The sequence below is a fragment of the Stenella coeruleoalba genome (genome assembly GCF_951394435.1).
Source record: "Stenella coeruleoalba genome assembly, chromosome: 4".
Classification (NCBI taxonomy): Eukaryota; Metazoa; Chordata; class Mammalia; order Artiodactyla; family Delphinidae; genus Stenella; species Stenella coeruleoalba.
Window position 1 is genome coordinate 56,669,163 of NC_137149.1, and position 288,358 is coordinate 56,957,520.

The following is a 288,358-nucleotide window of genomic DNA, read 5'->3' on the forward strand; positions in this document are numbered from 1 at the left end:
GACTCTACTGTTTAAAATATTACTGTATTTTTAATCTTTTGTTTCCCTAATACAAGGAAAATTTTTTTTAAGACTCAGAAAAATTTGGTAAATTATACCTTTGTAAGCAGAATTGAAACATTTATCTTTTCTCCCTAACTGATCCCTCAAGTATTCACTAACTCTCAAACTAAAACAGCCCTCTCCTTTTCTTTTTTTTTAAACATCTTTATTGGAGTATAATTGCTTTACAATGGTGTGTTAGTTTTTGATTTATAACAAAGTGAATCAGTTATACATATACATATGTCCCCATATCTCTTCCCTCTTGTGTCTCCCTCACTCCCACCCTCCCTATCCCAGCCCTCTAGGTGGTCACAAAGCACCGAGCTGATCTCCCTGTGCTATGTGGCTGCTTCCCACTAGCTATCTATTTTACTTTTGGTAGTGTATATATGTCCATGTCACTCTCTCACTTTGTCCCAGCTTACCCTTCCCCTTCCCTGTATCCTCAAGTCCATTCTTTAGTAGGTGTGTGTCTTTATTCCCGTCTTGCCCCTAGGTTCTTCATGACTTCTGTTTTTTTTTTTTTAAGATTCCATATATATGTGTTAGCATGCGGTATTTGTTTTTCTCTTTCTGACTTATTTCACTCTGTATGACAGACTCTAGGTCCATCCACCTCACTAAAAATAATTCAATTTCATTTCTTTTTATGGCCGAGTAATATTCCATTGTATATATGTGCCACATCTTCTTTGTCCATTCATCTGTTGATGGACACTTAGGTTGCTTCCATATCCTGGCTATTGTAAATAGAGCTGCAATGAACAATGCGGTACATGACACTTTTTGAATTATGGTTTTCTCAGGGTATATGCCCAGGAGTGGGATTGCTGGGTCGTATGGTAGTTCTATTTTTAGTTTTTTTAAGGAACCTCCATACTGTTCTCCATAGGGGCTGAATCAATTTACATTCCCACCAACAGTGCAAGAGGGTTCCCTTTTCTCCACACCCTCTCCAGCATTTATTGTTTGTAGATTTTTTGATGATGGCCATTCTGACTGGTGTGAGACAATATCTCATTGTAGTTTTGATTTGCATTTCTCTAATAACTAATGATGTTGAGCAATGTTTCATGTGTTTGCTGGCAATCTGTACTTCTTTGGAGAAATGTCTATTTAGGTCTTCTGTCCATTTTTGGATTGGGTTGTTTGTTTTTTTTGATATTGAGCTTCATGAGCTGTTTGTATATGTTGGAGATAAGTACTTTGTCAGTTGCTTCATTTGCAAATATTTTCTCCACTTCTGAGGGTTGCCTTTTGGTCTTGTTTATAGTTTCCTTTGCTGTGCAAAAGCTTTTAAGTATCATTAGGTCCCATTTGTTTATTTTTGTTTTTATTTCCATTTCTCTAGGAGGTGGGTCAAAAAGGATCTTGCTGTGATTTATGTCATAAAGTGTTCTGCCTATGTTTTCCTCTAAGAGTTTGATAATGTCTGGCCTTACATTTACATCTTTAATCCATTTAGAGTTTATTTTTGTGTATAGTTTTAGGGAGTGTTCTAATTTCATTCTTTTATTCATTAGCTGTCCAGTTTTCCCAGCACCACTTATTGAAGAGGGTGTCTTTTCTCCATTGTATATTCTTGCCACCTTTATCAAAGATAAGATGACCATATGTGCATGTGTTTATCTCTGGGATTTCTATCCTGTTCCTTTTATCTATATTTCTGTTTTTGTGCCAGTACCATACTGTCTTGATGACTGTAGCTTTGTAGTATAGTCTGAAGTCAGGGAGTCTGATTCCTCCAGCTCCGTTTTTCTCTCTCAAGATCACCTTGGTTATTCGGGGGCTTTTGTGTTTCCATACAAATTCTGAATTTTTTTGTTCTAGTTCTGTAAGAAAGGCCAGTGGTAGTTTGATAGGGATTGCATTGCATCTGTAGATTGTTTTGGGTAGTAGAGTCATTTTCACAATGTTGATTCTTCCAATCCAAGAACATGGTATATCTCTCCATCTGTTTGTATCATCTTTAATATCTTTCATCAGTGTCATAATTTTCTGCATATAGGTCTTTTGTCTCCTTAGGTAGGTTTATTCCTAGGTATTTTATTCTTTTTGTTGCAATGGTATTTGGGAGTCGTTTCTTAATATCACTTTCAGATTTTTCATCATTAGTGTATAGGAATGCAAGAGATTTCTGTGCATTAATTTTGTATCCTGTTACTTTACCAAATTCATTGATTAGCTCTAGTAGTTTTCTGGTAGCATCTTTAGGATTCTCTATGTATAGCATCATGTCATCTGCAAACAATGACAGCTTTACTTCTTTTCCAGTTTGGATTCCTTTTATTTCTTTTTCTTCTCTGATTGTGTGGCTAAAACTTCTAAAGCTATGTTGAATAATAGTGGTGAGAGTGGGCAACCTTGTCTTGTTCTTGATCTTAGTGAAAATGGTTTCAAGATTTTCACCATTGAGGATGATGTTGGCTGTGGGTTTGTCATATATGGCCTTTATTATGTTGAGGAAAGTTCCCTCTATGCCTACATTCTGGAAGGTTTTTATCATAAATGGGTGTTACATTTTGTCCAAAGCTTTCTCTGCATCTATTGAGATGATCATATGGTTTTTCTCCTTCAATTTGTTAATGTGATGTATCACATTGATTGATTTCTGTATATTGAAGAATCCTTGCATTCCTGCGATAAACCCAAATTGATCATGGTGTGTGATCCTTTTAATGTGCTGTTGGATTCTGTTTGCTAGTATTTTTTTGAGGAGTTTTGGATCTAAGTTCATCAGTGATATTGGCCTGTAGTTTTCTTTCTTTGTGACATCATTGTCTGGTTTTGGTACCAGGGTGATGCTGGCCTCGTAAAATGAGTTTGGGAGTGTTCCTCCCTCTGCTATATTTTGGAATGGTTTGAGAAGGATAGGTGTTAGCTCTTCTCTAAATGTTTGATAGAATTCGCCTGTGAAGCTATCTGGTCCTGGGCTTTTGATTGTTGGAAGATTTTTAATTACAGTTTCAATTTCAGTGTTTGTTATTGGTCTGTTCATATTTTCTATTTCTTTCTGGTTCAGTGTCGGAAAGCTGTGCATTTCTAAGAATTTGTCCATTTCTTCCAGGTTGTCCATTTTATTGTCATATAGTTGCTTGTAGTAATCTCTCATGATCCTTTGTATTTCTGCAGTGTCAGTTGTTCCTTCTTTTTCATTTTTAAGTCTATTGAGATGAGTCTTCTCCCATTTTTCTTGATGAATCTGGCTAATGGTTTATGAATTTTGTTTATCTTCTCAAACAAGCAGCTTTTAGTTTTACTGACCTTTGCTATCATTTCCTTAACTTCTTTTTCTTTTATTTCTGATCTGATCTTTATGATTTCTTTCCTTCTGCTAAACTTGGGGTGTTTTTGTTCTTCTTTCTTTAATTGCTTTAGGTGTAAGGTTAGGTTGTTTATTTGAGATGTTTATTGTTTCTTAAGGTAGGATTGTATTGCTATAAACTTCCCTCTTAAAACTGCTTTTGCTGCATCCCATAGGTTTTGAGTCGTCATGTTTTATTGTCATTTGTTTCTAGGAATTTTTTGATTTCCTCTTTTATTTCTTCAGTGATCTCTTAGTTATTAAGTAGTGTATTGTTTAGCCTCCATGTGTTTGTATTTTTTACAGATTTTTTCCTTTAATTGATATATAGTGTCATAGCATTGTGTTTGGAAAAGATACTTGACACGATTTCAATTTTCTTAAATTTACCGAGGCTTGATTTGTGACCCAAGATATGATCTATCCTGGAGAATGTTCCATGATCACTTGAGAAGAATGTGTATTCTGTTGGTTTTTCCTTATTTATTTTCATTTTGGATGATCTGTCCATTTGTGTAAGTGGGTGTTAAAGTCCCCTATTTTGATTATGTTACTGCCCATTTCCCATTTTATGGCTGTTAGTATTTGCCTTATATATTGAGGTGCTCCTATGTTGGGTGCATAAATATTTACAATTGTTATATTTTCTTGGATTGATCCCTTGATCATTATGTAGTGTCCTTCTTTGTCCCTTGTAATAGTCTTTGTTTTAAAGTCTATTTTGTCTGATAGGAGTTTTGCTACTACAGCTTTCTTTTGATTTCCATTTGTGTGGAATATTTTTTTCCATCCCCTCACTTTCAGTCTGTCTGTGTCCCTAGGTCTGAAGTGGGTCTCTTGTAGACAGCATATGTATGGGTTTTATTTGTGTATCCATTCAGCCAGTCTATGTCTTTTGGTGGAAGCATTTAATCCATTTACATTTAAGGTAATTATCCATATGTATGTTCCTATTACCATTTTCTTAATTGTTTTGTGTTTGTTATTGTAGGTCTTTTCCTGCCCTTGGTTTCCTGCCTAGAGAAGTTCCTTTAGCATTTGTGGTAAAGTTGGTTTGGTGGTGCTGAATTCTCTTAACTTTTGCTTGTCTGTAAAGCTTTTAATTTCTCCACAAATCTGAATGAGATCTTTGCTGGGTAGATTAATCTTGGTTGTAGGTTTTTCTCCTTCATCATTTTAAATATGTCCTGTCACTCCCTTCTGGCTTGCAGAATTTCTGCTGAAAGATCAGCTGTTAACCTAATGGGGATTCCTTTATGTGTTATTTGTCATTTTTCTCTTGCTGCTTTTAATATTTGTTCTTTGTATTTAATTTTTGATAGTTTGATTAATATGTATCTTGGTGTGTTTCTCCTTGGATTTATCCTATATGGGACTCTCTGTACTTCCTGGACTTGATTAACTATTTCCTTTCCCATATTAGGGAAGTTTTCAACTATAATCTCTTCAAATATTTTCTCAGTCCCTTTCTTTTTCTCTTCTTCTTCTGGGAACCCTATAATTCAAATGTTGTTACATTTAATGTTGTCCCAGAGGTATCTGAGACCCTCCTAATTTTTTTTTCATTCTTTTTTCTTTATTCTTCTCTGCAGTAGTTATTTCCACTATTTTATCTTCCAGGTCACTTATCCATTCTTCTGCTTCAGTTTTTCTGCTATTGATTCCTTCTAGAGAATTTTAAATTTCATTTATTGTGTTGTTCATCACTGTTTGTTTGCTCTTTAGTTCTTCTAGGTCCTTGTTAAACATTTCTTGTATTTTCTCCATTCTATTTCCAAGATTTTGGATCATCTTTACTATCATTATTCTGAATTCTTTTTCATGTAGACTGCTTATTTCCTCTTCATTTGTTAGGTCTGGTGGGATTTTGCCTTGCTTCTTCATCTTGTGTGTGTCTATGTCTTCTCATTTTGCTTAACTTACTGTGTTTGGGGTCTCCTTTCACAAGCTGCAGGTTCGTAGTTCCCATTGTTTCTGTTGTGTGTGTCCCCAGTGGCTAAGTTTGGTTCAGTGGGTTGTATAGGCTTCCTGGTGGAGGGGACTTGTGCCTGTGCTCTGGTGGATGAGAAACAGCCCTTTTCTTGATGTCCTACAAACTGAAGCTAGATGATTTGATATTAACTTCAAAGAAATTGCCATAACATCTCATATTTAGACAATATTCACGCCTATTGCTGCATAAGCCACTCAGAAAGTTTACTTGAACATCTGATGACATCATCAGACACATTTTGAACTGCAAAAGTTGCTTTGACTTCAACATCTAGAAAACTCCTTGACTGACTGCCCTGTGTGCCCAAAAACTAGTTTATAATTTGGTCCAATCATTATGCTTTGTTTTTCTTTTGTTTTCATAGACATGTCTTTTATTAAATACCCATCACTTGCACCCTAGGCCTAGCTTCGGGAGCCCACCTGTATCAGCATCTCCTAAAATGAGATACAATTATTTAATTACACTGACGTGTCCTCAGAACTAAAAAAGTATAAATTGATGAAAAGATAGCAACAAATTCATTATTTGATTCAAGAAATAATTATTGTGGTGGCACTGTTGTAGACTCTGGGAATATAAAAAATCATAATCACAACATACTCTCTGCTCTCAAGAAACTTACTTCTTCAGAGGAGATAGATAACAAAACAAGTAAACAAATGAACAAACAAGTTAATATCAGTTTTGAGTATATAATCATTTATATGATAGAGACTGACAGGAAATGTGATTTAGATAGAGTAGTAAAGAAAATGCTCCCTGGGCATGTGACATTTGAGCTGAGGTTGGGAGTTTGAAAAGAAACAGGTCATCCAATGAAAAAGGGGCAAAGATGATTTCAGGCAGAGAGAATAATATGTTTCAGGCCCTGAGAGGTGAGAAAAGTCTTTGTATGGCCAAGAAACAGAATGGAAGTCAGAGTGGCTGGAATATACCGAGTAGAGTGCAGTACAGAATGCATTATGTTAGAAAGGTACACAAGAATCAGATCATGTAATGTCTTGGCATATGCAGAGGAGCTGAAGAAAGGTCATTGTAATTAGTGAAGGTGATGAGTGAAGAGAATGACCAATTATGATGATAATGGTAGGCAAGATGAGCTCATAAAGGCACTTGAAGTTCTCATACAGACTTGGATACCTTTTTAACACATATGAGAGGCCACTGCAGGATTTTAAGTATTGGTGTAGAGAGAGATATCACTGATTTAAGATCTATTTAAGGTTTGGAAAGAACAATTTCTAAAATGAAACAAAAACAAGAACTTTTAGATTTCATAGAGAAAAATGTTAGAGAAAAATATTAAACCTTTATAAGAAGATAAAAACAAGAAAGAGATAGTTTACTATTTTTTTGAGAATTTACACTTTCAATGAAATAAGTAGATGATGAAGTTTAACTAAATCCTCACTTGGCCTTTACTTAAGGTAAGGTCACTTTTGATGAATTACTTACCATTGTATTCATATTTCATTTTTATGGTTTTTAACATTATTTTATATTTGCATGTATTTTATAATTGGTTGTATTCCTTTATGTAATCATTTTAAATTCAATTTTGCTCATACTACATAATTTCATTGCTCTTTTTGTTGTTAACTTTGTATAATTATTGTTGCCTTTGTTCATTGTTTAGGTGAATTTTTTCCCATGTAGCATCTAAAAGAAAATAATAATTTTTAAATGTTGTAAATAAAAACTGTAAACTATAAAGTAGTCTGCACAAATCCTCTGACAAAGGAACAAAGGGATCATACTGTATATAGAAGAAAGATTTAGGTCAAAATTTTAAAGAGAAAAACCCTAGCATATACTTAAAGAACATATGGTATATTAGAACATTAAGTAATTATAATATTTTATAAGACTTTGTATTCCACAGTAAACTTACTGTATCATTCAGTCTTGTTATTGGTAGTAGTCATCATCACTTTAAATTAATTTATGACCTACTTTGTTTAGATCAGTATGCTGGGCACTGGAAAGAAAAGTGATATTTCTTCTGAAATCAAGCTTAGAAGACAACTTTCCTCTGGTGCTGTAAACTACATTTACTTTGCAGGATTTTACTGTCAAGATTTTCAACCCAAAATACAAAAAGACCAATCTAAATTAAATCTGGATTGAGGACACATATAAACAAATGTTAGAGGAGGCTCAGAATAGAGATAAATTTTGAGAATATATTAAAAATTTTTTAATTTGTTTATACCACTTGTGGGGAGGTTGAGAAATTCTTGTTTTACCTTGTGTTTACATAGCACTTTACAGTTTCAAAGGCTTTATACTCATAATATTTCATATGGGTCTCAGAATAATTCTTGTGATAAACAAGGCAGCCACTTTCCCAACTGTGTGAAGAGTAGGAGCCAAGTAGATGAGGGACTTGCATATACCTTGTATGTGGTAGGTGTGAACTCAGACCTTCACATTCTATTCTCCTTTTCAAAGATCTTTCTGCTATGCTGTGCAGTTTTGTTATTATTTTCTGTCTAGAAAAATAAAGGGAAAAGTAAGTTGAATTATTTGGACTATTAGAAGAAATGAATTGTGAGCCTCATATTTAAGTATAAAATAAAATAAAACTTGCCAATGTTGTTTGGTGTTATATTAGATATTGAAAAATGACACAGAATTTGTTTTATGAAAGTATTTAGAAAACATAATATTATAGGTGCTATCATTTCTTAAGTGCTAACTATGAATCAGATAGTTTCTCCATGGATATTATTTTTGGGTGGGGCAAAATGTTCGTTTGGTGATTTCCATTAGATGGCTCTAGTAGCACTTAGGTTTTAACGTCATTTGAAACAATTTTGTTAGATTGTACGTGACAGCTGTCATATCAGTGTGCATTTAACAAAAGACACCAAAATTGCTGAATTTTTGTGTAGCGCAGAAGCCATTCTGGTTGATTTAAGAACTTTATTTAAGGATATGAGTAATTCTCTAACTCTCTGGGAAAGCCAGGGAATCTGGCTTAGAGGTTGGGCAGCCAGGACCTGTGCCTGCCCTGGGGCACACTTCAGAGACCCTACAGTAGTTGACACAGGCAGAGACCTTGCAGATCACATGGGAGGCCACAAATGGAGCGCTGCCATCCACCTCTCTGTTGTGCTCTGCCAACATTCACCAGAAAATGAATTATTCATAGTGCTTTCTCTTCTCTGAGTAAAAAAACCTCACAAAGGTGCATCTGATTCATTAAGTCTACGTCACATAATAGAATCACATCACTCAGTCATATGAGTGAGTTGAAAGGAAAACTTTCAACTTTTCAACTTTCAACTTGCTGGGAAAGCAAGTTCTCAAGTTCTGGCTTTTTTTTTTTTTTTTCTTGTGAAAATAGTACTGATAAAGTGGTAAATTCCCCAAACAAAGGACTTCTGATTAAGAATGGTTGCCAAAATCATGACACATCTACTATACCACTGTGGTAGACTTAAAAAATGGTCATAAATTCATTCTTTACATAGACTCAGGCCTTTACAATGTGAGTATTGCAGCTCCTCCTATCACAAGGTAGAGCCTCTTTCCCCAAACCTTGAATCTGGGCAGGACAAGAGACCTGCCTGTACAATGCAATGAGGTAGAAATGGCACTGCACCTGTTCCAAGCCTGGATCTCATGAGAACTTTTACACTTCTGCTCTCTAAGAACCCTGCTGCCCCAAGGGAACAATGGCAAGATAATATCCTGAAGAATGGAGACCCCATGAAGCAGACAATGCCATCAGAGCCTTGACCCAGACACCTGAGAGAGTCATGCAGGAGACCCCAGGCAACAGGCAGTTGACCACAGATGCATGCATGAGCTCCACTGAATATACAGCCTGTGTTATATTAGAGGACACACCCAGCCAGCCTGTAAACCATGAGCCCATTTATACTTGACCTTGTAAGCTACTAGAACTTGGGGTGGTTTGTATGCAGCAAAAGCTGTCAGACAGACTTACAGAAAAGTTATTCCATAAGGCATTCCTGTGCAGAATGGGCTTCACATACTAAAATTCTTTTAGAAGGTAGGTGTGGGTAAGGTGAAATTTTCAGATCATATGATCAATTTTCATGTCTCTTTAAGCACACCCATGGCACTCTGCATGTAGCTGGTTTTGGTTCCATTGTGCACTTGATTATCTTAAGGGGCAGCCAAAAAGGGGTTGCCTTCATATGGTTTTAAATTACTCCAATGCCAATAGAGATTTTATCACAGCCCTTTAATGTAAGTTGATATATTTATTTCCTCCTTCTTGTTTAACTGCATATACTGTGTATTGCAGTGTCCTTTTCTTATCTGAATAGCCCCTCAATAGCTGTTTATTGGAGTATTTGCAACTTGGTCACCTCCCTCTAACAGCAGGGTAATACAGCGTAATGAAATATTTGTAAAGCCCAGTGAACTGCACAGAAGAAACGTGCTTTTAAATTCTAAATGATATTTCTTACTAACACCATTAATAATATATTTTCCCCACATTTGTGTAGCTTGTGGTTTCACTCAACCAACCATGCACCTTATAGTCACACCACATGAAATGTTAGGTGTGTGAATGACTCACAGAGACAAATCATCAAAGGAAAACACGTTGTAGAAGTTGTCCTCAACCAGTTTGGGAATTAACTGAGAAAACTGAAAATTGCTAAAATCTTTTCCAGTAATGTTTCTTGTCTTTATGATGATCATGATGCTTTAAAATCTCTTTTTGCCTGGCATTATTTAGATATTAGTATTTAACTGCATTGCATTATTAATGGCATCCAATATCCTTAATGTATCTCTAAGCTCTCCTCCGTTAGTTTCTGTCATATCTGAGATCATGCTGAGACCAATAGATCATACACTGTTGAAGCTGAAATGAACTTTTAAGTTAATACACATTAAATGCTTCATATGATACCTTGAAAGGAGTAATTAGGCAATAAACATTAGTTGTTAGTATTATTATCACTATCATTACTATTATTAAACCCTCTCATTTTAAAGATGAGAAAACTGAAGCATCTACATAAATATTTCCTGTAATATATTCCATAACTTCAGCAAATATCCTCTTATTATTTAAAAAAATACTTTCAATTGCCTCCTATAGTCACATGTAGGAAATATAGATGAGAAAGTTAGAGTTACTATGTTCCATCTACTGACAATTAACTGGGATCCATGCTTGTACACTTGTAAAGATGTGTTTTAGACTCCAACTTGACATCTAGGCTGGCTGGCCTTTGTTATAATCCATGTCCTGATAAGGAAGGGTATTATATACTAGAAGAGGGAGGAAGGGGCACAACCGATCTGCTCTGTACAGTGAAGGAGTGAGGTTTTTACAGCCCCCTGTGGAAAATCTGGGAAGAAGAAAGGGAAGTAAAGAGGAAGGAAAGGGAAGATGAAGAAAAGGATGAGAGAGAAAGGAGGAGGGAAGAGAGGAGGAAGGGAGAAACTAAGATAGCTGAGTGCTTCTTGAATAGGTTACTAGAGAAATACAGGAGGCCCAGTTAAATCAGAATTTCAGATCATCTATAAATTTTTTTTGTATAAGGGTCCCAAATAGAGCATAGATATATATACCATTCATGTTTAGCTGATATCCAAATTTAGCTGAGTATTCTGTATTTATATTTCTAAATCTTGCCACCCTACCTTGGAGGAACAGTCATAAAGGAGAAAATGTATACAAATTAGATATAGATATTATGGCATGTGAAAGGTTAATCCCTCCTCTATTTCCTCTACAGTTGCTATATATCTCCTTTTACATGACTGCTTTTATTTCTCCTTCACTGGATCATTCTCATCTCTACTTGGAAATCTCAAAGATACCTCAAGCAGAATGTTATCTAAAACCAAACTCATGGCATTACTATTCTGGTCTCTGCTAAGTGTCATTCCCAGAGAAATCTGTGAACCTCCTGTTTAAAATAGCTTCCTTGCCTCCCGCATCACTCTTTATTTCATTTTGTTGTTTTATTTACTCTATAAAACATATAACTTAAACTACCTTATTTATTCATTTGCATATTTCTTTGTGATCTGGCTTCTCTTACTAAAATGGGAGCTGTGTGAAAGCAGGGAACTTGTAGGTTTTGTTTACATTAGTATTTTAGTACCTAGAACAACAATGCCTCACAAATCAATATTGAGTAAAGGTTGAATAAATTGATGAATAAATAAACTACTAACTAAACCTAGTTCTCTTATGCTATTTTCTGTCTCAGAGAATGGCATTACCAAGTACCTAATTTTGCAGGTGCCGTAAATTTGATAGTCTTTGAAATATTTTAGGCTGCCAATGTCCACATCCAATTAATTTCTAAATATTATCTCTTTTACATATTTGAAAAATCAGTGTAATTCTTGACATTTCCACAATGATTACACTGTCTCAGATGTTATTAACTTTCCTAAATGGTGGATACATAACCTCTGAAAGCTCCTTCCAAAGAATTTTCCATAGCGTAGTCAGAGTAATCCTACAGAAAAGGAAACTGAGACACATCATTCTTCCTCACCCCATCCCCAAAAGAGAATTCAAAGCAAATCTGAAAAACAAATAAAGCAAACCTTAATTTTAAATAAACAAATAATAGATGAATAAGACCCATATAACTCATTCATGATTCATAAACTGACATTTAAGAAATAACCAACCTCTGGCTTCCCTGGTGGTGCAGTGGTTGGGAGTCTTCCTGCCAGTGCAGGAGACACGGGTTCGTGCTCCGGTCCGGGAGAATCCCACATGCCGCAGGGCGGCTGGGCCCATGAGCCTGTGAGTCCGGAGCCTGTGCTCCGCAACGGGAGAGGCCACAACAGTGAGAGGCCCGCGTACCGCAAAAAAAAAAAAAAAGAAAGAAATAACCAACCTCAACTAGCACCATATTGCTTCTCCATGTTTTATTGGGTTGGCCAGAAGGTTCATTCAGGTTTTTCCATAACATCTTAAAGAAAACCCTGAAAGAACTTTTTTTTTTTTTTTTTTTTTTTTGTGGTACGCGGGCCTCTCACTGTTGTGGCGTCTCCCGTTGTGGAGCACAGGCTCCGGACGCGCAGGCTCAGCGGCCATGGCTCACGGGCCCAGCCTCTCCTCGGCGCGGCATGTGGGATTTTCCCGGACCAGGGCACGAACCCGTGTCCCCTGTATCGGCAGGCGGACTCTCAACCACTGCGCCACCAGGGAAGGACCCCAAAGAACTTTTTGACCAATCTAATTATTCTCTCTCTCTCCTCCCGCCCTCTCTCTCTTCACTACCCCCCCACCATTGTTGTAGGATATTGGACCTTTTTTTTTTTTTTAATTTTTTTTTTTACATCTTTATTGGAGTATAATTGCTTTACAATGGTGTGTTAGTTTCTGCTTTATAACAAAGTGTATCAGTTATACATATACATATGTTCCCATATCTCTTCCCTCTTGCGTCTCCCTCCCTCCCACCCTCCCTATCCCAACCCTCTAGGTGGTCACAAAGCACCGAGCTGATCTCCCTGTGCTATGCGGTAGCTTCCCACTAGCTATCTATTTTACGTTTGGTAGTGTATATATGTTCATGCCACTCTCTCACTTTGTCCCAGATTCCCCTTCCCCTTCCCCATATCCTCAAGTCCATTCTCTAGTAGGTCTGTTTCTTTATTCCTATCTTACCCCTAGGTTCTTCATGACATTTTTTTTTCTTAAATTCCATATATATGTGTTAGCATACGGTATTTGTCTTTCTCTTTCTGACTTACTTCACTCTGTATGACAGACTCTAAGTCCATCCACCTCATTACAAATAGCTCAATTTCATTTCTTTTTATGGCTGAGTAATATTCCATTGTATACATGTGCCACATCTTCTTTATCCATTCATCCGATGATGGACACTTAGAGGATGTTGGATCTTAAATGAACACAATTAAATTTTTCATAACTTGTGTTCCTTTCATATATTATCATTTTTGGCTTGTGAATGGCCCTCTCTTTTTGTCTTTTTTAATCTTTAATATAGTAAACTCTTTCTAATCCATCATTCAACTCAAGATCTAGAATACTAACATATTTTACATCTACCTATCTGCTCTTTCCTTGTTCCACCATTCTTTCAACTCCCTTAGCCTGAGGCAACTACTATCGTGAAACTTAGTGTGTGTGTGTGTTTGTGTATGTGTGTAGATTTTTGCCTGCTGGCCAGATCTCACCTGAGGCCTGTTTCTGTTCAACCAGTGAGCTAATCATATTTTTCACATTTTTAAAGAGTTGTAAAAAGACAATGAAAAATATGCTATATAGAAACAATTTTTCCGCTGAGTAATATATTACTAAAGCCCATTCATATTCCTGCATATAACTATACATCTTTTATTTTTACTGCTATATAACATTCCATTAAGAATATACTACACAATTATCTATTGTTCCTCACTGTCTATAAATATTAGTTCTCCAATCAAACTATACATTTTGTTTACATATACATCACCACATACATCAGCTCTTAAAATTAACTCAGACTCTTTCCTTAGATCCCAGCTAAGCCTTCTTTTCTTAGGGAATCATTCTTTTCCTGACCATGTTAATTATCTACATTGAAAATATGTGTACTTCTACATTGAAGTAATGTTTTATTTATGGGTTTTATTTCTTTATTTTTCTATCTGTCTTTCTCCTCCATTATATTATAATCTTCATTAGGGGGAAAGCCTGTGGCTTTTTTTTTTTTTCTGATTATTTATCCCTAGCACTTAGCAAAGTGCTTGGTACTTAGTACATATTTGTTAACTGAATGGATGCAGTGAATATTTCTCACTAATACTTTTGTTTGTGTGAGTAAATTTTCCTGACAACTCAAAGCATTGCTGAACTATATCTAGGTAGAAATGGTTACAAAAACAGATGGAACGGATGAAGGAGCATGAAGATATGAAAACAACTGACATCTGGGTTATTTTGAAAATTAACAAAACATTGGTAAGGACTATATAGAGGCTAATAGGGACATAGAACAGTAATTAGTTCACATTAGGTTTGCAAATTCTCACACATTTGATCTGAGTCAAATGTTGAGAATTGAAAAAGTTTTGTAGAATTTAGCTCCCTCATTTTTTTTTTTAATTTGAAAAATGAGAGGGCTGGATTAAATAATGTCTAAAGTTTTTTCCAGAGCTTCCATTTTAGGTATTTGTGTTTTGCACACATACTAATTAATTTATAATAATCTTGTTTTCCATCTTAATAAGTACTTTCTCATGGGCAACATAGTTCTATCAATGAACTTATACTTGGTATTACCGTTGTTTTAACTCTGTTTTGCCAGAAGAGAGATACTAACATAAGACTGTATCATCCTGTAGTGTTTCCTGAAGGACTTTGTCATCATCACTGCTTCTTCAGATGAATATTAAAGCTTTTTGTCTCAAAAATAATCTGCTCTATCTCTCTATTATGACTGTATTCATTCTTATTTTTAAAAAAACTTTCTTTTAAAATTAATGGTATCCATGGCCCAATCTGGCTGCAGAGAGAGTGAGATTACTCTCTTTATCTACTTCCAGAGAAAGAGACATTCTGTGTTTAAGACCAAGCAAACATAAAGCAATTTTACAGGTACCCTTATTTCAAAAGGTGTTTGAGAATATAAATGATCAGTATTTTTAAAATTTTTATTGGGACATAGTTGCTTTACAATGTTGTCTTAGTTTCTGCTGCACAGTGAAGTGAATCAGCTATATGTGTAGACAAGTAAATAATCAGTATTTAAAAATTAAATCTCTCCAAAAATTTATATTTTAAAACTCTTCCTTATAAGGTTTATTACTATGTCTGTTTTACAATGTACTAAGATCTTGTATCAGTTATACTGTCATAAAGTCAAAGAGGAATGCATTCCTTCATCTGCCATGAACATTCTATTCAGAGTTTACTTGTAATCACCTGGTTTTACCACTAGATGGTGGTAAAACTAGTAAGGCATTCGATGTGCATGGGGTAGGAAACCATAGAATGAGCACAAAGAGGCGAAATTTAGGAGTTTATTGATCATGACGTAATAAATAAGTTAGTAAAATATGAGAAAGAGTAAATTCATGAGCTCAGAATGATGAGGTGTTTTCTTATTCTTATTTCTGTCTCTTAATTCTCAACTGAACTAAAAACTTTGTAAGTATTCTCATTTTCAAACTTAATTGGCAATTGAGCTTTCAAAAAATATTCCCTGGTGGCGCAGTGGCTGAGGGTCCGCTTGCCGGTGCAGGGGACGCGGGTTCGTGCCCTGGTCTGGGAGGATCCCATGTGCCGCGGAGTGGCTGGGCCCATGGGCCATGGCCGCTGGGCCTGCGCGTCCGGAGTCTGTGCTCCGCAGCAGGAGAGGCCACAGCAGTGAGAGGCCTGCGTATCGCAAAAAAAAAAAAAAAAAATATATATATATATATATATACTAAAATGTTATTTAATTTTTCTCTTCTCTTTGATTTATATAGTTGTATCATTTCTGAAAAAGTTTCTAGAAGGTGGGCTTTGTGGGTTATGTTCTTTAACTGCTTACTATGTGTATATTAATATATGTATAATATGTCTATCTATCTATCTATATCTTATATCCCCAACTTAAAGATTTCAGGAATTATTTACCCTCTCTTAAATCCCCCCCCCCCAGCAACTATTACTGACATGTTAACAGCTAGCTATATTAACATTGTCCAAAGAAACAGAACCAATAGGATATATACAGATATATACAAAGAGATTCATTATGAGGGATTGGCTCACAAGATTATGGAGGCTGAGAAATCTGATGCCCAGCTGTCTGCAAGCTGGTTGCCTAGGAAGCCAGTGGTATAGTTCCAGTCCAAACTCAAAGGCCCAAGAATCAGGAGTACTGATGTTCAAGGGCAAGAGAAGATGGATGTCCCAACTCAAAAAGTAAAAAAGCAAATTCCCTCCTTTTTGCTCTGTCAAGCTCTCAACAAATTGTACATTGCTCACTAACATTGGTAAGGGCAATTTCCTTTACTCAGTCTACCTATTCAAATGTTAATATTTTCCAGAAATGCCCTTACAGAAGCACCCATAAATTATATTTTACTAGGTACCTGGGCATCCCTTAGCCCAGTCTTATCGACACACAAAATTAACCATCACACCAGTGTTCCATAAATGCTTGTTGAAAGACATGCTTCTCTGATTCCTGTTCAAATCTTTAGCCAGTAATGTAATCTATTTTTAAAGGTCATCTGACCCTAGGGCCTTTGGACTATTGTCCCTAGGAAATGTACGGGCAATGACCTCTAAGAAAATTAGCAAGGCCAAATCTTGGAAGTGATGACTTCATTATCTCCCTAACTTAGATTCTTGAGGCAGGACATGCTATAGTCTATTCAGTCTTCTGCTAGAGTATGTCCACTGCTCCTCCCTCTTACTGTTGTACCACTTCTAGACCTCACTGTTGGTTGTTCAGTTTTGCAGCTTTGTTACTTTTCAATAGAGGGCTTTGCCTTTCTGTGGTGGGTGTTCTTAGCTGAGTATAATTACAGACTTTCCCACACATTCTTTCATCATGTCTTCCAATATATCTCTAACATAAGTTGTTAAAGAAAGTAGGAGGTGAGTGGGTGAGTTCTTAATGAATATCATCTGTAGCCCCATACATTCCAGAATAATATGCAAAGAAAAGGACAGATCTTTTGAACAGCCAAATATTTAACAAAATAGCAACCTGTACTATAATAAACCACTCTTCACCCAGGAAGCATGAGAAAAATGTCTTGCTAGTACATTTTCTTCTTTTGGGCAACACTTCCTCTTTTACTGTTCCATAACACAGCAGTTAAAACAATGAAATACACCATACATTTTCTTCATGAGACTCTAAATTCCTAAAGGCAGAAAGTTTAAAATTTGTATTCCTATCTTCTAGATCAGAAGTACAAACTACAGTCCCATGGGCCTAATTTGGCTCACTACCTGTTTTTGTCAATAAAGTTTTAGTGGCACAAGCCACATCCATTCATTTATTTTTGCCTGTTATTACTTCTTGCACTGCAATGGCAGAAGTGAGTAGTTGTGACAGAGACCATGTAGCCTGTAAAGCTTAATATATTTACTTTTCTGCCCTTTACAGAAAATGTTTGCCAACACAGATTCGTTTCTTTAAAAAAAAAGTTTGTTAAGCAAGTGAATTAATGGAGATTATCACCATATTGATGCAAATCTTGACTATAAATGAAAATTCTTTTGTTAAAATTGCATTTTTCCTTAAAATATGACTCAAGAGATATTAGTAATTTATCTACAGAGAATACAAGATGAAATGCTTTACTTGATTTATCAGCTTAACAAAATGACTGGCTATAGGAACTTTTGTTTATTTGTGGGTTGTTTTGGAAACTGAAATTCTGAGTGTTTTAATTACCTTAACAAATTGTGATTCATTTTTGTGTCATATGGACTAAATGTTACTTAAAGGTGTTAGTAAGGTTATTAGTTCCATGAAGAAATAATAATAATTTCTTGGCATACAAATCACAAAAGCAAGTGAGATAAAATGTTTTAATATATTTTATTTATTTATTTATTTTTACAGCAGCTTTAGTTTCACAGCAAAATTGAGCAGAAAATTCAGAGATTGGGCTTCCCTGGTGGCGCAGTGGTTGAGAGTCCGCCTGCCGATGCAGGGGACGCGTGTTTGTGCCCCGGTCCGGGAAGATCCCACATGCCGCGGAGTGGCTGGGCCTGTGAGCCATGGCCGCTGAGCCTGCGCGTCCGGAGACTGTGCTCCGCAACGGGAGAGGCCACAACAGTGAGAGGCCCGCGTACGGCAAAAAAAAAAAAAAGAAAGAAAGAAAGAAAGAAAATACAGAGATTCCCTATGTACCTCCTACCCTCAGGTAGCACCACCTCCTCCACTCTCAACATCTCCCCCATACCCCAGTGGTACATTTGTTACAACTGATGAACCTACACTGACATATCATCCAAAGTCCATGGGTAATGTTCAGGATTCACTCTTGGTGTTGTATATTCTGTAGGTTTTGACAAATGTATAATGACATGTGTCTACCATTATAGTATCACACAAAGTAGTTTCACTGCCCTAAAGAGAACTCTGTGCTCTATTTATCCCTCCTTCCCCCCAACTCCTGGCAACCACTAATTTTTTTACTGTCTCCGTAGCTTTGTCTTTTATAGAATGTCAGATAGTTGAAATCATACAGTATGTAGCCTTTACAGATTGGCTTCTTCCACTTAGTAATATGCATATTTTACTCCATATCTTTTTAGAGCTTGGTAACTCATTTCTTTTCAGCCCTTTGAAAAATATTTTATTGTCTGGATGTACCATGGTATATTTATCCATTCACTTAACTGAAGAATATCTTGGTTGCTTCCAAGTTTTGGCAATAACGAATAAAGCTGCTATAAACATGCATGTGCAGGTTTTGTGGACATAAGTTTTCAATTCATTTGGATAAATATCAAGAAGTGCAATTGTTGGATTGTATGGTAAGACTATGCTTAGTGTTGTAAGAAACTGCCAAATGGTCTTCCAAAATGGCTGTTGCACTTTGCGTTTCCACCAGCAATGAATGATAGTCCAGTATTTGTTGTTGTCGGTGTTTTAGATTTTCACCATTCTAATAGGTGTGGTTTTGTTTTTAATGATAAGATTTTGCAACCCTTTTAAAAATTTAAAAATAGGCTCTGAATATTTGGGGGTGTGGTAGAATATACATTTCTCAAAATTGATCACTGAAATGTATTGCTGTAGGATATCTTATAAAATGGATGTTCTGGGCAACTGCTGTTAGCCTTTTAGTGTTTCTGTGCCTAGCATCATGCCTGGCTCATAGTAGCTATCTGTAGATATTTGCTGAATAAATGAATACCTGAGGTTGGAACTCAGAGAGAGATCTGAGTCGGCTGAAGTCTGGATGAATCCAGATATAGTGGGATAATCTTGGGCCTGTTTACTAAAGAGGAAGCAAGGAAGTCCCAAGGCTTCAACTGAAGCTGTTATATAAATGTTCTATTTTAATAAAATGGGTTAATTAAATGGTTAATTTTAGCATTCAAGTAGAAATAGACATATGAGACCAATTAATTACTTTTTTTGAGAACCCATACATTTGGCCAATACTTCGTAATAATGCAGTTTTGTTTGGCAGCCAGCAGTTGCTGATGGCAGTTTTCTTTGTCAGAACTGTTATCAAACTGTGCTATTAAATGAGATTTATTTGGTGAGATCTGGGTGGATCTGTAACAAATAAGCAAACAGTCCAAGCTGTTGTCTAAAATACAGGAATTTGGAGAGACTTTTCTTTATCCTCTTGGCATAAGCCACATTTTATCATATTTTGAATATGATCTGATTAGACCCTCTTAAATGCATCTCATACAATTATATATTTAAGTTAGCATTTTATTTTGAAAAGAATGTTTATATAACTTTGTATTTGGCTTCATATATTCATTTAATACAGGATTTTAGTTGGCTTAAACTCTTTTCCCCAGTTCTTTTCCTAAACAGCAAATTTATGTTATTCCATTTTAAAAAAGGGGAGGCTAAATTCTGGAGCAGGCTTCAATGTTATTTTAACACTAAAAGTGTAAAATGGAGTGGTGTTATAATTCAAAAAGAGTCATGTATCACACTGTTCATTGCAGCACTATTTACAATAGCCAGGACGTGGAAGCAACCTAAGTGTCCATTGACAGGTGAATGGATAAGGAAGATGTGGCACATATATACAATGGAATATTACTCAGACATAAAAAGAAACAAAATTGAGTTATTTGTAGTGAGGTGGATGGACCTAGAGTCTGTCATACAGAGTGAAGTAAGTCTGAAAGAGAAAATCAAATACCGTATGCTAACACATATATATGGAATCTAAAAAGAAAAGAAAAATGGTTCTGATGAACCTAGGGGCATGAGAGGAATAAAGACACAGATGTAGAGAATGGACTTGAGGACACGGGGAGGAGGAAGGGTAAGCTGGGACGAAGTGAGAGAGTGACATAGACATATATACACTACCAAATGTAAAATAGATAGCTAGTGGGAAGCAACTGCATAGCAGAGGGAGACCAGCTCGGTGCTTTGTGACCACCTAGAGGGGTGGGATAGGGAGGGTAGGAGGGAGATGCTAGAGGGAGGGGATATGGGGATATATGTATATGTACAGCTGATTCACTTTGTTATACAGCAGAAACTAACACAACAATGTAAAGCAATTATACTCCAATAAAGATGTTAAAAATAAATAAATAAATAAAATAGAGTGGTGTTTCAGAATTTATATGTTGATCTACCTTTTTAGCTAAATTCGTGTGGAAATTCAATCTTATGGTTTTTAATTTGCATATGGTTTTTTACCCTTTATGACAATAAACATATTATGATTATTTTCCCTATCAATGTTCAAAAATTCTGAAATGATTTAGCTTTTATTTTCTTCGTCAAGTTGTTTGGAGGGTTGTGGAAGTTCTTACAGTTGTTGTCCCTTGGTATCTGTGGGGAATTGGTTCCAGGATCCCTATGGATATCAAAATCCTTGGCTGCTCAAGTCTGTTATATAAAATGGTGTAGTATTTGCATATAACCTATAGATATCCTCTGTAAGCTTTAAATCATCTCTAGATTACTTATAATACTTAATGCAATGTAAATGCTATGTAAATAGTTGTAAATACAATGTAAATGCTATGTAAACAGTTGCTGGTGTGTGGCAAATTCAAGTTTTGTTTTTTGGAAATTTCTGGATTTTTTTTTTTTTCCCTGATCCTTAATCAAAGGTTGAATCCTCGGATATAGAATCCTTGGATGTGGAATCCTCAGATATGGAGGGCCAACTATATTTCTATTTTGAAAAACTTTACAAATACATCCAGCAAGATAAAGAGAAGTAAATTAAAAAAAAAAATTTACAACTGCTACTGGAATATAAATTTCCATGCATTTACTTTTAATTTTTATAATTCTTTTCATATTAATACATAATATAATACATAATTTCACATTTTCAAAATGTACATTTTGATCAGGGAAAAAATTCTGATTATGTACCAAGAGGCTATAAAATGTGTTAGAATTCTTAAACATACAGTATGCAAAGAACATAAGTTAAAATTTAAAAAAATAATCCTACAAATAAAATTTAGCAGAAGTGATTTGTAAATCACTTTTTTAGAACACAATCAATTTTCTCAAGGGGACAATGCTATGAGTAATTGTTTTGGATTGAACTAGTCCCACAGGCTTATACAATCCATAATAAACAATACACTGTCAGGAGGGTCCTACCTGGGGATAAAGCTCAAGAGGAAGAGGTAAGCCTGCTGGTGGGGGGCTTGGTGTGCCATGATAAAATGTGAGAAATGGACTGTGGAAAATGGGAATCACTAAAGGTTGTCTGGAGAACTGAACTGGTTTGACTTGGCTTTAAAAATGAGTCTGTATGGAGAGCCTTGTACATAGGTAAGTCTAAAGTTAAGGATGACAAATTAGGAATCTACTACAAAGTTCCAGAAATTTCACAGAGTCTAAACGCTATCATAAATCAAGGTATAGATAATGCTGAAGGAGTTTCCAAATGTTTAGTGAGAAAAAAGGCAACTGGAGAGAAAGAATAGTCTCAAAGGAAGAAGGTAGTAGGAAAATGTGAGAAGAGTGAATAATCAAAGAAGCTGGGGCTTCCCTGGTGGCGCAGTGGTTGAGAGTCTGCCTGCCGATGCAGGGGACACAGGTTCGTGCCCTGGTCCGGGAAGATCCCACATGCCGCGGAGCGGCTGGGCCCGTGAGCCCGTGAGCCATGGCCGCTGAGCCTGCGCATCCGGAGCCTGTGCTCCGCAGCGGGAAAGGCCACAACAGTGAGAGGCCCGACTGGAGAATGGATATGGGAAGAAAACTGAGGCAGTACTCCTCTGTACGGACCACTAAAGAAGGCTGTAAGAAAGAGACATTGAATCAGGAAGCTCTCCCTTTAAAGGCCCACACCAGATTGATTCTTACACAAATGGAAAGTTATCTGTAAATTTTGATATACAGTTGCTACCTCTGTGATTGTAAACCAGATATTTGGGTTTCAAGGGGTGGCTGTACAAATATTCTCCCACCAAGGATATTTTAAGGTGATTCCAACATTTGTTGATTTAATATCTAGCACCTCACAGGAGTATATTTATAGAAAAAATATCTAGGTCTCTGTAGAAGTTCTTTTAGATCTTGCTATATGAAATTGCTAAATGATTTAATTGTATGGTTTTCATTTATGAAAATCTTATCTATGAAATTAATGAATTTAGCAAGATGACTTTAGAGTCTCTCAGAAATATGACTCCTTGCCTAATTTAGAACTTACTGCTGTAACATGGCACTGTCAATAAGATACCACATGGTGGGTTTTGAATTGTCTCACATTTAGTTGAATTTATATATTTATATATATTATATCTATATATTTGATGATATGCTGAGCTGAAGAGAATCACTTATGTTCTAATCATTTTTTCTTATTAAAAAGAATGAAACAAAGGAAGATTTAAGATACTTTCTATTGATATTCTCATTTTTGGATCTTGTCCATTTAACTCTTACTTATCCAGGCTCATGTGTTGGAGAAATTTGGGAAAATAATCAAAGATGACATACAATGACTCATATACTGACTTTCTTATCTGACTTAGCCATGAATCCATTTGAAACTATGTGTGTAATGTATCTTCTGATACATGAACTGAACAATAAAAGAGACACAGGCTCTTGATAACAGGCTCATAGATTAATTGACTGTGTACTTTCATTGGCAACTGTTCACACATTAGTTTAGCTAAAGTTAGTTTTACATTCTCAAATGTTAGGCTAGCTGGGACTCTAAACCTACTGGATCTACAGCATATCTAAGTATAGTTTATGTGGAGCGTTATGTGGTTTTGGTGTCTAGTAACAGTTTAAAACCAAACAGTAATGATTACAATGGCAACATGGATAATATATCTCTTGTGTGATACCATGAAATCTTTTTTATACTATTCAGATTTTCTTCTGGGCTTTCCTAAATTAGTCTCATATTAAGCATTTCCTCCTCATTTTGTTTAACCCCAGAGCTCTCCATTTTCTGGATAAGATCAATTCTTGCCTTGTTTCCAAGTTTCCTTAGCAGGGAAGATGCCTTCAGAAGGCAGGTGGTAGCTCCAGATTTCCACAAACTCTCAGAGCTAGAAGGGCAACTCTGAGATCCCCTTGGTCTATGTGAGTCCAAACTTCTATTATTCCCCAAGCCTCTGATACAGATACACAAGTCAGGAAGTGGGGAGTGACAAAGTTCTGTGTAGTGTGGTTTAGAAGGATCATTAACAGGAGGGAAGCAGGGAATCATGGGATTTTCATATTTCTGCCAAGACTTAGAGACCTATTCCCTCAGACTCACAGTCTCTCACTATAATCTGACTTTAAATCCACCAGGACTGATCCAATCATGCCATTTATCCCAGTGTGTTTTAGTACCCTCTATAAACCCAAGATCTGAGGTTATCTCTCATGACCTGGACATTTATGCCTCAGTAATTTTCTTAATCTCACAATACTCCTTGATTTTGAAAGCTTCCCATGTGTCCCCTGGTTTTTGTCTGTCACCTACAAAATCCCCTATAGCTTCAAACTCTTTAAATATTTATTTTATTATGTTCAGACACTACCCTGAATGAGTAGATGAAAGAATGACTAAGCAGCACAGGAATTGAAACAATTTGTTCTGCAAGGCTTTCTTCTTCCTTCATTTTTTTCCTGTAAATTCTTTGTTTAAATAAAATGAGACTCTTATTGTGTACCCCTATATATATGCAAAAGTTTAAAGTGTTGGTTGAAGTGGTGCAGATAATCTTGTTTGAACACCTTGGGTTCATTTAACATGTTTTGAAAACCAATAGTTTAAACAAATTGGCCTTATAAGAAAAAGCTTAAGGAAGTTTCTAGCCTCCAAATGTTAATCTTTAGGGAATGAGTTAGCAATGATATTCAACTCTTTGAAGCAGTATTTTTTTGAGAGTGCTAAATTATGTTTCCTTGTTTTCACTATGGAGATGGGGACCGGGTTTAAATTAGAGCATAATAAATTTAAGCTCGTTATTGAGAAATCCTGAAACTGCATAGATAGCAAATGGACCCTGCTGAATATTAAAAATACAACTAGATCAATTACAATATATGAAACTAAAACAAAACCACTCTAAATGACTGATCAGATTTAAACTGTTAAATCCTACCCTTGCAGTACTGGGAGCCCAGAGTGTTTAGAACATTGATTTGTAAGCATGTTGAGGAATTTGTAAAACTTCTTTTTTGGGGAAAAAGAAAACAAAAGCCTTCCTGAAACATTCTCCAAGCAAGCAATAATTTAAAAATTTGAAATAATGTCTACCTGAGAGTAGAAAGTCAAGATGTGTAATTGGTCTGTCCAATGGGATCAAGAGAATCGTTAAGCAAAGCATTCCCTGAAGCAGTGTGGATTGCACAGTTCACAATATGATGGATGGAACACAGCAAGAGTCCACTTTTGTTCTGCAAAAGAGTCTGCCAAGGTGCTCAATACAAACAAGAAGGCTATTTTATCAGTGACATTATCTTACAAAAATCGTCAGTGTGCTCTCACATGAGCTGAAAGCTCTTGTAAGCCTTCCTGGGGAATGCAAAGTTTAGCCAATTGAGAGGCTGACATTCACTCCAGCAGCATGAAGTAGACGGTGGATGAATGAGTCAGACCAGTGCCTTCAGCAAATTTAAGCTATAATTAGTATTTTGGAATCTCTATCCATGTTTGACTCTGACAAAGAGAGGTGTCAATATTTTCTCTTTAAAAAAGAAAAATCTCTCTCTCTCTCTCTCTCTCTCTCTTCTTTTTCCAGCTGTAGTAGTAAAATGTGTGTGCAAAAATCCTGTCACTCATGAAATCTCTGGATCTGTCAGAGGACTTCAGGTGTTTTCAGGCTGTTAATAAATAGGCATCCATATCTGTGTCTTGCACCTGAAGTCAGATGTCACAGTTAATGTGCACTGAGGATTACAGTATGTTCCAACAGAGCATACAAGACACTCCAATAGCAGCACCCCTGGTCCCTTCAGGACCAATAAGTATCAAGGACCTGAGGTGGTATCCTATGTGATTCTAACTCAATTGACTGACAAGAATAGAAATTGGGACATAGTGCTGAGCAATGTCACCCAAATATTTTAATTTTTTAATCAATTTTCTATCATTTAAGCATCTGTAAGATACATGTATATGTGCACACACATCTATTTACATATATATGTATATATATATATGTAATTTTTCAGGCTTAATGCTATTCTAATGTCAGAATCCAAAATAAGTAAGATTTTGTTTCTATCTTTGAGCTAAGAATCTGCTATGTATAAAAATAATTTGACAAGTTTATCTTTATGATCAGTAACAACTGTTATGGAAGGAGGAAATAAACCCTTACACAGTACACTATTTTACCTAAAGATGAAATGTCCATCCCTGTGATGGTTAATATTATGTGTCAACTTTGTTGGGCCATGATGCCCCGATAGATGGTTAAACATTATTCTGGTTGGTTCTGTGAAAGTGTTTTTGAATGAGATAAACAATTAAATAGTTGGACTTTGAGTAAAGCAGGCTACCTTCCATAATGTGGGTGAGTCTTATTGAAGGCCTTAATAGAATGCAGACTGACCTCCCCTAAGCAGGAAGGAATTCTGCCAGCAGACTGCTTTTGGACTCAAAGGGCAACTCTTACCTGGGTCTCCAGCCTATGAGCCTACCCTGCAGATTTTGGACCTGCTTTCACAATCATTATATATTTTATATATTATATACTATATATTTTATATACACACACACACACACCCTATTGATTCTGTTTCTCTGGAGAACATCAATTAGAATATATAATTTTTGAGTATTTGAAAATATGGTTTTGTTTGTGAATTTTTATGCAATGCAACCAGTGTTCATACCACTATAGACTTAAGCTAACAATAAAATTGCATTTATAGAAAATGGCTCTAGAGTTTGGATTGAATGAGTGGAAGAGAAACTTGAAATTGAAATAATTATAAGATAGACATTTATAAGGAACACAGATAAAGAGCAAGTGACCTAAATATTCAGTGGTTCAGTGGAAAGAGGAAAAAAAAAAGAGGAAGAGAAATGCAGAAGAAAGAGAGGATTTGAACTTAGTTACTGAAGACCAAGTTTAGAAGAAGACACACTTCCATTTGTACCAGGGACAGGATCCTAAGATTCAAGAAAGGCACATGTTGTTCCTGGTACCTTGAACTAAATGCAGAAACAATTTTTAATAAGAGAATAATATGATTCTCACATAGCTCACCAGGGAATACTCGAAAGGGAAAACACTGGGAAATCCGATGGTGATGAAATTTCATATTTGTAATGTGGAATTTATGTAAACTTTCTGTGTTGATAAATGAGCACTTGCACATAGACTGACATTTGAATAAATTACAAAATACACATTTTCTTCCCTCTTTACTGATATGGACATGTATTTCAGCACTAAAAAAAATAAATTCTCCTTAAACAAAAACTTGCAAAAGAAGCACTAAAATTTGCAGAAATCAGCAAGGGCCAGATGTTGCACTTGTCCTTAACATTGACTCTTTTGAAAATAGCAATAATTATTCAAATCTGTAAATAATTGTTACTTTGTACTTTTAAAAACTTCAGCTTTATTGATGTATAATTAACATAAAAAATTATAAGACATTTAAAGTGTATGTCATGGTGATTTGAGATACTTTTTTTAACATCTTTATTGAAGTATAATTGCTTTAAAATGGTGTGTTAGTTTCTGCTTTATAACAAAGTGAATCAGTTATACATATACATATGTCCCCATATCTCCTCCCTCTTGCAACTCCCTCCCTTACACCCTCCCTATCCCACCCCTCTAGGTGGTCACAAAGCACCGAGCTGGTCTCCCTGTGCTATGCGGCTGCTTCCCACTGGCTATCTATTTTACATTTGGTAGTGTATATATGCCCATGCCACTCTCTCACTTTGTCCCAGCTTACCCTTCCTCCTCCCCATATCCTCAAGTCCATTCTCCAATAGGTCTGTGTCTTTATTCCCATCTTGTCTCTAGGTTCTTCATGACCATTTTTTCCCCTTAGATTCTATATATATGTGTTAGCATACGGTATTTGTTTTTCTCTTTCTGACTTACTTCACTCTGTACGACAGACTCTAGGTCCATCCACCTCACTACAAATAACTCAATTTCGTTTCTTTTTATGGCTGAGTACTATTAAACTCGTAGAGGAAAATACAGGCAGAATGCTCCATGACATAAATCACAGCAAGATCCTTTTTGACACACCTCCTAGAGATATGGAAATAAAAACAAAAATAAACAAATGGGACCTAATGAAACTTAAAAGCTTTTGCACAGCAAAAGAAACCATAAACAAGACCAAAAGACAACCCTCAGAATGGGAGAAAATATTTGCGAATGAAGCAACTGACAAAGGATCAATCTCCAAAATTTATAAGCAGCTCATGCACCTCAATATCAGAAAAAAAACAACCCAAACAACCTAATCCAAAAATGGGCAGAAGACCTAAATAGACATTTCTCCAAAGAAGAAGTACAGATTGCCAGCAAACACATGAAAGAATGCTCAACATCATTAATCATTAGAGAAATGCAAATCAAAACTACAATGAGATATCTCATACCAGTCAGAATGGCCATCATCAAAAAATCTACAAACAATAAATGCTGGAGAGGGTGTGGAGATAAGGGAACCCTCTTGCACTGTTGGTGGGAATGTAAATTGATACAGCCACTATGGAAGACAGTATGGAGGTTCCTTAAAAAACTCAAAATAGAACTACCATACGACCCAGCGATCCCACTACTGGGCATATACCCTGAGAAAACCATAATTCAAAAAGAGTCATGTACCACAATGTTCATTGCAGCTCTATTTACAATAGCCAGGACATGGAAGCAACCTAAGTGTCCATCAACAGATGAATGGATAAAGAAGATGTGGCACATATATACAATGGACTATTACTGAGCCATAAAAAAAGATACTATTGATATATACATTATAAAAGGATTATACTCCCCCACTCCATCTAGTTAATTAACACATCCATCACTTCACATATTTATCTTTTATTTTTATTTTTTGGTAAGAACATTTAAATTCTAATCTCTTACCAAATTTCAATAATACAATACAGTGTTATTAATTATAGTTATCATGTTATATATTAGATCCTCATACCTTATTCATTTTATAACTGAAAGTTTGTGCCCTTTTACCAACCTACTCCCCAGCCTCTAGCAAACATATTTCCACTCTCTGTTTCTATGAGTTTGACATTTTTGTTTTTTAGATTCTATATGTAAGTGATACCATGCAGTATTTATCTTTCTCTAGATGGCTTATTTCACTTAGCATAATGCCCTCAAAATCTATCCATGTTGTCATAAAAGGCAGGATTTCCTTCCTTCTCATGGCTGAACAATATTCATATATATAAATCTATATAACTTTATAGATGTATATATGACCTATATATATCTTCTTTATCCATTCATCAGTTGATAGACATTATTTTCACTTGAAAAGCGTAAGTAAACAAAACATTCACTAGCTACTATGTTTCCATAATGTAATCAGTTTTAAATTTGGAATGTGATTAGTTTATATAATTTATCTTATTTTGATTAATGTCCCAAAGTGTATCCATAACCTATGATAATATTTATAGACTTAGCATTATGGATAACGGTTGCTGATAGATGTACATTTATTAAACTTTTCTTAAAAATATGAAAAGCATCTCTATTTTTGTTCTGATATTTTAAAGAAGAATAAAACTAAAAATAAAGTGGGAAAACAAGGAAAAGAAAAGAAAAAAATCCACCAAATAACTAAGAAATATAAGAGATGAATAAACAAGTAAATGGAAGGAATATGAGAAAAATTTTGTGCTGGCTGATGCTTTCCTAAAAGGCAATATATACATAAATCCAAAAAGAGTACAAATATACAGTTCAAAAGCTATCAAGATGAAATATTACATAGATATTTGTATTATTTCCAAATATAATCCCTTTGACTTCTCTATCTTGTGTCTTACCAAGTTATCTATTCTTCATACATTTAAACAATGAAACCATAAAAATTTGTCTATGGCTTGTAAAAATTAGAACATTGGCCTGAAGAAAATTTGGGCAAAGATTCTCAAATATATTTGTTATAACTCTCCATTAAAGAAAAATATCACCTAGTATAGGGCCTTATAAATGGTTATTCAAAATATAACTGTTCAATTGAATTACATTGGATAGTATTGAAGAAAACCACTTCTACTTTGCTACTTTTTTGTTGGGTTGAGGAAAAATTGACATCTTTTCAATATCCACTCTTCCAATCCAAGAAAAGTCTTTCCTTCTTTTATGTGGGTCTTAAATCTCTCAGTAAAATTTTATTGTAACTTCCTACAGTTTTATATACCTTTGTTACATGTATTTCTAAATATTAGTTTTATGTTATTATAAATATTATATTTTTATTTATTTTTTAACAATTGCTGGTTGGTGTATAAAACACATTTTAATATTTCATACTGATGTTGTACCTAACAAAATTTACTAAACTCAATTTTATTTCTAAAACATCAGTAGTTCCATTTGAATTTTCTACATAAATATTCTACCTGCTAATAATGAGATTATTATTTCTACCTTTCCTAACCTTATAACATTTATTTCTTTTTCTTGTCTGACTGTGGTGGCTAGAATCTCTTGTAGAAATTTTGATAGAACTCTCAGAAAGATAATTTTCAACATCTTACCATTAAGTGAGATGTTGGCAATAGTATTTTTTCTTTTGTTTGTACCCACCCTTTATCAGAATGAGGATATTACCCTTTTGCTTACAGTGTTATTAAATTAATCAGACATTATTATTATCATTAACAAATATATAATTTTTATCAAAATAATTGGCTTTTTGTAAAACTACATGGAAACCAGCTAGGTCCAGTGTTTAATGTAACCGATCCTGGTCATTTGCAAGGTGAAGATCCTCATTTTCTGATTGTAGGCAGGTGTTTCACAACCATTAAACCTGTTTTGAAGCTACATCCCACAGCCGTAACACAAGGCTTTGACTTATCACACCAAAGGAAGGTTTGGTGCTTCCATCAACCATGCACACTCTGTTGAGAGGGTAGGTCTGGTCTTTCCTCTTCCATGACATAATTCTGTAATATCCTGCTCATATCAGGTGAGCTATTCAAGGCACTATTACTCCTTTCACCATGAATTTACTCTCAGTAGTGCTGCTCCAGTGGGCTTGGGTGTGTGATACTTTCCCTACTTGCTCTTGTTTAAAAGACATATTTTTAAAGATTGTTGAGTTCAATATGCTAATAATTTCTTCAGCATATCTATATTCATGGGTGAGATCTGCATAATTTATCTTTCTAATTTTTGTCTTTTTTTAGAATCAGAATATATTAGCCTAACAAACAAACAAAAACATGCAAAAATTACTAGATGCATAGAAGATAAGTTAATTCATTACACATTATAGATGTCCTGTGGATTGCACTTAGTGTTCTTGTGGTCTCTGGTTTAGAAGAGGTGCCTCAAATTTTAATTTACTTGATATTAGTATTTGTAAACCAGATTTTGTTGTTTGGTTGGTTTTAGTTTGATATATTTTTTTCTTATACATTTAGTCTTTGCCTTTATATTTAAATGTCTCTGGTGACATATTTCCTCTTTGATTTTTCTTAACACTTTTATTGGAGTATAATTGCTTTACAATGGTATATTAGTTTCACAAAGTGAATCAGCTATACATACACATATATCCCCTTCTCTTGCATCTCCCTCCCACCCTCCATAACCCACTGCTCTAGGTGGACACAAATCACTGAGCAGATCTCCCTGTGCTATGCAGCTGCTTCCCACTGGCTATCTATTTTACATTTGGTACTGTATATATGTCCATGTCACTCTCTCACTTTGTCCGAGCTTCCCCTTCCCCTTCCCCATGTCCTCAAGTCCATTCTCTACATCTACGTCTTTATTCCTGTCCTGCCCCAGGTTCTTCAGAATTTTTTTTTTTTTTTTTTAGATTCCATATATATGTGTTAGCATACGGTATTTGTTTTTCTCTTTCTGACTTACTTCACTCTGTATGACAGACTCTAGGGCCATCCACCTCACTACAAATAACTCAATTTCATTTCTTTTTATGGCTGAGTAATATTCCATTGTATATAGGTGCTACATCTTTATCTATTCATCTGTCGATGGACATTAAGGTTGCTTCCATGTCCTGGCTATTGTAAATAGGGCTACAATGAAAATTTTGGTACATGACTTTTTTTGAATTACGGTTTTCTCAGGGTATATGCCCAGTAGTGGGATTGCTGGGTCATATGGTAGTTCCATATCTAGATTTTAAGGAACCTCCATAATATTCTCCATAGTAGCTGTATCAATTTACATTCTACCAACAGTACAAGAGTGTTCCCTTTTCTCCACACCCTCTCCAGCATTTATTGTTTGTAAATATTTTGATGATGGCTATTCAGACCAGTGTGAGGTGATACCTTATTGTAGTTTTGATTTGCATTTCTCTAATGATTAGTGACTTTGAGCATCCTTTTATGTGTTTGTTGACAATCTGTATATCTTTTTTGGAGAAATGTCTATTTAGGTCTTCTGCCCATTTCTGGATTGTGTTGTTTGTTTTTTTTGATATTGAGCTGCATGAGCTGCTTGTAAATTTTGGAGACTAATCCTTTGTCAGTTGCTTCATTTGCAAATATTTTCTCCCATTCTGAGGGTTGTCTTTTGGTCTTGTTTATGGTTTCCTTTGCTGTGCAAAAGATTTTAAGTTTCATTAGGTCCTATTTGTTTATTTTTGTTTTTATTTCCATATCTCTAGGAGGTGGGTCAAAAAGGATCTTGCTCTGATTTATGTCATAGAGTGTTCTGCCTATGTTTTCCTCTAAGAGTTTTATAATGACCTATGTTACACATAGGTCTTTAACTCATTTTGAGTTTATTTTTGTGTATGGTGTTAGGAAGTGTTCTAATTTCATTCTTTTAATGTAGCGGTCCAGGTTTCCCAAGCTGTCCAGTTTTCACAGCACCACTTACTGAAGAGGCTGCCTTTTCTCCATTGTATATTCTTGCCTCCTTTATCAAAGATAATGTGACCATATATATGTGGGTTTATCTCTGGGCTTTCTATCCTGTTCCATTGATCTATATTTCTGTTTTTGCACCAGTACCATACTGTCTTGATTACTGAAGCTTGGTAGTACAGTCTGAAGTCAGGGAGCCCGATTCCCCCAGTTCCATTTTTCTTTCTCAAGATTGCTTTGGCTATTTGGGCTCTTTGGTGTTTCCATACAAATTGTGAAATTTTTTGTTCTAGTTCTGTGAAAAATGCCATTGGAAATTTCATAGAGATTGCATTGAATCTGTAGATTGCCTTTGGTAGTATACTCATTTCCACAATGTGGTATATCTCTCCATCTGTTTGTAACATCTTTAATTTCTTTCATCAGTGTCTTATAGTTATCTGCATCCAGATACAGGTCTTTTGTCTCCTTAGGTAGGTTTATTCCTAGGTATTTTATTCTTTTTGTTGTAGTGGTAAATACGAGTGTTTCCTTAATTTCTCTTTCAGATTTTTCATTGTTAGTGTATAGGTTGCAAGAGATTTCTGTGTATTAATTTTGTATCCTGCTACTTTACCAAGTTCATTGATTAGCCTTTGTAGTTTTCTGGTAGCATCTTTAGGATTCTCTATGTACAGTATCATATCATCTGCAAACAGTGACAATTTTATGTCTTCTTTTCCAATTTGGATTCTTTTTATTTCTTTTTCTTCTCTAATTGCTGTGGCTAAAACTTTCAAAACTGTGTTGAATAATAGGGGTGAGAATGGGCAACCTTGTCTTACTCCTGATATTAGTGGAAATGGTTTCAGTATTTCACCATTGAGAATGATGTGGGCTATGGGTTTGTCATATATGGCCTTTATTATGTTGATGTAAGTTCCCTCTATGCCTACTTTCTGCAGGGTTTTTTTTTATCATAAATGGGTGTTGAATTTGGTTGAAAGCTTTTTTCTGTATATATTGAGATGATCATAAGTTTTTTTTTCCTTCAATTTGTTAATATGATTTATCACATCAATTGATTTGCATATATTGAAGTATTCTTGCATTGCTGGGAGAAACCCCACTTGATCAGGGTGTATGATCCTTTTAATGTGCTGTTGGATTCTGTTTGCTAGTTTTTTGTTGAGGAATTTTACTTCTATGTTCATCAATGATATTGGCCTGTAGTTTTCTTTTTTTGTGACATCATTGTTTGGTTTTGGTATCAGGGTGATGGTGGCCTCGTCAAATGAGTTTTGGAGTGTTCTTCCCTTTGCTATATTTTGGAAGAGTTTCAGAATGATAGGTGTTAGCTCTTCTCTAAATATTTGATAGAATTCATCTGTGAAGTCATGTGGTCTTGGACTTTTGTTTGTTGGAAGATTTTTAGTCACGGTTTCATTTCCAGTGCTTGTGATTGGTCTGTTTATATTTTCTGTTTCTTCCTGATTCAGTCTTGGAAGGTTGTGCTTTTCTAAGAATTTGTCTATTTCTTCCAGGTTGTCCATCTTATTGGCAGATAGTTGCTTGTAGTGATCTCTCATGATCCTTTGTATCTCTGCAATGTCAGGTTTTACTTTTCCTTTTTCATTTCTTATCCTATTGATTTGTCTTCTCCCTTTTTTTCTTGATGAGCCTGTCTAATGTTTTATCAATTTTGTTTATCTTCTCAAAGGACCAGCATTTAGTTTTATTGATCTTTGCTCTATTTTTTCATTTCTTTTTCATTTATTTCTGATCTGATCTTTATCATTTCTTTCCTTCTGATAACTTTGGGGTTATTTTTTTCCTTTTTTTTTCTTCTTCTTCCTCTAATTGCTTTAGGTGTAAAGTTAGGTTGTTTATTTGAGATGTTTCTTGTTTCTTAAGGTAGGATTGTATTGCTATAAACTTACTTCTTAGAACTGCTTTTGCTGCATCCCATAGGTTTTGGGTAGTTGTATTTTCATTGTCATTTATTTCTAAGTATTTTTGGATTTCCTCTTTGATTTATTCAGTGAGCTCTTGGTTATTTAGTAGTGTATTGTTTAGCCTCCACGTGTTTTGTTTTTTACATTTTTTTCCCTGAAATTGATATCTAGTCTCATAGCCTTGTGGTCGGAAAAGGTACTTGATATGATTTCAACTTTCATAAATTTACCAAGGCTTGATTGGTGACCCAAGATATGATCTATCCTGGAGGATATTCCCTGAACACTTTGAGAAGAAAGTGTAATCTGCTGTTTTTATATGGAAGGTCTTATAAATATCAATTAAGTCCATCTTGTTTAATGTATCATTTAAAGCTTGTTTCCTTATTTATTTTCATTTTGGATGATCTGTCCATTGATGAAAATGGGGTGTTAAAGTCCTCTACTATGATTGTGTCACTGTCCATTTCCCCTTTTATGGCTGTTAGCATTTGCCTTATGTATTGAGGTGCTCCTATGTTTGGTGCATAAATATTTACAATTGTTATATCTTCTTCTTGGATTGATCCCTTGATCATTATGTAGGGTCCTTCCTTGTCTCTTGTAATAGTCTTTATTTAAAATTCTATTTTGTGTGATATGAAAATTGCTACTCTAGCTTTTTTTGATTTCCATTTGAATGGAATATATTTTTCCATCCCTTCACTTTCAGTCTGTCTGTGTCCCTAGGTCTGAAGTGGGTCTCTTGTAGACAGCATATATATGGGTCTTGTTTTTATATCCATTCAGCCAGTCTATGTTGTTTGGTTGGAGCATTTAGTCCATTTACATTTAAGGTAATTTTTGATATGTATGTAGTTATTACCATTTTCTTAATTATTTTGGGTGTTTTATTGTAGGTTTTCCATCTCTTGTGTTTCCTGCCTAGAGAAGTTCCTTTAGCATTTGTTATAAAGCTGGTTTTGTGGTGCCAAATCTCTTAGCTTTTGCTTGTCTGTAAATGTTTTAATTTCTCCGTCAAATCTGTATGAGATCCTTGCTGGGTAAAGTAATCTTGGTTGTAGGCTTTTTCCTTCTCATCACTTTAAATATGTCCTGCCACTCCCTTCTGGCTTTCAGAGTTTCTGCTGAGAAATCAGCTGTTAATCTTATGGGGACTCCCTTGTATGTTATTTGTTTGTTTGTTTTTGCTTGTTGTTTTTAAATTTTTTTCTTTGTATTTAATTTTGATAGTTTCATTAATGTGTGTCTTGGTGTGTTTCTCCTTGGATTCATCCTGTATGGAAGTCTCTACACTTCCTGTACTTGATTGACTATTTATTTTCCTTTATTTGGGAAGTTTTCAACTATAATCTCTTCAAATATTTTCTCAGTCCCTTTCTTTTTCTCTTCTTCTTCTGGGACCCCTATAATTTGAATATTGGTGCACTTAATATTGTCCTAGAGGTCTCTGATACTGTCCTCAATTCTTTTCATTCTTTTTTCTTTATTCTGCTTTGTGGTAGTCATTTCCACTATTTTATTCCCAGGTCACCTATCTGTTCTTCTGCCTCAGTTATTCTGCTATTGATTCCTTCTAGAGAATTTTTAACATCATTTATTTTGCTGTTCATCATTGTTTGTTTACTCTTTAGTTCTTCTAGGTCCTTGTTAAACGTTTCTTGTATTTTCTCCATTCTATTTCCAAGATTTTGGATATCTTTACTCTCATTACTCTGAATTCTTTTTCAGGTAGATTTCCTCTTTCCTCTTCATTTGTTTTGTCTGGTGGGTTTTACCCTGCTCCTTCATCTGCTGTGTGTTTCTCTGTCTTCTCATTTTGCTTAACTTACTGTGTTTGGGGTCTCCTTTTCACAGTCTGCAGGATCGTAGTTCCCACTGTTTTTGGTGTCTGCCTCCAGTGGCTAAGGTTGGTTCAGTGGGTTGTGTAGGTTTCCTGGTGGAGGGGACTGGTGCCTGTGTTCTGGTGGATGAGGCTGGATCTTGCCTTACTGGTGGGCAGGACAGCATCTGCTACTGTTCTTTGGTGTGACCGTGAAATTATGATTTCAGACCACCTCTCTGCTAATGGGTGGGGTTGTGTTACTGTCTTGCTAGATGTTTGGCATGGGGTGTCCAGCACTGGAGCTTGATGATCGTTGAGTGGAGCTGGGTCTCAGTATTGAGATGGAGATCTCTGGGAGACCTCTTGCTGATTGATGTTATGTGGGGATGGGAGGTCTATGGTGGACTAATGTCCTGACCTCGGCTCTCTCACCTCAGAAGCTCAGACCTGACACCTGGCTGGAGCACCAAGTCCCTGTGAGCCACATGGTTCAGAAGAAAAGGGAGAGAAAAAAAGAGAAAAATTAAAAAAATAAAATAAAAGTTATTAAAAACATTAAAAACATATTAAAAGAAAAAGAAATGTAATTTTTAAAAAAAAAGAAAGAAGAGAGCAACCAAAGCAATAAACAAATCCAATGATAACAAGCACTAGAAAGTATACTGAAAAAAATAAAAAACAAAATAAAGGACAGATAGAACCCTAGGACAATTGGTAAAAGCAAACCTATACAGACAAAATCACTCAAAGAAGCATATACATACACACTCACAAATAGAGATAAGGAGGAAATATGTATATATATATTTTTTTTTTAAAGGAAGAGAGCAACCAAGTCAATAAACAAATTTACCAATGATAATAATGTCTAAATACTAAACTAAGACAAACATAAAATCAGAAACAAATTAGATGCAGAAAGCAAACCCTAAGTCTACCGTTGCTCCCAAAGTCCACTGCCTCAATTTTGGGTTGATTTGTTGTCTATTCAGGTAGTCCATAGATGCAGCATACATCAAGTTGATTGCGGAGGTTTAATCCACTGCTCCTGAGGCTGCTGGGAGAGATTTCCCTTTCTCTTCTTTGTTCGCAGAGCTCCTGGGTTCAGCTTTGGATTTGGCCCAGACTCTGCATGTAGGTCACCCTCTGGCATCTGTTCTTCACCCAGACAGGAGTGGGTTAAAGAGGCAGCTGATTGGAGGGATCACTCAGGCCCGGGGGGAGGGAGGGGTACGGAATGCGGGGTGAGCGTGCTGCAGCAGATGTCAGCATGACGTTGCAACAGCCTGACGTGTGCCATGTGTTCTCCTGGGGAAGTTGTCCCTGGATCATTGGACCCTTGCAGTGGCAGGCTGCACAGGCTCCCAGGAGGAGAGGTGTGGACAGTGACCTGTGCTTGCACAGAGGCTTAGTGGTGGCTGCAGCATCAGCTTTAGTGTTTCATGTCCATCTCTGGTGTCCATGATGGCTTGCGCCCATCTCTGGAGCTCATTTAACCACTACTCTGCCTTCTGTGGGCAAATGGGGAAGGAATCCCCTCTCCTTGTACACCTTGAAACAATGGTCTCTTGCATCTTAGGCAGTTCCAGACATTTTCCCAGACTCCTTCCTGTCTATCTTTGGCACACTATCCCCCTTCAGGCTGTGTTCACACAGTCAACCCCAGTCCTCTCCGTGGGATCTGACCTCCAAAGCCCAAGCCTCAGCTCCCAGTCCCCACCCAACCTCGTGGGTGAGCAGACAAGACTCTCAGTCTGGTGAGTGCTGGTCAACATCTATCCTCTGTGCAGGAATCTCTCTGCTTTGCCCTCTGTGCTGCTGTTGCTGTGCTCTCCTCTGTGGCTCTGAAGCTTTCCCCTGGCCCACTCCCTGTCCTCGTGAGTGAAGGGGCTTCCTAGTGTGTGTGAACTTTTCCTCCTTCACAGCTCTCTCACAGAGGTGCAGGTCCTGTCCCTATTCTTTTGTCTCTGTTTTTTCTTTTTTCTTTTGCCCTACCCAGGTATGTGAGGAGTTTCTTGCCTTTTAGGAAGTCTAAGGTCTTCTTCTAGCATTCAGTATGTGTTCTGTAGGAGTTGTTCCACATGTAGATGTATTTGTGGGGAGGAATGTGATCTCCACATCTTAATCCTTTACCATCTTGAAGGTCCCCTCTTGATTTGTTTTAAAATGTATTTATTTAACATTCATTTTTGAATTACAGAATTATACAGAATTGTACAGAATTATATGCTGGCAATTAGTTTTATCAGAAGGTGAAACCTCTTAGTTTTCATCATTTCTATTGAAAGATCCTGTTTTTACCTTAATTTTTGTTCATTTGAAAATAATGTCTTTTTCACCTGGCTGTTTTAAATATTCTTTCTTTTGGGTTTTTCAAAAAATCAGTCTTATATTATATGTCTAGTTGTGCTTTTCTGTTGTTTTCTTATGTATTTGTTTTATTTGGGTTGATAGTTTCCTCAATAAGAATCTTAATATCTAGGTTAATTTTGGAATATTCACTATCTCTTTAAATATTGCTTTTGCCTGATTCTTCCTCTCCTCTCATTCTAAATTTTCAATTGTAAGTATACTAGAACTTCTCACTCTATTCTTTAGTTTTCTTATTCTCTCTTTTGTTTCTCTGTGAAGTTTTTTTTTCATTCCATGCTACATTGTAGACATTTTCTTCTGACCTATGTTTCAATTCGATGGTTCTCTCTTCAGATGTGTATAATCTGTTTTGAAACCCAATCATTAATTTCCTAGTTCTACAATTTCCACTTTTTCAATATTCCACTTTTCTGTTGAAAATTTCAAACATCCGTTTTATTTCCTTAAAAATATTAAGCATCGTTTGTTAAAAATCCATTTCTGATAACTCCAATTTCTGACACTGTTATGGATTTGTTCTAGTTGTCATTTGTGTCCCTGGGTTTTCAATAACAGAGTCTTGTATTATTGCGTGTCTGGTTCTTTTTTTGTATTGGAGATTGGAAATTATGTTTGAAGAAAAATGTAAGGATAATGTGATGGTTTGGATAATGTTATATTCTTCAGGGAGAATTTACAATTTGGTCTTCTAGATGGGATAGATGTCCCCAGAAAACTCAGTTCATTTTCAACCACTGAAATGAGTTGAAGATGGGCTTCTTTCCCTAAGAGTGTTGGGCTGTTGCTTGCTTGTTCACCCTTATTGCTGTGGTAATCCCTTTATAATCCTCTTCCAAACTGTGTGTAGGGGGGTTAGTCAGCCCTCCCCTCTCCTTGGCAGATATTAGGCTTAAAGTTTTATTCTCCTAACCCTGTAGAAATAGCAACAACTCTGCTTACCATCTCTCCTTCTACTTCTAGATTAGCAGAGGGAGGAAAATTAAGTTACTTCAAATGTGAAGCTCAAAATTTTGGTATTTCTTCTCAATTCTTGGTCCCACAATTCTTCACTAAGTTTTTTATCTTATACCTTAAAACTCTTTCAGTCTCTCCTTGCCCCCTGCCACCCACACCTCTTGTTTTCCTGGTTTTATACTTGTTGTCAATTTTAGGATTAGTTTGCATTTCCTTTTCTGAAGTTACTGAAACTGATAATTCTATATTTACATGAAAATAATGTTCACCTTTAGGACATGGATTTATATAACATCCTGGTATTTTTCAGGTTTATATTAATTAAAAAATTGCTTAAATTTAACAATTAAATAAAACTCCTAGGTAACTAAGTAGATTCACAAGAAATAATAATAATAGCTAATAGCTCTTGTTCAGTTATGCCAAACCCTCTTATAAGATCTTAAGAAATAAATTCTTGAATATTCTTACCAAACTTGTTAGTTATATTCTGTTATTATTCTCATTTTACTGATGAAAACTGTAGCCCAGAGAAGTAGTACTAGCATTTGAACCCAGTATTTTGGTCCCCAAGTTGTCATATACTGGGATATACTCACAATTTCTGAAAATTATTGATATAAACATGGATGCACAGTTGCATGTTACACACACACCGCACATAAACCGCTGTAGTTAAACTCTTGTAGACAGGCAGACTATCTAGCAATTGCACAAATCTCTTTTGATCAGACCAAAGTCAGTTCCTCTAATTTCTTCATTGATGGAAAGAGCTGAACTAATAATAGTCACTAACTCCTAACTCTCTCCCCTTAAGTGACACCTTATTGAAGTTCATTTACATACAACACTTCTGTCATGATACTCTCTTGGCACCTGAGTTACATGACTCTCCCTTAAAATTATCAGAATATGAGTTTCTTTGTGAAAAAAATGTTATTTTTCTTTTTTTTGCCCATAACACATCAGAAGCAAGCTTACATTTTTCAAAAGGAATTTTACTAAATAAATAGGAAGAACAAAAAGGGATGAATAATGTACAAGATGCATTAAAAACTACACTGGCTTAGGAAAAAAAAAAAAAAGTTCTCTGATCCTGTAACATTTAAGTAGCTTACCAGGCAAAAAGCTCCTGTTCTTTTCCCAGGAATGTTATGCTCCAGCCTCAAATGACTGGAGCCACTTTGCAGGCAATTTACTTGGCTACAGGCTCTTTTGCCTCCGTGGTTTTCTTCATAGGGTGAACACCACCTTTTCTGCAGGGAGCTGGTCAATTGCCCAACATGTTCTCTCCATAATAACTGCAAAAATAAAATATTCCAAACCTGCTGCTGACCTAGGATGCTCCCACTCAGTTCTACTTTCTTTGTGATTGGCAGGCCTACAGCCTTCATGAAGGGAGTCACACATAGACAGCAGTAAGAGGCTTAGTCTCCCACGGTTTTCCAAGTGGGTAGTGGGGAATGGGCAATAATGAGGTAGTTGACTCTGAATCTATATCTCAGCTTCCCAGCTACTGGGGAGCAAACACCAATTCATTAAAAATCACTAGTTCCTGAGGAGCTGATATAACCTAATTAATTTCATGAAAGACTAATGTATAAGCCTTAATGGTAATTGTATAATTTTCACTGAGAAAAATAACTATGTGATCAAAATGACCATACTGCTATGCTGTTCTCATCAGCAATACATTCAAAAATCATCACCAAAAGAGTGACACCTCTTCACCATGTCCTCGGATTTTCAGGATATACACAGTTTGAAGCTTCTGACCTCCATGTATGTACGAAATCAATATATGCTTAACCATTCCGAGACATTCATTATACCATTCTATAGAACTAACAATTATAATGCATGATCACATTTACACTATTTCTATTTCCTTTCTAATAAAAAACATTATGAAGTCTCTAATTGATTTTTAGGAAACCATATATACCTGTTTGTTTTTTTTTAATTATCAGTATCATAGAAAGGATAGCCACTGATTTAACTATTGCAAATATATTCCAGACTGCTGGCTGGTATAGAAGAATTAGAGACATTTGTCAATTATCCAACTAATTATCTCAATGTATGATCGCCAAACCAAATAACCTCAGTCCCCCAGTGAACATTCTGAACTGAATAGTCTAGATAACTATGCATGCATATTCAATACAAATTTTGAGGATATAAACATTTCTGTATTTGTTTCATTAATTCATTAACGAATATACCTCCAATGTGTTCATCCTGGGCTTCCAGAATAATGATCACAATAAAAAATCATAAGAGCTGGCATTTGTTGACTGCTTAATATGAGCCAGGCAGTGTGATAAGTGCTTTCTATGCACCCTCTTTTAATTTTACAAGACTATGAGGTAGGCGCTAGCATACCTGGCATAAAATGGAGCCTGCCTTCCCAAATAGCTCTTTAATTTTACCTCTGTAAACAGCTTCAAACATATATTACTCACATAAAATTCCCTGTGTGTAATATGTAGATGTGTTCTTTTATACACAGTGTTTTTCCTTTTTCTCAAAAGCAAATAAGTTTTCTTTTAGTCATCTTTCTGGCATTTTTTCTGATTCTCATATCCTTTCATTTACTCTGATTGCTATCTTGAGTACAATGCCTGTTCCTGATGTTGAGTGATGCTGAAAATCATGAATATATACATGCTATTTAGAATGTTATATAAAATTTTATTCCTTTATATTTCACAGAAATTGCCATTTCTGTTAGCATTAAGAAATAAAACACCAAGTTATGTATAATAATGTCTAGTTGTAATGGATTCTTCATACCTGGATAGATAAAGGTTTGGGGCACATAGAATGTTTGGCAGGCAGTGGTTACTTGTTTAATTGGTATCAACTTTTGGCTAGGAATGAACCATTGAGGAATACAATTTCCCTACAAGTTAAAAGACACCTAGGCACAGAGAATCCCAATTTATTAAAATTGATGAGTAATAGATAGCTGTTAAATGCTCAAACACGTTGTTAACAGGACACTTTTAAAAATGATGTGCTGGAAGTTGCATGCCTGCTTCAGCCTGCTGAAAAGTGGTTATCTTTAAGGTGTTCCTTAGTTTAATGGTAAGTCATAAAATATTGGAAAATACACAGAGTTTAAAGACAACCCTGAATTCAAGTCCCAGTTTTAATGATTATTGGCTTTGGGGAAACGTATTTAATTGTTCTAATTACAAAATTAAGATAATAATGCATCTAACCTCTGCTTGACATCCTTAATCTGTTTCAGAGAAAGTGTTTGCTGCTAGTATATTCGTGGGGAACACTTTTTCTTTTTTTCCTGGGTACTGCATTGCTTGAACTCTCTCTCTCAAAGTTCATCCTAAGTAAATTGTTTTTACAGAAGCAAGTAATAAAATTAATTGTATAACAGAAACAAAATGTATTAGATTTTCACCTTGGTTGAGGAAGCAGAAGGAAGAGTAGGGCTGGAGGAAGTCCATCAGTAGTATTATTAAGGGTATCACATTCCAAAGACCATGAAATTTTGTTTCCATTTAGTGTTACTATTATTCAGGTGAACAGGTAGATACCTTGGTACAAATACTGATACTATGAATTCTTAGTTAAATCTGTAAGTAGGAGAAAAAATCAAGGGATGACAGACCTAAGAACTGGGAAACTTGGGGACTTCTCTGATGGTCCAGAGGTTAAGACTCCATGCTTCCACTGCAGCACTGCATTGGTCATGGGTTCTATTCCTGGGTTTAAAAAAAAAATGTGAAACTTAAATTTGTCAAAACTATCCAAAAAATGTACTCCAAAGAGAATTGTTATGGAATTCTAAGTCAAATGAGTAAAATAACTACAAATGCACAGACTCACTTTCTATTCAGTGAAAGCTAAATCAATGAAATCCAATTATATATCAGCTAGATTATTTTTAATGCCCCCAGCAGTCATTTGATTATTAGGGACTGTTGATTTTACTACTACATCATATCTCAATATTTACATCTTATTCTCATGTTAAACTGACTACACAGTATCTTTAATATTTCTGGCTTGAGGTGAGAAGGAAGGGATTAAGATATTTTCATTCTCTGGAAGTATATTCAAGGAGCACTGAGGAGTCAATGTTTTGTTGCAGAATGAAAGAGTGGAAGTTTGAAGATAGGAAAAAACTATGTGATATTAAGGGTGCAGTTCAACACGGGGGTAAGAAGTATGGCAAGTAAGGGGTCATGCAAATGTGGGAAGTGGTTTTTGACCACTTATAAATACAGGGTCTCATAGATAAATATGTAGAAGACAATGCTGAGATTTCCTATTAGTGATTTACATCTTTATATTGTGACCATTTAAACATCTTGGCAGAAATGCCCTTGTACAATATATCTCCATAATTTTGTGGGTTTTGGAACTTATTTCTTTCACATCAAGAAGATTCCCAGGGGTCCACCAAGAAAGTATTTCATTCTCCATGGGAATATTGCTGGCAATGCCACGGAATTCAAATCTTGTTTAATTGACAAGGGAAAGAGGCCATTTAATAGGTACAAAAACAAACCTTACAGGTAAAACATGGAACCAAGTGAAATAACTAAAATTTTAAATAGGATGATATTTCCCAGTATCATAATATTCTTCTTTTTTTTTTTAACATCTGGATCTAAATTTACCTCACTCAGGTTAAAACCATGCAAAGGTTGAATGCAAAGATTTATTTTTACAGTAAATCAAAGTCTGATATATAACTGAAAAAATAAATGTATATCTGCTTTAGCCTCAGATTCTGGAACAAATTCAATTGGTTTCTAGCTGGAAACAATAAATTTTGGATTATAAAACCAAAAAGTTTATGAGATACTAGGTCTCTATACCCCCAATTTTGAGGGTATGGAAAGATGAAAAAGGGAAAAATAATAACCATATTATTGCTTTTTCCTATTTACCCATTATAAAAGTATTTGTTGAGGACCTAAAATACACCAGATTCTGTGTTAGGTGAGCAGTAGTGATTAAAACAATGAACAAGACAGTTACTGTCATGGTATTATAAATTTTTGTCTGATTAAAGTATCAAGATATAATGAGAATAAATTATAAGGTATTAAAAAAGTGGGGAAGCAAGCACACATAATTTCTTCTAATAATGATAAAGAGGCAATTAAAATTTTTGGTAAAACAGAAGTAAAAGAATTTGTATAGTCTGAATATGAAGCAAACTGTAAAATTGATTTCAAAATATTAGGGAATTGAGACAGCATTTGTCACATAGTAGGTGCTCAATAACTATTTGAGGAATGAAAGAATTAATTCATACAATAAAAATGTACTTGAGTAGCACAGGAATTGTAAAATTAGAACAATAAGAAACAATATGTACCCAAACATATAGTAATTGGTTCTGCAGTAACAATATTTACTTAGTAAAAGCAATGTAGATATTATTCAATAAAAAAAAACTTTTGAATAAATCTTCACAAACAGTATGGAAGAGAAATTTCAGTTACTGAACAGAATGCACAGGTGATCTGTTTTGTAAATATTATACTTTTTAGACAGAAACTCAATTTCTGTCCTAACTACTTGCTATGTGTATGTAAATGCATACTTGACAGATACTTAGAATTGGAAGTAGATAGAACAAAGAACTGTAAGAAATGAAGCAACATTGTAATATTCAGCTTACAAAGTTCTTAATGATTACTGCTCAACATTTATAGACATAGGAAATAGACCAAATAATAGATTATTAAAACTTATAAAATTAATTTTAGAACTAACCTAAAGTTTTTGTTAAAAATTCACTCTATATTTGATGAATATTTTATCAAGGAGATGTATTGATTTTAAAATATATATTTAAATAAATGTAATAAAATAAAGATACGTTATAGAAACTTCAGAAAATATAGAATGTACAGAAAAAGATTTAAAAATCACTTTGCAATCCAATAAATCAAAGATTACTGTTGTAATTTTGACTTTCTTTTCTAGTAGTTAAATATATGAATATATTTTGGTTTCCCAAACTTGTAATGACACTTGGATAGTATTTTTCTCAGCATAAAAATTACATCAAATATTACCTCAAAATATTTCCCTCCTCTGCTGATGTTTTGAATTTTAATGACAATTTAATATTACTTTATAGTATGGATAAATATATTTTAACTATTACTCTTTTGAACACTGAGACTTTGGAGCAATGATTACTTTATCATTCATTTCACAGAAGTCAGCTTACTGGTGTCCATGGTTATTTTGTTTAGTTAAAATTACACAAATAATTTTAACTAAAATTAAAATTTTAGTATATGTAATTAAGAGATACTTACATATACAGTAATTTATGGCAGAGAAAGCCCTCCCAATATAATGGAAATAGCATGGCTTGAATTCTTGCCAAAATTTTCTCTAACCTCCTGGAAGACTCAGCTTCTTTAAATATATGTCATTCAACACACGCAGACACACACAAACACAAATACACACACATTTAAGAAACCACCTAGTAATGAAGTCTTCCACAATGACTTTGGCCCAAATGAATTAGTTTAAATAGTTATTGAATAGCTACACTATTCTTTTAAGATACTAGATTATTACATGTGATATTTCAGTATCAGGGGAAAGTTATACATTGCATGGACAGACAGTACACTTCCCACATGAGGGGGTTATATTCCCACACCCAGCCATCGTGTCCTTTTTGAAAACTGTGACACATAAATTCCACTCATGTTGGATTATATTATTACAATTTATCATCAGATATTCTTTTGTTTGGGTACTTAAGTCATAGCCCTCACAGACAATGTTATGGTTTATATAACTTACTTTTCTCATGGATTCCTCCAACAATGTCTATGTTAGTCTGGGATACAAAGGAAATAATTCAAAAGCACTGGTGGCTTCAACATTACATGTTTTGCAATGAATAGGGAACAGTAGTTTCACAGCAGAGGCAGGAATGCCTACCTCTTTTACCCATTCCATTACTTTCTAAAGTATTCAAGTGGTTTAAGTGTTTGGTTTAAAAACATGTGAAAATGGAGTAAAACTCTGCGATATTAGAGAAGTATCCGGTTTTACAGTTAATCAAAAGGTCAGGGAGCCTTTTGTATTATACAAGTCTCATCAGGGTAGTTCATTAACACAATTAGACAAAATGCATTTTCAGTTTCAGCCCTCTATTCATTTTAAGGCATTTTCTGCCTTGCTGAATCAAATTTAACATGGGAGATTTTTCTGGCTACATAATCAACATGTAAATTAAAATGCACAGGGATCTCCAAAGAATAAAAAACTAATTATGTAATCGTTTTTTTCCTCTGTGTATTGGGTTGAGAATGTTTAATTAAAAAGAGAAAAAAATGAAAGTGAATATAACTTTAACATTTGTTTATTTCTCTTGTATGAAAATGTGACTATAATTAATGTTAAAATGACAACATGGAATATTGAACTTTCTGCCCAATTTTAATAATAGGGATTTTGACTAATCAAAGGTTGTAATTTTAACTGGAAAACTTAATTGCTGCTGACACAATGTGTTTTCACAAATATGGAAGATAGTTTTAAATGATATTTTCTTTTCCTATAAAAGTGGCCATGCGTTTATTAAGCGGTTTGCCTTTGTGAAAACTGAACATATTGCTGAGGAACAAAGAGACAGACTGAGAATTCATTTGACATTTTATTTAAAAAGTTCAGGAACAGTTCATTTGAACTTTAATTTGCCATCCATTGAAGTTTATACAAAGTGTGGTTATTGATTCTCTATCTATGCAATTTCCATCTGCACAGATTATTGTAGATAAATTAATTTTCTAGCCTGACTTTTTTTTACTTTATATTTTTTGTATATTCTCAAAAATGTTAAAATGTTGAGTTCACACAAATGTTAGTAATCTCTGTTCCCTTTTTAGTTTGCATAATCTTGCAGAATGAGAAGGTCTTAGGTCATTTATTTCCCTCTTGAGTGTGACTGCTGTGATGTAAATCAGTGAAAATTCACTTAATATTGTGTTCAGTTATTCACTTAATGATGAAATAAGTTATCCTTTACTCTTAGAGATAACGTTCTTAACTTCAGAAGTGCCAACCGGTAAGAATGACCCACCTAACATATTTTATCCAACTTTTTAAAAACAAGTCTTACTGGTGATTCAGAAATATTTTCTGAAGATCCCTAGGGTTTTGTACTATATCAATGCACTTTGCACTACATCTCAGAAGAAAAAGATATGTATAATATATTTACATGTGGAAAGTTTACTTTTCTACATGCCATATGTATTTTGACAACGGAACATTCTAAGTGCTCTTCAATACTAGCAAATTAGGGCCCCACGTAAGATTCATTCAATGACCACTTAAAAATTTTGTGTGATTGTTGTTCTGGACAAAAATGTATAAACATAAATAAGAAGTGATCTTGCCCTTGAATAACTTACAATTAAGAGAGAGAGCTAAAATCAGGCTACCACAAGGGGTTGCCTTTTGGGATGGTGGAGACTGAAAAAGCCTCAGATCTTTTTGAAGTTCAGTAATATTGGTTACCAGGGAAAAATATTAACATAATGAGATGAAAATTTTAGGCCACGATGTTCCTAAAAGGTAAAATGACCCAACTACATAGTTAAAATGCATATATGTGTTCGTATTCCCCTATATATATACATATATATATGTATATGTATATATATAATTATACTTTGTGTTTAATTCATATAAGAAAAAATTCTAGCTGTAGATGTTCTTAAAAGATAACATAGAACAATTATGTAACTATATATATATATATAAAACCAATAACAGCCATATGATCTATATATGATTTTCATTTCCACTATACGGATAATAAAGCAGAAGTACACACAGTTAAGTTACTTGCACAGGTCATATACCTACTAAATGGGAGAACTGGGACTTGAACCCCAGTAGTCTGGAAATAAGTGGAAGAGTTTTATGCGACAGACTAGGGAAATAAAACCCTGTCTTGCAGTAGAAGGACACCATTAACTACTTCCAAGCAAAGGTGTGATAAGCACCAATGGGTAGTTCAGAACTTAAGGGCAACTGTGCTATAGAAAGATAGATTTTTTTCAGTCCTGTAAATATATAATATACACACAAGACCTCATTTAAATATAGTTTAATTGTTTTTACTTAGGGAGTAGTCTTTGGAGTAGGAAATCAATTTTTATTAAAAAGCATCCAAAAAGAAAAAGACTAAACAGGAAACAGCTTTGAAATGACATTTGGTTTTGGCAGACTAAAGCAAGCCACTGTGAATGTTTCTGAAAGAATGTAAGCAGACAAGCAAATGCCCTAGAAAGTATTGTGAAATTTCAGGTTAATGTTGAAGTATTGTGGCTTTTTGTTGTTGTTCATCATTTGTACTTATAAATATTCATGAACTTCTTCAACTGCACACAGAACTAGCAGGCGCCATGGAAGAATACTTTGTACTGGTTGGTGATTGACCAAGTTGAAAAGTGCTAGACTAGAGAGACCAGGTATTTCTCAATGGGCTGTTTGCACAGTCCATGTTGTCAGATATATCTATATAATACATCGACTAGAAGGAACCTTCCTTTTGTTCTTTTCATTTTTAACAATTAGTTTTGGAGAAGGGAGGGTGCTGTCAGATGGTAAACTGGACCTTTAAAATTTCAGATCCACCGTCTAAGGAGTAAATTACTGAAACTTTCCAATTGTACAGGAATCATATAAAAGCCATGACTTTATATTATTTACCCAAGTAAAAACAACATTCTTTAGAAGAAAACAGGCAGTTTTACTAATAAAAAATGTAAATTTCAGCTTCATGTGTTATTCATGAATGCTCTGATAGCACAATTGTTATTTTCAAGTGTTTAGCTACTGTGAAAAGGATCTTCAGCAATGATGTTGGAGGTTGACTGCTGAATGTCAGAAATAATGATCTAGCTGCACTGTAATCTTTGCTAAATGAGGTCTATTATGTGTCATATTTAGAAGAATATTTGTGTTGTTGAATGATTTTAAACTAATTATCTAGTGCAGCTTATATTTCATAAAATATAATAATAACCATGCAAAAGTTTACTGTTAATATTAAGTCCAATTTTATACATCATATTTGAGAAGTAATAGTATTGACATATTTATCAGAATCCAAATATATTGTTATTGGAATATGAGCACAACATATAAATGTTTTCTTTGCTTTCAGAAGAACTCAATTCCAAATCACTAGTAATAGCATCTATTTTATACTGTTACAATGACTATATTATTTTCATATGAAAAACTTAAGTGTAAACACTGTGAAGTAGCAAGGGTTTCTTTAGAGTTTCTTGGCTACTCCATTACCTCTCTCTGCCAGGCCAACTGTCTATTACTTTGTAATCAATTCGCAGACGTGGGTTCAGCAAATAAGATATCAGCTTGAGCTAAACCTTCATAAAAACATTATATTTGCTTAACATTGTTTAACATGATGGGTATATGTATTAAAATAAAGATTATTTTATTTGTAGTAAAAATCCATTATATTGTCCTCATATTTTTTGAGATTTCAAAATATTTAATATTTACTGCTTTCTTGATTGTTTGGCTTTTAAAAATGGTAAGACAATGAAGGAAGGAATTTAAGTGTTAAAACATGCTTATCTTGAAAAAGGGAACATATTTGGGTGTGCTAATTTTCTTTTTCTATTACCTTCCTACAAAGCTAGGAAAGTAATAGAAAAAGAATGTGGTAAAATTAATGTGGTATTGGGCTTCCCTGGTGGTGCAGTGGTTGAGAGTCTGCCTGCCAATGCAGGGGACACGGGTTCGTGCCCCGGTCTGGGAAGATCCCACGTGCCGCGGAGCTGCTGAGCCCATGAGCCATGGCCGCTGAGCCTGCGCGTCCAGAGCCTGTGCTCCGCAACGGGAGAGGCCACAGCAGTGAGAGGCCCGCGTACCGCAAAAAAAAAAAAATTAATGTGGTATTAATCGAAGGTAATAGAAAAAGAATGTGGTAAAAAATATAGTGGTATTAATAAAGGAAAAAAGAGTGTCAGTTGAGGGCAAAAAATGATGTTATAGTTGTACTATGAGAACTGGTGAGGTATGATATGAGAAAGATGTAAATGCTTTGGCTTGGATTTATCCAAATTGAAATTGTAAACTAATGATGATAAAAAGAAGGTTGCTCAGTTCAAGGAGCATTTCCTTCATTCCAGGAAGTGCCTTTGATGCAATGGAAGTGTCACCCTGTCATCTTCTCTCGCTAGAGTCTCTGCTGCCTCTTTGGAAAATGTCTTTCAACTTCTGAGAATCTGAAAGTTATACTATAAGTAATCACAAATCAAACCATGGCAGTGTTACCCCATTCTTTCTTTCCACTTAAGGAACCATGACAATACTTGAAGAAACTTCAATATTGACAGTGTCAAACAAGAGAAAGGCAATGTCCACGACAAGGACTCCATCTCTAGATACATGCAAATACTCCCAGTGATACTTGATTGGCAGGGATGGACAGTGAGAAACACCACATGTACGCAGAACTGGGGACAGGGACACTTACTTGGCATTACACATTATCCAGTGAACTACTGTGGCAGTTCTACTTGTGTTTAGAGACTCACAAATTTTCTTTTTCATGATACCATCAGTTTTAGTCTTCTAAACTATGAACAGAGATAAATGGATACTGGTAAGTGAGAGAGAGAAAAAGAGAGAGAGGGAGAAGACAGAAATATAAAAAAAGAGACAAAAGGAGAAAAACATACATACAGACAGACATAGGTGCTGATTGAAAGGGTCTGTGTTTGTGTGTGTGGTGGGTGGTTAAAGGGAAGTTGGAATCCATAAAAAGGAAGGAAATGTGTCATTTACTTCAGTGATACCTTAACACAGTTACTGGATTAACCAAAGTTTTCCCTTTCCAATAGATCATTTTGATATGGGAGAGGGTATCATAAGAAGCTTATTAATAAAAGCAAAGAGAACAAGAAGATGGTACATATTTAAGGTTCAGGCAATACTGAAATTATACCCATTGCCAGATGTATACACATTCAACAAATTAATGCAACAGTGCAGTTCTGGGACCAAGTTATCCACTTTGCATTATTCCATGGATTATGACTATATACACTGTATTTTTTCATTTTGGAAAAAAGCACAAATATCATCACCCAAGTAAACCACATATTGCCCCAACAAACACAAACACACACACAAGTATTGAGTTTTCCTATTTACCTGCTACAATCAAGACTACTCAATAATGCCCCTTAGTACTTCTCTGACAACTTTCGATTTCTAATCTGCATTTAATATGAAAAAAATAGTCTATTTAAAATTCAAATTAGGTTTATCTATATATTCTATAAAGACAAAAAATATATTTGTTGATCCATGAATAAACACCCAACATAAGCATCATAAATAAAATCTAGATATTCATGTAATCTAGTTAGTTACAACTGTCACTCAATAATAGAAAAGAGACATGGTGAAATCCATAATTCTAGGAATCTTTTTCTAACACAGGGTCTATTAGGGACATGCAAATACAGTATTCTTACCAATTATTCTTTAAAAATTTATGGTAATAAACAATCATCATTTAACCCTAAGACATCAGCTTTCTATCCACAAAATAACAAACTCATTGCCCCAAACAGTGAAGTAATGTATTTACCTGTATTTACATATAGGCCTTGAGACAACAGACAGTTGATTTGACTGAATTCTTCATTTTCAATCACATGGTTTGTGTCCTGGAAAAAAAAAAGAAATCCTAAAATTACTCTTTAGATTATGTAATAACATAACCAAAATGAGTTTTTAGATGCTTAATTTGTTATTTGTTATATAAGACAACTAATTTATATCTGAAGATGATAATTATAAAAATAGTTTTTACTAAGCTTTTAATGCTGAGTGAAACCTAACTCTTAGGAAAATATCAGAACAAAATTTTCAAATGTCTTCCAGCTTTGTATATTTTGGAAATAGCAGAGCTTCTACACAATAGTCTGTGATAAGCTACATGAGAAAAGAATCTAAAAAAAATGAATATATGTATATGTATAACTGAATCACTTTGCTGTACACCTGAAATTAACAAAACGTTGTAAATCAACTATACTCCAATAAAATTAAAATGTTAAAAAAAGAAATAGCAGAGCTTGACTGATTAAAGCTGAAATGTAGAGAAGTGAAATTTTATCCTATTTTGCTCTTGTATTCACTCCTTTAGATTATTTCCCATAGATGTAATATATTGTAACTTACATATTTAAAGTAAAACTTGCCACATTCACAACTATTCTTGTGATGATTAAATTATAATAAATAATAAACTTATTCTGGCAATATTTTAAGGGTACTGTTAATAATGGAATATGTTAAAATCAAGGGATAAGACATACTTTTCTCTAGTGAATGGATCAGAACTAAGAATAAGACTCATTTTTTTTCTCAATAAAAAAGTGCATGGGCTCAGAGGATCACGTATAAAATTTACAGTTAAAAAAACATTGCCTATCTGGAAAATGCATGTGACTAATAAAAGAAGGAGAAATTTAATATAACAACTATCCAAGTTTATGTAGAGAAGAATACATGTAAGTTTGTCAGAAATTTCTGTTAAAAGGTCAAAGTTCTGAAGTGCTTTTCATCTAGCTCTAGAAAGCATATGATGACTGCATCAAAGAGTGAATAAACTGGTCCACATTTATGGAAAATAAAGTTAGCTATATTCAATAGCACATTATTAAAACAGGAGCATGTTCACACATGCATACCTGTACCCACACTCACACCATAGCATTAAATTTAAGAGTTGGTCGTTTGCTAATTCAATTCAGGCAATTCAAACACATGTTGGGCATCCACTATATACCAGAAATTCTTCTATGTCCCAGAAATACATAGGACTAAATAATTCTCCCTTCCCTGAAGTGACTCCCATTGGAGTCAGAAAGAAAGGCTCATAAAACCAACTACTATATAATTTAATGATGTTTTGAGTAGAATTAAGTACAAACTGCTGTGGGAACACAGGAGCATGAGCAATTAATTCTGCCCGGTCCTTGTCTTCACTCTTAAGTGTTTCAGTTTAGTTTACATTTTGCAGATCACAATATCACCATAATGTCAAAAAGTTTCACTTTCTTACTCAATAACTCTTGAAATAATTTGCCTGTGAATTCATTGACATCCCTACTCCTTGGTTCCTCTACTGTTCTCTTAACAACTCTGTTCCATCTTCACAATGTTCTCTAAAAAGATCACTACCTCAATAACTCCTTTCTCGTTATTGATTCTTTGCATTATTTTCACAGGAATTACATGGGAAAAATCTTACTCTGGCTTTGTCAAACTGTTTAATTTGTTGGCTGGAGACAATGAGTACTACCAAAGAAACAGACTAGTGCAGCAATAAATCCCAGATCAGTAAGTGTAGTCCTCTGTATAAACCTCACTATTTTATCCATTCCAATAACTTCAATTGTTGTACACATGTTTATAATTCTCAAAGCTGTGTTTCCAAAAGAGATTGAGAAATTTATCAACTGATTGATGAATTTTGTCTTTTGATTACCTACTGGACATCTCTACTTTGATCTTCCATGGCCCCTTCATAGTAACATATTTAAAACAGGTATCATCCTTTATCTAACTGACTTATCAAATGTCAGCAGTCAGGTCAGTAAAGCCAGTAGTGCCAGCACAATTACTGACTACTTAGATTTTTATTTACAGTAAAGCTTCTATAAGACAGCAAATTTGAATATGCTAACTCTAAAGGCTCAAGTTCCAAGCCTAAAATTCCCATATTGGAAAAAAATTCCATATAAAACAAGGGTAGTTTTGATTTACAATTCAGGGAATATTTACCTTTAAAATTTTTAAGATCCACTTGTTTGAGTCCCTAGAAAGTTCAAATTCAAATAGCATTAAAGAAACATTCTTTAGGTTAGGGCTACTCCACCAATCAAATGGTTACCCATCAATTAGCAGATGAAACAGGAAAAATTTCAGTTGACTAGACTGAGATATCTTGGTCTTTGTGTGGTAGTGATTTGAAAATGACAGCTAGTAGTTAATTTTTTGATTTGACATTATTTAAAATAAAATTCTGAATTCATCCAAACCATGTGTAGGAGTCTGAGTTGTGTGAATGTACAGTAATTAACAAGAATCACAAACATCTGTTCCAACTGGTGAACTGATACAAGTTTGAAAAGCAACTGGAAACAAAATGTTGATAGATTGTGGTCATTATCCTCATGCTGATTAATCTTATTCATCAGTCTGTAGAATATTAGGTCACTCAAAAACATAATCTATTAATAGTGACATAAAAAACATAATTGTATACATTTTCAAAAACTTCTGTGTTTTCTTAATTTCTCTGAAACTGCATTGGGAATTAGCGTGCTTAATTTACTGCACTGGTTGAGTGAAGTCACTTCATATAATATGAAGTCACTTCATAAATATAATACAAGGTAATAGAAATTCTGTGGATGTAACAAAAACGAGAATCCTTATTTCAGGAAAATTGCATTGCTATCACCACAGGAAAAAATTCATGTCAATATTTATGTCTTATTGAGTTGTCTGGACTTAATAATAATGTGCAAAGATGATAGAAGAGACATTCTTTTAACTTTGCCTTTGAAAAATATTTTCTGTCATTATTTACAGAAAAGACCTATTGTTTAACATTATACTTGTAGTGCAGTTTTTGTCTTGGCCCTATCCAAATTAAATAGCAGCTTAGCCCCGGTAGTAGAATTTATGCATAGTTTATTATGTGTATTACCATGTGAGAAAAGATGTGCTTTAGAAAAATCTAATAATGTGTTTAGGTTGAGGGTTCTTTAAGGCAAAAACCACAATTTTTCAAAATTTAATATGTGGCCAGGATAAATGCAGTTTGAACCATCATTGGTAAAGTATCAAGTGCTTTATGTAAGCAATGAGAAAACTTTCTAATTTAGCCAAAACCAAAGCCACAAGTGAGTTATAAAGGTCTTAGCTCTCAAATGAAATCAATTACAACATACCTACAAACACATGTTACGCATTTAGTTTATCCCAGAGAAACAACAAAAAAGGTTTTATTTTCCTTCATAATGTCTAGTGGGAAATTGTTTATTTGTTCTGGCTTCATTGCTTATAGGCTGTTTGTAATCTTTCAATTAATCTGAAAATTGCTGTGCAAAGCTCTTTCTACACTACTCCCTGTATCCTTTGCATAAATATTAAATTTGAAAACATCATAAAATTCTATATGTTACTATTTTGCCCATCCTTGAGTTTACTTTCAAGTTTAAAGGATCTATTATTCAGTGGTTTTTAGGAAGTAGGTGAAATATTTCAATCTTTTTTTTCCAGTAAACAATCCACACAGCTTCTATAATACTTGACTCAAAATGCAAATATCAAACCAAACCAACCAACCAACAAACAAAAAATAAAACATAAAATAACCTCTGAAAAATAATAGTCCCAAATAAAATATTAACTTATATTAAAAACTCTACAGGATATCATGAAGGTAAACTGTTTAAAGACAGGCATTTTCAAATGTTTTATTCACTGCTGTATCTTGAGGGCCTAGAACAGTTCCAGGTACATCTTAGATAACAACAATTTTTTTTAAAAGACCGAATAAGTGTCTAAATCATGTGAATAAACTACTTTTTAATTTAAATGAGATTGTGAATTATTTCTACTTTCTGTAAAATGCATTTGATAGTAATAATTAGCTGCCTGAAATCACTCCTCCAAAAGGGTAAAAATCTGAGCAGAAAAAAAACAAATAACATCTATAGTATGTACAATAGTTTGAAATTCTGTTGGTTACTAAAATAGGGAAGGAGATCAGAATTAGTATGTTCTCCTGGGGATTATAGTGTCCTCAAGGACTCAACAGAGTTTAAAGAAAATTCTTCAGACTATCACATGAATAAAAAATACTGGAATTTTTTAAGTGCTTGATTAACCCAGGTATTTAATATAGGAAAGAAAATCCAAGTAATAAATAGTTATAAATGTGACTACAGGGAAGCAATCATCAAAAGGTGGTGAGAAACTCTGAACTGTATTTGTGTAGATCATAAAGTCTTAGAATTGGAATTAAACAGGAAGTTAGAGGTCATTTACTCTAATCTCTGAAGAAATAATTCTTTCTTCAGTTACAATATACACAATTACAGTACATTTTCATTTATCTGGGTTCTGAGTTACTAGAAAGCCCACCTCACTAATTTATTTTCCCACTTGACTTTCATGAGAAAGAAAGAAATTATAATAATAGGAAAAATAATTAATACACCTAAAGATGACTCTGGGGGTACTTCAAGACCATGAAGTGTCTTTTCTGTCATCAGGAAAAGATACAATTATCTTCAGTATCATTTTAGTGCTAACTCTTTGACTTTATACCCAGGTGTGGAAACTCTACCTTATATGGATGTTCTGCACTGTAGGATTTGCCATGGAATATGTGAGTGTTAAATAAATAGAGCAAGAACCAAGACTCAAATGATGCTGCAGAAAGAGAAGAGAGGCACCACAGAGAAGAGGGTAAGCAGAAAGACTATAAATTGTGACGAATCTAGAGAGAAACACCAAGAGAAAGAAAAATTAAAAATTGAAAAAGCAGGTATGGTAAGAGATAGATGGGACTGGAAAATTCCTGATTCTGGGGGTAAAATATAATGTTACTCTTATCTCAGATTCTCTTCCCATTTTCTGAAAGAATGTTATTCAACTACTAAGACACTTTCTTCCTAATGTTTCCTTACAACACACCCCAGTCACCAAGGTAACCTTAAAAGGGTCTCTGTTACTCACAGCCTTACCCTCCTTATAAAAGTATGCCAGCTAGGACAGAATTCTCAGATAACATCTCTTGGTCTGATAATTACAACATCCGTAACATGTGAAATGATAGCTTTTGATTCAATTACTTGTCATAGGAGTGCCTCTATGACCCCAAAATTCTTTTAAAAATGCTCATAATGTTTCTGTTCTCTTCAAAGTACTAAAAGGTTTGAACATTTTAATGAATGAGGTAATGAATCTTACTCATTTCTCCTTTTCCCATCCTTTTTCTTCTTTTCACCTGTGCCTGCCTCATCCATCTCCCAACCCTTCCTGCTTATCCTCATGTTCTTCACGTTCATCTTTTTTCTCCTTGGCCTTCTCTTTGCCAAATCTCTGCCTTCCTTCCCTTCTTCTTCTTTCTGAATTTATAAGTTGTTTAAATACAGTGCTAAAGTATATACTTGAATAAGCTGTGCCAACATGTTAAATACTAGTTATAGAGGCTCCCCGTGTGTCACAATAATTATTCAGTACATGCAGTTAAGACATTCTTAAACAGTAATCATTATTACTTGCTAAGAACAGGTAAAGCTATTAAGAGGGTCTCAAACTCATCTGAGCAATAACAGAGTTTGTAGTACAATTTATGAGGTTTCAAATCCCAAATCCTCACTTTGAGAAAAGAGCCTTTTGGGTGGTATTTTCTACCCTCGAAGGACCAACTATTGCTACTTCTCTATTTCACTATTATTTGAATCACTGCTATAAAATGTTTTTTTCAAATGAATTAGAGTAGCATAGACAATATGCTCCCTAAGTTTTCTTGACTTAAATGATGCTGATGAGCCAAAGCACTTCCTATAAATCATTTCTAAACATTATATAGTTAAAAACCATGTGGACTTTGATTGCAGCTCAAACTCTGATTCAACAGCCAATGTTGCCATTTACTACCTTGTGGCCTTGACTTCATCTCCTTGACTATAATTCCTTCATTTGTAAAATTGGAACAATAAAACTGACTTTGCAGGGCTATAGGTAGGAGAAATTGAGATATTCTTTAAACGTCTCTCAAATAATTGAACATATATTTGTATATATGTTATTTATACATATTATAGATGGAAGGAGTAGTTGGTATGTGGATGGAAAGCTTTTAGTCTGAAGAGAAAGTCTGAACAGTGGTGTCACAGTAAAATGCTGCAGGGGTGATCTATAAACTGACATTTGGATGGAGAAAAGGCCATAGACTTGACCTTGGAACAACACAGGTTTGAACTGCATAGGTCCAATTATACACAGATTTTTTTCAATACATGTAGTGACCACATTTTTGTTTTATAGATCTTTAAGTGTGGGGGAAAGTTTGTGTTCAATCAGAAATCAAAACATGTGGAATCAAAAGAACTGGGGTATATGCATGTATGTATAACAGAATCACTTTGCTGTACACCTGAAACTAACACAATATAGTAAATCAACTATACTTCAATAAAAATAAATTTTAAAAAAAGGAAAACAAGTTGGAGATTAAAAAAAAGAACTACAGTTTAAGTCTTGATTTTATCCAAACTATTTTCCTGCCCTTGGGTGGGTCATCTATCAGTTCCTTTGTTTTTGAGGCAGAGATGGCAGTACATGGATTTTCAACAACATGGGGTCAACGTCCCTATGCCCAAGATGTTTAAGGGTCAATTGTGTAGAGGGGAGAAGTGGACATTAAAGCTGGAAGATGTGAATGAAGAAATTCTACAGCCATGAGAGTACTTTAAATTTTTAAAAGGATAAACCTCTGAAAGCACAGACCACCTGACAAAGTTTGACAGCTTAATCTTTATGAGACATTTGAAGAGGTCACCAGAGCTGTCTGAACCCGAAGAACTGTGACTCGTCTGTCCCTGAAACAATCCTGCTGAGTTTCAAGCAGCCCGGGAAGGTTCTGCTTAAACGACTGCATGAAATCATTCTTAACATATGGGGCTCTAATATAATGCTGCATGTTGTCAGATACACCGGTTATAACTGTCTCCTGGAGCAAAGGTAAGAGCATTAACTACACCACATATCATGGCTTCTTTCTATTTTTGTCACGGTCAAGATCTACCCAGAAGCTACTGAACAAAATGGTTGACTTGAGTACCTTCATCCTTGAGAAGGTGAAGCAGATGATGAAAATCATTTCTCAAGGTGTGGCAGAGAAAGGGAGAGGTAAATTTTGAGCTTTCAATTACACAAGACAGTCTCATGCTCTTCTGAGAAAGCTTCAATACAATGTCGTATGAAACTGATGCACCTTTACTAGTCAAAAAGGAAAATGATACTTTTTAAAAAGAAAAGCAATCTCAAAAGTTTGGCAGGGGACTTCCCTGGTGGTCCGGTGGTTAAGACTCTGCACTTCCACTGCAGGGGGTGCAGGTTGATCCCTGGTCGGGGAACTAAAATCCCACGTGTCCCGCAAGGGTGCAGCAAAAAAATAAATAAATAAAAGTTTGGCAGAATTAGGTCTTTGGCCTTCAGGAAAACACGGGAGCCAGGACAGAAGTGCTCCATGTTCCTCTGTTCTTTCCTTCCCTCTGTTCTGCATTATTACTTACTAAATCAATTGCAGCTGCTTACCTCGGTCCAGTGCATTTAAGCCCTTTCCTGGGGCCTCTATAGCACCCTTTGAGAATTTCACCTATAACTCCTTACCAATTCCCTAAGCTGTCTTGACTTCTCTACCAGAAAATTGTTATTATATTTATAACAGCATCCTGAGAATATTTCACCAAGCTGCTTACAAGACTCTGTTTTATACAACCAATGAATTATGCTTTCAATGTCTTTTTCTCTCTGCATGATGTCTTAGATTAATGCATTATGTTTGTAAATGCAAATATGTTTCTTCTTTAAAAGTCATTAAGAGGATTTTAATAAACATTGAAATGATCAATGTGTTAATTGGTTCCAGATAATGTTTATCAAATATTTAGGAAGAAAAAATAAAGTACTGTATGACAAATAATCCAATTTAAGCAAGTCATTTTATTGGAATAAATTTGCTTAAATTGGGATAGAATTTCAACACTGAGAGCTTTTTAAAATACAAATGGGAAAAAGAGGTAAGAATTAGCTTAAGTAAAAGTCAATGGAACACTAGTTTTGCAAATGCAATTGAACAAAGTCAGAAAATTTGAAGTTTGTGTTACAAGGGTAAATTGAAATTATGCTCTTTGGTTGTGCATGATAGGCCCCATGGATTTTACCTTTAGTAGTATTATTTGTTAATATAATGCTCTACATTGCAGAACTGATGACCTAAAAAATAATTTCTCCTGATTCTGAATTTGAGGGCCTGTCTGGTCATAGGGAAAATAGTCATAAAACACAGGTCAAATTTAATACTTATCAAAAAAAATCATGTTTTTTTCTAAATGTGAATTTAGCAGAGGAATAACATAAAGGGGAATTCTACACTTTAAGACTTGATTTATGGGATTTCAAGAAAATAAATGTTTTGGGTGATGCAGTGAGAGAAAAATGAGAAAAATCCAATAAGTCAGATGTAGATATGACAGAAATCCTATATTTTATTATATACAGTTTTACTGAATTTTCTGTTGTATTTCCCTACAGTGTAAGAAATAGTTTGTCAGACATATGGTGGATTATAGCACAGGTGATGTGTTCAATTGTATGATTCAAGAGTACTGGAAGAAGAGCAGTCAATTTGGAATCCATAGTATGTAACTTTGATTTTGTGTCCTAGATATTTGCATTGATTTAGAATTTTCTTTGTTGTTGTTAGTGCCCAAAGCCTACTGATTTCCCAAACACTGTGAATGAGGATTAAATGTTATTTCTCAGTGTTTGCAACCCTAAAAGTGAAGGTAAAACTCTATTTGTTAAAGTCAGCTTTCCCCCAGAATCCATAAAAGAAAATAGCAACATTATGCATTATTGTTACTGAAAGTTTTGAAAAGAAGTTGCTAATTTTAAATATTGGAAAACTTTTAATATTAGCCATATTTTGTAAATATAACCACATTCAAATTTATAAGCCTTTGGAATGTTTTTAATAGTTATATAACTTACTTTCAATATTTATTAATTATGCATATAAGCATGAATGGATTAATATATGTTATATCTATAAAACTTAGGACAATCAATAATGGAGGTACTTGTGAACTTTAATATCTTCACCTAAATTTTATTTAAAATGGAAAGAAAACAACAAGAACACATTTCATCTACTACCAAACACTGATACAATGTCTGTATGTTAAGAAATATATATATATATATATATATATATTCATAAAACGTTAAAACAAATATATTGTCTGGTATATTTTACTTCCTTCAAATCATGTAGAGGATTTTTTAGCAAACAGTCAGGGACAGTAAATTGTTCTAACATACTTGTGTGATCCTCAAACATAAAATACTTCTGCAAAATTTGAAGGTTCAAGAAGCTTCAGCAGCTGCCAACATACTCCTCCAATCTTCAGCCAATTTCCCAACTATAGTGTTGGAATTATACTTTGAGAGTTCAGTGATAAAGAAGGACAAATCATTTTTTATTAAATATCTTTTGTCAAGGAAAATAATTTTCTAAATTTTAGAAATTTAGATGGTTGCTTATCAGAGACATCAATGCCCTCAGGGAACAAAGTCCTTAAGAGAATTTTTTCTGTGTTTTTAATTCTCCACTTCCACACAACAGGATTCAAGATGCAATTTTTTTGATTTTTGCATCATTCTTTTGGTTACTTCAAAATAATGAGCTTGATTTACATAATTTTTGGAAACAATTGAAATATTTGTGAATAGTAAGTGCATTTACCTTGGAAATGGTTAAAACATTTACACAAAGACATCCTTTTTGTTTCCCATTCTTAAGAATTTTATTTTGCCTCTGACTTTTCACCAGGCCATCCTACATACTTCCCTTTCCAATGTATAGTTTTAGGCTCTGTTAACAGACAATCTGAAATATAGTAGAACAATTTCTACTTTAATTTGTGGAACTGCATCAATCTGGAGTTTCAGAACAAATCCTTTTATGTTTTCTTTTTAAATACACTTTATTTTTTAGAGCAGTTTTAGATTCACATAAAAATTGAGCAGACAGTACAGAGTTCCCAAGAGTCCCTTCTCCCACACATAAACATAGTCTTCCCAACTATCAACTTCCTGCATTAGAATGATACATTTGTTACAATATGTGATTTTACTTTGACATCATTATCACCCAAAGTTATAGTTTATATTAGGTTTCACTCACTTACATTAAGGTTAATTATTGATTGAATTCCTTCAATAGATATAGGTCTATTCAGATTGTCTATTTCTTCTTGTATGAATTTTAGCAGATTATGTCTTTCAAGGAATTAATCCATTTCATCTAGGTTATCAAATTTGTGAGCATAAAGTTGTTCATAGTGTTCTTTGATTAGCCTTTTGATGTCCATGGTATCTGTAGTGACGTCCCCTCTTTCCTTTCTGATATCAACTTGTGTCATCTTCCCCCCCCCCACCCCCACTTTCCCCTCTCTTTTGTTCCTTAGTTAGCCTGGCTAGAAACATATTTATTTTAAAGATCATTTCTAAAAACCACCTTTTGGTTTCATTGTTTTTTTTTTTCTTAATTAATTTCCTAATTTTAATTTCATTAATGTCTGCTCAAATTTTTATTATTTCTTTTCTTCTGCTTACTTTGGATTTAATTTGCTCTTCTTTTACAATTTACTAAGGTGGAAGCTTAGATTACTGATTTTAGATCTCTCTTCTTTTCTCATATATGCATTCAATGCTGTATATTTCCCTACAAGCACTGTTTTCATTTGATTGCACAAATTTTGACAAGTTGTCTTTCATTTTCACTCAGCTCAAAATATTTTTAAATTTCCTTTGAGATTTCTTATTTGATCCATGTGTTAATCAGAATTGTCCTGTATAATTTCTAAGTACTGGAGATTTTTACTAGATCTTCTTTTTTAATATATTTTAGAATTATTTTCTTCCAGAAATCCATGAATAAAATTATGATTAAGCATATTTTGTTTCCATATATATTTGATTTTATTGTACAAAATACATGACTTGATTTTTTTTGATAAAGATAGAGGTAGCATATGATTATATATTATGTAGGCTTGGTTAACAGATGGTTTATGAGTTATATATCCATTTAAGAAGGAAATTGCACTGCACATTAAAATGTTTATGGACCTCATAGGAAAATTTAATATTTAGTACTACAAATTCTTAATCCCCCCACCTTGGTAATTGTGGAACTACCCTATAGGGTAGATATTATTCACTTCATAATGCTACTCAGAGAAGTAATATTTTCAGTGTTGAACAATTTTAAGTAAAAAAGCCAAGATTTAAACCCTCATTTTAAAATTTGTATTTTGCTCCCTGTTTATGAAAACATATAAACAAGTAAATATACACACTTATGAACAAATACTTTCGATGCTCTATAAGTTAAAATCAGTGGTTAAACAGTGAGAAAAAATTTAAATATTTATGTTTCTGTTGTTAATCTTTGAACAATGCTGTGACAAAGACAGTGACCTATGTTTTGCACTGATTTTCTTATCTGCTCTAGATTAGTCCTGTCCAATAGAAATAAAATGTGGGCCATGTATATAATTTTAAATTTTATAATTATTTTTATGAGTAAAAAGCAAATAAAATTAATTTTAATAAAATATATAACCTGATATATCCAAAACATTATTTCAATATAAATCAATATAAAATATTGACATTTTATATTCTTTTTTTGGTACTGTCTTTGAAATCCAGTGTATTTTTTACTTAAAAATATCCCAATTTAGATGTCAAATTTTCATCAGAAATGCTTTACCTCTATTTAGATTCCATGAAATTTTCAGCTGAATATATAAAATTGGACATCCAAATTCTTCCAAATATGTATTTATCCAATAAAGAATAGATTAAAATAATTTTCCATTGATATTTGCATTTATTTGATAAAGTTGATTTATCCTTTTAAGAATAATTGATTTTAAGCTAAAACCACGATTTAAAAATTACACTTAAGTAGTTAAATAAATGTACTCCTGGGTCACTGTGTTTTATTAACATTGAATTCAAAGCAATACTGTTTAAATTAAAAAGCAACTCAGTATATCAACAGAATATTCTTCTAATTTTTCTTATAGTTTTGCAGATAATTTATATAATGCTGTTGGTTAAAATGGAAATTGTTTGCCATTGATTCATGTCAGAATATTATGTAAAATCATTATTAGTGTATTGAAAAGTTGAGATTTCATCATAAATTGTCATACTTGTCTCTCTAGGTAACACAAGGATCTTCCTCTACACGAAGCATATTTGTATTCATTTGATACTGATGAGAAAATGCAAATCACAGTGCCTTTTAAAATTGTCTTTCATTGTTGAATATTTAGCAAGCTTTCTTTTTGTTTCAAGAAAATCGTGAGTTGGAGTTAACAATACGGTGAATCCTTGTAAAACTTTTCCACTAATCAAGGAGTGAGTCTTGACAAAATACACACCATCATTATCTTTTATTTCTTTCTACAGTTCCATAAACTGGTGATGGTTCAAAATACTTGCACATATATATATGGAACAATTTTAACCACTAAGCTCATGATTTTCACAGGCTCTGCTTCTGTTCAGTGAGTACAGGTATTTTCCATATGCATTAAACAGTGGAGGGAAGCACTAAAGAAAACTTCAGTCTCTTAGATATTTGGGGTTTCTTATGTCATGACAGAAATGTTTTTTTCATATATCACTGAATTTTTTCTTTGGCAGACATAAAAGTATTGAAAATATCTATTCCATGAATTTTTTAAATAGGCCTTATTGATATTTCTTCACAAACTTGGAAGTCCTTTGAGACAAAACATGGCTCATCTAAAGCTAAAGAAAAGTAATTACTATTTATCAAGTTTTGAGTCAATTGACCTTTGATATTATTAAAAAAAAAGATCTTGTGTTCTATTGGTAATTGCTTGGCAGCTTAACTGAATTTTTTTTTAAAAAATAGGATATCTTCTTCGACCTTTTCATAATTTTCTTTAAAAATCACCAATATTGAAATGATAATTTCTTTTACCATCACTCTATAAACAATGTTGTTTTTACCTAAAACTCATCAATTTTATAGCTAGCCAAACATATAAGCTCAGATCCTGTTAAATTTTTTTATATTTAATTTTGAATTCAGGTTATAAATTTTATCATTTTCTTTTTGACTATTGAGAGGAAATTTCTCAAGAAATTTATCTTTTTTGCTGAAAAGGTCTGCTGCTATTGTATACTGTATTATTTTTAATATTATTTTACCCAACAAACCAAAAGGTTTTCATTTTATTCTGTCATAACCAATTGCAGTTGACACTAATTATGAAATTTGCAGTCTTTTTGATTTTTATTACTGATACGGTAGTTGTGGTATAAGTTCAGGTGTTCTGCATCAATACTATGCCTTTTTTAAAAATTTTAAAACGTGATTATACTTTTTTCAATTTGGAAAATAATTTAATTAAAAGAATCAATCTTTCTGTTTAATTATTAATTATAATTTATATACATATCGATGAAATATGCTGTTTCATAGCATATTTGAAACTTATTACAATGTTAACATCTGTGCATAAAAAAACAATTGAACTGAATTAATGTGTTGACACTGTCAACTTAAAAAATGCACAACCTAAAAAGTTGAGAATTATGTTTTCTTTGGCGGACAGAACTGAGGATCTAAGCCCAGGACATTGCATCTCAGACAACTCTGAAAGACTGCTCTGAAGAAGCAAGGAGGGGAAACAGAATATATAGAAGTTTTGCAACAAAGACCGGGTAGTCAGAACATCAAAAGATTATTGTTAATTAAAGAACCAGATATCTCAAGTTAAGGTATTTAGCACTTTTCTATGTATGGGAAGATGCAAGAATCTGGGCTCACTGAAATAATTCCTTTGATAAGCACCTAGGCTATCTGGGGCCAGTGTCCTGTGTCTTCCTTTTTTTTCTTTCTTCCTTAGTTGTTTGGAAACTGCAAACATTTGGGGATTAAAATGACATCTATTGAAGTGGAGCATCTTGCATAAAACATCTCACCTAGAGTGATCAAATAGTATTATGATGTGCATCCAGAGGAAGCTCTTAACATACTTCAACAGACTTTTCTGGCCCTTGTCACTGAACTGTGAATCCTGCATAAGGACATCATAGAAGACTATAAGGTCAAAAGTGAAATATATTACTCTCCAGATGAAACACTGTAATGTGTGTGCTGATTATAATTAGCATCCTAAATAAGGGTATTTTGGAATGCCACAAAAAATATGTTCTTTTATGCTCTTTTAAAATCTTTCATCAGATTTGTGGGGTGGGAGTGCTAAAAGCAGTTAATGCTTTGGCCTTCTTTTCTATAGACATAATGTAGATGATTCTATGTTTGTTAAAATATCTCAAAGTAAAGCAGTCTTTTAATTGCATGTTAGTGTAGACATTTTTTTGCTATATTCAGTTTAAGCCATGTCAAATAATTCTCTATGGAAAATAACAAATAAAAATCACATTATAACTACTAATTCTTTACCAACTTTTTTTTCTTCATCTGTTATATTAATATGATAGGAGGAAAGGTACTCAGTTATTTCTGTTAAAAATCATAAAAGAGAAATGAGCAGGGAGGCAGAGGAAAGAACAAAAACCTAGAATCACATGTACCTGCTAGAATATGTAATTGAATATACAGTATAGTTTGCATTTCCATATGATAGTCCAATCAGGTAAGTTTCTCATTTACAGGTATTTCATTCCTCTTTAAGAGAAGTGAGCTATCCTAAAACCTGGTGATTGAATTTTTTGTTCTTTTGGGCACATCATCTTACCATCAGAGTTCATCAATTCCATCTCATCCACTGCACCCATTCTGTGTAGTGTGTGGACATCTTTATTTCAAGAATACCCATCAAGGGTTGGCAAACGACAGACTTATGGCCAAATCTGGTGCTTGGCCTTTGTATGTCTTACCTCTAGCTATGAAAATTTTTAAATATTTAGGGTTGTTTAGAAAAATAAAAAAGGAACAAAATAGTATGGGGCAAAGACCATAAGTGGCCTGCAAAACCTAAATTATTTACAATCTGGCCCTCTACAGACAAAAGTGCCAATCCCTGATTTATGGGGGAAAAAATCCTAAACTGACAGCGTTATTCTTGGATACAATGTCTCATGCCTAGCCCCCTTTCCGTAGACACTTTTTGATCATGACTTTCTAAAAAATTTTTAATAAAAAAATCTAGTATACTTTTTTCTGTTTATTTTCTGAAACTCACCAACTTGTTGTGTGTACTTACACAGTGTGGTCACTTTGTTATTACTCAGTTTTTCAGAAAGCTCATGCTCTTTACTCCATCGAAACTGATTTCAGCCAGTAGTCTAGTAGATTTTATATTTATTATATCTACTAAAATAATACACACTTGCTCACACAGCATTGCTGTTTATATACAACCCCTCAGAATATAATTGCAGATAGATCTGTAAAAATAATTTCTATTTGGTCACTTTGCTTTTAGGATTTAATGTGTTATTTTCATATGTGAATTATTACCTTAGATCGCACCAGTAACCTAGGAAGTGACATCTTGTTTTTAACGTAATAATCAAAATGTGGACAATCTCTGATTCTTTAAAGAAGCCAAATTGGTTCTTGAAGTGTTAACTTACTGTCTGAATGTACAGAATCCATTATTTTCTTATCGCTGACCTGCATTACCATCTGATCTTTAAGAAAGTCGCATTATATGAAATGACAGATTTGACCTCAAAACCTCTCTTCTGTCGTGCATGTCACAGTGTTCTTAAACTAGAAGGACATTTCATGTTTAATATAACTCGTTCTAACATATAAGACTAAGAATTTGCAATAATTAAGTTCATTTTCTCTACATCAAATATTAAAGTTCTATACATAAAAAGCAGTTTTAATAATAATATAAAATACAAGCTTATTATTTCTTTCTCATAGTAGAGAGTGTTGCCAATCAACATTCTTTCTCAAACACTTGTAGTATCTTTCAATACTGTTTCCACTATATTTAAAGATCCTAAAGACTCTGATTTGCCATATGATTATTTTCTTTCAATTTAGTCAGGTTATTAGAGGATTAAACCACCTGAGGACTCAGCACTAATCAACCTAAATGATCATGCCTAGAATGGGGTTATTTAGAAATACGGAGATCACTTCTATAATCCTTCAAGTCCAAGCCAAAAACACCATTAAAGTTTAAATTTCAGATTCCACAGTTCTGTAGGGGTCCTAATGACACATTTCCCCTAAAATTATCATTCTTTCCTATTAAAAAGTGAGAGCTACTAAAATTCCTGAGAGCAAGTTAGGACTTCAGCAACCCAAGATTTCCTAGAAAACTTTAGCTTTCGAGAGGTAATTCTAAGAGAACTTGTCAACAATGTCAATCTGTCTTCTTCTCTACTCAAACTGACTTTTCCCTAGTACCAGAGAGAAATATAAACATTCCATTTCAATACTCATTCCTTTAAGTTTGCAAAATGAACTTTCTGAAGATCTCTCATTCTTCATTCATTAATTCTAACATTATTGCTTAATAGATGTTTTTTATATGTTGAAATCCTCCTCCATACAATGACATTATATGAGATAATTATTATTTTTTCTTGAACCAGAGCACTTATTCTTATTTTTTTAACATCTTTATTGGAGTATAATTGCTTTACAATGGTGTGTTAGTTTCTCTGTATAACAAAGTGAATCAGCTATATGTATACATATATCCCAATATCTCCTCCCTCTTGTGTCTTCCTCCCACCCTCCCTATCCCACCCCTCTAGGTGGTCACAAAGCACCGAGCTGATCTCCCTGTGCTATATGGCTGCTTCCCACTAGCTATCTATTTTACATTTAGTAGTGTGTATATGTCCATGTCACTCTCTCACTTTGTTCCAGCTTACACTTCCCCTTCCCCATGTCCTCAAGTCCATTCTCTACCTCTGCATCTTTATTCCTCTCCTGCCCCTAGGTTCTTCAGAACCATTTTTTTTAAATTTTAGATTCCATATATATGTGCTAGAATTCAGTATTTATTTTTCTCTTTCTTATTTACTTCACTCTGTATGACAGACTCTAGGGCCATCCACCTCATTACAAAAAACTCAATTTCATTTCTTTTTATGGCTGAGTAATATTCCATTGAATATATGTGCCACATTTTTTTAACCATTCATTCATCTGTCGATGGACACTTAGGTTGCTTCCATGTCCTGGCTATTGTAAATAGAGCTGCAGTGAACATTGTGGTAAATGACTCTTTTTGAATTATGGTTTTCTCAGGGTATATACCCAGTAGTGGGATTGCTGGGTCGTATGGTAGTTCTATTTTTAGTTTTCTAAGGAATCTCCATAGTGTTCTCCATAGTGGCTGCATCAATTTACTTTCCCACCGACAGTGCAGGAGGGTTCCCTTTTCTCCACACCCTCTCCATCATTTATACTTTGTAGATTTTTGGATGATGGCCATTCTGACCAGTGTGAGGTGATACCTAATTGTAGTTTTGATTTGCATTTCTCTAATGATTAGTGATGTTCAGCATCCTTTCATGTGCTTCTTGGCCATCTGTATGTCTTCTTTGGAGAAATGTCTATTTAGGTCTTCTGCCCATTTTTGGATTGGGTATTTTTTTTTTTTGATATTGAGCTGCATGAACTGCTTGTATATTTTGGAGATTGATCATTTGTCAGTTGCTCTGTTTGCAAATATTTTCTCCCATTCTGAGGGTTTTCTTTTCAACTTCTTTATGGTTTCCTTTGCTGTGAAAAGCTTTTATGTTTCATTAGGTCCCATTTGTTTACTTTTGTTTTTAATTTCCATTGCTCCAGGAGGTGGGCCAGAAAGTATCCTATTATGATTTATGTCATAGAGTGTTCTGCCTATGTTTTCCTCTAAGAGTTTTATAGTGTCTGGCCTAATGTTTAGGTCTTTAATCCATTTTGTGTTTATTTTTGTGTATGGTGTCAGGGAGTGGTCTAATTTCATTCTTGTATGAGTAACTGTCCAGTTTTCTCAGCACCACTTATTGAAGAGGCTATCTTTTCACCATTGTATATTTTTGCCTCATTTATCAAAGATAAGGTAACCATATGTGCATGGGTTTATCTCTGGGCTTTCTATCCCTTTCTGCTGATCTATATTTCTGTTTTTGTGCCAGTACCATACTGTCTTGATGACTGTAGCTTTGTAGTATAGTCTGAAGTCAGGGAGCCTGATTCCTCCAGCTCCATTTTTCTGTCTCAAGATTGCTTTGGTTATTCAGAGTCTTTTATGTTTCCATAAAAGTGAACAATTCCATTGTGCAATTTTTTGTTCTAGTTCTGTGAAAAATTCCATTGGTAGTTTGATAGGGATTGCATTGAATCTGGAGATTGCTTTGTGCAGTATAGTCATTTTCATAATATTTTCAGTCCAAGAACATGGTATATCTCTCCACCTGTTTGCATCATCTTTAATTTCTTTCATCAGTGTCTTATAGTTTTCTTCATACAGGTCTTTTTCTCCTTAGGTAAATTTTTTCCTATTTTTATTCTTTTTGTTTCAGTGGTAAATGGGAGTGTTTCCTTAATTTCTCTTTCAGATTTCTCATCGTTAGTGTATAGGAATGCAAGAGATTTCTATGCATTAATTTTGTATCCTACTACTTCAGCAGATTCATTGATTAATCCAAGTAGTTTTCCGGTAGCACCTTTAAGATTCTCTAAGTATAGTATCATGTCATCTGAAAACAGTGACAGTTTGCCTTCTTCTTTTCTGATTTGTATTCTTTTTATTGCTTTTTCTTCTCTGATTGCTATGGCTAAAACTTCCAAAACTATGTTGACTAATAGAGGTGAGAGTGGGCAACATTGTCTTTTTCCTGATCTTAGTGGAAATGGTTTCAGTTTTTCACCATTGAAGACAATGTTCTCTGTGGGTTTGTCATATATGGCCTTTATTATGCTGAGGTAAGTTTGCTCTATGCCTACTTTCTGTAGGGCTTTTATCATAAATGGTGTTGAAATTTGTCAAAAGCTTTTTCTGCATCTACTGAGATTATCATATGGTTTTTATCCTTCAGTTTGTTAATATGGTTTATTGCATTGATTGATTTGTGTGTACTGAAGAATCCTTGCATTCCCAGGATAAACCCCACTTGATCATGGTGTATGATCCTTTTAAGGTGCTGTTGGATTCTGTTTGCTAGTATTTTGGTGAGGCATTTTGCATCTAAGTTCATCAGTGATATTGGCCTGTCATTTTCTTTTTTTGTGACATCTTTGTCTGGTTTTGCTATCAGGGTGTTGGTGGCCTCATAGAATGAGTTTGGGAGTGTTCTTTTCTCTGTCATATTTTGGAAGAGTTTGAGAAGAATAGGTGTTAGCTCTTCTCTAAATGTTCCATAGAATTCACCTGTGAAGCCATCTGGTCCTGGGCTTTTGTTTGTTGGAACATTTTTAGTCACAGTTTCAATTTCAGTGCTTGTGATTGGTCTGTTCATATCTTCTATTTCTTCCTGGTTCAGTCTCAGAATGTTGTGCTTTTCTAATAATTTGTCCATTTTTTTCAGGTTGTCCTTTTTATTGGCATATAGTTGCTTGTAGTAAACTCTCATGATCGTTTGTATTTCTGTAATGTCAGTTGTTACTTCAGTTTTCCTTTCTAATTCTATTGATTTGAGTCTTCTCTCTTTTCTTCTTGATATGTCTGTCTAATGGTTTATCAATATTGTCTATCTTCTCAAAGAACCAGCTTTTAGTTTTATTGACCTTTGCTATCATTTCCTGCATTTTTTTTTCATTTATTTCTGATCTGATCTCTATGATTTCTTTCCTTCTGCTAACTTTTTTGTTGTTGTTCTTCTTCTTTCTCTAAGTGCTTTCAGGGTACATTTAGGTGTTTATTTGAGATGTTTCTTGTTTCTTGAGGTAGGATTGTATTGCTATAAACTTCCATCTTAGAACTGCTTTTGCTGCATCCCGTAGACTTTGGATCATTGTGTTTTCATTGTCATTTGTTTCTAGGTATTTTTTGATTTCCTGTTTGATTTCTGCAGTGACCTCTTAGTTATTTAGTAGCGTACTGTTTAGCCTCCATGTTTCTGTGTGTTTTACACAATTTTTCCTGTAATTTATATCTAGTCTCATAGCATTGTGGTGGGAAAAGATACCTGATACAAATTCAATTATCTTAAATTTATCAAGGCTTGATTTTTGCCCCAAGATATGATGTATCCTGGAGAATGTTCCATGAGCACTTGAAAAGAAAGTGTATTTTGTTGTTTTTGGATGGAATGTCCTATAAATATTAATTAAGTCCATCTTGTTTAATGTATCATTTAAAGCTTGTGTCTCCTTATTTATATTCATTTTGGATGATCTGTCTATTGGTGAAAGTGGGGTTTTAAAGTCCCCTACTATGATATTGTAACTGTTGATTTCCCCTTTTATGGCTGTTAGCATTATATATATTTTATATATATATATATTGAAGTGCCCCTTATATATTGAAGCTCCCCTAGGATGGGTCCATAAATATTTACAATTGCTATATCTTCTTCTTGGATAGATCCCTTGGTCATTATGTAGTGTCCTTCTTTGTCTCTTGTTATAGTCTTTATTTTAAAGTCTATTGTGTCTGATATGAGAATTGCTACTCCAGCTTTCTTTTGATTTCCAGTTGCATGGAATATCTTTTTCCATCCCCTCACTTTCAGTCTGTATGTTTTCCTAGGTCAGAAGTGGCTATCTTGTAGACAGCATATATACAGGTCTTGTTTTTTTATCCATTTAGCCACTCTATGTCTTGTGGTTGGAGCATTTAATCCACTTACATTTAAGGTAATTATCGATATGTATGTTCTTATTACCATTTTCTTAATTGTTTTGGGTTTGTTATTGTAGGTCTTTTCCTTTTCTTGTGTTCCCTGCCTAGAGAAGTTCCTTTAGCATTTGTTGTAAAGCTGGTTTTGTGGTGATGAATTCTCTTAGCTTTTGTTTATCTGTAAAGGTTTTAATTTCTCTGTGGAATCTGAATGAGACCCTTGTTGGGTAGAGTAACATTGGTTTTAAATTCTTCCCTTTCATCACTTTAAATATGTCCTGACACACCCTTCTGACTCGCAGAGTTCTGCTGAGAAATCAGCTGTTAACCTTATGGGGATTCCCTTGTATTTTATTTGTTGCTTTTTCCTTGCTGCTTTTTATATTTTTTCTTTGTATTTAATTTTTGATAGTTTAATATATGTTTTGATGTGTTTCTCCTTGGATTTATCCTGTATGGGACTCTCTGTGCTTCCTGGACTTGACTATTTCCTTTCCCATTAGGGAAGTTTTCAACTATAACCTCTTCAAATATTTTCTCAGACCTCTTCTTTTTCTCTTCTTCTTCTGGGACCTCTATAATCTGAATGTTGGTGCATTTAATGTTGTCCCAGAGGTCTCTGAGACTGTCCTCAATTCTTTTCAGTGTCTTTTGTTTATTCTGCTCTGCAGTAGTTATTTCCACTATTTTATCTTCCAGGTCAGTTATCCGTTCTTCTGCCTCGGTTATTCTGCTATTGATTCCTTCTAGAGAATTTTAGATTTCATTTATTGTGTTGTTCATCATTGTTTGTTTGCTCTTTAGTTCTTCTAGGTCCTTGTTAAACGTTTCTTGTATTTCCTCCATTCTATTTCCAAAATTTTGGATCATCTTTATTATCATTACTCTAAATTCTTTTTCAGGTAGACTGCCTATTTCCTCTTCATTTGTTTGTTCTGGTGGGGTTTTACTTTGCTCCTTCATCTCCTGTGTATTTTTCTCTCTTCTCATTTTGCATAACATGTTGCATTTTGGGTCTCCTTTTCACAGGCTGCAGGTTCATAGTTCCCCTTGTTTTTGGTGCCTTCCCTCATGAGTTGGTTTGGTTCAGTGAGTTGTGTAGGCTTCTTTGTGGAGGCTACTGGACCTGTGTTCTGTTGGATGAGGCTGGATCTTGTATTTCTGGTGAGAAGGACAGTGTCTTGTGGTGTGTTTTGTGGTGTCTGTGAACTTATTATGATTTTAGGCAGCCTCTCTGCTAATGGGTGGGTTGTGTTCCTGTCTTGATAGGTTTTTTTGGCATAGAGTGTCCAGCACTTTAGCTTGCTGGTTGTTGAGTGGATCTGGGTTTAGCATTAAGAATGAGGTCTCTGGGAGAGCTTTTGCCATTTGATATTACATGGGGCCAGGAGATGTCTGGTGGACCTAAGTCCTGAACTCAGTCTCTCACCTCAGAGTCTCAGGCCTGACACCCAGCTGGAACACCAAGGCCCTTTCAGCCCCACAGCTCAGAAGAAAAGGGAGAAAAAATAAATAAATAAAATAAAATAAAATAGAATAAAATAAAATAATGTAAAGTAAAATAAAATAAGTTATTAAAATAAAAGGTTAAAAATATTATTAAAAATAAAATAATATAAAAGTAATAATAAAAAAAGAAAGAATGAAGAGAGCAATCAAACCAATAAACAAATCCACCAATGATAACAAGCACTAAAAACTATACTTAAAAACAAAAACGGACAGACAGAACCCTAGGACAAATGGTAAAAGCAAACCTATACAGACAAAATCACACAAAGAAGCATATACATACACACTTACAAAAAGAGAAAAAGGAAAAAAAATACCTATATTAAAAAAAAGGAAAAGAGCAACCAAATCAATAAACAAATCTGCTAATGATAATAAGCTCTATATACTAAACTAAAATAAACATAAAACCAGAAGCAAATTAGATGCAGAAAGCAAACCCCAAGTCTACAGTTGCTCCCAAAGTCCACCACCTCAATTTTGGGAGGATTCATTGTCTATTCAGGTATTCCTCAGATGCAGGGTACATCAAGTTGATTGTGGAGATTTAATCCACTGCTCCTGAGGCTGCTGGGAGAGATTTCCCTTTCTCTTCTTTGTTTGCACAGCTTCTGGGGTTCAGCTTTGGATTTGGCCCCACCTGTGTTTGTAAGTTGCCTGAGGGCATCTGTTTCCTGCCCAGACAGGATGGAGTTAAAGTATCAGCTGATTAGGGCACTCTGGCTCACTCAGATCGAGGGGGGCAGGGAGGGGTATACAATGTGGGGTGATCCTGCGGTGGCAGAGGCTGGCATGAGGTTGCAACAGCCTGAGGCACACTGTGTGTTCTCCTGGGGAAACTGTCCCTTGATCACGGGACACTGGCAGTGGCGGTCTGCACAGGCTCTCGGGAGGGGAGGTGGGGACAGTGACCTGTGCTTGCACACAGGCTTCTTGGTGCCTGCAGCAGCAGCCTTAGCATCTTATGCCCATCTCTTGTGTCCGTGCTGATTACCATGGCTCACACCTGTCTCTATAGCTCGTTTAGGTGGTGTCTGAATCTCCTTTCCTCGCGCACTCCGAAACAATGGTCTCTTGACTCTTAGGCACTTCCAGGCTTTTTCCCAGACTCCCTCCCAGCTAGCTGTGGAGCACTAGCCCCCTTCAGGCTGTGTTCTTGCAGCCAACCCCAGTCCTCTCCCTGGGATCCTACCTCTGAAGCCAGAGCCTTAGCTCCCAGCCCCCACCCGCCCCAGTGGGTGAGCATACAAGCCTCTCAGGCTGGTGAGTGCTGGTTGGCACCGATACTCTGTGCAGGAATCTTTCCACTTTGCCCTCTGCACCCCTGTTGCTGTGCCCTTATCCGTGGCTCTGAAGTTTCCCCCTGCCCACTCCCTATCCCCGCCAGTGAAGGGGCTTCCTTGTGTGTGGAAACTTTTCCTCTTTCACAGCTCCCTCCCAGAAGTAGATGTCCTGTCCCTATTCTTTTGTCTCTGTTTTTTTCTTTTTCCCTACCCAGGTACATGGGGAGTTTCTTGCCTTTTGGGAGGTCTGAGGTCTTCTGCCAGCATTCAGTAGGTGTTCTTTAGGAGTTATTCCACATGTAGATGTATTTTTGATGTATTTGTGTGGAGGAAGGTGATCTCCATGTCTTACTCCTCTGCCATCTTGATGGTCCCCCTGAGATAATTATTGATATTTTATTTTAGAAAGTAGAAAATGAAGGCTTGAATGATAGCCTAAAATTATACAACTACTACTCTACAGAACTGACATTTTATTCCAAATGCTTCCAACTTAAGCAGCCATGAAATTGTTCACTACTTTACATTAAAATTCATTCATGGGCATGTTACTTGCAAAAGAGACCATATATTTCATATTCTTGTGTCAGTTTGGAGCTTTTAAGAAGCAAACACAGTATGAATTAAAGATGGAAAAGACTGGGTGAAATGCCTGTGAAGAATAAGGGGGAAGAAGCAAGGTGAGCTTATTGGTTTGATTCAAGTCTGGCACCTCTGAAGAAGAAAAGAAGAAAAACTGGGTATTAAGAGTCTTGGACTATAGTATAATTCTAAGAAAGGTTCATGGAGGTGGAGATGAGTGTGCACTTGAGCCAAAGTTGCCTCACCTTGCCAGAATGAATGCACTGTCTGAGAGGAGCTTGAAGGAACCAAGTCTCAGCTTGAAAGTGGTGGGGATGACAGTTACACTGATTGCAGCAAGAGACCTAAGTGATGCGTTCTGGCGGCTGCCAAAATCCTCAAAGAATGATGGGTCATATTTTTCAAATAGAAATTCAGGACAAAGTGATATTTATGAACATGCATATGAATTATGTTCTATTCATTTCCTTAATTGGTGCATGTAGATGTATGGGTGGCAGAGTAGGAGGCCAAGATTAGAGTTCAAGAGGGAAATGCTGATGCAGGTATCTCAAAAGAGAGGCTACAAGAGCAAATATCTCTTGCTCAGCTCTGTAAGTACTAGTTCTGGTCAAATTCAAGGATGGGGGAGTAATTGAAAGGGAGATCTTAGTTCAGGAAGTTACAGTAGAGTTCATTTTTTTTTTTTTAAACCACAAGAGGCCTGAGTCAGAAACAAGTTGCAAGACTCCAAGATTGAAATGAGATGATTTTCAGACCCAAGAGTAGTGGGTCCATTGGGCAACAGCCCTGGTGAGCTTGGGACGGTTGGGTATAAAGAACACCAGTTTTTGCAGGCCAATTTCATGTAAAGGGACAAGGACATAATGAAACGAGAAAATGAAAGATGCTATTTAAATTCAGATTTGTTCTGGAAAAATCTGGTACGAATGGTGTATGTAACATCTTCAATGCATTTGTGGTTACTTCCAGCATGTTTAATAATACCTAAATATGAGCTCATTATGTAAATATCTATCTATCTATATATTTTTTCAAATACTAGCTCCTCTCCTGAACTCTGCCCACACTGTCTTAGCTTTGTGTCTTCCTAAAGTCACTCATCTTTGCAAGACTTTTTATCCCTCAATCTAAACCTTTACCAAGTATTTGTTGACAGGAATTTACTAGTAATTAAGGTTAGAGATGATGAACAGTGCTTCTTATTGATCTTCCTCTCAGGGAACTGCATTATATTAGGCTAGTTTTGGAATCTCAGAACACTTTTCTAAGATCTAAAGGGAAGACTCTCAAATGAGCAAATGATCTGTAATTAGCATCCAGGGTGAATAACATTAGATTGAGTTGTGACTCTAGAAACTGCTGCTTACTTGTGCTATTATCTTGCTTTAAGTATTTTAGGGGAAAAAAGTTAACTTGTAAATGTGATTTTGAACCACATATGGTTAAACAAAAGTAAGCACAGTAAAATTCAATATTAAAACTTAAACAATTTCGATAAGGAAATGCTGCTGTTACAGATACATGCTTTATCTGATTTTTGACCTAGTTTCTTAGTTTGAAAGTCACTCCCTCTACTTATTTGTCTCCGCAGCGTTTTTGATGTGCACTGTTTTAGAGCTGCATACTCTCATTTGCATTCCTGCATGTCCAGAGTACAGTTTAGCTAATCTTTTACTGTCACAGTATTTTCTTCTCTTAAACAGTTGTCTAAATGTCAGGCATCATAGAAGTGTTTTCAAAAAATTAAATTCTCAAGTTCTAAATCCTAGGGCAAAACTATTAAAAGCCTTTAGGATGTGATTTAAATCTTAATTATCTTCTAGTTTTCTTTCCATTTCTAACTGCTGGCTACTGTTTAAAGGAGTTAGGAGGCATTTTAAACCTTTTTTCTCTTTTTATAGCCTTCCCTCTCCCCAGCCCGAACTCTTCCTCAAGTTAGCAGACCGGGGCTTTTCCCCTAAAACCTCCCCTTCTAAATTGCAATTTGGAAAAGAAGGGAAAAAAATCAGGCTTAAAAATATTTATTTCTTAAAAGTGACCTTTATATAGCAATAAGGGTATGTGCCATTTCTTTCACACTATAAATCAAATTTAAATGTGAGCAAGGAGACCAAATGACATTGAAAATTAGAGTTTTTGCAGCACTTGAGTAACTTACAAAATTTCCCTGCTGCTGAATGTAAAGTCAGGTATGTTTCTCTGGCTGATTGATCTAGATCCCACTTCTGCATCAGTCAGATTCCTGTATAAATGATCAACTCTCTAAGATGTATTACATGTATAGACATAATCAGAAGATTATAGATTTTAGTCGTAAATTTGCATTGTTGTCAGCACTTCATTTAACCAGTCCTCATGATCCATTTTGTAATTATATCCTCTTTCCTCTATTAGCTCTTTATTTTCTCCAGTTACATAAAGTTTAAAATACATAAGTCTTTATCAGTCAGTTCATGATTTTGATTACTTGTGCTATCTAGATTTTTCCTCTCTCATGTAACAGTAAGTATAAGCTAAACTTCAATATCCTAGTACAATATCAAGTCATACAGTCCAAAAGATGAATCATGTTGTTATAAAGGAATATCCCCTTCAAAATTTTAGTATGGCCTTATATAGGACAGACAGGACACAGCTGCATTAACCAGCTAGTTGCGAATAAATATCTCACCCTGTATTCCACTTACTGTGCATTCTTCAGTCACACACTCATCTGCCAAAACTTAGGACTCTGAATTATGTTAACAATTTTGGTTGAGGTCAGTGCACACAGTGTAGACACCTACACAATAGCCTGTATTTTTCTTCCCCTATTGAAAGTCTCCTTCAGCAGGATAGATACATTTAGAAAGCCAAAAAGGAGAAGTAAGTCTGTGGCAGACTTAGTTATTTTCCTTAGTTATTTTCATTTGAGCTCACATACTGTCTGACCTATTTTATGTACGTTGCAGAAACATTTTGAGAAATCCTTTAAATCTTGAAAGTGCAGTTATAAAAAACATAATGTACACACATACACATAAAATGGAAAAATGACTGAAGTGCCAAGTATCATATATTTTTTGGCTAATTTCTGAAATAGAGGCACACACACATAAACAACTATTGGCAATCCTAAAAATATCAAGGACTCCTTAGCTATAAAAAATAATATATTGTGTATGGAATGCACTGAGTCGATTCATTGCTTTTCAGGGGAACGTTCCTATTTTGATCCCTGAATAAATCAGCTAATGATTTATTCCTAAAAACTAAAACTGATTTGTCCTTTCCTTACCTTAAGTATAAATGTAATTAGTGTAGACATCATCAGCCTCAATATTCCTCAGGTGTGGGAACTCCCGTGGGTTGATGCTATGTGAGTAAATGTATTTGAAATAAACTTAATTATTTAAAAAAGTGTTCTCTTTTTTTAAGTAAGTACTCAAACATTTGCTGCTTTTCAGGAGAAATCTCCAGATTATCTTTTTATATTCATAGGAGGCTTTTTTATTTTTCTTTTTGCGGGATGCGGGCCTCTCACTGCTGTGGCCTCTCCCGTTGCGGAGCACAGGCTCCGGACGTGCAGGCTCAGTGGCCATGGCTCACGGGCCCAGCCGCTCTGCGGCATGTGGGATCTTCCCGGACCGGGGCACGAACCCGTGTCCGCTGCATGAGCAGGCGGACTCTCAACCGCTGCGCCACCAGGGAAGCCCCATAAGAGGCATTTTAATTAAATTTATAGTCCTACATGTTGTTTGAACCAAGTCAGGGAAAAAAAATAACAAAACAAAACTATTATTGTACTTTTTCTCCCACAAATAATGTGGAGTGAATGACGCACAACAGAGTAATAAAATTTTACATTTAAAAAGTAATCATTTTGCCATTTTAGCTCCAACATGTAACGAGCTTGGAAGTTGTTGTTCCTTTCCTTATAACAGCAACAAAAATGCTGGACAGATAATCAATGATTTTTCTTGCACCCATTAGAGAACTGAGGTTGCAGAGCAAACTGTCACCTTGAAATCTGGAGAGACAGACCCATCTGTTGAGAGACAAACCGAATCTGCTAACCTGGATCAGGAGTCACTGGAGACCTAACCCGATAAAATATTCTTAAATGGTAATTTTGTCTAATTGCTAGAGGCTGAGTGTGGACTGGCTTGAGAATGAGAGACCGCTGGGAGCTGCCGTCTTACTTGTATGTGTTTTGCTTCCAGGAATCATATTAGATTCTTACAATGAATATCTGATAAAGATTCCCTCCTGACTCTATCAGAGAAAAGGGTAAGTAGTGATCATTGTGAAATATACCCCAAACCTTCTCAATAACACACAGATACTCTCCAAGGAAAAGGACTTTGCTTAGGCCTTATTCCAGCTGCGCAAGGGAATTCCTCTCCCTTCAATCCCTCCAGGCTTCCTGTCTGTCTGACAGTGCGGGGCTGGGGGGACCAAAAGACAAACAAACCCCAAAACAAAACAAAAAACAACAATAAAACATAGTCAACAGGGGTCAGAGTTTCAAGGAAATAAAGAAACAGATTGGGAATATTTAGGAATTCTACACCCAGGGAAGAGAATAGGTAACGGGAGGAAAAAGCTATCCTACTGAAAAAAAACCCTTGTAGAGGTCATAGCCCAAGGACACTGCCCCATTAAAAGACTGAGATGTTATCAGATGATAAAATGCAGCTCCTCCCCCATACCTTACTGCCACACCAACAGGACTTCAGGTAATAACAGTGGGTTATATCTGAAAAAGCAGCAAAATATAGACTTCCTCTGAGGGAGAGTACTTAAGGAAACCCAAAGTCAGCAGGGTAAACAAAAACAGGAAGATTAAAGGAATTTGAATCTTCTGGCACCTACAGCTACAGCAAACATCAAACACGCCCCAACTCCTAGCCAGATTAATTTAGGCCTCACAATAAAGGCCTAAATACCTCAGTTCCTATTACCTAATATATGTCCAGCTTTCAGCAAAATAATTACAAGGCATGGCAAAGGCAATAAGAAACAAAGTCTGAAAAGAAAAAGGAATCATCATAACCAAACCCAGATAACAGCACATGTAAGAATTATCACACAGTGAATTTAAAATAACAATGATGAATATGTTAAGGGAACTACTGGAAAAAGTAAACATCCATGCAAGAATAGATGAGTATTATAAGCAGAGATATAGAAAATGCTAGAAATCAAAAACACTGTAAGGGGCTTCCCTGGTGGTACAGTGGTTGAGAGTATGCCTGCCGATGCAGGGGACACGGGTTCGTGCCCCGGTCCGGGAAGATCCCACATGCCGCGGAGCGGCTGGGCCCATGAGCCTGTGCTCCTCAACGGGAGAGGCCACAGCAGTGAGAGGCCCACGTACCGCAAAAAACAATCAAACAAACAAACAAAAACAAAAAAACACTGTAGGAAAAATGAAGAATACCTTTGATGGACTCATAAGTAGGCATGGCATGGCTGAGGAAAGAATCAGTAAGCTTGACAATAGGTTAATTGAAATGGAAGGTAAAAAAGAATAAAAAACAGAATAAGAAAGAACTGTGAGAACATTTCAAGACAATAAAAATGCACAAAACTGGAATAGCAAAAGCAGAAGAGTGAACAAATTTAAGTAATAATGGCAGATAATATTCCAAAGTGAATGATAGACACCTAACCAGAGATTCAGGAGGCTAAAAGAGTGACAAGTAGGATAAATACCAAGACACAAACATATATAGGCATATCTTATTCAAATGCAGAAAACTAAAAACAAAGAAAATCTTGAAAAGAGCCAAAGAATAAAAGGCCTTATTTATAGAAGAACAAGGGTAAGAATGATAGCTGATTTCTTGTCAGATGCTGTGCAAGCAAGAGAATATAGTGAAGTATTTAAATTTTGGGAAAAAACACCAGACATGAATTCTATAGCCAGTAAAATTTAATTTCATAAGTAGAGAGATAAAACTTCTCCAAAAACCAAAAACAAAATAAAGGTTTAGGGAATTAATTGTCAGCACACCTGCCTCCAAGAATGTTAAAAGAAGGTCTTCAAGTAGAATGATCAAAAAATGACCAGAAACTTGGATAAACTTAAAGAAAGGGCAAGCATCAAAGAAGGCGTAAATTAAGCTAAAATAAAGACTTTTATTTTTCTCACTCTTAATTGACATAAAAAACTTTTAAAAGCAATAGTACTAATAATAGCAATGTATTACTTGATTATAAAATATGAAGTGAAAGACATCAATGTCACAGGAAAAGAGGGAGGATCGGAAATACTCTGTTGTAAAGTACTTGCCCTACATGTGAAGTGGCAGAATGCTACTTGAAGGTGAATGCAGGTGCATTAAAAATGTATAGTGCAAATTCTAGGGAAAGTACTAAATTTTTTAAAGTATGAGAGGGGATAAAATGAGAGATTCTAAAATCAACCATACCAAAGTAGCTATGAGCAAATCTCACATCTGGCTCTTGGTTTTTAATAATATTCTTCAACTGTGGAAACTGGGACTCCCTGAAGAAATGACTGATTCTAGAACTGGGACAGGGGATATACAAGATGAGCCTGGAGTATCCTACAGCACAAGAAAGTACGAAAGTGCTCAAACACACACACACATACAATCATGGGAATTATAGGTGGGGGAGAGGGGTGGGAGGTTGTCAGATGGATACTGGAGCAGACTGAAAGAGCCTCCAATAGTCAAAACTGGAAAACTTTGCATCACAAAATAAAGTAATATTGGATTATGACCCAAAGTATAAAATAAATGTCCATGACATAAATATGTGATTGAGTAATAAATAAATCAGAAAGAATAGACAAATCTCTTTTGCAGCCAAATTCCAAATAATTGATGCAAGTATTCCACCCTCATGAAGGTGGAACATAGCTCCCTACTCCTTAAGTGTAAAATGCTTCTAGTAACTTCCTTTCACAGAATACAGTAAGTAAAGGGTCGGGGGCAGGGAGAGTAACTTTATAGTGCAGGTCCCTGTGCAACAATATTGCAATCAGATGATCAATGATTAAATCAGCTGTGATGGGTCAGGTTGACAGCATGGTGATATGATGTGATAAAAATGGCAATTTCTTTACCCCTTTGGGAAGGAAGTAGTTTTCTTTCCCAAAGCCAATATCCCCAGTCTAATCATAAGAAAAACATTCAGAGAAATCCCAAATTCAGGATATCTTATAAAATAGCTGACCAGTGTTTCTCAAAACTGTCAATGTCATCAAAAACAAGGAAAGTTTGAGAAACTGTCATAACCAAGGGGAGACTGATAGACATAACTGAAAGTCACATGGTGTCCTGGATGAGACCCTGGGGCAGAAAAAGGACATTGGATGAAAACTAAGAAAATCTGATAGAGTCTTTAGTTAATATTAATGTACCAATATTTTTTATTAACTATCACAAATAAACCATACTCATATAAGAGGTTACTAACAGGGGAAACTGGTTGTGATGTTTATGGGAACTTTCAATGTTCTTTGCAAATTTTCTATAAATCTTAAACTATTTAAAAAAGTTTATTAAAAGTATAATATGTGGAAATGGCTTGGCATTTAATATACGATAAAAAGTAAGCATTTAAAATGACTTATTTAAAATGTGTTATTAGTTTCACAAATTATATATAACATTCGACAAACCAGTGACTCACCAACAAACCTCTGTCTCATTTTACTGTAAAATTAGATCAAATAAAACAACCTAATGCATATAATTAATATGCTAATCTTAATAGTCCGAAGAGCATGCCCAAGAAGAAATGGTATTTTGTTATTAGTATATGCAGAAAGCTTTAAAAATTTTTAGAATGTCAAAATATATATTTATTATTTTTAAGGAATTACTTATGTAAAGTTAAAATGCAATTTAAAATGTATTGGGTCAATCTCCCAAAACAGGGCTAATATACAGGAAACAGAGAAAATATTTTAAATAACCATTGTGAAATATTTTTCTGTCTTAAAATATTTGGGGCATCCTGAAACTGCCTAAATTCCAATAACAGGGAGATTACTAGCTTCTTTTTAAGGTCTTTAAAGTCTGACTGATGGCACAAATATTATAAATGGACTCTTTGGAGAAAGATATATGTACATTCAAAATAATGAGATAAGGTTAAATAAACAAACTATGCTGTTACATTTCTTGGGCTCTACACAGATCTGGAGAGAAGTAGGAAGACATTAATTTGAAGTCTCCCATCATGTATGTAACTACTGTCCTGTCTTATATGCAGCCAACTTGGTCAAAATGGTAAAATCCTCTCATTTAAATTGACTTTAAAATATATTTAAGTGGGTTGTTTTGCCCTTTAGATTAATTTTCAATGTTTCTTTCATTGCTAGCCGATTTGAAAAAGTCCACTAAAATGGCCAAATTAAGGTTAATTCCCAACAGCTAAAAATAATTTTTTGAGTCAGTGAATCTCTGTTGCATCCTTAGAATTTCTCATTTTGAAAATGCCAAATTGACAGATCACTTCAGTTGCTGGGGGTAAGGGTGAACAATCATATACAATTTAAAAAGATGTATTTATGACTAGGACCACATATGTGAGATTCTGTTTCTGTTTGTTTTGTTTTGTTTTAATCTGAATTATTCTTGACAAAGGAGTTGGTTGTGTTTAACACATAATCAGATCTTTAATTCTTTGCTTATTATATGTCTACTATTAATTTCTTTCACCTTTATTTCTTTTTAACTAAAAAAAAAAAATTAATTAATAAAATAAGATCTGGTGTTTAAACCCAATGACTCAGGGACACCTGAGAAATTATTCCCTCAGAAAAGCCACAAAGACCCTTGAGGTCACAGATATAAAAATGATTTATTTAGCTTTTTTAAATGGTCATTTTGCTCATGCACTAATCTAAACATGTTGGTGTAATTTCCTTGAGAAAATCATATAATCTTTATACAGGGAATTTAAAGAAAGTCAGAAACTGGTTGTCCTCATGGTATATTACACTTATGTATATGCTTTTTAGGCTCATATAGGTGTGTGTATGTTTGTTTTAGTTGCTGTCACTGAAAAATCAGAATGTTTCACATAAAAATATGAATTTCTAGCTTCTTTGGAAAGACAAACACACTGGCCAACAGCACTCTTTCTCTAAAACAATGTGTTTGAGCTTCCTGGTACTAGTCCCATTTTGTAAGGCTGTTTGGGCCATTTGTAAACCAGCTCCTAGAAAAGATTCTGTGAAATTTATGACAGTATTGATTTTCTTTACATATTTAAGGGAAAAGAGTCCAAAGCTTTCATGTCCATAGCTTTAGAGAAAAATGACACCACTCTAAATCTATTGCTGTTAAAAATCAAGCATATTTGCATAGACACTTTTATTTTATCTTTCTTCCATTCTTTCATTCTCATAGCTCGATTCCAAAAAATGCTTTCAGCAAATAGATAAGTATTTATAAAGCTTCACTCACAACATTGTTAATCTGACCTTAATTTTTCTCCTGACACACAGAAAAAATAACTGAATCTAATATTTACTGAGCTTTCTTACACTGACTTTGTTTCTCTTCTGTTTGACCTATAGCTATATATCATTGCTCTTATACCATAGCAACACATGGTTTTAAGACCCTATTCTAGAGTTCCCTCACTCTGTAATGTGTGACTTATTTATTTATTTATGTATTTATTCATTTAGTGTGTGACTTTAAAAAAAAATGCTAACAGGAATTAGTGAAGCAGCAAAAGTAGACACAAATATAAACAATTCATTAGTTCACAGGCCTAAAATGTGTAGCTTTAAAACATTTAGTTATAAACAAAAATACAGTTATTAGTTACTGTCACACCTGTTAATCCACATTTAACTTTTTTCTTGTCTTTATTGTCTAGCTTTTCTCCTCATTTCACTTACACAATCTGAAGTCTGAGTATCGGTGTCAGCATTTCTATTTGCCTCGTAAAAAAGAAAGAGATGTTTTGCTATGTCAGTAGGCTTGTCCTATTTTAGCAAACTGTCAATGAGAATTTGTTGAAAAGAGTTCTTATTCTTCACTAAACTTTTGGATTCATCTTGAGTAAATCCATTGACTTATGATCCAATTGGCATTGGAATTATTATTTTTAATTTGGTCAGAAATCCAGTGTAGACATTTCCAAAGTAGACGTGCCCAAATTTAGTGTAAAACTGCTCCAAATTAACTATTAGAATATGCTATTTAGTGTCAATGATTTAACATTTATAAGACAAAATTAACTGGACTATGTAAAACAATATTTGAAGGAAATCATACTTAAAAGTCTATTTTAAAAAGCAGACAAAACTGGGCTGTAAGATTAGAACACAAATTCCTCCATAGTGCCTCTTTCACTAAATGGCCCCAGCAAGTTCTATACAGCCAATAGAATTTGAGAAGTTCTAATTCAAAAAGATTGAGTTAAATAATAGTGGGGTATTTTTTGAAAAAAAATTAATTAAAGTATAATAAATAGGTTATTAATTTCAGTGTTATTTATTTTTATGAGTACTTTAAGAAAAATTTAACACTAAGGGGACATTAACAGCACTTGGTAAAATGTCTCCATCACAATGAAATTAACAATAGCTCTTAGGCTCTTGGTCTATTTTTAAAATAGATTTCCAGTATTTACAAATTATTTCTTTAATGATTATCTTGTTTATTCCTCATAACAACTGGGTAACATGGATATATTTATCTACATGTTATAAAACTGGAAATGTATTTAAGTGATTCTACCATGTGTCTAATATGTCACTAGGAATGAGTTAGAAAAACAACCTAGTTTTTTATTTTTTATGTTCAATTTCCATTTAAAGAGTTATTTATGATCACCTGTCATTAGCCAAACAGTTTTCTGAATTCTGGGAGGTAGAAAAATCAATTAGGATATGACTCTGCCCTCAGTGAGCTCATAACTTCATAAGAGGGCTGATTTTTAACTGTAACACTGGTGGGATATGTGATATAATAAAATTATGTGCAAAGAAATAGTGTGCCAGGAAACCAGCTCTGGGGTAGGGGGAGGGGAAGAGCCCTGACTGGCCAATATTTTTGGTGTAAGTATTTCTATCATGGCTGTCTAAAAGTTCCTGGCAATTTAAAAGTCAGCTTGAAAATTCCTGAATATTTAATAATAAGGAGTTATGATTTCTTTATGTAGAAAATGGGAGTCTCTGGAGGGGTTCACAAAACTTATTTGAAGAACAACTAACAAAACAGCCCAAGCACAGATGGATTCTGCCAAATGGCCAGACCCTCTACAAACATGGCAATCTATGTATTTTTAACAGAATTTAAATACTCAGACCACAATCTCTCTCATCCTTTCTCTTATCTCTTCCTCTGTATTTATTGGACAAAGGAATATAAGGAATAAAATATATGGTGTGAGATTTAGAAGGAGAATGTAATCATAGTTCTAAAAAGCACATTAAACTGGAGAATTAAGCAATAAATGCAACAGATTGCCCCGAAGGCTAATAAATAAAACTCCAATGTGAGAAAATATTTTATTCTTGACAAGCTTTAAATTTTTATTAAAGAGATTATAAAGCAGGGTCTGGTATTCTGAATTTTCACCTCTGGGCAAATAAGCTTTGGATGTTTTGTAGACTGTAACAATATTACACCTGGTTTCATCTAAACAAGAGTCTATGAAGTTGATTTTTTTTTTCAATGGAATTAAACAGGTTCCACAGAAAAGGTATAATTAGGATCAAATAAAGGTCATTTGACTGTTAAGTGTTATTTCCCTTTCAATTCTAAGATTTCTCTAGATACTATTTTCCCGGTGACCTAATATCCCTCTCCTAGTCTTGCTGATTGGCTAGCCCAAAGATTTATAATCCAATTCCAAAGTTTACTTCCAATATGTTGGGAGAATTTTCATTTTCTGTCTTTTATTTATGCTTTTATCTTATCCATTTGGAACTAGTTTGGAGTTTAATTGCCATAATTGCAAGGATAGCAGTGTTGCTAAAATTACTTTAGGGTAAATATAATTGTGGAACTCCATACATATATATTTTCCATAGAAGCAATAGTAACAACTCACTTATTAAGTCATCCTTTAGTTCCTTTAAATTTCAATAAACACAAGTGCCTGTAAGCTTACTGAAACTTACAAAATGAATGACTGCTAAATCCTACAAGCCAATCTGATAACTTCTCTAAACAATGGATCTTAGAGTTTGTAGTCATAACCTTTTTTAGCAAATTATTGATGAAATGTTTTCAATGTTGCCAAAATCTGAAACAAATTTTAAAACATAATTATATGATGATAGATACAATTATCCATTCACCAATCTCTGCCTTTTTATTAGGGTGCTTACTCCATTTACATTACTGTAATAGGATGTGTCTGCCATTTTGCTATTTGTTTTCTATGTATCTTATGTCCTAATTTTCTTCTATTTCTTCATTACCAGTGATACTTTCTAGTGTACCATTTTAATAACCTTATGATTTCTACTTTTAAAGTTATTTTTAGTAGTAGTCCTGGAGATTAAAATTAACATATTAATTTAAGACAAATTAATTCAAATTAATTTTGATGGCATAACAAATTTTGCTTCAATATAGTTTCATTCCCTTATATCACCTTTGTGCTATTACTATTAAACAAATCACTTTTTTATATACCATGTGTCCATCAACAGTTTTATAATTATTGTTTTATGTAGGTATTTTTAACTTTGCCTTGCACACTAAACTTTAAGACTGAATGATATCGAAAGGATGAGAAATACTTTGTCTGGAATGGGGTTGCTGATCTAGATAAGAGAGAACGTGGCTATCCCAGGCCTGTATATATATTCTTTGGATTGAATTAAAAACAGAAAGAAAATTTTATTTAAAAACTTACAATAGGGGATTTTCATCACTCTTTTCATATTCGCTCACCTTATATTTTCCAATTAGCGGCTGTCTTCATGAGTCAAGTCCTACTAATATCTGTATCACTGCTCTTGAACTGCTTATGGTGCAGTCAACACAATGGGGTAAATTAGGAAACAATGGGATCAGTAAAAAATCTTGACTTATGCATTAGGAGAAAAATTCTGGTCTTTCCTCCATCCCCACTACAGCGTGCAGTGTGTACATCTTTCAATGCTTGTTGGCCTCAGTTTTCTCAGCTCTTGTGGTAAAGACCAAAGGTCGGACTAAAAGGCGGTTTGAGTTTGAGTTCTAAGTTTCTATAATTAAAAATATATTTCTTTCTTCTAGAAGCTCTTTGCTTAGCTTTTAGTAGAATAGAAAAAAATCTTTCCCAAATTGTCAAAACCATGTTCTTATGAGGAAACATAATTTCTTTTTCTCATATTATTTTTATTATATTTTATCTTGCAGTGTCCCATATTTATTATATTTATGTCTATATGCTGGCATCCTCTGTGGCTAAGAAGTGCACCAAATCTCAGGTATAGTGTGGTAAACTATTTTTAACCAAAGCATCTAGATATGTCTCCAGTAATCTGTGTATATATTTACTATGCTTTAATTATAATCAATTTAGAATTGATTGTGGCCCCTTTCTCACTCAAAAGTGGTTTTGGAATGTACTAGGTCAAGGAGATATTTTCCTAAATATTGTCATACTTTTGGCAAATGAGTATATCACTTAGACCTCTGCAAACCCCCAAATGTTTGTATATTCTGCTTTTAGACTCTCCTGATGATATTGAGGTTGAAATGTAACTATAAAATCTGATGTTATTTCTAGGAAGGTCACCTTTAAATAAGAATGTGCATGTGTGTGTCTTTTTCATGTGTTATGTATTTGCTTGTTTCTTTTTCATACTTTACTTACAAGTTTTATTTTAGCTTCATTTAGTTTTTCCTTTTTTGGTTCCTTATATTTTAAAGATTGAGCAAGTTTAATATAGAAGTGATATAAATTGTTGCGCTCCTTGAATTTTCATATGTGTTAAATGAGGAAAAGTGAGGAGACTAGGACTAGATACTCTATAAAATCATGCAACACTAACATGCTTTGCTAATTTTATAAGGGTTATGAATAATAGTAACAATCAGCTTAAAATAATACCAGGTACCATTCTAAGTGCTTTGCATATATGAGCCCAGAAAACAACCCTGTGATTTTAAAAAATTTCACAACAACCCAGTGAGGTAGGTAAAATTATTATACTCATTATACAAATGAGGAAGCAGAAGCACACTGAGGTTAAACATTTTGCCTAAGGTTACACAGAATACTCATACCCACTGTGAAAGCATATAAACTACAACAATGGAAGAGACTAGACAAGGAGACCAAAACAGAGGCCATTGCCCTTCCTTGGCTTGCATTGCTACGTTTCCTCCTTGCTCCTTTGGGTCTTCAGGAAAATTAACTCTCCATCCTATTTGACTATAAAATCAAACTGATATCCATGCTCTGGCTACAGTGTCAATCTCTTGTCTTCCTTGCTCTCTGAGCTGATGTTTTAAAGCCAATATGCTAAGTGAGAAAATCTGGCTGACTCTGTTTTCCCATCAATTTTAAACATTTTTAGTTTGCCAATTCTACATTCATTTGGGTTTTACTTGAGGCATATGTAAACTTAGAGTATTGTAATATATTCCACGGATTTTCATAGGACTGAGTTCATTTGAAAAAATAAAAATTCTCCCCTGTTTTTCTTCTACTAGTTCCATAGTGTCCCATTTCTTCCTGTAGATTTGTACTTACTGCCTATTTTAGGCAAACTCCTACATATGGCTTCTACTGGCTGAGAAAAGGAAAAGTGTAAAAATGCCTCAGGCAAATACTAGAATTAATCTGATAGGACAGGCAGGCCAATTATGAGGGCATGGTGATATATACACATATACTTTTTATTTTTTCCAGTGGGGAAAACCAAGGTAGCAAGTTGCAAGATGACTGGTCCTCAGGAAATCTTTGTCTATCAAAGTAAATAGTGGAAGAAAGAACCAGTGATGTCGTCATTATTTAGTTGTTACATAAAACTAAATCTGTAAACTGCTTTGTTAACATTTTGGGATAGTTTGCATATGGAACTTTTGAAGTAAGTTAGTTTCCTATCTTCATTTAAATATAGTAAATCAGACAAAACTAAACCATAATATCCCTTTTTCTTAGAAGACGTTGAACAAGTTCCAGTACACACACAATATACATATATCTGTATGTACTTTTTTGTTGTTGTTAGGATTGCTAGGATACTCCAAACCCTTTTACTCTTCCTGAACTTGCGCTGCAATTTGAGCCATGAGATGGAGGTTTGGTGACTGTATTGTGAATGTCGTAACTATCCAATATCATTTGTATATATTTAACCATTAATTAATTAGAAACAGGCACTAAGTATACACTTTATGTCAGGCATTGTATTGGAACTCTAAAAAGAAATCAGTTCAGGTCACATCTTCATGGATCTCACATGAGGAAAATAAAGCAAATCTTAGATAAAGTTACAAATTAATGTAAAATTTCAGCTGTGATTAAATGTTCTAAGGAAGGAAGAAATGTAATGCTATTAGAATCTACAGTATGTATTCTAGCCAGAAGGCATTTGTGCAATCTGAAGGAGGATAGAGGATAAGAGGGTGAGACAAGCAAGTTTGAACGATCAAGGTGCTTCCTTGAGAAGATGAAAAATAAATCTTTGAATAAGAGTGAAGGAAAGCTGTGTGGTTATCTCGGAGTAGAGTATTTCAGAAGGAAAAGGAAATGCTTCCTTTGAAGCATCCTGTATACTTGGCATGTTTGAGGAATAGCAGGAGGCCAGCATGAGTGACAGAGGATAGTATTGTGACAAAAATTCTCTCTTTGACCAAACTCTAGCGAGGCTCCTCTGAGCCATCTTCTCTATAGCCCTCCACCTCGGCCTATAAAGAATCGAACACATACTGACATAGATTCTAACAGCACAAAGCTGCATCCTTATGATGACCCTAGCCTCCCTGAGAAAACTCAAGGCTGGCAAAAGAATTTACTGTTTATTCTAGCCAACAACTGATGACAGATGGCAGAGTGGGAGCTTAACCTTGATATGTGCCTGTGAGTAAACTTAGATGGGTTTCCCATGCACCTCCTCTCTCACTTTTGGTAATTTTAACGTTTCTGACTCTACTCATGCTCTTTCATCGTCCCTTCCTACTCCCTCATCCTCCCTTTAAAATGCTCAGTCACCTCTGCACGGCTTGGAATGGAACTTAACTCTTTGTCTATTGTTAGTAGTTAACTGAATAAGTCTGTTTTCACCACTTGAACTAATGTCTGGCTCTGTTTATCTTTATAGTAGGAGGACACAAAGTCATAAATAGTAGATGGGAGCCTGGTCACATTGAGGCTAGTAGTCAATAATAAAAACTCTGGATTTTACTTAAAGTGGGAATCCATTAAAAGATTTGAGCCGAGAAGCTGAAAAATAAGACATGTTTGCAAAGAAACCATCTAACTGCTACGTGGAGAAATGCCTGCAGACAGACAAGGGGAAATTCAGGGAGACCAGTTAGGAAGCTGGTGGCAAAAAATGTGAAATGACAAATTTTGGATATATTTGAAGATAGCACTAATTGGATTTGCTAATGCACTGTTAGAGTTAGATTTTAATATGTAAGGATTACTTATATACAAAAGGAAAAGTAAAATATGATTTTACACTCTACTCAAATATCTGTGTCAGATTTATAAATGATGATGATGTCTTTCCAAAACAATTATTCCATGGAAGAAAAGGCATCATTAGCTAATTAACAAAATCAGATATATGGTATACATTTCCCACTTGATTTTTTCCAGATCATTCAAAAGTGGTTAGTGACAAAGACAGACAAATTCAGTGGACTAATTAGCAGATAATGAAAGGACAATATTATTGAGGCTCTCTTATATAAGATGTCCTATTCTGTTTCCAAAGAAATACTTGCTTTTTTCCCCCAGACATTAAGAAAAATAGGAAGATATATTTTGTGTTTTCAGAAAATATTTTTATATGAAAAACAAACTCAGTAAGTGGTAATAAGTGTATTACCCACTGGAAGTTAAGTTTCTAGTTTGGTAGTTACAGCTGTAGAAAGTAGAACAAATAACTAGAATGCCTGGGTCTTTTTTAAGAGACAATTTATGAAAAAAATCTGTGCTTTATTTATAGTGAGTGTCAAACTTCATCCTAATTTTATTAAATAGCACACAATTATGATCCTTTTCCAAGCACTCTGAATAATTATACATTTACTTTCATCCAGCCACCTATCCAATATTATCTAATGACCATGAAGATTTGCTTAATATATTTTTCATTTTTGCAGTGGAAAAGGCATATATCTGAAACTAAAGTAGGAAAATGGTTTGAAATAGCATGTCCTATTTATATTTGAATAATTGAAAATCTATTATTTTTATCATGAAAAATACAGGAAGGAAATGTCAAAAATATGTTTTAAATGCTTAATTGAAAGTCTATGAATTCATACTAACCAAGTTTCTTCAGGGAAGTTAAAGTGTGGGAGTATGATTTTTATGCTTATCCCAAAAGCAGAAACTTTAAAGGAATTTATTTACTTAGCAGATGGATCTGAGTTGGAATCCTACTTCTATCATTTATAAGTTGAGGTTCTCTGAACTTCAGTTTTCTCAAGTCTGAAATGGGGTTAATAATTGCATGAGATTCTTGTAAGAATTTAATGTGATAACACAATAGAGTGCTGGTCAACCTCCTTGATTTTTTCACCTGGGTCTCGGCTCCCTCGGAGTGATGGAGCAGGGCACTGGGAGATGGGACATGACAAATCTCTCTAGGATAGTAAGTTACCATTGAAATCCTTTCTGTTAATTAGTGTTGTTTTTCTTGACTAACACTGAATGGTATTCTCTGTATTTATATAACAGCCATTCATACTCTCCCAAATGGGTCCGTGTGAGAATTCCTGAGAGCGTTTCTCAAGGACCCTCTCTACTTGCCAATTCCCTAGATTTTTCTTGCTTCCCTACCTTAAGCAACCACCTGCAAGGGTACAATCCCAATCTCTTGCTGCTGGAGGAAACTTGTCAGCTTTTTCAGGTAAAGTAAAAGTTTAGTGAATGTGTGATGTTCCAACCAGATCCAATTATCAGCTTGCTGGTGTTCCAACCTCCAGCTCCTGAAAGGGTTAGCAATTAACAACCCACAGTTGTACCCTCTAATGGCAAAATTTCCTTGGACAAATTGGAACTGTCTCGTCATAGAGGCTATGAACCACCTTTTCCCTTGTTCCCCTCTGCCAAGTGGGGGAAAAGACCTCAGCCAATGACTAACATCAATGAGGTCTAAAATTTCAACCCCTTCTGTTGAGTTGAACCCACTCTTTTGGCCCATTTGTGTTTCAGAGTTTTGCCTGGATCAGACCAAAGTGAGTTTTCAACTGAGACCACGTTATTGCTTAGTTTTAAATCCAGTATGCTATCCTGTTTCTTTCAGTCTTCTGTGAGCACACCCCCAATACATCCACTTAACAAGAATCTTGTTCTGGGCTCTGCTTCCAATCTAAGACAATAAGCAGTGTGATTGGAGCCTGACTGGTTTTGCGATGTCCAGCCCATGGGAAGCCCATGCATTTGAATGTGGCTGCTTCCAGCAGAATATGTCTTCTGCAGTTTTCTAGAGTCCTACTGCTCTGTGCCATCTTACAGCCAGTCTAACTTATATATTAAGGAGCACATGTGAGACATTTCTGAGGACTCCTAGAAATAATGAAGTTTGAATAAGCTCAGAACAGGTATTATTCTATATTACTTATGATTTCATAGGAGAGAAAAGCCTTATTTCCAATCATGTGTTATTTGACCCAAATGTTATTTGAGAAAATTCTAGATGGAGCCTAACCTGGCTGTATTACTACAGCTCAGAAAGGGTTACATTATTCCTGGTTAGATAACATTTTTGGATTCCACAAGTATTTAACAATTTTTGTTGCATATTATGAAATACAAGTCTTAGAGTTCTGGCTGATATCCTCCTTGGCTTATATGCTGCTAGCAGGCATAGATAGTACTTTTCTATAGTTTCTTCATTCTGTTGATTATAACTCAGGTATCTTTCTCATGACGTCCTTTTTCTCAGCCTCTCAAATTAGAGATAGAAAGAGTCATGTATAGCCATGAGATAAGAACTATCACAGGAAGGATGATTTTAAGTATTTCTAAAACTACTCCCTTGTTTTACATAATAAGAACCCTCTCCTTTTGTCTCACATTTGCTGCCTTGATTTCCCTGTGGAAAGACACATATTTAGGTAATATTTTTAATGCTTTTATTTCTCAGTTAGAAAAATAAACCCTTCATTGCAGTTATTCACACTTCTAAATAGCTCGTTCACAATTTAGGAAAATTTAGGTTGAACTTGATAAAATACCCAAATGGAAATAATTCAAGGAAAAGGTGAGTTTTATGGGAATAAAACTAGGGCATTTCTTGAAATCAAAGAAGAGTTTAACAACTAAACATCTGGAAGTCAAGGATGGCAAATGTTTTTCTCTCTTTCATCTTTATTCTCTATGGAGGTTAGTTTATGCTTTTTCCACATGTCATAAAATAGAGTTGGTGACAGTTGCTGCACATTATATCTTACAATTCCAGTGGCAATACAAAGAATGTTGTGGCTCTTTTTGGAGTCTAACAATCCCTGGGAAAAGTTTTATTGGCCAGGTTGGCTCAGGCGCTTACTCCAGGACTAATCAACTGGGAACAATGGGTGAGATAATGTTATGCTTAATGGAAGTTCTCGTGATAATCCTGTGAAATCAGTAGGGGAGAGTGGGCATTACTATAGAAAAGTGCAATTCATTAGAAAAAAAATCAGGTATACCAATGCCAACCAGTACACACTCTGTGCTAGTGCTGGCCTCTTGGGTGCATGAGTTAGTATAATTAATCTAAACAAAAATTGGAGGCCACTATTTCCATTATATGAGTGTCCTAAAATGAAGAACCTTGAAAGTGGGAGCTATCAAATTGCCAAGCCACTGTGAAGCTATCTTTTTTTCTCCTAAATCAGATTTCTTTTACTTTACTTTCTCCTGGTCTATGGTTTAAATGAAAGACAGCTCTTTATGTTTATTAACCAAAGGGTGGCCCTCTTTAATATCTTCCTTCTGCATACTTTAGCCTTGTGTTTCCTGGAGAATCACATACCACAGCCCCACACTTTGTAAGTCCAGAAGTTTTATCAAATTTTCTACTTTCATGAAGTCATAAACCCGAGCAGGAAAATTAGAAAAATGTGTTTCTAATGGCTTTTATCTACTGACAGGCATTATTCATAACAGACATTTGTAATATCAAATGTTTGTTACAGAGAATATTTTAAAATGTAGATTTGCATAGTTATGGCTTCTCTACAGATATAGATAATTCTTAATTGGATTGGAGTATTAGGCTCTTATGAAGAGCTCATAGTTTAATGAAAGAGTAAGGTAAGTTACGTGTGCAGGGATTAAATAAGAAAAACACTGCAAAAGAAAGGTAAGAATGTAAAGTATTTTGGTGTAGCTAAAATTAGTTGTCCAATTTATGGTTTTATAGAAGTAGGCTACACTATAAAACCGACACACACTTTTTCTTCCAACTTTATATGTTCTCTTTAGGCTAATATGGACTTGATATTCAGCAATACCTTTTATCTGCCAAACATCCAATATTAATGTTTTCACTTGGGAATAAGCTAATGATTATACTTAAAACTTTGGTTGCAAGTTGCCTTAAAACTTTGAATACTAGTTAGAACATTTTTACTCAAAACACAAAGTTATGCTAAAATGTCTTTCATATTTGATATTCTACCAGAATAATTTGTCAATAGATCTACGAATTTAAGAGGTACTGTATGTTCAAAGTATCTGTGGCATTATTCATTAGTGATAGATTTTTATTTTATGAGTAAAAGAAGTGAATGGAAACACACATTCAGCTCTAACATGTTACTGATGTGAAAGAATACTGCCACATAACCTTTTGTCTTGAATGTGTATTTTTTTAAAAGTATCTTTTTCTTCAATTAAATGCTTATCACAATATATAAAATGGACAAGATTTTGTTTTTCTTGGCAAAATGAAAAATATAAACTGTACAAACATTAGATCGTCAAACAAGTTGTGTTATTTCGTACATAAAAGTGACCTTATATAAAAATCTCTTTGAAAACTATTGGACAAATAGATGTGAAAAAGAGTGCACTAGAGCAGGGTCTCCATAAGAGATCTCAGTCAAAACTCAGTTTACAATTTTATTGCTGGTATGAAGGTAAATGAGAATAAGGATGGCAGGTCAATAGTTTCTTGCTTGTTCTGACACTTTTATTATTAAATAACTTAGAAAAAATTTGAGTTATAAACCTGCTATGTTGAGAGAAATAATGGAGAAACATTTTTTCCTTAATGAAATAAAATGAAAGACAGCTATAAAAGATTATTATTCAACCAATTTGTTGTCAGAAGAATTTGGGTGATACTAATCTATGTAAAGCATATCCTATTATTAACTCTTAATTATGAGCTTGGAAAATAAAGTGACAGGAGCAAAATGTATGCACATTTAAAATAATTATGAATCAACAAAATTTGCATACCTTAAATCAACAAATAGTATGTCAGTAACGTCTCAATGCTGAGAAAAATAAAAATTCTTTCACTGATTACAAATGTATCTGTGTGTATGTGTATGTCTGCATGCATGTATATACAAACATATATGGAGGTAGTGTGTAAAATGGTTCAGAGAAAGAACTCCAGTCTGGGTATGAATTCAGGCTCTGGCATTTACTGGGTGACTTTGATGTTGGACAAGTTACTTAATTTTCTGTATATCAATTTCATTAGGTGTAAAATTGTGAAAAAAAAAGTAATATCTGCTTTGTAGATTGTTGAGGTTAAATTTAAAAGCCTAGCATAAACACTATATAAATTTTTAAAATACAGTATATATATGTATATATTATACATATTTTTACTTTTCTAATTCTGAAGTCCCATCATAGGTATTACAAGAAATACAACATGTGCGTTTTGACTCTGAGACTTGTGTTCTCTATTCTGGCCTCACGTCTCACTTAATGCAACAGAGCATCAGGAAAGAGAAAAAAAAAAGATCAATTGAAGTTCATGATTTTTCAGGTTCATTGGCACTTAAAAAGCTAAAGCATAGACAGGCAAGGCTCACAGCTTGGTATTTCAGCCATACACATCTCAAAGGGGTAGGGCTTTATTTAATTAGCAACTGACTTCCCAGAGCTGCAATGATACTCTGCTGAGCTTTTAAGTGAGGAATGTGAACTTGGAGCCTACAATCTTGAACAAAGCCAGATTCTGTATCTCCATTTGCTGTTTTAGCAATGTTCTCCATCAGGAATGTGGTATATAGGAAGAATATAAAAGTTTCCTAACTCTGGGCTCCTCTAGCATAAACCTTTTACCTTGTTACTAACCGGGTGAACTACTCCAATGTGCTCAATCTCTTATGTCTACATTTCCTCAAATTTGTCATAAAACATTGGAGTATTAATGTATTCTATAAAAATAAGTCTTTGTTTTGCTGTATCGTTAATTCTAGTAGCTTGCTAGAATCATGATTTTCTTCTTGCCCATTTTTTTTGTCCATATCTCTTTGTGATTTAATAGTTCAATTGTGTTTACCCTAGTTTGGAGGTTGCTCCCTCTGTGTTTTATCACACAGGTTCGCTACCATTTTGGGCCTGCTTGATGTTTGTGCAGAGACTGAGATGGATAAATATTGCAAATCCATGAAATAAACCAGAGATCCAACACTTTACTGGAGAGGAGCTCTTTTTTGTATTTGCTGAAAAACGGATTGACTGAAAGTAAAACATAGTAGTGAAGTCCTTTCGTAAGAAGGAAAGCTGCTTAACACTTGTTAAATATGCAGAAAATGCCAGGCACTGTGCTGGACATTTTTCATCCATTGTTCCATCTAATTCTGATAACAAGTCACTGTGGTAAGGTTGAGTAACCCAATCTGAAAGTTCCTAGTTGAGAACTTATGCTCTGCAGAATATGGGTAGCCTGCTCATGATTTCACCTCTAAATGGTTAAAGCTCAGTGTTTGGATGTTGTGTCTTTATTTTTTTTCTCTTTATTGCAGAATAGTGCTTCTGTGGCATGATGCTCTTGGTGAAATCTGCTCAGGGTGGTTTGGGCCAAGTACGGAGTTGTTTTTGAGAGTGAGCAAGGGGATTTCCCTGTCCTTGGGATCCCTGTGTCTGAGGGAGGTGGTGGACAGTTTGGAGGTGGTGGTGTTAAGTTTCAGAAGTATAGAAATAAACCATGAATTAGCTAACAATAGAAGTGTTCTTTAGAAATTGCTAGCTTACTTGTGAAATATGAATTTATAAAAGAATTTTAGCAGCTTTACTGAAGCATAATTTACATGCTATAAAATTTACCCACTGTATATGTAGAATTCAATGATTTTTAATAAATCTACAGAGTTTTGTGACAATCATCATAATGCGGTTTTTGAACATTATCATTCAAAAAGTTTCTTCATGCTCTCTTTCAGTCAATCCCCTCTGCCCTAAGAACAAGGCAACCCTTGATATGCTTTTAGTCTCCATAGATTTACCATTTCTACATATTTACCATAACAGTACAATATATAGCCTTTTGTGTCTGGAATTTTTAACTACTGTGATGTGTTGAGCATCATATCTGTTTCATCATATATCAGTAGTTTGCTTCTTTTCGTTAGTAGTATTCTATTGTATAGGTTTACCACATTTTGTTTATTCATTCACTGGTTGAACATTTTGATTCAGTTCTTGACTATTATGAACAATGCTGCTACGAACATTTGCAAAATGGCTTTTCTGTGGACATTATGTTTTCATCTCTCAGATAAATTCCTAGTTGGAAAATTTCCAAGTCACATATGAAGTTTAACTTTTTTTAAGACACCACTTTCCTAAGTAGCTATACTGTTGTGGTAGGCAAAAGAATAGCAAGCCCCCAAATATGGCCATGTTCTACTCTCTGGAACCTGTGACTATGATATATCACGTGGAAAAAGGGAATTAAGGTAGCAGGGGGAAAATAGCTGAGCTTATCCCAGTGGGCCCAATGTTAACACTAAGGGTCCTTAAAAATGTAAGAGAGGCAGAGGCAGGAGGCAGAGAGATGGCAGCATGAGAATTCAATACATTTTTGCTGGTTTGAGATGTAGGGGTGGGGGGAGCTATGCACAAGGATTGAAGAGAGGCCTCTAGGATATAAGGATGCCCACCCCAACCGACAGCCAGCAAAAAACAAAGACCTCGGTACTACAATGGCATGGGACTGAATTCTGCCAACATTTGAATGAGCAAGGAAATGTATTCTCCCTAAGAGCTCATGAAAGAAACAGCGCTGCCAAAACCTTGGTCTTAGCCCAGTGAAACCCATATCGAACTTCTGACCTATAGAACTGTAAGATAATAAATGTATGTTAAGTTGATATGTTTTTGGTAATTTATTACATTTGTAATAAACCGGTACAACCATTTTACATTCCCACCAGCAATGTATGAAGGTTCTTGTGTCTCAACATCCTTGCCAACACTTGTTGTCTTTTTAATTATAACTACTCTAGTGGGCTTGTAGTGGTATGTTACTGTGTTTCTAATTTGCGTTTTCCTAATGAATAATGACATTAAACATCTTTTTGTGTGCTTATTTGCCATTTGTATATCTTTGGTGATTTCCTTTGGTAAAACATCTATTTGAATTTGTTACCCATTTTTTAATTAGCTTGTCATCTTATTACAGAGTTTTAAGTGTTCTTTATATAATGCGGAAACAAGTCTAGCAAATAAATGAGTTAATTTATCTATATAATGTGAGGTATTCAATTGTCCCAGTACCACTTATTTTAAACAATTGCCTTGGAATCTTTGTCAAAAATAAATTGAAGATACAAAAACAGATTCATATCTGGATTCTTAGTTCTATTACATAGATTTATATAATCTGTATGACAACCCTTATACCAATACCGTGTTGTTCTTATTGCTGTAGCCTCATAGTATGTCTTTAAAATGATTAGTGTAGTTATATAACTTTTTGTTTTCCAAAATTGTTTTGGTTATGCTAGATCTTTTTATTTTTGTATGTATTTTAGGATTCACTTGTCAATTTATGAAAAAAAACAACAAACTAATTTTGACAGAGATAGTTTTGAATCTGTATATTAACTTAGGGAGAATTGCCATGTTGAATCTTCTTGTCCCATGATCATGCAATGTCTCTCAATTTGGCTAGATCTTTAGTTGTCTCAGCAATGTTTTGTAGTTTTTATTTTGCAAGTTTGTACTGCTTTTATTAAATTTATTTTCAGTATTTTATTCTCTTTCATCCTATTGTATATGGAATTAGATGCTTAATTTTATTTTTGGATTATTTATTTCTAGATTATAGATATAATTCAGTTTTTAAAAATATTGACATTTGTCTTAATTTCCTGGACTGTTGGGATAAACAACAACAAATTTGGTGGCTTAAAACAACAGAAATCAATTCACTCACAGTTCCAGATACCAGAATTCTGAAATCAAGGTGTTGTCAGGTGGATGCCCCAAATTCCTTGGTATTGCTTGGCTTATAGAAGTTATCACTACAATCATTGCCTCCATCTTCACCTTCTCCTCTGTATGTCTCTTCTCTTCTGTCCATCTAATCAGGTTTGTCCTCAAGTTCAGTAGATTTGTATGAATAAATACTTGTCTATTTGTTGTTTTGTCTTTTGTCTATTTTCAGAGCTCTGAATTTGTTGTTTTTGACAATTGTGTCTAGTTTCATAATTACTTTATGGAGAGGTGATTTGCCAAACTTTTCATTTCACTGTAGCAGAAAATGCCCAACTTGTAATATTTTATATTTGAGTCTCATGCAAAGGTAGGTAAGTAGGAGAAAAAAGAATAATTTTAAAAGTCAAAAACAAATGTCTCTTCATTTGTCTAAATGGTACTTTTCCTAAAAGACAGCCTGTAGTTGGAAAACCAGAAACTAATGTAACTAAATTTCAGTGTGATTATTAGCCATGTAATTTAGAAAAGTTTACTTAAATTCTGTAAGTTTCTTCATCAATATAGAGTCGAAGGATAAAGATATTTATACACTAAGTTTGTTGAAGTATTTATTAAATAGCATACAAATGCACAGTGGTAATCAAAATATATATGTGTATACATACACACATATATGTAAATATATAGATATATAAAACATATACATGTATAATCATTTCTTTTTTTGTTTTTGTTTTTTACATCTTTATTGGAGTATAATTGCTTTACAATGGTGTGTTAGTTTCTGCTTTATAACAAAGTGAATCAGTTATACATATACATATGTTCCCATATCTCTTCCCCCTTGTGTCTCCCTCCCTCCCACCCTCCCTATCCCACCCCTCCAGGCGGTCACAAAGCACCGAGCTGATCTCCCTGTGCTATGCGGCTGCTAAAACAAAAAATATCATAACAACAAAAATTCTCTACTATTCATTTCCTTCAAAAGAAAGACATATTAGCACCTCAGTGTCTTGATTTTATATTATTAAGTTACTCTGTGTTCCTTTAAAGGAAAGCTGCATGAAAGTGAATATAGTAGTCATTAGGGCTGGTTACAAATATGTCCTTTTCTCTTTCTGACACATGGTGAAACTGTACTTCCCCAACCACCTTGAGATGATTTGCTATCCCCATGACTTGTTTTGGGAAGGAAACAAGAAGGAAATGAAATGTGATATTTTGAGACTAAAATTTTCAAAGCTAGATATGATTTGCCACATCCCAACTCCTATGCCTTGGTGATCTCGAAATACAAGTCCAGCTGAAACAGACTCTTTTGCCAACCCACCATGGGCGTGAGTTATGAGTGAGAAATAGGCTTTTATTTTTCAAAAACATTGTGATTTTGTGCATGCTAGTTAATGCAGCATAGTTTAGCCTGATTTGACTAATAGAGTTTTTCAAAATATAAGATTTACTGGTTTATACCCTTTAATATAAGTAATGCCCAGTAATATGCTTTAAGAATTCACATACTTAGAGTAGGGTTTTAACTAAAATCTTAAAGTATGCAAAAGTTTTATAAATTTCTTTGGGGAGCTCAGTTAAAGAGCTTATGTTACATTGCAGATGAATTCTGCAGTTACAAAATAATGGTAAACATAAACTGGTAGCTGAAAATATCCAAGCTAAAAGTCATTAAACTAGAATAAGTACTTGATAATGAATATAGACTCAGATAAATTCATATATTTAATCAAACGTTTCTGAAGGTGCTTTCTCTAACTGCTAAATTCAGAAGCACAGAAATAAATGCAAGTAATTTGAGTGCTCTGCACTGGCATTTAAATACAAGAGAAGAAATGTTAATAGGATAAGTACCAGAAAGGATTAAGTGTCAAACACCAAAGAGGATTAGTTATTATCCTGCCTTTACAGGCACCCAAATTTCATGTGGCCAAGTAGATAGGAAATAGAAAGCCAATGCTACAAAATGGGACATTTTTCTTCTCTTTGCAATAAGCTTATACTAAAATCAGTTTCATTATGGCACATAACTAAACAAGTAACACAATACTTAAGCTTTCCTATGAATAATCTAAATTATAGTACTTTTCAATGTATTTTAGGAAAATTTAAAATTTTCCCATTTAAGATTACATTAAATAAACACATGAATTTGCAATTAAACAACATAGCTTCTACTTTTGAAACCAATCATTCATACCTATACACTGAGTTAAAGCTTTCTGAATTATTCAGAATAGTAACTGCAGAGATTTACTGTAATTTATTTCATTTACTGTATATATTTCATTGCAATAAGATATAAAATATATACATGTATGTATGCATATATATATCACATACATAAATATATATGTATGCATGTAAACAAACACATTCATCCATATACACACATACAATATTTACATATCTCTGAAGTTGAGACGTATCTTACACTAGTGGAAGACTTAAAGATTATTTGAGATAGTAATGAGAACCCTGGCTGTTGTATGAGAACCTTAAATTCTTCAGTAGATCAAAAATGTACCAGCATTAAAAATGTATAGAAATGTCATCAGTGATTTAGAAAGAAAAGTTGGAGACAATTATGGAAAAGTCTTAGGAAATGCTGTATCATCAACGCTCTTGACAACACAGTGACCAATGTTGTGTGTTGTGATTCAGTGACAATTCTGAATCAAAAATAAATTCAGAAAAATCACCTTTGGATACAAAGAAGATTTAGAAACATATGAACCAATTTAGTTTGCTCATATTTTCTATTGTGTATACATATAAGAATGATACACAATTGAAAGAACTATCTCAGTAATTCTAAAAAGAACTCTTTTGACAAGAATACAATTGAAAAAAAATATAAGTACATTGTTGTTTACATGTCAGCATTTTTTCTTTCTTAGTGTTCATAAAATAAGGTGCAGCTTATAGTTGATGACATCTGCGGTTCATGAAATATGGTAGTTTATTGACTGTGGTTTCTTACATTTTAACATGAAAGGCAAGTGCTGTTGGCATCTTTACTGGAAATGATATTCTAGTCGTTCAGGTCACTGAACGACTAGAATATAATATTCTATTCAACTCATATTCAGACCCCTTTCCAAGTAATTTCTAACTTTACATTATTTGTCTCCACATTACCTCATTTACTGAGGGTGAAAAAGTATAAAAGACAATATTTGAAACTCAAACTAGTTTCCAATTATAGTAAGATGGCTAGAATTATTTACTTAGTTGTTATATTTTACTTATCAAATTCCTATCAACAAATACCAAAGACTTACTGAATTTTATTCACTCATTCCATCACTGAATATTTATTTGCAGAGTTCCTAATATGTGCCAGAAATTGTTTTAAGTTAGGATTGCTATTTTACAATGATATTTTTGTGGAGTAGTATCAGTATGTTACTATTTGAAAAAAAAACATTTTGATAAAGAAAATTTCAAGAGGGAAAACTGTTTATTTAATAGTATTATGCATGAAACACTCCAAAGATATACCTTACTGAATTCTCTTCAGTGAGAGCAGAGACTTACGCCTGTGCTAGTCAATGATATATGCCCAGCATCTGGCCCAGTCCTGACAATTATAGTGTATGTTATTAAATAATTGCTGAATAAATGTTATCTTTACCCCTAATATCAGTAACACCGGTCAACTTGGAAAAGTTCCAATTCTTAGTCACAGTAAAAAATAAGGAAAAACAAAAGTGTATAAAAATGTTTTAAAATATACCAAGCTAGGAAATCACAGAGAGAGGAAGAGAGAGAGAGAGAGAGAGTGTGTGTGTGTGTGTGTGTGTGTGTGTGTGTGTGTGTGTGCAGTTCAGGTATCCAATGGTGTCTAGTCATGCTGCTACACTTGGTACAAAAAGAAATACAGCTTGTTGCTTTTTCCTTTTTTTCTAATATGAAAGTTAAACTGCCAAATAGAAATCATCAGGTGACATACTCAATAAATGTGCTGCATAAATGAAATTTAAGATGACTAATTCCAGAGTTACCAAAGGAAATATGGTGGTACTCTACATAGAATGACAAGTCCCAATTTACTGGGGTAATTTTCAGACTATGCCTGTTGTAGCAGCATAATTATTAAAAAGTGTCCCCGGGCTTCCCTGGTGGCACAGTGGTTGAGAGTCTGCCTGCCGATGCGGGGGGACACAGGTTCGTGCCCCGGTCCGGGAAAATCCCACATGACGCGGAGTGGCTGGGCCCGTGAGCCATGGCCGCAAAAAAAAAAAAAAGTGTCCCCTTTCACTATCCAGAATGTCTTCATTTGTCTAGGAAGTTTAATGATCATCTGTTATTACTCATAACAACGCTTTTATGACAACTAGATATTTCATTCTACTTTTGATCACTAGAAATCTGTTTAGAAGGAATACATGGCATAGTTAGTTATGATATAAAATCTCATAAACCTCTTTATATTTTTATCAGATGCTTTCTGGTATACAGAAAGTATACACATTGAGTAGATAAATAAACTTGTATTTCTTCAGATGAAACTTGATTATAAAACTTCTTAGAGATTTAGTGAGAGCATTAATTTTATAGTACAGCTTCAGTTTTAACTCTTTGTGAAGACAAATATCTATGAGTACAAATAAGTAATAATTTGTATACATCAACACATGTACAGGAAGGAAAATATTATGAATAAGGGGTGTACAAGAATCATTGTCATATATCCATGGGCAGGTAAACACATAGTATAAAATAAAGGGATGCTTCTAAGTGCTAACGGAAAGAAGTCCTGACTGCCTATGGAGTAGTTTACAAGGGAATCTCATTAATTTAGATTTTTTCAAAATTCAGACCATGTCAGATAATTTTACTTTTCCCTAAGAATATCAGAGTTATTATTAGAACTTTATCTTTTGAAACATATTTTACCCCCTCCCTAATGTGGCAAGATCTCCTACCAGAAAAAGATATTTTTAAAAATTACCTTGTTTCGAATTTTAAACACAAATGCATAAAATTTTCTTCGAGTTTCAGCTTCAACTTGTAAAGAACTTGGATGTTATCAATTCTCTTCTTAAAACAAGAAAACCCTGAATAAACTGAAAAGCAACACCTTTTCTTGCATCCATTAATGCACTAAGATTTCAGAATAAACCGCCATCCGGAAATGTACAGAAATGGCAAATCCAGAGAGTCATGGTCAAGATCTGCCATAATTGATAAGTTGGATTTTATTAAAATTTCTGCTTTTTGAAAGATGCTGTTAAGAGACTCAAAAGACAAGCTAAATAAAGACTGGGAGAAATTATTTGCAAAACACCTATGTGATAACAATATGTATCCAAAATATACAACAGAAATTCAACAGAACAGAATCAAACAATGCAATTACAAAATGGGCAAAAAATCTGAACAGACACCTCACTGAAGATTTACAGATGTTATATAATCATATGAAAAGAGCCTCAATATCATTTGTTATTAGATATTAAAATTAATTAAAATTAAAACAGCAACGAGAATTAACTTACACCTATTAGAATGGCAGAAACCCAAAAGATGGCCATATCAACTACTCATGAGTATGAGCAACAGATACTCTTAGTAATTGCTGGTAGGGATGTGAAATGATACAGCCACTTTGGAAGACAATTTTGCAATTTCTTACCAAACTAAACATAGTCTTACCAAAATATCTAGCAACTGTGATCCTAGTTTTTACTCATATTTTTGAAAACTTATGTCCACACAAAAGCCTGCACATAAATTTTGAAAACAGTGTTATTCATAATCACCAAAAACTGAAACAACCATGATGTCTGTCAATTGGTGAATGGATAAACAAACTGTGGTACATACATACAATGGTATATTATTCAGCAACAACAACAAAAACTTGAGCTATTAAACCATGACAAGACTTGATGAATCTTAAATGCAAATAACCAAGAGAAAACTAAGAGAAAGGAACCAGTCTGAAATGCTACATACTTTCTGACTCCATACATATAATATTCTGCAAAACGCAAACTATAGAGATGGTGTGCAGATCAGAGGTGATGGAAGTTTAGAGCAGAGGATGGAGTAGATTGAATAGACGAAGCACAGGCTGTTTCCAAGGTGTTGCAACTGTTCTGTGGGATACTAGAGCGGTGTATACAAGGTATTAAACATTTGTCAAAATCCACAGAACTTCACAGCACAAAAAGTAAATCTTAATGTATGCAAATGAAAACAAAGAAGAAGTCAAAGAATCTCAGTTTAGAAGGTAGATGTGACAAAAGAAACCACATGTATTAAAAAAGCAATGAAACCCCCTCACTGAAGGAGATGAGGCTGGTGGAAGGTGCTGATACAAGTAAATTTGGAAATGAGTGGAGTGTGTAAGACTAAAGGCTAGTAGAACTCTAATCACTGCACTTAGTTGATAAATTTGTTTCCCAAGAAGATAGTGGTTAACATTTCTGATACTGTTATAAGTGTATATTGAAAGTGAAAAAGTAAGTAAATGTTTGGTGACTAATGGGAGCCAGATTTCTCTCTATTGTAGGGGGAAGTTAAAGATAGGCAAGAAATGGGGCTTCCCTGGTTGTGCAGTGGTTGAGAGTCCGCCTGCCGATGCAGGGGACACGGGTTCGTGCCCCAGTCCAGGAAGATCCCACATGCCACGGAGTGGCTGGGCCCGTGAGCCATGGCCGCTGAGCCTGCACGTCCGGAGCCTGTGCTCCGCAATGGGAGAGGCCACAACAGTGAGAGGCCCGTGTACCACACACACACACACAAAGATAGGCAAGAAAGGGCTTCCCTGGTGGTCAGTGCTTAAGACTCTATGTTTCCACTGCAGGGGCCATGGGTTTGATCCCTGGTCAGGGAACTAAAATCCTGCATGCCACGTGGCAAAAAAAGAAAAAAAAAAAAATATATATATAGGCAAGAAATAGGAGGTTAGAATAAATACATGTGGTAATATTAGGATTAGAGTTGGAGACGGGAGTATGAACTCATGTTTAGATTAATATAGATACAGTTTTCATATATATATGTGAGAGGGCCTAGAATAAATTATACCCCATTAGCAATGAGTACAGCTAGCAACAAGATCTTGGTTTTTAATGCTATTATCTAACAAAAGAAACCAAGATTCCTTGAAGAATTAGCTGATTGCAGGAATGAGTCAAGAACTATACAACAGGAGATGGCAGCATCTTGTAGTGGCAGAAATAAAGCCACCCCCCCAAAAATTTCCACACCCACCACTGATACAATATGTCAAAGGGATGCATGAGCCATATGAAAGTCATTTCAACAGCTAAAGCGAACAATTTGAGCAAGAAAGCAAGTAAAGAAGTATCGGATTATAACCCAAAGGATAAAAATTCTTGAAACTATACTGACATAAACACATTATTGGATAAATAAGAATAGACATATCTCTTCTATAGAAGAATTCCAAAGAATTTCTGTACATATACTATTCTTAAAGAAGTGGAATATAATTCTCCACTCCCTAAATGTGGTCTGCACATAGTTGCTTTCTTCCAAAGAATACAGTATAGAAAGTGAGGAAAAAGAAGAAAAAAGAGTAATTTTACATTGAAAAAACCTGACAAATGCTAGCTCAAGCCAGGGGGATCAAGGTTAACAACAATAAGTCGTGTTAATTGTGTGTACCTTTTATATATGATGAGAATGACCTCTGTGATCGTCCTCTTAAAAAACACATTATCCCAGTATAATCTTAATTAAAATGATTACACATAAATCCCAACTGAAGGACATTCTAAAAAATACCTAACCAGTAATCCTCAAAAATGTCAAAGTAACCAAGAACAAGGAAAATCTGAGAAAATGTCACAGTCATGAGGACTGATTAAAGAGAAATAATGGCTAAATGTAGTGAAATATCTCTAATGATACTGTGGGACAGAAGAGAGACATTAGGGAAAAACTGAGGAAATCTGAACAAAGTATGAATTTTTTATCAATAAATATCGATTCATTGTGACAAATGTTAATCTCTTTTTTAAAAAATTCCCTTCTCTTTCCTTTCTTCCCCCCTTCCTCCTTTCACCTCCCTTTTCTCCCTCCCTCCCTTTTTTCCTTCCTTTTTCTTTCTCTTCTCCCTCTCTTCCCTTTCTCCCTTCCTTTCCACTCATTTAAATTCTTGGAGAAAGCTTGACGTAGCTGAGACTATTTCTTGTTTAACTACCTGGAAGGAAGTGAATTTAAAACTATCTGCACAGTATTATAGAATTGAAAACTGGTGGGAAAACATTTAGTTTGCAAGTAGGATAAAACTTCAGAAATTTCACAGGTCTTGATGCACATGTTAGCCCATCGTATTTTTCCAGAGAACACAACTTTTTCCTGTCTCCATCCAGCCAAACTCCCAGCTGAATGCAGCTGCATGAGTAACCTCAGCTATAGCCCAGGGAACAAAGAATTCTCCAGCTGAGTGCAGTTACCTACATGAGCCAGAGAAATAATAAATTGTTGTTTTCAGTTACTGAGTTTTAGAGTGGTTTATTATAGAGCAGTAGAAACCAAAACAGTAACAAAACTTAGAACTTTTAAGTCAATACAAATATTAATGGCAATATATAAATAAGAGACATGAGCAAAGTATTCATATAAGAGGATCTCTACCAGAGGATAAACATGGAAATATGCCTAAATTTATGACTAATTAGAGGTTAAAAATAAAGTTTACAATATTTAATACATTTCAGATTCTAAGTGTTTGTGAGTATGAAGCAACACAATAGAAAAATGTCCAGTGTTTGTAATAGAAAAATTTAAAACAATCTGAACTCCTTAAACAAGAAAATATATAAAAGAAAGTGACATTCAGAGAAGTGAAATCAAATCAACTAGAGCTACATGTATCAACCTCGTGAAACTGTAGAAACATAATGTAAGGTGAAAATAGCAAGTATTAAAAAAATATTTATACAGTATAGTACCATTTAACTATAATTTTTGAATAATGCAAAGAACTACATATGTTTAGTGAGCATGCGTATGGCATGATAATCCTTGGTGAAGAGGAAAAAGTATATTGAAGAAGTCCTCCAAGACCAGCTGCAACATTTGTAAATATCTTTTTCCTGAGAAATTATGAAGCAAATATGTGACAATGTTTAATTTCCTAGAGTTATTCTTATAAAAATACCAACAGAATATTCATGTTTTCAAGGTAAGCAATAAAGAATGTTATTTCTGAACCATACCATGTTTTCTTCCCTTCCAAAAAACTACTGATTTGCATGGACAAGTATTTTTTGGTATCTTCCTGGGAGTTTTGTCCTTAGCCTGAAATGCCCTTATAATTGGATAGAGTATGTGTAAAGTTTAACATCTCTCTGGACTGATTTGGGATGCCAGCTTACTTATAGAAAGTTCTGAATTCAAACGCCTCAATTTTCTTTACCTTCTCTTGAACATGAATTAATTGGAGTATCTTGTTGCATGTATATTTTCTCCCTAGCCTTTCTTCTTCATTAAAATGATTTCGAAATAATTGGAAGCTTTTTGTTTTATTTCCGTCTTTCCGATCCAGGCATTTGGTGGCAACAGTGACAGAATTAGCCTCAGAGAGATCTTCTGCTTCATATTCTGAGAACACATCACAACTCCACAATGTCCCTCATGAAATATTTATTCTCTCATTCTTTCTTTGACTTTCTCAAAGGTTCCCATGATCTCAGCATCAACCTATTAACTAAGACTGACTTAAATGAATAGAATAAAATCTCCTCAATAGCATACCACTATCACGTAAAGCTACAAACCATATTTCTCACAGTTCAATCAAAAATATTTTCATAACTGCCTAAGTCACTTTTACAACAATCTCAAATTCTGAAGAAAAAAATGTATACTGAATATTCATATCTTACAATTTGCTTCACCCAAGCTAAGCCTCATTTTTTCATCTATTGCTCCACTCTCAAAAATTGCTACCCATCTCTGTGGATATAATTTCTTTCTGTATTCAGCTAGTTCGTTTGTCTCCACACATCCTGTAATATTATTCCTAACAACTTGGGCAATTTCTGTCACTAGCCCTATATTCTCAAATCCTGCCAGACTATTCTATTAAGTAAACAGGAAAACAGCACTACTTCTTTTGTCATGAATAAGGAAAACTGGATATTTGCTGTGTCCTCGCTAAGCACTTTTGTGGTCCTGGTAATGTCACTAAGGCTTCTGGGGCTTCAGTTTCCTCATTTGTAAAATAAACAAATTAAATTCAGTGGTACTTAAAATTCTTTCCAGTTCCACATTTCTGCAACTTGGCTTCAAATATCACTTCAAAATAAAATTTATAAATTAGATTTATTGCCATTGTTTGCTTCTTTCAAAACAAGAAATTCACAGGAAAGGATAAGTACAGTTTATTTATCTGTATTTATTTATTTATCTGAGGTCTATTTTCTAAACAACCGTTCCTTGTAAAAATCTGTAGGGCTTTATCCTTTCTGAAGCAAGATTATTTTGGCATTTCTAGGTTTATTTCCTGAGGAGGAAAATGAAGCCCTTATTGAAAGTTATCTCTCCTAGGACATATCACTTCCCATTTGTCATTTTTTTTTTTCCTAGCAAAATGGATTCATTGATTTATGTTCCTGATTCAGACTCTTTTTTTTTTTTGCATATTTTTGAGTCTGATAATTATGACTCTTCTCATCAGTGGTTCTGAACATCAGGTTTGAGGTTTATACATTTGTGCATGCTTTTTGAATTCCAGTTTTACTTCTGCATTGTGCAAAGAAATAAGTTGGTTTGACAAGGCTCAATTGCTTTGTAAAACAAAGTAATTAACTAACAAGTAAGAGACACCGCCACACTAGAGAATTCTAGATAATTTACTTTTAAGTATGTTTTAAAGGAAGCTGTAAAACTCAAAAAGAAATTGTCACAGACTGGAGAAGAGTACAGAGACGTGATGATGAAATGCAATTTTGTGGTGTGCTGGATTGAATCCTGGAATACAAACCACCTTAATGACAAAACTACTGAGGCCTCGATGAAATCTAGATTCTAGTTAATGGTAATACACTAATGTTAGTTGCTTAGCTAGGACAAGTTTACCATAGTTATATAAGATGATAACGTTTGGGGAAATAGTGCAGGAATATGGGGACTACTTGTGCCATTTTTACAATTTTTGTGAATCGAAAAATATTGCATGATAAAAGTTTATTTTTAAATTATTGTACCCAGAATTGACCTTTTTCATGGCATTTTGGAATGGTTTTCTATGCTAGGAAATCTGTGCAATGACTAGACTCTCTTGGCTTTAAATACTCATCAAGTTTACTATCAGTAGTAAATTTTCCCCCAATATTATAATGTGATAAAAGGGAGACTATTTCCACAGACAAGCATCAACCACACAATTCATTTTATTCCAATCTGAATAAGGAAGAGTTCTAAGAAAAAACAAATTCATCCTCTACTTTAAATATATTCAACAATTGCTTTAGACAAAACTAGTCCCTTTAAATCCTAAAAAGCAAACCTATATTCTAATATAACTAATTTTTATTTACTTAAAAAAATCAAATATATTAGTACAGAAATAAAATTGAACTGTGAAAAACTGTTTCTAATATTTTCTTAAGTTTTGCAAAGTAGTGATGAAATAAATGGACAAACTTGTCAAAATTGATCAAACTACATTAGGTTTTTAATATTATCTAAGAGGTGGGCAAACCTGTCAAAGTCAACTAAACTAATCTATATTATTAAAAAAACAATCCAAGTAGAGAGTCTATCAAATTGAATACATGGTATTAATATTTTAATGATATAGAATGCTGTAGCTACACAATTTTTTTTTGCAGGCCTCTCACTGCTGTAGCCTCTCCCATTGCGGAGCACAGGCTCTGGACGCGCAGGCTCTGTGGCCATGGCTCACGGCCCCAGCTGCTCCACGGCATGTGGGATCTTCCCGGACCGGGGCACGAACCCGTGTCCCCTGCATCGGCCAGCGAACTCTCAACCACTGCACCACCAGGGAAGCCCACTACACAATTCTTAAAAAAATATGTTTTACTCAGGATTTTTGGGTGGCATTTTTGGTAGTTTTCTTTTAACCTAGTAGAAAAGCGCCAACCAGTGTAGTGACGAATATCTGTGCTGTTAAATGCTCAACCAAATTATGCTATCAATTCCTAACTTAATGGCGTAAAGAAAATAATCCAAATATCACTGAGAAATCAATTGTTATCTTTGCAATGTCAAATACTTACAGTTGGATAAAAGTACAGATGTTTTAAACATGTCTCAACTTATGGCATTTGCTAGATTCTACTTCTATAAGAAGTAGAATGCCACTTTGTGTGTGTGTATGTGTGTGAAATACCAAAATAATCATGTATCAAAAATATTCTCAGTAATAAATTTTTTCTAATAAAAATTGTACAAGTCTAACTTTGTAACCATTGAGGAGGCAATACCTTTGACTGGGTACCAAAGAGTGGAAAAAAAACAGTGGTAAGTTCATATATATATATATATATATATATATATATGGTACTACATATAAAATGTACTCTCTCCATCATCCTTCACTGCATCATAAGTCTACTGAAAAAAAAACCTCTAACAATAAGTATATCTTGAAATTTGAAATATTTTTATTGTGAATAGCATTCATAACACATAGAAGTTCACTGGGTCGTTCTTAGTGCAGTTCTTAAAGTTGTCAAATTTAAAGTGGAGATTTTCTTATACAAAATATGTGTTGGAAATTTGCGGATTTTAATAAGTACTATTACTAGATACTGCTTAGCTGCTAGTTACAAAAAAATTACTATCTATTCCTTTGAAGTGAAGATAAGGTTTTAAATAAGCCTCTTTTTGAAAGAAACAATTGTCATGGAGACAATATTTTTGAAAACAAGTAGTATTTGGAAATGTTTCTATAATTATATAATTTTCTTCCAGAAATGGTATCATCTGTAAAAACTTTTTTTGTCCATGTAAAACACTTAAAAAGAGATTTCTAACCTGTTTAAAAATCTTTCAAATTAAGAGTGTCATTGTGTTTTGAATGCACTTGATAAAAATATTAAAATGCAACAGAATCTAAACCTAGTTGACACTTGAACAATGCAGAAGTTGGGGCAGCAAGCTTCTGTGCAGTAGAAAATCTACATATAACTTCACAGCCTGCCTTCCATATCTATGATTCTGTACCCACAGATTCTACCAACCTCAGATCATGGAGTATCACAGTACATACAAAGTGAAAAAAATCTGTGTATAGGTGGACTGGTGCAGTTCAAATCCATGTTGTTCAAGGTAAAATGTAGTGTGAAAAAATAATGGATGGACTTAGGGAAGTTAGAAGGTACTAGCTGAATTTTAATTAAAATTTTCAAACAATTGAAATGTAGAATAAAGAAATTTGTGACAACAAAAGTAAAAATAGATATAAATTGAACTACCTCGAAATTAAAAAGCATGTCTCAAAGGGCACAGGAAACCGACAAAATGGGAGAACATATTTGCAAACCATATATCTGGTAAGTGGTTAATATCCAGAATTTATAAAGAACTCCTACAGCTCAACAACAACAAAAAACTGATTAAAATAATGAGCAAAAGGATTGAATAAACATTTTTCCAAAGGAGATATGCAAATGAGCAGCAAGCACATGAAAAGATGCTAACATCTCTAATCATTAAGGAAATAAAAAGCAAAGTGAGATGCCACCTTACAACAATTAGAATGACTATTTATCATTAAAAAAAATAAGTGTTAACAAGAATGGGGAGAATTAGGCATCTTTGAGCACTGTTGGTCGGAATGTAAAATTGTCTAGCTGCTATGGAAAGCAGTATGGCAGTTACTCAAAAAATTAAAAATAGAATTACCATATGATCCAGCAGTTCTGCTTTTGGATATATACCCAAAAGGATTGAAAGCAGGGTCTCAAAAAGATATTTGTATACCCATGGTCATAGTAGCAGTATTCACAATAGCCAAAAGATTGGAAGCAAACCAACTGTCTGTCAATGGATGGATGGGTAAACAAAGCATGGTATATACATGAAATGAAATATTATTCAGCCTTAAGAGGATGAGAACTGTGACACATGTTATAACATGGATACATCTTGAGGACATATGCTAAGTGAAATAAACTGGTTGCAAAAAGAAAAACACTTACATGAGGTACCTAGATCAGTCAAATCACAGAGATACAAAATAAAATGGTGGTTGCCAAGGGCTTGGGGAAGGGGAAATTGGAAGTTTCTTAATGGGTATATAGTTTCAGTTTTGCAAGATGAAAAAATTTCTGTAGATTTGTTGCACAGCAATATGAATGCACTTCACACATTTAAAACTGGTCACTGTGGTCAATTTTATATTATGTTCACACAACTAAAAAAATCTTTTATAATATTTAGAAGTTAAATATTTTAATATTAAAAATATGTTTATATAATCAAAAAGAATTGGTTTGTAATTCTTCCATCAGAAATACGTAATGTTGTGAGGTGTCTTTTTCAGCTATGATAACCAGTATCATCAAATATAGAAGAAAACGAAGTTTGTTTAGAATTCTGAATTGCTTTTTTGCATGTTTTTTTTTTTTTTTTTTTTTTGCGGTGCGCGGGCCTCTCACTATTGTGGCCTCTCCCGTTGCGGAGCACAGGCTCCGGACCCGCAGGCTCAGCGGCCATGGCTCATGGGCCCAGCCGCTCTGCGGTGCGGCATTTGGGATCTTCCTGGACTGGGGCACGAACCCATGTCCCCTGCATCGGCAGGCGGACTCTCAACCACTGCACCACCAGGGAAGCCTGCATGTTTTTTTTTAATTGAAGTATAGTTGATTTACAATATTCTATTAATTTCAGGTATACAACATAGTGATACAATATTTTTTTACAGTTCATACTCTATTTAAAGTTATTATAAAACATTGGCTATATTCCCTGTGCTGTAAAATATTTCCTCGTAATGATTGTATGTTCATTGAAAATTTTTAAAAATAATGAAGCAACCACATTCATCATTAATACATTATTAATGGTACCTTTTAGTGAAAATATTCAGTGTTATTGATAAATACAATAATTGTAAAATAATTTAACTATATCTCACCTTTTAAATTCATATTTTTATAGTACACATAATTAGCACATTTATATGTTAATATATATGAATATGTATAATACATAGATCACATTATAAATAAATATGCATCTATTGAAGTTCTACTCTTAAAATATTATGGAGGCAAATATCAAAATTCTATTATCTAGATTCCATTATCTAGAACACATAAAATAATCCCAAACTGGAGTTTACCACACAGGCACTCATATCTTGCATATAAAAATTCAAAAAGCAATTGTTTTGAGATACCTAGAATGGATGTGAGATTTGGCTGTACATTTAGAACTTCTTGGTGAGTGAGGTATTTTAGCTGACACTCAACTGTCGTAACATGAAGCTATGACTCATTTCTGTTAAATTTCTTTCACTTTTGCTCTTCAAGTATGTAAAAATTACACAGGTCAGGTTAATAGTTTCATATTAAAATTATAATTAATGATCTCAGTTGGCCCCAAATCTTACCCAATAATTAGCCTAATATTTTTAACCCTTCATTCTTCCATTCTCTGAGAAGATTCTTTTATACCTTCTCCTTACTTTTAAAACCCCTGATGTTTCCTCTCATTATGGTGCTCAGGAAATCTTTCTCTTTCCCTGAGAAAATACAACCAATCAAGAGAGAATTTATACAAGCCACCACCATCCCCAAATGTACCAGCGTAGCTGTACCTGGACTTAATTTTTCTACCCTTCCTTCTAATACTATGAATAAAAAAAAATACGTTCTTCTAGAAAGGCCTCCTTCTAGAAAGAGCTCCTCTCTTGCACTAGATCCCTAATATTGTCCCTAGAATACTATTCTAGCAATTCTCATTTCTCTTTGATGTGTGATTATTTTTCCCTTGTCTATTGGATTAATCCCATCAACAAACACACACATATCCTACAAACAAACAAAAATTCCCTCTCTGTATTCAAATTCCTCTCCATCTAACATCACTCTATAACATGAGTGTTTATACATGCTATCTCCTACCCTGCTCATTTATTGTTTTTTGAACCCAGTGCAATTAGACTTTCTCCCCTAGAACTCTAGTAAAATAGCTCTGGTCAAAATCATCAACAACCTCCCCATTGCTAAATGAGCAGTTTTCAGTTTTCATCTTCACACAGCCAAGAGTATTGGATCACTTCTTTCCTGAAACATTTTCTTCATTGGGCTTCAAGGAAAACATATTCTCCTAAGTTTTTCTCCTTATTACCTTTGCTAACTCTTCTGTTTTCTTTTTTTCCTGACCCCAATTTTCACTCAGTCCTTTGATGATTTCATCTAATCTTATTATGTTACATTCTATTTATACAATGATAATTCCCAAATTTGCATCCCCAGCACAGACATGCTACTAAAATTCAGATTTCTGAATTTCTGAATTCAGATTCAATTGCTTCCTCAACATCTGCACTTGCATACCTCATAGGCAGCTCAAACTTTCATTTCCAGAATCAAATACTAATTCTCTGAAGTCTTATTTTTCTTGATAAGTATCTTCATCATCTTTGGAGGCACTCTTGATTTCTCTTTTTTGTTTCTCTCACCACATCCAATCTGCTAGAAAAGCCTTTTGGTTCTACCATGAAAATATATGAGTCTGTCTACTTCTTGTTTTCAGTTGTAAGGATCAACACCTGTAATAATCAAGTTATATTCTAAGGTAGCTTTTATTTGTTGCCTGGTAGTTTGCAGTTGGCTCAGAACTGATTTACCACTATTGCCTTTTATCTGTCCTCTACAGTCAATTCATCACACAGAAGCCAGCAGTTTCTTTTAAAATGTTATACCATGCTAGTTACTTATTTGGAATCTCCTAGTATGTTGCTATATCATACAGATTAAAAAAACAAAGTCCCTATGCTTCCAGCCCTTACCTCCTCTCCCCACCCTCATGTATCTGACATCATCCCCCACAAATCCCTTACTTTCTTCTTGGCAGCCACAGTGGCATCTTTGCTGGGTTTTGTCTGGAATCTTCCCCCAGAGCTCCTTGGCTTATTTTCTCACCTCATTCAGATCTGTGCTCAAACGTCACTTTATAAATAGTGCCTTTCCTTACCACTGTTCCTAAACTAGTAACCTCATATGCATCTCTCCCTCTGTTTCCCTCCCCCCTCCACTCCATTTTTTTCTCCTTAGCACTTATTTCTACTTGACTCTTCTCTATTTTATCTTTTTTCCTGTCTTTCCCTCAAAAGTATGTTTTATCAGGGTAGATATTTTTATTTATCAGGGTAGATATTCAGGTTCACTGCTGTATTGTTTGTGCCCAGCACAGTTCTTTATGCACAGTAGTTATCCAATAAATATTTGTCAAATAAATTGAGAAAAAGTATTGAAACTGATAATATGTGTTCTACTTCTTAATGTACTGAAATACATTACTCTTTTTTTTCTTTAGTAGTGTCTTGTCAAATAAGAAATTGTACATTATCACTTGCCTTGTTTAGTATAAAGAAGTTGGATCAATAGGGAGTGGTGAGGGCTTCTTTAATTTATAAAATTCTCTATAACTAAAAATTTTAAATTGCCAGCTGGGCTGATCATTGGAGAAGAAAATTACCAGACAGCTAGGCACTATTTTTTTTTTGTTGTTATTAAGAATTATTTTCAAATGTAAAGATGAGCAACTTTTGTAATTGTAGTAACAATATTCATAAATGTGAAATTGCAATGCTCAAAAATATATGTGTATTTTAATTTCAGGCCACTTTTATTTCATACTATACATACTATAACATAAAAGCTGTTTCCAGTCAGATGATGTCAGAAGGCTATAGATGTTGAAAAAAGAACAGAAAATACAAAATCTCTTTTGCAGACCCTTTTGCTATTAGCTGAAGGTATTAGATAACCATAGCTATAGCTATGACTCAGGTACATGGCACATTAAAAAAATAAATCCTGGTTCTACCATACTTACTGCTATGGTAGGTACTGGCACTACCATAGCACTAACTAAATTTTCACAAACCGAGATATCTGACTTCCATGTAACAGAAGTATGAATAGCAGATGGTTGTGAGGGAGCAAATTTTGGATAATTTGTAAGAGGATCTTTTTCTATGACTTTCTAATTAAAGTTTTTGTCAGGATTGAATTGCAAAGTCATACCATGTTTTTATGCAACTTGCTTTATTAGCATAATACACAGATGACATTTGCAAAGATTATATATACAGGATAAGAATAAGTATTTCTAAAGCACACATAACTGAATAGTGAGACTTGGTAACCATGAAGTCACTGGAGTTCAAATTTCTTGAATGTTAGGGTCCTAATACTAAAAGAAATAATCCCTTCAACTTGGAATGCAGGCAATGCAGTGTCAAATCCTGGCTCTGCCACTACCTAAATGACTTACTTTGGCCAAGTTACTTAATCTTCTGAGTTTTGGTTTTGTCATTTAAAAATGGGGACAATAATATCTACTTAAGTGAATTGTTCAGGTATTTAAATAAAAGTGTGTCTAAAGTTCTTAGCATACTGACAAGCATATACAAAGTACACAATAAAATTTATCTATTTTCATCATAAATTAGGCAACAAATGTATAGTTGAGGAAACAGATGCCTCCTATCTAGATATATTCTCTTCACGTTTTAATTTTTTGTTTATTCACCAAAATTGTATTAAAAGCATACATGAATATGATTTAGGCACTTATTTAATAAAATTTTATTCTCTAAATTTTCCTACATCTCCATCAATCCCATGATCATTTTTTGTCCATAGCTTTGATTTCCTGGTGCTCTATCCCTTACCCAGAAATCCTACCCTTCTGAATGCCCAACTACCCAGATCCTAGCTGTGTTGGAAGGTATACGTTGAGTCTCAATTTGCCCAATTATCTTTCTCTGATGGTTGAGCTTCTCTTCATTCCCTGCTGTTAGGTATTTATTCTCAGTCCTAAAAAGGTCAGCACTTTGTTTTTTCTTTTAAAATCATAGTGGGGAATGTACAAGATTTATGGTTGTAATATATGGATTCAATCTTATCACTTATTCATGTAAGGCAATCAAGATGAGGGTGGATTCTTTTATACAAAACAGTCATAATACTAGCTCTCTAAATGCATTTATGAGTACCGATCAGTTAAAAATCACTGGTAAAAACAAATTGTATTGTTGCTATAACTGTATTAGTGTTGTTTCTTGTAAACTTGAGTGAAAACATTTTAAAAATACAGAAATAAGGATAATAATTTTTTTCTAATTTTCTTATGCAGTGAAAAGTATTATTGCTATTTTGTTGCATATTATCTTCTTATATATAATATGTATATGAATGCACATGTATACTTCTAAAATCAAAAATAATATATCTAATGAACTGCTTTTTAAATAGTTAATGTTTGACTACTTCTTCCCCGGACTCCTTGGTAATCTGTTAGTGGGAGATCTTTGTGGCTGTCCCCTCACCTCCTCCAGTGCCACAGAACCCTACAAGTCTCAGCCATGTGTGAGTGCATTTCCATTCATGTTGGCCAGGCCAGTGTCCCCATCAGCAATGCCTTCTGAGAGTTCTACTGACTGGAACACGACATCCAGCCCAATGGCCAGATGTCAGGTGACAAGACTATTGGGGGAAGGGATGACTCCTTCAACACCTTCTTCAGCGAGACAGGCACTGGCAGGCATGTGCCCACAACAGTGTTTGTAGACCTGGAACCCACGGTCATTGATGCATTTTGCACTAGCACCTACTGCCAGCTCTTCCACCCTGAGCAGTTCCTCACAGGCAAGGAAGATGCTGCCAATAACTATGCCCGCAGTCACTACCCCATTGGCAAGGAGATCATTGACTTTGTCTTGGACCGGATTTGGAAATAGTATACAGGTCTTCAGGGTTTCTTGGTTTTCCACAGCTTTGTTGGGGGAACTGGTTCTAGGTTTACCTCCCTGCTGATGGAACGTCTCTCTGTTGATTATGGCAAGAAGTCCAAGCTGGAGTTCTCCATTTGCCCAGCACCCCAGGTTTCCTCAGCTGTAATTGAGCCCTACAACTCCATCCTCACCACACACACCATGCTGGAGCACTCATTGTGCCTTCATGGTAGACAATGAGGCCATCTATTACTTCTGTTGTAGAAACCTCGATATTGAGCACCCAACCTACACTAATCTTAATCACCTCATGAGCCAAATAGTGTCCTCCATCACTGCTTCCCTGAGATTGGATGGAGCCCAAATATTGATCTGACAGAATTCCAGACAAGCTTGGTGCCCTTATCCCCACATCCACTTCCCTCTATCTACATATGCCCCTGTCATCTCTGCTGAGAAAGCCTACCATGAACAGCTTAACTGTAGCAGAGATCACCAATGCTTGCTTTGAAACAGCCAACCAGATGATGAAATACAACCCTCACCATGGTAAATGCATGGCTTACTGCCTGTTGTACCATGGTGATGTGGTTCCCAAAGATGTCAATGCTGCCATTGCTACCATCAAGACCAAGCATACCATCCAGTTTGTGGACTAGACAGGCTTCAAAGTTGGCAATAATTACCAGCCTCCCACTGTGGTACCTGGTGGAAACCTGGCCAAAGTACAGCTTGCTCTGTGCATGCTGAGCAGCGCCACAGCCATCGCTGAGGCCTGGGCTTGCCTGAACCACAAGTTTAACCTAATGTATGACAAGCGTGCCTTTGTTCAGTGTTACGTGGGTGAGGGTATGGAGTAAGGAAAGTGTTTTGAAGCCTGTGAGGACATGGCTGCCCTTGAGAAGGTTTACAAGGAGGTTGGAGAGGAGGTGGGAGAGGATGAAGGTGAAGAGTATTAACCTGTCTGCTACAGTTTTACACTCTTGTCTTAGGGTTGTCTTATTTGTGTTCTGTGGAGCTGCCCTTTGTGGCCCTATTTTGTCAATAAAAGTGATATTTCTATTTTCAATGTCAAAATATATAACTAGTTAATGTTCAATGCTAAGAGACCAGGTTGGAGACTAAGAACAAATTAATAGATATTCATTGCCTATCCACAAACAGTACAGAGATGCTACAGGCTCTGACATACCATCTCCATATATTCATGAGAGCTCATTATTAATGAATCTTAAAATAGTGTCAAGGCAAATGAAGTTTTCAGATCAACTTCATGAAATTAGTTAGGGTGGGCATATGCAAGCAGCATTTCACAAATTATACGTGAAAAATCATATAGCTTTATAGCATACATTTCTTTAGAAGACACAAATTTGACAATCATACAGTTGAAAATGAACCCATTGATTCAAGATTTAAAAAGACATATTCTTTGTTCTTTGTTATCTCTAAGCTAAATAAAACTGCGTGGTATTTGTATCCTCCCTATGGAGAGGAAAGGCTGCATCTAATTGGGGATAAACCAATGCAGAACCATTCAGATAATTAACTCTTAAAAACATAAATAGCTCATCTTCAGGAACATATGCCTGGAACCTAGTGGGCACTCAGAAGATTGTCACCACATGATAATAGAACTTTAAATTTCTCTGATTATACTCAATCAGGATTTCTTTAGAATTCAAGATATTAAAGTAGTTCGTTGTATTCTGGTGCAGGAATCTCCACTAGAGTCTTAATTCCTTATTAAAGGATATTTATTACAACATAAATTCAGGTTATTCTTATAGTAGAGGAAAGACAAGTTGGAATCTAGAGAAACTATAGGTAAGAGGCCAATGGATACTGGCTATAGGAATTTAAGGGAAGAGGCATTTTTCCATGAGATAGCCTTGGCAATATGTCAATTTCCTATTATTCTAAGGAGCAGGAAAATAAAAGATTTAGATCCTAAACACCCATACAAAGATAGAAAAACTGTATTTGTAATGGGCATTTTTTTTACTATATATTTTTGAAATCAGTGTCTAGCTCATTCTAGCACTCAATTTAGTTTTGGATTAAAAAAACACAATTTTGTAGATTCAACCTAGAAAAAGAAGTGCATGATGTCACTTGTTTTTGTGTCTGGTTTATTTTCACTCAGCCTAATGTCCTCTAGGTTCATTCATGTTGTTGCCAAAGGCAAAATCTCCTTGAAGATCTACAAGCAGAGAGTAAAACTGGGGAGGGGAGGTGGGGAAAATGGGGAGATGTTGGTCAAAGGGCATAAAGTTGCAGTGATGCAGGATGAAGAAGTCTAGAGATCTAATGTACAGTATGATGACTATAGTTTTTTTTTAACATCTTTATTGGAGTATAATTGCTTTACAGTGTTTTAATTTCTGCTATCAGAAATTTGCTGACAGAGTAGATTTCTTGTGCTCTCATCACATGCACAAAATGGTAACCTTGTGAGGATCTGATATGTTAATTAACTTGACTAGTAATCATTTCACTCTATGTATATCAAATCATAAATGTATCCAACCTTTATTAAAAATAAAAATACTTCGTATTTTTTGTTTAAAGTAAATTAGAGTATGAATAAATTAATGAGTAATCATTTCAACAGATGATCTTTAAATCTTAACAACGAAAAGAACAGCTCTCTAATTCTTGGATATTATTTTTAAATATATGAAATTATAAGGGAGGGAAAGAGAAATTAACCAATATTCCCAATATACATATAATTACTATGAAACTGTAGAGTAGGCACAATACCATTCTCATGATTGCTAATTTCTTCCACTACTAAACTTTTCCAGGACTAAAAACTGAATGATTATAGCCCTCACCAAGTTTCATTTTATTTTCTTAAGTAAAACAATTTCACTTTAAACATGTTCTCAAAGATGAGAAAACTACATTACATTGGAAAGTGCCCTGGGTGTGAAGTGGTGGCATGGCTTTTGTTTTTGTTTGTTTTTTAATCTTGGTTCTACCACCTGATAGTTATAAAATTCTGGAAAAATAACGTTATTGTCCTATACAGTAAAATGAAGGGAGAGGATAAGAGAGATAAATATTTTATTTATTCCTCATTCCAGCCATATGACTTGGTACTATGAGGGGCAGTACAGTTCAATAATTAATAGTCCAGGCTCTGTGGTCAGGCAGCCCTGTATCACCAGTAAATGCCAATCAACCACAGAGTCCTGAAGAGTCAAGACTGCCTGACAGAAAAGTGCATGCCTGTCCCAATCTAACCTTCTGTGGTCTAATAAAAGGATGACTGTAAGAACTAATCAAACAGCACTGGAGAAAGAAGAACAATATCCATCCTTTACAACCATTAATATTTCTGCTTATGAACAATACTGTGAAACTGTGATTGTTTTTCCCAACTGCCTGTGTAGAATTCAGAATTTGTTTCTACATTTGTTTGGTGCATGATACTGGAATGCTGCCTATGAAAAATGAATATTTTCAGTAAGAAGTATGTTTCTCTCACATCAGTTCAATTTAGCCTTATCAGAAAAAGTCAGAAAAGGGTACTATTCAATAATGAGAAATATATGTGGCTTAGAGTCACACAAATATAAGCTGCTTCTGGGTGATTTACAGGAATAGTAGACATTAAAAAAAAAAAAAAAAAAAAAGAAAGAAAATCACCTTCTTATGCTTCTGGGTGATTTACAGGAATAGTAGACATTAAAAAAAAAAAAAAAAAGAAAGAAAGAAAATCACCTTCTTATAACCATGATACTTTTCAAAGACCTCTCCTATTTTTGAATGCTTATATTTTTCTGTTTCCTTTATGGTAGGCAGTGCCAGATTTATTTTAAGTAACAGTGAATATGATTTTTAGGAGGTACATACATAAAATTGTATTGATGCTACACAGTCTGCTTCTTGATGAGAACTGTCATTTGTATACATGTTAAGTTTTCATAATGCAATACTAATACAGAAGTATGTAAAGTAATTTTGTACTTCAAATTCAATTATATATAAGACCAGTAGCCTGATGTCTATTCTGGTATACTGTACATGATATAAGGATGATTGTGGGTATGTATTAAGAGACTTGATTGGAAGAGTCCCAGCTCAATCATTATTCAAAGCAGAAAAATGACTAATCACTCATAACCTCTGTTTTTCCCATGTGGTAGAGGAAGAGCTTTGACTAATGCAAGAGACACTAATTAGTTTCAAGTAGAAAAATACATTGTCTGATACTCATCTATACTCTACAGTGTACATTCAACAGCACTATGTAGATGTAAGATTTATGATTTATCTTTCTAAAATTTTATTGCCTTTTATAATATGGTTATTAATTTTTTGCACTAGTATTAAACATCTTCTAATATTTACCTTACATTTATTAAGAAAATAGTGGGTCTAATACTTAAAAATAATAGCAACTATGATTTATAGAGTATTTACTAAGTACCAAGCCCTGTGCTAAATGTTTTATATATCAATGCCATTTAAACATCAAACAACCCTATGAGCTAGACATTTATTTTTACAGAAGAAACTGAGTTTCACAAAGGTTAAAATGACAGCTGCTCTATGTCAGAGACAGGATACAATGTCAGTTCTATTTGACACCTAACTCTGTTTGGTGCATCTTAGTAAAAATTCAGTGAAAGGCATTACAAGTGGTTAATAATTGAGTTTCTAGAGTGGGAAACAACTGGATTTGAGTCTTCTTGTGCTACCAGGTATGTTACCTTGGGCAAGTTCCTGTGTGTGTGTTTTCATTGACAAATGGGAGTAAAAGTAGAACCCACCTCATGGAGCCCTTACTAGGTTTAGATGAGATCATGTTTATTGTACCTGCCACACAATAATTACACAATGTTTCTTACAATTTAATCTTGAACTTCCTCATTTTTTTTTTTTTTTTTTTTTTTTTTTTTTGCAGTACGTGCGTCTCTCATTGTTGTGGCCTCTCCCGTTGCAGAGCACAGGCTCTGGACGCGCAGGCTCAGCGGCCATGGTTCACGGGCCCAGCCGCTCCAGGGCATGTGGGATCTTCCCGGACTGGGGCACAAACCCGTGTCCCCTGCATCGACAGGCAGACTCTCAACCACTGCACCACCAGGGAAGCCCAGAACTTCCTCATTTTTAAGGCACAGATGAAAATAGAACCTACCTCAGAAGGATGTTACAAGGATTAAATGAGATCAATTAAAAATGTAGAATCCTAAAGATGCTACCAGAAATCTACTAGAGCTAATCAATGAATTTGGTAAAGTAGCAGGATACAAAATTAATGCACAGAAATCTCTTGCATTCCTATACACTAATGATGCAAAAATCTGAAAGTGAAATTAAGAAAACACTCCCATTTACCATTGCAACAAAAATAATAAAATATCTAGGAATAAACCTACCTAAGGAGACAAAAGACCTGTATGCAGAAAATTAAAAGACACTGAAGAGGGCTTCCCTGGTGGCGCAGTTGACAGCCTCTTCAATAAGTGGTGCTGGGAAAACTGGACAGCTACATGTAAAAGAATGAAATTAAAACACTCCCTAACACCATACACAAAAATAAACTCAAAATGGCTTAAAGACATAAATGTAAGGCCAGACACTATTAAACTCTTAGAGGAAAACATAGGCAGAACACTCCATGACAGAAATCACAGCAAGATGCTTTTTGACCCACCTCCTAAAGAAATGGAAATAAAAACAAAAATAAACAAATGGGACCTAATAAAACTTAAAAGCTTTTGCACAGCAAAGGGAATCATAAACAAGACCAAAAGACAACCCTCAGAATGCGAGAAAATATTTGCAAATGAAGCAACTGACAAAGGATTAGTCTCCAAAATTTACAAGCAGCTCATGCAGCTCAATATCAAAAAAAACAAACAACCCAATCCAAAAATGGGCAGTAGACCTAAACAGACATTTCTCCAAAGAAGATATACAGATTGCCAACAAACACATGAAAGAATGCTCAACATCATTAATCATTAGAGAAATGCAAATCAAAACTACAATGAGATATCATCTCATACCAGTCAGAATTACCATCATCAAAAAATCTTTTACAGAAACAATAAATCATTTATAGACACAATAAATGCTGGAGAGGGTGTGGAGAAAAGGGAACCCTCTTGCACTGTTGGTGGGAATGTAAATTGATACAGCCACTATAGAGAACAGTATGGATGTTTTTTAAAAAACTAAAAATAGAACTACTATAAGACCCAGCAATCCCACTACTGGGCATATACCCTGAGAAAACCATAATTCAAAAAGAGTCATGTAACACAATTGCAGCTCTATTTACAATAGCCAGGACATGGAAGAAACCTACGTGTCCATCAACAGATGAATGGACAAAGAAGATGAGGCACATATATACAATGGAGTATTACTTAGCCATAAAAAGAAACAAAATTGAGTTATTTGTACTGAGGTGGATGCACCTAGAGTCTGTCATACAGAGTGAAGTAAGTCAGAAAAACAAATACCGCATGCTAACACATATATATGGAATCTAAGAAAAAAAAGAAAAATGTCATGAAGAACCTAGGGGCAAGATGGGAATAAAGATGCAGACCTACTAGAGAATGGACTTGAGGATATGGGGAGGGGGAAGGTTAAGCTGGGACAAAGTGAGAGAGTGGCATGGACATATATACACTACCAAATGTAAAATGGACAGCTAGTGGGAAGCAGCCTCATAGCACAGGGAGATCAGCTCGGTGCTTTGTGACCACCTAGAGGGGTGGGATAGGGAATGTGGGAGGGAGGGCGATGTAAGAGGGAAGAGATATGGGGATATATATATATATGTGTATATATATATATATATATATATATATACACACATATATATATATATGTATAACTGATTCACTTTGTTATAAAGCAGAAACTAACACACCATTGTAAAGCAAATATACTCCAATAAAGATGTTAAAAATAAATAAATAAAAGGTAAATAAAAATAAATGTACTGGGCACATAAGTGCTCAATAAATGGTAGTTATTTTCATCATTGTTCCAAAGACTGATTGATTTTATCTGTTTCATTTATTTAATTAGCCAAACTGCCTGCTAAATTTTGTAGGTAAATTTAGGCAAGAAGAAATCCTGACATTTTGGATTTGTTTTATTACTGCTTTTCCTGCTGCCAGTGGAAAACAGAGAAATCCATCCAAGTCTTCTGAAATATGATTTGTCCAGTCTAGTTCTGCTGAGAGACTACCATTAAATGCAAAATTTATATACATAAAATATTTATTTTAATTCCTGTTGGTTGCCGATATTTGTCACCTCTTAAACCGCACTAAGAAAGGCCCTGTGACTGATCAATTGCCTAGCATTCTGTTAGGGCTCATTTATATCTTAATAGTATAAAGAGAATATTTTTTGTGTTCTTTTTTAAGCCCAAAAGAGACCAACAACAAAAAGTCAACATTTGAGAACTGGGACTTTGCATTATATTTTTTTGTATGACGAAGTCTAAGTGAGCATCCTTAAAATAGGCATGTAGAACAACTCCTTAGTCAAATGTAAAGAAAATAGATCTGGAATAGATGATAGTGTGATACCAAGAGATAAAGACCAAAATGTATAAGATATATATAGGGAAATATGTATTCTCTTTTTGGAATTTTGTTTAGGTTAAAATTGATGTATTTTAATATAAAGTTGGAATTAAATTAGGAAAAGTCTGGAATTCTAAAGAGTGTAAATTTTTCTGTCAACAACTGAATAAAATAAAATATGCCTTCTTGGTTGTTAATTTGTAATGCTATGATCATGAAGTGTACAAGGATAAGATTGGCAGGGATTAGAGAATGGGGATAGGCAAAGGGTAGAAGTAATTATCAGGGAAATGCAAATCAAAATCACTATGAGCCATCACCTCATAACTGTCAGAATCGTGATTATCAAAAAGACAAAAAATAGGGCTTCCCTGGTGGCGCAGTTGTTGAGAGTCCGCCTGCCGATGCAGGGGACACGGGTTCGTGCCCCGGTCTGGGAGGATTCCACATGCCGCGGAGCGGCTAGGCCCGTGAGCCATGGCCGCTGAGCCTGCGCGTCTGGAGCCTGTGCTCCGCAATGGGAGAGGCCACAACAGTGAGAGGCCCGCGTAACGCAAAAAACAAACAAACAAAACAAAACAAACAAAAGACAAAAAATAGCATGTGTCGGTGACTATGTGAAGAAAAGGGAATCCTCTTGTGCTGTTGGTGGGAATGTAAATTGGTGCAGCCACTATGGAAAAGAGTATGAAGTTTCCTCAGGAAAATTTAAAAAATAGAACTACCATTGAATCCATCAATTTCCTTTCTGGATATTTATCTGAAGAAAATGAAAACTGCATGCCTAGAAAAAATATCTGCACCCCTATGGTCACTGCAGCATTATTTACAATAGCCAAGGTATGCAAACAACCTAAGTGTTCATTGATGGATGAATGGATAAAGAAAATGTCATATATATATATATACACACACACACATATATACATACATATAGAGTGTAATATTATTCAGTCATAAAAGAGAACGTGATCTTCCCATTTGCAACAACATGGATAGAACTTGTGGGCATTATGCTAAGTGAAATAAATCAGACAAAGGCAGATACTAAACAATCTCATTTACATGTGGAATCTTAAAAAAAACCCAAAAACGAACAAAACAGAAACAGACTTACAGATACAGAGAACAAACTGGTATAGGCCAGAGAGAAGAGGAGATTGGGAGATTGTGCAAAATAGGTGAAGTGGATTAAGAGGTACAACTTCCAGTTATAAAATAACTAAGTCATAGGAAAGAGTCAATACATTGTAATTACTCTGTATGGCAATAGATGGTCACTAGATATTGTGGAGACCATTTCAAAATGTATATAAATATAGAATCACTATGATGTAGACCTGAAACTAATATGACATTGTATGTCAATTATATGTTAATTAAAAATAAATAAATTACACTCCCACAAAAAAGTAATCTTATTAAAATTTAATAGGAATTCCAAAGACAGGTTAATTACATTTTCTTAAGTAATACGGTAAAAAAGGTTAAATTTTTCTTTAGTCTCCAAATCCCATCAACCGACTTTACGTTTCTTGACTGAAAGAAAAATGCACAACCTAAAAGCTGAGAATTGTGTTTTTATTTGGTGGACAAAACTGAGGACTGAAGCCCAGGATGCAACCTCTCAGATAACTCTGAGGGACTGCTCCAAAGAGGTAAGGGAGGAGCCAGGATATATAGGAATTTTTTGCAATAAAGACCAGATAGTCTGAACTTCAAAAGATTACTGTTAAAGAAAACCAGACATCTAAAGTTAACGATGTAGTACGTTATGTGTGGGAAGATGCAAGAGTCTGGGCTGATTGAAATCATTCTTTTGATATGCACTTTAGCTATCTAAGGTCAGTATCCTGTTCTTTTCCGTCCTGAGTTCCCTCAGGGTACACCACTGGGGGTGGCTGCAGTATCTTGAGGGTTGCAATACCCTTTGTTTCCTGATATGGCAGGCAACATTTTTCTTTCACACTTTTTTCATTTGAAAAATGAAAGGCAATCGTACTCTCCCCTTGGTTAAGGTGTGTGTGTGTGTGTATGCACATATAAACATATCCTTCTCTAATGTTTGCCATGGTTCTACCCTCAACACATTTATTCAATGATACATTTTGTTTTTCACTGAGTACCTGCAAATCCAGGCATTTGGCAGATATTAGTAAATATAACAGAAAAAGATACCATCCTGTACTCTAGCAGGGGAAGGCAAAAATAACTAATATCATAAAGCTAATAACCATAATAATATTGCCAGGTGATTAGTAATCTGCCATTTTCTAGAATTAGCCATGGTCTCAGTACTGGGGTTCTCCCCCTCTGATTTCTTATCTTTGAAAAAGGTATACACACCTATTTGAATGGCCAACACCTAGGAAAGGGCAATATCACATATCGCATCTGCAAGATGCAGATTTTTGCTATTTCAAGCCTCCTATATTTTAATGAATGTAAAATTGGAAATTTAAATAAAAGTGTGGTTATAAATCTGTAGTCAGCAAGTATGGGGGCATGTTTCTGGCATGTGAAAATGTATAAAGACATAAGAAAACATGCAGTTCAGGTCATGTGGAGGCCTGCATCTCTGAAGATTAGGTCCATGTAGATAATCAAGTACTCCCTGTGAACACGACATACTTTTATTTTAGTGGAATTTGTTTATTTATATATCTTGTTTCTACTTATTCCTGTGAGTGCCTCATGGACAGAAACCCTGTGATTCATCATCAAACAAGCTAACAGCCGCAATGACATCAGAGAGTGGCTCAGATATAAGAGATTAACTTTATGAGAATACACCCATAACTTTTACTTTTAATGCAGTTGAGTATTTTCTCTGTCTTTCCTGTATCAATTTCTACCATTCAGAAATAAAAACCAGTATTAAATCAATTTTTTTAAAAAATGTATCTATTCTTGTTATGGGTTTTTTTCCCCTCCTCTATTTCTCTCTGATATCTTCCTTCCATTCTTCACAAGTCTTCATTTTCCCTAGTGAACTGGCTCATAGAGAATCCCTCAGTCTCTCCCACTGGATCCTCTAGTATCAAGCTTGGCTTTGCAACATTGATAATTGAAGTTTTTTGTTTGTTTAATTTTTATTGGGGTATAGTTACTTTACAATGTTGTAATTTCCACTGTACAGTAAAATGAATCAGCTATATATATATACACATATCCCTTCTTTCTTGAATTTCCTTCCCATTTAGATCACCACAGAGCATTGAGTAGAGTTCCCTGTGCTATACAATAAGTTCTCATTAGTTATCTATTTTATACATAGTAGTGTATATATATCAATCCCAATCTCCCAAGCCATCCCACCCTCCTTTCCTGCTTTGGTGTCCATGTTTGGCCTCTACGGTTGTCTCTATTTCAGCTTTGCAAATAGGTTCATCTGTACCATTTTTGTAGATTCCACATATATGAGGTAATATATGATATTTCTTTTTCTCTTTCTGACTTACTTCACTCTGTATGACAGTCTCTAGGTCCATCCACGTCTCTGCAAATGGCACAATTTTGTTCCTTTTTATGGCTGAGTAGTATTCCATTGTACACATGAACACATCTTCTTTATCCATTCCTCTGTTGATGGACATTTTGGTTGCTTCCATGTCCTGGCTATTGTAAATAGTGCTACAATGAACACGGGGGTGTATGTAAATTTTGTAATTGTAGTTTTCTATGAATATATGCCCAGGAGTAGGATTGCTGGGTCATACAGTAGTTCCAATTTTAGTTTTTAAGGAACCTCCATACTGTTCTCCATAGTGGCTGTATCAATTTACATTCCCACCAACAGTGCAAGTGGGTTCCCTTTCCTCCACACCTTCTCCAGCATTTATTGTTTGTAGATGTTTTGATGATGGTCATTCTGACCAGTGTGGGGTGATACCTCATTGTAGGTTTTTTTGTCTGTTTGTCTGTTTTTATTAACATATTTCCATACAAATAACCCAAAGAAAGTTTAGTATTAGTTGTTTTGTTGGTATTTATTTTTAATTTTGGAATTTTATTTTATTTACTTTTTTATATAGCAGGTTCTTATTAGTCATCAATTTTATATACATCACTGTATACGTTAATCCCAATCACCCAATTCATCACACCACCATCCCCACCGCCCCACAGTTTTCCCCCCTTTGTGTCCATATGTTTGTTCTCTACATCTGTGTCTCAACTTCTGCCATGCAAACTGGTTCATCTGGACCATTTTTCTAGGTTCCACATACATATGTTAATATACGATATTTGTTTTTCTCTTTCTGACTTACTTCACTCTGTATGACAGTCTCTAGATCCATCCACACCTCAACAAATGACCCAATTTCATTCCTTTTTATGGCTGAGTAATATTCCATTGTATATATGTACCACAGCTTCTTTATCCATTCATCTGTTGATGGGCAGTTAGGTTGCTTCCATGACCTGGCTATTGTAAATAGTGCTGCAATGAACATTGGGGTACATGTGTCTTTTTTTTTTTTTTTTTTTTTGCGGTATACGGGCCTCTCACCGCTGCGGCCTCTCCCACCGCGGAGCACAGGCTCCGGACACGCAGGCCCAGCGGCCACGGCTCACAGGCCCAGCCGCTCCGCGGCACGTGGGATCCTCCTGGACCGGGGCACAAACCCGCGTCCCCTGCACCGGCAGGCGGACCCCCAACCACTGCGCCACCAGGGAAGTCCACATGTGTCTTTTTGAATTATGGTTTTCTCTGGGTATATGCCCAGTAGTGGGAGAGATGGGTCGTATGGTAGTTCTATTCTGAGTTTTTAAGGAACCTCCATACTGTTCTCCATAGTGGTTTTATCAATTTACATTCCCACCAACAGTGCAAGAGGGTTCCCTTTTCTCCACACCCTCTCTAGCATTTGTTGTTTGTAGATTTTCTAATGATGCCCATGCTAACTGGTGTGAGGTGATACCTCACTGTAGTTTTGATTTGCATTTCTCTAATAATTAGTGATGCTGAGCAGCTTTTAATGTGCTTCTTGGCAATCTGTAAGTCTTCTTTGGGGAAATGTCTATTTAGGTCTTCTGCCCATTTTTGGATTGGGTTGTTTGTTTTATTTGATATTGAGCTTCATGAGCTGTTTGTATATTTTTGAGATTAATCTCTTGTCAGCTGCTTCATTTGCAAATATTTTCTCCCATTCTGAGGGTTGTCTTTTTGTCTCATTGATGGTTTCCTTTGCTGTGCAAAAGCTTTTAAATTTCATTAGGTCTCATTTTTAAAATTTTTGCTTTCATTTTTATTACTGTAGGAAGTGGGTCAAAAAAGATCTTGCTGTGATTTATGTCAGTGTTCTGCCTAAGTTTTCCTCTAAGAGTTTTATAGTGTCCTATCTTACATTTAAGTCTTAAATCATTTTGTGTTTATATTTTGTATGGTGTTAGGGCGTGTTCTAATATCATTCTTTTACATGTAGCTGTCCAGTTTTCCCAGCATCACTTATTGAAGAGACTGTCTTTTCTCCATTGTATATTCTTGCTTCCTTTGTCATGGATTAGGTTACCATAGGTACTTGGGTTTATCTCTGGGCTTTCTATCCTGTTCCATTAATCTATATTTCTGTTCTTGTGCCTGTACCATACTGTCTTGATGACTGTAGCTTTGTAGTTTAGTCTGAAGTCAGGGAGCCTTTCTTTCTCAAGATTACATTGGCTATTTGGGGTCTTTTGTGTTTCCATACAAATTATAAAATTTTTTGCTCTAATTTTGTGAAAAATGGAATAGGTAATTTGATAGGGTTTGCACTGAATCTGTAGATTGCTTTGAGTAGTAAAGTCATTTTTATAATACTGATTCTTCCAATCCAAGAACATGGTATGTCTCTCCATCTGTTTGTGTTGTCTTTGATTTATTTCATCAGTATTTTATAGTTTTCTGAGTACAGGTCTTTCATCTCCTTAAGTAGGCTTATTCCTAGGTACTGCCTCGGTGGCAAGTTTGCTTCAGGATAAGAAAAGGAGGAATACTTTCTTTTCCCTTAGGAAGTGAGATGACCAAATCCTATGATCTAAAGCCTGTGGTAGCAAATAAAATCTTGGCATGCTTGGTCTTGCTGGTTCTCCTATGAATAATGTTAGTGAGGAAACGTGGCCAGACCCCACACCAAGCCCCCACTCTTGTTGCTAACCAACTATATTCCACTGAGTGTTAAAGATACAAACTGTCACTAACTCTATTTTACTGGGATTTGATGATTTCTTTAGGATAATAGAATTATAGTTTTCAATTTAAGGCCAAAATTTTCACCTTATAAAAATAATAAGTTTTAGGAAGTCCTTGATGCCATTTTTCTTTTCCTTCCTATTTTTAAAGCCATATCTATATGCTTCTTAATGCTGGACTTTTATAATTGAATTTCTCAACCGAGTCAGTGAAATAACAGTCAATTCAGAAGCTATCTAATCATGCACTTGGAATCATCTAGGTATGGAAAAATACTCTTTACAATGTTTCTGGGCATATGGACAGAACTGACTAGTAGGGTTTCTGATGTCAGTGGGGGCAATTGTCAAAGCCCCAACTTTAAAGCAATAAGCTGAGACTCTAGGAAAGACCTGAAGGTAGAGAGTATTGCCAGTCTTGGCTTTTGGTGGAAAGTCCAAGCTGATAACCAAAGCTACATGTACAAACTGTATGCCAAGATAGCTTCCTTCCACATTAGTTGGGCAGTCAATAACAGGTGTCACAATAGGGTGGCAAAATATCACAAAAGGCACTAGTAAGTCCACTTAAGGTAATTAATTTCAAATTATGAAAGGCTCTCACATAATAATAGTGTAATAATAGTGTGGCTTTGGGCAAGGAACAGTTTCTCTGATCCTTGAGTTTTCATATCTACAAAAAGGGAGAATAAAAATGCTAGCATCATTTATGCAAAGTGGACTTATAAGTGTTTGAATACAGAGGATATTTTGCTTAAGATCTGAAAGTCTAATGGTGAGAGCAGACAAAACTAACAGTAAATATTTAACAGTACAATAGTAATGCTTTGCTTTTCTATAGTGCTTCACTCTTTAAAAGAAAACAAATTTCCAAACATTTTCTCAGATCCTTATGCAGTATATAGGATGTAGTTTATTGTTTTAAAGTTGAGGATTTAAAAAATCTGAAGTTAAATAAGGCTTTTACAGATCTTTAATTTGTAAGAGAAATAAAGTAAGACTTAAAATAGCTTGAGTTAAAAGATATTTTATTGGTGTATGTAGTAACAGCCTGAGATTAGGGAGTCTTTCAGGAATGATTGGATTCAAGACTAAGAAGAAAAAGTTTTATCCAATTTCTCAGAAATATCAATACTTCTTATATTTTGTTTCATTGCCAGGCATGGAGCTGTATCCTGTACTGGCTCTAAACATACATCCTGTGGTCAGAGGAAGATGGCTGTTGCCTCTCCAAATAGAAAGTTATCATAAAGGTAAATTCAATTTTTTCAATAATGTCTGTAAAATTCCTGAGAGTAAGTCTGATTTGAAAGGCTTGCATTGCAGGCCCAATCCTCAACCAGTAGCTGGATATAGAGGAATGTGGTCTGCTGTCATTCAAGGGCTCAGTGCATGGAACAGAGTACAGGGAGGCAGAACCCTCTCAATTTGATTATGTGAGCTAACTATCCTCACTTTTTGGATAAGTGGATAACCAAATAAAAATTGGGACTGATGCTCAAGGCGGAAAAGATCCTGGGGATGCCAATTGAAACACCTGCCTCTGAAGATGAACAGTTTAAGGTATAGGAGGTAGGCAACAACAGAATGCAGGCACTCTGCATACATAGAAAAGAATAATTTTTCAAATTAGGGACTGGGAAAAATGTATATGTGCAAGTATGAAGTGACTACAAAATTGAAAGAAAAAAATAGTTGCAACGACTTGAGTAACTGAAGTTACTTGAATCATAGTAAATGAGCTCTGAAAAACTTCATGAAAGGCATTCCACTTAAAGCATTACACAGCCCTCCTTTGGACTGTCTATTTGATATGTGAAATTCTGTCTGAAGGTATGACCAAATGAATTCCATAGATCATATTTCAGAGACAGACATATCCAGGGAAACTATTTTTCTATTCAATGTATTTTTGGCTGCCTCATTTCACCAGACTACATGCATTAACAGGTTTAAACACTATTCAACAGTGATAGAGATTGGCACTCGTCTTTGAAATATGAGCGTAACTAGTGATATTTCCCACTGAAAGCTATCAGCTCTATAACTCTGAAGTTACAGCCCATAAACGTAGGACTGGCTCCTCAGTAATTACTCTTTTCTTTCAGATCAGAAGGAAAATAACCTCATATATTTATAGCCAACTATATTAGGTATTCAATGATTTTTTTTGATTCATGCATTGAGCTTTTCATACAGGATGTTGTTATTTGAAGGAATTTACTCATGGGAAAAGATCTAATTGGATTGAATATATAAGCAGCATAGCTTTCATAAATAGCTGACATGTGCTATCTGTTGGTATTTGCAGATGTAGATTAGAGAGGAAGGAGGGAGGGAGGGGAGAGAAAAGGACTGATAATACAGTTGGTTAGCTTAGTTTATTGATAATCTGTAGCCTTGCCAAAGTTGAGATCAGTATATAAGTTTGTATACTTTTTAACAATATGTGATGTGAATAAAAATAAAAGATGGAGCTAAATTGGTTACTTAAAGAAATACATCATATTGATAGCAGCCAATCCAAACTATTGCATAAAAATTGACTAAGCATAGAGCTTATAATACTAAAGTGATTGTGTTGAAGCAACTTTGTGGCCATATAACTCTGGAAACGTCTTGCTATATTGGAAATAGATAATGATGGTAAGTGATTTAGCATGGTCCTGACAACATACTAATATAACAGGAAAATTTGTTAAAATTGGCCTAAAGAACTTTATGGGGTTATTTTGCAAACATGACCATAAATCCTAGTGGTTCTATTAACCTCATTTGGAATTGTTTGTTTCTTAGAATGTGGAAACATGACAGCATTTAAGAATATAGGCCAAATCCTTTGAATGTGTATTCTGTCATCACTTCTTTGGCCCTAGGATAATTTAGAATATTTTTCATGCTTCCACATAGTCATTTGCATATAGACAGATTATTTTAATTTGACAGGATACAATGCCTAAATGTTTTAATCAATACAGACTACTAGCAATGTGACTATCCAGGACACAAGCTCTAGGCAAAAAGGAGCTTTGGACTGTAGAATTTCAGAGTGGGTTAAGAGGACCAAGTCTACCATATTTTCTTCTCTGCTTAATTCTAAGATGAGTCTGCTGCTATGAGTGAGATTAAAAACAAACCACTGAGTATTGGGAAAGCTGGACAGCCTCATATGAATCAATGAAGTTAGAACACACCCTCACACCATAGACAAAAAATAAACTCAAAGTGGCTTAAATGTAAGACATGACACCATAAAATTCTTAGAAGGGAACATAGGCAAAACATTCTCTGACATAAATCATACCAATGTTTTCTTAGGTCAGTTTACCAAGGCAATAAAAATGAAAGCAAAAATAAACATATGGGACCTAATCGAACTTACAAACTTTTGTACAGCAAAGGAAGCCATAAACAAAAACTACCTATGGACTGGGAGAAGATATCTGCAAATGATGCAACCAATCAACTGACTAAGGCTTAACTTTTAAAATATACAAACAGCTCATACATTTCAATAACAACAACAACAACAAAAAAACAATGAAAACTGGAGAAGACTTAAGTAGACATTTCTCTAAAGACGACATACAAATGGTCAAGAGGAGGCAGGTGAGAAGATACTCAATATTGCTAATTATGCAAATAAAAGTGCAAATGCAAATCAAAGTCACAGTGAGGTACCACCTCACACCAGTCAGAATGGCCATCATTAAAAAGTCTACAAATAAATGCTGGAGAGGTTGTGGAGAAAAAAGAACCCTCCTACACTGTTCGTGGGAATGTAAATTGATGTGGCCACTATAGAAAACAGTATAGAGGTTCTTCAGAAAACTAAAAATAGAGTTGCCATATGATTCTGCAATCTGATTCCTGGGCATATATCTGGAGAAAACTTTAATTCGAAAAGATACATGCACCCCAATGATCATTGCAGCACTATTTACAATAGCCAAGATGTGGAAACAATCTAAATGTCCATTGACAGGTGAATGGGTAAAGAAGATGTGGTACATATATACAATGAAATACTACTCAGCCATAAAAAATAAATAATGTCATTTGCAGCAACATGGATGGATTTAGAGATTATCATACTAAGTCAGAAAGAAAAAGACAAATACCATACTTCATATGGTATCACTTATATGTGGGATCTAAAATATGACACAAATGAACTTACCTGCAAAACAGAAACAGACTAACAGAGAACAGACTTGTGGTTGCCAAGGAGGAGTGGAGTAGGGGGAGGAATGAATTAGGAATTTAACAGATACAAACTATTATATATAGAATGGATAAACAATAAGTTCCTACTGTATAGCACAGGGAAATATATTCAACATCCTGTGATAAACCATAATGGAAAAGAATATGAAAGAACGTATATATGTATAACTGCATCACTTTACTGTACAGTAGAAATTAACACAGCCTTGTAAATCAGCTATACTTCAATAAAATAAATTAAAAAACAAACCACTGAGGGTTCAACTATATTGTATTTTTATTTATAGGAATAAAAGGAAATTTTTAAATAAGGAAAAGGTAAATTGTGTGAAAGTTTAAAATGATGAAAGTGAGGAAGGGAAATGGAAAGGGGAGGGAAGAATTAGGAAAACAGGACTGGGGAGATGGAAAAGTAGGAGATAAAAATATATCTTATATCCTTGTTTTTCTAAAAGGGAGTCAGACCCAGAGGTGGCTGAGATACCACAAATTTGTTCTATCAGGTGTTTCTCAAAGGGTCTACTTATTTGTTTCCTAATCTATTGATAGACCACTGTTTTCAAGCTCAACCCATTTATTAAATATACAATCAATTTCTTCAAGAGATAGAATAGTGAAAATCATTAACAATGTGACTCCTGGAGCCATAACAACTGAATTTGAGTTTTGGCTCTGCTACTTAATTGCTATTACCTTGGACAAGATTCGTAACCCCTCTATGCAACAGTTTCCTCGACTATAAAATGGAACTATTAATATGATCTCCCTATGGATTTGTTGTATTTAACTATATGTTATGTTATTCCATGTATCTAGATAAGTACAGGGCACAAATTGTTTGCTATTACTATCACCAACCTAGTGCACTATTACTAGAAGCACTTTTTTTTAAAAAACATTTTAATTAAAATTTTCAACAGTTTTATATTTATAGATAATTTGAGAAGATAGTACAGAGAATTTCTCCCATTCCACAGCCAGTTTCCCCTATTAACGTCTTACGAATGTATGGTAAATTATAATTAATAAACCAAAATTGATATGTTATTATAAAAGAAAGTCTAAACTTCATTCAGATTTTCTTAGCTTTGACCTAATGTCTTAGTACTCTTCCAGGATCCCACCCCAGATGCCACATTACATTTAGTTTTCATTTTCCTTGTGCTCCTCTTGGCTGAGAGTTTCTTGGACTTTGCTTGTTTTTGATAGCCTTCATAGTTTTGAAGACTAGTGGTAAGGTCTTTTGTAGTATATCCCTCAATTGGGATTTATCTGAAATGTTTCTCGTGATTAGATGGGATTATGGGTTTCAAGAGGAAGACCACAGAGATTAACTGCCATTTTCATCACATCACACCAAGGGTGCATGCTAGTAATATGACATCACTATTGATGTTGAATTTGAACACCTGGTTTGAAGTAGTATCTGTCACGTTTCTCTACTGCAAACTTACTCTCCCCCTACCCTGCCTATACTGTACAGCCCACCCTTAAGATGTAGGGATTTGCATTTCACAGCCTCAAGCCTGGAGTATTTACATAAATTTGGAATTTTTCTACATAGGAGATTTGTTCATTCTTACCCATTATTTATCTGATTAAACAAACATTTATTTTTATCATAATGGAATCATGGATGTTTAATAGTTTTGGTTATAATTCAGTACTTTGATGTTCAAAGTGCTTCACCTTTGGACAATACAGGTTTTTCCAGTTGGCTTCAGTGTTCCTTTGACAAACCACCATCATTGTGCATAAGAGGGTGTATGTGTGTATTTAGCACATCCTTACTTTATGGAACTGCAAGATGCTCCAAGTTCATCTTGTATATTTCCTATCCCAGACTTAGAATCAGCCATTCTTTAAGGAGCAATGGTTTCTTTTATTAGAGAATGGTATTAGGAATCAAGATCTGAGTTCCATGTGTGCTTACTTCTTCTAGGCTTTCTCAGCTGACAGAGCAGAAAAGCTATGTGTATACTAGTCCCTGCATGTACAAATAGATATTTTCTAAATGTAACCATCTCTATCTATATTAAATTACACATAAGTTTATACTGATGTACTCAGCTTTAATCTATTACCACAAGGATCATTCTATCTTCCTCCCTTTACTTGTTACCTCCCATTCCAAAAGTGAGAAACATGGCTCCCATCATCCATTTAATTAATTATTCAATTCATACATATATACACACACACACATATATATAATATTATATATGTATGATATCAGAAATACTCATGCATACTAGCATGGGAAACAATTTTATCAACTAGAACACAGAACACATGTACTTTTTCTTTCTTTCTTTCTTTCTTTTTTTTAACACTAAATCTTACACACTCTGCCCATTTCCCAAGATACTCAGGTCAGTAACCTCCTCCCTCCACCACCACTTCACTGAGGTTATTGCATGCACCTTAAATATAATTAGATAGTTTTATCATATTCTTCATTGCATCATGAATTCTCCAACATTGTAAATCTTCTCAACTTTTAAAAATTTTCATATACTGTTTCACTCTTTGTGCTGTATTTCCATGGATATTAACAAATTCATTATATCATATGTTCACAATTATAGTATCATAGAGAATAATTTCACTACCCCAAAATTCCCTTTTGGTTCAATTATTTATCCTTCTTCATCTTCCACCTAAACTCCTGGTAAACACTGAGATTTTTAATGTTGCTATAGTTTTGCCATTTCCAGAATATTATAAAATTGAAACATGCAGTGTGTGGCCTCTTCAGACTGATTTCTTTCACAAAAGTTCTTGGCACACTTCTTTCACATTTAAGATTCACCTAGTGTTTCATAGCTTGATAGGTATTTTATTTTAATCACTAAATAATTACTACTGTAAGGTTGTATCATAGTTTTTTCATTCACCTACTGAAGAACATCTTGGTTGCTTTCAGTTTTGAATGATTATACCTAAAACTGCTACAAACATGTAAGTTTTTATGTTAAGACTAAATTACTCTTCTTTCTCTAGTATCCTAAGGCAGAAGCTTAGGCTATTAATTTTAGATCTTTCTTCTTTTTTAGTACATGCCTTTAATGCTGTATATTAGATTTCCCTCTAAGTGTCACTTTGGGGGCTTTTTACAAATTTGGTGCATCCTACAAATGTCACACGTTTGAATTTCACTTTTATTTAGTTCAAAATACTTTTTAATTTCTTGTGAGACTTCTTTGTCACATGTGTTATTTGGAAATGTGTTGTTCAGTCTCCAAATATTAGAGATTTTCTAGCTATTTTTCAGTTATTGATTTGTAGTTTAATTCTACTATGGTCTGAGAACTTACATTATATAATTCCTAAACCTTTAAATTGTTAAGGTATGTTTTATTAACCAGAATGTAGTCTGTCTTTGCCAGTGTTCCATGGGAGCTTGAGAAGAATGTTTAATCTGTTTCAAAAGGAGTATTCAATAAAAGCCAATTAATTGGATTGAGCGATTGATATCACTCTTGAAGTCAAATACATCCTTACTGATTTTCTGCTGGCTTAATCTATCAATTAATTAAAGAGGCATATTTAACAACTTTAATAATGGTTTACTTCATGAACAAGACAAGGATGCCCCTCTTGTCACTTTTATTCAACATATTGTTGGAATTCCTAGCCAGAGAAATTAGGTCACTATTAGCAGAGGGTATGATGTTATGTATAAACAACCCTAAAGAATCCACCAAAAAACTGTTAGAATAAAAAATTAAGTTATGTTGTAAGATACAAAATCAATATACAAGAATCTGTCACATGTCTATACACTAACAACAAGCTATCAGAGATATTAAGACAATAATTCCATTTATAATTGCGTCAAAAAGAGTATCTAGGAATAAATTTCACCAAGGAGGTGAAAGACCTGTACACTGTTAACTATAAGAAATTGACATAAGAAACTGTAGACACCAATAAATGGAAAAATATTCTATACTCAAGTATTTGAAGAATTAATATTGTTAATATTTATATTACCCAGAGAAATCTACAGATTCAATGCAATCCCTATCAAAATTCCACTGGCATTTTTTTCACAGAAATAGAATTTATGTGGAACCACAAAAGATCTCATATAGCCAAAGCAATCTTGAGAAAAAATCAAAGTTGAAAGCATCATGCTTCCTGATAGTAAACTCTATTACAAAGCTATAGCAATTAAAACAATATGATATTGGCATAAAAACAGACACAGAGATCAATGGAACCGAGAGATGAGAAATAAACTCACGTACATATGGTCAAGTAATTTATGGCAAACAATCTAAGAATATATAATGGGGAAAGGATAGTCTCTTCAATAAATGAAGTTGGATAAACTGGACAGCCACAGGCAAAAGAATAAAACTGGACAACTAGCTTACACCACATACAAAAGTTAACTCAAGTGAATTAGACTTTAATGCAAGACCTGAAACCCTAAAACTCCTAGAAGAAAACATAAGCTCCTTGACAATGGTCTTGGTGATGATTTTTCGGATCTGATTCCAAAAGGAAAGGCAACAAAAGCAAAAATAAGTGAAACTATGACAAACTAAAAAGCTTCTGCACAGCAAAGATCATCAACAAAATGAAAAGACAACCTACTGAATGGGAGAAAATATTTGCAAGTTATTTACCTGGTAAGAGGTTAATATTCAAAATATATAAAGAACTTGCAACTCAACAGCAAATAAATAATCCAATTTAAAAATGGGCAGGGGAAGGGGGGGTGGGATGAAGTGGGAGATTAGGATTGACATATATAAACTACTAAGTATAAAATAGATAACTAATAAGAACCTACTATATAGCACAGAGAACTCTACTCAGTGCTCTGTGGTGACCTAGTGGGAAGGAAATCTAAAAAAGAGGGGATATATGTACATGTATAATTGATTCACCTTGCTGTACAGCAGAAACTAACACAACATTTTAAAGCAACTATACTCCAATAAAAATTAATAAAAAATAAAAATGGGCAGAAGGTTTAAATAGACATTTTTTCAAAGAAGTCATACAGATGGCCAACCGGTACATGAATGTATAGTGATGTATAGTCAATATCACTAATCATCTGGAAAATGCAAATCAAAACCACAATGAGGTATTACCTCACACCTATTAGAATGGCTATTTTCAAAAAAGAATAATAATTGTTGATGAGGATGTGAAGAAAAGGAAACACTCCTGCATAATGGTACGGCCATTATGGAAAACAATATGGAGTTTCCTCAAAAAGATAAATACAGAACTACCATTTGATTCAGCAATTCTACTTCTGGGCATTTATCTGAAGAAAATGAAAACACTAATTATAAAAGGTATCCACACCCCAATGTTAATTTCAGCATTATTTACAATAGCCAAGATATGGGAACAACTTGTGTCCATTGATGGATAAATGGATAAAGAAAATTTGGTATATATATACACAATGGAATATTATTCAGCTATAAAGAAGAATGAAATCTTGCCATTTGTGACAACATGGTTGGACACTGAGGATATTATGATAAGTCAGATAGAAAGACAAATACCCTATGATTTCACTTATATAGGGAATAGTAAAAAAAACAAAACAAAACACACAACTGAACTCAGAGAACAGATTAGTGGTTGCAAGGGACAAGGGGTGGGAGGTTAGCAAAATTGATGAAGGGGGTAAAAAGGTACAAATTTTCAGTTATAAAATAAATAAGTCATAGGGATGCAATGTACAGCACGGCAACAATAATTAATATTGCATTGCATATTGGAAATTTACTAATAGAGTACATCTTAAAAATCCTCAACACAAGAAGTGTGTAACTTTGTATGGTGATGAATGCTAACTAGACTTATTGTGGTAATCACTTCACAATATATACAAATATAAAATCATGTTGTACACTTAAAACTAATATATGTTTATACCTCAATAAAAAAGATACAAAATAAAATGATTAATATAGTTGGATTAATATCTACCATAACTATTTTCTATTCATTTTATATGTTCATTGTTTTTCTTCCTCCTCACTTGCCACCTCTAATTTAAATTAAGCATTCAAGATTATTGCATTTTATCTTCTTTCTTAACATACGTTATACTTACTTAAAAAAATGTTTAGTTGTTGTCCTAGAATTGGCAATATAAATGTTTAACTAATCTAAGTCTACTTTCAAATAAGTAACTATGCCACTTCATGTATAGTGTAGGTAACTTATAATAAATTTCCCGATTTCCTCCTTCTGTCACTTTTGATGCTGCTGTTATTCTTTTAACTTATCTACATGCTATAACCATCCAATACATTGTTATAGTAATTTGATCAGTTCTCAGATTAAGAATGAGAAAATTTCAAATTATATTTACTTCACATATTTCTTTTTTGATGATCTTTATTTCCTCATGTAGATCTGAGTTTCTGATCCAGATAATTTTCCATTTACTCCCTTAACATATTAATCATAGCTATTTACAATTCCCTGTCGGACTTCCAACATCTATACCATAGTTGGGTCTTGTTATGATGAATACTTTGTCTCCTTAGAATGTGTTTTTTCTTGCCTTCTGGCATGCCTTGTACCTTTCTGTTGAATCAAAACATGATGTATCAGGAAATAGATACTGCATTATATATGGCTTTAGTGTGAGGATTTTTGTTACTCTGGTTTGAAGTAGTGTTGTGTTTAATATTTGCTATAGTTGCATACATGCCAGAGAATAAAAATTCCCCTCCTATTCTTGTTTTTATCTCCAACATTGTCTTTAGGCTTCTCTAGTAATTCCTTCTCAGGGTGAGTCTGCATCTAGCAGCTTTATTAGCTATAATGCACTGCTATTACACTGGAATCCTGTTGATTATATGAAGATGAAGTAAAGTGTTGTATAATGTTATAATTAAATCTCAGTCTCTTAGTGGCCTGATTTCCTTGGCCATGATGTTCACACATATCTTAACTTTTTATCCCCAATTATGTAAGATAGGAAGGCTAGAGGGATGGAGTTGAGAAGTGATCTTCCCCCAGATGGGACAGCACTATTTTGTCTCCCCCCCCACCCCCCTTCAGATTAGACCTTTGTTATGTGTAAAGCTTTGGGTGTATTTCACCATGGTTAATTTTCCCTACACATGACTAGAGCCAGGAGGGTAACTTTCTGGATTCCTCACAGTAAGAGAATGGTGGGGCTCCTGCCGGTAAAACCCAGAGAAATAGGAGTTCCCCACTTACACACAGTATCCAGGAGTTTCTCACTCTCTGTCTAGCTCTACTTCACAGTCAGTCTTTGGCACTCAAAGTTACCTACTCCTGTCTGTTTATGTCTCCGGCTAATTCTGCTCCAGGTGAATAGACCTTGGCTGTGAATTTTAGAATCATTTGTCTCTCCATATATTCAGGCTGCCAAATTGCTGTGACCTTAGTTCTCTGATGAGTCTAAGAAAGGTTATTAATATTTAGTTTAAGAGTTTTTAGGAAAAAAAAACTAGAAGAACTGGCATGATTTCTTCCAAACTCTTTACCTAGGAACTAAAGCCACAAAAAGGACATTTTTAAAATGAAAAATAACAGATTAAAATAGAGTACATCATATTTAGTAAAAGAAAGAAATGTTTCAATTATATTTGTGTATAAGTAATATATCAAAATTAATTAAACTTTTTAAAAAATCTGAGAAATACTGATCTAGAGCACTGGTCAGGTTTGTTTTTCTGTGATGGTATGCATTTGTATGATTGATGTACCCATTTCTTGAATTAAATTAGTATTAAACCATAGGATAAAATATATTTTGGTTTCCGTATAATCCTAGTGTACTGGCTATAATGCCACGGCTTCTCAAAACCAGAATTCTGCAATGGTCCCTAGAGAAATACTCCTGCAGACATTAATTCACTTTTGACAATGTTACCAGAAAAATACATTAAAATTAAAGGACTATAGGAAAAAAAAAATGGACAAGGTAAAGAAAAAGCAAAAAGCACTATAGGAAAAAACCCCAGTACCTCGACTCATATTGAAGTTCTTCACCTTCTCAAATTAGTTTTTTATTGTTTCATCATTCTGTTCTCACTGGGGAATCATAACCTTATTCATGCTAGTTAATTTCTACATACTTCAAGGTTAATTTTTTCTACTTAAAAAAATTAATATGTATCATTTTAAAAATGTGTCTTATTTAAACACATGAGGAGTTGGATTGGAAGACTTTGTGTAGATCACTCCTCAGCATCAACCACTTTATCTTGAGTCATCCAGCACTGAGGCTCTATCCTGTTTGGGGTACTAGACTCTTTTAAAAGCCCTTCTCTCAAAATTCTTCCCTGGAGTGTACTCCAAGACTCTTCTTATTCCCAGAAACAGGAGTTCTTTCTCTGATATCCAGGTTAAAATCAACCTGGATATCAGGTTGATTCAACACCTGCTGACAAACTTTGCAAAGGCTTCAAATCCCAGGAAAATGAGCTCTGTGATTCTCATCTTTGCACTTGACCTACTATTGCTGCTTTTGCTACTGCTCCTTCTACTCTTGATACTAGTTTAATGATATGCATGAGCATATTTATCTTTCAAAACAATCTATTTAAGCCTTTTCAATGATGAAGTAATTGAGTCTCATAAAAGTAAAGTAACTTCGACACAGATAAAAAATAATTGCCCAAATAATAGAGTTAGTAAAAGGTAGAACTAAATATTAAAACAAAACTATCTAATTCCAAGATATGTTATGCTGACCACTGTCTTCATGGCTATAATTAGCTTTCAGAAGAAATTATTTGTTTTCTCCTTTTTGACTGGACATTTCAATAAAAATAAAATGGCAAAAACTCCAATTTGTAGAACAATTGGTCCCTTAGAGTAGTATATTCAAAACTGTTAATGCAAAAGTATATTCAAAAGTCTTGTTTACCTCAGAATTTGTAAAATAAAGAAAACAATGTAAATCAAGGAATATTAGAGAAGTCTTTTCTTAAGTGAACCCACACAAAATACTTTTAAATTATTTAAGATTTCTAAATATTTATGTCTTTACCACTATATAAAATTGGATAGGAATTTTATGGTAAAAAATATAAAATTAATCAAAAACATATAAGAATAATTACTAAACTGATAATCTGAAAACTTAGATCCTGAACAATCATGTAATGCTAGATGTTTTTGTCACTGTGGAAAGAAATGACCATAAATCTCTATTTTCTTTTCACAAAGTAAAGAGGGTTAATTAAATTATATGAGTAAGTTCCTTCCAGATCTAAAGTTGTACATCTGGTTTCATTAACACATTAACTCTTTCAGAGATAGTAAATCTTCAATTTTATTTTCATTATATATTTCTTGCATTTTCATATAAGAAAGAAAACTGGCCAAATTGCTGCTGGATATCAAACAACTCATTATTAACAATGTGAATATCTATGTGTTTTATTTTTCCAGTTTTACATATCTAAAAAATAAATGTCATTTATACTAAGAAAAATTATTCAATATTTTTTCTTACTGAATTACTATATTTTACATTTATATCTTTGTGTAGAAAGTCTTGATTCTTCTTTTAAATAAATAAATGTGCAATTGCCAACAACATTCTCAAAAACACAACTGTTTTCACAGATGATCATAAAAAGGCTAGAGGAAGCTGATAATGCAAAAAGGGACTACCTGATAGAACATTTTCATTGAATGTGCTCATATGAGACAATTCTTGATGAAAATGTAGTGGAAGAGATGACTACCATTGCATTCAAAAAGCAGAGCTCGTGTATCTGAAATTCAAACTTTCTCAAATATGTTCCTATTTTATTTTCTGGACTTTTGGAACTGTCATTTTAACTATCTGAGTGTATACACATGATTTTCTTGATCATTATACCAATAGTTAATTTTGTGTTGTAACAACTCAGTTCAATATGTGGTGGCTTAAAACCATAATCATTTATTCAGATCCATGGTAGGTGAACCTGCAGTTTGGGCTGAGTTTATTTGTATAAGTTTTTCACTGGTCTTGGCAAGATTCAAACAAAAATCTGTAGTCAGCTGTCAGCATGGCTGGCAGCCAGTTGGTCTAGAGGAGTCTCTCCTTGGATGTTTTATTTCTGCTCTATGTGATCTCTCAATATCCTGTAGGTCAGCCCAGATTAATGCAAATGGTGGTGAGATTCACCACAACAGCAAGAGTGGAAATGGCAAAGTCTCCTGAAGTCTAGACTTACACTTATTACATCAGTTCTCTTGAATTCCACATTTCAGAGGAAGTCACCAAGACAGCCCAGATCCAAGGGACATAGAAATAAACCATATCATTGATTAAAAGAATTACAAATAGTGCAGTCATTTTTTCCCCCACTGCTGATAAATTATACTGCTGATAAATTCACTTATCAGCAAACTCATATATGTTACAAGTTTTAGGTTAAACTCCAGACTCATCAAAAAAAAAAAAAAGGGAGAGGATTGAAATCAATAAAATTAGAAATGAAAAAGGAGAGACTACAAGTGACACCACAGAAATATAAAAGATGATGAGACTACTACAAGCAACTATATGCCAATAAAATGGACAACCTGAAAAAAATGGAAAAATTCTCAGCAAAGTATAACTTCCCAAGACTGAACCAGGAAGAATTAGAAAATATAAACAGACCAAGCACAGGTAATGAAATAGAAACTGTAATTAAAATCTTCCAACAAACAAAAGTCCAGGACCAGATGGCTTTACAGGTGAATTCTATCAAACATTTAGAGAATAGTTAACACCTATCTTTCTCAAACTCTTCCAAAAAACTGTGATGGGAGGAATACTCCCAAACTCATCTATGAGGCCACCATCACCCTGATACCAAAACCAGACAAAGATATCACAAAAAAAGAAAATCATAGACCAATATCACTGATGAACATAGATACAAAAATCCTCAACAAAAATACTATCAAACAGAATCCAACAACACATTAAAAGGCTCATACACCATGATCAAGTGGAATTTATCCCACGGATGCAAGGATTCTCAATATATGCAAAACAAACAAGGTGATACACCATATTAACAAATTAAAGGATAAAAAAACATATGATCATCTCAATAGATGCAGAAAAACCTTTTGATAAAATTCAACACCGATTTATGATAAAAACTCTCCAGAAAGTGGGCATAGAGGGAACCTACCTGAACATAATAAAGGCCATAATGACAAACCCACAGCAAATATCATTCTCAATGGTGAAAAACTGAAAACATTTCCTCTAAGATCAGGAACAAAACAAGGAGATCCACTCTTGCCACTCTTATTCAACATAGCTTTGGAAGTCCTAGTCATGGCATTCATAGAAGAAAAAGAAATAAAAGGAATACAAATTGGAAAAGAAGAAGTAAATTTGTCACTGTTTGCAGATAATCCTAAAGACGCCACCAGAAAAATACTAGAGCTAATCAATGAATTTGGTAAAGTTACAGATACAAAATTAATGCACAGAAATCTTTTGTATTCCTAAACACTAACAACAAAAATCAGAAAGAGAAATCAAGGAAACAATCTCACTTACCATCGCAACAAAAAGAATAAAATACTTAGGAATAAACCTACCTAAGGAGGTAAAAGACCTGTACTCAGAAACTATAAAACACTGATGAAAGAAATCAAAGATAACATAAACAGATGGAGAGATATACCACGCTCCTGGATTGGAAGAATCAATATTGTGAAAATAACTATACTACTCAAAGCATTCAATAGGTTCAACACAATCCCTATCAAATTACCAATGGCATTTTTCACAGAACTAGAACAAGAAATTTTACAATTTGTATGGAAATACAAAATACCCCCAAATAGCCAAAGCAATCTTGAGAAAGAAAAATGGAGCTGGAAGAATCAGACTCCCTGACTTCAGACTATACTACAAAGCTACAGTAATCAAGACAGTATGGTACTGGCACAAAAACAGAAACATAGATCAATGGAACAGGATAGAAAGCCCAGAGATAAATCCAAACACATATGGTTACCTTATCTTTGACAAAGGAGGCAAGAATATATGATGGAGAAAAGGCAGCCTCTTCAATAAGTGGTGCTGGGAAAATGGACAGCTACATGTAAAAGGTTGAAATTAGAACACACCATAACATCATACACAAAAATAAACTCTAAATGGATTAAAGACCTATATGTAAGGCCAGACACTATAAAACTCTTAAGAGGAAAACTTAGGCAGAACACTCTTTGACATAAATCACAGCAAGATCCTTTTTGACCCACCTCCTGGAGTAAGGGAAATATAAACAAAAATAAACAAATGGGACCTAATGAAATTTAAGAGCTTTTGCACAGCAAAGGAAACCATAAACAAGAACAAAAGACAACCCTCAGAATGTGAGAAAATATTTGCAAATGAAGCAACTGGTAAAGGATTTATCTCCAAAATATACAAGCAGAACATGTAGCTCAATATCAAAGAAAAAAACAACCCAGTACAAATATGGGCAGAATACCTAAATAGACATTTCTCCAAAGACATACAGATGGCCAATAAATGCATGAAAAGATGTTCAGCATCACTAATTGTTAGAGAAATGTAAATCAAAACCACAATGAGATATCACCTTACACTGGTCAGAATAGACATCATCAAAAATATCTACAAACCATAAATGCTGGAAAGGGTGTGGAGAAAGCTGAATCCTCCTGCACTGTTGGTGGGTTTGTAAACTGATACAGCCACTATGGAGATCAGTATGGAGTTTTCTTACAAAACTAAAAATAGAACTACCATATGACCCAGCAATCGCACTACTGGACATATACTCTGAGAAAACCATAATTCAAAAAGATACATGTACCACAATATTCATTGTAGCACTATTTACAATAGCCAGGACATGGAAGCAACCTAAATGTCTATATACAGATGACTGGATAATGAAGATGAGGCACATATATACAATGGAATATTACTCAGCCATAAAAAGAAACGAAATTGTTATTTGTAGTGAGGTGGATGGACCTAGAATCTGTCATACAGAGTGAAGTAAGTCAGAAAGAGAAAAAACAATACCATATGCTAACGCATATATATGGAATTTTTAAAAGCCGTACTGATGAACCGAGTGGCAGGGCAGGAATAAAGATGCAGACATAGAGAACAGACTTGAGGACAAAGGGGTAAGGGGAAGCTGGGATGAAGTGAGAAAGTAGCACTGACGTATATACACTACCAAACGTAAAATGGATGGCTAGTGGGAAGCTGCTCCATAGCACAGGGAGATCACCTCAGTACTTTGTGACGACCCAGAGGGATGGGATCGGGACAGTGAGAAGGAGGCTCAAGAGGGAGGGGATAAGGGTATATATGTATACATATAGCTGATTCACTTTGTTGTACAGCAGAAACTAATACAACATTGTAAAGCATATGTACTCCAATAAAGATGTGAAAAAAAATCAGTTGCATTTTCATACACTATAAACAAACTATCAGAAGGAAATTTAGGAAATAATGCCACATAAAATTTCATCAAGAAAGAATACTTAGAAATAAATTTAACTGAGGAGATTAAAGATCTGTACACAGAAAACTATGATAATGATGAAAGGAACTGAAAAGTATACAAATAAATGAAAGATATTCCATGTTCATGTAATATTAGAAGAATATTGTTGAAATGTTCATACTACCCAAAGCAATCTACAGATTCAATATAATCCCTATAAAAATTTCAATGCCATTTTTCACAGAAATAGACATAAGCATGGAACCACAAAGACCCCAAATAGGGAAATCTTGATAAAGAACAAATCCGAGACATCATACTTCCTGATATCAAACTATATTACAAAAATATTGTTATCAAAAGAGTATGGCATTGGCATAAAAACTGACATAGATCAATTGAACAGAATACAGAGCCCAGAAATAAACCTATGTGTATATGGTCACTTAATTTATAGTCAAGGGGTCAAGAATATACACTGGGGAAAGGACAGTCTCTTCAATAAATGTTGTTTGTAAAACTGTACAGCTACATGCAAAAAATGAAACTGAACCCCTATTTTTCACCATACACAAAAATCTACTCAAAATGGATTAAAGACTTACATTTAAGACCTGAAACCATAAAACTCCTAGCAGAAATACAGGCAGTAATCCCTGTGAACTCATTGATGATGATCAATTTTTAGATTTGACAGCAAAAGCAAAGGCAACAAAAGTAAAAATAAACAATTGGAACTACATCAAGTTGAAAAGCTCTGCACAGCAAAGAAACCATCAATAAAATGAAAAGGTCACCTACTGAAAGTAAAGAGATATTTTCAAATCATATCTGATAAGGGGTTAATATCCAATATAGTTAAATAACTCACACAACTCAATAGGAGAAAAACAAACCATCCAATTAAAAGATGGGCAGATGATCTGAATAGACATTTTTCCAAAGAAGACATATAAATGAACAACAGGTATATAAAAGGTGCTCAACATTACAAGGTGTAGGACCCTAGCTCTGTTTTTAGCTCATATTAGAGCTATAATTTTAGAAAATGACTTTAAGTGGGGCTGCTATTTAAACTCAATGCTGCTGTAAATTTTTTCTGGGAATCAAAATATCTTCTCTAATATAGTCATCAGAAAATTATAAACAGAAAAAAGATCTTCTCTAATATAGTCATCAGAAAATTATAAACAGAAAAATAATCAACATAGTGCTAAGAAAATAAACATAGAATATCCTTTTTACATAACTAGAAATTACTATGCTCAAAGAATGTTTGAAATATATGGCACAATTTGTAAGAAATTGAAAAGAGATGGTGTTTCGCTAAGGAGAATCAGAGACCATTTCTCCAACAATTGATTGCCGCTTAATACATCACAGTGTGAAGTGGGCTTTTGATGATTTGAATACAAGTCAGTCAGGGTAGTCTTTATAAATTAATATTTTCACCACTTAGCAGAAATTTAATTTTGAAAATCAATATTTATATTGACTTTTTAGATTAACCAAGTACCAAAGGAACAGAGACACTGTATATGACATTCTGTACAGAGTTGAAAAGTTAACTGAACTGGCACATAACATTTCCAATACCAGATAAATATAATACTGAATTATTCTGATGTTCATGAGCTTCTCTCCATAAAATGACTTATTTTTTTTTATTTGTCCAGGTGAAATAATAAACATCAAGATACAAGTAGCCAATATATGATTTTTCTTTTGAGACTAAAATTCTGTACTAAAAGTACAGAATTCTCAATTCATCAAGGAAGGTATTAAACTCTGATTGATTACAATGCAACTGTTATTGGGACTGAATATGTCAACAAGGAAAATACATTTTATCAAGTCACTGAGAAATTTAAATAGTCATGATTGTAATGGTTTTCTTTAGGGAGTTCTTACCTTGGGCTAAGTACTTTACATGATACTAGCTAACATACTACATAGTCACTACTTGTCAGATTCTGTGCTAATTACTTTTTCTTCATAAAAACAGTAGGCAAAATTCTAATACTGTCCCCAAGATTTCCTATCTTGCTTTACATAATCATTCACTTGAGTTTGGTTGGGATGTGTGAATATGATGGGATATCACTACCATGATTAAGTTACAGTATAAGGCAAAGATGAAGGAATTTTGCAGCTATAATTGAGGATCAAAATCTTTTGGAGTAGAAAGGGAAATTTTTCTGAGTTGGCCTACTTAATTAGGTGAAAACTCTTAAAAGATGGGCAGGGCCATTTCTGAAGAGAAATTATCTTGCTGACCTTGAAGAAGTAAGCTGCTATATTATGAAAGGGCCTGTGTGAGTATCCCCAAACTAAGAGCTAGAAAAAAAACAGATGCCAGTCCTATAACCATAAGAAGATGAATTCTGCCAACAACTACATGAGCTTTGAAGAGGACCACAAATTTCAGAAAGAAATAGGTTGGGTAACACCTACATTGTAGCCTTATGAGACCCTGAGTGGAGGGCCCAGGTAGCCATGCCCAAACTCCTGACCCCCAGACTCTGAGATAATGAGCGGATATTGTTTTAAGCCACTAAGTATGTGTTGATGCATTATCAATTGAAAATGAATATAACCATCTTACTTAATCTTTATAAAAGTGCCTTAGTTTGTTCAGGCTGCTATAACAGAATGCCATACACTGGGTGGCTTTTCAACAACAGAAATTTATTTCTCATAGTTCAAGGCTGGGAAGTCCAAGATCAAGATACTGGCAAATTCAGTGTCTGGTGAGGATCTGTTTCTGGTTTTTATATGGCTGTCTTCTCCCTGTTTCCTTACATGGTGAAACGGGCAAGGAAACTCTTTTGGGTCTCTTTTATAAGAACATTAGTTACCTCCTAAAGGTCCCACCTCCAAATATCATCACATTGAGAGAATAGGTTTCAACATATGAATTGAGGGACACATTCACTCTATAGTAGAAGGATTGTAAAAATCAAATGCAAAGGAAATATTAGCACTTATATGATATATATGGGGCTCAAAGAGGTTAAATAACTTGCTCCAAGAATATAGTTTATTACCGATGAAGCCAGAAAAATCAGAGTTCAAAGTCACCCTCTCTAACTCTAACATTACCCATGTTCTTAACAATTCACACAGTAAATTCTGCTCATTTCATCCTTTCAATAATCCTATGAAATTGGTATTAATATCCTCATTTTACAAAACAGGATACTGCTCCAGGGATATTAAATAACTTTTCCAAAGCCACATGAATACACTGTGGAAATGAAATTTAAACACAGGACTAACTGGCTACAAACTTTACCCTCAAGCAACATATTATACATGAGAGTTACTAGCCTATTTAAAGTGTAAGATGAAGGCAATCTAGGAACCATGCTTCTGTCCACTTAAGCTTCTATTTTCTACCTGTGATGAGTTACCCACTGTCCTTTGGGACCCAAAGATTTTTTGTCTCCCTGGAGTTTTAAAGTTGTTATTTCTACGGTTCCCATTCTTATTTTTTCTTATTAAACACTCACATTTCCTCAGTAAACATGAATGTCATGTGGTAACCTGATAAGCTACATATCGAGTTTAAATATCAAGTTGAACAATCTTACAGTAAAGCTGTTGCTTTTGAATAGTTACCCAAGGAATAAAGCACCATTAAAATAATGTGATTGACCGCATGGAGTAAGGTCTTTCATTTTATTTCATAGTAACTTAAGATGCATATAAAAAATAGAGTGCTACATTGATATATCAACAAGAAACTTCCCTTGATATAAGGATCAATACAAAACTTTGGAAAATAATCAAATATAGGTTTCCATTTGGACCTTCATAAGTCTTTTTTTTTAAAATTATATCACTAACTAATGGCTGTCTTAACATTGGCAGAAGACAAGAGATTGCTTTGAAAACCACAGTCACAGAGCAGTAGCTAGCAATACATGTCTTGTTTTTTCTAAGTCATTTTATTTTATAGTGTTCACTTCTTTGCTGTCATTACTATTAGTACTCAATAAAAAGATATATTAAGACCACAGAGGTTATGTTTCCATGAAACCTAAAAAATAGAAATGTGAGAAGGAAAAGAGTCAAGGAAGAAATACAAATAAGAATAAATGAGAAAAAATAAATATTATATTTAGTGTTAAATTCGGCATTAAAAGTTTTAGAGTGTGAATACCAAAATATCTTGCTAAAATCTCCCAAATTCAGAGTTATGGTATGGGACTTCCAGAAATCAAAATCGTGGTTAACTGTTACTACTTTAGAAATGAACTGTAGGCTTAGATGTATTATAAAGGGAATATGTTCAACACTTAGTACTTGACATGACATGTAAGTGGAAAGATGAAACAAGGGATAGAAATATTTTAAATACATGGTAGAGGAAATACTTCTCTTAAAACACACTCTAAGCCTTTTTAGATTAATGGGAAGTACGTTGGCCAAAAACTGTAGCTAAAACTTGTTACTAAAAAATCTCAACAGACAAAATTTTACATTTCTGGTGTCTAAATTTCATTAGGAAACCTGTTTTATTTTATTATTTCTAACTCACACTGACAATCTCACAATTACTGTCCTCTGCCAAAATGTTTAGGTGTGTCACCTCCTTTCTAAGGCACACACAACGCTATAAGCCTTCACAATTTGCCCTTAATACGGAAGAAATCTTTTGGAGAAATCACTCTGTTCAATATTTCATCTTTGTATGTAATTAAAGAAGACTTTTCCAAATAATGATTTACATTTAAAACAGCCTAGAAAAATGATATTTTCTCCTATACAAAGAACCTGGAAGAAGTATTACATTGTAGTAATTTTTAAAGTGTTTTAATTCCTTAAGTTTACTAAATCATTTTTCTTTCCAAAATACTATTGGGTCACCATGAGAGGTCATAATGAAACTATGAAGACTGCAATTGAAATTTACTTTTAGAGATTAGAAAAAAATATTGCTAAATCTGCGTCCTGGATTATACTAGACTTCTTAACATCTCAGGATTTTTCACATTCCACATTTATCCTTTAACTTTTAAAGATGGAGGTACTACACAAAAAAGATAACAAATTTAGAGAATTCTTATCCTTGCTATTCAGACAGCCAGGGGTAAGGTGACATAAAAGAATCTCAGAGAAGATTAAAAAGCTTGAGAGCTGCTGAACAAGATAAAATGTTGACATTTAAATATATATGCACTTCCACAAACATAGGGGCATGAACTCAATTCCTGCAGCCCTATGAATTTTTAACCAACCTTTAGGCTTTTATGACAGTGAGTCATTTTTAGAAAAATTACATTCTTCTATTTAAATTCTATTTTAATAGCTTGAAATTCATATTTAGCATAGTTGTTTCTAGTTTCTAAAGACAGAAGTTTCAATGGACATATGAGAGGAAAAGATTACTGGCTATACTCCCCAGAAAGTGAAATAAATGAAATATAATCTGACAGTTTAAATTTAATCAGTATGTCACCATTTTGCCTTAATAGAGCAAATCACCCTAGGTTGAGTACGTAATTTACTCTCAGCAGCTAGAGGTGGGTAATGAAAGCAAGAGTCACTCACTAGTTGGATACAGAAGGTGGTGCAATTAGGGCTGCTTCATAACAATTCAAATTAGATCTGAATTGTGGAAGGGATTGCTAATTTAGATAAGTATAACTTTGGAAGCCTTCATGGCTTCAGCATTTCAAGTATGCATGGCAGGTATTTCTTGATTCCCTGACATTTTTAAATCAATAGTTTTAAGGTGTCGGTAATGTTAGTTTGCAAAGCATAAGGGTTTGTAATAAAAAAAATACACACCATATGTGTGTACAAATAAGGTTTGTTTCTTTTTTCCTCCCATGGCTACACTTTCAAATACTGAAAAGGGCAAGGCGGAAGCAATCAGTTAGTAGAGAATGTCACAAGTAAAATTATCCATTTTGTCTAGATAACAAGGGAATAGAGTTAGACTAAAGAATTAGGCAAATAGTCTGAGATAATAATCTGAGATAATATAGATTCTATTATGGGATTTGGTGCAAAATGAAATGTTTGTAAGGAAGTTACTTTATTTTGCTAATCATTTGCCTTTTGTAGAGTCATTAGGAAATTTACTTTCTAGTACATTATGAGATAAAATTCGTTCATACCAACACTCAGTGGTAAATCTGGATTAAGAATACTTGTTACATGAATAAACGATATCAAAACAAGGTACCTCATTTCATATGGCTTTCTCTGGCAATGTTTTACAACTTGGAAGTGAATAAGGTTCCATTAAAATAATTAGTGAGTTGATGCTGCTAAAGTTTCTAATAAATACTACATTTTCCAGAGATTCCTAATTGTTGAGAGTCAGAGTAAGAAACCTACTTGTTTGGGAAGGTTAGTGAACATTTATTATAATTAACCAGGAGAGTTCAATTGTTCAATCTTTTATGCAAATTTTAATGTACAAACTGGAAAGTATATAATTTTCTATGTCAATTCCCAGTTACTGCTGTGTGGAATTATGGATTTTGCATAGCAAGGTAAAGAATTTTCCCTATCACTACAGCTCTTACCCAAAAGAATAAATGGTTATCAGAACCCAGGTACAATGACATAAAAATTAGGTAAACTGTTAGAATGTTGGTTTGCAAAAATAAGATTCTTGGTAAGATACCATTAGAGTACAGGATGTAGTATTGAAGGGAAATTGAGGAGAAAGAAAGCCAGTGCTAATCTAGAAGGTATTTCCAAACTAAAGATGGAGATGTCCTGTCTGATCTGAGAAGCAAAAGAACATATCAGATAATTTTCATGTTTAACCTCACATACACTTAAAGAGATATAATCTCTAAATCTTTCTTCATTTCAGTGGTGCCAATAGCTTTCTTTCCTTTTGTACCTACAATAATGTAGTAAGTTGAACATTGTTATTTTGTGTAATAGGTAATCATAACATATATTGGTTTTTTTTGCTTACTAGATGACTGATATGTAAAGCACTCAAAATTAAAATCATTTAGTTATTAAATATATTTGTGTTTAATGGAGTCAGTCACATTCAACTAATATGTATTAAAAATCTACTGTGCACATATCATGTTCTTGGGACACAATGGGCAGAAAAGACATAAGTCACTGCCTCCTTGAAGCTTACATTCAAACAATCAATAACCAATGAAGATATATATATATTGTATAAGGGGTTAAGTGATATTGAACAATAAAAGAAATAGGAGTATATCAGGAATATATGTGTATATATTATCCTTGGGGATTGGTGGGTGTAATTTTAAGCAGGGTGATCAAGGCAGGCTCCCATGGGGAAGCTCACATATGAACACTAATTTGAAGGAAAAGAAAAGAGTTAGTTATTCAGATATCTGGAGGGAATATTTCTTCTAGAAGAAAGAGCATCAGGAGTAAGCATCCTAAGGCAGGAGCATTCCTGGCACCCCAGGCCCAGTGGGAGTGGATCAGAATGAGTTTGGAGAGAAAGAAATAAGACTCAGGGGAGGAGGGGAACTGTACAGAGAGAATGTTTAGACCTTTGCAGAAATATATGAAGACTTGCCTGTCATCTTATAGGGCCCTATATAGACAAGATGTTCTAGTGGTCATTATATAAATCAGGGTTTCTGAACCTTGGCTCTAATTGACATTTTTGGGTTGGATAATTCTTTGTTGTGCAGGGCTGTCTTCCTCATTGTAGGATGGTCAAGCATCATAGCTAACCTGTACCAGCAGATGACAGTAGCACCCACAAATAAAATGATTCCAGATATTGCTAAATGTATCATAGGTCGTGAGGGTTGAAAACCATTGATATAAATAAAAGGTATTGAGGCACAAAAATGTTAAATAACTAATCCAGAGTCACACAGCTAATAAACAACCCTGCTTCCAGATGCCAGATATTTAATGATAAGACACATTTACTCCATTCCTTGGCTGTACCATTGATTCCTTTTCTGGTTCATTTGAATCAAAGACAGTTGACTAAAGTCACCATGCTGTAAACTCTTGAACAGTTTTTATTAGCCTCACATGAAGTAAAAATTAGCTTTAACTTGCCAGACGTGTTTACCTGTAATGAGGTCCTGGACTTTAGCCAGAACATCAACTCTGAATTTGTGTTCAGAGCACTAAGAGGAACATGGATCACAATGGGATATGCCGACAGTTGGTAGGAGGTAGGGAAGAGAAAAAGCTTTGGTACATGAAAATGCAATTTTCAGTGAAGCACTAGAGTGGTGGCCAGCAGGGAACCCATGGTATATGACTAACCAAGCTGGTACGCTGCAACAGCAAAAGGTATTTGCCCTTGGTTTGAGCAAAAAATTAAGGAAAGACACTATTATAAGTTGCCAAGAAATAGGTCCTGGAGTGAATATGGTCATAAGGAGAACAACAGAATTCTGTTTTATATATAACTATACTATATACCAATAACTAAATACTTGTAGGTATGTTAAGTATATGCACGTGGAGAGAGAAGGTTTGACCTATATTTTCCCATTCAGCACATTGACTAATAATGCTCAATAACTCTATGTGCTTCTACATTCTATTACTCATACAGTACACATTACATGCAACCATAATTTGTAATTATCCCATATCATATTGTCCTCTACCAATTTACCATTTTTAGGAGAGGGTCATCAGAGGTTCTGCTATATATATCACAGCAACATTTAGCATAACTTACATATTAAATGATGAAAGTAAACATTGGTTGAATACATTAACAATGACCAAATCTGTCTTGTTTCAATAAATAGGTGGGATCCTTCCAAAGCAAAATATATGTTGATTACTTCTTAACAATTAAGAGCAATGCAAATACTAAGTTTAATTAGTGAGCTTATGGAAGAAACAAAGCATTTAAGTCATTGAATGTCTCTCTCTTACACACATATGCACATACTCCTTTGAGAATCTTATGTCTTGATCAAAGAAGAAATGAACTTTTCTGTTCTTCAGGAAGGCCTATCTCGATATTTGAAGATGGAATGAGCTGTCTACAAAGGGAGATTTTTTTCTCATTTTTTTCCCATATAGTTGTAACACACATAATAGTGTATATTATTGTTAGTAATCACATTTATAATGTATAACTCAAGAGCATAATTTGTTAATGTTTCATTATTTTGATTGACAACCTAAAATGTATTAAATTACTTACCAGAGACTATATTACCTAGACAAAGAATGTATGATTATTTATCAAGTATATCCTAAGAATAGTGCAGTAGAGTTTTTTTCAAAGTCTAAAAGCTGATCCATTATTTTTAAAGATCTGAGAGATACTGTGCATATATAATTAATTCCACCATTCCCATAGATGGACTTTAAGGTCAAATTCTTACGTATTTTTTTTTTTTTTTTTTTTTTTTTTTTTGCGGTACGCGGGCCTCTCACTGTTGTGGCCTCTCCCGTTGCGGAGCACAGGCTCCGGATGCGCAGGCTCAGCGGCCATGGCTCCCGGGCCCAGCCACTCCGCGGCATGTGGGATCTTCCCGGACCGGGGCACGAACTCGTGTCCCCTGCATCGGCAGGCGAACTCTCAACCACTGCGCCACCAGGGAAGCCCTTACGTATGTTTTTAAGGCAACTTCATTAGGTGTGCTTAGAACAGGTAAGACAATTCCTTTCTGTGCATGTATTATTTTGCTTTTCAGAATAAATACTTATATTTGGAAGATAATCCAATAAAATTTTTTTAACTCATTAGTTAACTTGTTTTATTAGTATGACTACAAATGTTTTTTTTTTAATTTCCCATCATTTAAAAATGTGTAACTTCTATACCTTATACAAAATACCCTATTTTAGATATGTGTATTTAAGATATTACCTAAAAAACACAAGTAATTACATCTTTATAAGATAGGCTTATATATTTCATTGAGCTCATGGGCACTCAAACCAAGTCTGGATTTTCAAACTTCAGGTCAGTAAGCCTTTTGTTCAAATGAAACTGTAAATACCTTGTGTAAACTCCTTCGAGTAAAGTGATTAAACAATAAATTTCAGTGAATTCAGAAGTACAATTCCTCTTGCTTCCATTCTACCTAAGATGGCCTGACCATCTTCTATTTCACATTACAACAAATTGAAGCAGCTCGTCTCATGGACTGATGTTTGTTCTAATTTCATGCAATAAGGAACAGGGCACTTTACTGAAGTTATTATCTGTACTTCCTTGTCTGCTGAAATACCAAAGGTGTTGATTTGGGACTCTCCAGTTCTGATTCTGATACACCTATCTGAGTGACAAGAGAGGACAAAGGCTCAGAGAAAATATATTGAGGGAGAAAAGGGAATATAAGGTATTCGGACAAAAAAATAGAGAAAGGAGTAGAGAGAGAGAAAAAATAACTTAATACCCTGTGGACACTACATATCATCCTCATTTTCATTTTGTTAAATTGGCAGGTACAGTATATGCCTGTAGGAGCTATGCCATTTTTCTTTTTTCTTAGACACTCTGACAGCAGGAACAGTGACTCCTTGCTCAGAGTAAGTAGCTGATGTGACTGTGGAAGTTGTGAAGCTAAGATTGGGAAAGACACCTGTCATTGAATCTAAGAGACTGTTTTGATCCCCAAAGGTCGCTCTGTTTATTATAAATTTTGAAGACTCTTTTCTGTTCTTTCTGGCAAAAAGGGTGAAAATATCCATAACTGACCTTCCCTGCCTATATAAAAATCCTCAATCAGGCAGAGTTTTCAGAAGACTGAGCACAATTCATGGTGACAAAAGAAAAAAATTAGGGTGAGTACAGCAGTAAAAGACATCAAGGGGAACTAGCTCTTAAATGAGCTAAAAATGTTCGTATTTTTTCCATCCCCTTTAGTTTCTCTTCCTTTCATATCTACTATGGAATTCCTATATGCATGTCTTATAAGTGCAATTATGCAGAACAGTTTATTATTTTGACTGAAAATTATAGTCCTAACTGAAAAGTTTTGGAGTTTGCCTTTGTTTTTGATAACTACTTCAAAGATGATTCCTATGAATAAAGATAATTAGGTCTTCTTTGGGCATGACTTAGATTTCAAGTCAGGTCCATCTAAAAGGTTTTGATAAAGAGACAGAACTTATATCCAATTAATTGTTTCAGTTCTCCCACTTTCAAAATTAATGAAGCACTATGATGTGCTTTTACCTAAGCACAGTAAAAGGGGTATTATTAACTGAATTGTTTCCCCAAAATTCATATTTTGCAACACTAACCCCCCAGTGTGACCCTGTAAGACCTATATTTGGAGATAGGGTCTACAAGGAGTTAATTAAGATTAAACTAGATCATAGGGGTGGGGCCCTAATCCAGTAGGATTAGTGTCCTTATAAGAAGGGAGACCAGGGAATTCCCTGGCTGTCCAGTGGTTAGGACTCCAGGCTTCCACTGCGGGGGCATGTGGCCAAATGGCACAGGCAAAAAAAAAAAAAAAAAAAAAATGAAAGGAAAAGAAGGAGGCCAGAGCACAGCCCCTTTTTCCATGCAAACACAGAGGAGAGCTCAGGTGAGGACATAGTGAGAAAGCGACTATTGACAAACGAGAACTCTCAGCATGATCATGGACTTCCAGGCTCCAAAACTGTGAGAAAATAAATGTCTGTTGTTTAAGCTACTCAGTCTGTGCTGTTTTGTTATGGCAGCCCTAGCATACTAAAAGCAGTAATCTGTAACATCAGCTGTGAGTAGTAGGGACATTTGCTTACATTGCAAATGGGTTCATACAAAAGTTGGCATTCAGTGTAGGTTTGTGAGCTGTAGCAGGTCATTGGGTTTCTCAAGTTAATTTTCTCTACAATATTAAGTGATGGCATTGTTATTTGCAAGGTTTTTTGCTTGCAAATGTCTAGGGATCTATAATCACATAACTTGACTTACTTTTTCTGCCCTTTGAACAGGATTCTAATCAAAAGAATAGATTTGAAATGGAGATTCAATAGGATTTGCAAGCATCATTATAACATTTTCGAACTTTGTTTTAGACCAGTAATATAAAGAAGAGAACTATCAAAACTGGGAACTCACCAAGTATATATGTTTCCCAGGCCTTCTGTAAAAATTACCACAAACATGATGGCTTCAAAAAACAGCTATTTATTCTCACTCTGTTTTGGAGGTCAGAAGTTCAAAAATCAAGGTTTGGCATGACCATGTTCACTCTAAAGGATCTAAGGAAGAATCCTTTACTTCTTCCAACATCTGGTGGCTCTAGGCATTCCTTGGCTGGTGGCTGTATTACTTCAATGTCTGTCTCCTTCATGTGGCCTTCTCTTTGAGTCTCTACTCTGTGTGTCTCTTATAAGGGCATTTGTCATTTGATTTAGGGCCCACCTTGATAATCCACTATGATATCATCCAGAGATTTTTTTTTTAATTAATTAATTTATTTTTGGCTGCACTGGGTCTTCATTGCTGCATGCGGGCTTCCTCTAGTTGCAGCAAGTGGGGGTTACTTTTTGTTGCAATGCATGGGCTTCTCATTGTGGTGGCTTCTCTTGTTGTGGAGCATGGGCTTCAGTAGTTGTGGCACACAGGCTCAGTAGTTGTGGCTCGCGGGCTCTAGAGCACAGGCTCAGTAGTTGTAGCACACCAGCTTAGTTGCTCCACAGCATGTGGGATCTTCTAGGAACAGGGCTCAAACCTGTGTCCCCTGCATTGGCAGGCAGATTCTTAACAACTGTGCCACCAGGGAAGTCCCCAGAGATTCTTTATTACATATGCAAAGGCTCTCTTTCCAATTAAGGTCACATTCACAAATTCCAGAGGGGGAGCACCATTCAACCCACTATATCAGGGAAAAATTGTTAAAAAAATTTGAAAAAAAACCCTTCCTCATATAAAGAATCAGATCAGGAATGAAGTGAGTGAGTGGCATGGATTTATATATACTACCAGATGTAAAATAGATAGCTAGTGGGAAGCAGCCACATAGCACAGGGAGATCGGCTCAGTGCTTTGTGACCACCTAGAGGAGTGGGATAGGGATGATGGGAAGGAGACGAAAGAGGGAGGAGATATGGGGATATATATATATGTATAGCTGATTCACTTTGTTATAAAGCAGAAACTAACACACCACTGTAAAGCAATTATACTCCAATAAAGATGTTTAAAAAAAGAATTAGATTTTAAAAATAAACATTCAATTTTGATTCTCTATGGCAACATTTTAAGTCATATTCAATTTAATTTAAAAAATTTTTATTACTAGCTGGTAAAGTGGTAATCTTTGTTTTGATCTTCCAAAAAGATCAAATTTAAAAAGTGAAGTTTTAGGTAAGTGAAGTTCCAGTAAGAAGGGCTTTCTAAAATTTTTAAATAATGCCTATGCTATTAAAGACAACTGAAATCTCTAAAAGTCAAAACAGAGTATTTTGATATAATATTTTTCTTTAAGTCCAAGACTCTTTTCATAATTTGCATATAAAACATTTGACCTACAAATATACTTCTTGCATTAGCAATTTTGAGACTTAATTTTTGCCTTAAGTCCTAAATAAGAAAGGACAGAGAATTTGCAGTTTCCCGAATGAGATCAAAGGGGCTCATTAGCTAGCAAATTGAGATGTTATGAAACATTTGTTTGGGAGAGAAGATTCATATACACCCCAAAAACGGGACTAAGCAAAAAGATGTGTTATTAAAATTCAGCTTCCTTGAGGTATATACCAATATTGATTTTTATTCTTAAGTTTCTTTCACTTGAAAACACATCATGAATTCTCTTAAATATATAATTAATCTTCATAAACACATTTTAAAGACCATTTAGGAAAGATATGAAAATTAATATATTTGAAGTTAAAGAACAGATACTATAGATTCTTTGATTTAGGTAAAGATTAAAGTAATGGTTTTGTATTCTGATCTAACCATGATTAGGTGGGGAAAAAGGCACTTCTCTGTGTCCCCCTCGCCCCCCAACACACTCTACTCTTTGTTATCCATTTTATAGATCTTGGAACCCTACTATACACAAGTTCTTTGTGATCCATTTTCTTTTAAAATATTTAAAACATAGGTAGCCAATAACATATTACCTATGTTATCTATGGTTTTATCCTCTTGGAATCCATATTAGTCCTTAAATATATTTCAAAAAAATGTTTTCTTTTTTCTCATCACTTTCATAAGTGCAAGTCTTATAACAACTCATACTTTTCATTAGATATTTCTAATATGCCACATTTAAATCATATGCTTATATATAGAATATTTACATTTAAGATACATTTCATTGATGCAGTGGGCAAAGATAGTTTTAGAAAATGTAACTTCAGGGTAACATTTAGTTTAAACTATGAGTTCAACTCTGATATACACTTTAAAAACATAAAACTAGAATATTTTGTTGGCTATGGTATTTTCCTCCCTTTCCTGCCCCACATTAATAATTCTCCAATTAAAAAAGGAAACTGTCAATTTGTTGAGTGTTTCAGTCTGCTTGGCTGCCATAACAAAATACAAAGACTGGATGGCTTAAACAGAAATATATGTTCTCGTAGTTCTGGAGGCTCGAAAATCCAGGATGAAGGTACTAATGGATTTGGTTCGTGGAGAGAGCACTCTCCTTTGTTTGCAGAGGGTCATCTGCCTTCTCACTGTGTCCCAGATGGAGGAGTGGGAGCCCTGGTATCTCTTCTACTTATAAGGGCACCAGTCCCATGAGATCAGGGGCTCACCCCATGACCTTAATTAACTTTTGTCACCTTCTGATAGGACCTATTTCCAAATACACGCATACTGGGGATTAGGGTCCCGACATGAAGTTTGGCGAGGGTGGAGGTGGAAACACAGTCAACAACATCATATTGTACAGACGAAGTGAGGAAGAAGAATAATATTTTCAAAATCTTGTCCCTGTCTTCAAAGAATACATGAATCAGTGGGGGAATAGATAAGGGAAATAGAAATGATTGCAGATGATTAAACTCATTACATTATAGGACTTTAAAAAACTAAAAAAATAGGGCTTCCCTGGTGGCACAGTGGTTGAGAGCCCGCCTGCCGATGCAGGGGACATGGGTTCATGCCCCGGTCCTGGAAGACCGCGGAGCGGCTGGGCCCGTGCCACATGCCGCGGAGCGGCTGGGCCCGTGAGCCATGGCCACTGAGTCTGCGCGTCTGGAGCCTGTGCTCTGAAATGGGAGAGGCCACAACAGTGAGAGAGGCCTGCGTACTGCAAAAAAAAATAAATAAAAAAAACTAAAAAAATAAAAAATAAACTGTTTAAAACAAAATGTAATGCTTATGCAAGTCATGATTATGTCTGCACTTTCTTATAAGTCTTATAAATAAGGGTCAGTATTTTTAGTTTGGTAAGTTAAAATATAGCATTGTCAACAATGATAGAGAACCAAAAGCTAGAATAGAATAGAATCATTATTGGTTAATTTGAAGAGTTTATTTCAAGATAAGAAAAGCAGGATAAAATAGTGGGAAACATCATCATGCAATTCAAAAGACTGGGCAAGTTTCCTAAAGATGTTCATTCGTAGCCTCCTCATTCATAAAATGGGAATCAAAATATTTGCTTTACTTACCAGGTGTTGTGACAAACAAAAATGCTTCAAGTGGAAAATTGTTTTTTAAAAAGTCCACCTGTCTATGCAAATGTGGTTATATACTAAAGGCTATGCTCAATTAATTCTTACTGTTAGAGAGTACTATTAGAGAGTACCTTAAAATTTTACATCTGGATCTAGAATTTCTGAATATCTGTCAAAAGAAAAGGTTAACAGGAAAAGGTTAAAAAGTTAACAGGAAAAGGTTAAAAGGCTAACAGGAAATGCTGTGAGTACTTCCTAGTGCTGTGCAGCAGGATAATGAGATTAGAACCCAGGAAATAGGCCACACCCAAAGGTTCACACACAGAAATAATAGGTGATGTACTGGGGGCAGTAGATATTTCCTGGGAGATAGTATAAATAAGACAGGAAAAGAAAGAAAGGGGTATGTGGGAAGATTAAAAAGTCTAGGTGGAAACCCCGGACCTGTCTACATTTGAAGAGCACACAAAATACAGAAAAAGCAGTGAAAATCACAATCCTAGGAAAATATGAATAGTGAGCCATGAGACAAAGTAGATAAAAGCGTCAGAGAAGATAGCTCAACTATTAACAAGTGCATAGACTGGTTTAAGAAAAAGTTTTTGAAAAACTGAGTAAAGGGTAAAAAGAGTTTTTTCATTGATCTAACCAAATCAATTTAAGATGATTTAAATTAATATGAAAGAAGACTAGTCAGATTTGAAACTCTTACTATTTTAAACTATTGCTTCTAATTAGACTTTCAACTCCCAGAACATATTATATATATCCTCCAAATTTATTTTTATATGTATATCATTGTTTCATTAATTAAATCTCATCATGGATATAAAGAGAAAGGAAATAAGCTGATGAAGACCTGGACTAAAATGACAGTGAAAGTGACAGGAAGACAAAATTATAGGCATGTTTTTTTTTTTGTCGTTGTTGTTTTTCCTGTATGCGGGCATCTCACTGTTGTGGCCTCTCCCGTTGCGGGACGCGCAGGCTCAGCAGCCATGGCTCACGGGCCCAGCCACTCCGCGGCATGTGGGATCTTCCCGGACCGGGGCACGAACCCGTGTCCCCTGCATTGGCAGGCAGACTCTCAACCACTGCGCCACCAGGGAAGCCCATAGGCATGTTTTTTAGAGGAAGAAGTTGTAGCAACATTGATGACAGGTGATATAACATATGGGGAAGGAAGAACAAAAAATGGCCAGTAATCTCACCTGCGAAAGTTACAAAATAGTTACTGGTATAGTAAGAGATGGGATATTTCAGAAGGAGGGAAGAAATGGAAAGGCCATTTGATAAGCTAATTTTGGGCATGTTAAATTTGAGAATAAACAAAAATCAGTCTGCAGGTGACTTGTCTACATGTGAACCCAAAAGAAGCAGAGTTAAGGATTGAGGATAGATTTACTTGTTAAAGTAGAAAAGTTTTTATTATACATAACAGTGCTAGACTAGAATGACAGTTTAACCTATATGATAGCCTAATAAATTGATTGCCTAATTATGAGACAACCTACTTCACATAAGTTTCAACCTAAGCAAATTAAAATAGTTGCCATTTATTTAAGACTTGCTATTATCTCTATTTTACAAATGAGGAAATTGAGGTTCTGCCTCTTTATGTAATCTCCCAAGGTCAAAAGTCCTGTCATTGGCAAATTAACTTTGAAGCCAAGATCTGCTGGACCCTAAAGCCTGTGGTCCTTCCACTGGCTGAAAGAGTGAAAAGTATCGATATAATGGTACATAACATGAAGAGGAAGAAGTTGAAATTCTCAGACTTCTTCTTGGTGATAAGGGGGATGAAATTAGAAAAAAAGCTTTGTTATTATGTATAAATGAAAAATTCTGTTCTTTCACTGTAGAAAAGTCAATTCTTTTATTGTAAATTCACCTTGTAGGAATCCTGTCTGTGAATAATCCATCACAAAAGATAACTTTCTCAGATTACAAAATGTATATCATACGTTGGCCCCCAAACAATAAATAAACCTAAGAATACATTTAAGCTAATCTTCTTGTTAAAGGATTTGAGACAGCATAAAGAGAAGCTGCACTTATTAGGGTCACATATTTATTTTTAACAGAAATTCTCAGTTTATTCTCATGTTCATCTTCCTCCAAGTTATTTTAGTTTAAAAATATTAAAAAACACCATGATACTTTCTTCAGAAATAGATCGTCATACCTCTACCTATGAAATTGTGGACATAATCTCATCCATCTTGTAGGACATTCTTGACAACTATGTGCATTAAGCCTTATTTTTGGTATGCATAAAAGCATTCCTTGAGATAGGTCTAACAGCATTACATGATAATGTTTTCATATTGGTCAAAAGGGGATAATAACCTATAGCTGTAGAGTCTCTGTTTTCATTTGATATTGATTGTATTAAAAGTATCTTTGCTCTTGTATGAGTCTTAGTACTACAATGTGCTTGCTTATCTTCTTTTCCATACCTTAGTATCCTATATGGAACACTGAACTATCAGTAATTACTACTGGTTTTAGCCTCATTTCTATCATCCTGCCCCAAAACAAATAATCCTCCCCTAATAAAAAATGACATCAATAAGATAATACTTCCCTTTGTCTATTCATTTCCCGTGGCATATGTTAGTGGCGTAAGAAATTAAAATACCTGGATTACAATTATCTTGGATTTTTCCCTCACTTCAATCTCCCCTCACTTAGATTACCTTTAATTAATTTATTTAACCTTATAACCTAATCAATTACAGAAAAATACAGGAATCATGCTTTTAAATACTTTAAGATATTCATGTCTATTATTGGCATGCTTTTAACTGTAAGAGTTAGAAATTCATCTCAACTGGGCCTTAGGCAAAAAAGGGACTTTTTCTATATTACTGGAAAGTTCTTTAGAATAAGTCCTGCACAGTGGATTCAGGTACTCAATGAAAGCCAGAATCTTCCACCACCAGCTTTTCCCCTCTTCTTTCCTCACTTTCAGATAAACTCTTCTCATAAGGAAACAGATGTGAACACTGGAAGATTCAATCCACAGTTTAGCAACTGGTCAAGACTATTAGAACCTTGCTGTAGAAAAATTTCCCACAACCTTAGCCAAAGTCTTGGGAAAGATTCTCAATTACCTGGATTGGACAACAGGTTAACTGGCAAACCATCACTACCATCATCTGAAATAACCAAAAACAAGGATAATATGGCCAATTTTGTTTAACCATATTTACAAATAAAATATACTACTATTTAGCAAAGTTTAGTGTAAAGGGAAAAAAATGCACTTTTTCCCCCTGGCAAATTCACAGGCTTGATTTTGTAAAAAACTATAATAAAATTCAACGTTAACCTTAGTTTTGTCTCAGTCACATAATTAGTAATCAAATTCAGTGGCCAGTGAAAATGCTGACTCTCTTCAGATACCAGGACACAGATTCCCTCTGCTCCTTTTAGATCAGTGATTCTCAAACTTGGCTGTCCATTGAAATCATCTGAGGATGATTAAACTGCTTCCTAGGTTCCAGCTCCAGTGATTCTAATTTAATGGATGGAGTTTTGGCCAGGATATCAGGAGTTTCAGATCTCCTAGTGATTCTAAGGTACAAATTTGAGAACTTTGGTTGACGTTCTATTGTTTCCCTCTCAAATCCTTTCAAAAGTTTTAGGAACTAATAAATACTGACATATTATACCCCAGAAAACACAGTTCTCTTAGTTGATTAGGATAGCCTACCTAAAGATAAAGTCATTTTTCTGTCCTTCCATAGATTCCCTAGCTGCTTACCTGCATTGTAGCTTTTATCATGCCAGGTAGCAAGTCCTTGTTTGTTTTTTTTCCTTTCAGGAAACTGGTAGCATTTGGAAGTTCTGCCCTGTGGTTTTTATAACTTTGGTTTCTACTACGGTGTTATTTAAAAGGTACTTTAGAAATGTTTGATCCACAAATTGTTAAGACTAGCTGAGTTTTGTAGTTTTATAGCTGAGTGTACATCATAATAAATTATTACTTCTATAGGATATGTTAAAGGCAAACTCACTCTCTGACTGCCCAGTACAAAACGTTTCCTTCCAGATAATTCAAACTGTTACCAATAACATGCTGCAATACAAAGTAAGTGGGAAAATTAAAGTTCTTATATGAACATTATTGGCAGTTAGAGGGTGTTACGTGCACAGAATTTAAGAAGTCCAGTGAAGAAAGAAATAGTATACCACATGTAAGAATACTTGGAAGTTGCATAAAAATGCTTTTATATTTAGTAACAAAAAGTAAAGTAATAAGTATAAAAAAATAAAAGAAGAGAAGACTTCCTGATGGAGATGAATTGCAAAAGTTTAGATTACATATGTGTAGCCTGATTCAAAGCTATCTGTAAGCAGAGACCAGGTCTTATAAATTTTGCACACTTTCTTCACCAGGTCCACCCCTAGGGTGTGTCAGGCCACAGGCAACTATTTTTGTGGGGTTCCTATCTAAATAACCAATCTGATTAAAAAAAAAATCCAATGCACTCTTTGGGAGGCACCTGACTAAAGCATACTGAAGGTTTTATTTTTATCTTTGCCAACTTGGAATTGATTTAATATTTTGAACATGACATGAATATAGGTGACTTTCTTCTGAAAGATATTTGAAGTTCCATGGTACATAAACTAGTGGCTGCACTGAAGTACTGTTCTTACCAACATCTTAAACCAAGGGGGTGGGGATGGGAAATTACTGAATATTTTTTCTTCTTCTTATCTCCCTGCTTTTCTTTCTGAAACAAATTTTCAGAATAGAAGGTAAAGAAAGTATATATATAGTTGATAAATTTCTAGGTTCTTGAGAGTCATTTTAATCATGTTATTCCATCACTTGACAAACATTTATTGAATATATATTATGCTTAATTATGCTAGAAAATTGTCTTTTTAAAATCTGGTTCTCACAATAATCTTATAAACTATTATTATGCCCATTTTACTGATGAAAAAAAGCTGGAAACATAACAACAAAAAAACTTGCCTGACATTATACAACTAGTGTTCAGAAAGATTTAACTCAAGGATTTCTTACTCTGAAATCCATGTTCTTCCTATATTACCATAAATGTAACTCTTAGCATGTTTCTAATAATTGTTAAATTTAAGTCTTTTCATTCTTAATTCTGCAAGATTCTTTCCATATGTTAAGTAAAATTTGGATTTGTCATTTGTGTTGAGGGCAAACTAAAGCACGGTGGAGAACACAGTGCACATAGAGCCCTCTGACTTGGTTCAATCCTGCCCCGAGGCACTGGGGCAGCCTTTTTCCTGGCACATATATGTATGGCTGGTTTTGTATCACAGCATCACAGCAGTATGTCACACATAAGGACAAACAATGAGATCTGTGATGGAGTGACTCATTTAAAACTGACAACTATGAGATTTCTTCCTGTCCTTTACCATGTATTTAGTTAGAAAATCAACCTTTCATAACTGATATCTACATGAAGATTTAATAGAGTGATTCCTGATTATGAACTGATATCTTTAAACAAAAACATTTTAGTTATGACACAGTCAAATTTACTGTGAATGATTTTTTTAAAAAAAAAACACACAGTAAATTAATTTTTGTGGATTAAATTATCTAATTTTTCTAGATGAATAGTTTACAACCAGAGGATATTTTGCCTCTCAGGGGACATTGAGCAATGTTTACAAACATTTTTGATCATCACAACTGGGGATGGGGTGCTACTGCAACCTAGTAAACAAACAATTTAGTGGGTAGACTACAGTGGCCAGGGTACTGCAAAACATCCTTCAATACACAGGATAATTTCCTACAACAAAACATTTGACAATCTAAAATGTCAAAGGTTCCAAGTTGGGAAACTTTATTCTGGACATATTTGTGTGATCAAAACCAAAGTTATATTCCAAATGTTTTTCCATCTTCTCTTAGCTGCTGTACATGGTTTAATAGAAGGAAACTTTTTGGAGCTTACAACACTTGACAGACAACCATGAATTAAAATATTGAAGAAAGAACCTGCATCAGCATTTTTAAAGCATTGTCTTAAATGTGGAAATTAGAGAATTGTGCATGAAAAGAGGTAGCCAAATTCTATCTAGCAGTGTGCTAATGGGGAGTCCTAGAAGTTTGCTCTTAAAGGGGAAAGGATGGCCTTTCATTCTTCCATCAGCATTTCCTGGAAGCTGACATAATGAAGGAAGAATCTTTATGGACATATTTTGTTTGCTGGCTAGCCAGAACTGACTATCCTGACCAAAACAGATGTGACTGGTCAGAAATAACCACTGCCCCACAAAAAGCAGCAAAACGTAAACTTTTCTAACTTGTAACTTTTATAACCTGGATATCTAAATACTTCACATTTGCTCTTTTAATCGTCGATTCACTGAAGTGACAGAGACTTTAATGCTCCTTTTTAAGTCAAAAGAGATGTTTTCCACAGCGGGTGCTCTCCATTTATGTGAACTTAACGTGTTCCTGCCCTGACAGTTAAAAAAAAGGGAAAAGACAGACCCATAGAAAGCAAAAGTCATTTGCTGCTGCTTACCACCTGGGGGAAAAACCATCCTGTCCTTTCTATTACCCAAAGTAAAAATAGCATAAGTAAATTTACTTGAAACTTTGACCTTAGCATTTGACCAACTATCTCTGTCTCTTAAGAATACACTAAGATAATATTTCTGATACATCAGAAGACTAAAGTTGAGATAACTGATGCAGAAGTATTACATTCCTATCCATAAAATTCTCAGTTTCAAATCCCTTATTTGATATTCAAAACTAATTCTCTTTTAAAACATTTATCTTTAAGCCAATTTCAGTGGCCTGTGAAAATGATTTCGTGCTTTACCACCACTTCTTTTAATACTCTCAATAATTTATTCAAGTAATGCATTATCAAGGTAGATAACAATCTAAAATATAGAAACTCAAAAAGAGAAAAAAAATTGAAATGCCTGAAGATTCATACCATCAAAGATAAGCATAATACTTTTGTGAATATCCTTCTGGAATGTGATATGTAAAACATTTGAATCTCCTCCTCATCAATTTCACTTATATATATTGTCAACAGATAGTTAAATCAATTGATATGTCCTACGTCACTTTAATGGCATTTAATACTTTTTTCATAACTATAAATTATTGTATTAATCCTGTATTTTTGAATGTTTAAATTATTTCTATTATAAATAATGCTTTAATGAACACCTTTCATACATATTTGCATATATTTCCTGAGGACAATACCAACAAAATTGAATTGTTGGGTAGAAGTATGCATTTTTATGGGTATTAATGAATTACAAGAAAATTTACATCAAGTTATATTCCTTTCATTTGGGAATTTGAGTACCTGCTTATTAAAAGTTCACTACCACTTAGTAGTATCTAATTTGACTTATTTAAAGGCTGGTTTGAATTAATATTTGTTGATTAATAGTGATGCCAAGCTCTTCTTTGCATATATTTGTTTCTCATTTCTATTTATTAATCACTGTTGAATTACATACTCCTACGAATGGTTTGAATCTGTAAGATTTGTTTAGAAATATATAAAAACATTAATTTGTTCAACTTCTCTGATAATTTATTTATTTCACAAACACATATTAGCATTCACTATAAGCTACACAGTGTCCTAGTGACATTGAACAACAGATAGGGAAAACTAACAAGCTCCCACTCTCACTGAGCCTACAGCCTGTGGGGCAGAGGTGGTTATTAATTAATCACTGAAAATGAATGCAAATTATAAATATAAATATTTTGATTGAAATATTGCTATCCTTTAAAAACATAATTTAAGGCAATACTTAGACTTGATGAATCAGGAAAGACTTCCAGTAACTTTATGCTTACAACAAGCCGACAGGTGAATTGGCAGAGAGCATTTCCAAGGGACTGGTCAGCTCAAAACTAAGGTGTCCCCTCCCTGTATGTTTCTCAAACTAATTCAAGTTTGCTTTCTGACAGTCCAGGGAAAAATCACACATAGCATATACCAGGGCAAAGTTACCATCTAGAAAAACTCCAGACTTTACCAAAGGCCTTTGGTAAAGGCCTTTGCTTTTGTGTTGTTTTCTCCTAGAAACCACTATGACAAGCTAGTAATCTATACCAATATGTAAGCCACTTTGGCACCAATCTATAAATTGTTTTTTCTTTTTTTTTTTTAATCTTGCTGATGGCATTGACAACATTGATATCTTAGGAAGCACAGTACTTCAGTACAATGGAAAATAAGCCATGTATTAACCACAGGGAAGGCTGCATTTCACCATCTGGATGGCTAAATCACATATTTAAAACAAAAGCATTTCTGCTGCAGAAAGCTTTCTCAGTAGGGAAAAAGAGAGACCTGGGTAACTATGAATAAACTGAATAGAAATAGGGTATTATATTTGCCTGAAATTCTGATAGTTGAATGAATTAATAACATAATGGCATCCTCAATATTAACCTAACAGGTAAATTGTTTTCATAATTTTATACTCTGACAAAAATAAAATCAATGTTCTTATTTTTCTTTATAGTTGAAGTTCATTGAGCTCTTAGGTATTAATTTTGCAGGGATGGAAAACTTTTTCTCAATTCAAGGTAGTGTCTGATGATCTACTCCCTTTATTTTCTTTCTTCACAAGCTAATCTAAATGCACAGTAGGCTTACATATCATCTGTGGTGTGCTGGTAAATGTTTAACAACTGACTCTCTAGAGGGAAGTGGGGGAAAGCCCCGATCTGTCAAGTTTCCAAGTTCATGGTGTAAATGCCCTCACGATGGCCAGTCTTGAACGTCCAACCAGTCATCACTGAATGCAGAGTTGGAAAGAGGTAGCCACAATGGGCTCTAATGAGCTGGTTTGCACCACCTCCAGTATATCAGTCTTTATAGTTCCAATTGAGGAATGCTTACGGTTTGAGTACTTCTGTCCTCACTGGCCTCTCTATGGTCTAGATTTTACTACTTGATACAGACAACTGGTTTTTGTTTTCATCATGAAAGCCACCGGCTTGTGTTTTATCCACTGTATGAACAGGCAAAGCATGGTGACACTTCTGGAAATAACACAATTATCCCTTTGGATGACTTTGCCCCAAACTTGGCTCCTGATCTCTTTATAGCTCCTGCCATGGAATCCATAATCCCCACAACAATTTTATGGCAGCTGGGTTAGTATATAGTTCTCTCTGAGACTTGGATCTTAGGAATTTGGGGATGTTATCTCTGCCCAATGTAAGCTGAGGGAGATTTGGAATGCAGGGGGTCTATATCAGACTCTCATTGCCATTTCTACTCTACTGCAGCTACATTGGCCTAGGGCTTTCTGCATTTGTGTATCCTTTTCAAGTGTTCCAGATGACCAGCAGTCAAATGATCAGTAGCCCAGAAGTCCCTTATTCTTTCAGATTCCAAACCTAACTTTTGACTTCAAGAGATGCCATCCCCACTACCATGCCAGGGTTTGGGCCCTAATGGAGGTTGGAGGAAAGGAGATCAGCACCTATGCCAGAATCTAAACTATATTCTATTTTACTAATCCCCTTCAAACTTCTAATCCCAGCAGAGATTTGTCTTATTCTTGCTTTCAGGCAAACTGCTCTAATTTAATTGCACATTATTCCTGATCCTGTAGCTCACGGTTATAAACTCTAACTCTTAGGCTTCTCAGGTTTAGCTTATGATAAAGAAATCCTGATCATTAGAATTCCATTTAAAAACAAAATATTCTCACCCAATGGCCTAGCTCTTGAGAATCAAAAGCACATTGGATTTCACCTTCCTGTTTTATGATAATTTAAAATATATACATTTATAAATCAGAGCTGAGTGATACTTTTTTTTTTTTTCCATAGCTTGCCTTCTTTCCTTCTGAGGCAATGAGTACCACTACATCAATGAAATGTGAGACTTTAAAAAAACAGGTTAAAATTCCCTATATCATGCTAAAATACGTATTCCCAATGGTAGTTAAATACTGGGAATACAGTGGTGACCAAGGCAGACATGCCACCAGACTTTATAGAATTTACAGTCAAATTAGGATATGGACCCATTAAAAAAAATATAGTATGCTAAATGGGAATATAAGAGAAGTGCTGGGTCCTGTGGGAGCTCATATTTATCACCCCAACCTATCCTCATATAGTCAGCAAAAAATGTTATTGAAAACCAAAATGAAGGACTGACTAGTAAACTGGCTCAGGTTAGCGTACATTAGAGGTTGTCCAAGTTTTTTTCTTCCCATTTTATTGAGATATAATTGACATAGAGCACTGTATAAGTTTAAAGTGTACAGAATAATGACTTAACTTACATATGTCATGAAATGATTACCACAAGTTAAGTGAACATCCATCACTTCATATAGATACAAAATAAAATACAAAAAAATACAAAGTAAAAAAAGTATTTTTTCCCTCTGATGAGACTCAACTTTCATATAACATAAAACAGTATTAATTATATTGACCATGGTGTATATTACATCCTTTGTACTTATTTATCTTATAACTGGAGGTTTGTACCTTTGGCCACCTTCATCCAATTCCCCCTCTCCCCACTCCCCACCTCTGAGAGGGCAGCACAATTCTGACTTCACTTTGCACCATCAGTGTAAATGTCAAAATTAAAAATCGTAAAATTATCTTATTGTGAGGATATTTTTAATCTAGCCTTGCCTCTAGAAGTTGTACTGGGTGCTCCCTCTGTCTAGATCGGTCTTTCAAGATGTCCAAAGGGCTCACTCCTCAATGGCTAAAGCTAATTCAACCATTGTTCAAACATTGCCTTACCAATGGGGCTTCTCTAACCACGCTATTTAAGACTGCAGCTCTAAGAACCGATTTGACTTATCGTGCTCCGTATTTTATTCATAGCATTTACTACATTCTATTGTCACATTTAATATAGTGTTTATTTTCTATCTCCCATTATCAAAATAGCAACTCTGTGATGGCAGGGATTTTTATGTTTTGTTTATTGCTGTATCTCAAATACCTAAAGTGAGTCTTCAGTATGGTAGGTGTCAATAAAGCTTTGTTGATTAAGAGGACGAATGAGTCCAATTGTATATCTTCTTGCTTAATTTTATTTTTCATATCTATCTCAGAGAAAATAAATATTAATATCTCTTGATAATTAAGTGAGCAGAAAGTTTAAACTATATTATCTTTTTGCCTCCAAATTCCTTATTCTTGTTTTCTTTTGATTTTTCCTGTTAGAGATTTCTCAAATATCTAATGAGCTCTTTCTCTTCATCAATACTTAAGAGTGAGGTATTAAAAAGCTTGCTAGATGCTCTAAACACATGTTTTCATTGTAGGACTTCACTTTAGATTGATCAGGTGGAGATGGAATAGTTTGGGGTCTCCCAAGCAGCAGTTTTAAGTAGTTCTTGTCTGATGGATAGTTAGTATCCTCAGAGGAATTTTCTAGTCTTCACTTGGATAGCATACATTTTTCTCTGTCTGGTTAATATACATTTGATTACCAAATTGGGAAAGATTGCTAGTGATATTACTCTTAAATGTATTGACTTTAATTTGATGCAAAGCTCAGCAAACTACAGCCTGTGGGCCAAATCTAGCCTTTTATTATAAAACTTTATTAAAACACAGCAATACCTATTCGTTTACATATCATCTATGACTTCTTTCATGCTACAACTTCACAATTAACTCATTGCAACAAACGACATGAACTGTAAAGCCTAAAGTATTAACTATTTGGCTCCTTACAGAAAATATATGCCCCCCCTGATTCCGGTATGGATGCTCTCAGCCATTTTCCCTGTTGCCTTGTTACTTGGTGTGCAGTAAACTCTGGTTTAATTTCACACAGGGAACATGCATTTCCCTGATGGGTGTGTGGGAGGTAGATCTTGTCCTTACTGGATGGAAGAAGATGTGTGAGTTCACCTGCTCCAATAATCTTCCCTTTTTAGTCTCACCTCTCACTTTTGCCTTTCAGGCAACAAAATTCATCCCTCCCTCCGTCTTTTCAGGAAAAAGCAGCACAACTTCTTCTTTTATGCCATTGGTCCTGTAAGGCACTTTGGTATCATCTATCTTTTTTTTTTTTTTTTGATAAAAGACTTACTGTCCTTCTGTTCACTTTTGTCCTCTCAAGAATGTGTTAACATCTCTGGTTGCTTGATTGACCTTTTCTATTTTTTTGTTATGAACTTAAGTTTTTGTAAGATTCCTTTCTTTTGTTTGCTGGAAGGAATATGGATTAAAAGTTACATCCAAACCATCGTGCTTAATTTGAAGTCACCAGTACTATTTTTAATTTGCTATGCTTAAGATGTAATTGAATTTTTACTTGTAGCCTAATTAATGGTAAATTGAAGCGACTTTTATGAGATTTTAGTGTTCTACTTTTTTTTTTTTTTTTTTTTTTGCGGTACGCGGGCCTCTCACTGCTGTGGCCTCTCCCGTTGCCGAGCACACGCTCCGGACGCGCAGGCTCAGCGGCCATGGCCCACAGGCCCAGCCGCTCCGCAGCATGTGGGATCATCCCGGACCGCGGCACGAACCCGTGTCCCCTGCATCGGCAGGCGGACTCTCAACCACTGCGCCACCAGGGAAGCCCAGTGTTCTACTTTTTAAAAAAAATTCTGACCTGTGACGTATAAGTATTGTGTGTGGCAGTGTGTGTGTACTTAATTAGCTAAAGACTAAGAAGGGTATTTAAGTTTGCTTAATATTTTTATCAGGCTTTATTTTATGTGTCTCAATGCAATTTAGTGAATAAAAATTCATGACATTTTTAACTGGACTGCACTTCAACGATAAAAACTGGTTCCTTGGGTCCATTTAAGTCTTAAAATTTTTATTGTGCATAAAAGGAAAATATTTCCAAAGGGTTTTTACTATAAAAGCTCAAAATCATAGCTCTCGTTCCTGTCCTGTTCCCCAAGAGAACCTCTTTTAACTTATTTAGTAATTCTTTATGATATTTATGTCCATATAAATATCTTATACATTATATGTAATTATTTTAACATTTGTGTTATACACACATGTATGTATAATTATCCATTGGGGTAGCATAATGACCATCCCCTTCCCAAATAGGTCTATGTCTTAATATGTCTACATGCATGCCACAAGGTACATTGCAGATATGTGGAAAGGTAAAAACCTTAACATAAGATTATCCTGAGACCGTGAAACAACTATTTGTTTAGAAGGAAACAGAAGAATCTAATTATAACATTTATATTGAAAAAAACCCACTAACCTGAAGGAAAAAAATTAAACATTACAATTAAGAATTTGCATTTATCAAAAAAACTATTAATAGAGGAAAAAGGAAAGCCAGTGTTTGAGACAGGATAATTCTAATATATAATTAATAAAGGGCTCAGAATATTTAACAGAATTCTACAAATGATTAAGAAAAAAATGTATAAATGGCCAAAAGGCTCATTCGATCACTACACATACTTGAACATATGAGAAGTTATTAAATGTGTGCTTCATTACAAAAGAAATAAATGCTAAAAACCCAATGCAATACCACTGAACAACTACCAGAATGATAAAAATGAGAAAAACAGACATTAAAAGGCCCACACCAGCATTGGGAACTACTGGAACTGGTCTCAGTACTGGAAGTGTGTAAACGTGTAAAAAAAAAAAAAAAAAAAAAAAAAAAAAAAAAAAAAAACCACTTTGGAAAACCATGTGAAAGCAATAAAGCTAAAGAAATGCTTACCCTATGATTTAGGGATTCCAATCCTAGGAACCTACTTCAGAAATGGGAGCCCAGGTACTCACTCAAAGCTCTGTATTAGAATATTTATAACAACTTCATTTTTAAATGCTGAAAATTGAAGACTACTCAATGTTCATCAACATTGGGATACATAAATGAAGTCTGGTACAGTCATGCAGTGCAGATTCTATACAGCAATATGAATGAGTGAGTTACAACTACAAGCAACTTCTTGGATAAATCTCACAAAAAATAATATTAAGCAAAATAATCCAGATGAAATAGTTTTTACTGCATGCTTTCATTACTACAAGTTCAAGACAGGCAATATCAATCTATGGTATCAGAAGGCAGGAAAGTGATTACATTTCATTGGGGGCAAAGCCCAGAGGAGGAGAAGCAAGTGAGGGTTTCTGGGGTGTTAGTTTCTGTATCTTGAGCTGTGCTCTGGTTTTTCAGTTTCTGACAATTCACCAAGCTGGATTCTTACGAGGTGTGCACTTGCCTGCACTCATACATTTCAATAGAAAGCTTTCTATTAAAACTCCTCCCCCCAACACCTGCACCCGTTTACCAGTGAGTTATACCAAATATTTAATGCTATTAAAAAAATAAAACCCTGCCTATATTTACCCCTAAGAAAATTAAAGTCAGATCCTGCAATCAAGTGTTTATTAAGCACTTTATTATTTGCACTATTATTTACTGTGGCAGTGAATGCTAAATAGAACCTATATGTTTAACATATCCTGCCCCTTCCAAATTGCCACCTTTCCCATCATTAGAAGATGGGCAAGGAAATTACACCTGGAAGCAAATGAAAGAAACCCCTGAAACTATTTCTTACAACTTGAGAACACACACCCCAAATAAAGAAATATAAACTTGTGAATTTGATACCATTAAAGAGCTCAAATAAACAACGAGGATGTGAAACATGGTTCCTCTTGTGATATATTTTAAAACAAAATGTAGATTAAGTCATTATTAACTTTACTATTAGGTAAAATAAATTACTGTTAAATCATCTTTTTTTTTTTAATGCAAGTCTGGGGCATCACACCTATAATGTAGTAAAATTTTAATGATGTACAATTTCTCATCATTTAACATCTTGCTAGACATTTTTCACATAAACATAAGTGATGAAAACTTCCATGAGGCTTATGACTTTTCAGCTCTACCTCTCCGTAGCAGGAGAAAGTTTTGAGGCTACACAGTTGAGTAATGCCTGCTACATTAGTATCCTATTGCTTTTATACAAAATTACCACAAATTTAGTGAACTTAAACAATAGAAATTTATTATCTTACAGTTCTGGAGGTCAGAAGTCCAAGATGAGCATCACGGGGCTAAAATCAAGATATCAGCAGAGCTGCATTCCTTTCTGGGGTCTCTAGGGAAGAGTCCATTTTCTCGCATTTTTTAGCTTCTAGAGGCAGCTTCTCCGACTTCCTGTGCCCTCCTTTACTTATAAGGATGCTCGTGATTACATTGGGCCCACCTGGATAAACCAGGCAGCTCTCTCCATCTCAAGGTTAGCTAATGAGCCACCTTAATTCCATCTGTTAACACAATTCTTTGCCATGTAACAGAATGTATTCACAGGTTCCAGGGTTTAAGGTACAAGCATTGTAGGGGAGTCATTATTCTACCTTCCACACCTGTCAGTACAATCATTTAATGATGCTTTATCCCTTGTTATGTATATGTGTTAATAGTGTAAAAAAAACACAAAAAAGCTTATGCCTATGTTGTTGAAATTCAGACATAATCATGATAATTGCCATGGTCATTTGACAAAAATATTATAATTTGATGTTCTATTTCATTTTTATTGAGATATAATTGACATATAACATTATATTAATTTCAGGTGCACAACTACTAATTTGATATATGTGATGTTCTATTTCTGATGGAGTATATTTTAAAACAATGCAGAAAGAAATTGAAAGAAAGTCCATCTTAAGAAAAAATAAAACTGAGGACAAGTTCAAATTTTAAAGGAAACTTTAACATATAATCCATATTCATGCATTGTAATTATTCAGGTCATTAATTCTTATTTTTATTGCATCTATCTCTACTGAAGATAGGTGGAAAGTATACAGTCTTGTATATATTCTTTTCTGAATGGAACGTTTTAACTTTCAGATTGAATGGATGTATAAATATGATAGTCAATATGAAAATATAAAATCTATGATTTATTTCATTTCTAATGTAATGTAAAATTAACAGAAAAAGATACTTAAAAACAGAGCTGAACATATAATACATATAATATACACTTATAATACATATGAATACATACTATATGTATAAATATATATGTGATTATATATACATATTTGTATGTTCATATACATATAACCACATATATATGTAACATATTTTACTATTCTCAATTTTTCTTTTTCTGCTTGTGTATGTGTATACATGTGTACTTTTGACTATATATAGTACAGAATTATAATATATTATACAGTACATTCAATTCTCTTTCCAATGCATCTTTTCCTGCTTGTGCATATTTGCATGTGATTTTTAATACTGGCAAATATTCAAAATACATAAACTGAAATAGAAAATAAATGATTTGTTTCAAATTATTAAAACCCTCAAAACAAATATACAGAATCTTCCAAGGCATTCATGGAATGCTTTAAAATCCAGAGAAAATGGAATAAGGATTAATCTTGAACTGTTCTGTAGAGGATAAGGATTTACTATGTGACTAGTTAGGAGTGCTTCAATTCAAGCAAAACATTAAATGATAGTGTCGAATCCTTATCCTTGAGCTTATTTATCATCAAATTTCTTTTCTTTGTAGTAGCATTATGGATGCATTAATAAAAGGATAAAGTACGTTTAATACTATAGGAAGAAAAAGTTAATGATCCTAAAAGATGATCATAGGTGCTTGTCATTGAGTATTTAAAATAATTTTTCTCACCTGGAAAGTTACAAAACTACTTCTAAAATATTATTGGATTTCAAATGAAAGGTAAATCCTTTCATTTCCCAAGAGCATTAAAGTGGGCAAACCCTCAAACCAGATTTAACTTTTACTGTCCTGTCTGTATGATGATTGAGATCACTTACTTTTTCAGATATTTTAAGATCAATGCAGACGGAGGCATTTATTTCTTCTGAAGACATTTGCCTGCATTGACAGTAACCTGTAGCAAGATGTGGTTATGGCCGTCTGGTCCAAATTCCTTTTTTTTTCCCTTTGAGCCAGGTTAAACTGAGAAACAGAATTTGTATGCGTTCTCACTCAGTGATTTCTTTTAGTCAAAAGTATAGTGCTTTTTTTTGGCGGTACGCGGGCCTCTCACTGTTGTGGCCTCTCCCGTTGCGGCGCACAGGCTCCGGACGCGCAGGCTCAGCGGCCACGGCGCACGGGCCCAGCCGCTCCGTGGCATGTGGGATCTTCCCGGACCGGGGCACAAACCTGTGTCCCCTGCATCGGCAGGCGGACTCAACTACTGCGCCACCAGGGAAGCCCGAACGTATAGTGCTTTTATTGAAACAACTAAGCTTATATTTTTACCACTTTATTGAGGTATAATTGATATACAAAACACTACGTATATTTAATATATGCAATTTGATGATTTAGGACATATGCATACAACAAGTAAGATATTACTTTATACTTATTAATAAATGATAATATATAATTAAGACAAACATTTAGCAAATATAAACACAAAGGTATCTCTTTTTTTAACTCTTTTCAGCTTATATGAATATTATTTCTAACGCTGCCATTCTAATTTTTAAGAAAGAAACAATTAATCTTGAATGCTTACACTGTCATTTCATGTCTCTGAGCTTATGTACTAATCTATCTTTTCATAGGAAAACTACTTCTCAAGTTAAAACTGAAACAGTGAAATTGGTGTTTTATATTCCCATGGATTAGTCTTGGCCCTATTGGACCTAGAGCATATCAAGTACCATTGATCTCAGAACATCTATATTCCTAAAAGCCTTGCATTCCAAAGGATAACATGACATTTTTGAAAGAGTTAAATCTTGAAATAATCTATACTCTTATTTATTTTATGCATCTTTATTCATTTTATTGTCTTTGTTGTCATTTGTCTCTTTTCTCCTCACCTTGTCTCTTCCCTCCCTTCTTTTCTCCCTCCCTTCCTTCCTTCCTTCCTTCCTGTCTCTCTTTCTCCTTCAAGTTATCAAAGACTAAGAACATTTTAAATGTTTTTTTATAAATTTGAACCCAAAGCTAGTCAATCAGAATTTTGACTGTTATATAATAATTCATATTATATATATATGCACATATTCTCTCTTTACTTTCTGAGTTCATTGTTATTTAAAGTAGGATTTCTTTGCACTAGATTTTATTATTGCAAGTAAAATGTCCTTTGGCAATCAAAAATTGTCTATGAGCTTTTGTTTGACAGTTTGCTGAAGATCCCATCAAAACGTTTACTGGAGGGGACTAAACTTAGTTGCCCAAAAAGTACATCTCATGAATATCTAGTTTGATAAATTTTAGAAATACAGGGTAAATCTTACATTGTGATTAAAACGTCTTATATGGAAAACCTTATTTTTTAAATTTACTAATTCAATTAATTTACTAATTAATTAATTAGATTACCATTATTTCTAAAAAACTGCAGTTATGAGAATGTAAATATGTGTTCATCTAAGTTGAATTATATTATAGCAAGTATCTTTTTATTTAGTTATTTTATTCATTTTATTTTTGGCTGTGTTGGGTCTTTGTTGCTGCGTGTGGGCTTTCTCTATTTGCGGCAAGCAGGGGCTACTCTTCATTGTGGTGTGCAGGCTTCTCATTGCAGTGGTTTCTCTTGTTGTGGAGCACAGGCTCTAGGTGCACAGGTTTCAGTAGTTGTGGCACGTGGGCTCAGTAGTTGTGGCCCACGGGCTCCACAGTGCAGGCTCAGTAGTTGCGAAGCACAGGCTTAGTTGCTCTGCGGGCAAGTATCTTTTTTAAATGATCTTTTTGAACTTCAGAGAGTACTACAAGTCAATTGGAAACAGTTTACTCCACAAAGTTAAAAGTTAAAAAAAGACATACTGTTCTCTCTCTCTCTCTCTCTCTCTCTCTCTCTCATCCACTCTCTTGCCCTCTTTCCATGCCATCCACCTGTTCCAAGGGCCAGCGGTTCTGAAAGTTGAATTCTCTTTTAGCATAATATGTTTTATAATCACAAATAAACAAAACTCTGGCAAAAATTATAACATTTCATTTGACAAAACTCTCTCTCCTTTTATAAGTGTCTGGTAGGGAAAACGCATAATCAATTTACTTCTGAGTCCCACATGGACAGCTGAAGGAATTATGGTTCCCTAATGTGTTTCTGAAATATTTTGTCTAAGGTTATAGTGCCATTTTCTCTGAGATCTATTCTAGCTTTCCCAACTTTACGGGATTTTGGCTTCAATGTCTATGCTCTTACCTGAGATATGTTTCCTGCCAGAGTAGATAGGAATTATGTCAGCTTCCTCAAGAATTGCTCTGTCTAGATCAGAGTGGGTTACCAAAAATATTTTCTGAACAGATACATGGATAGACAATATGGGTTGGTCCATATCGTGGCTCAAATACCACACATTCCACAGTAAGGGGTGCTCCACTTGATGACCAGAGAGGGCTAAGTGGGATGAGTAAGATTTTGCACAGTAGATCATTTTCTTTTTATTTGTGTAATATGATGACTATAATTATCTTATATGTCCTTCATGGGTCCAACCCTTTCGAATCAGCTGCTCTTTGAAGTTTCCCATCCTGACAGAACATGACTTGTGTTTGTATTCAAGCACTCTTGGACATAATAAATTGGCTACCTGATATATCTGGTGGAAAAATACCCACTAGGATTCTCCTTCTATGTGTCATTAGGAAGTAACCATCACTACCTTATCCAACACCCTTTTTGGAACTTGACAGTTGGTTAATCCTTTTGCATTATGACAGATAGGAGTAATATCCTTCTTTTTACTATTATTAAGTAGTTTGAGTGAAGGGAAGAAAACTCTTGGGGCAAAGTAATTATGTTGATTTGCATGGTCATACTAAACAGAACTAATTACAGTTCAATTACATTTAATTCTCAAATAGAATTATCATTTAACTGTTTCAATAACCAATACCAGTTGAAATGTAAATGTGTGATTATGTTGACAAAAATGGATTAGGAGTTACTTTTCAGAAATCAAATGTGACTAAAAGATATGAGGATTACAGTATGGTTCAGGCTTCTGAGAGTTACTAACTATTATATTTGGACTTCAAAAAATTTAATGTCATGTAAATTGACCTTAAGGAAAGGGACTGACTTGAATTGTGAGGTATGCTAAATTTATCTACACTTGTTAAAATGAAGCTGTGTTGTTCATAAGTTCACTCAGTCTAGAAAATGGTCCTAAAAATGGCATTAAAAATTACCTGCAGTGAATTGTGACTGGTTCTCTATAGTCTCCCTGCCATTAAAAACTGTTAAATTGAACAAAATGTATGCTGCAACTGTTTTCAGGCATTGGACAAAAGGGAAATGTACATTATGAGCTCTGTATTTGGCCCATGTCTCTACCTGTAGATAATTTCCTGGCTGTGGCACAAGGAAGTATCCCACAGCAGTCCTGTTAGAGAAGAGAATGAGCTCAGAGACTGAGGCTGCTGATGGAAACTCTGGAGCATGGCACTAGAGAGAAGGAAGCAGGTCAGTGTTCAACTCCGATTGGGGATTTTCGGCAAGAACTTGGTTAAGGACTGGGCTGCATAGATTCAGGGTGAGACAGTATAAAGTTTACCAGAAAGTAGTTCTTATAGACTTAAGAGTAGAATAGATGTACTAAAGATCAAGCAGTTCCTGGAGGTATTAGAATTCTTACCAAGTCAGAATGGAAGGACTTCATTAGTACCAAGGAATCTAGCCGGCACCTGAGAAGGATCAAACTTTGGAGGAATGTCCAAGTTCCAGAAAAAGGTCTACTCTAGTCCTAGTCTAAGAAATTCTAAAATCAAATCTAAACAGATTCACAGGGAAACAAGGGTTTTCACTCTGAGTACTGCCAAGTTAGAGGATTGGTAAATACCTTGGGCTTTCCACAAATCTACCTTAACAAAATATTAAAGCTAACTTACACAAGCTCAAGGTGGTAGCCAGAAATTGAACTGCCTCTTGAAAGGAATTTCAGTGCTTTTCTGAGGAAAATAAAAGAAACTAAGTCTCTGCAATGGATTAGTCACTACTAAAGCAATAAAAAAACAATTTAAAAGTTATTTAAACCTAAACTGAATGAAAATCAAAAACAGAAAAAACAAATCTTCCAAAATGTCTATTTCTATTCCAATGATACCCAAAACCTGCAACTAAGTACAGATTAATGTTATGCTGGATTTTGGGTAGCATACAAAGATTTTTTATTTTGTTAGCTCCCATTATCTAACAGATATTTTACCATTGTCTGGAGATTTTTCATGGTAAAGTAAATCTAACAAAGTTTAAAATTTTAGCAGATATTTATTTTTTCTAAGTTCCCTGTTTCTGGTAACGCTTGAGGTACAGGTCAGTAACTAAACTTTGCATATGGAGTCATAAATGTAATGACAAACCTCTTAAAAACAATAATTGGAAATGATTTTTAATATTTATGAAATGAAAAAAATTAAACTGTTTAATAAAAATAGCAAACTACAGTCTTTCTAGATCACGACCTATAATAAATCAATAATAAATCAATGATGGGTTTAATGTTATTCTGATGTCTTTTCACTGAGTGGTTCACCATTAGGACATGGATTAAAATTTCTTTACTCTTTCAATCTCTGGAATCTGCTACTACTTCTGTTGTCTTTATATAACATGAATGGTCAGAGAAGACATATTCTTTTCATTACTTTACTGCATACTTAGAAGTTTCCTGAGAAAGAAGATTTCTGCTCCCTCCAGAATAAAAAGAAGACTATATTAAAGAAGTTCCTGACTTAAAAGGAACCTGATGTTTGAGTTCTCCAAAATATGTTCTTTTCAAATAGATGTTCAACCTATACAAAGACCTTTAGGGATGGAAAGCTCATTTCTTCATGAGAAAGCTTATTTTATCTTTGAACAACCCTGATTGTTACAAGTGAACTGGAATTAATTTTGTTGTTGTTGCTACAGTTGCTGCTCATCATTCTAACTCTTGTCAATTGTCTAACCATGATGGTGTTTATGTTCAGACATCACCTACAACATTGACTCTTCTCATAATTAGCCCACTATCCATCTGCCCCTATCATCTCTAACTCTACTCTTACACCACATAAGAATGACTTTTTGTCTAATAAGGTGGTTCTTTATTTTTTTCTTCTATTGACCTCAGCTTTATCAAAGTTTAAAAATCATTTCTTTTCACTATTCTTACTACTATAGAGATTTTTTCCATATAATAGCAAGTCGTTTGGTCTGAATATAAGTTTAGGCAGAATTTTTCATTTTATGGTGAGAAATGCTATGAAAAAATTATATTTCTGAAAAGACTGTGATATACTAAATATTGTTTATAAGCATTTTAAGTTTTATTTTCTCTTTTTTTCTCATTCTCAAAACATATTTTGAACAACCGTGTCTCTGAAATTCAAGGCAACTATAATGAACAGGATAGATATGGTCTCTGCCTTTATAGAACGTACAGTTTGGTGGGAAAAGTAGACATTGAACAGAAAATCACATAATTGATTAATTACAATTGTGATTACCAATTATATAGGTATAGTAGAGGGAGATCTAGTCTGAAGGGTCACATATAAAAGTATCAATCACATATATAAAATATTTGGAAAGCTTAAAAACATACAATTTCTCTGCAAAACTCTTCATAGAAAAGAATTTTGGTATCCAGTTGCATTAAATGAAGTTAGTAAAAAGAAGAGTTTTATTCGATTTTTAGCTTTTGCCTTTCTGAAACATAAAGTTTATGATAATGTAAATCTAAGCAAACACAACTGAGAGATACACTTCACTACATAGTCAAAATAGATGCATTAAAGTTTCTGTTTTGTATTGAGGCAATAGTGAGTAGTAAACAGATAGTAAATCAGATAACTTGTCTTTTCAGAGAAATAATAACAATAATAGAAAAGAAGAAAGTTAGCATATATGCCAGTATTATGTTAAGCTTGACCTCATTCTCCTTCTTTCTTTTTCTCTCTTCCTTTCTCACCTTCCCTCTTTCTCTCTCCTTCTATCTCTTTATCTCTCTATAATCTCATTTAATTCAAACAATAACACAATATATAAGTAGCATAATTTCTCCTGTTTGACAAACTGAAACTTTGAGACTTTTAAGTAATTGGCTCAGAAAAAAAAAAAATTCAGTAAGTGGCACAGGCTGAAATTCAAATGTAATTCTCTCTGATAAAAATCTTGTACTCTTACATGATTGGTTGTGCTTTGACAAACATTTATTAAATGCTTACCTTGGACTACAGGTTATTTTAGGCAAGAGAGCAATAAAGATGTGTTTGATATGAGTCTTGACTGCGGGGCAGTATCCTAGATACACATAGTAGTAAAAGAGAGCAATAATTTCTTAAGAGAGGAAAAGCAGAAGTGCCAAATCACTAAGGGTTAGAGGGTTCAAAAGGTCTTCACAGAAGAGGCACCCTTAAGCTAAATCTTAAAAGTTGGAGTTTGCCCTGTAGAAAATAGCTGCATGTGAAAGGACATTGCAGGCAGGAGGAGTAACACATAAAGTAAAATTAAGGACTCAAAAGGAGACTTATATAACTGAAGAATGGTATGTATTATTAGAACATTTTTCTGAAAAAAAATTATATATAGGGAGCTAGAGAGCCAGTGTCTTTGCAAATAATGGCAGAGTTTTAATTAATAATTGGTTGTTGATTCTCAATATGAGAAAGAATTTATTATATTCTTAATTTTTATTTTAAATATTAAAGAAGTCTGCTGTCTTAATTTCTTTCTTAATATGCAATTTATCTAAACCTCAATTTGGAAAAAGTCTCTCAGTTGGGTAGGAATGTACATCTGTTTTGTGGAAAGAGTAATAGATGACTCAAAGCAATCGATTACACAAATTGTTTGCAGTTTCAGGTTTGCTTTTTCTATTTATTTATTAAATGGCTTTGAGAGAATTTGTTTGACATGAAATCAAAAGAGGTTTGTGGAAATTGTATTATCTATTTCATGACAATGCATAATGAGCTACAGAATGAAGGATTAGTTACCTCTGTCACTAAATAGTTATAGGGAATGTAAGTTTATTTTGTTGTCAGCAAAACACATCAACTTAGGTGTTCTTTGCATATTTTGACATTCCAAAAGTGTTTTTCTTTTGCAGTAGATAACATCTAAATGCTTTATCAAAAGCCAAGATTACTCTTCATCTTTCCAGTTTGGCATGTATTTCTATTCAAGAATATTTTCATGTATACCAAAAGCCTGTTTGAGCAATTGCAATTATCATTTACTCCTCCTTGTGCCCTCATCCATACTTAAATCATCAACCCTTGTTAGTGAGCCAGTTATTTCCAAAGGGAGTGTTATTCTCCTCTTTCTAAAGATGGAAATAACAGGAATGATTAAATGCTACATGGTAAATGTGAGATCACAATTCAATGTTGCAATGGATTGAAATGTGTCGTCCCCCACCCCCCAAAAAAATTCCTATGTTAAAACTCTAGTTCCCCATGTGATTGTATTTGAACACAGGGACTTTAATGAAGTATTAAGGTTAAATGAGGTCATAAGCCTGAGCCTCTAATCTGATAGGAGAACTGTCCTTACAAGAAGAGAAAGAGACAGGAGAAGTGTTTTTCTTCCTGTGCACAGAGGAAAGACCATGTGAGGACACAGTGAGAAGGCAGCCATTTGCAAGCTAGGCAGAGAGATCTCACCAGGAACAGAATCAGCCGCCACCTTGATCTTGGACTTCGAGCCTCCAGAACTGTGAGAATAAATTCCTGTTCTTTAATCCACCCAGTCAGTGGTATTCTAGTATGGCAGCCCTAGGAGAGTAATTCAAATTGTTACTAGGCATTTTTTTTTTATTGGAGTATAATTGCTTTACAATGTTCTGTTAGTTTCTGCTATACAATGAAGTGAATCAGCTGTATGTATACCTATATCCCCTCCCTCTTGGACCTCCCTCCCATTCCCCGCCCCCATCCCACCCATTTACGTTGTCACAGAGAGGCATTTTCTAAGATACAGGAATAAGAAAAATTTAACCTCCCACAATTTAGGAGCTTCAGTGGAAGTACCTCTGGCAGCATTTGCAGATGGGTTTATAACACATAGAATCTGTAAAGTGGGTTTAACTCTACAGAATTTGTCTTTGTGTAGTTTCAACAAAATATAGAGTTGTGCTACTCCAGACTGACCTCTGGTGTTCACCCTCTGAAGCTAAGATACATTAGCCTCTCGCCAATGAATCACCAGCAAATAAGTCCTAGGTGCAACTTATACAACTGTTTTCCTGTTCAAGTTGTCAAAGATCTGGAAAATGGATTAACAATTTTATAATGTTAAAAAATTGCTACCATATATAAGATATCAAATCATATCTACAATTATTAGTTTGACAGATTATTTAGCATAATTGATTGGAAAAATATAGTCAAATACTTGATTTCCACTTTCAATTTGTCTTTGAGAAAGTGATTCAGTAAAAGTTTTTTTATCAAAAAATTAAAGAAAATAACAATCACTACCTGGATTTTGTGATGATTAAATAAGAAAACTACATAAAGCACATATTAAGTATCTGATACATAATAAGAGGTCCATCAATGCTTAATATGAACCATTAAGAGAAATGTACTGCAATATACATTTTGAGGTGTGTAGGGACACATCATTATGTTTTCTTCTATTATGATTATACGTCTCTAGTTCTATGCGTTATTCTTTTATAAGAAAAATTCTAATTAATTCAAATTTCCTTAATGTCAATTTCTTATTCACCTTATTCAAATATGACATTAAGTAAAGCACCCCTCTGGAAAATAAATGATTGGTACATTTAGAAAAAAAATGAAAACACTAAAATCCTGAGGAATATTTACTTGGTTTAAATGTGCCATTAAAAAATACCACAGCATTGAATCTTATCTTGACGAACTCTATAACCAATAATCATAGTTCCTGAGATAATATTATTAAACATAATTATTTTCATATTAAATTAAAATCATGGACTCAAAGATTGTGGATGATTAAAATTATAAACAAATAATTCTATTAGTATGGCATTGATGAATTTTTCTCCCAGTAGGGAGTGTTAATAACTACAGCCATAAGAGCCTTAAAATATTTAATACTTTATCTCATTTTGTTCTTCAGTCAAATTTATTTCCACTTAAAAAGTGAAGGATCCAAATCTAAGAGAGTGAAAGTTGCTATTATTAATAGATTAAACCAAGGTATATTAAATTTTTAAGAGTTTCTTTGAGCAAAAATTGATTCGAATGGAGCAGCATCCAATCTAGCAAATAGAAAGAGGGTTTGTGGAGCTCCTCCAAAATGAAAGACGTTGATAGGCAGAAGGGAACAGGAACAAGTTACACTAAGCAAACAAATGGGTCAGTGATTGCAAAGTTAGTTTCCTTTAGGGTATGGCAGGAGTCTGTCAGGCAGATTACTTAACTAGTGCTGATCAGACAGCTGATTGACTGGTTTAAGATTTCATTTCTGAGAGAGCCAAAACTGTAGTTAAGTCTTGGTCTGGTGACCTGGGCTTAGCACAAGCCAATCCATTTTGGGCCTGTTGTCTTGTTTTTGATACTGTCAAGGTTGAGAGAATTTTGGACTATCTCATCCCAATACCCATGCTCTTTTTACAGCTGCTACAAATTTAGATTTAATAAATTGTTTTTCACACACAATTCTTTTTCAATATGTGTTTTTTTTATTATTTTGATTCCATTTATTATAACTGACATTGAATTGCCTGTAAACAGTTTCAATTGATAATATATCTGGAATGGAAGCAAAATATAGTGATGTTAGCTCTTAGGAAAGTGACTGCAAAATTCTAGTGTATTAATAACATCATTTATAATACATGAGTCTTTAAAAATATAAAATAAATTATAACTGAGAAATCTTATTTTTAAGAGAATGAGTCTGGGTAAAAAAATACTGTTAGTGTCTGCAGCTCAGATAAAGTTAATATTTCTAGCATCTGGAATTACATGTTATATCTAAGTATAAGTGAACCTTAGCTGAGATTATGGAAGAAAACTAGAATTGTAAAGAAAACTCAAAGCCATTAATTTACTAAAGATAAAAAAGAATTTTTAGCACAAATTTTCTTCTGTTCAGATGATTATTTAAATACAATGTCAAAGATTTCAGATTTTACAAACTCAGATAATTAAAGTAGGTGATGCTGACACCATTAGACTGGGTTCTTAAGAGATTAGATATTAAAGTATTCCAAGAGATTCTCTTGTTTTAATCAATGGAAGACCATGCAAAAGGTGAATTAAGTATGGTATTATTTTACTTAGTTTACATGTGATTAACCTTTAAAGATAAGAAGATACAGGTTCAAGTATTTGCTTTCAAATTAACAAGCATTCATTTTTAAATCAAAGGAAGTTCTTTTTTAGGAATATGAATGGAATATTTATTTCATAAAAATTTCTTCTGAGGCTTTTATAACCACCACCCCAAAAATAGATCCTAAAAATATACAAAAATAAATGAAAATACATGAAATCGTGGATTAGATGAACAATTTCAGGATTTCCATAGGATGGCCACATACAATACCAGACACACAGTTACATTTGAATTTCAGACAAACAATAGATACTTGTTTAGTATAAGTTACAAGCTAAATGGTATTCCCCCCAAAATCATGCACTGAAGTGCTAAACCCCAGTACATCCTAATGTGACTATATTTGGAGATAAGGCCTATAAAAAGATAATTAAGTTAAAATGAGGTCATTAGGATGGGCCAATATGACTGGTGTCCTTACAAGAAAAGGGAATTAGGACATAGACATGTACAGAAGGAAAACCAGGTACAAACACAGGGAGAAGATGGCCACCTACACGCTAAGGAAAAGAGACCTCAGAAGAAACCGGTCCTGCCAACCAAAGCCTTGTCTTAGACCTCTGGCTCCCGAACTGTGAGAAAATAAATTTCTGTTGTTTAAGCCACACAGTCTGTGGTATTTTGTTTTGGAAGTCCTTACAAATGAATGCAGTATATTTTATTTACTAAATTGGCAATCCTAATTACGAAAAGTTGTAATTGAATATAGTGAAGGCAATACTTGCAAAGAACCAGATAAGCACCTTAGCTTTTAATTTATTGTCATTAACATTCATGCTTGTAATCTTTTCTCCAGATTCTAATCTCCCTTTCATGAAGGGGAGAACTCAAGTGTTTTATATTTACTTATATTTTGTATTTACATTTACTTTAAAAAAATTCCATGGACAGAATTCAACTGAATTCCTATGTTCAATACTTAAATATAGTTCCGTACTCTCTGAATGTAAGATACAACTTTTTAGGACGTTTCTAACCTCAAAGTTCTGGGATTTTATGATATGGACCTGAAGGGAAAAAAATATCCACTTTATTCATTTATTTGTTACACTGTTTCTTATTCTTTTAAATTCAATCTTTTCCTGTTCATAATAGACTGTAGTTTTTGAAGGAAACTTGTAATATGGAGAACAGAAGAAAGTAGAAAATAAAAATTATTGTTAATTCCACCACCTCAAAATAAGAATTTTAACATGTTTTTGATCATTTGCTTCAATTCATTTCATTGTATTCAATGAATGTTTTGTAGAAAATTATATTTTTATTAAGGGAGGTGTGTGTGTGTGTGTGTGTGTGTGTGTGTGTGTGTAGGTGACTATACATCTCCTTCAAATACCCCCAGCTCCCAACACATACAAATATTATGTGGAACCATCTATAATGAGAGAATGAAAACCTTTAACACTTTTATCTTCTGTAGTGACCATGAGAATGCACTTTTCAGATTTCCAACTGCAGAAAGAAAATTCACTATGCAGCCCAGAACTGAGCTCTTAATTCCATCACCTGATTGGCACCAAGGCTGTGCTTCCCTCTGGCTGCTTTCAGCCGATGATTAAGCATGACACAGCTATGAAGGCAAGCCAATTTCTGGGGATCATGACCCCTCTGATGTTGTGACCCCACTGCAGCTAAGATGTTTCTGCCCAACAAATTTTCCTCCCTCCCTCCCCTCTCCCTTCCTTTCTTCCTTCTCCCTACCTTCTTTCCTTCTTTCTCTCTTTCCCTCAGGGTCCTGTTTTCCAGAGGACTCCAACTGTCACAGGAGTCACAGCCAAACTGCTTCAGGGGTTTAGACTTACTATTGGAAATGCAATGGTGAAGAAGGCAGACAAGGTCTGCCTTAAAACAGTTCATATTCTAATTAGGAGAAACAGATAATAAAACAGTTCATATTCTAATTAGGAGAAACAGATAATAAATGCATAAGTACATATAAATGTGCCAAAAATACTAGATAACAATAAACGCTATGGTGATATTATGGTGATTAAGGGGAAACTATCATAGATTGGGTGGGTAAGGAAAAAGTCTCAATAAAAGTGGCAGTTAAGGGAGATTTCCCTAATAGGAAGTAGCCCAAGTAGTCAGCCTTGTGAAGGTCGAGGGGAAAATCTTCCAAGTCAAAGATCAGGGCAAAGACCACAGGGCAAAAACTAGGTTGGCAAAATAAAGACCAGAAAGTAAGGCAGAGAGAACTGAGGTTAGAGACACAGGAAGGAACAGGACCAAAGAAGGCTTTACAAAACAGGATATTATATTTGGACATAAACCAGGATAATATGTCTGGATAAGGGATGAGGATCCTTAGGGGAATTTAAGAAAGGGAATTTTACGGTATGATTTATGTTTAAAAAGACCATGTTATCTGAAAAGGATAATCAGAGGCAAGAATAATAAATAAAATATTAGAAGCCTATTCTAATAATTCAGAAAAGAAAAGGTTGTGATTTCACCTGTAGCAATAGACAAGGTGAAAAATGGACTAGTTTAGGATGAGTTTTGGAAGGAACTTGCTGATGGATTGGATACAAAGGATGGCAAAAAGAGAGATGTCATGGACAATGCCTAGACTTGGTGTTTACAGATTGGCTGAATAGAGGTCCTGCTTACAGTGACAGAGGTGGGTAATATGTGTGTATATTTTGGACATACTTTCCCCCCTTGATACACAAGGAAATATATACTTATGACCAGGCACATGTTCTGTGGCAGGGCTAGGCTGCTGCCCGGGCAGAAGATAAACATCAGTGAAAGGGCCACATAGCAGGAGAGGTGATGCTTGTTCATACCAGGATGGAGCCAACATGAGAGTAGTCCAGTGTCCTCTGGCCCCAGGAGCAGCCTCAGAGCTCGAGAGCACACAGATAGATTGGCAGATGGCTGGCATTGCAGTACATTTGTGAAATTAGCATTGCTGGAGATGTTCCTGTTTGTACAGCTTGCTCTGCCCAACCAGCATAAGACAAAAGCAAATCTTTTGGCCACAGGGAAAGCAGGCTCAGCATGGAAGAATGGCTGAGTGGTGAGAAGGAAGGGGACCACTTTACTCATCACAGCATTTCTAAACGTAGCATAACATATATAGTCAAGAGTATGTAATAAATTTAGCATTAAATAAACTGTTACATATGCTAGATCCCAAAGAGCCTTCTCCCTTTAGTATATTATATTTTTAAAACTAGAAATTTTATTATAGTCAGGTTAAAATAATTCATCAGTTGTTGCTCAGAGAAGCAGTTTATGAGGTACTGTTAATAGTTATTACCTGGGCATGGGCAAAATTAGTCATGTGAAACACATATCTATGTAGTCAGCCATCAGCTGCCTTAGATTGTTTGCATTGCTATCACCACATATACATTTAAATTTAAATTAGTAAAATGCAATTTTACTTTAAATGTTTTCGAAAAATCACAGCATGGTGCAGTATTGAAAGAAGTATGAGCCTGGAGAAGAATGTCACAAACCAGGCAATGCAACGAAAGCCCGAATTTTTACATCTTTCATAGTAGATCCCAGAAAAATCATGGCTAGAAGTCCGTGTTGGTATGTCTGGCAAAAGCATAATTCTTATACCGAATATCTGTTAAAAGCCTCTGGATGACTCTTAACACATATGTTTAACTTTTAATTATGTGTAGTTCAATTAACAGAATAAAGTGAAACTGTTTCACCTAACAGGAAATGCAGACAAAATCCTAGAATTGCTCACCTGCTTTGAAAATATGCCATGCATTTTAAAGAAACTAAAGAAGTCAAGGCCCTGAACAAGGTATAGAAAATAAAACCCATCACTGTGAAGTCTCAAGTAATTCAGAAGACTATTAAAACTTAAGAATTTGAATAAAATTTAAACTTGATTTTGTTGTTACTAACTGGAGAAGATACTAATGGGAGAAGTTTTATGTAGTAGTAGATTGTTATCTGGGATATTTTTTATGAAGTTAGGTATATTAAATATAATATTTCCATTGTTATAGAATAAGAGCTACTTTCATGAAATAAATGTATTACTATTTATGCAAAATAAAAATATTATTTAAAAATAATAGGTTTTACAATACCTAGGATCTAAAGAACAATGATGATTCTGGACCTAACAAATCTATTGCTAAATCCCTGTGTGATTGGGGGTAAGGGACTTCATCTTTCTGACCTTTAGTTCTACATTCATACCTTCTACAAGGCTTATTCCACAGACTGGTGAATGAAATTCGTGAATTGTGAAACACTGAACACATTAACAACTAGAAAAGAGCCTCTCAGTAGCTGTTTAAATATTTCTGGTTATTAATCCTATGGTAGTAGCTAGAAAGTAGTGTCATTTTCTTATTGATATTTATTTAATGAAGTAATCTAACCTTTATTAATAAAAAATGTTTTTCATGGAATAAAATAAAGTTATTTTCTTTTAAAATTAAAAACAAGTAGTCTGTAAACCTTTTTACTTTTCCTGAAATAGCGCTTTGAGTAGACAGTTTCTTCTCGTTATACTGCCTTTCTCATTTTATATTCTTCTAGCATTTCCACACTCTCATATTCGTTAAAAACATGATTATAAAGGCTGCATAGTACTCTGTTACAGAGATGTGAGATAACGAGCATACATATTGTCTTGTTGGACATAGATACTGCTTTTAATTTTTACTCATTAATAATGCTTCAGTGAATGTTGATACACATAAATTTGTGTGGGTGTTCAATTCCTTGGGAAAATTAACAGGAATGTTATTGTATCAAAAGATATAAACATTTATAAGACTTCTGATACACACTGCTCCATTTCCAACAGAAAGTCTATTAGAGTTTACAGCTCCACCAGTAGTATCTAAGGGGTCTCTTCCAGTGAGTGCACCCTCATTGTGCCACTATCAACTGTGTTACCTTAAATATACTTTTAACATCCTCTGGGGGCTTCCCTTCCCTGGCGGCGCAGTGGTTAAGAATCCGCCAGCCAGTGCAGGGGACACGGGTTCAATCCCTGGTCCGGGAAGATCCCACATGACATGGAGCAACTAAGCCCGTGCGCCACAACTACTGAAGCCCGCGCGCCTAGAGCCCGTGCTCCTGCAACAAGAGAAACCACTGCGATGAGAAGCCCGCGCACCGCAACAAAAAGTAGCCCCCGCTCGCTGCAACCAGACAAAGCCCACGCGCAGCAACGAAGACCCAACAGGCAAAAAAAAAAAAAACCCTCGAATTTTCTTGTCTTTTTTTAAAATAAATTTATTTATTTTATTTATTATTTTTGGCTGCATTGGGTCTTCATTGCTGTGCGCGGGCTTTCTCTAGTTGCGGCGAGCGGGGGCTACTCTGTTGAGGTGTGCAAGCTTCTCATTGCGGTGGCTTCTCGTTGTGGAGCACAGGTTCTAGGCGTACGGGCTTCAGTAGTTGTGGCTTGCAGGCTTCAGTAGCTGTGGCTCGTGGGCTCTAGACTGCAGGCTCAGTAGTTGTGGCGCATGGGCTTAGCTGCTCCGTGGCATGTGGGATCTTCCTGGACCAGGGCTTGAACCCATGTACCCTTCATTGGCAGGAGGATTCTTAACCACTGAGCCACCAGGGAAGCCCTAATTTTCTTGTATGAAAAATGAAATAAGCATTGCTTACTTCAACATAGTCATTATGGGCATTATACGAAGTAATATACTAATAAGTCATAACCCTCTGCTCTTTCTGTTATATGTCCCTTCTCTTTTGGATACCTGATCTGTTTTAATGGTTTCACATACACATCACCTTTTTCACTTTTCTGATGTCTCCCAAGTCTCTCATTGAAATTCTTCTCTAGTAACTTGAAATTGTTTCCTGGATATATTTTTTTGTATAGTCCATGGTCACATGAAATACTAAACTTCAATTATTTCATCAGTTCTTCATCTTAGCTTTGTTTTCTCTTTCCAAATAATAGTTAAATTCCCAGTAGGTAATGCAAACCATAAAGCCATCTTTAACTCATCCTCTGATTATACCTAATGCATATTCTTTTTCTCATTAAATATTGATATTTATGATTTATCTTTTGAAATAGCTCTTTTATATTCTTGTAGAGTCTCTTTGTCACTAGTGTTTTCCAGGGTTTCATGGACTCATGTTTGGATGTGGCAGCACTTTTCTAGTGAGCAACCATAATTCATTCCCTTTCCATTTATTTATAGCTTTCATTTATTTATATATTGCCAATTCAAAAAAAGATGTGTATTATTTTATCTCCCAGGTAAAATAAAACTGAAGATATAAGTAAGGACAAGTGTAAACTAATGAATAGTTCGGGGTGTTATATATGTATACTTTTTTTTTCAAAAAATCTAGGCTAAGTGAAATTTTAGATCTGAGAACAACATTTAGCTTTGAGTTATGGCCCAGACTCAAAAACCTTCCAATTCACTCTGCACATAGTTTCAGGACAGAAAACTACCAGAAATGTTTTAAGTAATGTTGCTCCCCAGGGTAAAAATCTTCAATGACTCCCTTGTCCTATCACAGTAGTCTCAATTATCTAATTTTAAAACTGCTTATAATTTGATTTCATACAATATATCTAACTTAATTGCCCACACACAACCATTACTCTCCAGTCTTGCCAATTTCCCCATTATTCCATGAGATTGCTATAAACTGTCATACTTTCTTTTGCTTAATTTGTCACTTACTCTGGAATTCCTTTCACCTCCACTTTTTTCTTGGACTCTTTATATTTCAACATCTTTCTAGGTTCCTTCTAGCCTTACCACCTCTGCAAAAAATGCTCAGACTATTCAAGCCTCCATTGGTTCCTTTCTCCTATTTGTTGATTCATCATGTATTTTTGAGGATCTATTTATCATAATGTAAAGTCTTAGTAATAATAACAGCAAGCCAAACATGATTTCTGCAAATCACATAGTCTATTGAATATATGAATGGTGTGTGTATATGTATATTACATAATCATATATATATATATTCAAGATATATAAAAATATACATATATATGTTCAAAAATTAAAAAATATATAAAAATTCAAAATATATAAAATTATAAGCCATAATTTAAACCATAAAGTAAGAAGACAAAGTACTATGATGGCTTATAATATAGACATCTTAACTATTCTTAGGGACCAGATACATCTTTCTTAAGGTGCCGACTTTTTAATTTTTTCCCCAGCACTGGCTTTTGAGCTGAAGTCTATCAGAACTTTTGTGTCTCAAGGCTTTTAGGTACAGTTCAAAGTACAAGATAAGATGCTTAATAAACTTATAGTTTATTTATATTATGAAAAGAAAAAAATGCACATATTTCTGTTTTAACTTACTTAGAAACTAAAAATACTTTTAGAACTACATTTAAGATAGTAGTGATATTGACACTTCCAAAAAGGTTAGCTTCCTGGCATTAGATTTGTGAAAACTACACATTCAAAATGATGATTCCCAGAGGAGTTTACTGTGCAAAGGAAGAATTACACTTTATAGGGCAAGCATTGCCTGATTCTCTGCAAGGACTTTGGTGTGGACATTGGAAATGTGGAGTGCACATCTCACTTTAATTTGGATTAATTACAATACTAAGAGAATGATAAATGTGATATTTGTGAAGACAAAGGCCTGAGCTGGTTAACAGATGGCCAGAATGCTTAATAAGTTAGAAAAAGAACATCTCTCTTAGTTGGAAGCAACCAAGTTTGAAATTACAAAATTAATAGAAAGAGAGAGATGATAAAAATGAGTGAGGCAAGTAAGTAAGGATTGTAGATAATCCCAAGGAGTGACAATATCAATAAAGAGGTAACCAAAATGATTAAAGAATATTACTCTAAATTAAAATAAAAGAAGATAGAGATGTTTCTAAACTTATAATACCTTATATAACACTGTGCACTCTAAGACATAACTTTGGTTAATTTAAGTGATGAAGAACTATAATTAAGATAATTTAAAAAATTATTGGTGTTTGCCTTTTGGAGAAGTGACCACATTTTATGTTTATTGTGAAATATTGGCTCTATTTGAACTTCTTACTAAAAAGCATTTCTGATTAACACTGAGACAGCCAAGTATGAAAAATGGAAAGAGAAGCAGTTGTTGATAATTGAACAAATGAGAAAAGTTACAATTTCTATACATATTCTGTAAAAGATTAATCAGTTAAGATGTACTGATTGAAACGTGTGTGAGTCAGAATGCAGATTATTATAGGAGAAGTTTGTGCCACGTTGTCACAAAAGTAAAGATCTTACCTATCTAAGGTTCAATTTTAAATTAATTCTTAGGATTTTAGAATTTGAGGATAACATTAAAATTATGTGTGCCTATATCTCACATATACAAAAAGATATTTTAAAACTCAAACATTAAAAAAGAATAACTCAATTAAAAATGAACAAAGTATCTAAAAAGACATTTCTCTAAAGAAGATACACAGATGGCTAAAAAGCATGTGAAGAGAGGCTCAATGTCATTAGCCATCAGAGAAATGCACATCAAAACCACAATGCATTAGCACTTCACAGCCACTCTGAAGGATACAATAGAAAAGACTGGTGATCACATGTGTTGGCAAGGATATGGAGAAACTGAATCTCTCAAACACTACTGGTAGGAATGTAAAATGGCTCAGCCATGTTGGAAGACACTGGCAGTTCCTCAAACGGTTAAACTATATGGCCCAGGAATTTCACTGTTAGATATATAGACCCAAGAGACCTGAAAACATACATTCTGGCAAAAACTTCCACATGGATGCTTATAGCATTATTGTTCAGAGTAGCCAAAAAGTGGAAAAGACCAAGTGTCTATTAACCAATGAAAGGATAAATAAAATGTGGCATGCCTACATAATAGAATACTGTTTGGCAATAAAAAGAAATGAAGTACTGATACATGCTACAACATGGATGAACCTTGAAAATATTATTCTTAGTGAAAAAAATCCAGTCACAAAGAACCACATATTATGTAATTCCACATATGAAATGTCCAGAATAGGAAAATCTATAGACAGAACGTAGGTTAGTGGTTGCCTAGGGCTGGGAAGATGGGGGTTGCAGAGTGATAGCTAGGTAGAGTTGGGATTTTGGTGGGAGGGGTAAAAAATGCTCTAAATTGATTATGGTAGTGGGTGCACAACCCTGTGAATGTATTTAAACCGTTGAAATGTACCCTTTAAGTGGGTAAGTTGTATAGTATGTGAATTGTATCTGAAAGTTGTTAAAAGTTGTGTTTGCATGACTAAAACAAATTACATCAAAAATAATTATATCCCATCAGATTTGATACCAGCTTTACAATTTAGAGTACACTTTTTACATAATATCAGAGAAAATGGTAATCAGTAAAGAACCAGTGATCGTCTCTCTCCAAATAGGAACAATAAGATTAAAATGTCTCTGCAGTAGCCCAGTTAGTTTAATCATAAGCAGAATAAGAAATGCCACATTCAAAGTAGTATTTCAGACTGAATGAACTAGCGCAGGTTTTAAAATCGATCATTTTATTCTTGTAAAGTTCTCGATGTCCTGAGAAACTGTAGTTCAATGTGTTGTACTTGCCCTGATAGAAGTGATTCTGATTTTTCATACTTAAAATCTGTACCTTGGGATTTTAGGCACACCTAAATGATGGGCAGTGTTCTTTTGATAAAGTAAACTGGAAGTTTTCATGTGGTTTTTTAATAACATTAATTTTAGTTTACAAATAAAGAGCAATTAAAAAAAACTTTCCAGCTTCCTGTGATTCATTTCTAAATATTTTATTTTACAAAAGAATAGTGCTTCTGCTGTGGAGAGTAATGACCATTTTTAAGCTTGTTTTTGTCTTTTTCATTTTTAATTTGTCAAGTGAAAAAATGAGGATCTTGCTAAGCATTTAATAGAATGTAGAATTTCCCTTCAATTTTGAATCAGTAAAATAACACAGTGAAGCATGTTCTTCATAACCTTGAGTCAATAACAGTGACTCAAATCTAACAATCTCTTTTTTTTTTTTTTAGAAAATGGAAGTATTCTCTGCTTGTGATTAGGATTGTTTTAAATATACCAAAGGACACCCGTCCCCATCACTTCTTGAATAAATATTTCTATTATTGATAGCTCTCCATAAAAATGTATATTTACCATATTTTCTTCTTTTTTCCTTTTTCCTATTCTTTTTGGTTGATTTGAAAGTTCTAGTTTCCACATCTGTTCTTCCTGGACTTTGCTCATATCTTTAACATGCAAACTTTAATTTCTTCAAGTATTTTGGAATTTGGTATTCTTTCACTTAGAAATCAACAGACTTTGAATAATTTTATGTCTCACTGGCATCCATCAATATATATTTATACCACTTGTAAATTCATGAATGTATAATTCATAAATTCAATCTATTATTAACATTTAGACTTTAAATGTAGTTTAGCTTTATTTTTATGTAGCACTTTGACAATATTTTCTCATTCTTCTTGTATCAAATATTGCTGATAAAAATACAATACTACTCATTTTCATTCCATTGTTAGTAATTTGTCTTTACATCTTGTAGCTATTAGAATTTTATTGCTATAGCCTCAAAGTTTATATGAGATTTACTACAGTGTGTCAATGTATGCGTTTTCCTTTTTCCTTTTTTTCTTCTTCTCAGTTACTGTTCAACACTTGCTGAGTTTTCTTGTACAAGAAATCTTCACTTTTTCAGTTCTAGAAAATTCTTAACTATCCTCCCATAATTTTTGCTTTTTCTTTTCTGAAAATATTATTAGATAACTATCGCTAGTCTGGCTCATTGGACATTTCTTGATTTCATCTGTGCATATATTTGCCCTGAATTCCAGGAGAATTCCTAAGCTTGATCATTAGTCACCAGTTCTCTCATCAATGGTTCCATTCAGCCTATTTGCCTCATATTTTTAATTATTTCAGAAGTTATACCTTATTTTTAAGAACTCTTTATAGTTTATTGTATTGTTCCTTTTCCCTTTTGTCATAATTTTATGTTTTTATTTCATAATCTTCATTTATTGTTCCAAGGAAGTAATTCCTTCCTTTGTCTTTCTGAATGTTTGTTTGAAAAACCTGTTCAGATTGTTATATTAAGTATTTTTCTTTGAGTGTAAGTTCTTCCATTTCTTTAAATTTATTTTTTATTGAAGTATAGTTGATTTACAATGTTGTGTTAGTTTCTGGTGTACAGAAAAGTGATTCAGTTATATATATATATATATATATTCTTTTTTGTATTATTTTACATTATGGTTTATCACAGGATATTGAATATAGTTCCCTGTGCTATACAGTAGGACCCTGTTGTTTATCCATTCTATATATAATAGTTTGCATCTGATGCTCCCAAACTGCTGATCCATCGTTCCCCCACCCCCCTCCCCCTTGGCAACTACAAATCTGTTCTCCATGTCTGTGAGTCTGTTTATGTTTCATACAAATAAGTTCATTTGTGTCATATTTTAGATTCTACATATAAGTGATATCATATGGTATTTGTCTTCCTCTTTCTGACTTACTTCACTTAGTATAATGATCTCTAGGCCCATCCATGTTGCTGCAAGTGACATTATTTCATTCTTTTTTATGGCTGCATAGTATTCCATCATATGTATATACCACATCTTCGTTATCCATTCATATGTTGATGGATATTTAGGTTGCTTCTGTGGCTTGGCTGCTGTAAATATACTGATATGAACATAGGAGTGCATGTATCCATTTGTTGAGTATTTTTTTTCCTTCTTTTCATTATTGATCTTCTTCAAGTGTTTGTCATGTTGGACTATGCTCTTCTCTTCTGCAACATAATTCTTGCACTTGAACATGAGACTTTTGTGGTTTCCTGTCACGTGAATAGCCTCAGTGTTCCAAAATTGGGATAAACTCAGTTTAATATGAAGCTTCAATAACTCCTGCCTAATTGAGAGTAGAAGTGTCTTCTTAATTTCTTTTTTTTTTTTTTTTTTGCGGTACGCGGGCCTCTCACTGTTGTGGCCTCTCCCGTTCTCCCGTTGCGGAGCACAGGCTCCGGACGCGCAGGCTCAGCGGCCATGGCTCACGGGCCCAGCCGCTCCGTGGCATGTGGGATCTTCCCGGACCGGGGCACAAACCCGTGTCCCCTGCATTGGCAGGCGGACTCTCAACCACTGCGCCACCAGGGAAGCCCTGTCTTCTTAATTTCTGATGAAGACAGATTGATCATAGCAAGATAATACTTGATCATCTTCCACAGTATCTTTACCAAATGGATTTTAAACTGCCTATAGTTGTGGAAGTCCTTTGTAAGATATAAAAACAAGATTTAACACTTACTTGAAGGCTTCTGAAAATAATCAGGACATGAAGAGGAATAACTCTGCCAACAAAGCACTGACATCCAGAGTATATACATTGTATTCTGTTTGAATGTTTTATTTTTGTTTAGACTAAAGGCCAAAAAAACAAAAGCATGTCTGGCTTTAAAAAACATCTACATTCAGATATCAACCACTTTGTACTTGCTCCACACTGACCTAAGGGTACAGTTTTGGGAGTGCTGTAGTCTACTTTTAAATTATTTACCTTCCAAAAAGAATAGTATAAAACCAAAAAGCTTATTGTGAAATGCTTAGACTTTTTTTTTTTTTTTTTGCCTGTCAGAAGAGAATAAAGATAAATATAAACAGCTACATACTGGATGATACAGTATAAAATGCTAATCTTTCATTTTTCAAGATAAAATTGGAAAGATGTCAGATGTATTGAACAGCCACAGCTTACGTTTAAAAAGAAAATCACTAAACACAGAGCACATTAAGGTTTACAGCACATTTTAGTACATGTGAAATCCTGATCCTCTAACTCAAAATTTATAGTGTGGGGAGAAATATGCTTCTGCAAATAAGCTGAAAGCCGGTAGTCCATTCTTGTGTTTTAATTCAATAGCCAGCATCACATCAAAACTTTACAGAGGAAAACAAGGCATATAGCATCAACAATCAATATAAAAATAAAACCACACAAAAAAATAGTATGTGACTACATTTTTAGTATCACATGGGGAAAAATCATCATTATTTTGTCAATATAAAAAAATTAAAATTCCCATATATGCCTTAGAATTCTTAGAATTTTCGTCACTGTCAATAAATACAGCGGTAGTTAAATGGATGAAAGGCATGATGGCAAAAAAGAGAAAGAAAGGAAAGTTGGCAAACCACAAGCTGAAGGAATAGATTAATATTAAAATATTTACAGAATTTTGGGGGGAGTTTGGATAACAGGGGCCCAGATTCTACTAATAAAAACAACTTTTCCTCAAAATTATCAACCTCATATTAACCTCTACTTTATACATAAATTTTTAGTTTTTCATTTCTCTTCAATATTACATACAAAAATACTAATAAAGTAGGAGTAAACATTAAAATATAATAATCCATTTTAAAGAAGAGAGAATAGTAACATTAAAATCACCTTGTATACATATCTCAATCTTTTTCCACTTTATCATTAACCATTAACTGAACGTGAAACTTATCATTTTAATTTATTTTTTAGAGGTTTACTACTTAGGTTTATATCACTAGAAAGTTCATCTAATTTTGGAAGTTTGGGGAACTTCATGAAAATGGAATAATTTGCCTTTTTTTTCAATGGTGTTTCTGATGTTCATCCATGTAGTTGAATGCAGCATTGATTAATTCATTTTTACAGATGTATAGAATTCTTTTGATTAACTATGTCACTCTATTTATCCATTATACTCATGATGGTTATTTCCAAGTTGTTTTCACCCAACCAGTGGGATTGAATATTTTTATACATGTTTAGGTGTGCATACATGTAGGAGCTACTCTAAGTGTAAAACTAGGTGTGACTTGCTTATGTAAGGGATATTTATATATTTCATTTTATAAATTAATGCTGACTTGTTTCCAAAAGTAGTTACCTCAAATGATACTCACACCTGTGTGTAATTAGTAAGTGGTCTCACTGCTTCATATCCTCTATAGTACATTATTATTGTAGTTTAAAATTTTTGTCAATCTGGTGTTTGTAAAATGGTGCCCATTCTGGATTATTATTTAACATCATTGATCATTTGACTCTCCTCTTCCATTTTGTTTTTCCCTACCTCGCTTTTTTTGGTGATGGATTTTTTTTTTAATTTTTTATCTTATTTCATTTTCTCCCTTTACTCCTTTTCTTTTAATGATTATTCTAGAAATGTTAACCTGACAATTTAATATATCAAACTCTAAAGTTTTTAAAAACTTCATCCTTCCAGATATTTCAGGAATATTGGAACAATTTAATCACTCTCCCTCTAATTTATAAAATTATATTGTTATTAATTATTTCTATTATAGACTTTCAAGACATTAGTATATTATATAATTAATTGAATTATTCATATGCTTACCTTTATCCTTATCTTACTTTTAATACCTTTCACTGAAATTAATGTCATTTTGCCTAAAGTACTCTTATTTAGAATATTCTTAATTATTAAACTATATTTGCTTAAAAATTCTACACTATAGAATTTCCTGTTGAAAAAATCTGTTCTTGGCAACTCTTGGGATTACCTGTCTGAAAATGTGTATGTTACTCTCATTTTTCCCTCATATTGAAAGTGTTGTTTTGTATTGTTTTGTTTTTGCTATTTATAAAATTCTGAGTTGACAGTCTTTGCATGTGTTGTGAGCTCTTATTCACTGGAATTTTACTAGTGAGAATTATTTTAAACCTGATTATGAAGTAGTTTTTTTCTATTTCTCAAGACGATTTATATTTCCCACTTACTGAACTGGGGACACTGACCACCCAAGAAAATTTTAAACTAAATGTTGCATTATTTTTTTTTTCTTCCACATCCTCTATCAATTGTTACTTTAATTTCAGACTTGGCTTATAGCTAAGATATCTCACTGGAAGATTATTTTTCCTTTCATTTATTTTTTTCCCCTCTACCACTAGCACAAGTGCCCAAGACAGGCGTACTCTTCCCTTCTTACCAACAGGTACAGGAATATGGGAGTTGGTGAATAATGTCTTTCTGCTTCACTCTAAGACCAATAATGAATAACCTCATGGGATTCTTGTTTAGGAGAAACCTAGGTTTTACCACCTGTATCTTTTCTCCCAAAAGGAGGCAAAAACTAAAACTAAAGATCACAATTGGGCGAATAGCCTCAAGATGAAGGCTGACCTTATGGTTTACTTACCTCTGTGAGTTCACTTATATTTTGGCCTTAAGATTTCAATTTATTGGCCATTGATAAAATGAAAAGTTATTTTAAATGTTTAATAATCAAGGATTTTTAATGGTTTCAGCAGAAGAGTTAACAAATTGTTCATTGGTTATAGTCAGCTATAATTCTGGAAATAAAGTTATTGCCAAAATTTATATGCTTCAGTAAGAGTTTTTGTTTTCCAAGCCTGAGTGGTAGCAAAATAATGAGTGTTGAAAGTGAATGTTTACAAAAATGTGAACTTGTTGGACTCATGTTTGTTTCTTATGTTAAGAAGAGTGAGATACAGGCAAGGAAAGACTGAGAAGTAGATTTAAGACTTTTAGTCTTAAATCTTAAGTCACAGATTGTGACTTTAGTATGCATAGTTTATTTTTCAGTATGAAAATAGGAAAAAGAAAGAATATACAATAACTTCACACAAAAAAATTTCCCCAACACAGACTTTATATGATGTGCCAATAGCTCCGCTTTTGAAAATAAAGGAGCTATGTAGATTTGCATTTAGAATAAAAAGTGGAAGAACTGCTGAGAAAAATAAGGATTTACCTGGGGAAAACCTGGAGCAGTTAAGAATGGTGCTGCACATATGGTGGAACAGAATTGTGGATGCAGGCCAGAGCCAGGAACACTCACGGGTTTCTTTTCCTTTATTTTTCTTTATTACTGCATTGCTGACACTAGTTATGGTGGCAGTAAAAGTAGCAGATCAGCAGGGAAATTAGTCACCAATGAACTGACCTCATTTATATATTTTTTCCACTATAACTAGGACGCACACTTTAGGTTGAGTAAATTATTAGCGTTCTTGAAATTTATCTAAATTCTAGAGGTATAGTGTAGTGCTGTCCCAGAAGAGTCAAGAATGTTATTTCTGAGACAGATGAGGTGTTTTATTTTAATATTAAGAGATTAAAATCTCAGTTTTGTATCCTTAATTGGACTGAAGGAAAAAGAGAGAAAGAAAGGATAAAGACAAAAAATATGTATTTAGGATGATTTAATGATGGCTTTGTAGCAGTGTATATGTATACATAGCAAAATGCATCCAGTCAATGGCCATTGTTCTCATGACTCATATATGTGCATAACCACTTTGCTAGGTTTTTGTTTTCATTTTTTTGCAGAACATCTGTAGGTCTGTTTTTTTACCAATTTTCCTTAAGATGCTTGCTGATTTTGGAGCTACACATCTAGCTGAATGGGTGTAAAATGTTTTCAAAATTCTACATTTATTATGTTCTTTATAGGAAAATAGTGGAAAAAGCATAAGCAAAAACTGGGAGCAAAAATTGCCGTTGTGAAATATCTCAGAATTTGAAGGCCTTGATCCAATTATCTTAGGGAAATTTCAATGCTAAAGAATTTATCTTGATAAGATTTTCTTTTGACAATCAGCACTATTAACAGTAGAGCTTTTAGCTCTTTTGAGACACTGAAAAATATTGGGCAGTTTACATTTTCCTCATTTTCAAAGAGAAATCAGCTAAATAAAAGCCTTTCAGAGATAACATTATTTGTCAGTATGGCACAGGAATAAAACAGCGATAATACTTCAGATACGTATTTTTAAAAATACACTGGTTCAATTTTCAGGCTAACTTAGGTTAGATTCAAAAATTCAAGCAGAGTGGAAATGATCACAAACCTAATTCTTAAAGTGCCTGACTTCCTTTCTAAGTTCAATGTGACAATTCTATTCCTTGTGCGCCATTATTTATGGCCTATACTGATGTGGTACTGAAATATAAGGCATTAATAATAGATATATTTAAATTAAATGTATACATAGTACTGATATTTTACATTAGAGGGTTGTGTATTAGCTTGATAAAAACATGCTTTCTCTTTCTTTATATTAAGTCCTTAAAATTGTTTTTATGCACAGAATCTATTTTTAGTTCTTTCTAGAAAAATCTATTTTTAGTTCTTTCTAGAAAAATATTCATACTTATCAAAGAAACAGCTTATACTATTGATTTGGAAAAGGTCAGTCAGCATAGGCTAAATTACTCTGTAGTAACAAACACCCTCCAAAAATCTCAGTGACTTGAAAATCACAAAGTTGTGTTTCCGGCTGTTGATGATCCCCACTGAGGCTTGCTCAGTCACTCTACTCCTCATAACCACCTATGACTTTGGACACCATCTCAAATTTTACTGGTCACTATTTCAGAGTCAAAGGAAGTTACACATAAGCCCTTGCACTCACAACTTAAAAGCCATATCCAGTTCCGTGACTATACCCACTTAGAAGTGGGTTAAAAAGTGTATCCTACCAAATCCCGAAAAGAAGAAGAACTAGAAACATTTTCTGAACAGCACTTATATCTACCTCAGCTTATCTTTCTGCTCATCAAATAGCTCATTCACTCTCCTTTCTGCATATAATGTATACTTACTCGATTCTCAAACTACACAACCTGTAAGCACTAATTAATCACAATATTAGTCTAAAACCTGAGAATCTTTGGATGATACATGCTGGTTTTGCATTCAAGTGATATGTGAAATCCTCTATCTTAAAATCAGAAATTACTTACCTTGATCCAGATAAATACATGTTATCTGTCCCCACAACCTGATATGCAATGGTCTAACAAATACTGGAAAACTGCAATCAATACTCTCATTTAGAAAAAGGAAGATGTGAGACACAGCATGTAGTAATATATAGCAATTCTGAAATCACCACTGGGCAAACTTTTTGAGGTATCACTACCCTAGAGGTAAGGAATGTTTTTTGAATATTCCCTGATTCTGCTTTGTGGAATGAGTGCTTTAGTCTCTTGTTCTCTATGGCTCTTTGCAGCTCTTTCAGGGATTTTACCCTTTGTTATCATTCTCGGCCACATCTGAAGTTCAAATTGGAAAAATATATCCTCCCGGGGGCTGAGTAGCATTGTCAGCCTGATTTCTTTCCGGAGAAAAATCATTTTAAGCCTTGGACAGTCAGTCTTTTTTTAGTCTAGGTTATGGCTCTTTTGGCACTACAACCCTTTCAATAACTTACCTTTTTAACAATTGGAGTCCCATCAGTGCCAATAACTACAGTCATAGTTCTATTTGGGACACCTCCTTCTCTTGATTTAATCACAAAAAGTTTATCAGTTTTAGTGGGTATGTTATACCACTAAACCTTTTCCTAAACCATTTTCTCAACAGAAGAGATTTTCTGGGAACAATATTAATTCTTTCAGAGGTTTTAACAATCAGTGTAATGGTTCTCCAGTTGATGTGATCTTTCTGCAAGTTATACCTTAATTGATATTTTTGCTTATATTTCTCATTTTAATATTCATCTCCTTAGGGTTGAGAAGCTGTAGCCACTTCCTACTTAAAATTTTCTCTATATCTGAAATATCTTTATACACCCTTTTATCTCTGCTTTCAAATGGCCTAATTATTTACTGAGGTCATTTATTAATTGCAATATCTTGTCAAATGCACCTAATAGCATCCAACATTGGCTACTATCATTCTAATGTCCAATCTTTTTTCTGAACACTACATTATTAACTATATATTCTGAATTTCAAACTATCTTGGGTGATCGATTAGCCAAATGTATTGCCACTACATTACATAGATTTCTATTTTTCAGTTTCCTTATCTTCAGATGACCCATCCTTAAGACACTGCATGTGTTCAGGTTTGTTTGTTTTCTTCAGAAACATCTCTCTTCTGGTTTTGATTTCTGTGTCATTCAGGATAGACTAGGTTATACTGTGGCAACAGTCAATCCTTAAATCATGGTGGCTCAATAAAGAAATATTTATATTTGCTCATTCTACATGTTCATCATAGATGAAAAATTCTGCTATTTGTGTCATTCTGCGACCATGACCACCAGAAGGGCAAACACTTTGAATATTTCCAGTGACCTTGCCAGAGTGGAAATGGAGCTCTGAAGGATCTCACAATGAAACTTAAATGTTCTGCTCAGAAGTGACATGTTTCACTTATGCTCATGAATCTTTGGCTAGAAGTAGTTACAAGGCTTAACCCATCCTCACACGGGGCAGGAAATGAATTCTTACTTACTCTGAGGCAAGAAAGAGGGAAAACTAAAAAAAGAAACAAACAAAAAAAACAAACAAAAAAACATTTATGAGCAGCATTAATGTGAACTATATATGTATTCTGTGTTGGTCATGGGTGCAAAAATCACAGATAGGATTTTAAAACAGCAGTGAAATATGTACAAGATAGATAGCACATGCAAACATTTGTTTGAAACTGAAGGTTCTCCAACCCAAAAAGCATAAACTGGTAAAGTACTAGAGAAAGACATTGTTACCAAATTCATAAAATATTTGCAGTTAAATGATAAGCTGAAAAGTTCCTGTGGAGATAAAAGGCAGTGCTCCAATAGAGTAGGAGGTATTTTCACATTTAGATAGTTCAGAAAACCTTGCCAGTAACTAAACAGGGATCTTTTTCAACAGAATTAATACTTTGACATCAGTGATGAAGACAAAAATGCTGAAAGATGTTGGTCAAGATGGATACTACCAGCATGATAGTGATCCAGTTAAGCCAGTTAAAATTGGTCATTTAAAAGATTAGATACAGCTGTAAGCCATAGGCTGTTCAGCTCTTGGTAGCACTATATTTCAAGCACTTATTGATTCCCTGGGCATAAGAGTTTACTCTTTTGTTTCAATTAATACTGAAGGCATTTAATTCAATTCAATAGATATACTATTCTGTGTCTCAATGTTTTTTGTCTGGTGGCTACAAAACATCAAACTATACAAATAAGTAAGACCCTCAAGTAATTCAAAGAGTAGCGTGGAAGTGGGGAGAAACACAAAGTGATATTAATATATAGAATGTGAGTGGTAGAAAATGGCCTGGGTATTCAGCAGTGAGGAATAGTTCAAAAGAATCAGAAAATGATTTCTGCAGGATGTATATTTTGAAACCAAAAATAAGAAATGGATATAAAATCAAGGCAAAGAGATGAAACTTAATGTGGGAAAGAGAATCAAAGGCAAGGGGGCAAAGAAGCATTCCAGAGGTTGGGGAAATAGTAGGTAGGTTAGCTGGGCTGTAGAGAGAAGCAAATATAAGGAAACAATGGTTCCAAAAAAGATGCGTAAAATCACGTAGAGACCAGTTCTTTTCCTTGCTCAATATCTGAATAAATTTTCTATCCTGGCTGATTCTCTCCACTACCTAAATCTTCGCTGATCTCTTGACCACTAAAGTACTTACAGCACATAATTTGCAATACAATTATGAATGATGTTTGTACATGTGTATATGAATATTTAATTTTTGCCCTTCTGTTGGTTAGAACTCTATATAGATTTTCTTATATGTTCATGTTATATAGCACAGTATACACTATTGATTAATTTTTTAAATGTTAAAATTGCTGTGTAAAATATAGTTCAGTGCCCACTGCTTATTATTTAAAATAGAATTTTATTGGAACAGAGCCACATTCATTTATGTACTGTCCATGACTACTTTCATAATAAAAAAGGAGAGTTGAGTAGTCGAGACCAAGACCATCAGATCTGCAAAGCACAGAATATTTACTATCTGGTTCATAACAGAAAAAGTTCACCAAAACCCACTTATCTAGTGCATTATAAATGTGATCAATACATAAAAAGTACTTTCACATACATTTTATATGTAAAAAGTATTTTCTCATACATTTTTATCCTGATAACCAACAGTTGTTGATATTTCCATTTTATAGCTTCTGAAAACAAGAAAGATATTTTATGTATTGCAAATTATTTTGAATAAGTCTTTTTACCACACAGTTTTTTAGGTCATTATTGTTAAAAGGAAAGCTAAGAAACTATGGACCTAACAACTATTTAATGAAAATAATCAATGTATATTTAAGATTTAGTTATCTAATAGGAAGAGAGTAGGATGACCAAATTGTTAAATGATAAAGCAATTGATGTTTTGCTAAAAACTCTATTGGGATTTAAGATTCTATCTAGCCAACATGCTACCACATCTACTTGATTTTCCTCTGAGGAAAGAAAATATACTTCCAAATTTATTGATAAGGCAGAAAACCTTTTGCTTTATTAATACAGCTATTCTTACTGAGTTCAGCATAGCAATGGTAAAGATAAGCTGCTGGCCTTAAAATTTCTAGTAAAAATAGTCATTGTTTAAGAACTTCACAGATTCCCAGTAAGATCTTAAATCCACAGTGTTTGAGAGAAGTGAGATCTAATCAACACAAAATACAGTTGTAGAAACATTAGAACATTCACTGATGAGAGATTGCATGCACAGGCTGTAACTAATATTTGTAACTAATATTCTTTAAATTTTGCTCCACATTATAATGTATATTATAACAGAATATTATATTGATTTCATTTAATAATTAATTTTCTGTAAATATGTAAGTTAAATAAAGAAACCTAATGTTGATACCAAAAAGTATAATTGAAGGAATAATGTGCTAATATCTATTCATAGTTAATTATCACTCAGAAAAACTGTACTTTTAGACATTAACATAAGTAATATAGTGAATGGTTAAGTGCATAGGCTCTAGAATCAGATAACCCTAACTTAAAATTCTGGTTTCTTCTGCATTTAGCTGTGTAGCCTTGATCAATTTAGGAATCTTCTGAGCCTCAGTTTCTTCACGAATAAAATAAAGTTAATAATAAGACCTAACTCACTGGCTTGTAATTAGGTTTAAATGACATAATGAGCACTTGGGAAAGAATCAGCACTAAATAAATGTATGATTGTTGTTGTCATTTACATTGTTATGGTCTCTATCTATTTGGTGGAAGACTATATTAATTGGATTTGCTATTCCTAGAAAGAAATGAAATGGTTGGTTAAAAATAATAATAATAAAAAGCACAACATGGCAATGCACAGCATATTCATGCAAATAGTTGGTGAGAGAAAATCCTTGTAAATAAGTAATCTTCAAGTTCATTTTCTTCTTATGCTTAATCCACTCATATTTTACTATTACATTCTTTTCAAATTTTGTCACTGGTTGTACTATTATTTTTATCTCTAAATTAAGCTTAAAAAATAATAATAAACACCTGATTGTAACCAAGGAAGCCTGTGAAATGTGCTACACACAAAAGATACAGCAAAGCAAAAACTAGTCTTTTTAGTTTAAAATTAGATTAATTTCTCCACAAGGAAACACATTAAAATACGTTATTTTTAATAACTACATATAATGAGACTAGCATATCTACTCTTTTGAGCAAATAGTGAAATGTACTGATATCAGTACATTTCCAAAAATGAAAAAAAAGTTAAATGAAAAAGAATATGCACTAAAGTTGATTGATTATAGTTTTTATCATGTTGTGCCTTTTGAAGATTTTGAACAAAAGTCATGTCTCTGTATTACTTGAAATTGAAAAACATGAAACACCAAGCCTTTCTCACATTACAATATACCAAGTTTTAATTTTCTAATCTCTAATGAAAATAATATGATTACACTGAAACACTTATGAACAAAAGGGATAAATAGTTCAAAACAAAGTAATTTATTCTAACAGTACATGGATAAAACACACACATCAAATTGGGAATGTGCCTCTATGTAGTTCTCTTCTTTTCAACTGCTTGAAAATTAACAGATTGAAAACATTTTAGAGGATTAATTGGTGAATGCTCATAGTTCATCAGAGAAATATTTAAATATGTTCATTATGGTACTTTTGAACTTGGTGTCAATTCAATTTTCTTATGGGAATCACTAAATGAGGAACTACATTAAAATAATCTCAAATCCCAGTTTAACCTTTTCTGGATGGTGTATTTTGGAATGTGTTAATCACATATTAACAAAGAAGACAAGCTAACAAACAAAGAAACCCTTGTTGCATTACACAAGGGGCAAAAATAACTAAGTTGCAACCTCCATGAAAAATGTGTGTATGTCTGTGTGTACTTGAGTTGGGGGTGGGTGGTGTGGAGAAAGTGTCTATATACCTGATTTAGAGTTAAATTTACGTTTTTTAAGTTATAAACTAAATCAAAGCCCATTTGATTTTCTCTTTAGACTTAGCCAAAGTAAGGGGAATAGTCCTAGCTTTATTCTAAAAGCTGTAAGTACATCCCCATTGGGCTAGAATTTTGTGAAGAAGATACAAAATATGTGGAATGTACCACCGACAGAGATGGCATCACTCTACAGTTACTTCTTTAGCCACTGGCAGGATTGAATATGATGGCTTCATTTCTGTCAGGCTTGTGGAAGAGGTGATGGCAAAATAACTATAGGTTTCTGTTCTGATACAAGGAAATCCTAAAAAAAACAAAAACAAAAACAAACAAGCAAAACAGAGTAGACAGCTTTCTATGTAATATGTTTGCCCTGCTATTGAGCAATTTATATAGAACAAAAGTATCTGCCATTTATCTGCCATTCATTTGAATTATGAGGGTTTTTTTTTTTAACGTTTCTTTAAGACAATATTTTTTAGAGCAGTTTTAGGTTCAGAGCAAAATGAGAGGATGGTACAAAGATTTCCCATATGCTTCCTACCTCCCATATATGTATAGCCATCCCTATTATCAACATCCCCTACCAGAGTGATACATTTGTTAAAATTGATGAACCTACATTAACACATCATAATCATCCAAAGTCCATAGTTTACCTTACAGTTCTGTCTTGGCGTTGTACATTCTATGGGCTTGGATACACATATAATAACATGTATTCATCATTATGGTATCATACAGAATATTTTCACTGTATTAAAAATCCTCTGTGCTCCACCTACTTATCCCTTCCCAGGCTCAGTTCCTGGCAACCACTGATCTTTTTACTGTCTCCATAGTTTTGCCTTTTCCAGAAGGTCATATAGTTTGAATCACATAGTATATACACCCTTTGGATTTACTTCTTTCACTTAGTAATATGTATTTAGGTTTCTTCCATGTCTTTCCATGGCTTAATAGCTCATTTATTTTCAGCACTGAATAATATTTCATTATCTGGTTGTGCCATAGTTTATACTTTCTTCTACTAAAGGACTTCTTGGTTACTTCTAAGTTTTGACAAGTATGAATAAAGCTGCTATAAACTTTCATTTGCAGGTTTTTGTGTAGATATAAGTTTTCTACTCCCTTGAATAGACACCAAAGTAAGTTTTATAAGAAACTGCCAAACTGTCTTTGAAAGTGACTGGACCATTTTCTATTCTAACCAGCAATTATTGAGAGTTGCTGTAGTTCCACATCCTTGCCAGCATTTTATGTTGGCAGTGTTCTGAATTTTGGCAATTTTAATAAGTGTGTACTGGTGTATCTCACTGTTGTTTTAATTTATGTTTTTCTACTGACATGACTTGGAGAATCTTTTCATATGCTTACTTGTCATCTATACACCTTCTTAGTTAAGGTGTCTGTTAAAGTATTTGTCCCCCCCCCCTTTTTTATCAAGTTTGTTTCTTAATGTTGAATTATACTGTGGATAAATCTCCTTTACAAATGTGTCTTTTGAGCAAATATTTTCTCCCAGTCTGTGGCTTGACTTCTCGTTATCTTGACATTGTCTTTCAGAACAGAATTTGTTTTTGTTTTTTTTTTGTCTGTGCCAGGTCTTAGTTGTGGCATGTAGGATCTTTAGTTGTGGCATGCAAACTCTTAGTTGTGGCATGTGGGATCTAGTTCCCTGACCAGGGATCAAACCCAGGCCCCCTGCATTGGCAGTGCAGAGTCTTAGCCACTGAACCACCAGGGAAGTCCCAGAATCGAAGTTTTAAATTTTAATAAAGTGCAGCTTATCAATTATTTCTTTCATGGATCATGCCTTTGATGTTGTCTCAAAAAGTCATTGCCATACTCAAGGTCATCTAGGTTTCTTCTTTGCTATCTTCTAGGAGTTTTATAGTTTTGTTTTTCATTTAGGTCTCTAATCCATTTTGAGTTAATTTTTGTGACAGGTATAAGGTCTTTGTCTAAATTCCTTTTCTTTGCATGTGGATATCCAGTTGTTTCAGTCTTATTTGTTGAAAAGTCTATATTTTCTCCATTGTATTGCCTGGGCTCCTTTGTCAAAGATCAGTTGACTATATTTATGAGGGTTTACTTTGGGGCTTTCTATTCTATACCACTGTTCTGTTTATCTGTTCTTTCACCAGTACAATATATACTGTATAAATCTTGATTTCTGTATCTTTATAGTAACCTTGAAGTTGGGTGGTGTCAGTCCTTCAAATTTCTTCTTATATAGTGTGCTATCTATTCTGGGTCTTTTGTCTCACCATGTAAACTTTAAAATCAATTTGTTGTTATCCACAAAATAACTTGTTGGAATTTGATTGTGATTTCCTTGAATCTATAGGTCAAGTTGGAAGAACCTACATCTTGACAATATTGAGTCTTCATATCTGTGAACATGGAATAGCTTTCCATTTATTTAGTTCTTTAGCTTCATTCATCAGAGTTTTATAGTTTTCCTCATAAAGATCTTGCCATATTTTGTTAGATTTATACTTAAATTTTATATTTTTTGAAGGTGCTAATGTAAATTTTGTTTTGAATCCATTTGTTCATGTTAGTGTATAGGAAAATGAATGACTTCTGAATGTTAATATTGTATAGTGCAACCTTGCTATAATCACTTATTAGTTCCAGGAGGTTGGTTTTGTTTTTTTTATTTTGGGTTGTTTTCTCATCAATTCTTTTGTATTTTCTACATAGATGATCATGTCACCTGAGAGCAGACAGTTCTATTTATTCCTTTCCAATATTTTTGCCTTCTTATTTCCCTTTATTGCCACATTGTTTTGGCTTGAGCTTCCAGCACAATATTGAAAAGGTCTGGTGAGCTAGGCACATTCTTTTCTTGTACCTGATTTTATTGAGAAAGCTTCAAGTATCTCACTATTAGATATGATATTAGCTGTAGGGTTTTTTTTGTTTTTTTTTTTTTTGTTTTTTTGATACGCGGGACTCTCACTGTTGTGGCCTCTCCCATTGCAGAGCACAGGCTCCAGACGTGCAGGCTCAGCGGCCATGGCTCACATGCCCAGCCACTTCACGGCATGTGGGATCTTCCTGGACCCGGGCATGAACCCGTGTCCCCTGCATCGGCAGGCGGACTCTCAACCACTGCACCACCAGGGAAGCCCAGCTGTAGGTTTTTTGTAGATATTCTTTATCAAGTTGAGGAAGTCCCCAATATGCCCAGTTTTCTGAGAGTTTTTTTTATCATGAATGAGTGTATTTCATCAAATGCCTTTGAAAGCTTTAACTTTCTATAGAATATTTATAACAGTATTCATAAAATTAAAGAAAGAACATTTCTCTAAAAATGAAGAAAAATTTGTGATTAAATATGTGGTGATGCCCTTCCATTTTCTTCATATTTCTTTGTGCATATTTTAAGTTCAGTATATCGGGAAAAAATGTCATTTAAATAGCATTTACTTATTAAAATATATACTACAAAATAACTGTTGGTTTCATAATAAAAAATCACCTTTTATTTAATTCTTACTATGCACTAAGCAGTATTCTAAACCCCATACATAAATTATTTCACTAACCTCTCATTACAAAACCATGAGGTATGTATCTCTATCATCATCATCATCATCATAGCCATTTTCAGTTTTTTAACTGTTTTAAAATTTTTATACCTCTTTATTGGAGTATAATTGCTTCACAATACTATGTTACTTTTTGTTGTACAACAAAGTGAATCAGCCATATGCATACATATATCCCCATATACCCTCCCTCTGGAGCATCCCTCCCACCCTCCCTACCCACTCCTCTAGCTCGTTGCAAAGCACCGAGCTGATATCCCTGTGCCATGCTGCTGGTTAGTAGGGGACTTTAACACCCCACTTACACCAATGGACAGATCATCCAAACAGAAAATAAATAAGGAAACACAAGCTTTAAATGACACAACAGACCAGATAGATTTAATTGATATTTATAGAACATTCCACCCAAAGTGACAGAATACACTTTCTTCTTAAGTGCACATGGAACATACTCTAGGATAGATAACATCTTTGGTCACAAATCAAGCCTCAGAAAATTTAAGAAAATTGAAATCATATCACACATCTTTTCTGACTGCAACACTATGAGATTGAAAATCAATTACAGGAAAAAGACTGTAAAAAACACAAACACATGGGGGCTAAACAGTGTGCTACTAAATAACCAAGAGATCACTGAAGAAATCAAAGAAGAAATTAAAAAATACATAGAAACAAATGACAATGAAAACACGATGACCCAAGACCTATGGGACGCAGCAAAAGCAGTTCTAAGAGGGAAGTTTATAGCAATTCAATCTCACCTCAAGAAACAAGAAAAATCTAAAATAAACAATCTAACCTTACACCTAAAGCAACTAGAGAAAGAAGAACAAAGAAAATCCAAACTCAGTAGAAGGAAAGAAATCATAAAGATCAGAGCAGAAATTAATGAAAAAGAAATGAAGAAAACAATAGCAAAGAATAATAAAACTAAAAGCTGGTTCTTTGAGAACATAAACAAAATTGATAAACCCTTAGCCAGAATCATCAAGAAAAAAAGGGAGAGGACACAAATCAATAAAATTAGAAATGAAAAAGGAGAAATCACAACTGACACTGCAGAAATACAAAGGATTACAAGAGACAACTACAAAAAACAATATGCCAATAAAATGGACAAGCATGAAGAAATGGACAAATTCTTAGAAAGGTACAATTTTCCAAGACTGAACCAGGAAGAATTAGAAAATATAAACAGACCTATCACAAGTAATGAAATTGAAACTGTAATTAAAAATCTTCCAACAAACAAAAGTTCAGGACCAGATGGCTTCACAGGGGAATTCTATCAAACATTTAGAGAAGAGCTAACACCTATCTTTCTCAAACTCTTCCCAAAAAATGCAGAAGGAGGAACACTCCAAAATTTCTATGAAGTCACCATCACCCTGATACCAAAACCAGAAAAAGAGAGCACAAAAAAAGAAAATTATAGATCAATATCACTGATGAACATAGATACAAAAATCCTCAACAAAATACTAGCAAACAGAATCCAACAACACAGTAAAAGTATCATACACCATGATCAAGTGGGATTTATCCCAGGGATTCAAGGATTCTTCAATATATGCAAATCAATCAATGTGATACACCATATAAACAAATTGAGGAATAAAAAGCATATGATCATCTCAATAGATGCAGAAAAAGCTTTTGAAAAAATTCAACACCAATTTATGATAAAAACTTTCCATAAAATGGGCATAGAAAGAGCCTACTTCAGCATAATAAAGGCCATATATGACAAAACCACAGCCAGCCTCATACTCAATGGTGAAAAACTGAAAGCATTTCCACTAAGATCAGGAACAAGACAAGGATGTCCACTCTCGCTCCTCTTATTCAACATAGTTTTGGAAGTCCTAGAAATGGCAATCAGAGAAGAAAAAGAAATACAAATTGGAAAAGAAGTAAAACTGTCACTGTTTGCAGATGACATGATAGTATACTTAGAAAATCCTAAAGATGCCACCAGAAAATTACTAGAACTAATCAATGAATTTGGTAAGGCTGTAGGATACAAAATTAATGCACAGACATCTCTGGCATTCCTATACACTAACTACGAAAAATCAGAGAGAGAAATTAAGGAAACAATCCCATTTACCATCACAACAAAAAGAATAAAATACCTAGGAATAACCTACCTAAGGAGGAGAAAGACTTGTACTCAGAAAACTATAAAACACTGATGAAAGAAACCAAAGATGACAAGCAGATGGAGAAATAGACCATGTTCTTGGATTGAAAGAATCAACATTGTGAAAATGACTATACTACCCAAAGCAATCTACAGATTCAATGCAATCTCTATTAAACTACCAATGGCATTCTTCACAGAATTAGAATGAAAAATATTACAATTCATATGGAAAGACAAAAGACCCTGGATAGACAAAGCAATCTTGAGAAAGGAAAACAGAGCTAGAGAAATCAGACTCCCCTACTTTCAACTATACTACACAGCTACAGTAATCAAGACAGTATGGTATAGGCACAAAAACAGAAATATAGATCAATGGTATAGGATAGAAAGCCCAGAGATAAACCCACACAAATATAGTCACCTAATTTATGACAAAGGAGGCAAGAATATACAATGGAGAAAAGACAGCCTTTTCAATAAGTGATGCTGGGAAAACTGGACAGCTACATGTAAAAGAATGAAATTAGAACACTACCTAACACCATACAAAAAGTAAACTGAAAATGGATTAAAAACGTAAATGTAAAACCAGACACTATAAAACTCTTAGAGGAAAACATAGGAAAAACACTCTTTGACATAAACCACAGTAAGATCTTTTTTAACTCACCTCCTAGAGTAATGAAAATAAAAACAAAAATAAACAAGTTTGGCCTAATTAAACTTAAAATCTTTTGAACAGCAAAGGAAGCCATAAATAAGACAAAAAGACTTCTCTCAGAATGAGAGAAAATCTCTTAGCCATTTTTAGATGAAAATTTATTTTTAGATAAATTAACTTATTTAAAGTTACACAAAAATAAATGGAGCATATTAGAAAAAAAATATGCACATAATTTAAAATTCAGTGGTATTACCAACATTCATGCTTTATGAATCGGACTGTAGATGAAGTTCTTCAAACTGTGGAGCAAGTTTCTATTTTGCTTGCTCCCCTCATGTTGCTCATGGTATTTTGCTACATATGAACAATGTGCGTTCAAAAATGGCCTGTTAATTAATGGTCAGAAATACACAATTTTATTATAATTTAGAATTTATATAAGCCAGTGTAGTAGTAATTGTAAAAGTTTTTCCTTTTGTTGTATTAGGAGGGAAGTTTTGAGATGCAGTTTATTATTTTCAAAAATGTTTCTTTTTTTGTTACTGGAATGGCATTCTAGCAATAGTATTTAAAAGAAATGTTGGTTTATATATGCCCAAATTGATGTTTCATCACTTCTTACGTATTCCATGAGGACAGGGAGTTCACATGTCAGTGCATAGCTTGACCCATGTAACTGTATATTGGAAACTGGAAGTTATAGAAAGTCATTCTCATACTCACAAACATTGAGAAGTAGAAATCTTCTATTTTTTTTTCTTGGCTGCAGCAGTAACACCCTGCATGACAAATGTACACTCAAGTAGGAAGAAGATAAAGACTAAATGACCAAAAAACAGCTATAACATTTTATTGAAATATTTGAAAAATTACTGAAAGTTGTATTTATCACAATTCTTTAATGTAAATTGACTTTAATAAAAATAATATATTTATCATTTAAATATCAATCAAGTATTCTTCCCCTTATAATGTTTCTTTTTCCTTTCAAAAGGACAATGAAAATAAAATGAATATTTTATATTTTTCCACTAATTATGATGATTAATTCTTTGTCATATGAATATTTTATTGTGAAAAGCAATAATGTTGCTGTTCGATAAATAGGATAATCATAGCTATTCTTAGGCAACTTAAGTCATTTGTGACAGTTCATACTTCAATGTAGTAACTTTGAAAATATATGTAACTTCATTACATTTTAGTCAAAGTTTCTAGTAAGATTCTTCTCACTGACGCTTAGATCAACACACTGCACATGATTTTGAGTTAGTCTCCCTAAAGCCATATGATAAACCCAAGGACACATTGAATATTATGAATAGTTAGTTAGCTCTGCCTGGAATACTAGTCCCTCCTCTCATATACTAAAGACCTAACCCACTCGCCCCCAAACTGGGTTCTGTAGAGCAATATTCCATGTAATCAGTAATGATAATGAATAAGGCTTAAACTGTGCTGTGCCCATTATGTACTTCTTTTATTTCCTCCTTGCAGCAACCCTATGACATGGCTATTATCTCCCTTTTACAAATGAGGAAATCAAGAATGAAGACAGTAGTAAGAAGCAGAGCCTGCATTTGTGCTCAGTCTAACTGATTTCAAAACCTATGTCAAAACCCTCTGAATCTCTTCATTGCAAAAAAATTAATTATAGCCTATCCACTAATTTTACACTCCTCCATTCTGAATAGAATAGAAAAATAATGACAATGTGAAAACATCTTTTAAAATATTCATAGCCATAATGCCTCATGTATCTCATGTGTTATTTACTTATGTATATGCGTATCTGTATGGGCTGTTTTTTACACATGTATTTAATATCAATTACATCTTTTCTGATTAATCACTTTTAATAGTTGGTAATTGTATATATGCTTTTCCTCAAATTGCTTATATGGTTTTTGTCAAAACTTCTTCATAATTGCTTTTGAAAACAGTAAAAATCAACTATAGTAATTATAATAACTACATATAAAATATTTATCAATATTATGTCTTGTCACTATGCTAAATACAAAGGTTAGATTCATATATGCCCTTGTAGTCTTTCAAAACATTCTTAAGGATGCTACAGCCAGAAGGATTTAATCTAGATCTCATAATCCCCCTGCCCCCAGTCTTTTTAATCTCTCATCCTCATTGTTTTACAGGAATTTGTACTCCGAAGAAGTGACAGTAAAGGGACTTAGTGACAGACTCAGATATTGAATCAAGACTAATTAACTCAGTTTTTATAATTTTGCATTACCCTGTGCTATTTCTAAGCATTTTGATAAAAATATACTTATTTTACCCAATTTTTTTCCTTACATTTAGAAAATGAATGCAAAACTTGTTAACAATGGTATATTTTTAGGGTTAAAATATTTTCATCAAAAATGCATTGTTCTTAAATTTGGTAGATATAAGATGTTTATCTAGCTATTTTTTCTTTAACTTTACTGACAAATTAATAAATAGAAGAACGGGTTCAAGCTAAAATGAACTTTGTGGAACAGGTGCTTTTGAGTGAATATTTCCTTAGATGAAAGATAGCATACTTCTTAGTGAAAGGAGGTTAAATTATGCGAGAACACTAAGAAAAAAGCAATCAACAAAGTTTGGTGATAATAGAGGAAACATCATTTGGCAATATTAGTAATGATTTGATCAGAGGATTTTTTTAAAGCTTCACTTTAGATGCCAATAAATAGAATAGCTTTTATAAGAGAGCCACAAACTATATTGAATTATAACTTTCTCTTGGTTATATGCCTCTTAAGGAAAAATGATGGGTGGAAATTATTGTAAATTGTAGATCAATAGAAATGTTGAACAATGAAACTGCAGAAAGGCTAGAGACCAGGTTGTCCCCAAGTGCTCTGCTGTACAAAGCATGTCTATCTTCTTTTTGCTTTGAGGCACTCTCATTTTGTATCAACACAATTTTAATGTATGTGTCTTTTTGTTCATGCTTCAAATTACTAATGGATATAGAATCTGACTGGCTTAATTTACTCCAGGAGTTTTTATTCAGTTACCCATCACTAGCAGAGTGGATGAGAAATAGTCACTGGAGGAAACATTATGAGCCAAGCATTCACATTAAATTGTAATGCACAAATAACTCAATTTTGTTCCTTTTTATGGCTGAGTAATATTCCATTGTATATATGTGCCACATCCTCTTCATCCATTCATCTGTTGATGGACATTTAGGTTGGTTCCATGTCCTGGCTATTGCATATAGTGCTGCAATGATTCACTTTGGTGTACAACAGAAACTAACACAGTATTGTGAAGTAATTATACTCCAATAAAGATCTATTAAAAAAAAACTGTGATGCACAAAGCACTTGATGACTAAGTACTCGAAAGCAATATATAAACAATAAGTATGATTCTAACATGAAGGTGTGTAGTATATTAGAAAGGCAGACTCAAGTAGGCCTGGAGTATGGACGAAAAGTACAGGATGGAGCCTGCAAGGCCAGCTTCTCAGGCATCCACTAAGTACTACTAAGAAGGTAACTACACTCTTTCTATCCCTCACTTTTCCATCTGGAAATTGAAGATAATAACAGTACCCTGTAGTTTTGTCACAGGTGTGTGTGTGTGTGTGTGTGTGTGTGTGTGTGTGTGTGTGTGTGATTTAATGAAATGTCTCTAAAGGCATTTTCACTCACTAAAATAAAGATATTGTTTTCTCAAAAATGCTGAATGTATTACAGAGGAAAAATAGAGAGTTCAGGATTAGAATTCCTACTTGTCGATTCATTTTTGAAATAAGTAAGTAATTGGTATTAAAATTAGGCAGAAGAAATATCAGGAGATTGCAGGCAATGTCTTAAAATCATGATGATTCACACAAGCTGAGGCCCACTATCTTTGGATGTACAAAGATTTGGATTTTTCTATCTCTGTCCTTGTACCTCTCTCATAAGTTTTGGTAAAGGTAGTAATTTCTTTGGATACAGGAGTATATTGATAAAAATTGTAAGTTACTCATGACAGTATACCAGCATCTAGGTCAACAGTAAGTCTAACAAAATATAATTAGGTAGAGTAACTAAAGTACAGATGGCTTTTACATAACTGTGACCATATATATTTGAGCCTTTGCAATTCAAGTCTTGCAAATTATTTCCCAAAACAGTTTGTATGAACGTGTACCAACATTTACTATGCAGTAGCCTCCCTTAATTTGCCACGTCCTTCCTTCCTTCCTTCCTTCACATATAACTAGGTTGAAAGAATGTATGCAACTTCTCTCAATTAGTTACCCCAGGAGTAAACACAATCATGGAGACTTCGAGGGTAGCAGGCCAGTCTATTCAAATAGGTCATTTCATTAATCAAAAATTAACATTTCTTCTGGAATGAGTTTAAATTGTTTGGTACTATTAAACATGTGGGCAAAAACTATACTTTTATGACTGTCAATAATTCTCTCTCTCTCGTGCTCACTTTCTCCCTCCCTCTCTTTCCCTCTCATTCTCTCTCTCATGTCAAGTTTTGAGCAGTTGGCATTGTTCTGTGAAACTTTTCACTACAAACTAGAGAAGTTGAGCACAGTTTGTGGAGCAGAATTCAATTTAGTTTTTACTTTAGGATCCAGAGGCCAATATCTAATACTTCTTTCCTAACTCACCTTCTACAAACCACTTGTCTTAACTTTATAGCCAAAAATGTTTGATGAGAGAAAATCTAGAACAACTTGGAGCCACCATGTGCCAGTGAGTCAGAAAGGCCCTGGAAAAGAATGAGAACTGGGCCTGGCTGCCATGAAGAAAGCAGCTCTGTGGCTGAGAGCACGCCTGGCATCCTCAGGGCATGAGACCAACTTGCACTGGGCAGTGAGTTCTCTCTAAATCAGCCGGATCTGCTAGCCAGGAGGATAGAGACAACCAGGTCTTTGAAACCATTGCCTCTACTTGTCAGAGGCTCCATCAGATAGTGTTGGGAAGCCAGGAGAGATTGTTTCTGGAACTAAATCCTTCTCACTCAGTTTTTTGTTTTTTTTTTTTTTGTATTTAAGTCATAGTTATCTCTGTTTCCTTCTTAGTGCCCAACATTGAGATTTTTAATATAACAATTTTTAAGATATAAATTTATGTTTTTAATATAAAGTACTATATAAATATGTCAAAATAAATGTATATAATAAAGCTCAAAGATCCTTACAAGAGGGCTTCCCTGGTGGCGCAGTGGTTGAGAGTCCGCCTGCTGATGCAGGGGACATGGTTTTGTGCCCCGGTCCGGGAAGATCCCACATGCCGCGGAGCGGCTAGGCCCGTGAGCCATGGCCACTGAGCCTGTGCGTCCGGAGACTGTGCTCTGCAACGGGAGAGGCCACAACAGTGAGAGGCCCGGGTACCGCAAAAAGAAAAAAAAAAAAAATCCTTACAAGAGACCATATTTCTAGGTATGAATAAATAAATGAAAGTGATTTTCTTTTCCCCAGGAGAATGTGTCCTTCCTTTTTACCCATCCCAGGGCTACTATTACTTGTTTTGAGGTGCGATTTTACTAATGTTGGAAAGATGTCCTTCTCTGAAACTCAGTTTAGTCTGGTAATATTTTCAGCAATTCCACCACTTACAGATAAACATATGAAATTAAGATACTAACCAATCAATGGCAGGGACCTTTTTCTATACACCTTGAGACACAGACAACAAAAAGTGTCCTTTGGAAGGAATGTAATTGTAAAAGCTGCTTTCTCTGTATACAAAACAATAAAGCCAGTTCATTTGTTAATATTTCTTTTCTCAAAGGACTACATGAGATCCAGCTGTGTGGAGGAAATAGGAGTTAATGAAGGGATGGAAATGGAATAGATTTAATTTCGTAGCCAGATATTTTGAAATAGGTCAGGCTGATGACAGGGGTCTTTGAATGGTCAGAAAACAAGAAGGGAAAAATGAGGAGCTGGGAGGTATGTGCTTAATCTTTTTAACAGGAGATGAGGAAAGCTGGAGAGTGAGTAAAGCAAGGAGTCAGGAAGATGGATATTTTTCTTCATGATTTTGTAAAACCACCACACAAACTGTGTTTTTTTAAGGGTTCTATTGAGCTTTCAAACTGGGCCTATGTGGAGTTAGTTGTTGTTGCTTATGTCACCTCATATGTGATACTCCTTCAAACCTGACCTGAAGGCTAAAGCATCCTGACTGAAATATTCTCAGTGGTGTCTTTAATATAAATTCATAGTATGGGCCTTAATCTCACCTAAGAAATGTAATAATGTAAACTGATAGCTCCTTATTAATTATGTTTTGTTGAGGTGGTTTTGTCTACCTGTCTACCTTGTTTTTCTTGTGAATGTAAAGCTTATTATGCAAAATATTTTTAGTGAGAAGAGCACTCATTAGTTTTCAAAAAGCAACAAGAAGCAAACACTTCGAATTTACAGTCCCCATCTGAATTCCCAGAGCCCCTCCTCCCATTTCGCTCAACCACATGTGCTCCATTAAACCTGAAGCAGCACCACAGGAGCCTCTCACATACTTGGGATTTTATATGTATTAGGTGAAGTCTGACCTAACAATAGCATGACACTCTGCATCTAGTCGAAGCTGAATTCATGATTCTGGATTTTATAAGTTAGTGTGGGAGCAGAACGATAACCGTAACAATGTCATCACAGAGTCGAGCATACGACACAGTCAGATGGAAGGAACACATGTACAGATTCAGAAATAGAAAGATTCTAACCATGTCTTTGCCTAGTTCCTTTGATCCCATCTATTTCTACTAGAAGATGAAAAATTTTCATGACCTAAAATTAGCAAGAAATAAGTTGACTTGATTTTTCCAATTATCCATCTGCAAAAACTTCAAAGTTATTGAAATACCAAAGAGGTGTTTTCAATGGTTAAAGTAAATAATGTAAAGTATCATTTCAAGTCTGCCTTAAAATAAAATAAAGTAAAATAAAATAAAATTGTAAATCTACAAGGCTTCATCATTCAAGGAACATGCTATTTCTGGGCTTAAAACCAAACAGAAAGTACTTCCTTGACACAAAAAAAATGTCTCATAGGCTGACTGGAGCATTATATCAGGAATCCAGACTCCACCTGTCCAAGTTGCACCTGGCATGACAGGAAAGCAGAGTCAGCTGAAGTCTGATCTTCCATTAGGCTGCAGCAAATAATTAAGAGCACGGTCTGCTGTTCTAGGGTCAGAATGCATTATGTTTCTGCTTTTCTCTCCACCTTCTTAGGTTGAGACTTTCTTTGCTAAACAGAAATAAATAAGACTAAATAGTCTTATAGACTATCTAAAAATTGGAAAAGTAGACAGACTAAAACCTGATTAGAAGGACCACCCCTAGTGTTATAAGTGAAAAGTTCTACACTTAGGGATGCTATATAGCTTATTTTCCTCTATGATGCTTCTATGTTCCCTGAGAATGCTGGCCATCTGTGACCTCCCTGTGCCTCTTGAAGCCCAGCACCCACATTCACTTGATTGTCAGGGAGGCAGATATGGCGCAGTCATTTAATCATTAAATTCTGGGGAGAGTGGAGAGCCTGTGGCTAGAAACCCAACAGAGCCCAGGGCAGTCAGTCCATACATCACTCTGTCAATTGCCCCAGGCCTTCCTCTGACCACTCCCTTCTTCCCAGCAGGCCTACCCTACTTGTCTCCTGCAAATACTTCATGGATTTTCTACTCCATTTATCTGATTCCATCTGCTTTCTATCCTCTAGGAATTTTTGAAAACAATGTTGGCCCATGGATGGTAATAGTTCTTATTTTCTGGCACTGCTGTTAATATATATTTTGAAAGAAAAATATTCTCTGTCATTTTGAGAGATGATATACATGCTAAGCCTGTAATCCTGATCCCAATCTCCTGCCAGCCTTTCTTTAATTCAATCAAAGTCAGGTTATCTTTAGTAATAAGCTCCTAGGACAATGGGAGGTTATGGAGTTCAGATGTTCATGTAAATAATCCCACCACATTTAAGCCCAGAATGTACCTTCTCTAAGAGGGATGGACAGCACACTTTTAAAGAGGTGAGGTTTATGATTTTTAGGGTTTCTAGAAGACAGAGACTATGAATACCTGGCTTAATATTAGGTTAAAAAAGTGTGTTTCTTCCCATGTTACACACGAATGTATATTTGAAGAAAAAAGAAATCCTATCTAGTTTCACCTAACCCCTTGTATGGACTGGTTTTTTTGGCCATGGGTGTAATTTGTATTAACATTAACATGAACTGCCTCTGGAGGGCTTGGCCTAACATTTCCTAAGAGATCATCCACACTGTTCAACACATTTTATGCACTAGGAGGCACAAACACAATTAAAATAGGACAAACTGATCAAAATTATGAGTGTGATGGTGAATGATCCATCAGTCTGAGGTTCATAAAGACTAAGTCTGACCAAGCCTACCTGAAGATTTCATCAAAATTACTAAATGGAAGAGAAATCTTATTAGATAGACATCACACAGACACTGGTAAACTGTTATTTTTTTTTTTTATAAACTTATTTATTTATTTTTGGCTGCATTGGGTCTTCATTGCTGCATGCAGGTTTTCTCTATTTGTGGCTAGTGGGGGCTACTCTTTGTTGCAGTATGCGGGCTTCTAATTGCGGTGGCTTCTCTTCTTGTGGAACATGGGCTCTAGGCACGCAGGCTTCAGTAGTTGTTGCACATGGGCTCAGTAGTTGTGGTTCGGGAGTTCTAGAGCACAGGATCAGTAGTTGTGGCACATGTGCTTAGTTGCTCCATGGCATGTGGGATCCTAATGGACCAGGGCTCAAACCTGTGTCCCCTGCACTGGCAGGCAGACTCCCAACCACTGTGCCACCAAGGAAGTCCCAGGTAAGCTGTTAAAAATGACCATCAATTAAGAAGGTAAACAAACATTTAAATTATGCATTTGTCTTAGTGAAGTTATGTTTTGAAAGGTGTGTGTATGCTTTCATACATGGGGACAGAAAATATATTAAAATCAGTACCATTTAAAGCTTTTCTCCAGTAATTTTTTTTTTAATTCTAAAATGTGCATAAATCTCCAGGATTGATTCCTAACTCTGATTTGCTATTATGTTAGATTAGCTTCCTTGTTTTTTTGAAATTCTTAAATGAATTATATCAAAGTACTTCAGAAATATTTTAGAAAGAATTGTGCTTGCTGAATCTAACAATGTTAAAATACTGGATCACTGAACATATTGAAATACTTTTCCTAATTATAGGAGGATTTCTACATTGGAATACTATTAATAACCATTTGGTTCTCAATTGTTTTCTGTCATCTCTTTAGATTATAAATTTTCTCCATTGAAGAAATATTATCAGTAATTGTCCAGTTAACCCACAGTACCATTTATATAATACACATTGCTAGTATGGGTCCTAAGAATTAGGATGACAATGTTCTGTGCCTGTGTCCCTTTGAGGCATAAACCTCTTTTCAGTACTAGTAGTATTTAAGAGTCAAATCAAATGGAGCCTTAGGGAACTCACAAAACAGAGTCATGAAAACAAAATGGAAGTATGTGTTGTTGGCTATTTCCAAAGAAGCATTGACGGAGTCAAAATGGAAAAATGAAGCACTAGGCATTTCCTTGCATTACCATATCTTACAATTAACTATCTTTTTTTTTTTTTTTTCCAATTTTCAACTAAATGTATTGAACACTCAATGAACTACAGGTTGGGAGCAACAATTACATAGATAAGCCATAGACATTTCCCTCAAGGGCTCACACATTACTTGGGAAAGAGACACGTAAAAATACTATACTACAATATGATATAGTCAATTAGTTCATATAAGTTACAAAGGTTTCTAACTGGAAAAATGTGAATACCTCTATGTGGGGTGACTCTAGAGAGTTTCTGGAGGAGCTGATAAGATGACTGGAAATGAAAGGAAAGCCAGGTTGTTATCCACTGAGAAACGAGCCAGAAGGGAGGAACTGAAACCCAAAGGTGCAGATGGCTCTTTTAAGAAACCTGGCTGAAGGGAAAGGAAGTCTTAGTAGGTTCTTGATTGTGTTCCTTTGTTTTAGCATTAAAGAAACTTAAGCACTAGGTTAGAAAGGAAATAGGAATGCTATATGATAGAATTTGATATTTCATAATTTGAACCCACCTTAAGAAAAGCAAATGAAAAAACATAATTGTTCAATTGTTTGCATTTTGTTTTTTATACTGACCATTTAAATTTTATTTCAAAAAATTCTGATTTAGTGAACTATTTTTTCCTTTAAATATAACAAATGATGCAAATACAGTGATCATCTTTTAAAGCAGCCATTTTATCAAACTGCTCTACTTAGAGTCCAGATTTTTAAAGAAAAACATTAAGAAGTACTTATTAAAGGAAAAGCAGGCAGCAGTTATTAAACTGAGGACTGCATTCTATCCATTATATACTATTAATAATTCTTAGGTTGTATGATAAAATTAATTTAATCAAAATAATAAAAGTAAATTATTTGTTGACTTAATTCCCCATTGACTTTATTAATTAATTAATTTATTGTTTTATGGCTGAGTAATATATATATATATTTTACATCTTTATTGGAGTATAATTGCTTTACAATGGTGTGTTAGTTTCTGCTTTATAACAAAGTGAATCAGTTATACATATACATATGTTCCCATATCTCTTCCCTCTTGTGTCTCCCTCCCTCCCACTCACCCTATCCCACCCCTCTGGGTGGTCACAAAGCACTGAGCTGATCTGACTGTGCTATGCGGCTTCTTCCCACTAGCTATCTATTTTATGTTTGGTAGTGTATATATGTCCATGCCACTCTATCACTTTGTCTCAGCTTACCCATCCCCCTCCCCATATCCTCAAGTCCATTCGTCTGTGTCTTTATTCCTGTCTTACCCCTAGGTTCTTCATGACATTTTTTTTTTCTTAGATTCTATATATATGTGCTGGCATACGGTATTTGTCTTTCTCTTTCTGACTTACTTCACTCTGTATGACAGACTCTAGGTCCATCCACCTCACTACAAATAACTCAATTTCATTTCCTTTTATGGCTGAGTAATATTCCATTGTATATATGTGCCACATCTTCTTTATCCATTCATCCGATGATGGACACTTAGGTTGTTTCTATCTCCTGGCTATTGTAAATAGAGCTGCAATGAACACTTTGGTACATGACTCTTTTTGAATTACGGTTTTCTCAGGGTATATGCCCAGTCGTAGGATTGCTGGGTCAAATGGTAGTTCTATTTGTAGTTTTTTAAGGAACCTCCATACTGTTCTCCATAGTGGCTGTATCAATTTACATTCCCACCAACAGTGCAAGAGTGTTCCCTTTTCTCCAGACCCTCTCCAGCATTTATTGTTTCTAGAATTTTTGATGATGGCCATTCTGACTGGTGTGAGATGATATCTCATTGTAGTTTTGATTTGCATTTCTCTAATGATTAATGATTTTGAGCATTCTTTCATGTGTTTGTTGGCAGTCTGTATATCTTCTTTGAAGAAATGTCTATTTAGGTCTTCTGCCCATTTTTGGATTGGGTTGTTTGTTTTTTTGTTATTCAGCTGCATGAGCTGCTTATCGATTTTGGAGATTAATCCTTTGTCAGTTTCTTCATTTGCAAATATTTTCTCCCATTCTGAGGATTGTCTTTTGGTCTTGTTTATGGTTTCCTTTGCTGTGCAAAATCTTTGAAGTTTCATTAGGTCCCATTTGTTTATTTTTGTTTTTATTTCCATTTCTCTAGGAGGTGGGTCAAAAAGGATACTGCTGTGATTTATGTCATAGAGTGTCCTGCCTATGTTTTCCTTTAAGACTTTGATAGTTTCTGGCCTTACATTTAGGTCTTTAATCCATTTTGAGCTTATTTTTGTGTATGGTTTTAGGGAGTGTTCTAATTTCATACTTTTACATGTACCTCTCCAGTTTTCCCAGCACCACTAATGAAGAGGCTGTCCTTTCTCCACTGTACATTCCTGCCTCCTTTATCAAAGATAAGGTGACCATATGTGCATGGGTTTATCTCTGGGCTTTCTATCCTGTTCCATTGATCTATCTTTCTGTTTTTGTGCCAGTACCATACTGTCTTGATTACTGTAGCTTTGTAGTATAGTCTAAAGCCAGGGAACCAGATTGCTCCGGCTCCGTTTTTCCTTCTCAAGATTGCTTTGGCTATTCAGGGTCTTTTGTGTTTCCATACAAATTGTGAAATTTTTTGTTCTAGCTCTGTGAAAAATGCCAGTGGTAGTTTGATAGGGATTGCATTGAATCTGTAGATTGCTTTGGGTTGTAGAGTCACTTTCACAATGTTGATTCTTCCAATCCAAGAACATGGTATATCTCTCCATCTATTTGTATCATCTTTAATTTCTTTCATCAGTGTCTTATAATTTTCTGCATACAGGTCTTTTGTCTCCTTAGGTAGGTTTATTCCTAGATATTTTATTCTTTTTGTTGCAATGGTAAATGGGAGTGTTTTCTTGATTTCACTTTCAGATTCTTCGTCATTAGTGTATAGGAATGCCAGTGATTTCTGTGCATTAATTTTATATCCTGCTACTTTACCAAATTCATTGATTAGCTCTAGTAGTTTTCTGGTAGCATCTTTAGGATTATCTATGTAGAGTATCATGTCATCTGCAAACAGTGACAGCTTTACTTCTTCTTTTCTGATTTTGATTCTTTTATTTCCTTTTCTTCTCTAATTGCTGTGGCTAAAACTTCCAAAAGTGTGTTGAATAAGAGTGATGAGAGTGGGCAACCTTGTCTTGTTCCTGATCTTAGTGGAAATGCTTTCAGTTTTTCACCATTGAGGACAATGTTGGTTGTGGGTTTGTCATATATGGTCTTTATTATATTGAGGAAAGTTCCCTCTATGCCTACTTTCTGGAGGGTTTTTATCATAAATGAGTGTTGAATTTTGTCAAAAGCTTTCTCTGCATCTATTGAGATGACCATATGGTTTTTCTCCTTCAATTTGTTAATATGGTGTATCACATTGATTGATTTGCGTATATTGAAGAATCCTTGCATTCCTGGAATAAACCCCACTTGATCATGGTGTATGATCCTTTTAATGTGCTGTTGGATTCTGTTTGCTAGTATTTTGTTGAGGATTTTTGCATCTATGTTCATCAGTGATATTGGCCTGTAGTTTTCTTTCTTTGTGGCATCTTTGTCTGGTTTTGGTATCCGGGTGATGTTGACCTCATAGAATGAGTTTGGGAATGTTCCTCTCTCTGCTATATTTTGGAAGAGTTTGAGAAGGATAGGTGTTAGCTCTTCTCTAAATGTTTGATAGAATTTTCCTGTGCAGCCGTCTGGTGCTGGGCTTTTGTTTGTTGGAAGATTTTTAAACACAGTTTCAATTTCAGTGCTTGTGATTGGTCTGTTCATATTTTCTATTTCTTCCTGATTCAGTCTGGGCAGGTTGTGCATTTCTAAGAATTTGTCCATTTCTTCCAGGTTGTCTATTTTATTGGCATAGAGTTGCTTGTAGTAATCTCTCATGATCTTTTGTATTTCTGCAGTGTCAGTTGTTACTTCTCCTTTTTCACTTCTAATTCTATTGATTTGAGTCTTCTTTTTTTCTTGATGAGTCTGGCTAATGGTTTATCAATTTTGTTTACCTTCTCAAAGAACCAGCTTTCAGTTTTATTGATCTTTGCTACTGTTTCCTTCATTTCTTTTTCATTTATTTCTGATCTGATTTTTATGATTTCTTTCCTTCTGCTAACTTTGGGGTTTTTTTGTTCTTCTTTCTCTAATTGCTTTAGGTGAAAGGTTGGGTTGTTTATTCAAGATGTTTCCTGTTTCTTTTTTTTTTTTTTTTTTTTTTTTTTTTGTGGCAGGTGGGCCTCTCACTGTTGTGGCCTTTCCCGTTTCAGAGCCCAGGCTCCAGAGATGCAGGCTCAGCAGCCGTGGCTCATGGGCACAGCCGCTCCCTGGCATGTGGGATCTTCCCGGACCGGGGCATGAACCCATGTCCCCTGCATCGGCAGGTGGACTCTCAATCACTGCGCCACCAGGGAAGCCCGTTTCCTGTTTCTTAAGGTAGGATTTATTGCTATAAACTTCCCTCTTAGAACTGCTTTTGCTGTATCCCATAGGTTTTGGGGCATCGTGTCTCCATTTTCATTTGTTTCTAGGTATTTTTTTATTTCCTTTTTGATTTCTTCAGTGATCACTTCATTATTAAGTAGTGTATTGTTTAACCTCCATGTATTTGTACTTTTTACGGATCTTTTCCTGTAATTGATATCTAGTCTCATAGTGTTGCGGTTGGAAAAGATATTTGATACAATTTCAATTTTCTTAAACTTACCAAGGCTTGATTTGTGACCCAAGATATGATCTATCCTAGAGAATGTTCCATGAGAACTTGAGAAAAATGTGTATTCTGTTGTTTTTAGATGGAATGATCAATTAAGTCCATCTTGTTTAATGTATCATTTAAAGCTGTGTTTCCTTATTTATTTTCACTTTGGATGACCTGTCCATTGGTGAAAATGGGATGTTAAAGTCCCCTACAATGAATGTGTTAGTGTCGATTTCCCCTTTTTATGGCTCTTAGTATTTGCCTTATGTATTTAGGTGCTCCTATGTTGGGTGCATAAATATTTACAATGGTTATATCTTCTTCTTGGATCAACTCCTTGATCATTATGTAGTGTCCTTCTTTGTCTCTTCTAAAAGTCTTTATTTTAATGTCTATTTTGTCTGATATGCGAATTGCTACTCCAGCTTTCTTTTGGTTTCCATTTGAATGGAATATATTTTTCAATCCCCTCACTTTCAGTCTGTATGTGTCACTAGGTCTGAAGTGGGTCTCTTGTAGACAGCATATGTATGGTCTTGTTTTTGTATCCATTCAGCCAGTCTGTGTCTTTTGGTGGGAGTATTTAATCCATTTACATTTAAGGTAATTATTGATATGTATGTTCCTATTCCCATTTTCTTAATTGTTTTGGGTTTGTTATTGTAGGTCTTTTCCTTCTCTTGTGTTTCTTGCCTAGAGAAGATCCTTTAGCATTTGTTGTAAAGCTGGTTGGTGGTGCTGAAGTCTCTCAGCTTTTGCTTGTCTATAAAGGTTTTAATTTGTCCATCAAATCTGAATGAGATCCTTGCTGGGTAGAGTAATCTTGGTTGTGGGTTTTTCTCCTTCACCACTTTAAATATGTCCTGCCCATCCCTTCTGGCTTGCAGAGTTTCTGGTGAAAGATCAGCTGTTAACCTTATGGGGATTCCCTCATGTGTTATTTGTTATTTTTCCCTTGTTGCTTTTAATAAGTTTTCTTTGTATTTAATTTTTGACAATTTGATTAAAATTGTCTTGGCATGTTTCTCCTTGGATTTATCCTATATGGGACTCTCTGTGCTTCCGGGACTTGATTAACTATTTCCTTTCCCATATTAGGGAAGTTTTCAACTATAATCTCTTCAAATATTTTCTCAGTCCCTTTCTTTTTCTCTTCTTCTTCTGGAACCCCTATAATTTGAATGTTGGTGTGTTTAATGTTGTCCCAGAGGTCTCTGACACTGTCCTCAGTTCCTTTCATTCTTTTTTCTTTATTCTGCTCTGCATTAGTTATTTCCACTATTTTATATTCCAGGTCACTTATCCATTCTTCTGCCTCAGTTATTCTGCTATTGATCCTTTCTAGAGTATTTTTAATTTCATTTATTCTGTTGTTCATCGTTGCTTGTTTCATCTTTATTTCTTCTAGGTCCTTGTTAACTGTTTCTTGCATTTTGTCTATTCTATTTCCAAGATTTTGGACCTCTTTACTATCATTATTGTGAATTCTTTTTCAGGTAGACTGCCTATTTCCTCTTCATTTGTTAGGTCTGGTGGGTTTTTATCTTGCTCCTTCATCTGCTCTGTGTTTTTCTGTCTTCTCATTTTGCTTATCTTACTGTGTTTGGGGTCTCTTTTTTGCAGGCTGCAGGTTTGTAGTTCCCGTTGTTTTTGGTGTCATCCCCAGTGGCTAAAGTTGGTTCAGTGGGTTGTGTAGGCTACCAGGTGGAGGGGACTAGTCCTTGTTTTCTGGTGGATGAGGCTGGATCTTGTCTTTCTGGTGGGCAGGTCCAAGTCTGGAGGTGTGTTTTTGGGTGTCTGTGGACTTATTATGATTTTAGGCTGCCTCTCTGCTAATGGGTGGGGTTGTGTTCTTGTCTTGCTAGTTGTTTGGCATTGGGTGTCCAGCACTGTAGCTTGCTGGTCATTGATTGAAGCTGGGTGTTGGTGTTGAGATGGAGATCTCTGGGAGATTTTCACCATTTGATATTACATGGAGCTGGGAGGTCTCTTGTGAACCAGTGTGCTGAGGTTGGCTCTCCCACCTCAGAGACACAGCACTGACTCCTGGCTGCAGCACCAAGAGCCTTTCATCCACATGGAAAAAGAGGAAAAGGGGAAAAAAAATAATAAATCTTGCTCTCAAAGTCCACCTCCTCAAATTGGGATGATTCGTTGTCTATTCAGGTATTCCACAGATACAGTGTGCATTACGTTGATTGTGGAGATTTAATCCTTTGCTCCTGAGGCTGCTGGGGGAGATTTTCCTTTCTCTCCTTTGTTCTCACACCTCCCGGGGCACAGCTTTGGATTTGGCCCCGCCTCTGTGTGTAGGTCGCTGGAAGGCGTCTGTTCTTCGCTCAGACAGGACGGGGTTAAAGGAGCCGCTGATTCGGGGGCTCTGGCTCACTCAGGCCGGGGAGAGGGAGGGGTATGGATGTGGGGCGAGCCTGCGGTGGCAGAGGCTGGCGTGATGTTGCACCAGCCTGAGGCATGCCGTGCGTTCTCTCAGGGGCGTTGTCCCTGGATCCCGGGACCCTGGCAGTGGCAGGCTGCACAGGCTCCCCGGAAGGGAGGTGTGCATAGTGACCTGTGCTCGCACACAGGCTTCTTGGTGGCAGCAGCAGCAGCCTAAGTGTCTCATGCCCGTCTCTGGGGGCTGTTAGCTGCAGCTCGCGCCCGTCTCTGGAGCTCCTTTAAGCAGCACTCTTAATCCCCTCTCCTCGTGCATCAGGAAACAAAGAGGCAAGAAAAAGTCTCTTGCCTCTTCGGCAGGTCCAGACTTTTCTCCGGACTCCCTCCCAGCTAGCCGTGGTGCACTAACCCCCTGCAGTCTGCGTTCACACCACCAACCCCAGTCCTCTCCCTCAGCTCCCAGCCCCACCCACCCCGGTGAGTGATCAGACAAGCCTCTTGGGCTGGTGAGTGCCGGTTGGCACCGATCCTCTGTGCAGGAATCTCTCCCTGCTTTGCCCTCTGCACCCCTGTTGCTGTGCTCTCCTCCGTGGCTCCGAAGCTTTCCCCCTCTGCCACCCACAGTCTCCACCCTCGAAGGGGCTTCTAGTGTGTGGAAACATTTCCTCCTTCATGGCTCCCTCCCACTGGTGCAGGTCCCATCCCTATTCTTTTGTCTCTGTTTATTCTTTTGACTCTGTTTATTTTTTTTTTCTTTTGCCCTACCCAGGTACGTGGGGAGTTTCTTGCCTTTTGGGAGGTCTGAGGTCATCTGCCAGAGTTCAGCAGGTGTTCTGTAGGAGTTGTTCCTCGTGTCGATGTATTTCTGATGTATCTGTGGGGAGGAAGGTGATCTCCGCGTCTTACTCTTCCGCCATCTTCCCCCTCTCTAACTATCATTTTTATTTTGATTTACCAGTGCCTCTCCCATCTTGATTTTTAGCCAATAATCTCTTCAGTGTCTTGGACCTCTAAATGTAATCAGCCATGCCACTCAGAGGAGTGAGCTCACCTTTTCTCTGACTGCAAGAGACACCATCAAAGGAGTAAAGAAAATCATGCTGCTGGGCGAGGTAACTTCCTCCGTAAGCAAGGAGATTAGAGCTCTGAAAAGCACTGGCGAATCCTACCTGTTAACTTTCAAAAGAAGGGTGCTGCTCCAGCAGATGGGAGAAAAAACTAGAAGAGAGGAAGTGTGGGAATCAGGAATCACAAGTAATATGGATCTAGCAGAAGATATTCTCAGAACTGAAAAATAATCTGTTGTCAAATGAGGGTGCAGATTGTAGCCAGGAAGACAATTTTAGCACCGAAGTTAAAGGTAGAGACTCACAAACCAGATTGTCTAAATCCAGATCCTGGCTCTGCAGTGTGCTGGCTGTGAGAACAAATCATTTAGTTTCTTTGAGCCTCAGTTCTTCATCTGTGAAACAGGGATAGTAATACCTATTTCAGGGAATTTTAGGAGAGATTGAGTTAATAGTTGTATAAAACAATTTGGTGTGGTTTATAATACATCCACAAAATCTTTGACATGCTCTGCAAAAGGTGGAGCATAAGTCCCTTTTACTTGAGTGTGGGCTAGACTTAGTAACTCACTCCTAACAATTAGAATAAGGTGGAAGTGACAGGTGTGACTTTGGAGATGAGATCACCAAAGGCATTGTGGCTTCCTACTGTTTCTTTCTCTTGGATCATTGATTGTGGAGGAAGCCTGATCTCTTTGGAGAAGATTCAAGCAGTCCTCTTGAGAAGTCCGTGTGATGAGGAACTGAGACATCTTGCCAACACACAGTGAGAAACTGAGGATCCTTAACAGCAGCCATAAGAACGAGCCCTCTTGGAAGCAGCTCCTCCTGTTCCAGTCAAATGTCCACATGACTGAAACCCTGGTCTTTGTTTTGTCTGTCACCTCATCAGAGACTCTAAGTCCAAAGTTGACAGCTAAGCCTCTTCCATATTCCTGACTCATGGAAATTTTGGGCGAATGAAAGCTGATTGTCCTAAGCCACTAAGTTTTGTGAGTAATTTGTTATTCAGCAATAGATAATTAATACACTTTTTAAAGGGATCCTGGCTTATGATGAGTGCTATATAATTATTAACCACATTATTATTATAGATCATTGGTTGAGAGTTTGTGAACAGAATAGAAAACTACTAGAAATTCCCTATTATTTTATCTCTGTGATCTATTTTGGGATGTTGTTTTTGTTGAATCCTGTTATGGTTGGATCTTCACTGATGTGCTGTTACTTGTATGGACTTTTGAATATTATTTTCTTGTAGAAAAAATGAAAATGGTGAGGGATAGAAGATGATACAGGGTAAGAAGTGGAAAAGAGAGGCAAAGTGAAGGATCTTGGAGAAAAGGACTTTTGATAGTAAGTGGAAGAGAGAGGAAGAGGTATGAGTGGTTTACTTGTGTTTTTCATCTGCAGCTGGAGAACTGAAAAGTCAATAAACCAAAACATAAATAAACAAATAAACCCTACTGACATCAGCCTCATAAATAATATGTCTAAAATTGATTGTGAGAGATCAAAAATAAAGAGTATTCTCACCTATATATTACATAAATTATAATGCAATTCTTGACCTTTCCTGTCTAGTGACTTTTGAATTAGGCACCTTCTTAAACATCTTCAATGCAGAAAAAGTGAAGACCAACCAAATAAGAAAAGCCAAGGAGATTTATTCTGAGTTTGCTATAGTAAGAGGTCAGCCACCTTCCCCTGTATTTTGGCAGAGACTCAAAGGCAGGCAGAAGAGTGAGGAAACTTTATAGTGAAAAGGAGGGCAGCCTTCAGGTGTGTCCTGAATGGAGACTTGGTAGGGGAAGCTGTAGGTAGGCTAACTAGAAGTAGGGCATCTTATGTGATTGGTTAGGGGAGCATAATTGGCTTTCTCTGGTTGGTCTTAAGTTGGAAGTGGGTCAAAAATTAAGGCAGTTGTCAGTTATTAATCAAGTACTGACCATTTTGGGCCACTTCTTTCAGAATTATTATTTAACTTCCTGGATTATCACTAGAGATAGCAATCTGTCTTCAGGCAAATCTGATTTATAGCAGGCTTGCCTCCTGGGTTGTTTATTATAGATAAAGGGTTGGTTTCCTGGGCAGATTGCTGCAAGTTCTGGGTCCAAGATCCATTTTTATGTATGGTCTGGCTATAATCCAATTGTATATTAAGTTTCTCATCAAAAATACACTATTTTTTACACTGGTACACTGATTGTAATTCCTTCTCCTTTGTTTCCAGTTTCTAGCACTGTTCTATCCCATTTCCATATCAAAGTGCTGATAGCATTTCCATAAACATTCTCTGGTTTCATGAAGGACTTTAGTTTCTGCATATGAATAATAAAATAATCAGGAGGATTATATCTTGGCAGAAAGTTTCTTTCTCCTCTAATAGCAGACCCAAGCAGAGAAAAAGAAAATGAAACAATAAACAAAAACACTGTTTAAAAATCAACATGCTTTTGTTAGAAACAGGGAGGAAAAGGGGAAGAGAAATTGATCAAACTGTTAGAAGAGACGCCACAGGCACATTTTTCTTGCTTCCATTAAATTGTTTCACATGTAGTATTTGATGATTGTTTATGCCAGTATCCTTCTTACAAGTCTATAAACGATTCTATATATATTCAATACAGCTTTTTATTTTTTACATTGCAATTATTTTAAAGTCAATGTTTACTATTGTGACTGGCAAGTTGGATCAATAATCACTCTATTGGTATAAATTGTTTGGGACTAGAGCCAAAAAAAAAATCCATTAGCATGAATGTGAAAGGCAGAAAAAGCTTATTATATTTTTGGAATTCCTGAATCCCATTGTTCTTGCAATGACCCATAAGGTCCTTAGTTGTTTCCTTCGTATTGGTCATGAATAAACTGAGTTACGCAGAACCTGTACAGTACACCCCTGACATTGACTCAAACATTCAAATGCCTACTGTGGCCTAGGCAGGTAATTAAAAGTAGATAGACAGTAGAAATTTATTCACTCACTGAATACATATTTGTTTAAAGCCTACTTTATTCCAGGAACTGTTCTAGGTACTGAAATTGATTTTGTACCAATTATCTTGAGAAATATATTCCCCCTTGGTCTATGTTTAGTGTCTACATATTTGATAGGAGCGTGATTACAGAGAAATGTTTCCTTTCTATGAATATAATGATAGCAAGCCTGATGATAATGGATAATGGATCCTGCAGTGATGTCAGGAATTCCATAGTGGGTGGTAAGGATTTTAGTGCACTGTAGTGTCTAATGACAACAATCAGTTGTTGACACACAGAAAAACATAAGGCAAAGCCTGTCAGATCATCTTGTATTATTTTCATATTTTTTGAGAAGACAGACCTCCAGATTTCTTTTTAGGTGAACCAACCAAATTTTCTTCATGCTGTCTAATTTTTAAAGAAACACTGAAAATGAAATGACACATGCCAATCCATTTTATTGCCTGACAGTTTGAAACATTTGATCTCAGTAGAATTAATTCAGTTACATCCAAAAATGTATACGATGCAGAGCACAAGCTGTTTAATTAGTCCAAGGTTATTAGTTAGCATTGCTGGCAATGATAACTTTAATAGATGAGTTTAGGCTTAATCTTGGATATATGAACCTTGCCATAAATTCTTTGTTTCTGTTTATTTCCTAACTCTCTGAATGCTCTATTTCATTTGTGGGTTATTTCCTTACTCCAGTTCTTTGAATTATATGTTTCCCACTTTTTTTTAATCCTTTGCACTTATGCTCTACCTTTTCTCTTTCTCTAAGCTATTAATTCACATATTTTATTAAAACCTTTAGTGATTCCCATTTACACATTGAACAAAAGGCAAATTCCTCCCAAGTCCTCCATAATCCAAGCCCAAGCAGATTTTCCAAACTTTTCTTTTTTTATTCTTTTTTTTAAAATTAAGATATAATTGACATATAACACTGTATTAAAGTGTACAACATGTTGATTTGTATATCACAATATTATTATGTATATCACAATATTATTACCACCATAGCATCAGTTAACATCTCCATCATGTCACAAAAATATCAGTTCATTTTGTGGTAAGAACATTTAAGACCTAGTCTCTTAGCAACTTTCAAGTATATAATACACTCTCATTGACTATCATCAAAATGCTGTGCATTAGAATTCCAGAATTTATTTATAACTGAATATTTGTACCTGTTGACCAACTTCTTCCCAATTTCCCCAATCCCTAGCCTCTGGAAACCAGAATTGTACTCTCTGCTTCTATGAATTTGACTTTTTAGTTTCCACATATAAGTGATGTCATATAGTGTTTGACTTTCTCTGTCTGATTTGTCCCAGAGGTCCATCCATGTTGTTGCAAATGGCAGGATTTGCTTCTTTGTCATACCTGAATAATAATATTCCACTGTGTGTGTGTGTGTGTGTGTGTGTGTGTGTGTGTGTGTATGTGTATATATATATATATATATATATATATATATATATGCCACATCTTCTTTATACACACTTACCTGGTGTTAAATTGTTAAATCTTCTTGCACTTGTGTAGCTTCTTCTTTAATTATCCAGAACTGATTAGTTAGCACGCTCTGCACTTTTTTACTCTGTCTTTCACACAAATCCCTTTACCTAGAAAGCACTCTCCTAAGGTATTTGTCAAAGTTCAACCTGTCTTTACTGGTATTTTCAGTATTTACCATTACATGCCTTTTTTTTTTTTCCAGGTTCCTCAGTTTGAGTTAAACCTATTCACTCCTCTTTTCTTTTTGCAAATTATTAGAATAACTTTTACAGGAAAATCATTCTCCTATTTAAGTTCATTGATAGCTATCTATCTCTCCAGATACAGTTCGAACTCCTACTGACCTCTATAGGTGGATTGTTGTATAAAAAATAACTAGTAATTCCTCATAATAGACATTCAGTTTATGTTTGTTAAGGTGAATTTTAATTAATGCAGTCCCAGATGTTGAAATGAATGCTCCTTTATTGATATGATTCATTTTGAAAAAAAGATCTGTAACTGAAACATTGAGAAAAAAAGTAGGCTATGAGAAATAATAGTGAAAATATTTGTAATTTGCTCATAAAACAGCATATTTATTGCTGCCTCCTCTGTGTTGTCACAATTAATTTTTATAATATTCTTTTAAAACTTATCTCCATGGAATTATATGTTTATATTTCTGTATCATCCACTAGACTATGAGTTACATGATAATAAGTATTCTGTTTTATTCAATTCTGTATTGAAAAATCTTGCACAGTGCTTGACCCATGGTTTGTATTCAGAAAATGCTTATTAAATGATGAATGAATAAATGTACAAACAAAAGACTCAAATCTGGAATTTGAGATGCTTGCATTTCTCAAAGGAAACCTAGGAATATTGTGGTGGTGTTTAAATTTGTGGCTTGAAAATGTATAATTGTTTTACTCCCGTTATTCTTTCGATACTGAAAAGAATGGAATAATTACCAAGATAATTACCCACATTTTCCTGAATATTGTCTTCAATTATATTAAGAGACCTTCAAATTTTTGTTGCACAAATTATTTTTCCCCAATTATTCTAGAAGGCTTCAGAGGATTCGCTTTGTTATATGAGCAAGTCTTTCAGCTACCATGTGACTTTCTTATTATTCTTCATCAACAGTCATGTCCCTCTTTGGCTACGCAAGCTGCTGGGATCTCTGATGTCTGAAAAGCTGGGTGAAGGTGTCTTATCTATATCTGTGCCCACAACTGAGCCCAGGAAGGCTAGCCATGGAGACTAGTCCTAGGGAAAAACACTTTGAATGACTAAGAATTTCCTTAGGTCAAGTCAGGGGAGCATACCTCCTCTTTGGGAAAAATTAGTTTAAAACATCTTAGGAGTTCATTAAGCCCCATATAGATAGACTACAATAGACAAACTATTAAAATTCTCTGCACTTGTACAATAACAGTCACTGACACTTTTAATATTCAATCTAAAAGCCCTCACACATACTAAACTTATGATTTTAACTATTGAGAAATTAAATTAGACAACGTTTAATGTTCTTTCAAATCAGAGACCCTATAGTATACTCATTCAGGCATTCATTCATTCACTCATTAATATTATAAAGTTTTTCTAAGTGACTAAAATGGTTCGATGCTAAGTAAGTGCTAAGAATGAGTTCAAAAATGTAAAAATAAATAGTGGAAAAAGTGAGTCACTATCCTTGCTTTGCAACATAACATTTAATATTTGAAAATTTTACTTAAACTTTTTGATTCTTGTATCTTCTCTGTAAAGTGGGAATAATAGTAACCTTATAAAAAGAAAAGAGGAAAATAAAAATAAAAAGAAGTGGCGTAAGAGGTAGGATAAGAACCAAGTGTCTCAGGTCGTGGGAACGAAGGGAGAAGAGAATTGATGTTACCTGTAAAACGTTACAAAATAAAGGAAGTATGTCATGTAGGATAAAAGCCACATTGAGGAGAAAATGGCAGCCAAAGAAATCAACCAATTCCATTATTTAATAAATCTTTATTGATTTGATTTTTTTTGTTCTAGTCACTGCAGTAGGTGTTGGCAATACAAAGACACATGCAAAATAGTTTCTTCCTTAAAGAAACTACTTTAACTTTAGAAGGCATTGAAGTCAACTAGGCTGCTTCTTAAAACACTTCACCTCCCACCGCACATAGTTTTAAACTTAGCTAGTGTGAGATATTGTCCAGAAAAATAAATTTTTTAAACCAGCAACATATATGATTATGAGGGGGAAACTGGTGGACTGCTCTTCAAAATAGACAGCTTTGGTGACTATGCATAGAATTTTCTCCGAGCAGCATAGCTGCAAAAGGAGCTTTAAATATGAAATTGTCTTTTAATTTAAAAAGTTCTTTCTGATTTTTGAATCAAAAAGTTAAATTAGGGCTTCCCTGGTGGCGCAGTGGTTGAGAGTCCGCCTGCCGATGCAGGGGACACGGGTTCGTGCCCCGGTCCGGGAAGATCCCACATGCCGTGGAGCGGCTGGGCCCGTGAGCGATGGCCGCTGAGCCTGCACGTCCAGTGCCTGTGCTCCACAACAGGAGAGGCCACAGCAGTGAGAGGCCCGTGTACCGCAAAAAAAAAAAAAAAAAAAAAAAAAAAAAAGTTAAATTAAGTAGACCCGAATTTCTTTCATGTATCATCTTGTCTTCCATTTCACTGTTCAAGATCCTGATTATCAACTGTTACATGGCGTTTCAGAAATATTTAAGGAAATAATTTTTTGTTATCCTGAAAAGTGGAAAATAAAACTGAATCACTACATTCATTATAGGCAAAGATTTTATGGAAGACATAAACTTATATAACAGAATTGAGAAGATAGTATGGAAAAAGGAGGGTTTGGGTTAGGTATAACCTAAAAGAAGAATTTTTGGCCATAAAGATAATCAAGTAACAGGACAAATTATGAAGAGTCGCTGAATAAGCTCAGTTCCTGTGTGTAATGGAGGTAGAAGAAATAGCCATCCACCATTGTTAATTTAGGTATTGCTCACTTGATATCAGAATTTGAGTGTAAGACATTACTGATCCTAAGGGTGTTCCTCAATAGGATTTTATGCATCCAAAAACAGGAGGAAAATACCTACAAAGACAGTTTCATGAATCTGACACCCTATACATCAATATGTGTAAGTCAAGTGATCTCAGCTGCATCACTTGTGTTCAGAGAGGTCTAAGCATGTCTTGCCAACTGGGGTAGGAGAGTTAAAATTTGCATGAGAGTTTGCCATAAAGGGTATAACAAAATGCTCACACATAAGGAAGTTCCCCCAAAAAGGTTTCTTACAACCTGTAGTGCATGTTTGATATATTTGGGCCTTGGCCTGATTTCCTTGATTCTTAATGAAACTCCCGGCTAATGAGATGGGTAAGCTGAAAAAAGTTATATTTACTAAGACTCTAGTGAGAAATTGGGGGTCTGGGCAATATTGCTCTTAAGTTTAGGTAAGAAAGTGGATGCAAAATTAGAGACAGTCTCTTCAATGAGGCATGGTTTTGGTCAACAGAAGACTCCAGTGTATTACTTCTGTTGGAAGTTTTAGCACAGTGACAATGAAAAAGCAGGCAGAACAGATCTGTTCTGCGCATGAGGTTGTTTAGATTGTTAACACTTCAGCAATGAAGGTGACTAGGGTAAGTGAGAGAATACCATTGGACAAAGAGAAAGGTTGTTCATGAGAACATATATGACACATATTAGTAACATCTGGAAATTATAGAATAAGATATGTCAGGGTGGTCACAATATCACATTACTATTTGGGGAAGGGTAATTACAGAAAGCATGAGTCACACATGACATTTTGAAGACAACGGTATCACCTTATAATAAAAGTGTGATCTGTGTTCATACAACCTGAGATGAAGAGTTATTGTCTGCAAGGATAATGCCTATCCTTAGACTATGTTGAATAATTTATTACCTAAGAAAATGGTGTGAAATCCAGTGTGAAACATTCATTCATGTATGATTAAGTTTTCGTCAGTTTATGGTATAATTATAGCAAAAAGCAAATCAGAAATGAATCTCATCAGTTGGATATACAGACTTTATCAGTCAGCATCCCAAAAGGAAAGAGGATTCACCCCAGGTGTCTAAAATGTTAGGAACTAAAGAGGCATGGACAAAGTTAAAAGAACAAACAAGGGATGGTGAGGATCTCTGAGACTACAAATCAACATTGGGGAAGCATTTCTTCCACTGAGATTGAAGTACCCAGGAAAGGAAATAGTGTTACCAGAGATGAGTGATATTGGGAGAGGAGGAGAGGTTACCAGATGATGTTCTAAAGGAATGCAACTATTGCCAGAAATATGAAGGTAGTGCTGACAAGATAAACCTATCTCTTCTCCTATCCAATGGTCTGCTGCTTTTGCCTCCACCAACCAGAAGCCAACTGGCTAGGTAACTTGGACGATGTAGTCCACAGGCGTCAACCATACTCCATCTTCGTCTCAAGCACAGAACAGAAAATAAAAGGGCAGAGGATAGAGATATATCCTGTGGGTGGAGAATGAGAATAACCCAGATAAATATACTGAATAATAGTAGTTTAGACAGGATGATTGAAAACTTCTGTTCTCAACTACTGGGTAATTTCTAGGCTATTCCCTTTGTACAGGCTACAGTAAGGGTATAATTTTAATGCAACCAAGCTAGATACACAATAATTATGCCTTATTCAATTTCATAGAATTGAAGATTTAGTTCTTTAAAATTGGTAAGAGTTGACTTGATTGTGCATTATAGTTTCTTGATTGAGTTAGTTAACGAAAGAAGTATTTTTTTAATGTGAGAATATCATTTAAGAGTTTTGTATTATATAATGTAAATAGCAGAAGTAATGAAAGAAAGGACTTTTTAGGCAAGTGTTTTACAATTCCCTTTAATCCTAGATGTATTATAAATACATCTGTGTTCATGTTCTAAGTGTAGACACTGTATTTTGCATATGCAGTGTCTTGATCTGTGCTATGCATGATACCATGGTTGAATTTACATCCACCTACTTTGCTCAATTAGTGTCTTTTTAAATAGCTAAGTAAACCTCTTTATTTTTAAAACACAAAAATAGCATCCTGTGAAACATTTGGATCCAAAATAAAATCTATGTGAAACTCAAAAAACCAAAATAGAATCTCTACAACTCCTCCAATCTAAAGCACTTGGAAATAGCTTTACTGGGTGTGACACATCCATCACTTTCTTACTGATTTAAGGTCACCTTTTAGGTTTTATCTATAGACTACTTACACACACATGTGCACACTTGCATGCACACACACCCCTCCTTCTGTAGTGCTAAATATCTAGAAGTTAATATTTGATTCAACAATCTCTAGCTTGCACACTAGAAATGAAGTTTGTGGATGAAGAGTAGGGTGCGTGTCAGTGTTAGAAATTGGTTATGTGAACAGTTAGTGGATATTGGCTTAGTTAACCTATGTTCTTACCAATGCAAACCTCCTCTTAAATCATACCCATTTCTAACATGAGAAACAAAATGCAGTTTCTTGAGCTCTCCGTGAACGAAAGTCACTAAGGTGCTAACTTCTAGGGAGATACAGGTTTCTTTCGCTCCTTTGTAAGGTCGTAGACTTCCACTCACTCTCCATTGTAAGAGTCAGCAAAGGCACCTTCATACTCAGAAGACCCATGTTGAAAACTTGTCCTGCAGAATTAGATAGTGAGTGTACAAAGAAGAAGTATGCAAAGAAGGAAAAAGTAGAAAGATTAATCTTATACTAGCAGCTATCATTTACAAAATTACTATGTACTCATTCCTTTCCCATCTTTAGAAACCTGTATTGTTGGTAGTCTCAGTGCATGCTGAGGGGAAAAAAGTATATGCGTGTGTGTGATATTCCCATTCTATCATCTGTTAGTTATGTGAATTTGGTCAAGTTTTTAAAACTCCAAAAACTTAGCTTCTTTTGGAAAGTGCTGAATAGATTGGCTATTTTCATTACAAAGTCAGCGTTTTATACTTATAATCTCTAATCTTCACAGTTATCCTTCAAGGCAGTTAATTACAGTTTCCTATTTTATTTTCATTTTTTAAATGTATTTATTTTTTGATGTCAGAAATATAGTTCTTTTTTGGAAGTAAATTAATTCAGTTGACCATGCATGTAACAAATTCAAATGATAGAGATGTACATTAGACTAAAAATTTTTAGTAGGAAAGAAAATATTTGCAGGTTTCATCAGTGAAAAAATTACACTGAGCTTCTAAGTAATGGTTAATTACATAAGAATAAATTTGCTATTCTTCTCTGCTTCACAGTTATCCAGAAGATTCTATCCAAACTCCTTTTTTAGGTCACTTCAAGGCACAGTACAGCTTATTAAATAATACTAGTTCTCTAAAAAGAAATTAAATATATTGTTATGGACTACCAAATTAATTAATATACATGGTGTTGACTTTTAAAATGTTCCTGTTGAAATAGTCCACCATTGTTTGTTACTAAAAGCCCCTCTAACTATAATTAAAAATAAAACTTTAAAAGATAAATGCTGAAAGAAATAAGTCAATTGATAGTTACATTTCTTATTAAAGTACAGTTGGTTTCCAATATTATGTTAGTGTCCTGTGTACAACGTAGTGATTCAATATTTTTATAGATTATACTCCACTTAAAGTTATAAAATATTAGCTATATTCTCTGTGCTGTACAGTATATTCTTGAAGCTTATTTAATTTATACATAGTAGTTCGTATCTCTTAATCCCCTCTCCCCTTCCCTCTCCCCCCGGTAACCACTAGTTTGTTCTCTATATCTGTGTGTCTGTTTCTGTTTTGTTATATTCATTTGTTTGCTTTATTTTTTAGATTCCAAATATAAGTAATAGCATACAGTCTTTGTCTTTTTCTGTCTAACTTATTTCACTTAGCATAATACTCTCTAGGTCAATTCATGTTGTTGAAACTGGGAAAATTCATTCTTTTCTATGGCTGAATAATATTCCAGTATATATATATATATATATATATATATATATATATATATATATATATATATATATATATATATACCACTTCTTTTTCCATTCATCTGTTGATGGATACTTAGGTTGTTTCCATATCTTGGCTACTGTAAATAACGACAGTGCTGCTATGAACATTGGGTTGCATGTATCTTTTCCAATTAGTTTTTGTTTTCTTTGGAAATATGCCCAATTACTGGATCACATGGTAGTTCTATTTTTAATTTTTTGAAGAATTTTCATACTGTTTTTCATAGTGGCTGTACCAATTTACATTCCCACCAACAGTGTAGGAGGGTTCTCTTTTCTCCATATCCTCACTAACATTTGATATTTGTGCTCTTTTTTCTATGATAACCATTATGACGATTATAAGGTAATACCTCAATGTGGTTTTGATTTGCAGTTCTCTGATGATTAGTGACATTGAGCATCTTTTCATTTGCCTATTGATCATCTGTATGTCTTCTTTGGAACAATGTCTATTCAGTTCTTCTGCCCATTTTTTGATCAAATTGCTTATTTTTTTATATTGAGTTGTATAAGCTGTTTATATATTTTGGATATTACCCCCGATCAGTCCTGTCATTTGAAAATATTTTCTCCAATTCCATAGGTTGTGTTTTTGTTTTGCCACTGGTTTCCTTTGCTGTTAAAAAGCTTTTAAGTTTAATTCAGTCCCATTTATTTATTTTTGCTTCTATTTCTTTGCCTTAGGAGACAGACCCAAGAAATATTGTTATGATTTATGTCAAATAGTGTTCTACCTGCTTTCTTCTATGAGTTTTATTGTTCCATCCTATATTTAGGTCTTTAATCCATTTTGAGATTTTTGCATATGGTGTGACAAAGTGTTCTAATTTCATTCTTTTACACGCAGCTGTCCAGTTTTCCCAGCACCATTTATTAAAGAGACTATTTTCCCCATTGTATATTCTTGAATCCTTTGTCATATATTAGTTGACCATAAGTGTGTGGATTTATTTCTGGGCTGTCTACTCTGTCCCATTGATTTTTGTCTCTGTTTTTGTGCCAGTACCATACTGTTTTGATTATCTGTAGCTTTGTAGTAGAGAACAAAGTCAGGGAGCATGATACCTCTAGCTCTGTTCTTTTTTCCTCAAGAATACTTTAGCTATTGGGGACTTTTGTGGCTTCACATAAATTTTAGGATTATTTGTTTTAGTTTTGTGAGAAATGTTATGGGTATTTTGATAAGGATTTCACTAATTCTGTGGATTACCTTAAGTACTATGGACATTTTAACAACATTAATTCTTTCAATCCATGAACACGGATCTCTTTACATTTCTTTTTATCATCTTCAATTTCCTTCATCAATGTTTTACAATGTTTCCTTCATCAATGTTTTCAAAATATAGTTATTTCACCTCCTTCATTATATTTATTCCTAGGTATTTTATTCTTTTTGATGTAATTTTGAGATTGTTTTCTTGCTTTCTCTTTCTGATAGTTTATTACTAATGTATTTTCTGTACATTAATATTGTATTCTACAAGTTTACTGAATTCACTTATTAATTCTAATAGTTTTTGAGTGAAGACTTTAGGGTTTTCTATGTATAATATCATGTCCTCTGCTAATAATGACAGTTTTACTTCTTCCCTTCCAATTTGGATGCTTTTTTTTTTTTCCTTTTTCTTGTCTGATTGTTGTGGCTAAGACTTCAAACACTGTGTTAAGTAGAAGTGGTGAGATTGGGCATCCTTGTCTTGTTCTTGATTTTACAGGAAAAACTTTCAGCTTTTCACCATTGAGTATGATATTAATAATAAACATCCTTTATTATATTGAAATATATTTCCTCTATACTAACATTGATGAGTATTTTTATCATGAATGATGTTGAATTTTGTCAGATGCTTCTTCTGCATCTATTGGAAAGATCATGTGACTTTTGTCCTGACTTTTGTTTGCTGGGAGATTTGATTACTAATTCAATTTCACTGCTAGTGTTTGGTCTGTTCAGATTGTCTATTTCTTCCTGATTCAGTCTTAGAAGATTGTATGTTCCTAGAAATATATCCATTTCTTCTAGGTTTTCCAATTTATTGTCATATAACTGTTAGTAGTATTCTATTATAATTTTCTGTGTGGTTGGTTGTAATTTCTTCTTATTCATTTTTTGTTCTGTTTGAGTTTTCTCTCTTTGTTTCTTGATGAGCCTGGCTAAAGACTTAACAATTTTGCTTATCTTTTCAAAAAACCAGCTCTTGTTTTCATTAATATTTTCTTTCTTTCCTTCTTTTTTTGTCTCTATTTTATTTATTTCCTCTCTGATCTTTGTTTCCTTCCTTCTGCTGATTTTGGGCTTTGTTTGTCCTTCTTTTTCTAATTCCTTTAGATGGTAGTTTAGGTTGTTTATTTGAGATTTTCTTGTTTCTTAAGTTAGGGCTGTATCACTATAAACTTTTCTCTTAGAACTGCTTTTGCTGTATCCCATGTATTTGGAAAGTTGTGATTTCATTTTCATTTGTCTCCTGGTGTTTTCAATTTCTCTTTTGATTTCTGCATTGACCCATAGCTTTTTAGTAACATGTCTTCTAGTCTTCAAGTGTTTGTGTTTTTCCCATTTTTCTTCCTATAATTTATTTCTAGTTTCATACTGTTGAGGCAGAAAAAAATAATGGATACAGTTTCTATCCTCTTAAATGTGTTGAGACACATTTCATGGCCTAGCATGTGATCTGTCCTAGAGAACATTCCATGCATACTTGAAGAATGTGTATTATTTTGATTTTGGATGGAATGTCCTGTAGATGTCTATTAAGTCTAACCAGTCTAATGTGTCATTTGACACAACTGTTTCCTTATTGACTTTATATCTGGATAATCCATTCTTTGATGTACATGGGATGTTAAAGTCCCCTGCTAGTATTGTGTTATTGTCAACTTCTCCCTTTATGTCTGTCAATATTTGCTTTATATATTTAAGTTTCCTATACTAGGTACATATATTAACAAATATTACATCCTCTTCTTGTATTGATCCCTTTATTATTATATAATTCTTTTCTCTGTCTTTTGTTACAGACTTTTTGTTTTAAAGTCTATTTTGTCAGATATGAGTATTGCTACCTCAGCTTTCTTGTCATTTCCATTTCTATGAAATATCTTTTTCCATCCCCTTACTTTCAATCTGTGTGTGTCTTTAACTCTGAAGTGAGTCTCTCATAAGCAGTATATAGATGGATACACCTTTCAGAGTTCCAAACCACTCCCCATCTGCTGTCTTCATGAGCACCAATGATGGCCACCTTGCTCTGTTCAGGTGCAGTATTTGGTCCATGCTGGCTCTTTCCATCTCAACTGCACATTCTCCTTGGTAACATCAGCCTTTTCCCTAGTGAAGAGCTGGTGGGAGCTAGAGAATCCAGATCAGATATTCCCTGTGAGTCAGGGCACATGCTGTGCAGTCATAGAAAACCACCATAGAAGTTTCAATCTGCTTCCTCTGCCTTGTTTATGGAGTAAGCAAGCATGTGCACAGTCTTCATAAGCAGAGTTTAGGTTTCTTACAGCCTTCCTATTAATGCCACTGATTTTCAAACCAGCTAAGTAGACTCATCTTCCTGGTGTTGGACCCCAGGGCTGTGGAGCCCAATATGTGGTTCAAACCACTTACCCCTCAGAGAGGATCTGCTAGCACATGTAATCTCCCTCCTATTGTTTGTCCCCCTCTTTGGGCACTGGTCCTGACCTGATTGCTTCTCTTCCCTTCCTATCCAACTCCATGTAGATGCTTCTTTACAACATTGTTTGTATAAGAGTCTTTCTGCTAGTCTCCAGTTTGTTTTCAGTGAGAATTGCTTCACATGTAGATTTTTATTTTTTGATGTGTCATGGTGGCAAGAAAGCTTCGTGTCCTCCTACTCCACCATCTTGATACCCTACCTCTATAATTTCCCATTTTAGAGATTATAGAACTGAGGCTCAGAGAATTGAGAAACATGCTCAGGATTATGTAGTCACAAAGTGACAGACTGGAACTTGAACCATCTTTCTTAGTGTTTTATTCTCTGATGTATGTGTATAATATCAGAGTAGTGCAGGCTGGGTCATATAGGTTATATTAATAATTTTGATCTTTATTTTAAGGAAACAAAGAAGCCATTCACAAGATTTTAAATAGAGGACTAATTCATCTAATATGATTCATTTCAATTCAGTTTAAAAGATCTTATTTTATGTGGAGAATAAAGAAAGATTACAGGAAAGCATAAATGTATCTGAAGAGCTCAGTATAGTGGGAGTGAGTGGTGTTTGCTTGGTGAAATTGGAAAAGAAAGCATAGAAACAGCTGAGATATATTTATCAGGAAAAAACTTACCAGATAGAGGAAATGGTGGGAAGAGAGAAGAGAGCTAGAAAAATACAAATTTAAGTTGGAGACCATTAACCTCATCAAAGTGTCAGTTTCCTTTGGTCCTACCTTTATAAAGAATCCACCCATTGCTGGTGTAGTGTGCATAAAGCATTTTTTGTTTACAAATGAACATATACATATATGTGTGTGTATATATATGTATCTATATCTATACTAGCACTTTAATTTATTTTCTAAATCATCTTTTTTTTTTCTTTGCTACCTCCTATGTTTATGCTTTTATAAGATCTACGTTTTGAATACCGATGACTTACATGTTGGCCTTCTAATCTACTTTCATTATCTGATTGATGATATCTTGTTTTCATTTCATATCTAGATAAGTATAACATTTGGCAGATTTGCCTTGATGAGCTAAACTTTTGTTAGTGGCAATTAATCATCATTATTCCTCTTTCATTATATTCCAGATAAATTCCCTCTCAGCTTCTGCCCTTGATCTATCTAGTGATCCTAGTTCCTGCTTTACATATGAGTTACACGTTACCCATAGATTGAAAAATCTAATATTGAATAGGTGATGCTTTTCATTTTCAAACTAAAAGAAGGTACTTCCATTGAATTAAAATGGAAAAGTATAAAAGTGTTTTTTTTTTTAATTTCACTTTTAGAGTTTGCTGCTAGTTATTTCTCATGAGTAGTTCTATGAGAATGAGAGTTTTATTGACATTATATATGGTCCTCCCTCAGTACCAGCTAATACTGTTTTGGTAAATAATTTTGGGTTTAGATTCAGTTATGATTTTGGACAAACATGTAACAAATAGCACAATTACACACTCATATTTTATAGGAGACTGCATATGATGTCACACAAATGTACAATAAGTCTAGTTTCAGCCTAATTCAGATGGACTTAAATATATCCATTTATTTTCCATCCATATACTTGTCAAATATATGTGAAATATACAAAAAGTACATGATTTTTCCATTAGTGTTTTCAGCCACAAAATAGAATTGTATATTTTAAAATTCATGTTTTCTAACAAATTTCTTCAGAATACATGCATAATAGGGAATGAAGCTTTGTGTAACAGTTTATATCATAGCATAATGTGTTGGGTGTAAAACAAATTGTACTTCTTCAACTGTGCCTGTTGTGGACACATACACACATGGAGGAAAAATTTTGAGTTTGAGCTAGGTGTTCTGTAGTATGACAAATAGGGTCAAACCGCTAAGGTTTCAAATAGTCATTTCCCTTAATTATAGCTTGAAGGAAAACAAAAGAATTTTGGAAACAATTCACTACCAGTTACGTTGGATATCAGATAACATGTTACATTTGTCTTGTTCTGCTGACTTGAACTTATCAAGACTTGAGTGTACCTTTTTATTTTTTTCCTGAAGCTCTGCTACACAACAGATGGGATGTCTAACATCCTTTTCTATTTAAAACATACAAGTTCTAATCAACAGGAGGGTTTTAGAATGTTAAACCAGCCAGCCATAAGAAATGTGTCATGCAGTTTCCTGTCATTCTAATTAATTAGATAGCATTATTTGTTGTCCCCAGTGAAGCTAACTGAGCTCAATGCTGGGATAATAGCTTCATTCTTATCAAAGGTTTGTTTACACATTATTGGCTTAGACTGAGCAAAAAACCAAATATTCCAAGATTACACCAAATGCATGAGAACTATGATTTATATATGAGACTGACATGTTTAACCTTCTCTCAAGATCACGTAAATATTTTAACAATTTAGAATTATTTTACTTGGAAATTATACTTTCTCTAATATCATATCTCTCTCATTTTCAAAATGTATTATAATATTTTGTGGCAAGATTTTTCTACTCTGTTATAGTTTTCAATTATATTTATCAAGACAGTATGTTCTCAGTACTACAAGTGGCCTATTATTGTATGCTATTCATGTGCTTAAACTACTGATTCAAATAAATGTTATGTAAATTATTAATTAGTGTGCAATTCATAAATAAAACATAATTTATGGAATTTCTGCCTTAATTACTGGGAAACAAATGAACACAAAATAGTGAAAATCAGGAGACGATTTAGTAGACAATCTAAGTTAAAATATTTAATCGTATTCTGAAAGATATCATTATAAATTGGAAGAGATATGTTAAGTAAAAGAATAATGACAATAGATAATTAAGCAAAAGTGAGAATACTAATTCTAGTATATGATTCCCACAAATATATTTGGACCCTTGAAGATTATGAATATTTACCTATCATTATCACTTTTAAAATATCTACACATCCAAAACCTCTCACTAATTATGTTTTTTCTTTTCTCCCCAATAATTGTTTTGAAATTTTCTATGAATTTATTAAAATAAACACTTCAGTTAAACTAATTATATTTAGAAAGTCCAAAGGCATATACCTTATAAAGAGTTAACATAAGCCCTTATTTCTGTAAGGAAAAATATTAATGCTGATTTTAATGGTTGAAATAGTCTCTAATAATAAATAAGTTCTAGCACACATTTGATAAGTCTCTAAGAAATTGGTATACTAATCACAACATCTAGAAGTAACTGGCTCCTGTAATACATCTTAAAAGATACAAGAAAACTCCTTTTATTATTGCCTGGAAAATCTTCATTCCCTACGGGGCCATAATTAGGTATGCATTTGGTAGAGATATGTGCTTTGTCTTTGTTAGCACTTCAAAATTATCAGCAACCAGTGTTCTCTCTTCATTTCTTTCAGTTGAAAGCCTACTTGTTTTTCAGAGTCCACATAAATTTTGCTCATAGAATCTTCTTCCATTCCTACAGTTTTAAGTAAACTCTACCTTGCATAACATTTTCAAGCCTGGTTTTAACATTTTGTTTGTTCTTGTATTTCAGTGCTGTAATATCTACTAAGAAAGGGATTGGCAAACTTTTTCTGTGAAGGATTGGACAATGAGCATATTAGGTTTTGCAGGCCATATGATTTCTGTTACAACTATTCAACCTTGTCATTGTGGACTGCACAAGCATCCACAGAAAACACATAACATAAGAACAATGACTGTATTCCAATAAAACATTAATTTACAAAAATAGGTGGTAAAGTAGATTTGGCCCACAGGCTGTAGTTGGCTGACCTTCATATTAGACTGTAAGCTCCTTGAGGGAAGAGACCATGCCTTCATCTTCTTTACCACATTGTGTTTGTCACAGTAATTGCCACATTTTAGGGCCTTGAAAATTCATTATTGAATTAATGAAAGGACAGACCCATGACTACAGTGTAGAGTTTGGACAGTCATTTGTATAAGTGGTAAGGAGTAGAGAAAGTGAAAGACAGGAAAGTGAAAGAAAGAAAAGAAATCAGAAGAAAAAAAAATCACGAATTTGCCATTTTAAACTACTTTTCTTGTTCAGAAGTAATATCACAACCCCAAAAATGATTTAACAATGATTATAGTGTAATTTACTATGTTAATGAAAACTCAAGGTCCTTTTCATAAGGAACACACAATAGGGCTGGGTAGAAAAACTTGTTATCTTAAGTGAATTTATTATGTGGTTAACACAGATCCATTGTAACACAGCAAAGTACGGAGTACTTCTCCTGAGTTTCAAAGAGGAATTGACTTGTGCTCCAGTTCTAAGGAAGGAGAAGATTCCTGAAGATCAGCACAGTTAGCCTTCAGGATTATAGAAAGTAGGGCTCTAACATTAAAAAATATTGAAATAACTGCTGTTTCCGTTATTCACAGTGATTCCTACCAATTTACTTGAAAGCAAAATTTGACCAGACTATGCTAGAATAAGGATACCCCTCTGATGATGAAGAATTTGATATATTTCATAATTATCTTGTCATTTAATAAAGAACAAATATAAGCAGATGATATGGAAAGAAGATTGGAAAACCTCAAATTTGTAGACAAAGGTAAATTTAGATCATTCCCTCAGGGTAGCACAGATTTTCTGGGATAAGTGGCAGACTGAGATTTTTTTTTTTTATAGTATAGTGCCAACATTGAGATAGGTATATTCTTACCACAGGATTACACAAAGAGAGATAAAGGCATAGTCGGGAAATGTTGAAAAGCATTTGATACTTGCCTTAAATTTTTTTTTCAAAGAATGTATCTATTAAAATAATTATTTTATACTACCTTTGACTATTTTTGACACCAACTGTGAATTGATTCACTGACAGTAAAACAACCCAGACTGCTTTTTATACCTTTAGAGCCCGGCATTAAGACCAGCATGTAAAAATACAAAGTGAGTAGAGTTCCCTCATATAGGCGGCAAATAGGAGATGCATTAGTTTTCTATTGTTTCATAACAAATGATGACAAACTTAACAATAGCCATTTATTAGCACACAATTCTGTAAGACATAAGTTTGGCATGACATGGTTAAGTTTTTTGTTCAGGGTATCACAAGCCTGAACTCAAGATGTTGTCCAGGCTGAGTTGTTGTCTGGGAGGCTCTGGGGAAAATTTCACTTCCAAGTTAATTCATGATTGGCAAAAATCAGTTTCTTGTACCTGGAGGACTGAGGTCCCCATTTCCCTGACAGCCTTTGGATAAGGATTGCTCTTAGCTGATAGAAGTTGCCTCTTTCCATTAGCAACTTAGAACCAGGATGTCTGCTTTCTTCCAGAGTAGGCAAAGTGTATCTTTCTGACTTCATCTCTGTGATCAGTTGGAGGAAACTCTGCTTTTAAGGGTTTAAATATGCCTGTGAATAAGTCAGGCCCATCCAGATAAATTTCCTAGTTGAAGGTCAACTGAGCTTCATAACATAACTTAATCACAGGAGCAAAAGCCATCAAATTCACAGTCCCAGGGGTTGTGCAGGGTGCCATTCTAGATTCTGTTTACCACAGGGAAGAAACACAGGACTTTGGAGTGGAGCACTGGTCTTTACATCTCAGCTCTGCTGATTTATAGTAATGTGATGTGGAGAAAGTCATTTGATTTATCCTTTCCTTAGCCTCATTGACGGTAAAATACTGTTGCAGTGATGAGTTATTATCGTATTAACTCTTCAATACATGTTAGCTATTTTCGTTAATTTACAAGAATATCTAGACATGTTGGAGAAGGGGTGGTGTGAACGAATGTTTTGGAATCAACCTATGCCTTTAAATAAGCTTGAGATGAGGTAAATATGTTTGTTCTCTCAGTATATTTCAGTTCCCTTGACTCTACCCTCCATGATGGCAGTATCTTGTAGTCTTAAAATTTTACAATTAAAAATACACATTTTTGTACAATTTAGCATCTAAACATCACCAAGGCAAACACTTCACCTAATATATCTGAAGAAACAGTGCTCTTTTATAGTAGTGGAGGAAAAACTGGCTATTGGATTTATTGAGGAGCAGCACATCCATCCCCAAAGGTTAAAAAAATAGAGAGAACATTCTAAGGGTAACAGTAAGTTTATCTGAAATTTACTTTATGCATTAAATTTATGTAATTGTGCCTGGATAAGATGTATCTTCACTTATAAATTGATCCATCTGCACAAGCCAAACTTGAACAATTCAACAGCCCGATCATTTTGACCACATAAAAATGCATTTCTATAGCATCAACTACTGCAGTCATCACCTGTCTTTCCACTCTTCCTTTCAGAATTGACCCTTCCCAACTTTATAAAACTGGCTGCTGGTCTGATCAAAACATGTGTACTTTTTTAGTATCTGATTATCAGTTTTCTTCAAGGAAAGCAATTTCTCCTCTCTACTGAAGTTCTGCTTTATTCTCTGTGACTCCTATTCCCTACTGTGGTTATAGCCTGAGGGAGTTTAAAGAGCATGAGATTTGCAACTAGAAACCTACGGGTTGGAATGCTGTTGTGTCTAAACTCCCCTTTCTCTATTCCAGCACCAGAGCCTTGACTTGATTAGCTGGTGAGCTGGGAATTTGTGGCCTGTTGATAGTTAACCCTGATGTTGATTCCCAGCATCTGTTGATTTAATAATAAAAATTTGGATAAAGAATAACTGCTCTTACATCTCCAGTTGCTAAACTCTGTTTCCCTGTTAGGGTACCCTCTTTCTATCTATGGTCAGTTCATATTTTTTAGGGTGCCAATTTCTCAATGCTAGATTAGATTTCTCCAATCTGTTTCAGCCAAACACCTTGTCCTATCCCAGGGGATGATTTGCCATCACCATTCAGCCCTGCTAGGCTCTTCAGTCCATTGTTCTTACAGATGTTGTGCATATTTTTGTCTAGAGAAGGATTAATAAATGTAGCCTAACTGCACACAAATTAAAGAGAAACAATAGTGACACAAGAGCAGATAAAACTATACTCTGCATTATTCTCATTCATTGGTGAAACACTAAAATATTTTGTTTGTTAATTGGGGGAGCTGTTAAATAAAACTTTCAAAATAATTTGTGAAAACTTATCATTGAATTCTGTTAAAGTGGACTAGAACATTGCATAGATTGTATTTTCAATACTGTTGGTTTTGCCCTAGAGTTATGACTAAAGAAATCATTAGCCATTGATGTGATTTATATTAAAATCAAGAGGATCTCTGTGTAGGCACAGGAATTCTTGGCTACATTTCTCAAAATATTGTTCACAGACCACCAGTGGTAATGAACACCTAGAGTGTTTTTAACTTTTTAATGCAAATGTTCAAGTCCCATTGTATTCATACTGAATCATATATTTGGGTTTGGCTAGATCACTAGTTGATTAATCTACATACTACTTAGGACTATATTAGAAAAAAATTCAACAGTCCTGTAATAAAACATTGGAAAAAATATAATCCTGTACTTCTGCCTGACTACAAGTCAATTAATTTGTTACTGCATATTATAGAAAAAATATAAGGTGCAAATTACAGTCATTAAAGATATTCTAAATTTTCAGGAAATTCTTCTTTATTCTGAACAGTTATCTCTGTTTTATTATGATGTCAATCATACAAAATAGGAGGTTTTTATATAGATTCCTTGAAAAGGAAATGAAAACATTTAGATATGGCTTGGGTCATGACATAGAACTTTCTGGGTTGATCAAAGTTCAAATAATCATATCCACTGGAAAATGACTGTTTCAGCAGTGAGTATCATCCTGTGATTTCTTTTTCTTGATTTCAAAATCATACATAAATGTATGTCCTGAAGCCCAGGGTAGAGCTGACCCTGCCTGTGAGCATTAAGTCTCTCCAACTATAGGTAGAACTGTGATGTGAGGGTAGTATCTTATTGAAGGATTCAGAAAAGATAGGATAGGAAGGTATTGCACCATTATAGGTTAGTTAGCACAGAGGAACAAAAATATATACACAGAGCAAACTGTAGCATGAGCAGTTACATAAATCATGCTGATCTATCAAACTTCAAACAACTGAAAGCCAGACCCTTATCTTGTCTTGAAAGGCTTTCTCTGCTTTGGGTTGAAGCCCTCTTCCCAGGTGGAGTTGACATGAGATTTCTCTCCAGCATTAATCTCCAATAGCTAGATAACAAAGGTAAACTCATTAAAGACATTACTGTCTTCCTGGGGAATTGGAGGGTGAGCCACAATGCCTATGCAGCAAAGCTGAGTAAAACAGAAATAAGAAAGATAAACAATCACTGGATACATTCTTCCCCCACAAACACATTCTCATTAAATTGCTGCAGCCACAGGATCCCAAAGGAGGAACCGGCAAGAAAAGCACAAATGAAAAAATAAAACCTATTCACAATTTCAATGTTTGTTGAGAAAAAGTAATTACAAAGCCATCAGGCCCAATTACAAAGCACACAGAGTCAATTGTCATAAAGTATTTAGAAAGCCAAGTGGAGAATCCATCTGACCAGTGTCCTTCCATCCAAGGCAACCCAGCTCAGGGGCCTCTCGCCCCTTGTTTGTAAAAGTCACACAATGCACTCTATAATTGCACTGCTTGTTCACTCTGCCCTTAAACATTTATCACAGAGAATTAATTTCTCCAGGAGACCTTCTCTTGCTACTCAGAAAAAGCTGATTGTTTTCCCCATTCCCATTTCAGGGAATTCCCTGTTCTTTCATAACCCCGCTCCTATCCTTCTCTTAACATTTTGACCTATGCACACGCCAATCTAAAGTTGCTGCATGAATTTGCAAAAACTAAATACATCATTTGAAATATCATGTGCATTTAGAAATTGAGAGTGATATTAGAAGATGAATTTCAAAACTCCAGCTCCGCCCCCATGCTTAAATATGTACATGTGATAGTATACATATTTTATAAAATAAGAAATGTATATTATTAGTATAAAATATATGTAAATAAAATAAATATATCTATAATATAACTAAATATTATAGATAAAATATATATACTCATGGTGTGTGTATATATTATATATATGCATATATATTATAGTAATTACACTGAAAGCTACATTTTGCAGGTTCCACCTGTTCTGGAATCTAACCTCTAAATAACCTGGAAATGGTTAAAATAAATATAATGAAATATTGCTTGCAATAATTTATTAGTGCAGTCCCTACTTATTGACATATAATTTTTCTTATTGCTTTCTAAATAATGCTTCAATGAACCACACTATTTCAATTTTGATAGACTTATCTTAATATTAAGTAGGTTGGGTTCTGCCTCTTTGTTTTTTCTTTTTCAAAATTTTCTTTACTATTTTGGGCTCTTTCTACATCTTTACATATTTTTCATTTCAAATTTTAGTACAAATCTCTGTCTACATTTTGATTAAATTTTTTATGAATTTTACATTTATAACTTAACTAACTAGAAAGGAATTTAATTCTTCCCATAAAGGAACATGATAAATCATCAGTATTAATTCAGGCCTTCTTTTATAAGCTTAAATAAAATGTGTATTTTTACTTACTTTTTTTGGTCTTGATATGTTCTTATTTTTAATATACATTGCTGGGTGAAGTTTGCTAATAATTTATTAATTTTGTATCTATGTTCAGAAGTGAAATTGGCCTATAATTTTGTGTTCTCAACAAACTTTCTTGTCCCATTTTGGTTTTGAAAGTCATAATCCTCTAATAAAAGGATTTCTTCTTTTTATAAGACAAGGTCCACTTCTTTCTTTAAGGTTCAATAAAAGTTTCCAGTTAGCACAATCTGGGAAACATAGATGTGGAGAGTTATTTAACTTCTATTTTAGTTATTCAAATGAGTATTGATTATTTTTTTTAACATCTTTGAGTATAACTGCTTTACAATGGTGTGTTAGTTTCTGCTTTATAACAAAGTGAATCAGCTATACATATACATATACATATACATATATCCCCATATCACCTCCCTCTTGCGTATCCCTCCCATCCTCCCTACCCTACCCCTCTAGGTGAGCACAAAGCACGGAGCTGATCTCCCTGTGCAATGCGGCTGCTTCTCACTAGCTATCTATTTTACATTTGGTAGTGTATATATGTCCATGTCACCCTCCCACTTTGTTCAAGCTGACCCTTCCCCCTCCTGGTGTCCTCAAGTCCACTCTCTAGGTCTGTGTCTTTATTCCTGTTCTGTCCCTAAGTTCATCAAAACCATTTTTTTTTATATATTCCATGTATATGTGTTAGCATACGGTATTTGTTTTTCTCTTTCTGACTTACTTCACTCTGTATGACAGACTCCAGGTCCATCAACCTCACTACAAATTACTAAATTTAGTTTATTTTTATGGCTGAGTAATATTCCATTGTATATATGTACCACATCTTCTTTATCCATTCATCTGTCGATGGACACTTAGGTTGCTTCCATGTCCTGGCTACTGTAAATAGAGCTGCAAGGAACATTGTGGTGCATGACTCTTTTTGAATTATGGTTTTCTCAGGGTATATGCCCAGGAGAGGAATTGCTGGGTCATATGGTAGTTCTATTTTTAGTGTTTAAGGAACCTCCATACTGTTCTCCATAGTGGCTGTATCAATTTACATTTCCACAAACAGTGCAAAAGCATTCCCTTTTCTCCACACTCTCTCCAGCATTTATTGTTTACAGATTTTTTGATGATGGCCATTCTGAATGGTGTAAGGTGATACCTCATTGAAGTTTTGATTTTCATTTCTCTAACGAATAGTGATGTTGAGCATCCTTTCATGTGTTTGTTGGCAATCTGTACATCTTCTTTGGAGAAATGTCTATTAAGGTCTTCTGACCATTTTTGGATTGGTTTGTTTGTTTTTTTGATATTAAGCTGCATGAGCTGCTTGTAAATTTTGGAGATTAGTCCTTTGTCAGTTGCAAATATTTTCTCCCATTCTGAGGGGTGCCTTTTCGTCTTGTTTATGTTTTCCTTTGTTGTACAAAAGCTTTTGAGTTTCATTAGGTCCCATTTGTTTATTTTTGTCTTTATTTCCATTTCCCTAGGAAGTAGGTCAAAAAGGATCCTGTGGTGATTTATGTCATAGAGTGTTCTGCCTGTATTTTCCTGTAGGAGTCTTATAGTGTCTGACCTAACATTTAGGTCTTTAATTTTTTTTTTTTTTTTTTTGCAGTACACGGGCCTCTCACTGTTGTGGCCTCTCCCATTGCAGAGCACAGGCTCCGGACGTGCAGGATCAGTGGCCATGGCTCACGGGCCCAGTCGCTCTGCGGCATGTGGGATCTTCCCAGACCAGGGCACGAACATGTGTCCCCTGCATCGGCAGGTGGACTCTCAACCGTTCACCACCAGGGAAGCCCCCCTTTAATCCTTCTAGAGTTTATTTTTGTGTACGGTGTTAGGGAGTGTTCTAATTTCATTCTTTTACATGTAGCTATCCAGTTTTCCCAGCACCACTTACTGAAGAGGCTGTCTTTTCTCCATTATATATTCTTGTCTCCTTTATCAAACATAAGGTGACCATATGTGTGTGGGTTTATCTCTGGGCTTTCTATCCTGTTCCACTGATCTATATTTCTGTTTTTCTGCAAGTATCATGCTGTCTTGATTACTGTAGCTTTGTAGTATAATCTAAAGTCCTAGAGCCTGATTCCTCCAGCTCCGTTTTTCTTTCTCGAGATTGCTTTGGCTATTCGGGGTCTTTTGTGTTTCCATACAAATTGTGAAATTTTTTCTTCTAGTTCTGTGAAAAATGCCATTGGTAGTTTGATCAAGATGGCATTAAATCTGTAGATTGCTTTTGGTAGTATAGTCATTTTCACAATGTTGATTCTTCTAATCCAAGAACATGGTATATCTCTCCATCTGCTTGTATCATCTTTAATTATTTTCATCAGTGTCATAATTTTCTGCATACAGGTCTTTTGTCTCCTTAAGTAGGTTTATTCCTAGGTATTTTATTATTTTCATTGCAGTGGTAAATGGAAGTGTTTCCTTATTTCTCTTTCAGATTGTTCATCATTAGTGTATAGGAATGCAAGAGATTTCTGTGCATTAATTTTGTATCCTGCAACTTTACTAAATTTATGGATTAGCTCTAGTAGTTTTCTGGTAGTCTCTTTAGGATTCTCTATGTATAGTATCATGTCATCTGCAAACAGTTACAGTTTTACTTCTTTTCCAATTTGGATTCCTTTTATTTCTTTTTCTCTTCTGATTGCTTTGGCTAAAAATTCCACAAGTATGTTGAACAATAGTGGTGAGAGTGGACAACCATGTCTTGTTCCTGATCTTAGAGGAAATGGTTTCAGTTTTTCAACACTGAGAATGATTTTGGCTGTGGGTTTGTCATATATGGCCTTTATTATGTTGAGGTAAGTTCCCTCTATGCAAACTTTCTAGAGTGTTGTTATCATAAATGGGTGTTGAATTTTGTCTCAAGCTTTTTCTGCATCTATTGAAAAGATCATATGTTTTTTCTCCTTCAGTTTGTTACTATGTTTGATCACACTGATTGATATGTGTGTATTGAAGAATCCTTGTACTCCTGGGATAAATGCCACTTGATCAAGATGTATGATCCTTTTAATGTGTTGTGGATTCTGTTTGCTAGTATTTTGTTGAGGATTTTTACATCTATGTTCATCAGTGATATTGGCCTGTAGTTTTTGTTCTTTGTGGCATCTTTATCTAGTTTTGGTATCAGGGTGATGTTGGCCTCGTAGAATGAGTTTGGGAATGTTCCTCTCTCTGCTATATTTTGGAAGAGTTTGAGAAGGATAGGTGTAAGCTCTTCTCTAAATGTTTGATAGCATTCGTCTGTGAAGCCATCTGGTGCTGGGCTTTTGTTCGTTGGAAGATTTTTATTCACAGTCTCAATTTCAGTGCTTGTGATTGCTCTGTTTATATTTTTTATTTCTTTCTGGTTCAGTCTTGGAAGGCTGTGCTTTCCTAAGAATTTGCCCATTTCCTGCAGGTTTTCCATTTTATTGGGATATAGTTGCTTGTAGTAATCTCTCGTGTTCCTTTGCATTTCTGCAGTGTCAGTTGTTTTGTCTCCTTTTTTATTTCTAATTCTGTTGAGTTGAGTCTTCTCCCTTTTTTTCATGATGAGTCTGGCTAATGGTTGATCAATTTTGTTTATCTTCTCAAAGAACCAGCTTTTAGTTTTATTGATCTTTGCTATTGTTTCCTTCATTTCTTTTTCATTTATTTCTGATCAGATATTTATGATTTCTTTCCATCTGCTAACCTTAGGGTTTTTTTGTTCTTCTTTCTCTAATTGCTGTAGATGTAACTTTAGCTTGTTTATTTGAGATTTTTCCTGTTTCTTGAGGTAGGATTGTATTGCTAAACTTCCCTCATAGAACCGCTTTGCCTGCATTCCATTGATTGTCGTGTTTTTTTTGTCATTTGTTTCTAGGTATTTTTTGAAATCCTCTTTAGTGATCTCTCAGTTATTTAGTAGTATATTGTTTAGGCTCCAGATATTTGTATTTTATACAGTTTTTCTTTTTTCCTGTAATTGATATCTAGTCTCATAGTGTTGTGGTCAGAAAAAGTACTTGATATGATCTATCCTGGAGAATGCTCCATGAGTACTTGAGAAGTGTCTTCTGTTGATTTTGGATGGAATGTCATATAAATATCAATTAAGTCCATCTTGATTAATGGATCATTTAAAGCTTGTGTCTCCTTATTTATTTTCATTTTGGTTGATCTGTCCATTGGTGAAAGTGAGGTGTTAAAGTCTCCTACAATTATTGTGTTTCTGTTGATATCCCCTTTTATGGCTGTTAGCATTTGCCTTATGTATTGAGGTGCTCCTATGTTGAGTGCATAAATATTTACAGTTGTTATATCTTCTTCTTGAATTGACCCCTTGATCATTATGTAGTGCCCTTCTTTGTCTCTTGTAATAGATTTTATTTTAAAGTCTATTTTGTCTGATATGAGAATTGCTACTCTAGCTTTCTTTTGATTTCCATTTGCATGGAATACTTTTTTCCATCCCCTCACTTTCAGTCTGTATGTGTCACTAGGTCTGAAGTGGGTTTCTTGTAGACAGCATATATATAGGTTTTGTTTTTGTATCCATTCAGCCAGTCTATGTCTCTTGGTTACAGCATTTAGTTCATTTACATTTAAGGTAATTATCAATATGTATGTTCCTATCACCATTTTCTTAATCGGTTTGAGTTTGCTATTGTCGGTCTTTTCCTTGTCTTGTGCTTTTTGCCTAGTGAAGTTCCTTTAACATTTGTTGTAAAGCTGGTTTGGTGGTGCTGAATTCTCTTAGCTTTTGCTTGTCTGTAAAGGTTTTAATTTCTCCGTTGAATCTGAATGAGATCCTTGCTGGGAAGAGTAATCTTGGTTGCAGGTTTTTCCCTTTCATCACTTTAAATATGTCCTGCCACTCCCTTCTGGCTTGCAGAGTTTCTGCTGAAAGAGGCTGTTAACCTTATGGGGATTCCTTTGTATGTTATTTGTTGTTTTTTCCTTGCTGTTTTTAATATTTTTTCTTTGTATTTAATTTTTGATAGTTTGATTAATATATGTCTTGGCATGTTTCTCCTTGGATTTATCCTATATGGGCCACTCTGTGCTTCCTAGACTTGAGTGACTACTTCCTGTCCCATATTAGGGAAGTTTTCAACTATAATCTCTTCAAATATTTTCTCAGTCCCTTTCTTTTTCTCTTCTTCTTCTGGAACCCCTATAATTCAAATGTTGGTGCATTTAATGTTTTCCCAGAGGTCTCTGAGACTGTCCTCAATTCTCTTCATTCTTTTTTCTTTATTCTGCTCTGCGGTAGTACTTCCACTATTTTATCTTCCAGATCACTTATCCATTCTTCTACCTCAGTTATTCTACTATTGATTCCTTCTAGAGAATTTTAAATTTCATTTATTATGTTGTTCATCATTATTTGTTTGCTCTTTAACTCTTCTAGGTCCTTGTTAAATGTTTCTTATATTTTCTCAATCCTATTTCCAAGATTTCGGATCATCCTTACTTTCATTATTCTGAATTATTTTTCGGGTAGACTGCCTATTTCCTCTTCATTCATTTGGTCTAGTGGGTTCTTACCTTCTCCTTCCTCTGCTGTGTGTTTCTCTGTCTTCTCATTTTGCTTATTTTACTGTATTTGGGGTCTCCTTTTTGCAGGCTGCAGGTTTGTAGTTCCTGCGATATTTGGTGTCTGCCCCCAGTGACTAAGGTTGGTTCAGTGGGTTGTGTAGGCTTCCTGGTGGAGGGGACTGGTGCCTGTGTTTTGGTGGATAAAGCTGAATCTGTCTTTCTGGTGGACAGGATCATTTCCGGTGGTGTGTTTTGGGGTGTCTGTGACCTTATTATTATTTTAGGCAGCCTCTCTGCTAATGCGTAGGGTTGTGTTCCTGTTTTACTAGTTGTTTGGCAGAGGGTGTCCAGCACTGTAGCTTGCTGGTCATTGAGTGGAACTGGGTCTTCACGTTGAGATGGAGATCTCTGGAAGAGCTTTTGCAATTTGATATTATGTGGAGCTGGGAGTTCTCTGGTGGACAAATGTCCTGAACTCAGCTCTCCCACCTCAGAGGCACAGGCCTGTTACCTGGCAGGAGCACCAAGACCCTGTCAGCCACATGGCTCTGAAGAAAAGAGAGGAAAAAAGAAAAAAAATAATAAAGTAAAGTTATTAAAATAAAAAAAATCATTAAAAACAAAAAGAAATTAAAAAATAATATTAAAAAACAGAAAGAAAGAATAGAGCAACCAAGCCAAAAATAAACAAATCCACCAATGATAACAAACACTAAAAACTATACTAAAATCAAACAAACAAACAAAAATCTGACAGACAGAACCCTAGGACAAATGGTAAAAGCAAAGCTATATAGACAAAATCACACAAAGAAGCATACACATACACACTCACAAAAAAGAGAAAAAGGAAAAAAAATATATATATATTTTAAAAAAAAAGAACAGAGCAATCAAATCAATAAACAAATCTACTAATGATAATAAACTCTAAATACTAAACTAAGATAAAGAGAAAACCAGAAACAAATTAGATGCATAAAGCAAACCCCAAGTCTTCAGTTGCTCCTAAAATCTACCACCTCAATTTTGGGATGATTCATTGTCTATTCAGGTATTCCACAGATGAGAGTACATCAAGTTGATTGTGCAGATTTAATCCACTGCTCCTGAGGCTGCTGGTAGAAATTTCCCTTTCTCTTCTTTGTTCGCACAGCTCCTGGGGTTCAGCTTTGGATTTGGCCCCATTGCTGCATGTCGGTTGCCTGAGCATGTACGTTCTTCGCTCAGAGAAGACAGGGTTAAAGTAGCAGCTGATTAGGGGGCTCTGGCTCACTCAGGCTGGGGGGAGGGAGGGGTACTGTATGCGGGGCGAGCCTGCGGTGGCAAAGGTCAGTGTCACATTGTAATAACCTGAGGCACACCGTGTGTTCTCCTGGGGAAGTTGTCCCTGGATCACAGGACCCTGGCAGTGGCAGGCTGCCCAGGTTCCCAGGAGGGGAGTTGTGGATAGTGAGCTGTGCTTGCACACAGGCTTCTTGGTGGCTGCAGCAGCAGGATTAGCATTTCATGCCCATCTCTGGTGTCCGTGATGATAGTCATGGCTCGCGCCTGTCTTCGGAGCTGGTTTAGGTGGTGTTCTGAATCCCCTCTCCTTGTGCACCCCAAAACAATGATCTTTCCCTCTTAGTCTGGGAAAAAGTCCAGACTTTTTCTCAGACTCCCTCCCGGCTAACTGTGGTGCACTAGCCCCCTTCAGGCTGTGTTCACATAGCCAACTACAGTCCTCTCCCTGGGATCTGACCTCCGAAGATGGAGCCTCAGCTCCCATCCCCCACCTGCTCCAGCAGATGAGTGGACAATCCTCTCATGCTGGTGAGTGCTACTCCACACTTAAGGAATCTCTATGCTTTTCTCTCTGCATCCGTTTTGCTGTGCTCTCCTCCGTTGCTCTGAAGCTTCTCCCCTGCCCCCTGCCCCCCGTCTCTACCAGTGAAGGGGCTTCATAGTGTGTGGAAACTTTTTCTCCTTCACAGCTTCCTCCCAGAGGTGCAGGTCCTGTCCCTATTCTTTTGTCTCTGTTTTATCTTTGTTCTTTTGCCCTACCCAAGTATGTGGGGATTTTCTTGCCTTTTGGGATGTCTGAGGCTTTCTGTTCATGGATCGGCTATGTGTATCAATGATGTCTCTTAAGTTTTTTGTGCCTCTGCAATTGGAAGGGTAGATTTGCCACAAATTATATTGTATAATCATATAATAATCTATTAAATCACGGAATCATAATTTATGTAACCTACCCTCATTATTTTCAAAAGTTTCTGTGCCATTATATTTTAAGCGTTCCTTGTTAAAGTATAGAGTTATACTCTTTTAAGGGAATAGTATAATCTAATAACATTTGTTTCAGTCTCTATTATAGTTAGACTTATTTATGCTTTGTATGCTATTCTTTGCTTGTATTCTTTTCTCTGTGACTTATATTCAGTCAACAAAAGTTTCTTCTTTTTTTCCCTCTGCTGGCTGTATGTTATATTTTTCTAAGTTTGCTTAGCTTATTTATTTACTATATTTATTTACTACATTTCACTAATTAACACACTAAATTAAAGCTTACACACACAAATTCCATAATCAAAGCATGGCCTAAAGTTGAAGTATATTTTCCCTAAGGGCAAGTAGAGGTGCTATTACTAGAAGTGGGAGTGGAAGAAAGTTGAGCAGGAGGAAACATATGTAGTGTTTTCTTTAATCACATCAAAACAATCTCTTAAAGTAGCCATATATCATATTTAACTACAAAATTCCACTTTGATTCTGCATAGAGCACAATCATGATTGCTGTATTAACGTGTGCATGGATAGCAAATATTCAGAATCTTTTCCATGTTCCACAATGTCATTTAATTAAAATTCTTGTGAAAGACTTTGAAATAGACCAAAAAGTGTCTTTTCATTGAAAATAATGTATGGAGTTTGTGCCTTTCATTGTCTGGGTTATTTAGTTTTTTTACTACTTTGTAAGATGTAGACAATGAATAGCAATGCAAATTATCTTTTTCTATAGATATACAAATGAATTCGTGTGTTGGAAGTGTAATTTTTACCCTCCCTACACACACACAAAATTTAGTTTTGCATTTATAAAGCAATTTTTTTCCAGATTCCTGATTTCCTATACATGTATTGGCTTTTTGGAATCATGGTGAACAAATTTTTCCATTTTACTGGCTTCTTCATTAATCATTTACTCAAATAGTTATCTGAAATGTGTTAAATTTATATTTGTACTGGAATTACAATTTTAACTGTAAAATTCATTATTTAATAATGGATACTTAAAATAGAGTTTGGGTATAAAATGAAAAGGTTTTCAGTTTTGTGTTTTTCAATCCTAAATTAAAGGTTATTGATCTGTAATTTTTGATCAGCCAGCATTGCAGTTGAAAATTCTGTTGGGATTTTTGTTTTTCATATATAAACTTTATCTTTTTTGGAAGCTTTTATCATTTCATAATTTATAAGGTTATTCTGTCAATTATAATCTATGCTCTTTGACACATAGCATGTTCTTTATATGTGAAACCTCAGTTTTTCCAAGAAATCAGAGAATTATTTTAGCCCTTTTTCACTTCTTAGTTTGTTTCATTCTCTACCTATCCTCAACTATATAATTTTCCTTCCATATTTCTTGGCATGTGTTTTCTTTAGGTTTAGGTAGACTTCTTCCAGACTTAGAGATATTGGATAATCTCTCCAAACTCAAAAATGGTGAAAAATGACAGAACTGGAATTTAGAATCAGAAGCTCGTCCCTTAACATCAAAACTTTTAGGTTATTTTCTGTATTGTCTTATAGAACCCAGAACTACAGTCTGGAAGCTTATGGTGGTTAGTGGACTTTAAAATCAATGATCTATCCTATTTTTATCATAGATATAGAGATCAAAAATCTGAGAAAAGTGGAATTTCTGCACCTGTCCAACTCAGTTTACACTTTCACATTTTCTCATTTTATTTTCTGGAGAAAACAATTATAACATGTGCTCATATAATTCTTCTTATGTAACTACATCAAAACTTAAACAATAACCTGGATTACCTAAATAGAAGATTATTTAAATAGAGATTTGAAATTGTGTGTCTACTGCACAGAAAATTGCTGATGTTTCAAAAATATAACTACCAAAGGAAACACAGATTTAAACACTGAGGTCTCCAATTAGAGAAAAAGTACAAGTGACTCAGGCATGACTATAGCATATTGGAGGTACTTAAGTATTTCTTAGGAATCAATAAAAGCTCTTTTATTAAAAGCTATTATTTGTGCAAGCGTACAAACAAAACTAAACCAGGGTAATTTGAGTGCTGAAGCAATAAGCCCAAGTAAAATGTAAGCCACAGTATTTGGAAAATAAGTAAAATATTGTTAACAAGATCAGAACCATGTTCTTAGCTATGCCAGTTATCGCTAGATGCTTAGTTAGAGGAAAACTTGTATCTGCAGTGAGAATCTTGTGTACATCCTTTATGTTTTGTGTATAAAAGTATGTGAACTACACTTGACATTACTCCTCTTATAAATGTCAGTCCAGTCATTCCTTGGGTAGTTCTTGAAAAGCTCTTCATAGAGAAACACAGAAAAAAAAAAGCCTACTAATTTAGGATTACAAGTATATAGTTCTCTATCTGTTTATACCTGAATGGGTTGGACCCCACATGACACTAGAACATACAAAAGCAGGGAAGCAGTGGAATAATTTTGGAGAATTCTCTTGAACAATCTTGTCTTAATGTGTCACATATTTCTCTTTGTGTAGTTATTACATTGACATAGGACACATTTTAAATGTAACTACTATCCTTTTGATTATCAATTGGTATGCAATATGTGATTTACTTTTATGTAAAACCACAAGAAACTTTTTCCATCTCTTTAAACTACAAAAAACATCTCCAGCATGGGGCTTTTGACAACATCAACTCAGAGAGTTTTTGCTAAAAGTAAAGGAATGTAAAAGTAAATTTATAATATTTGCACTATGCAGGATTAAAGTTAACTCACTAAAAATTTACAGGATAAGTCTGACATGATCTTCTAATGGGTGTTTAGTTTTCACATGTGGGTTTGAAATTATCTATGACAAAGTTTATTGATAACTTTGAATTATTGATAATTACCGATTTCTTTATCAAATTTGGATTTTTCTACACCTTTCCTTTTTCTCTATCTTTCTCATTTCCTTAAATCTGTTAACTTCTTCTCAAGGACTGAAGCAGTCAGGAGGTGAATGTTCTATCTTGGTTTAACTAGCCCCACAGGAGTACTTCAGAGGTAGAAAAAAAGAAGCATAAGACTCAGTGAAGGACAAAGGGAAAAAGGACTACGTGTGGTGAAAATCAACTTATGATCCCTGGTCCCTTGTGATACATTATAACACACCTTACTGAAGACTAATAGGAAATGTTCTGAAAGTTTCAATTTTTGTGTTCCTACTAAGCCAAAATTCAGTTCTTAAAAATACTGCTAATACATCACATAGAAAACACACAATCCCACATAATTTTGTCACTTGTTGGGATGTGGTTCATTACTTTCTGCTGGTTAGGATTTAGTTAGTCTCTTAGCAGTGGGCCATGTTTTAAAAGTTTAGAATCGGGCTTCCCTGGTGGCACAGTGGTTGAGAGTCCGCCTGTCGTTGCAGGGGACACGGGTTCGTGCCCGGGGCCGGGAGGATCCCACATGCCGTGGAGCGGCTGGGCCCGTGAGCCATGGCCACTGAGCCTGCACGTCTGGAGCCTATGCATCCAGAGCCTGTGCTCGACAATGGGAAAGGCCACAACAGTGAGACGCCTGTGTACCGCAAAAAAAAAAAAAAAAAAGTTTAGAATCTAGTAATAGAAAAATACAGGATTTGCAGTAGCAGTTTTATTTTAAAAATTCAGACAACTATCCCAGCTTTTTCTTTAGTTTAATAGGGAATTTTATTAAAAATCTTCACTATAAATGTGGACAGGTAATAATATTTAGCAAATATATTTGAGTTAATTAAAATGTTTGTTTGCCAGATATTTGTAAGTCAACTACGTACAATGAGGATAAAATTAATCTTTTTCATTTGGTATCCATAATCTAATATGGAATTTTTCATTCTCTCTCTCTCTCTCTCTCTCTCTCTCTCTCTCTCACACACACACACACACACACACACACACACACACAGACACACTCAACTGTTATTCAAGGTCAAATGAGAAAAATCCCTTAAGAAAGATTTAACATAGTTTGAATTAGGTGATTTCAAGTTGAAGTTGTTGTTGAGGATGAACATAACCCTTGATTTCCATGGAAATCTGAGGAACAATTAAAGAAAAATCTTTTCAAAGTTTTAAACAAGCAGAACAGGAATTCTACCTCTGTTTCAGGGATTTAAAAAAAACAGTTGTATGCTATTTTTAAAATAAGATGCTCTATGAAAAAGATTTCAGTATAAAATATTCAAGCACATTAAAATGACAGCAAGTCATTTTACATAGCAACTTCACAATGATCATTGGTTTCAATGGATACATCATCTGCAATATCAATTTATTATGATTTTTGTACGACTGTTAATCAGTCTAATTGAAATTTCTATCAGAAAGAGGCAAATATCAATCATAGGTGTTTTCAACTGCTTGTTCCAAGTTCAAAACCAACTGATAAAAAATATACATGACATTTTATCTAGGTGAGTACATCAATGTCATAGAACCTAGAAATATTAAATTGGAACAGACCTTGAACCAAACTTCCCGTAAGTGTGTTAAATGCAGGCAAATGGAGAGTAGGTGACTGGTGCAAAATCCTTAGGTAATTGGTCACATGATATGCCCTCAAGGAATATCTCCCAAATCCCAGCCTATTGTAATCCAATTCAGAAGGAGAATTGGAACACCATGGGGAGAAAAAATTTCCTTTTCCAAATATGTCTCTATAGATTAACTTAAAAAAGATAGACAGATGTGTGAAAATTAATCTTTATATCATATTTGTATTAGTTATTAGAACGGATTTAATGAATTTAAAAGTCAAATATTTTCTTCCAAAGATAAATGGTAATCTTGAATTACTGATTATTTTTGTCTTTTTTAAATAGAAATGCCTTAAAGAGACCTAAATGTGTATGAAATATAATCATACTCTGAAAACTTTTTAAATACAAGGACTTAAGACAAAATAAAATTTAAAAGAGATACAAAATTTATCATTGACTCATTAAAATGAGTTCAGAAATATAAATGTAAAACTATTAAAACTCACCGCTTGTAGGAATGTGTTACCAGTTGGAATCATTAAATGAGGAAAAATAAGCTCCATGTCTTTAGAGATTTTGGTTGGAGGGAAGGAGCACATAGGCCCTGGAACGACTTGCTCTTGGATTAATTAGCAGCTCCATTATTTTCTAGTCTTGTGACCTTGGGAATTTTTAGTTCTCAAGTTCTTCATCTGAAAAATGCATAACTTTCAATTATAGCTCTTGTGAAGATTAATAAAATATTCCCTATGAAGATTTTGGCACAGTACTTGGCCCATGTTAAACTCAATAAATGACACTTATTTAGGGGTTCATCAAACTCAATTATTGAAACACTTTAGGATGTGTAAAGTGTGTTGAAGGCTATTCCCTAGACACTCTAGTCAGCAGGTCTGGAAAACAAGAAATTAGAAGAGACTGAAAAATAAAATTATCCTTGTGGAAAGTAATCTCATACATAAAATCCACATCCTTAAATGATCAGAGAAACAAATGAAGTTTATTCTGATTATGACTAAGTGTGTTCACCTTTGCTTAAAGAAAGAGAACCGATGAATTTTAGACAAAGTATTTGTACTCTCTCCTTTATTGATTTTGACCTACTACTTCCTACTATATTGCAATTTGATTTCCACCTCTACCCCACTGCTACAATTATTCTGCCATAGGATGGCTACACCTTTTAATTACCAAAACAACAGATCATTTTCTCTACTGCTGTAACAGTATTTGCATACAGTAATGACTGTCCTGTTTTAATCTCTCCCATCTCAGGCACTTTACTTATCCTATCTGTGCATCGAGTTTTCTTCTCTGTAAAAAAAATGAAATAATAGGACCTACATGAAAGTCTTTTTTAATTATTAAAGGAGTTAATGCTTATACAGTACTTACACCACCTGAAATATTAGTAATCACTCAAAGTGTTGCTGATTGACGATTTCCTACTAAACCACTAATTGTTGGTTCTTCTCATATCTCTTTGACCATTCATTCTTTGGATAATCTTCATCCATATGATAAGAAAGATGTAGTGAACCCTGAGGTTATGTTTTTACTCTTTTCTTTATTCTGTTCTTATGCGTGTCTGTTTTCCTAAGTGAACTTGTTTTCTCCTAATTCTTCTTCTGTACTCCATATATTGTTGGTTACCATGGATACAACCACTTCCCGGTCCACATAACCAAACCTCTCAGTTGAACTCTTAATCTTTATTTCCATCTGATTTCTGCACACATATGACTGTATATCTCGTGGAAATCTCATACTCAATGTGTTGAAAATTACATCATTGTTTCTTGATCCAAACCCACTCTTCCATTTTAGCCATTTATCATTTAATAATGGAGTCATTTAAGTCATAATATTCAATAATTCTTGTTTGAAGATATCATATTAGTTATAATTATAGCTAATATAAATTGAGTGTTAGCTCTAGACTAAGCACTGGGCTTAATACTCACATGGTGCCAGGAGTTACACATATCAAGTTTTAGTTTTTCACATCCTAAAAATATCTAGCTTCTAAATTACCTGTTAATAATCTCTGTCACTGTTACTTTCTGCCCTCAACTCTTCCTTCAAATCTTTCTCTCAAATCCATTTTATATACTTCTTACTAAATTTGTGTTTCTAAAATGTACATTTGGCCATATCATCCCATTGCATGAAATTCTTCAATAGATTCACCCCATAACTTACACCATAATATTAATAGGCCCAGTAAGTAGTCCTTCACCTTTGGTCCCTGCTTATCTTTCTGATTCATTCTTTCCATTCTTTACTGTTCCTCAAACTCCTGGCAACCAAGTAATTACTGTTTCCCTGAGTGTACTATAAACTTTTCTATATCTGTGCTTTCCCTGTGAGATTTTTTCTACATAGGAAATCTTTCTCTTTCTCATATAATAGTCCTCATCATTACAGCCAACATTTATCAAGGGCTTAAAATGAGTCACACTGTTCCAAGCTCTTTACATTGATTAATGCATTTGTCCTAAAAACAATATTATAAGACAAGAGCTATTGTTAGCTCTACTTTATAGCTGAGGAAACTTAGAAAGATTAAATACATTTCCAAAGTTAAAGAGCTTTTATGTGATAGAATCCATGCTCTTAATCACCCTGTATTTCTTGGAAATTACTTCAGTCTCACCTCCATGGCATCCTGAGCTTTAAGCTCCTTTACCTAAGGTTTTCGCATAGCGTTTAGGATTCATGTCTAGTAACCCTGCTATTGTATTTATGTAATGTGTCTACCTTACCCTTTAAACTCTCAACAACCTGAAATGGTGGAATATGTCTTTTAAATGTATCGAATGAATGTAATGAATTTTCTTTTATCCAAACAGGGGTTTCCCTGGAGAGTGAAGAAAAAAAAGAAATAGATTTTGTACTGGAGAGAATATGAAAACAAGATAACATTCTTCCTACTTATAGAATTTTGAGGAAAAAGTTATTAACTAAATGGTGGACATCTTACTGACCATAAATGCTTGGTAATAGAACACAAAAACAAACATTTTCAAATAGTGTGCACTTATAAATGAAAGCTCAGGAATACGAGATTGTCCTATGCTTTGTTTATACTTGAAAGGGAACATGATGCAGAATAGCCACATTGACTGGGAGGAAAAGGTGGATTGTATGGAAGTATTGGTAATCAAAGCAGGAACCATTTCATTTTAGAAGTCAAACAATTAGCTATAAAGGAGGACTGATTCTGGAGCAGCAGGTTATTCTGAGGAAAAGCACTGGTCAGTGTTCAAGGATATAGAGGTAGTACTCGAGTGAGGGGGCACTCTGACCAAAGGTAAGCAAGGCCAAGATCTGCAAAACCTAAAGAAACAATAGATTAAGTTGAGAGAAAATGTTCCAGCAAAGGAGAATATCCAGTTAAGTGACTGGAGAACATACTAGGTCCAAAAGAAACAGGAAGCACCACAGCAAAACCAACAATGCACTTCGGAGTCTTCATATGGTCACCACAGAAAACTCAAAACTCTTGCCAGATCCTGCAGACATGGAAGTTTATTTACTCTGGCAAATTTAATATTAAATGATTATGGGATCAAATGATACCATCTTATCTATTAGGGAAGAAAAAACAAGATGACATGTTTTATGAAATCCCTATGTGTATGTATTCATAAAATCACATAGAAGAGTTTGATTGAAAATTTTAAATAAGTCACAAAGGCTGAATAGTATAAGAAATGATAATACACACAGCAATTTAAAAGAACACAACTGTGACTTTTTTCAATGTTGCAAGAAATTTCCCGTTTGTATGATTATTATTAAAATAATATTAAAACACTAAACTCACTGCCCAGCAGTTATATTCCTTTAAACATTAAAAAAGAAGAGTCCAGGGACTTTGTTTAACTATATAATTGGCATTTAAATTTAAGAACACAATTCTGACATTTTAAATATACTCTTGCTAAATAGTTATAAGATATAAAGAAACTATGTGGATAATCCTGTCAGCTTTGAGATAATTCGTATTAGGGAAATGACAATGTGCTAAACTAAAGGAGAGAGAAGGATAGTAAGAGAGAGAAGAAAAAACTTGGATTATTTTGAAAATTATTTGACTTTTATTTAGTTTAATAAATAAAAGTTTGTTTATAATCTGCTATTTCAAAGCCAACCTTAATAATTATGAAGCAATAAAGGATTAAGCATATTTAGTCTTTATAATAAGCTATAGTATAATTCAGCATTACTGAAGATGGAGAGGAAAGAAAAATTAACAAAAGTAAACATTTAGCTGCATGTAAAAAAGTGACAACATACATCATAGTTTACATATATTTAACTCTAACATTTTTTCCCTTGATCAATAGATGATGTAGTATTTAAAATCTCCACTTACCTTTTAAAATTTCAGCACATATATTGGCTAAATTTAGTGTGCATTGGAAGAGTTACAGCTATTTTCATTTTGCGACAAATTAACAGGACCTAAGACAAACAGAAACTGAATAAATTCATCTCTTCTTTTCTACATCATGGGATATTTTTCAGTCATCTTCATCATATGGACATGGGAAAATATTTACAATACATTTTTAAGCAAAGAAACATGTTATAAACTAAAATGGAAACAATGATAACTTTCAAGTATTGTTAATTGAGTGTTCTTCTCTGTTTGTACTTTCCATGTGCCTTCCAGTATTCTGCCTTGTATTACTGATGTAAAATAAAAAAATAAAAGTATCTACTAATTTTCTGTTTAGATTTATTTAGGTGAAGATACTAGTCTAGGCCACATGAAGGAAACAAAGATAATTAACATGGAGAGTGCTAATTCTCATCTCAAGGAATTTAAATCTAGAAGAAGAAGAGTCAATAAGTATAATTAAAAACACAAATAAATTATGTTCATATAAAACATTTGTACATGCACAAATATACCATTATTTGTTTAAAAGAAGACAAGTGTAACATTTATATTAATTATTCCTATAGCTTGTTTTCTTTTTCTTTTTAATTTTCCTTGAAGTTTTATCACTATCTGGAATTATATTGCTTGTTTGTTTGTGTTCCTGATCTGGAAGAGTTTCATAAGTTCAGTGTCCTTATTTGTCTGATTCACTATAATGTCTACACCAAATCCTAGCTTCAGGTCAATTTATAGCACACAAGTGCTCAATAAATATTTGTTGAATTAATAAATGAATGTTTTCAAGGATTAAATAGATAATCCATATAAGCTCTCAGTACAGTTGTGTACACAGTAATCCCTTATAAATATGAACTATTTATTGACTTGCTATTATTTTTAAATGATTCAGAATGTTATTAACAGGGAAAGTTCAAAAGCAAAAATGTCACTTGAGCTTGTTCTTAAAGGTCAATATTTCAGCAAATGGGGAGATGGGAAATTTAAGGCAAAGGAAATGTCAGGATGAGTCAGAAGGTAGACTATGGAACTGAATTTCTGGAGTGCAGATAGCAATGCAAGTTAATATGTTGGCACTAAAACTCAGTAAAGAGGGTTTAGTTAAATATAAGTGAAACAATTTGGACTTGATCCTAGAGGAGCAAAGAACTATCAATTTGTAAATTTCTTGAAGGAAATCATACACCTTTTTACTCTTGATATCAACCACCAGGACATAATTCTGCCCCATAAGGAGCAGGCTGGATGGATGATTAACTAATGAACAAATTGTTGAAAAACACTATCTGGGATAGTAACATAATATAAAAATTGTATTGGGAATATAAAACTGGTTATGTTTAAGATACAGTTGATTGGAAGAGATTGAAGTACTGAAGACTAGATAAGAAGGTTGTTTAAACAATTCAGGCATGAGGTAACAGGGACCTAACTTGTGACTGAAAGAAAGGAATTTGACTATGAGAAATAATGTGAAGAAAAACATGTTCACTTATGTACTAATTTACCTGTTTTTAGTATGTCATGTAAGACCCTCCATAACACTATTTCTAGTGCTTTATCTCTCTTTATTTACTTTCATTAATTGATTCTTACACTATGAATACTGTGTGTGGTTTTTTGTTGTTGTTTGGTATTTTTATTTATTTTTTAGACGTAAAAAAATTACTTTCTAAAAGCATATGTAAATGCTTTACAATATTATATAATATTATATATTTTATATTTGTAATTTATATAATCTTAATTCCTGCCTAGCAGAAAACATTATCTGGTCTTCTAAACTTTTAAAGCTAATTTTTTTCCCCTTTTATTTCTACTTCATTTAAAGTCAGTTATAAAGTCACAGCTGTAAAATAAATACTTTTAAAAATACAAAACTTACATTTCAATGACAAAAAAATAGGCAATGATCATGAAAATCTACTGTACATTTTGCCAAGGTCAGCAAAATGAAAGACAATATGAAAAGGTCAATCTGCAAATACATCCTTCACAAAAACTCTCTCATGAATAGAAAAATCATCATTTAAGAATATGTATGTTTATAAATCTGGACACTAAAAACAAGATGGGGGCTAGGGGTGCTAGATTTAAATATGTGGGCACCAGGACCTCAAGATTAAACTTCTAAAACTAGCATTTAATTCAAAATAAAATGAATATTTCTAGCAGATAACAATTGTATAAAACTATTTTTTTCCTTAATAGAAATGAGATGGGGCATTTCTTAACAATAACAACTTAGTAATCATCTAAGAATAATTGTGGCGATACCCCCATCCTCCAACCTCCAAATCTAAGCCCTAGTCACTGGTATAAAACAAATACCTTCCATGAAATTATCTTTCACATTACTAAAATACCCTCACTTACTTGGAATAATTCATGCTTAGAATATTTCACACACTTGTTTTTAGATATGTGGAATTACCGGAGCTGAGAATTTTGAAACCATCTATGTATTACTAATAGTTGAATCTTTGCTGAGAGATAATAATCTTTTTACTATACATTAATTGGATGTCCTTAAGCATACTTGATCAACCACTGTAACAGTGATGCTGGTGGTAATAAGGGTTACTCTCAAATTTTTTCCTTTTAAAAAATATATAATCCATGTAACACTAAGTAGCAAATATGTTACATTGTATTACATTGTGCACTTTCTTAAGAAAGGATAACTGTTTCTGGCCCAATTTGGAAGAAAAGAAACAAACTAATAATGGTACTCATTACCCGTTTTATCACTGATTAGCTACGACTAACTTTGTGGTACGCGGGCCTCTCACTGTTGTGGCCTCTCCCGTTGCGGAGCACAGGCTCCGGACGCGCAGGCTCAGTGACCATGGCTTACGGGCCTAGCCACTCCGCGGCATGTGGGATCTTCCCAGACCGGGGCACGAACCCGTGTCCCCTGCATCGGCAGGCAGACTCTCAACCACTGCACCACCAGGGAAACCCCTACAACTAACATTTAAATGATAGTTTATGTGATATTAAGCAAAAACTGAAAGTCATTATAATTCTACCAAAAGAAACAGGCAAAAAAAAAAAAAAAAATGGGAAGCATTTTTAAATGAGCACAACGTAGGTCCCAAAGATTACACTATGATTTTGAATTTTCAAAGCAAAAGGTTTCTATGTATAATTTCTGTGAATATTTCTTATACTACAAAGATTAATTTCAAAGTAAATGTAGGCTAGCTCAACTCTACCTTTTCAAAGATAAATAGCAGATGAAC

At 34.6% G+C, this 288,358-nt stretch overlaps 1 pseudogene across 1 annotated transcript; it reads left to right on the plus strand.

Moving 5' to 3' along the window:
* The first annotated feature begins 121,750 nt into the window (after positions 1-121,750).
* LOC307185867 (tubulin alpha-1C chain-like) lies at positions 121,751-123,078 on the plus strand (annotated as a pseudogene). The gene has a single exon. The product of its transcript is annotated as a tubulin alpha-1C chain-like (transcript).
* Positions 123,079-288,358: the final 165,280 nt, after the last annotated feature.